This window comes from Xenia sp. Carnegie-2017, unplaced genomic scaffold (genome assembly GCF_021976095.1).
Source record: "Xenia sp. Carnegie-2017 unplaced genomic scaffold, XeniaSp_v1 HiC_scaffold_24, whole genome shotgun sequence".
Classification (NCBI taxonomy): domain Eukaryota; kingdom Metazoa; phylum Cnidaria; class Anthozoa; order Malacalcyonacea; family Xeniidae; genus Xenia; species Xenia sp. Carnegie-2017.
In genome coordinates this window covers 13,027,629-13,260,397 of record NW_025813487.1, presented here as the reverse complement: position 1 = coordinate 13,260,397, position 232,769 = coordinate 13,027,629, and the positions used below count along the sequence as shown (strand labels likewise).

At 34.2% G+C, this 232,769-nt stretch overlaps 19 protein-coding genes, 10 long non-coding RNA genes and 1 other non-coding gene across 41 annotated transcripts; 2 read left to right on the top strand and 28 right to left on the bottom strand.

Annotated features, from left to right (window-relative positions):
- Positions 1–5,826: 5,826 nt before the first annotated feature.
- On the bottom strand, positions 5,827–9,880 carry LOC124452189 (receptor-type tyrosine-protein phosphatase F-like). The gene is made up of 5 exons (XM_047002773.1): positions 9,723–9,880; positions 8,177–8,482; positions 7,769–8,059; positions 7,627–7,702; positions 5,827–5,902 (listed from the first exon to the last, which is right to left on the bottom strand). Exons 2-5 carry the CDS (start codon positions 8,421–8,423, stop codon positions 5,827–5,829), a joined length of 690 nt encoding a protein of 229 aa, XP_046858729.1. The 5' UTR covers positions 8,424–8,482; positions 9,723–9,880.
- Positions 9,881–9,921: 41 nt separating this feature from the next.
- On the bottom strand, positions 9,922–17,503 carry LOC124451793. Its single transcript, XR_006950669.1, has 2 exons — positions 17,396–17,503; positions 9,922–10,204 (listed from the first exon to the last, which is right to left on the bottom strand). It is a non-coding gene; the product is annotated as an uncharacterized LOC124451793 (long non-coding RNA).
- LOC124451795 lies at positions 16,134–16,920 on the top strand. The gene is made up of 3 exons (XR_006950672.1): positions 16,134–16,223; positions 16,346–16,436; positions 16,518–16,920. It is a non-coding gene; the product is annotated as an uncharacterized LOC124451795 (long non-coding RNA).
- A 13,937-nt stretch (positions 17,504–31,440) lies between the features above and the next one.
- On the bottom strand, positions 31,441–38,163 carry LOC124451785 (receptor-type tyrosine-protein phosphatase alpha-like). Its single transcript, XM_047002398.1, has 6 exons — positions 38,152–38,163; positions 34,847–34,980; positions 34,315–34,443; positions 33,050–33,207; positions 32,562–32,697; positions 31,441–32,017 (listed from the first exon to the last, which is right to left on the bottom strand). Exons 2-6 carry the CDS (start codon positions 34,907–34,909, stop codon positions 31,928–31,930), a joined length of 576 nt encoding a protein of 191 aa, XP_046858354.1. The 5' UTR covers positions 34,910–34,980; positions 38,152–38,163; the 3' UTR covers positions 31,441–31,927.
- LOC124452188 (receptor-type tyrosine-protein phosphatase T-like) lies at positions 35,350–49,368 on the bottom strand. The gene is made up of 22 exons (XM_047002772.1): positions 49,120–49,368; positions 46,665–46,970; positions 46,129–46,440; positions 45,528–45,832; positions 45,282–45,420; positions 43,923–44,237; positions 42,230–42,514; positions 42,058–42,133; positions 41,312–41,603; positions 41,167–41,237; positions 40,771–40,989; positions 39,992–40,185; positions 39,477–39,580; positions 38,903–38,990; positions 38,306–38,373; positions 37,948–37,981; positions 37,693–37,790; positions 37,508–37,624; positions 36,581–36,729; positions 36,085–36,226; positions 35,751–35,897; positions 35,350–35,449 (listed from the first exon to the last, which is right to left on the bottom strand). Exons 1-20 carry the CDS (start codon positions 49,361–49,363, stop codon positions 36,091–36,093), a joined length of 3,552 nt encoding a protein of 1,183 aa, XP_046858728.1. The 5' UTR covers positions 49,364–49,368; the 3' UTR covers positions 35,350–35,449; positions 35,751–35,897; positions 36,085–36,090.
- Positions 49,369–49,864: 496 nt separating this feature from the next.
- Positions 49,865–58,374, bottom strand: LOC124451798. Its single transcript, XR_006950675.1, has 3 exons — positions 58,145–58,374; positions 57,894–58,013; positions 49,865–50,112 (listed from the first exon to the last, which is right to left on the bottom strand). It is a non-coding gene; the product is annotated as an uncharacterized LOC124451798 (long non-coding RNA).
- Positions 58,375–60,558: 2,184 nt separating this feature from the next.
- LOC124451783 lies at positions 60,559–62,882 on the bottom strand. The gene is made up of 4 exons (XM_047002392.1): positions 62,819–62,882; positions 62,067–62,215; positions 61,557–61,862; positions 60,559–60,838 (listed from the first exon to the last, which is right to left on the bottom strand). The coding sequence occupies exons 1-4, from the start codon at positions 62,851–62,853 to the stop codon at positions 60,570–60,572; spliced, it is 759 nt and encodes a 252-aa protein (XP_046858348.1). The 5' UTR covers positions 62,854–62,882; the 3' UTR covers positions 60,559–60,569.
- A 3,672-nt stretch (positions 62,883–66,554) lies between these two features.
- Positions 66,555–72,368, bottom strand: LOC124452186. Its single transcript, XM_047002771.1, has 11 exons — positions 72,338–72,368; positions 71,860–72,138; positions 70,680–70,976; positions 69,671–69,960; positions 69,232–69,370; positions 68,693–69,007; positions 68,178–68,468; positions 68,034–68,109; positions 67,486–67,765; positions 67,344–67,407; positions 66,555–66,990 (listed from the first exon to the last, which is right to left on the bottom strand). Exons 1-11 carry the CDS (start codon positions 72,366–72,368, stop codon positions 66,872–66,874), a joined length of 2,181 nt encoding a protein of 726 aa, XP_046858727.1. The 3' UTR covers positions 66,555–66,871.
- Positions 72,369–79,823: 7,455 nt separating this feature from the next.
- Positions 79,824–80,454, bottom strand: LOC124451788. The gene is made up of 2 exons (XM_047002402.1): positions 80,194–80,454; positions 79,824–80,086 (listed from the first exon to the last, which is right to left on the bottom strand). Exons 1-2 carry the CDS (start codon positions 80,413–80,415, stop codon positions 79,850–79,852), a joined length of 459 nt encoding a protein of 152 aa, XP_046858358.1. The 5' UTR covers positions 80,416–80,454; the 3' UTR covers positions 79,824–79,849.
- Positions 80,455–83,022: 2,568 nt separating this feature from the next.
- Positions 83,023–84,185, bottom strand: LOC124451802. Its single transcript, XR_006950678.1, has 2 exons — positions 84,126–84,185; positions 83,023–83,696 (listed from the first exon to the last, which is right to left on the bottom strand). It is a non-coding gene; the product is annotated as an uncharacterized LOC124451802 (long non-coding RNA).
- Positions 84,186–92,653: 8,468 nt separating this feature from the next.
- On the bottom strand, positions 92,654–99,019 carry LOC124452185 (tyrosine-protein phosphatase Lar-like). The gene is made up of 11 exons (XM_047002770.1): positions 99,016–99,019; positions 98,553–98,867; positions 97,043–97,333; positions 96,871–96,946; positions 96,115–96,406; positions 95,973–96,039; positions 95,577–95,691; positions 94,800–94,993; positions 94,290–94,393; positions 93,119–93,186; positions 92,654–92,790 (listed from the first exon to the last, which is right to left on the bottom strand). The coding sequence occupies exons 1-10, from the start codon at positions 99,017–99,019 to the stop codon at positions 93,169–93,171; spliced, it is 1,476 nt and encodes a 491-aa protein (XP_046858726.1). The 3' UTR covers positions 92,654–92,790; positions 93,119–93,168.
- A 2,846-nt stretch (positions 99,020–101,865) lies between these two features.
- Positions 101,866–103,559, bottom strand: LOC124451786. Its single transcript, XM_047002399.1, has 3 exons — positions 103,265–103,559; positions 102,724–103,185; positions 101,866–102,128 (listed from the first exon to the last, which is right to left on the bottom strand). Exons 1-2 carry the CDS (start codon positions 103,509–103,511, stop codon positions 102,866–102,868), a joined length of 567 nt encoding a protein of 188 aa, XP_046858355.1. The 5' UTR covers positions 103,512–103,559; the 3' UTR covers positions 101,866–102,128; positions 102,724–102,865.
- Positions 103,560–110,026: 6,467 nt separating this feature from the next.
- Positions 110,027–112,557, bottom strand: LOC124452184. The gene is made up of 4 exons (XM_047002769.1): positions 112,459–112,557; positions 111,687–111,946; positions 110,694–110,782; positions 110,027–110,222 (listed from the first exon to the last, which is right to left on the bottom strand). The coding sequence occupies exons 2-4, from the start codon at positions 111,708–111,710 to the stop codon at positions 110,027–110,029; spliced, it is 309 nt and encodes a 102-aa protein (XP_046858725.1). The 5' UTR covers positions 111,711–111,946; positions 112,459–112,557.
- Positions 112,558–116,638: 4,081 nt separating this feature from the next.
- On the bottom strand, positions 116,639–117,667 carry LOC124451797. The gene is made up of 3 exons (XR_006950674.1): positions 117,322–117,667; positions 116,856–116,965; positions 116,639–116,729 (listed from the first exon to the last, which is right to left on the bottom strand). It is a non-coding gene; the product is annotated as an uncharacterized LOC124451797 (long non-coding RNA).
- A 1,462-nt stretch (positions 117,668–119,129) lies between these two features.
- Positions 119,130–119,992, bottom strand: LOC124451796. Its single transcript, XR_006950673.1, has 2 exons — positions 119,929–119,992; positions 119,130–119,559 (listed from the first exon to the last, which is right to left on the bottom strand). It is a non-coding gene; the product is annotated as an uncharacterized LOC124451796 (long non-coding RNA).
- A 116-nt stretch (positions 119,993–120,108) lies between these two features.
- On the bottom strand, positions 120,109–121,493 carry LOC124452183 (receptor-type tyrosine-protein phosphatase F-like). The gene is made up of 5 exons (XM_047002768.1): positions 121,286–121,493; positions 120,764–121,054; positions 120,620–120,695; positions 120,176–120,351; positions 120,109–120,119 (listed from the first exon to the last, which is right to left on the bottom strand). The coding sequence occupies exons 1-5, from the start codon at positions 121,440–121,442 to the stop codon at positions 120,109–120,111; spliced, it is 711 nt and encodes a 236-aa protein (XP_046858724.1). The 5' UTR covers positions 121,443–121,493.
- A 94-nt stretch (positions 121,494–121,587) lies between these two features.
- LOC124451794 lies at positions 121,588–122,756 on the bottom strand. Its single transcript, XR_006950670.1, has 3 exons — positions 122,515–122,756; positions 121,893–122,031; positions 121,588–121,600 (listed from the first exon to the last, which is right to left on the bottom strand). It is a non-coding gene; the product is annotated as an uncharacterized LOC124451794 (long non-coding RNA).
- A 5,734-nt stretch (positions 122,757–128,490) lies between these two features.
- On the bottom strand, positions 128,491–129,761 carry LOC124451787. The gene is made up of 2 exons (XM_047002401.1): positions 129,453–129,761; positions 128,491–128,969 (listed from the first exon to the last, which is right to left on the bottom strand). Exons 1-2 carry the CDS (start codon positions 129,685–129,687, stop codon positions 128,650–128,652), a joined length of 555 nt encoding a protein of 184 aa, XP_046858357.1. The 5' UTR covers positions 129,688–129,761; the 3' UTR covers positions 128,491–128,649.
- A 5,713-nt stretch (positions 129,762–135,474) lies between these two features.
- LOC124451792 lies at positions 135,475–136,336 on the bottom strand. 2 transcript variants are annotated; one of them, XR_006950668.1, is made up of 3 exons: positions 136,196–136,336; positions 135,881–135,985; positions 135,475–135,673 (listed from the first exon to the last, which is right to left on the bottom strand). It is a non-coding gene; the product is annotated as an uncharacterized LOC124451792 (long non-coding RNA). The 2 variants fall into 2 exon arrangements; XR_006950667.1 differs by lacking the exon at positions 136,196–136,336 and adding an exon at positions 136,064–136,176.
- Positions 136,337–139,013: 2,677 nt separating this feature from the next.
- Positions 139,014–140,263, bottom strand: LOC124452182 (receptor-type tyrosine-protein phosphatase epsilon-like). The gene is made up of 4 exons (XM_047002767.1): positions 140,201–140,263; positions 139,938–140,066; positions 139,237–139,394; positions 139,014–139,083 (listed from the first exon to the last, which is right to left on the bottom strand). The coding sequence occupies exons 1-4, from the start codon at positions 140,261–140,263 to the stop codon at positions 139,014–139,016; spliced, it is 420 nt and encodes a 139-aa protein (XP_046858723.1).
- A 252-nt stretch (positions 140,264–140,515) lies between these two features.
- Positions 140,516–169,455, bottom strand: LOC124451776 (receptor-type tyrosine-protein phosphatase F-like). Of its 9 annotated transcripts, XM_047002376.1 has the most exons (24): positions 169,221–169,455; positions 166,443–166,752; positions 165,920–165,952; positions 165,785–165,828; positions 164,346–164,648; positions 163,902–164,186; positions 161,930–162,219; positions 160,944–161,082; positions 160,269–160,583; positions 159,712–160,005; positions 159,569–159,644; positions 159,028–159,325; positions 158,885–158,948; positions 157,909–157,999; positions 154,462–154,673; positions 153,777–153,880; positions 153,393–153,480; positions 153,101–153,168; positions 152,231–152,264; positions 144,426–144,523; positions 143,947–144,063; positions 143,312–143,460; positions 140,691–140,940; positions 140,516–140,587 (listed from the first exon to the last, which is right to left on the bottom strand). In XM_047002376.1, the coding sequence occupies exons 1-23, from the start codon at positions 169,279–169,281 to the stop codon at positions 140,883–140,885; spliced, it is 3,531 nt and encodes a 1,176-aa protein (XP_046858332.1). In that variant the 5' UTR covers positions 169,282–169,455; the 3' UTR covers positions 140,516–140,587; positions 140,691–140,882. The 9 variants fall into 9 exon arrangements, with proteins under 9 accessions (XP_046858332.1, XP_046858328.1, XP_046858330.1 ...); XM_047002372.1 differs by lacking the exons at positions 165,785–165,828; positions 165,920–165,952 and adding an exon at positions 141,491–141,637 and having other exon boundaries at positions 166,276–166,752; XM_047002374.1 differs by lacking the exons at positions 140,691–140,940; positions 165,785–165,828; positions 165,920–165,952 and adding an exon at positions 141,491–141,637 and having other exon boundaries at positions 166,276–166,752.
- A 1,197-nt stretch (positions 169,456–170,652) lies between these two features.
- Positions 170,653–171,081, bottom strand: LOC124451804. The gene is made up of 2 exons (XR_006950680.1): positions 171,047–171,081; positions 170,653–170,978 (listed from the first exon to the last, which is right to left on the bottom strand). It is a non-coding gene; the product is annotated as an uncharacterized LOC124451804 (long non-coding RNA).
- A 1,111-nt stretch (positions 171,082–172,192) lies between these two features.
- LOC124451778 lies at positions 172,193–180,648 on the bottom strand. Of its 3 annotated transcripts, none has more exons than XM_047002382.1 (8): positions 180,274–180,648; positions 177,309–177,719; positions 176,806–177,111; positions 176,019–176,309; positions 175,873–175,948; positions 173,903–174,211; positions 173,774–173,835; positions 172,193–173,251 (listed from the first exon to the last, which is right to left on the bottom strand). In XM_047002382.1, exons 1-8 carry the CDS (start codon positions 180,341–180,343, stop codon positions 172,890–172,892), a joined length of 1,887 nt encoding a protein of 628 aa, XP_046858338.1. In that variant the 5' UTR covers positions 180,344–180,648; the 3' UTR covers positions 172,193–172,889. The 3 variants fall into 3 exon arrangements, with proteins under 3 accessions (XP_046858338.1, XP_046858340.1, XP_046858341.1); XM_047002384.1 differs by having other exon boundaries at positions 173,774–173,828; positions 173,917–174,211; positions 180,274–180,647; XM_047002385.1 differs by having other exon boundaries at positions 173,774–173,830; positions 173,922–174,211; positions 180,274–180,647.
- A 3,643-nt stretch (positions 180,649–184,291) lies between these two features.
- Positions 184,292–189,471, bottom strand: LOC124452181 (adhesion G-protein coupled receptor D1-like). The gene is made up of 10 exons (XM_047002766.1): positions 189,447–189,471; positions 188,751–188,842; positions 188,458–188,682; positions 187,654–188,055; positions 187,377–187,553; positions 186,975–187,184; positions 185,796–185,952; positions 185,591–185,727; positions 184,688–184,942; positions 184,292–184,611 (listed from the first exon to the last, which is right to left on the bottom strand). Exons 1-10 carry the CDS (start codon positions 189,469–189,471, stop codon positions 184,561–184,563), a joined length of 1,731 nt encoding a protein of 576 aa, XP_046858722.1. The 3' UTR covers positions 184,292–184,560.
- Positions 189,472–190,038: 567 nt separating this feature from the next.
- On the bottom strand, positions 190,039–203,576 carry LOC124452180. Its single transcript, XM_047002765.1, has 10 exons — positions 203,444–203,576; positions 203,041–203,140; positions 202,488–202,667; positions 202,271–202,280; positions 198,259–198,402; positions 192,930–193,385; positions 192,456–192,758; positions 191,946–192,236; positions 191,047–191,333; positions 190,039–190,230 (listed from the first exon to the last, which is right to left on the bottom strand). Exons 1-10 carry the CDS (start codon positions 203,569–203,571, stop codon positions 190,039–190,041), a joined length of 2,091 nt encoding a protein of 696 aa, XP_046858721.1. The 5' UTR covers positions 203,572–203,576.
- Positions 203,577–203,783: 207 nt separating this feature from the next.
- On the bottom strand, positions 203,784–209,558 carry LOC124452179 (receptor-type tyrosine-protein phosphatase kappa-like). Its single transcript, XM_047002763.1, has 12 exons — positions 209,479–209,558; positions 208,972–209,263; positions 208,834–208,900; positions 208,441–208,555; positions 207,664–207,857; positions 207,152–207,255; positions 206,578–206,665; positions 205,963–206,049; positions 205,619–205,651; positions 205,370–205,467; positions 204,272–204,420; positions 203,784–203,919 (listed from the first exon to the last, which is right to left on the bottom strand). The coding sequence occupies exons 1-12, from the start codon at positions 209,556–209,558 to the stop codon at positions 203,784–203,786; spliced, it is 1,443 nt and encodes a 480-aa protein (XP_046858719.1).
- A 3,314-nt stretch (positions 209,559–212,872) lies between these two features.
- LOC124452178 lies at positions 212,873–216,302 on the bottom strand. Its single transcript, XM_047002762.1, has 5 exons — positions 215,867–216,302; positions 214,979–215,278; positions 213,702–213,995; positions 213,072–213,376; positions 212,873–212,965 (listed from the first exon to the last, which is right to left on the bottom strand). The coding sequence occupies exons 1-5, from the start codon at positions 216,300–216,302 to the stop codon at positions 212,873–212,875; spliced, it is 1,428 nt and encodes a 475-aa protein (XP_046858718.1).
- Trnat-agu lies at positions 214,578–214,649 on the bottom strand. The gene has a single exon. It is a non-coding gene; the product is annotated as a tRNA-Thr (tRNA).
- A 3,383-nt stretch (positions 216,303–219,685) lies between the features above and the next one.
- LOC124452177 lies at positions 219,686–220,810 on the top strand. The gene has a single exon (XM_047002761.1). It carries the CDS (start codon positions 219,686–219,688, stop codon positions 220,808–220,810), a length of 1,125 nt encoding a protein of 374 aa, XP_046858717.1.
- Positions 220,811–224,423: 3,613 nt separating this feature from the next.
- On the bottom strand, positions 224,424–226,753 carry LOC124451799. The gene is made up of 3 exons (XR_006950676.1): positions 226,714–226,753; positions 226,399–226,470; positions 224,424–224,454 (listed from the first exon to the last, which is right to left on the bottom strand). It is a non-coding gene; the product is annotated as an uncharacterized LOC124451799 (long non-coding RNA).
- Between the last annotated feature and the right edge of the window lie 6,016 nt (positions 226,754–232,769).

Genomic DNA, 232,769 nt, shown 5'->3' with positions numbered 1-232,769 from the left:
CGATCAAAGAGAAAATGATAAAGACACAAAGGAAGAACAAACAGATAAACATAAATGTTGACACATTGGTGGAGAAAAAGGTTGATAAAATGGAAGACACAAAGGCAGACACAAAAGTAGACACAAAGGTAAATAAAGAGTTCAACAGAAAACAAATAAAGGTATACTTAAAAGCACGCACAAAAGCAGACAATATGGTAGAAAAACAGATGAACAAAATGATGGACACAAAGGCAGACAAAAAGAGAGACACAAATAGAGACAAAAAGGTTGGCAAATCGTAGAAAAAAAGAAAGACACAAAGGAGGACACGAAAGTAGATAAAAAGGTTGAAATCACAAAAACATTAATAAAGTTGTATTTTATTCTCTCTATTTGTTAAGCACTTTTTAAAGAATTTCTCAGCAATTAAACAAATTGCGACATTCAGACTCTTTTTGAATTATAATGGTTCATAAAAATGAATAATGCGTGTTACAGAGCATTCCACATTCATAACTACAAAACAGGAAGTAAAGCTTTTAAAATTTTTCTACGTTAGTTGGAATGATTTGGTATCCACCGTATCCACAGTGACTAATGGACCCAATGACATGATGTACTTCATGTAAGTTCGCATGTTTTAAGATAAATTCAAAGGGTACCTGAAAAAAAGAAATGAAAAAGTTTACCGTGACTTTAAGTGAACCTGCAAAACTACAATTTCATACCATTCACGGAGCTTGCAAACATCAACTGGTAAACTATAAAATAAATGTATAAATAAATGTCACCAACAAAAAGCATATATATGTTTACATGAACGCTAATTACAGGCGTTTAGTTGTATTTTAACAATATATGCGAACTGTGTAAAAATTCGTACTAACCAAAATTAAATTGCTGATTATCTTCATGTTTACAATCGTCTATTCCCACGTAGGAATGAGGTTTTATAAGTCCAGGAGGTACTACACATTTATTAAAGCGTGAAATTAATAGTTCACCATTAACAGTTTGGCGTGGCAAGGTCTTTTTTGTTCTGGTATATCCCCGATTAGTCTCTTACTGTGTCTTCTCCCACAAGACAGCCTGGTCTATTAGGTTTTATTATGGAGCTAGGCTGTACAAATTTAAACTGTGCTCTGAGTCAAAACAGTTCTCATGCAGTAATAAGATTCAAAAAACTTTAGAATGCTGAAATCTTTCAATACAGTTATGTCTGTTTTCTTCAGAACTTCTTCGTCATAATTTTTAGGCCAGAGGGTTGTTGTGTTGGATTCTGTAAAGACGACTGGAGCCCCTAAATTGCTAAAGGTCTCATTTCCTTCGATTAGAAATCAAGGCTATAACAGAATTGATATTTGGGGAACTCATATTAATTTATGTAGGTATGCATGTTATAAATTGTACTAAACTATAAATTACATTGTTCTCACGTTCAATGAACAATAAAATATTCACAAAGCGAAAGTAAAAGTCAAGCAGGCTACGCTGCTTAATATGGCATATAATAGACTCTAGCTAATTCTAATATACGCAAATAACATATTGTTTTGTAGAAGTATTGAAAACCGGTAAGCATATGAAAAGTGTATACAGTATGTAGCTAGTTTTTAGATGTAGATCAAGGAAAGTCGAAGAATGTTGTTGATTTCGACTGACGTTTTGACAACCTTAGCGGTAGTCGCCTTCATTCGCTAAGGTTTTAAACGTCAGTCAAAATCAACACCAACAGTCCTTCTCATGACTTTATTAATCTGGACGATCTATATCAACAGACATCTAATGAATAACGATACTCCCGGGTCCAACCATCTTTAATGCTTTGTGTATGAGCAAGCCTTAGTTAAAAGTTTTTCTTGTTCTTTTAAAAGCATCTTTTAATACATCTTCATTACATATGTAATTAATAAATTCCTCAGATTCTGTTGAGTTCACACCATAGAATGAATATCGTAAACGAATTAGCAAAAATCATTGTTTTGATACACTATAACCTAAAAATTCTCTCATTTAATCCATTCTTTGTCATTTCACTTTCCTTCCTCATCTATTTCATTGTTGATGGTATATCTATCTAATGCATTTCACCATTTATTGTCATCATTTTTTCACTTTACATAAGACAACCATTATCATCTTACGATTTTCAATCATCTTCATAAACATTTTGGAGGCACTCAATGCTCCTGAGGCATTCTCCCTGAGAAATTTTGAATTTCAGAACTCTAAAATGCCATTTTCAGCGTTTTAGTATAACAAGATTTTACTAGCATCGTTTTTCTGTAAAACACATTTTGCTTTCTAATGTTTTTTTCAAAAAAATGAAGTGAACAATATTGAATGTTTTGCTGCAAAATATTTAGCTCATTATCATGTAAATATATGGCTATTAGCATGTCTAGGAACGTAAAATTTATTTTACAATAATGCTATTAAAAACTGATATAGTCTTTAAAATTTCTACTAAGTTAATAGCATGGTTCTAGAGTCATTCAAAACTCTCATGTAATAAGTTAAGTTGAAATTTTATACAAGTGACAAGTTCATAAATATAGAAAAGCTCAGCTTCAAACCATGGTGTTTATTGTAACCCTACCGTTTCACACTTATGCAAGCAACACTTTTGAGAAAAAACTCAAAATTTTTTTCTGTCAAAGATTAAGAAAAATTTCAAAGGAAAAATTGCAGTTGGCATGTTTAATGCCATGAATGTTTCTTAGGCATTTCACTAGACTATTATCTCGTAAGACAGTAAGAAGTATATAGCAATCACTAGTAGCATTGATTTGAAATACAAAGAGAATGTAAATAAACATGTCTTTAATTATAATTATACGAACAAAATTGTCATGTGTCATTACTGGTTATGATAAATATCTTTCATATGATCAAAAGCTCATTTAAATGTAACTGAAATAATTTAGTTTAGAAATCATAATGACTTCATCAAAAAATTACCTAGTAGGATCATGAAAATACAGCTGTTTTCAAATTTCAAGGTTTATCTGCATTCATTGAAGAGATTTTACTTTATAGAAAATGCTTTTCACATCAATAGCCCTTTGAATTTATGGCAAACAAACTGGTATGAGTCAGATTAGCCACACCTTTACATCCTACATGAGGTGTTCAGTTTGAAAAGGGGACAATATGACATGGGACAACATTTCATAATGTGAAATACTCAGGTTTAATACTCATTCCAGTCAAATTGTCAAAATAAAAAGCTTCATGGATCAGAAGATTCAAAATCACAGGTTATAGTAAACAGCTTCTCATGTAATCAATGTTAGTTTTCTCAAATCTTAAACAATATGTAGTATAACTGTCAATGATTGAATGATCAATGATCATAAACTGAAAAGCCCCAAACATTTGTTTATGATGCTAAATAGTATGGCACCTTTATGGTACAGATTTTTGTCCATTGAAATAAATTTGTAGAAATGTAGATTTCGCTGCTACATAACGGCCAATGATTACAAGCATTAAAAGTTGTTTAAAAGTCCTGGCAACAAACAATTTAGAAGCATCAACTGCTTTATACGCCATATTATATAAATCGCATCACACACTCGCATAAATTGACTTTTGATATATTGTTTCATGCATAATTTTACTGTCTTACTTACATTTTCGATGTAAATTTCTGCTGATAAACTCAAACAAATGTTGGCTTGCTTTTGAACATCAATGACTGAAATGTCGCTCGAGATCGTCTTTGCTAAGCATTTACAATTATCCATAAATTTTCAATCTCTTGAAAAATTCCAGTTTGAAAGCAGTATCTGCACAATATATGAATTTGTAAAAGATTTCCATAAATTCCATCTGATTGTAGTTTAGTTTCTACTATGCTATAAAAATTATTATGAAACCATCAAACATTCAATTCAGACAGTAGAGCTTGACTATGTTAGTTCAGTTATCAGTCGAAATCGGTCAAAACCAATCACAGTAAGACAAAATTTAAACGAACCAATGCACGATAGCAATCGACTCCTTATAGGTCCGGCCACCACTGCAATTTGTCGAGATTCCAGATCGTCCACTGATCTGGCTATTGACCAATGAAATAGTTGCTTTTTATGTTTTTATCAGTCGAGCAAATAAGCCAAATGCCAGTCGGTTATTCCAGGTCAATTGTTCAACTGATCTGGTTACTAACAACGAGATATTCATTGCATTTTTCATTAATAGTTTCAATGCTGGATTTTTATCACGAAGTAAAATGCGATAATGAAGTAAGAATAATTAATAACTTTTTAATTAATATAAATAGGTAATTTTTGAATAACATCAATGCAAGCACGGATTTGATATACTTGATCCGCCCTGACAAATCAAGTATCATCCTCCATTAAAGATTGATAATCATTTCTGTATTCATTTCTTAATACCTTGCATTAGCAGTTACTGTTAACAACATTATCATTTCTTAATTCATGTTTGACAGTGTTGATTGTTCATTAACTCATCGCTTCTATAAAACAGTAAGATTAAAAAAGAGCAATTTGTGCAGCTAGTATAGCGAAAGAAGGCTTTAGAACAGTGAAACATGAGACCTTCGCTAATTTTAAAGCTGGTGATACATGTCTTCACATTTAACATAAGTTACATGCCATAAAAGTCACTTATTATCATTCATTACATGAGAAATGGCATGGCGAACTTTCAGTGATACGTTTTATCTTTGATACACGGGCATATCCATTAAAGACTGATAATTTTCTTCCCTGTCCATTTTTGGTAATGTCTACTCTTGATAATTTGTCATCGCGATCTGTCAAAGCCTCATTATCGTTTTCTTTTAGATATGTCAGATAACTTCATTTCTTTCATAGCTCCATTACATGTCTGTGCTTCTATTCCAGGGGACTGAAGTTGTTCATTTTGTTTATTTTGTTGTTACCAAAACGTCGACGATAAAGTAGAATAATTGAACAGAAAACAATGATGAATGATTCTGAATGACGGCAACCAAAATGATGTACCATTTTGTCGTGGCTGGGATGTCCAAAACAGTGGAAAACATAGAGGCGCCGTTATTAAAGTAAAAAATTTAGGACAAAAAGACTTATCACCAGTGGAACGTAATAAAAAGTCAATCAAACTAGTTTTATTAAACAAAGAAGAAATAAATAACATAAGACAAGTGACATAAATGACATAAGAATAACAAGACATATGTCAAGAATTATTCAGACCAAACCAATGTTATCTTCCCAAGACATAATTGATATAATACTAAAGGCAGAATTAATAAATGAATGACATAAAATTGGTACAAGACAAGTAAATGACAATAAAAAGTAAGACAAGTGAAAACAAATTGACAGACATTAAAACAAAGCAATGCACAAAACACAGCTGTGATCTACTTTACAAATGGTTGCCATATGTATTCCACAAGAATTGCGTAATTGTTAAAACGTTTATGTCACATGAGCAGAGTAATATAGACAATTGAATGGCCCGTTACAGTGAGTTTAACAAAAAGCCCTATACCTGCGTTTCTATGTTTGCAGGAGGACTCCAGTCAGTAGAATAAAAAGAAACCTGAAACGAAGTAAATACTTATAATGAATTAAAAAAGTGCTGATAACATTGCACGTAAATTTGACAAAGATTGACCGCTTACCTGATCATCTACGAAAACTGCTGAAAATTTTGTAACTAGTGCCTGGCTTCAGAGGGCCATTTGGTGTTTTCTACCATCAGAGCGGCGTCTTCTTATAACAACTGTGTTTGCAACATCACTGGAGGAAACACGTGTTTAATGGGAAAATTACTGCAATATAAGGCTTTGGTTGTGTGATGATATGGCCTCAGAGTAACTCACTAAGTCATCATTTTTGAATTTGAAGGCAAACCGATTTCTTTTTTGTCATGCTCCATTGCTACCACATAAAAATATCTGTAAAATGAAAAGAATGTGCAAATAATATATTGCTTATCTTAAACGCAAAATTACAATTCAAAATGAATCTTTGTAAACTGCAGATGATAATTCCTTAAGTTTGTAATAATTACAACATTAAATGGGCTATGTTTCTGTTAAAAGCGAACGCTTGGCAAGTCACCATGTACCAAACTAGAGTATAAATATGAATGCCAAACTATGAGAAGTATGAGGAATTTTATAATTTATTTTCATTAAAAGGAAAACGATAAAATGGGCTTTTTCGCAGAGAAGTATAATTTTGACGTAAATGCCAAGAGTGAAGTAACATTTAAATATATCGTATTAAATTTTGAAGTATGACTTTGACTTTAGCAGTAAAGCTGTATTTTAGTAGTAATTTGATTTGACAGTTTTCCAGAGGAATTCTTTCACAACAATGTACATCCAATTCTCTGCTTGAAATCGCATTTGCATTAACTTGTTTGGCAACAATTGAGTCTATAACAAGTTAACGACGACAAACTTTCAAATGATTCATGTATGCTCTGTATCCAAGTATCTTCGCTGTTGAAAAACTAATTTTACGTTTTGTCTGATAAAAATCATGTAAGAAAAAGAAACAAAACACAACTTTGTAAAACATCACATACTACAACAATTTGACATAATATTGTCTTTATGAGTTACTGAACCCATAATTGAAACTTGAAAAATAGGATTGAACAAGTTTGCGAACACTCTGAGCTTAACAAAATAAAAATGCTATTACAAATGCAGTCAATAGCCTCAGATATTTACAAACAACAGGGTTTAGCAAATTGCTCAATGTGTGGCTATTCACACCGTGATAGGTAAAAGCAGATGTTCATATTTGATGATTTAACTTCATGAAAGATCTGAGGTAGTTAAAAAAACTACCACCTGGTGAGAAATTACATCTGATTGGTTTCCAAAAAGTTTGACGCATATCGCAACTCTTATTGCATATAGCTGTATCTTCAAATCCAGTAACAGACGTAATATGCCGGCAAAGAATGTGTGGCAGGCTTTTCGGAACCTATTTCACAAGGCTGGGTTACGTAAGCCAGCAATACAGCACCACTCCTAGAGTTCTTGAGGAAAGCCTTCAAAGAGTCTGAGTTTTTGCACTTAAAGCTTCCATAGAAAAAAAATATATACGCACGGGACAGTAAAATAGTATAAACCAAATGATCGACATTACTACAAGATGAGATGGTGATGAATAACAACAGCAATTTCTAATAAGATCTCAATTCATATATTCACCAGAACAGAACACTTTTTTTGACATGCGAGAAAATGTCTTGTTTCTACGCATGATGTGATTTTTGAAGTGAAGTACGTTGAAACTCTAAAGCATTTTCAGCATAGGCTATAAATGACCCTTCTATTTATATGGGGTGCAGAAGTGAATATGGGGTGTCAAAGTTTGATTTTAGGTTGGAAAAACGCTTTTGAAATACTGCAGTTTTACTACTTCATCCCGTAAAGAAATGGTGATTTAGAGCTGCTTCATTAAAAAAATTTCGGCTTGTGCCTTAATCAAGACCTCGTTTATAAAGTTTTAGATCTCGGGAACGCATTCTTAGTCGAAATAGACTGCCCCCTTCCGCCACACGTCACAACAAAAAAAATGTTCACACCACGTCAATGCTCAAAGGATCTTGTAACTGTTCTTGTTTATGGCCGAGAGAAGATTTTTTGAAAGTACTTACTGATATTTCATCGAGGGGATTCGCAACAAATAAGTCAGTGAATACGCTGTCTGAATTCTGGGCTGTTCCGGTGCAACTAAAATTAAAGATGAAAAAATAATATATTACCTTATAAGTGCTTATTTTTATTTTGATAACTCACGTCCGTTTGAGAACGTCCACTTCAATTTGCTGTAAATTCCAGGACCCACTTTCGTAGACGCTAAAACGCGTACACAATATTTTGTCGCTGGTTTTAAATGATTTATTTTCAAATGCTGTTCCTCAGTAGTATGGTTTTTTGAACACGTGTCACCCCCACATTGTTTAATACAAACAGTGTAACTGACTATCTTTCCGTTCCTTTTGGTTACATCAGGTGGCTTCCACGTGACAAACAATGATGTATTGCCGATTGCGTAGATTGTGACATTCAAAGGAGGACCATCAGGTACTACAAAATCATAATAATAAAATTTTCAAAGTTGATTATGTACATAGTGTAAAAATATTTGCCATACGATGAAAGGAAATTAGAAAGCAAAATTTCATCTGCTTTTATAATACTTACGATGACCAATTTTTCTGTATGGCATACTTGTGTCGTTACATTGATATTCAAAGTAAAGATATTTCTCCAAACCAGGACAAATATTAGAAGGAAAATGATTATCATCAACAGTTATCGTACATTCTGTTTCACCATCACAATAATTTTTAAGGTCGCATGTGACATTAACACTACAACTGTAATCATAACTTGAGCCACAAGAGCTTCCGTTACTCAATCCACGATATTCAGCCACTTTTATTACCATATATTGATTACTAGAACAACTAGCGTTCGCTATCTTTTGTCCAGTACATGCCACTGACCCTATAGTAAAAAAAAACTATCGGCACGCGTTTATCTGTAAAATCCGTAAAAGCTGAAAAACATTATTCTCCATCTCCATTTTCCATGTCTAACTATACATCCCATAGCAACAGTCCTCAAACAAGTATGTTCTTTTCCATGATCAAATATAACTAGACCTAGAGCTTATATTTCCATGTATTAGTTACTCTTGTTGTTCAAACGCTGTTTCAAATATCCATTGAAATACAAGCTACGACAAGTGAAACAATGTTTCAAATACAATGTCTTCGGTTGAGCGTAGTAAGGTATTGTCTAATTGTAATACACGATGACTCTCTAAATAGAGCTAACGTGAAAAACGAAAATCCACCGTTTCTATCACAGTTAAAAATATTCCCAGCATGTTATTATGGTACCAAGCTTGCACGTTTGGTCGTGCTATAAAAATTTCACAGTGAATGGTCAAAATACTAACGTAATAGTTCTTAAAAGAACTGTTTAAAACCAGAACACAAATCAAACAATTCAAGGAGGAGTGTTTTTAAAGCTGAAATCATCAAGTGTCAAGCTTTGCTAAATGAGAACATAAAATAACACGATGTATATAATGGTAAGAAAAAGCTAACGTCATCTCTAAATTAGTAGATGAAATACAAAACAAAGATAAATTACATTAAACTAATAAAATGGATAAATATAGAATAATTAAACTAATTAAATTAAATTAGATGGATTAAATAGTTAAGTTAAACTAAATAAATTTAATATACAGATCAAATGATGCTGCGTTTACACTATACCGGATTCGCTCATCACGATATCTTCATTTGCTTTAAAGGGTTAACTGTTTTGAGTAAAAGCTTATTAAGCTGATAGATTTAGTCTATTTGATTGTGTTTCTGACGTTGAACAATTTCACTGCCTTTTAATACAAAGAATATTCAACCTGCAACGATACAATCCGGTATAATGTAAACGAGGCCTGAATAAATGAAACTCCTCCTCTCTTAGAAATTCCTAACATGTCAGCTAAAACACATAATTCTTAGAGATCACTTTCACTTTTGTGTTCTGGTTTTAGCAGTTCATTTAAGAACTATATGTCATTAATTTGACCATTCAGTAGCTATTTTTACGACAATTTTTAAATTATGAATTACATCAGACTTCACTTTCTGTATTAATAACACATAAAGCAGAAACACAATATCATAACTATGATATGCTTCTACATATCAAGTTAAATAAAAAAACTTACCAAAATGAAATCGTTTTTCTGTTCCTTCATTACAATCTGTTGTTTTCAAATACGGATCAACTCCATACTTGTTTTTAAATTCATTAGATGTAGCAGGTACTAAACATAGCAATTGGTTTGTTCTCCAAAACTTAAGTGTTAATCCTCCCAAGAGGTTTGGGTTACAGCGTTGTTGTCAGAACAAAGATCGCCAATAATGTTTTGCTTATCAGAGTGAATAACTAACAAATGAAGAGTACCCTCAATATTTACCCATCTGTCCACGGCTTGAAGGCAACCTGGTATATTTATTTTCAATATTGCGCCAGTGTCTCGAAAGTTCAACTGAGATGCTTGATCAAAACAATTGTCTGAAATTTCCACAAAACGCTGGCTTCTTTCTCTAGAAAGTTGACTTCCATGTTGATATGTTAACAAAATTTTTCCAACGTCATAAATACACTTTCCAGTATCAACATGTTTTATGAAAAATCCAGTCGCACCTAGAAAAATCCTCGTAAATATCAATATGATAAAAAATAATGCTCGTTAGGAAATCAAACGAACGAAATAGTCAGTCAAATATTGTGATTAAGTAATAGATGGGTAGGAGTATTCAATTAGATCAAGTGATACAGGGTACAAAGTATAGCCTGCAACTTTCTTTTGAAAATGAGGTTTCGTTTTCATTTCATTATCATCCGTTAAAACTACGAAAAAATCTAAAAGGTTCAGATGAGCAGTGGTTGAGGAAGTTCAGTAGCATAACTAACATTACAAAATCAACCACCAAAATAAGGTAGATCGGTGATCATAGTTCAAAAGTATAATCCATTTATATGCTTATGAAATTATATATATATATGATAAATTGACAACCTAACCGTCATTCGCATTTCGTCAAGAGCTTTTACTGCCTTCCTCACATCGTCCAGAGATATATAATTAGTATAAGTCATGAACTGGACTAAATACCAGCACGGTGTATCAAGTTTCTTGCATTATTTGCCAAACGAATAATGATTTATGTTCGCAATGGCTACCAAGCTCCAAATGCAAAGCTAATTCAAAATGCCCTCATCAATATATTCATTAGGGATGTTTAGACTAAATATCCCTCATCAATAATAAAAACATACGCATGTTTTCACAATTTATTTTTGTCATGTAGAAAATTTCAGAAATTGATGTCTTCGGCAAGTCCTTTAAAAACACAATACTTCGAGGGCAAGTTTACCAAGTCAAAATTCCTCTTGCTCGACTGTTGTTACATTGTTAATTTTTCGGATTCAGACACGAGAAAATCTTTTGCCCTATTGCTCAAAATCGCCAAACTTGCGCTATTACAAGCCTTAGTGCCTCAAATTTATGTCTTTGAGCGGTAACAGAAATCATATTTCCATCGCGTCAGAAACTTTCTTGTCACTTACTTGGGAAAGTCAGTGATAAACCATCAATAACTTCAACAATGAAATACAATATGTATTTGCAAAGCAAATTCATTCACAGGTTCCCCGAACCAATTAAAAAACGGAATTCAAAATCAAATAGCTAGATGGGGATTTCTTTATTCATGAACAGTGTGCGCTTTAAACACCATCAATTTAATTGGTTGCAATATTCAAATAAGTTAGCTCAAAATTTGATGAAACTATTGTCAAACTGAACAGTCTAATGCATTGACTATTCCCTCAGCAACCATGTGGATACAAAGTAACCACTGTTTTAAAGGAATATTAGTGATTAAATGTTCCCTTACGCCATGAGAGATTTAGTAGCTAAAAGTCCCTCAGACAGCGCCAACGGACTTTATTAAACTTCCCTCTGTTTGAGGGACTTTTAATCACTCATATCCATGAAAGCATACGTTTACTTATAATAAAAATTCGGCAAAACCGACAGTTCGGATTATAAGCACAAACAACATGATTTTTGCATTTATCAAGAAATACATTGTTTATTATGATTCATCCAGTCCAAACATATCGATGCATGAGTCGTGCGGAGACCGCAAGTCTACTTTTTTGAGGTAAACATAATACACTTGTAAAATTTCAGCAATCAACCAGACCTTACTACCGAATTATCCGAAAATATCATGTACTTCGTTGTGGTGCACCCTGAACAGAGTATTCAACTCTCTCATATTGGGTGTAATTCGATATCGAGTTTGACGTACGGACGCAGCATGCATGTATGAAAATGCGAAGTGCAAAGTTTGAAGAGAACGGAGTGCTTACTGTTCGTTTACAATTGAGAAATGGTTTTAACACCAGACTCCTCTTTTTTCACAATGCCGGGTGAAGGAAAGGAGGGGGGTGGTGGAAAATGAGCAATCTATTTAAAAACGTTTGTTAACACTTCAAAATCATTTGAAATTGACCACCATGCTGATAATTGCGCAAAACAATCCAACAATAATTTCTAACATACAACTCAGTTAACTTTTATGGGAACAGTGGCGTAGCTAGCGGTCTGGCTGGTCGGCCTAGCCTGACCAAATATTTTCCCATAAATGAAAAATTTGTTTTCTTTAAAATTGGATTTGCGGAAATTTTAAATTCTGCGACTCTTTTTGGAATAATCCACAGTCTATTAGTGTAATATTTGTCAAATTGCGTCGTTATTAGCAAAATTATCATATTTTTAAGCGTTACTTAGCAACAATGACTAGTGCATTTCTAGTGCCAGGCATTACGCAGTTTAGTCGGGCTCTGAAAATTCAGCCCCCACCAAGTAGTAAAATCTATAGTGGAATTATCTGCAGTCTGATTGGTTGACAACAACCGAGCAAACTCAAATGCGCTGTTTCGCAACATCTAGTCGGGCTCTGAAAATTCAGCCCGACCAAGTAGTAAAATCTGTAGTGGGAATATCTCTAATCTGATTGGTTGAGAGTAGCTGTGAACACTCTCAAACGTTTAACAACATCTAGTCAGAGCCCTCTATTAGTAAGAGTTGGGACAAACGGTCTGGGGCGAGCGCGGAGCCGCCATTTTGGTTCCTACTTGCAAAGTGAAACTATAATAATACTATTGGAAATTGGGTTTATATGCAAAAGAAGAAGGCAATTTAAGCTTATTCCATGGTAGTATCAAATATATTAGGAATAATAGCAAGCTCTTTGCGTTTTTTTAACGATTTGCGGCAGACCTGATTTAATTTCATTGGTTTGAGCTTCGTTTGCGGTTTACTAGTTCGTGCTTCAAATTGATCGTGACCCATTGTAAGAAGTATTTTTCGTACGTGAACGTGTTTTCTCGGCTTATGTTCCGACTCTGTAACAAGTTTTCAAGATCTTTAAGCTTGGTGGCAAGCGGCAATGCTATCCTGGCGTCAGTGTTATCAAATAGTTGGACAAGACTTTGTTCGAAACTTTGAATCATAGTAATCATGCAGTTTTGGTCAGGAAAGATTTGTGTTCAAGATTTATAACAATTTAATGGCAGTGAGTGGTTTATGCCCCCCAATTTAATCCAAGCATGAGATTTTTTATTCTGAAAGATCACAAAATTTTCTTGCTCAGCAGAAAATGACAGACTTTTTTACTTTTTAGTTATTGAATGATTATGCAATGATTTGACCAAGATGCATTTGGCCTTAAACGTTTTATTCCTTTATATGAAGTTATTTCGCCTTTAGCACTTTATAAATTATTAAAGTTTATTTCTAATAAAGTTTGTTAAGGATTCTACTGAAATATTTGGTGAAGCATTTCTTTAAAATGAATATATTATTTCTATAACATGAAACATTTCTGTTGTTGAAGAACAGTCTGTTTGCTATAAATGCTACTGTTTGTAGTCTTTTATACAGCATATGAGTCTGATCCAATCTTTAATTTAGCAAAGAGTTAAATTTATTGGTTGAGGAATGACAAAACTTCTGTATGTGTTTATTGATCAAACAGGGTGTTGGAGGGGCTTAGCCCGTTTGTTCAAATTCTATGCCTTGTATTGCCAGTGAAATATATATATCAAAAGCTAGCAGCACCTAAATATATATCAGAAAGCCAGCAATATTTTAATATATATGAGAAAGGTACCAACAGTTGTAATATACATTAAAAGCCCAAATAGCTGAAATTATGGAGATATGCCTCTGTGATCTTATAAACCAAAGCCTACAATTAAAATATCATCGAAAAGTCTAGAAGAGAAGTAATGTTCTACTTTGAGCTACAGAAGTAGGGTACATTTGTACAATTCATTACCAAAAATATATTGTACTCAGCTGTTTCAGTGAATATCCTAATTATAATTACTTCATTTTTAAATGATGAACTAAAAATACAAAATACAACATGGAAAATCATAAGAGTTTCTGTGATTTGGTGTAGTTGTTTTAGTGTGGAAGTGGCTGAAAATTGAGAGGTTTGTAGATTGACCAATTTCAGAACATAATGAGAAATCATCTTCGATTAAAAAACAAGCCTTGGAGTAAGAAAACTATTGAAACTGCATCAGACGAACTTTGCAATGTTATTTGGCCCAAAAATGTTTCTCTACTTGAGTCAGTTAATTGAACCTTATATCAAAAGCAGTTCAGCACAACAATCACCATACGCAATCAAATTTCGTAAGTTCGACGTAAAGGCATTTTTTCATTTTTTCGTAATCCTCGATTCTTGCGATATGTAATGACATTTAGTAGCCGTCAACAATCAGTTATTACAAACTTATCCATAAAAAAACGCAATATTATCTCAAAATACTGTATTACTAGCAACAATTGCTATATAAACACTACCTGAAATTTCAAAACTAGGAACCAAAATGGCGGAAATTGATCAGGTGATCAATATTGCCCAATCAACGTAAGCTAAACGGATAACAATAGATGTCCCAACTCTTACTAATAGAGGGCTCTGCATCTAGTCGGTCTCATTTTCAAAAAACGTGACTTGGATTTTGAGCTTTCGAAGTATACGTTCGGAAATCGTGATAACTTACATTACAATGGCTTCGGCTAATGAAATCGATATAATAGGTGAACTACAAAAGAAACCATTTCTGTTCGACAATCAGGCGAACAAAATATACTCGTAAAGCAGCGGCCAATTCCAAATTTACAAGCGACTACAGGCAATAGAAGCTTTCAGGAAAGTTGGTACTCGAAGAAAGATTGGCTTTGTGGTAGCTCAGAAAAGAATGCATTGTTCTGTTGGCCTTGTCTTTTATTTTGCCCTGGATCGTCATCTTCATGGACGCAGACGAGATTCAAAAACATGAAGAATTTCCTATCCGATTGTAAGAAGCATGAGAAGGCAAAATCGCACATGGGTGCTTACAAGACCTGGAAGACCTAAGGTTTTCAGCCTCGTGTCGACTGTCTCATGTCACAAGCTAGACGTGAAGAGATTCAGCGTCATAACGAGGAGGTAAGGCAAAACAGGGAAATGTTGAAAACCATAACAGAAGCTGTTTTATACTTGTCTAGGCAAGAGCTTGCATTTAGGGGGCATGATGAATCTAGTAGCAGCATGAATAGAGGATATTATAGAGAGCTACTTGAAAGTTTTGCCAAGATGGATTCTGTTTTTGAAAGGCAATTACATGGTAGGCTTGCTGAAACCCACCTTGCTGGGGGAGGGCGGTTTACTGGAGTCTCTCTTGATATTCAGAATGATTTAATTGATTGTCTTGATAAGATAATAGAGGATGAGATCTTAAAGGAAATAGATTGCTGCACTTTCTTAAGTACACAGGTTGATGAGGCAACTGATATTTCTACCAAAGAACAATTGAGTATAATTGTTCGAATGGACAAAGGGGAAAGTGTCATTGAAAGACAGCTTGGGTTTGTTGATGTTAGTTGTGATAGGACTGCAACTGCGATATCATCAGTGGTTAAGGGTAAGTTAAGTCAATATAATAATGGGAAAGAGAAATTTATTGGACAGACTTATGATGGTGCATCTGTTATGTCTGGTCATCTCAATGGTGTTCAAGCTCAAGTTCAGCAGGATTATCCTTATGCTCAATTTGTTCACTGTGCTGCCCATAGACTAAATCTAGTATTATGTCAAGCTGCATCCTCCATTTCACCTGTTAAGATTTTCTTTGTTAATATTAGTGCTTTCTGCACCTTTACTAGCAATTCCTCCAAAAGAAAAGCTTTACTATCATCCCATAGGCTTGAGTTTCCTAGTCCTGGTGACACAAGATGGTATTATAGGGCTCATGTCATCAATGTCTTGCATTCTAACTATGAGAAACTGATTGACATATTTGAAAATCTTACTGATTATCCAATAGGTTGGGATGATGAAACGTTAAGTAAGACTACTGGTTTACTTGGCTACCTTAATGGCTTCTTGTTTTGTTTCTTGGTACATGTTTTCCAGAGAATTTTGAGCAGTCATCCATACTTTATTCTATCTTGCAAGACAAGGACACTGACTTTCATTATGGAATGAGTAGGTTTGAGATTCAAGGCCTTTGTTGCTTCTCTGAGAAATGATACAGAATATTGTCAGGTGTACGACCTGGCTGTTGAGAAAGTGGGACCACCAGTAACCAGGTATGACCAATGGCATAATTACAAACAAATGTATTTTGAAATTTTGAAACAATTGTGACTATGCTGACTGAGCGATTTCAGGATATGGAGCATTTTAGATTTTTAGACCTTGTTAACCCTAGGGTGTTTAAGATGTGGAAAGGTGAAGTGCCCTCAGAAAAGATAAATCTTCTAAAGGAGGTTTATGGTGATATGTTTGAAATACCAATGCTAGTAAGCCAACTTTGTTTTATTTACAGAGATAACGACTTTCACCATGATTCATGCGATGAACTATTGAAATATATTTTTCAGTTCCATCTTCAATCTAGTATTCCAGAAGTTGTAACACTGTTAAAGATAAATGGGGTTTTGTCAATTACAAGTGCTTCAGTTGAGAGGTCATTTTCTTGTTTGAAGAGGGTAAAAAATTATAGAAATACTATGAGCCAAGGACGTTTTAGTTCTCTTTGCAGGATTTCCATTCACAAAGACATACTGTTAGAGAAAGAAGACGCCAACACATTGCATGATGAGGTAGTAAAGAAGTTCATTGAAAAACCACGAAGACTTGCTTTCTTATACAAATAGGTATTCATATATGGCTGATAGCAAGCTGATGATGTCTTTCGTCCATGGCATGTAAGAATTTTTCCGGGAACTTTTTAATGCAAGCAATGATGATTGTCATTTCAGCACGACAATGAACGGCATCACAACTTTTGATAGTTGTTGATGACAAATCTGAGCCTTTTCTGTTCTTTGTCAAAGTTTCTTTACAAGATGTACATAGGTATCTATTTATGTATGTGGTGTTGAGAAAATAAATCACATATCTGCAACTATTTTGAACTATTTCTCTGCTTTACTATAAGATCCTTCGGCAATTTAAATTAACCAAAATGGTTCTATTTCCTGCATAAATATCACGCATTTGCTTTCTAAGATAGCCGTTTCCGACGTTCAAGGGAGTCTAAATTCGGAAAATTTTCTCGCTCGGTGCCAACCATGGTGGCGCCTCGTCAGCCCGACCAAATGTTTTTCGCTAGCTACGCCACTGAACATAACATATCAAAATACAATATGGAGCAAAACTTATCGATGTAAATGTCTGTTTAAAAGTTGTCATTTACGTTAAATATCTTATTTAAAACATGTATAATCAGAAGAGACGAACAAGACGTTCTACTAACCTTGTATCAAACAAGCAAAGATACTTCCCACTAGTACTGCTACAGATCGAATCTCATGGTCATTAAGGTCATATTGTATTCCAGCTTTCACAATGTTTCAATAACAATGTTATGAGAAAGCGTATACCTCCTTTCATTCGAAAGCTACCACAAATGCGGATGTGAGCAATTTTAACGAAGTGTAGCTACGCTAAAGACCAATATCCTTGTCTATGCAATTTTAATGTATCTTGCCCACGCAACACACGCACGTTTCAGCTGTTACATTAATCTGCTTTATTAAGTACACAGAAACCGCTCTCCTACTCTTTATTGATATCGTTATTTACTCAAATGCGGATGTGAGCAATATTTACGAAGTGTATAGCTACCATAGCCCTCATTTGTAAGAGTTGAACATCTATTGTTATACGTTTAGTTACGTTGATTGGGCAATTGATCACCTGATCAATTTCCGCCATTTGGTTCCTAGTTTTGAATTTTGAGCTAGTATTTATATACAATTTGCTAGTACAGTATTTTGAGATAATATTGCGTTTTTTTGGATAAGTGTAATAACTGATTGTTGAAGGCTAAATGACATTACATATCGCCAAAATCGATGATTACGAATAAAATGAAAGAAATGCCTTTACGTCGAACTTACGAAATTTGATTGCGTATGGTGATTGTTGTGCTCAACTGCTTTGATATAAGGTTCAATCAACTGACTCAAGTAGTGAACCATTTTGGGCAAAATAACATTGCAAAGTTCGTGCTAATGCAGTTTCAATAGTTTTCTTACTCCAAAGCTTGTTTTTAATCGAAGATGATTTCTCATTATGTTTTGAAACAAGAGCAAAACTTATCGATGTAAATGTCTGTTTAAAAGTTGTCGTTTACGTTAAATGTCTTATTTAAATACATGTATAATCAGAAGAGGAACAAGACGTTCTACTAACCTTGTATCAAACAAGCAAAGATACTTCCCACTAGTACTGCTAACAGATCGAATCTCATGGTCATTAAGGTCATATTGTATTCCAGTCACAATGTTTCAATAACAATGTTATGAGAAAGCGTGTAATACCTTCCTCCTTTCATTCGAAAGCTACCACAAATGCGGATGTGAGCAATATTAACGAAGTGTATAGCTACGCTAAAGACCAATATCCTTGTCTATGCAATTTTAAATATATCTTGCCCACGCAATGTCACACGCACGTTTCAGCTGTTACATTAATCTGCTTTATTCAAGTTCACAGAAACCGCTCTCCTACTCTTTTTTGATATCGTTATTTACTCAAATGCGGATGTGAGCAATATTTACGAAGTGTATAGCTACCAGAGCCCTCTATTTGTAAGAGTTGGAACATCTATTGTTATCCGTTTAGCTTACGTTGGTTGGGCAATATTGATCACCTGATCAATTTCCGCCATTTTGGTTCCTAGTTTTGAATTTTGAGCTATTATTTATATAGCAATTACTGCTAGTAATACAGTATTTTGAGATAATATTGCGTTTTTTTATGGATAAGTGTGTAATAACTGATTGCTGAAGGCTACTAAATGTTATTACATGCCAGAATCGATGATTACGAAAAAAATGAAAGAAATGCCTTACGTCGAACTTACGAAATTTGATTGCGTGGTGATTGTTGTGCTCAACTGCTTTTGATATAAGGTTCAATCAACTGACTCAAGTAGAGAACCATTTTGGGCAAAATAACATTGCAAAGTTCGTGTCAATGCAGTTTCAATAGTTTTCTTACTCCAAAGCTTGTTTTTAATCGAAGATGATTTTCATTATGTTCTGAAATTGGTCAATCTACAAACCTCTCAATTCTCAGCCACTTCCACACTAAAACAAACAACTACACCAAATCACAGAAACTGCTATGATTTTCCAGGTTGTATTTTGTATTTTTGTTCATCATTTAAAATGAAGTAATTATAATTAGGATATTCAAACAGCTGAGTACAATATATTTTGGTAATGAATTACACAAATGTACTTACTTGTAGCTCGAAGTAGAACATTACTTCTAGACTTGCCACCAAGATTAAAGATCTTGAAAACTTGTTACAGAGTCGGAACATAAGCCGAGAAAACACGTTCACGTGTGAAAAATACTTACAATGGGTCACGATCAATTTGCAGCACGATCTAGTAAACCGCAAACGAAGCTCAAACCAATGAAATTAAATCAGGTCTGCCGCAAACCGTTAAAAAAACGCAAAGAGCTAGTTATTATTCCTAAAATATTTGATACTACCATGGAATAAGCTTAAATTGCTTTCCTTTGCATATAAACCCAATTTCCAATAGTATTATTAAAGTTTCACTTTGCAAATAGGAACCAAAATGGCGGCTCCGCGCTCGCCCAGACCGTTTGTCCTAACTCTACGAATAGAGGGCTCTGATAGCTCCGCTATGGACCAATACCTTGTTTATGCAATATTAAATACATCTTGCCACCGCAATGTCACACGCACGTTTCAGCTTAATCTGCTTTATTCAAGTTCTCAGAAACCATGTTCCTAATCTTTTTGATATCGTACTTTATAAATTTTGTTAATTTTAGGCAGAAGAAACTTTACAACATACCATCCAAACAGAATATATGAAAGATACACTGCAAATCTATACACAACTCGAACTTTAATCTCGGCCTTGAATTGATCTGTTCTCGACTTCTCCCAAAGGTCTCCTCGGTTTACACAAGCCTGTCAGCCCGAGCAAATACAAGCATAGTTTAGTAAGCATCTTTTAATGCAACCTTTTTCGCATATCAAGCATGTTTGATATTTTTGGCCACGCAAGGCAAAAAACTCACCGTTTGCGCTGAATGTGAGCTTAGATGCTCACATGTAACTAATTAAAGAAACAGTAGCTACGCGTTCTTTTAACTGATGACCAAACATCAAAATATAGGCAACAACTACAAATGAATTGATGAGCGCGTAAATGTTAGACAAATTTAAGTCATTGACAAACTAGTTGACTTAAGACCAATTTCCATTACGGTCGCTTTGCCTGCGCGCACGGAACGGGCACTTCTCATCATTCGTTCGCGCGTTCAAAAACAAATCTCCATTAAACTTTCGCGTTCAAAAACAAATCTCCATTAAACTTTTTTGCACGCGCTGATTTAAAAACCAGTCAAAGATAGCAGCTTTAAGAAGACTGCTGATACTGAATTTATTAAGACGGCGATTAGAAAGAAGGAAATACAGAAAACGATTTTGGTGAGGCAAATCTATCTAGATGGAAAGTAAAGGCGAATATCACACAATATCGTCCAGTTGATCATCGTCATACTTTTCTTCGAAATCATGCTGTTGTGGCACGATAAATTTGGTGTTGCTAGCGTCATTAGAGTTGGATGTGTTATTTGTATTTGTTCTACTGAAGGTGGTTGCCACAAATGCCCTGATTTGGTTCAAAAGATTGCGTACTAGCATATGACTTGTCTGCCATGATTTTGTTTTCCACAGTATAGTGACTCGTTGCGATTGGTATATTTTAATCACGTGCACCTTGGTTCACGTAACATCGCTAAGAATGTCGAAAACTTTCAACTTTCAAAACGTGTGCACCAGTGTCCGCAGCGTCCGAGAGAAGCCATGACGTAGTTTATAGCGCATGCTCAAAAAATTTACGACATAAGAATAAGAACAAGACAAATGAAGACATGAATGACATAAGAAAAAGAACAAAACAATTAATAACATGAAACGGCATAAAATAAGAACATAACAAGTGATGACATAAGCCTTTTGTAATAGAAGTCTGTGTAAACTGTGTTTTATTTTGTAAAACTTTTCAAAAATATTTTTCAAATCTGCAAAGACTTTCGCGCGATCTTTGAGCAAGGCAAAACTCACATTTGTAATTCTGTTGTTAATAAATTGTTAACAGTGAGAACAGAATTTCCAAATAAATGAACGACGAGTTTTTTTTTTTTATCGTAAACATGTTTCGGGATGCTTATGCCAATTACGGAATTAGTGTTAGATATTATATTACAGGTTAAATATTGTATTAATGTGGTATATTTGTTTGTTGAGGTCTGGTTTGAGCTTTTTAATGTAGAGCGCTTCTTTAGTTTAAGAGAAAAGGAGAGTTGGCGGTGTCTAAGATGCGAAAACATGAATGGCTGTATTTTGATTTGCAGTGTGGTGAAGTGTGAAGGTGTTTATAAATGTGCGAGTTTTGTCGGAATGTGTGTGTTCTTTAATGCGAGAGATGGCGATCTACAAATAATAATGTTATGATGCCTGACTAATTCAATCGTGAAAGCAAAAACTTATCGACATATTACTGACGATCCTACCTTGTTGCACGACACTGGCGATGACAAAACTATGTAATATAAACCAGGGGCGGATCTAGGATTTTTCAAATATCAGTCATAAAACATCGGAGGCGCTCCGCACCTGGGGGGGTCTGAGGCTATCTCTCCTGAGAAATTTTGAATTTCAGAGCCTTAAAAATGCCATTTTCAGCGTTTCAGAGCATTACAAAATGTATTTTGTGGGCATCGTTTTGCATAAATACAACACATTTTGTTACGTTTTTTCAAAAAAAATGAAGTGAACAATACTTGAATGTTTTGCCAAATATTTAGGCTCATTATTATGCCAAATATATGGCTCATTAGCATGTCTAGGAACGTAAAATTTATTTTACAATAATGCTATATTCAAAAACAGATATAGCCTTTAAAAATTTCTACCAAGTTGTCAGGCATAGACCCCCCTAGATAACCTCTATGTAATGAGTTAAGTTAGAAATTTGGTACTACAAGTGACAGTTCATAGATATAGAAAAGCTCAGACTTCAAACCATGCAAGTTTATTGTAACCCTTTACCCATCTCCACATCAGTATTAGCAAATTCACCTTTTGAGGAAAAACTCAAAATTTTTTTCTGCCAAAGCTTAAGCAAAAATTATCAGAGTGAAAATTTGCAGATAAGGACAGCTGAATGCCATAAATGTTTATTAGGCATTTCACTTGACTATTATCTTCTTCAAGGTGTGCTATATAGCAATCACTAGTAGCATTGTATTATCAATTACAAACAGAATGTAACCAACATGTCTTTAATTATATAATTACATGAATGTTAAAATTGGTTCATGTGTCATGCTTACTGGTTATGATAAATATCATTTCATATGATCAAAGCTCGTTTAAATGTAAATCTGAAATAATTTAGTTTAGAAATTACAATGATCATCAGAAAAATTACCTAGTGATCATGAAAATACTTTGCTGTTTTGCCAAATTTCAAGGTTTATCTGCATACATAGGAAGACATTTTACTTTATAGAAAATGCTTTTCATACATCAATAGCCCTTGGAATTTATGGCAAACAATCTGGTATGAGCCGTAGATTAACACAACTTTACATCTCTACATGAGGTGTTCAGTTAGAAAAGGGGACAATATGTGACATGGGACAACATTTCATGTATCTGAAATACTAAGGTTTAATACCATTCCAGTCAAATTGTCAAAATAAAAAGCTTCATGGATCAGAAGACTCAAAATCACAGGTTATAGTAAACAGCTTCTCATGTAATCAATGTTAGTTTTCTCAAATCTTAAACAATATGTAGTATAACTGTCCAATGATTGAATGATCAATGATCATAAACTGAAAAGCCCCAAACATTTGTTTATGATAAAGTAAATAACAGTATGGCGCCTTATGGCTACAGATTTTTGTCCATTGAAATATATGCAGGAATGTAGATTTCGCTGCCATATACGGTCACGATTCCCTAAGCACTAAAGAAATCATAGCTAAAAGTCCTTCGGCAACAACAATTTTAGAAGCATCTATCTGCTTACCATACGCCATATTAACATAAATCGCATCACACACTCGCATAAATTGACTTTGATATATTACATTCATGCATAAACTTCAGTTGTCCTTTACTTACGATTTTGGATGTAAATTTCTGCTGATAAAACTCAAAACAATGTTGGCTTGCTTTTGAACATCAATGACTGAAATGTCGCTCGCGAGATCGTCTTTGCCAAGCATTTACAATTCATCCATAAATTTTTCGCCCTCTTGAAAAAATTCCCAGTTTGGTAAAGCAGCATTCATGTCAACATATGAATTTGTAAAAGATTTCCATAAATTCCATCTGATTGTAGTTTAGTTTCTATCATGCTTTAGACAATTATTATGAAACGATCAAACATTCAATTCAGACAGTGAGCTTGACTATGTTAGTTCAGTTGGCTATCAGTCGAAATAGGTCAAACCAATCACAGTAAGACAAAAATTTAAACGAACCAATTACACGATAGCAAGTGGACTCCCTTATAGGTCCGGCCACCCCTATTATCGGTCGAGATTATTCCAGACTGTCCACTGATCTGGCCATTGACTGTCCACTGATCTGGCCATTGACCAATAAAATAGCGTTTCTGGCGTTCATAGACTCCTTTATAAGTCGAACCAGTCAAGCCACCCCGCTTATCAGTCGGTTATTCCAGGTCAATTAAAATTCAACTGATCTGGTTACCAAGGAGATATTCATTGGATTAGTCATTAGTTTTCAATAATAAATAAAGCTGGATTTTTATCACGAAGTAAATGCGATAATAAAGTAAGAATAATTAATGATTTTTAACTAATATGAATAGGTAATTTTTGAGTTTCAAACATCAGTCGCGCGACGGATTTGACATACTCTAGATCCGCCCCTGATATAAACCTGAACTCAATAAATTTCATGATCATTTATGTGTAACGATTTGTATTCGATGAAATAGGACGTATCTGAATCATCACACTGAGTCTTACATTAATAGGGGTAGAAGTAAAAATAAACGTTTTAAAGCCATTACCGGGACAGTTAGGACAATAGTCTTTGACATCCATCTGTTCAAAATGGATGTCCTGAGAGGCAAATTTGACCAAAGCATTAGGACGTCTATAGCCAAATTGCACCCGCACATATAGAGTCAACATATTGCTAATCAAGGTTACAGTAATTTTTTATTAGATGATTTTATTTGGAGAGGAAATAAATAGCCGTTTTGATTGTAGAACAGAAAAACAGCATGCAGTCACCACTTTTCCCATCATTACCGAGTACATTAACATACATGAAGGTGTGATTGCATTACTTCCATCCTAAGCAGAGAGGGATTAACGCAAAAGTCGATAAAATACAACTCAATTTAGACAAACATTGCTGAAAAATGAGCACATTCTCAAAGCAAATAATAAGTCATTTCTCTTACACTTAAATGATTTGCGGTACCTAATATAGGTAGAAAATTTCCATAAGGTTGTTTTCGTATCTTTACAGATATTAAAGTAGGTGTAATTTTCCGTATTGATTACAATCGTGAAGTCAATGAAAAGAATTTGGCTAGTTGCAATTTCTGAAAGAAATTCTTGACTGTGACCCACGTTCTATAATACGTCCTGTGTAGTGCTACGTGCTTCGTTTTGTTGCCCAGCAACATCACACGACTAAAATATATACGACGCTTGTAGGCGCTCTCAGAAATCAGCCTGACAAAGTGCAGAAATCGGTCATTAGAGGGAAAGTAATGTCAATTAGACTGTACTAAGTGACAGCTAGAGCCTAGAGGATGGTCATTTGTGTTCCTTACGGGCGTAGGTGTTTAGAGTTAGGAGTTATGCAGACAATATGAATTGTTCTCGATATGAAGTGGTACTTAAAGGGCGTGGGCTCTTCCGTGTTGAATATAATCATTCGGAAGATGAAAGAACTAGGCAAGTTTGATTTTTATAAAGAAATCCTTTGTTGTTGATACACACTACGTAACGCATCTTATACTATACGTGCTTCACCTTGTTGCCCGACAACATTTTGCGACTAAAACTCATTCAACGTTTGCGGTTTATATTCATGTTACATGTACTCAGTTTTGCCCGACCAAGTTCTTTTGGAAGTAAATTGGCCTATTGCAGGTGTGTCCAGATATTCAAATTAATATGATTAGTTGTTTTTGAGATCATAGAAAATTATGAACTACAAAGCAATAGGCAAAGCTAGCAACAGTGCATTCCCTTGCTTCAAAAAGGAATTACTCGTAGCCCCTTTGAATCGTGTATACAACAGACATCTGTTTTATGAAAGAAAGACGTGACGACCTGACGTTTTTCAAGATGTGACGTTACGATATCGAACCGGATGGGTTAATTTTTGTCATTTTGCGATGTACGTTGGCTGGCCGTTCTTCGTCCAAACTCGTCTGCATAGCGCTAGGTAGAAGAATGAATATTTATATGTATATTCCTTTGTGCGCTACCTATTTCTTTTGAAAGCCAGTTCACTTTCAACAGAACTTAGTCGGGCACAACTGAATATATCAATATTGACACTCCCATCACACAACGTTCTAGCTACGGACATCGCTGTTTTAACCGAATCTTGCCTAAGTCTCGTGACAAAAATATTGGCATTCCACCTGCCTACAACTATAACTATGACATTCAATATCCACGCTTGGTATAACTCGCGATTTATGGTGTGAACGCCGTTTATAGAGCCTTTTATTTGATCAAGTAGAGAATGAATATCACTTACTCGCGAGAAACACCTCATCTCACATTTTTGATTGTACAGGACCTTCCTGCCAATAATAAACAGCAAATAATACGCAATGTCATTTCATCTTACAACATGCGTTTCCAAATAATCCGAAAGCCAAAATCAGATGCATTAAAACTAATCAAAATAAATAGGGTTTTTCTTAGTAACTACACCATTGTGCACGGTGATTTAAAGGACACAAGAGACTGAGAGTGTTCTGACGATCAACATGCAATAAAGCTTTAGCGGTGCGCTTTTTAAAGAACAAAGAAATCTAATATAATTAAAAAAGCACTTATTAGCTAAAACGGCAAAAGATATTTTCTAAAGGTCACAATGATGTACATTGTGATGCAAAAGCTAAAATTAATATTTCGAAAAGAAAGCTTTAAATTTATGGCTAATGAAATGCTTTATATCAAACAAACAGGACACATCAAACTATTTATCGGATGTTATATGAATTAGGTAGTACGGTACAATTCCACAGTCAAAGCCATCACCAGAACAGACGACAGAACAAAATTAATTGCTATTTATCGTTCAAACTCAGGCGCCGTTTTTCAGAGATGCGAAATAAATACAAAACGACAGTACATCTGAAACGGAACTACCATAATATGCGGTTGATGCTTCCGAGAGACGGATACCAATGGAGCCAATGAGCGTTACGCTATTAAACTTGTTAAAGGCATAGATTGCTAGTACTTTTTCTAATAAGGCATAGATTGCTAATTCAATAAAGTTTGCTTTTGAACATTTTACCTTCTGCAACAAGATTTCATTTAGAGCTTTCTGAAATTTCAAAGTGAAGAGACACGACATCGCATTAAAGCCATTGCATTTCACTCAGTGTTTCGGGAGATATACCCGAAGGCCAGAACTAAAGCACAAAAGATAAGAAATGGCAAAACTACAAGCAAATGGACTCTGCTTGGCCTCTTGTACGGACACTGTTTTTTTTTTGAACGAAACGAAACGAAACAATCGAAACGGAGGGAAAACCAGCGGATCCAGTAAAAAACCCTCCAACAAAAAAAAGCGCAAAAATTTCGAAATTTTGTATTAATTTTCATCCAATTTTAAGAGGCAACGTATTTTGTGTAATTTTTCCACTTTTTAGTCTGTTTTCATGACTTCCTATAATCTACTGCAGAATCAAAGGCATTAATCCTTTGGGGACAAGAGGAAATGACCCCCCACACTTTCGAAAATCAATGATTTTACATGAGTCGTAAAAATTCATTTTCAGAAAACACAAAAATTGAAAAACAGGACCAGCACAAAACATGCATATTTAGATAGAAAACGTCAACAATAAGCAAGGAATTTTAAACAGAACGCATGCATAGATGAATAAAAACAAAACTAACAGAATTCCATGAATAAAAAATACCAAAATAATTACATGCATGTTAGAGATGCGCATGCACATAAAGAATAATCATGCCTTAAATTAGAAATCATAGAATATATTCGACGCCAATCGATTACATTTTTTTCGAAGCCCTCCCTTATTGAAGCTGGCTTTTATTTATTATAGCTGGCTTTCACTTATGAGTAATTTCAAGATTTTTTTGCTGAAAAGCAGATCTAGCCGAAATTTTTATTGAATGGATTTTTAAGTGGCAGTTTGAACAGTCCACATGATAAGTCAAAAAATCTTGCGCTATGCATTCTTTTAGTAATAAATTTTTCTTCTCTCCAAGCTTTTCTTTGAACTTCTCTTGCGTTGTCGTTCAAGTAGGAAACTTGGAATACTGTTTTTTTCCTGTCAAATTTGATGAAAAATTTAATGTGATTATATCATCGTACTGAACAAAGATCAACAAAATAAATACATTTAAAATAACGAATAAGTAAAAATGCATTACCTGATTTTCATCACCTAGGAGACTCGGGTGACTTCGTGCCTCTTTCTTGTTGTTTGAAAAAAGCTGTTTTTAGCTTGTTTAATATGCAAATAGCGCTCTTTCGAGGAAGAGTAGCAACGTAAGATTGTTGAAATTGCAGTGTCCGAAGCATTTTTTCCATAAATAGATTTTCTGATATAAGTGAAAGCCAGCTATTCACTTGCAAGTGACCGCCTTCTTTTTCAGGATTCAAAAAAAAATCCTCGCAAAAGAAAATTGCCACTTATTTCCTACACTTAAGGTCTAAGGAACTTTTCTAAAAGCTCACTCTCACTAACTCTCACTGAGTGTGACAAGAAAATCTTGATCTCACTAGTCAATGGTAAACTCATTTCCCCATCAATAGAAAATTTTTAGCTTAAGTATTTCAAATCAAGCAATGGGTGGAGTAAAAATAACCTCTTTTAGAGTTATCATGTCATTTAGAAGCTCCACTCTGTCTGTGTTAGTTTGAGGGTGAGTGTGAGCTTTTAGAATTCAGGCGTAAATTGTCAACCATCAGGAACTGCTCTAACTTACACACATCTGATCTGTATTTCCTTAAGATCATTCAAAACGCGAGACTTACTTACGCACCATAAAAACCTTGGTTATTTTGATTCCTGCATTCCTTCGTCGTCAGTAGGATAACGTTTCTTTTCACAGTCCAATATTCCTTTGCAAAACCTTGCGTCTTTACAAAACTTTTGACTACGTTGTTATTGCTCAAAGCATACATCAAGTTACCACAATAGCATCACCATTAACGTAAGAAATCGCCTATGGACATGTTAAGCCATATCAAATTTCATATCAAACTGGAGTGATAAAAACCAAGGAAATCTTCAGTGGTTAGCATATGCTTATTTTGCTCATACAGAAAATTTTGGACGAAGAGGACAGCAATTGTAGTTTATGGATTCAAAATAGTAGTTCGAGAGCACTGCGAATGTGAAACAATCATATGCGACAGTATTTTGTTGTGTTTTTCATTTGTTTCTCATGCAAAGTGGAATGAAAAGAAAATTCTTGCTTTAGATGAAAATATTCCATTGTGTCATCACTTGACACAATGTTAATCCTGAGCAAAACTATTTAACAGTGTACATTCGTATTTTGAAGCATATAAATTTATACTTAAAAATAATTTCGTTGCATCATTGTAATGAAAAAAGACCTAAATTATTAATAAAATGATTGTAAAATAAGCAGGGGAAAATTGTTGAATTTTGAAATGAGCTGTTTGCCTTTTTCATATTTTTAAAATACAACTAAAACAAATCTCTGTATGTACGCCTAAATAACTATTCTATGAAATAAAAAGAGCAGGCTTACAACAGATATTCTCAAAAACGAACCAATGAACTAACCTTCTATTGCATGAAGTAGATAAAGAATATTAGCAACGTTCAAAGCTTATTCTCAAAAACGCTCTTCACAATTTTAACCAACGGGTGAAACTCCCTCAAGAAATCTGTTTGTAGCGCTTGATTCTAATGACGAGACGGCAGTTTCCATTTACTTGCTTGTAGAAATGAGAACCACTTCAATACCCCAGTTAAATCATCACTCAAAGAATGTCTAGTGTGGAGTTTATCTTCTATGAATGTCTGCTGACCACCTAAAGGTGGGCGCATATAACAATGGGGCCCATCATCATTATATGCACAAACAACGGACATCCACGAAGAATCCAAACTACATATAAACATTCTTGGTCATGAATCACCATGACACATGAGTGGTAAGAAACTTGAGAGAGTTATTGAAGTGATGTATAGCACAGGAGACCAAGGGACTTTCATCAGTAATATACAATCTATAAAAACGAGAAAACATTTTATTATATTGTTTGTGTAAAACGAAGATCTATTAGAAGATGGTATGAGTAGATTGTTCAGATTAGTGCAGTCCAGAGAAGGACTTTGGTGTTGGCGTAGACTAAATTTTCCACTTTCTTAGCAGTGACAAATCTAGGTTACGTCGAAATAAATTACTGCAGCACATTTTGGCATATATTTATATTTCTAAACTCCTCAGAGACAAGTCCAATGGTAAAATTACGCTCTTTATAAATTCTAAACTAACAGTGTTTTTCTGAAAGCATTTTTTTAATTTGAAATTGAACAGCTAATCCTAAAATTTTTTTTAATCAGCGCCGGATCCGCTACTGTTTCGTATTGTTAGTTATCTCCAGAGTCAAGGTTATCGAAAGCAACTGCGCCTGTGTTCTGGGATCAAGCCATTCACTTTATTCAGATAATAAGTTTCAAATGTACAATCATTTTGGCGTGAATTGTCAACTTTTATTGCGCAATTTCTTCACTGGTCATGGCTTGGGAATCAAACAAAATGAAGTGGAATAATTGATGATTGCAATAAGTTCACTGCACGTGTACCAAATTTGACAACTTTGAATTCAGTTAACGTTCTTATATCGTCTCACAAACTTTGTGATTAACCTTATCTTTTACTCAAAGTAAAATTTCAAAGTGCATGCAATGTATTCTAGTTAAATGCCTACATTCTATTCACATAATCCTTCTGCGTAAACAAGTAACCAATGGTTTAGACAGTCAATGTCTACTTTCGTCAACATTTCATTCTATTCTTCAGGACTCGTAGTAAAAGCGTAGCTCTAAGCAATTTATTGACAAACGACAGCAACAAATAGTGTTTGGCCGTCGTACTTTTGAATGATTTGACAAGATGCTTAATTCAAGTGTATCAAGAATTTTTCCTCCTGCAATCAGCCGACACTAAAATTTGAATGATTCAGATTATATGAGCCAAGGAGCCGTAAACACTATAGAATACAATAAAGCCTAGTTCACACAATTGAATTAAGGACAAGAACAAGCGTAAACAAAAGATAAAACAAAGATAATCAACAAAGCATGTGACATAATCGACATAAGCGCAAGCATAGGGAAAAATTTCAAGCTAAGAGAAGAACAAAAGAAGAACAAAAAGAAGCTTTAAAGAAAATCCCAAAGTCTTTGCCTTTATACACCTCTAGATCAATAGGAAAAAAGTCTCGACCTTCGTGTTTATTTTACTCGTGTGAACCAGGCTTAATACATACGTAAATATTTCAGCACATTTTAAATCCCTGAGAAGAAACTCTGCCAAAAAAACACCTTCTTGGGAAAATTACAGTTTAATCATGCATATTCTTAATGCTGGATGATTTTGAAGATGACCTTTTTCTTGAGACAAGCAGTATGGTCATTTCAGTTTGTTTTGAAAATTACAGTTCAACATTAATAACATATGTTTCTAATCGTGACATGCTTAAACATACCAAAGAGGCAGGTACTATAAAGTAAATGGTTTGAACCCGGGAGTATCGTTACATGTTTGTAAATGTAGATCGTCCAGGTTGGTATAGTCCTGAGATAGATATAGTACCTGGTACAGGCAGGTACTATATTAATTTTACGTGCCTGACAAATAAACAATATACTGAAGTTGAAGAAAGGGTAAGATTGGCGTTTTAAATGACGATAACTGAAAAGTATTCAATGATGTATTCATCTATGATTAGAATTAAATTTAAATGGAATCAAACCATCTTTCTTTTACGTATTATTATTATAGGAACAAATGATTATTTTCTAAAGGCTATAGTTAGAATATTTCATTGAGATGGACGGCAAATATTGAAAAAAAATATTCATGTTGGTCGTAAAAAAGTTCAAAATAATCACATAAATACAATGTAAAGAAGTCGTTGTCGTTAAGACGATATCATACCGCTGTTTTAAAATACATACAATTATTTCTTTTCGTGGATCTTCCACCGCATACAATAAAGCCTCGTCGTATACGTTGTAGTTAAAAACTTATAAAATACTTAAAATTAAATAGGCAACAATCACTACTTAATACATATTTGTACGAATGGTTTTCGCTCTAGGTTAACAAAGCAACATTGAGGAAATCTAATTGATTCCTCTATTATAATATCTAAAGCGTATTTTACATTGATCCGATAGTAAACGCTATAGATATTACATACCGACATTTAACTACGAGTGTAAACTAAAGTTTAACGTTCTCAAATCGTTGCTAATTCTGTGAAATTTGAATACTCGTCAAAGGACTCCAACACGCCTGACACTGCACTGTAACAAAATTTGAATTGCTCCTACATAAACATCAAGAGGAAATCATTAGAAATATCCAAACACAGACAAAAAATGACATATAAATTACGTAAACATAATCAAATCTAATATAAAATATAATACCTAATATAAAATTTAATGTATGTAATATAAGATGTAATATAAAATAAAATGCAACATAAAATGCATATGTAAATAACTTTAAGTAAGTATGAATAACTCAAATATAATTAATGACAAACAGTTCCAATGAAATAACAATGCAAAATCAAAACAAACCAAAACTTTGTATATGAGATTCACTTTCACTTGTGGAAGTCACATTTCACAAATGAAATATTTCATTTGATGAATAAAACGATCATTACATGAAAACGTGACATAATAGAGTGTTTTCATCAGTCGCCATGTTGGGGAAAATCGCACATAGTGAAAAGAAATTATGCAAATTTCATGCTTTGGCACTTTGATGTACTCCCCCAAAATGGCTGTTTTGACGTCACATGCAAACACTCTATTGAAATTCTACGTGATACTATTGTAAAGATGGTCCACACCACGTACCGCTGTATCAACAAACTGTGGGCGTCTACTTCGGATCAACTTTATGCACTGAAACACATCGATGACTTGGACGATTTTAACTCGATCCACAAGATTAGAAATGGTGATATAGGTACCTGATCTACCTGCTCCATCACTAATTGAAAAATTGATATTTCTAAATTGAGTCAACGTTTTAAGGGCTCACTTGTAGTCGCGGTAACATAAGAATGGTGAATTTATAACATAAAACTACGTAAATAGTTCAATGAACAAAAGAAAAAATATTTAAAAACGTCCGAGTAAATTTAAATGCAGTACATTCAATCCATTAATTTTGACGGGGGGATATTTCAAAAGCTTGATCACACATAAAAGTAGTTGACAAAAGGAAATCGCAAAAAAATTATCACACTCAAATTCCTCAAACTATTTTAAGATTATCATTCATTGCAACGAATTTGATTACAGGAAACATGTCTTTGAGTAGCAAACTTCTACTGCAATACCTGCAGACTACGACAACAGGTCCTTTAACCTCCACGGATCTTTGGGCTTCTTCGACTTCTGAAAGGACATGCAACAAACTGCGAACATCTTTAGGTACGCCATGATTTGGCCATGATAAATACTGAATTATATGAACCATATGACCTTCTTTGATGTCCTACAGAAGAAATTTTTCGTGCTTCTTATAAACCTTCTTTAATGCAGTTTCGCATGATATGTTGAGTTTCTATAAGCTTAACATATTAATGTATGGAACCAACTTCAGTCATACGTCAAGATATTCTTATAAAATGCAATAATTTAAAAGCTTGTGCTTAAAGTGATAATGAAATTAAATTTTACCACATAGCTTTATGATTGCATTATAAAAATCATTTAAACTACTTAATAACTTTCTCGTTATTTTACTTCTTTCAAAAGATGTTAAAGTTAATTCAACTTGCAAAATCAATGTGGCATCACAACACAAAATTAGATAGAAAAAAAGCAGTTTTTGTCGACATGTCATTAAATAAAAATATCTACTTTCCAATATTATATTAATCAATCTATTGTAGCTGATTGAAAATAAAATGTTACACAATGCAAAACTATGATGCTTATTACATAATGGTTATTATAAGCTGTGATGTCAAAGTGATGTTATTGCAAAAAATATACATTAAATCTATTCATGAAGTCAGTAAATACTTTCAAATAACCAAAAAACAATCACAAAACTGGATGACAAAACTTCGTTTATTAAACACTTGACGATAATAAGCTTACGCTGCAAAATGAGAAACCGACTCAAAGTTTCCCAATATTTGTTTAAAACAGCACGACCAACAAATGGGATAAAATATAACAATGCCAAAAATAAATATTAGTTCATTTCGTAACGAATTAGAAAAAGTTAGTTTTACATTGGTAAAGGGCAACTTTTTACTGCGGCAAAAGGAAACATGTTATGTTGATCACAAGACGTCACATCGGAAATGATGGTAAAAGTAATATAAAGCCCGATTGCTTACGTTTCCGGCTTCCAAAAAAGCTAACTTTCAAGAAAAGTCCCAAGCTCGCAATGACAGGATAGATTATAAGGCTTTTTTGCTTTTGGTGTCAGATACATTACAATGACGAACGACAAATAAGAAGTAAAAATATTGTCATGGAAGGTTTGCAGTTTATGACACAATAAAATCATCCTGCAAGCTCATTTTAAATCAATGATAAAAAAGATATGTCCAATACTTCGCAACCATAAGAATACTAAACTACTAACCAAAGTTGGAGAGGCAATGAGCTTTCTGACGACAATGTCTTCTTTCTTTACGACTGAATCAAACAAAACAGTACATGTTCCATAAGGTCGACTTGTTGCTCTCTTCGTGGGCCAAAACATTGGATATTCCTAATAAGACCATAAGTGAATAACTGAAGCCTTTCATTCGTGTGCAAAAAACTATACACATTAAAAGCATGATTGATAAAAAGGAATGCTGGTTGTAAAATTATGATGTTGGTTATAATATTGAAATAACATAACGCTGTCCCATACGTATTTTACACTAAATGAGTAAATAAAAATCATGAGAACAATGTTATTACGACTGCGCCAAAGAGTATTTCGACGAAACACAAACAAATAAACAACAAAAGTTAAGTGCAAAGATGAGGCAAAATGAGTGCAAGTTGTTTTTTGATCCCATCTCTCCCCATCCTGTTCAACCGATTTTGTTTGAAGTCCACACTAAACACCACCATGCTTACATCAAGTATAAAATTGTTCCCGCTCTTATGAAAACGTCACAAACCTTGTTATCATCAGTTAGCTGATCCAGCAAAACGATGGTCGTACATTTATATTGAGTGACCATCCTCCAAAAGTCGTTGATGGTTCCTTCAAAGGCATCTGCGTTGCAATGAAGTAATTCTTGCCAAGATAACCCTAAAAATCATTGACAAAGTCTTTAGGCATTTTTGCAATCACCAGGAAACGAAGACCTTTTGTATAACGGTAGTCATTTTCAGATATCGTGTTCAATACCCGAAATGCTTATATTACATAAGAAATTAATAATCACGTGCAAATTATATTATTCAGAAAATGTCTAAACTTACATCAACAAGACATGCGTTTATGTAATCGGAAGTTTCTAAGTGTTCAACACGCCGAAGAATAGGACGATTAGTTTCCTATTCGTGTTCCTGCCACAAAACATTACCTATTCCCCCCATTAACAAAGGCGGGTACTTCACTTTGCATAAATGTCAGTGGCTAACTAGATATCTATCTCAATTTGTATAAATAACGTACTTGGATATATTTTAGGATAACGATTTTTCTTCTTGTTCTCATCCGAAAGTGCTGCTTCACAAAGTTCTTCAGGATGTTCTGGTGTGATTGATTGTAAACGCTGTCAAGAAAAATTTAATTCCTTCAAACTTTTGTCTTCATTTAGAGAAGTCTAACGTTGAATCTTGAGTCTTTAGTTAGTTTAGTCTAGTGTCTTCATCAGGAGTGATGTAATGTTGAATCTTGTTAATATACTTCTTGCCTTTTTGATTAATGACCTGACGACGACCTGAGTACGAGTTCATCTGTACTCCTATGTAACTTTTTTTTATAGGGAATGATTTTAAGTTGAAACTTAAGTCTTCACATACATTAGATGGGCATCAGCATAAGAAATGATCATCACAAAAAATAGTACAAACCTCAAATTTTTCTTCAAATCCAGTTTTTCCGTTCCTACTTTTCTTAGAGAGCTGTGCAATCTCGATCTTGATATGAACAGCAGCAACTTCATTCGCTCCACATTGGATGTGATCGATAATGGCGTCATGAATGAACATGTATTGATCCTTGGTTGATAAGAAAATAATAAATGTATAAGATTTCTCGCAAACCTGGAATCCTTGTTTTGGAAAAAAGTTTGATCTGATGTGCTTTCAAATATGCTTTTAAGATTTGAGTCAGTTTACCCACAAATCAATTAAACTAAATATACTCGATCAATGCTGTTTGTCCAGATGTTCTTAAGTGACCTACCGCTGTCTAAACCATGTTTATGCGCCGCGATCTCATCTCTTCCACAAAACCAAATACATCAATGTTTGTTTCATATTCATCATCAAGATTATCAAGGATCTTATCTAAGGCAATAAATACTCCAGTACGACCAACACCAGCACTGAATAGAGAAGCAAGATCAGTTTAATGTTTGTTTAGCTACCTTCTTAGAATATGTTAACAAACAATTCCATTTATTGTAGATCATGCGTAAAACTAAGATAATATTTGCAAAACATTTTGTTGGGAGATGCCCCGATCGGAAGCATGTGATTTTGTTTAACAGTTTACTAATTCTTTAATAATGACAATGGGTGAAGTCACGAAAAAGTTTGGAAAGAAGGTCCTTTTACCATGAAAAAAATTGCATATAAAAAAATGTTCTTAAAAAATGAATCTATCATAAAAATATTGATGAGTATTTCAGGTATATTTCTAAACAATGTAACGACGCAGTTGCGATAGAACAACTAACCTACAGTGAACGACGACAGGACCGGATTTCGTCTTGTGCGATAGCTTGAAATGGTTCCTGAATGTCAAGAGTTGTGTTGGATAACGAGGTACTCCATAGTCTGGCCATGATTTGTAGTGAAACTGCTCGACTTCATGATGTTCGCCGTTCTATAAAAGTAAATGATACTGCTCATCCTTTTCCGAGGTAAAATTGAAAATAAAAAAAGGAAGCTGAAGAAAATGTATACTTTAGCTATATTTGTTATTGTCCCACAAAAAAATGATAACATGAGATGAACAATTGATGAACACTTTTTCACGAAGCCTTTGATTCCTCGCTTACGTCTCAGAAGCGTCACTGACGTTTTTCATTCTATACATAAATCTTCAACCTTTCATTGAAGTTTGACATCCTCTTATGGAAGTGTTATATATATTGATAACTATCCCTCCCATCTCTTCCCCATTATGTGCAGTTCTGAGATAGTTCTGTTCATGTTGGCATTTCGGCATCATTTGCTTAGTGGTGGTGATTATCAGTCAGGTGAGAAGTTAAATCCGGTATGTCGTATTTGTCGTGTCTGGAATTGTTGGTGTCGGTATTTAAATACGGCAGACTTCATTCGGATAATGGCAACCTCTAAACATGTCTAACATTTTAGTCAACACCAACAACAGCTACAGTTGTGATAAGAGCTAGACTAGCCTCGAAGATGTACAAATACATGGAATAGCCTGTTTCGTTCGTAAAATGAACGCAGACATAAATGAACATAAAAAAAAACTATATGATTATGTGACAATTCTGGGTCAGGTTTAAAAAAACAACAAAAAAACCCCATTTGTTTAACAAAAAGAATTGGCTCAGGTCTGCCTTATATTTTATTCAAGGGAAAATAAACATACAAGCAGCAACAGAAAGAAAGACTGGAAACAAAAAAGTTACCTTTTCAACAACCATAATGCGAGTGACATAATCAGCGAATGTTTTTGTCTCAGTGATGGTCACTGTAATTTCACCGTATACGTTAGATTCATCTGGCCAATATTTTTTACATTTCACCTTTAAGAAGAAAGCGCAAAAGATAAAAGATCTCCGATGTAAAACCATCCAAAATAACATTTTCATACTTTTCCCATTTCTTTCAAAGTCGTCAACATTACAATTGTTGGACACTTTTGTTCAAAAATCATCCTCCAGAAATCGTTCACAGTTTTAGGTTTGGGACCTACAAAAAGAAAAAGAAAAAGTGTTTCCGCAGGTTTCAATTAACAAAAGTAAGCTGCAACTCAAACATCGGAAGTTGCATCACGCGCCATCAATCCAATCACGTTGAAAATTCGTCGACGGCATCATATTGATGAAATTTTGAACTAATAAAATACCTTGGGTCGCAATGTAGTACTTCTCACATTTCCCCTACAAAGTTAATAAAGGATTTATAAAGTAAATGGTTTGAACCCAGGAGTATCGTAACATGTTTGTGGATCTTCCAGTTTAGTGGAGTCCTGAGAAGGACTGTTATTGTTGATGTTGACTGACGTTTCGACAACCTTAGAGGTAGTCATCTTCAGAGTCAACGAATCAACATCAACAACACAAGTCGTTCTCAGGACTCTACTAAACTGGACACTCTACATCCAAAATCATGTTCAAGGATGTATAAATTGAAAAAAAGAGCGAATCTTTAACGTAAACTGTCGACGATGTTGCGAGCAAAAAACTGCTTTCAATGAAACTTACGTCGACAAAAGAAGCGTTGATATAGTCAGATTTTTCATCACATGAGAGTATCACACGAGAATGGTCGTCTAGAAGAGACAAAATAACGTTTCGAACACACAATTTTCGTTTTTGACATTTTCCTTTCTTTTACATAACAATTACACTCCCACATATCACTTTTTAATTGATATCATTATGTTCAGTGGTTTGCAACGTAAATTGGGATTTTGTTTCGCCATCAGGTTTTGCTAGTGTTAAAACTTTTCCACGGAAAAATCTCTATCATGCCACTGCATTTAGTGAATGTAAGGAGGGGTGAGCCAGTACGATTATTTAGTCCGGCTGTGTAAAATTTTTTACGTTCATCTTTAATTTGAAAACAATAAAATTCTAAAGAAATAAATATAATGATGATGATCTGAAATTTACATAGCCGGGCTAGCTGTCTTTCCTACTTTTTAAAGGTATCTAGGCCAAACATTTTTGCATGTGACGGTGTTTTAAAAGCATTATTGTGGGTATTGTAAGGTAGCTGTGTCAATAATCTGACACATGACAGTGTTCCCATAACAACTTTGTCAGTATTGCATGGTTTTTGAGTCAATATAATCTTACACTTGACTGCGTTTCCATATCGATTTTTGGCAGAATTCATAGGACTTTTGGCAATAACCCAGTTGCATTTCTGACCATTTGGTAAGTCCTGCAAATTTTAATAGTAAGCAAATACAAAACTGAACAAGTGTGTTAAACTCATAGCTACTGAAACGTGAATCCTCATACATTTGGTTTGCGTAGTTTACCCAGTAATGATCTAATGTTCCGCATAGGTATGAATACACAATCTAATCTCGTATATAATTGTTTTCGGTTGTGCATGAAACAGCCGTGTTAGAGTTAAAAAGAAAACCACCTAAGTTTACCTATCAGTGCGGCGGACGTATTCTTTTTTAAAATCTCCGCACTTTGCAAGCCAAGACTCAAACTTTCATTTCATGACAACAAATTTCATTTTTATCACCTCGTTCCAGCTTCCACCCTTCGTGAATTTTCTGCTTATTTTTAATGTTGGATTGAGCGGAAGATGCTAAACTACTCATAATAGCACATATACTATGAGAAATTTGACTGAATTTATAGTCCGCTAAGGATTTCAAATCTGTAGAAAAGAACACATAAAACACATTACCTCAAATTCGAGCCTCAATTCCTCCATGTTTTTTCTTCTCAGTTTTTTTACGTGCTCAGTAAAATTTACGAGTGGAATTGGTAACCGATTATGGGTCTCGATAGCTGAAAAATAACAATGTGAAAAATATTGTCAGATAAAGGACATAGCTACACAATGGCTATGTACTAATATACAACAATTTACTATGTCAAGATAGCTTTATCATCAAGCTGTTTTGCTTTTCATGCATAACGTTACGGCAAGCGTATTGTCAATCATTTTCATAGTAGGAAATGTTGTAAATATAATTAACTATCTTGAAATCAGATTTATTACACAGAGCTACCTGGAACTCCAATTAAATTCAAATAACACCACATTATTATTGACACCAACTACATACATGGAAAAAACTTATACTTTTTGTCGACTGACCGAGCGTTTCAATAAAACATGTCTCATATAATAAGCAATGTAATCAAGAAAAACTACCAACGTTATAGAAAAAACGATATTTTTCAAAAATTACTTACTTTCTTTGTTTCCATACATTTCTTCTTCGGAAATTGACTTGTTTACATAAATATTTTCTTCATTTGGTCGTACAACAGGATCCGCATTGTCATTAACGATGAACGCGTCGTTTCTAACGGACAGCTCTTGTCCATTCCTATCCTCATGTTCTGATTGCAAATGCAATTTAGGCTCTTTAACAACAGCACGTCTTCTAGAAAAATATACCATCATTTGCAGAAGACAGTAGTAGTAGAGTACCCACGAGTTGATTGTTCGTCGTTTTTTGTACGCAAAGTTTGGCCTGCTTGTACTTCTTAGTACAAAATCTTCTTAAGCGTATCATGCTCCTTTTTATCTTACAAAACAGTGCTTGCCATTTTTTAAAACAGAAAATGCTTCATACGTTCTCTTTAATTACAACCAAAACAATATCCTCAGACATTGTCAAATAGTGTAAAAAACTAAGAGTTGTCATTTGTTTGTGCATATATTCAGCATGTTTCTAAATTCCTTATAACGAAGTTTGGTAAAATCTTGCAAACATATTTAATGTTCAATTGTATTTGATAATTTCTCTTGTTAACTCTGAGAAAGATGGGACAATACATGATGCGCAATTGTGAAGAAGAGTCTGATATGTAAGATAAAAAAAGCATTTGCAGTGTTTCTAAGCTAGTTATATAAACACGTAAGATCAATTGCAAGAAGTGAAAAATTGCATGTGAAAATGTCAAACGTTCACCTCTCACACTAATGCTGTCAGTCGACTTTACTGTTCATTTTAAACTCCTTCTACCTTCTCCAAAGAATTATTAGGACCACAAAGACGATAGCGAAAACAACAGCAGCTGCAGAAGCTGCAGCAATTGCAGTTACGTTGTTATCATTGTTATCATCATCTTTACTATCGCCTAAGAGAGAAAAAAACAGAGAGAAAGACACATGCCCTTCAATATTGCATGCACTATCACCACACGATTGAAAAGAAGCAGTGTTCAGATTTTTCCATATCGAACTTCAAATTTGCACATCGTAGAAAGAATGCTTCTGAATCCAGCAAATTCATTTATATAAAAACAGTTATTTTATTGGAAAAAATTGAAAAAAAATTTCCACTGTCCATTTAGCAATTTTTCTCCGCGATTTCGTTTAACGTTATGCTTTCACTATTAATAAAGCCATACTCTTAAACTCACCTGGAAGGGGAAATAGCTCTGAAGTTGTTCTTACTGAAGGACTCCATTCAGTGGAATAATAATCACCCTGATAAGAAGTGCATTAAATTTTGCTAAAAAAAAACCCAAAAAGAAGTCATTAAAAAAAATTTAAGCAATTACCTGATCATTTATCACCACACGCTGGAAAATTCGATAAGTAGTATTGGGTTTTAGAGGAGCGTTATAATAAACTCTTTCGAGAGAACGACGACCTCGTGTTCCCGAAATACTTGAATTTGAGCCATCACCAAGTATAAACACGAAAATACCACCACCACTTGGCTTAAGTACCGCAGCAACGTAAAGGTTTGGTGGTGAAGGAGTCGAATATGTTTCTAAGTCTTCAACATTTAATGTAAAAGGCGATGGAAGATTCTGTCTGTCACCTTGCATGGCAATCACGAATAAGTACCTGAAATAAAATAAAATATACATATTTTCCATGGGAAGCGTATTGCAAAAAAAACGCCAAAAAGATCAATGGTTCAAAACAACGATAGCCTTTGAGTTTAAAATTTGTTTTTTAATTTAAAAAAGATCATGAGCAAAGTTAGTCAACTGACTATCCTAACAGCAAAGGTTAATATGGCTAAGTAGTGAGGACAACCAGGAATTGCTATATATTGCACCCTCGATCCAGGTTGCAGAATAGATCCCTAGCAGCAGGTATTTTCGTTAATCGTCTTTTCTAAGAGTCAAGATTAACCATGCACAATTATAAGCATTTAAGTTTAAATATTCATGAATCAAAGAGTTATAAAATCTGTCTGCTTTTTGTGTTATTTCCATTAAGTAAATAAATGTGCTGAACCTAGTGTTTATAGGCTCAAAATAAATGATCTAAGAACTTACGTACTATAACTTACTCATATTTAACCGTAGGAATTTCTAAAGAAAATGTCAAAGTTTTTTCCGACGAGTTGACCGTTGCTTTCGGAGGCACTAAAAATACAAAACCTATTTTAAAGTGCACAACCTCCCTCCATTAATTAGTAACAGTTAAACAAGGCAAGAGAAGATTTCTAAATGAAAACGTACGTCCGTTTGTTATGGCCATTTGCTTTTCACTGTAATTTCCAAAACCAATTTTTGTACTTGCCAAAACCCACACATAGTACGTCGTCGCTGGTTTCAACTCATTTATGATAAAGCTTTGGTATTCGGTAGTAAAGGTTTCTGAACATTTGAAGCTCTCACTAGGTGGTATACAAACAGTGTAATTGACAATTCTCCCGTTTCTCTTGCTTTTATCAGGTGGCTCCACGTGACTGATAAAAGAGCTGATGACAGAGATTGTTATATTTAGAGGAGGCCCTTCAGGAACTAAATAAAAAGACAGTCAAAGTGTCGCATCATGCTGTATAGTTGTATTCAAGAAAAAACATTTAATCAAACGTTTATTTTGACAACTGAAGTAAGTTCATTTCAGTTTTACGGTAAATACAGTACTGTGACCGTGTAAGGTCGCATCTGATATTTTGGTGCTCATCATGGTTTTCTCACCATTCCATGTTTTAAGAACAAATTTAAATTGTAAGTGAAAAATTGTCTATATGTGCAAATAGTTACACATACGTCCGACAGGTGAAATATACATTGCTTTACTGCGTCGTTTTGTTTTGTAAATGAAAATATTCTGACACAGTAAAACAAGTTTGAATGTAAGAGGGAAAAGGACCGAAACTCAAAAGAAGCACAGAAGGCGTTCTACTGGATACACCGTGTTAACGCAAAGAAATAGAAGAAACGTCTGCATGATGCCATGGAAACTTCGAATAAAGTGAGGAAGGTAGATATGATAAAACTTATAACAGACCAGAATAGTGATAATTATTCCCAGATCATGATCAAATATTGAAGAACAAGAGTTGAAAGATGACAAGAGAAAAAAGTAACTCCAAACACATGGACTGGTTACGATAGGTATTGCGAGCAAAGTGTCTGGTCATTGAAGCACTGAGCAGATATGGTGTTTTCAGGCAAAAATTTTCAACCTGATCCCTACAAGAAAAATATTTGTTATAGAGACACTGTTATCGAGAGTATTTTACTTCCTGTCGAGCACTTTTGAAGAAGAAGAAAGAAAATGTCAGAAAATAATCCTAGCTAATTCATAGCTAACAGCCATCTTTGAAAATTGGAATGGCATAAATAGCCATAAAAACATACGCTGGTTAGAAGGAGGATTTGTCGTTTGGTAGCTCGCTGCTTGTGCTGGTAATAATAAATACAAAGACACGTTGGAGTAATTAACTTTATCAATACGTTGAAACTGTTTCTTAATTGCAAAATTGCTGAATACGAAATGTGCGAAACTTTTAAGAGCTCTAAGATGCAACAATTCCACTAAATTAACTTATAATTTTAAAACCTCAAACTTCTGCACAGTATTGTAGAAAAAAAGAACTGAATAATTGTAGAAAAAAGTTTCGCAATCACGTGGAACATTAACGTGGCTTGCTTGCATGAAAATTTTCATACTTTTTATAACTTATGAAATATAAGAAATGGAATGGGGCAGTTTGCTTCGTTGAGTTAGTCATGGCCAGAATCCACAAATAATAATTGGGGGAAATATTCCACGTTCACTTACACAATGAAATTTTAACGTGTAAAAACGTCTTTATATTTAAGATTTAAGTAGCATACGATTTCTTTCTCTCCTAGCTATGTTTGAAATGATGCACACATATAAAAACGAAGAACACAATAGGATGAAATAAAATCTTACCATCTTCTTTCGTCTTAAAAGAAACATTCGCTGCATCTCCAAAACCTTCAGAATTTCCAGCAGTTACAACTACTGTGTACATTGTGTTAGGAATAAGATTGCTCAACATGTAAGGCTTAGCAACGTTAGATGGCTCAGTTTTGTTTAAAATGACCTTCCTTTGCTTCTTCAATATGAACCTAAACTTTATCAAAGGATTTACAACATCTGCGCCGGGAGTCACTGCAATGTTTTGGGGATCCATCCACGATATTATAACGTATCTTGACGCGCTGTAAGTGATGTTGAGACCTGTTGGGCTGCTCGGAAGCAATTCTACAACAAGAGAGAAAGATCTATTTTGATATAACAAAAGAAGATCTTTAAAATTAACCAATTGTAAAATTTCAGTGCCTAAGGACTATGCAAATCATACTGGTGCATACTTGTGCATGTTTTGCTGTTAGAATGTACCCATGGTATTGGCAATGTACGTGATAGGCATTGAAATTATTACAATTCGTTAATTTCAAAAGGTTTTTTTTTTTATACACAATTTAATATTTGCTTTTCAAGTGCACTAATTAAATGTAAATAAAGCGTAAACAATGATTTTACTATATAACGTTATGCTGTAGTGAAAATTATCATTCTCAAGATTTTAACAATCTAAGAAGTACATGAGAGGATGGAGCAAGTTTAAAAAAAATTTCTAATTTACCGGCACTTTGGTTTAATCAAAAGCAAAGAAATTGGGGAAAAATACTTTGCAAGAGTCCAAAACGACTTAAAAGCTCTAAAACGTTACGAATCTTAACTTGCAGATGAAAACTTTACAATATAGAAGAAAATTAAATATGAAAGGATAATTCTTTGTTGTATTTATTGGTGGATGATCAAAAGAATTTAGCTTACACTACTAGCTTTGCAATATAACATTGTTCTCAATCAGTGGCGTCGTCAGGTTGTTCAGACTAGGAGGGACAATGTAATCGTCAAATGTGTGAGACCTCAACGAGGGCTCAGAGGCATGCTCCCTTGAAGAAATGTTTAACATTATGTTGTCTAAAACACTATTTCTCACAAGCAGGATTTATAATAATGTAAAAGCCACACGTTTGTAGAATGGTAGCATTTTGTTAGATGTGTTAGCAAGTGTATTCAAGTCCATCTTACAAACAGCAATGCTTGACGATTGCTGTTTACTATACTTTGCTATGTACCTGTTAACAGGAAGCAAATCGTTTTTTGCTGTCCGAAATTTATTTCATTACATCCTTCAATTACAAAATTGGTCATTAAAATAATTGGGGGGAAACAAGCTCCTCCAGTTCCTTTCACAGGCCACGCCACTGTTCTCAATTTTAATAGAGTTCTTACCTCCACCGCAAAGTTCTACCCTTATGCAGGGTCGATTTTTGTAGGTCACTGGAATAAGTCGTAAAGCTCTCGTCCTTGTACGTCCTTTGATGTTTGATATAGCAGCGTCTTTGTAACCGTTTTTGTTTCCTTTGAAAACCTGAAAAAAATGTTAAACCCTACAATTCACCAGTCGCACTAGCGTGTGAAAAAACTTTATCATAACATTGCAAATTCAGTTTCAAAAATACTCTAACTCCACTTTACTTTTTGTGAATTCTGATTAGATACTGACTCCCAGTTTATTAAATCAGAAGTGGTGTTAATGTGATATTTTGTCACCCAAATTAAGGTTGTTGTGTCTCCAAAAATTGCAACGGAGTTAATAGCATAAAGTTTTTCAAATCTTATTTGAAGATAGTGATTTCCATCAGCAGTAGGAGCACACCACGATCTGCCACTGGATATTCTAGCATTGGCGGCATTGTGCAAATTTATTGCCTTTGAAGCAGAAAACAATGAGTCAGGGAATTTTTTTGTGTCGTTTAACAACGGCCTGGCACAGATATGACCTATGAAAAAACATTCACATAGAGATAAGCCATGATGATAGAGGTAAGTCAGGATGAAAGAGGTAAGTCATGATGATAGATGTAAGTAATAATGATAGAGGTAAGTTATTTTTATTTAATGAAGTTCCTTCTTTTTGAATACCAATATGACTGTTTCTTGTGTGCTGAGCTGATTTTTCATGTTTTCCGTAGCTGACTTACCATGTTTTTGAATAACTTGTGATCATTTAAAATATTTTGATGTGTTTTGAATTTTGGTGGACAGAAATATGAATTAAGAACAAAATAAACCTTACCGAAATGAAATTGATTTTTTGGTGCAGACTTACAACTAGCCATTTTCAAATAAGGATGAACTCCTTGATTGTCTTGTAGTTCTTTAGAAGTACGAGGTCTTAAACATTGAAATTGATTTCCAGCTCTGTAGTACCGCATTTGTAGACCTCCCCAAGAGGTTTGTTTTACAGCATTGTTGTTGACACAAGCAGCTTCATTAATGTTGCGCGCATCATTGTGGATATATAACATATCAAGACGATAACCAGTTCCCCATTTATTAACTCCTTGAAGACAACCTGGTACGTTCAACTTCAATATGGCGCTGTTATCTAAGAATTTAAACTGAGATGAAGGATGAAGACAGTTGTGGGAAAGTTCCAAAAATCGAAGAGTTCTTGCACCTAGTGATGACTGTATTTTTCTGTATCATAAATACACTTTCCAGTTTCGACATGTTTCAAGAAAATCCAGTCGTATCTAGAAAGAAAAACAAGGCTTTAATTTTTGCGTGTCATTTCATCTGTCCATGCATGATTACGCATAATGTATTTACCGTAGCAGATATCATCCAATGACGTCATGGTGTCGTTACATTGATATTCAAAGTAAAGATACTTGTTCAGGCCAACACAAATATTGGAAGGGAAGAGATTATCATCGACACTTATATTACACACCCGTTGACCATCACAGCGTCTTTTTAAATGGCATGTAACATCGAAGCTACAACTGTAATTGTAACTTGAGCCACAAACATTTCCTTCATTCAATCCACGATATTCTGCCTTTTTTATGACCATGTATTGATTGTTAGGACAGCTAGCGTTTGTTATTTTTTCACCAAAGCACGTCACTGAGCCTATACAATACAAAAGTTGTAGATTTTAAAGGTTATAGAACCTTTCATGCCTGCAATACTAACCCAAACGCGACATTTTACAACATTTATACAAACATAGAAGTGCCCTTGTACGCAAATCCAAATCAAAAGATAGAAATGAAAATGAGACAATATGTCACTTAAGACAATACTTTATGCAGTACAATATATGAAATATGTGAGATCAACTTTTGAAAATAGAGACTTCTTAAAGCGAAATGAATTACTTCTGACAATATTCCAGAATAACGGTCAATAAATAAATATCTTACGCATGTAAATTAAAGTGCTATATGCACTTGGATGTATATAAGACAGAAATTACCAAACATTTTTGTACGTGCCAGGATTCGTTGATTAATTATGACATTCCATAAATATGAAGAAAGACGTTTTATTTTGTTTAATGACATATACAAACAAATAACAACAAATAGACATCAGGTATATCCTATACATAGTGTGGGCACCAAGGAGGGAAACAAGGGGTGAGTCGTCTCCGCAACATCTCTGTGGGAGACGTTGGCGTCAATCTTGTGTTAATAGGCGGGACCATATTCATATATTTTGCTATGTCTGGGTAATTTCTCTTCAAAACAATTTCACTTTCAAAAGAAATCAACCAGGCATAACAGAATATATGAATACCAATTATCGCAGAATTGGCGCCAACGCCCACAATGAATTCTTTGTGCACATAACTTGAAAAATTTCAGTAGTATTACACAGTACGTACAATATGCAAGTGAAATTTTTGAGTCCCCCTTAAAAAAATTTCTAGAGCTTCCGATCCTAGATGGACGGAGGACAGGTAGGGGATCTAGGGTAGGTCAGAGTGCATCACTAAAATATATTTCCATTTTAAAATACTTCAACCACATCCTATTGCGAGAATTTTGGTTTTAAATATTCTTTAGAATTTTTTAGTTAACAGCATTTTCAAAAACGTGTTTTGTCTATAAAATGAGCTTAAGTAAAATGTAAGTAAAAATGCAAAAAAATCATAGACTTTATAAGCGTGAAAGACAAAAATCTACCGCTTCTATCCAAGTTAAAAATATTTTCTGCATATTTTATGCATTATACATGGCTTTAAGTTCCAAAAAATAACAGAAATACGTCGTTATTAAAGCTCTCTCGTAAATTAAAGTTTGTTTTCGTTCCTCAAAAGGGACCTAGTAATTGGGTGATAACAATATGGGCACCTGATTACTTTGGCTTTATTATACATATCTATGCTCACAATGAATTCTTCATGTACATACTTAAAAAATATCAATAGCATTACACAGTACGCAAATCACGTAAGTGACATGTTTTACTTCACCCCCCGGAAAAAAATTTAACAAAAACTTCAAAATCGAGCTGCTAGAATCATCGCAAACATGAGTAATGTTGTTGATCACGAAATTGCTTTGAGAGCTTTAGAGTGGGAGTCTCTTGATATTCAAAGGCAAAAAAGTAAAGCAAAGCTCATGTTCAAATTCCTTAACAACACGGGTCCAAAATTACTTACTAGTTTATTTAGTTTCAAAAGCGAATCAACAGATTATCAACTTCGTGGTTTTAAAAAAACACTATGCTTACCTCAGCCACGAACCAATAGCATGAAAAAAAGCCTCAAGTCTGGAACTCATTGCCAAATGAACTTAAAGAAATTAGTTCTCTAGCGACCTTTCAAAGAAAAATCGCTTCCCACTTTCCCAAAACAAATATGTACTCAACTAATTGTAAATAGCTTTCTAACCTAGCTATACTTCATTCAATATACAATTTAGTGTCTTGTGTATCGTAAATGTAAGTAGTTTACTATTCTATTGTAATTTTCATTTTTGCACACGCCCCATGTGGAAATCAACTTGTATGTTGACAATGGTAAGCGTGTTAAAATAAAATTATCTATCTATTATAATAAATGTATGACGAATTAAACATGTTCGGCTGTTCCGGGAGTGTATTCAATTAGTTTTGCAATGGCAAAAAAAATTTCCATGAGAAGATGAATTAAATAAAGGTCAAAGTGCCGTATGGATTTGACCAAAGTTAAATACGAAACACTATAATCACAATTATGCACTATAAATTAAACTGACACAGAAGAAACTATAATGAACTGCCTTGCATGTACCTTGATAACGTTGTCTTTCGTTCACGTTCATGACAACATAACAAGTGTGATTTTTTCCACCGTATAAAATATACTTGTAAGGGATTTTGTGTTGTCCGATTCCAAAGCTAGCAGAAGGTTTAAGATATGACTTTTCTATTGTTTCATTTATGTACTCATGTGAACATGTGAAGCTTTCTGGTTCTTTCCAATTTACGGAATTATAATAATTAAAATATCGTCGTTCCATGGTGGTAACGTTCATAACAATCGGAATGCATCCACATGTCCCTAAATAAAATTAAGTTGTCTTTAACTTTTTGTCCAAAGAAAAAGAACAAGTAGAAAATGAGCCTCGTTTCGCAACAAAATATTGTTAACAATTCGCATTAAATCGACAGTCATCCGTAAAACTCAATAGACAATAACTACAGACGATATTATATAACTGCATGTATTTTGGCTGTACTGTCATATTGTTTTGTTGTTGTAACTAAACATATCAACAATGAGCGAGAGATTATGCTTCGTTCATGCTGTAAGGCTAGTGTAAGAAAATCAGTTAAGTACTTTAACATTTTCAGGGGATTATACCTCACTTTGATGCACTTTCAAAGAACACGGTGCCAATTACCGTTTTTTAAATGAAGCAGTACCTCTGTAATATAAGTGTTGTGATTATTTGCTAAGTCCATGTTTGCTAAGTACATAAGTTAATGTTCTTTATGGAAAAACTGTTGTTATTTTACCTTCAAGTGGGCATATTTCACTTAACATTTTAAATCGCTCCAAAAGATATTTCTTCTCTTCGACACAACAACGTGTACGAGTATTGTTGCATTTCAAATCGATTCCAATTTTGTCCGCAAAAAATTTTTTCCATTCTTCCTCACAAAACTCAAGTTCTTCATTCCAACCCATTTTCATTGTGAATCCTTGACCAAATGACAGCCACAATAACCACAATATCATTAAACTCATCATTGCTTAGATCCAAGGATAAACAGTAAAGATCTAAATTGTAATCGATTACTGAATGTATTACAGAAAACAATGAATTTATATTTAGATCGACAATGACTACATTACAATTACATCTGTAATGCAAGCAGACAGCGATAAAACATGTTTTGGGCAGCATATGTACATTATCTAAAAAATCCAGTCTAGCGAAAGTGTGTATCAGATGGCTCCAGTGGCGGATGTAGGGTAAGTCAAAATTAATTACACAGCACAATTTGGAATATATTTACATTTCTATAAGCACCTTCAGTATAGACAAGTCCGTTCCTAAAATTATATTCTTTAGAATTTTGAATCTAATAGCATTTTTCTCAAAAAACTGTGAAATTAAAATTTAGCAGCTATAATTTATTTTAAGTAACGCTGGATCCGCTAATGGATGGCTCTGTCAATGATATTGTTGCTCTTTCAAAGTCACTGTAGCTATTATAAGGTAACGTGGTAATATTTTTTTAAATAATGAACCTTGGTTATCATTCAATTAATGCTTTATCATTCTTACTGTTCAGCAATACATTAAAAAATAATCAAATATTCTACATTAAAGCAAAATATAAAATATTACTACATATCATGATAAATTAAATGAATATCATTTATTTTAGATATAATGGATTAGGGACATTAGACTATATTACAGTAATAATAATTCTCACTCTGAGTCTTAAAATAACAATCGTGCACTGTTTTCCATTCTTTCATTTCAATTTTCCGTTATGTCAAAAGACTTGACGAAGTCCAGTCAAATCCTTGAAGTATGTTAAGCTCTGTACAGTAATGTTCTAAATTATAATTGATTGTTGGATGTACATATGTTATCACAGAAGACTTTAAATTTATATTTAGATCGACAATGACTACGTCACAATTACATCTATGACGCAAGCAGATCACGATCAAAACGTATTTTTGAGCAATATATGAGCATTATCTAAAAAACTCATTTCAGTAAAATTGTGTAGCTAGAAAAACTGTTCAGAAATTGATTGAGTTAGTCTCATATGGCTGTATGTTGGCTCTCTCAATGGTAGTGTAAGAAAGATTAGACTAATAATTATAAATCCACATTAGAAAAGAAAAACATGTCAATCATACTTCAGTAAAATATACATATCGAAGGCGAAGACATCTTGTTTATTCCGTCCAAAGATTTGTGAGTATATATTTCGAAAGATCATCGGTTAAGGTTAAATTAAATTGGTAGGAGACACTTCAATTAAATACCTTTGGCCAAAGAAAGAGTAAACAAGAAAGCTGCGAAGTGTTCAAGGTGAGCATTGCAAGCAAGAGTGGAGGTGAGGCAATAGAGATTAAAGCAATCGCATTTCCAACAATATGGGCACCACTTCCTACAAGGATAAATATAGACGAATATCCACATCTCCATGGTTTAGAACTTGCAGACTTTGATTCTTCCGATAACAATGGTAGCTGTGATTCAATCGACATCTTGATAGGAGCTGATCATTATTGGACGTAGTCACAGGTGATGTCGTACGAGGAAAAATGGTCAAACAGCGATGAGCAGCAAATTGGGATGGCTTTTGTCTGGATGGTCATCACAAAAATCAGACGGACATACTCTGAACAGCCTCATTTTAGCAGCCGACTACCTTGATAATTCTACTGTCGTAACCGATAGGGATGAGTTAACAATATCAATGAAGCGTTTTGGGGAAACTGAGAGCGTTGGCATTGACTCCTTTGACTCAGCAAACTCACCCGAGGAACAAGATTTTGTGCGTAATATTCGATTCACTGGAACACGCTACGAAGTTGGTCTGCCGTGGAAGAATGATCATGTGCAAATTGATGATGATTACGAACTCTTTCATAATGGATTGAGATCATTGCATAGAAAACTGCTAAAGGATCCACCAAATCTTGAAGAATATAATAATGGTATTACTGAACAATTGGCAGCAGGAATAGTCGAATAGGTTCCGGCATCTGATAAGGATCGTGGTAAAATTCACTATCTTCCACATCATTGTGTTATACGAAAGGATAAGGTTACTACAAAGCTACGCGTTGTATATGATGGATCTGCTACGACGAACTTGCGTAACTTTTCACTAAACGATTGCTTACTGACCGGGTGGAACCTCATTCCACAATTCTTTGATTTGCTCGTCAAATTTCGACAAAACAAGATTGGGCTAGTTGCTGACATTGAGGAAGCATTCTTAATGATTGGAATTGACAAAGAAGATAGAGACATGCTTCGTTTTTTGTGGCTAAGGGATGCTAGGGATCCTCATTCAGAAGTATTAAAGCTAAGGTTTTGTCGATTGGTTTTTGGTCTACGACCTTCGACAGCAATTCTTGGAGCTACTATCAACCATCATTTGAAGACACACGAGAAACAGGAGCCAGAAACTGTTGAACACTTGAAAAATTCTCTGTATATCGATGATTTTGTGTCCGGTGCAGAAACCGATGAAACCGCTTTGCAAATATACAAGGGAACAAAGCAGTTGTTGGCCAAGGGTGGATTCAACTTGCAAAAATGGAACTCGAATTCCAGTAACAAAGTGAAGTCTGTCGAAGTGTTAGAAGGTAACAAGAATTTGAGCTTGATTAGTGACAAGTCAAGCGTTACTCAAGATGATCAGTCCTTTACAAAGTCGACAATTGCAAAAGAGTAACTGCTCACGGAACCCACTCAAGTCAAAGTACTAGAAATGGTGTGGGATACGATGGAAGACACATTTCTATTCAAATTGACTGAAATAATCGAGTACGCCAATTCGTTACCTGTCACAAAGCGATCGTTGTTGAAATGGTCATCTAATATCTTCGATCCCCTTGGATTCTTGTCTCCTTTTACGATAAGGCTGAAGATTCTGTTTCAAATCATGTGCTTGGATAGATACTGGGGTGGGACTGTGAACTGCATGGCAATCTACGTGAACAGTGAAACGTTTTATTGTCAGAGTAAAGGTTTCTAAATGATGTTCGTGTACCGAGGTGCTATTATCCACCCCAACCGAAATACTTTACTACACAAGTTCATGGATTCAGTGATGCATCTGAAAGTGCAATTGGTGCTGTTGTCTATGTAGGAACAGTCTATGAGAATGGTACCATCGACGTGAAATTAATCGCTTCAAAGACAAAGGTCGCACCAGTGAAAAAGCAAACGATTCCCCGATTAGAGCTGGTGGCAGCGACTGTACTAGCGAAGTTAGTAGATTCTTTGTTAAAGGCACTCAAGTGGAGTCTGGAAGTTTTTTATTGGGTTGACTCGATGACAGCACTTCACTGGATACGAAACGATCGAGCATGGAAACCATTCGGGCAGCATCGAGTGAACAAGACTCGAAGTATTTCATTGACGGAATCTTGGAACTTTTATCCTGGATCACTTAATCCTGCAGATTTACCCTCACGAGGTATTTCTGGGCAACTACTTTCGAATTCTTCCTTATGGTTCAATGGACCCAAATTCTTGGCAAGGGCGAAGAAGAGTGGCCAAAACGTCCAGTTGGCGACCTCTCACAAAGTGACGAAGTTCTGAGGGAAATTGTGGAAGAGAATCCGAATGTCGTGAGATCACTAGTTTCGAATGAAATCGAACAACGAGCCATGCCAGATCTTAACAAAGCATTCTACATTACTCGTTATAGCTCTATGAAGAAACTTCTTCGAATAACTGCTTATGTAATGAGATTCATCAACATGTTAAAGATGATGCCACGGTGCGAGCAAACAACAAACTCACAACCTCAGAAGAATTAAGCTCAGACGAAATAAGGAAGGCGCAGCTGCTATGGATAAGGTCTATTCAACAACTATCCTTTGAAAAACAAATATTATTCCTTCTGTCAAAGAATGCGAATTCTTCAATACCTATTTACGTTAAGCAATTTGGGCAATTTCTCGACGGTGATCACGTGATGCGGTGCCATGGGAGACTGAAGAATTCATCGCTGAATCTGGAGAGCAAAATCCAGCATTTCTTCCAAAGGAATCAAGATTTGTGGAGTTATTAATATGCGATGCTCACCACAATGTGAAGCACAGCGGGATTCGTGATACACTAACAACCATTAGAGAGCATTTTTGGATAATCCGTGGTCGAGAAGCAGTAAAGAAAATCGTTAGGATATGTGTCGTTTGTCGTAAAGCCGAAGATCTTCCTTATAGGGGAACGCTTCCTCCAGATCTTCCTGTTAGCAGAGTGTCGGATGATCCCCCTTTCACAAACGTAAGTTTGGACTTTGCAGGACCGTTGTTCGTACGAGAGAGTTGCGAAAGGAATAATTTGTCGGATAATCCAACAAAGGTGTATATTGTATTGTTTACGTGTGCCTCTACTAGAGCCATTCATCTGGAGCTCACTACTTCCTTAATCGTTCCAGCCTTTCTCCGCGCGTTCCGCAGATACACTAGTCGACGAGCACTGCCAGCTCTTCTTATATCCGATAATGCTAAGACTTTTCGAGCTGCATGCTTAGAAATTCGCAAGTTATGTCGTTCTGAGGAAGTGTTATGCTATCTTGCAAACCATCAGATTACATGGCAATTTATCGTCGAAAAGGTCCCTTGGTGGGGAGGCTTCTGGGAACGTTTGATTCGAAGCGAGAAACGTACGTTGCGAAAGGTAGTTGGTAGAACCAATCTAACCTACGACGAGTTCCATACTATTGTGGTTGAAATCGAGGGCGTAATAAATGCACGACCCTAACCTACGTGTACGACGATGAAGAAGCTGTATCTCTTCCGCTAAGCCCGTCGCACTTGTGTATGGAAGACGAATAACGACCATGCCAAACAGTGAGCACTTTGAAATTCAGAGCATCTATCAATCTTTGACGAGAAAGGCGAAACATCACAAAATTTGCTGCAACGTTTTACTCTTCAATGGAGAAACGAGTATCTTTTAGCCTTACGAGAGCAATACACTTCAAAATCAAGAGGTAATCAAAATCCCGAAATAGCAGTTGCAGATATCGTCATTATTCGCAACGATCAAACAAAACGTATCTTTTGGAAGGTGGCGAAAGTTGAACAACTGTTACAAGGTGACGATGGAATTACACGAGCTGCACAAGTCAGAGTCCTTCGTGGAGATTCTAGTCATTCACACTTGTTGCGACGTTCTATCAGGCAACTTATTCCAATGGAGGTTCATCAGGAAGAAGACAGTAACGAAAGAGTAGAGAGCGATAAGTACGGCGAAGAAGAACAAGTGCTTCGTCCAACTGATCGACCACAACGCAGCGCGGGAATAACAGGACAGTTGCGAAGATTGCAGAATACAAACAAGTTCTAAATAACTGTACATTCTTAGCTAAACATAGTTTTGTTTTTTGTTTTGTTTTTGACCGCATTTTATTATGTTAACCCTGGGAGTGAAAGAAAGATTACAGTAATAGTTATAAATGCACAATAGAAAAAACATGTCAATCATACTTCAGTAAAATATACATATCGAAGGCGAAGACATCTTGTTTATTCCGTAGAAAAATTTGTGAGTATATATTTCAACGATCATTGAAGGTAGCGACTGTAGCTGTTATATATATGCGTGATTTTAGTTTTTAAAATAATGAAACTTGGTTTTCTTTCAATTTATGCTCTATTCTTCTTACTCGGTTCACTCTAAATTTCAACTTGTGTTTTAAGAGATTTATTGAAAGATGAAAAAATGCTTTTTGTGGATAGCGCTAAGGAAGCGAAGAAAGCGAGATCAAATTAAAGTCAAAGCAAATCATTTATTTTAGATAAATAGATTAAAAACCCAGGACGATGTTAAAATTCTTTAACTGAATATAAAAATAACATTTGTGCACGCAGAACTTCCCATTAGCTATTTCATTTCAATTTCCCGTTGTGTCATGATACATGTAAAAAACCTATGAAATAATAAAGTACTTTACAATTTCTTGTAACGCAGCCTCTATAGCTGTATAGCTATACTCATGTTGTCTCTATAGCTATACCCGTATTGGATTTTCATTCGAATTTTTAATTCATCGAATTAAACACATTAGCAGCTATAAAACAGTTAAATTGCGCAGGTTACAAATTAAAAATTAACAGTTGAAAAATTAACTCAATAAATTAAAAATTTTAAAAGATAATGACCAAAAAAATAATGTTGAAAAGGGTGTTAGATGAGGAAGAGCTCATGAAATAAATGAACATCGATATTAAGAGCATTTAAGTAGTTTTGGGTTTCAACGTTATCTTCAGATTGCTTAAATTCTTTTATAAAAATATACAGGTATATTACAGAAAATCGTGGAAATACTTTGCAAATTTTTACATTTTTAAAGCTTGGCGTTACTCCTTTGTTTGCAGTTAATGGTAGAGTACTTGATGACAATGAATACTCCATAAGAATTGAAAATCTCAAACGGATTTATTTTTAATGTTTCGCAGGTGCTACTGAAGGACAAAATTATTTACAGAACACTGGAATAGGATTTGTTTTTGATCTAGTTGAGAGATTTGAGCGAAAAATATGATAATATATGAATCATAATATGAATGTAATAACCTGTCCCAAATCCTACATCAAGCATGGAGGTATTGTAGTAAATGAAAAAATCTCTCCATTTACTATAAGAATCAAATCGTTGTTGGCGGAAGTTGTGCGGTGTTTGTATTAACACTTATCTGCCAAACTCAGTCGAAGAAATAATATGCAGTATTAAATATTAACATAGCATCGACGACAAAGAAACCTTTCGTTTTACTATGAACTACATCACATCTTACTTTTGTTCTTTTATTAATTGAAAAACTGACACAATAAGGCGGCTGCAGAAATACACCTTAAACAAACAGAGAAAAATTAAGATACATACAAGTCAGACGAACAAAAGAGTTGTGGCTTTCGCAAGGTTTTACTTCAACTGCTGGCCAAGGCTGTCGGCTTCCTCAAATGTGCAGTGCCATATTGAGTATATACAAACACTCAACCATCTTCCCAGTTATTCAACATTTTATAGAATTTGTTTTGCGTCAATTCCTATCCTTTAGGAATCAACAATAATAATTTAAATGTGTTAGGAAATTTGGATGCCGTGGATTGGTTGACGAAGCAATGTTATAGAAGATAAAGTTTTTGATATTTTAAAGAAATTCCTTTGTTTATACGAAGCAACGAAGCACAAATAACGCATCTAAAGTGGGCAAACACGGCAAAACAGGTTAATGACTTTAATTGCTCAATGACGAAAAATTATATTGTTCCCATATAAAGCGTATTTTAAGTTTTGACTATCAAATTTACCACCTAAGTTTGATTTACGCTGCAGCACGACTCTCTACCATCATAAAAATAAATCGTTTGAAATTGTGTCGTCCAGATAATAAAACTCACTTTACAAGTGTTCTTTCTTCGACTAACATTCGTACATGGTTTTTGTTTTGTTTTTTTTTTTGAGTTTTGCTGTTTGCTTCATGAAGTTTGTTTACGTTTATTTGAAAATATACATACTACTATTCAAATTATGAAAAGTTAAGAACAGGGTAAAATGTTTCTGAACCAATCAAAGTGCGCTGTTTTACCGGAAGTTAAGCTTGCGATATTTCAATGTATTTTGTTGCATCTGAACGAATTGACAAAGTTTGAAAAACGGGTTGCTGAATTGGAGATCTCATTGATGAAAGATTGTATGTAGTTCACATACGTAGACTAACAATTTCAATCTTTATGTACAACATTTTGGAAAATCGTGTGATTGAAAAGAGTCATATTCTTGCTAACATGCAGAAAAATTGTTGCTTATACTTTTGCTATAAACGAGATTACTTACCTCTGATCCAGAGACGCAAATATGCACAGAAACACACACAGAAATATGCACAGAAATACATAAACCATTTGGACAGATTGACGTGATCAGCAAGATTAGAGATATCAAATATAAACACCACTGAAATAAAAATAAATTCCATCATAATAACATAGATCGAATTAAGAATACGTCAGTTTCAATTAAAATTGACTATCAAAGTATAAGGATTAAAGTTTGTTGCACAGTTCCCACCCTCCCCTCCTACGTACATGAAGAAAGGAGAGCTCCAATATCCGTGCGATTATGTGAGACGTTAAATGAACGCGCACTCCATATACATGACCTGCACACAACAATGACAGCTCATATGACTTCAGCAGTTCTTTTTAAACCTTCCACTTCAGTTAAAATTTCTGCCAAACCGTGATTATTTTTCGGGTGGGCGCCATAATTTTATGTGACGCGTAGTTGATTACGCGTATCATCCAACTTTAATTGATGTCCCTAAAAAGTTATAAGCATATATGTATTATTAATTATTAACATTTATTACTATTTCACTCGTTGTACATTTTATTATCAGGTTTTAATAATCTGTCATGATATAGATTCTTGAGTCCTAAAATAATCCATATAGAGTGATATCACTCGATAGAATGCAAACAAAATACGAATACGAACAAAAATCTACTATTTATGTCAGCCCGTCCACTTCATGCTTTCTACATCAACATTTTTACTCTGCATAAACTAGACAGCAAAAAAATGAATTTTATGATAACGATGTCATTTTTTGTCACGACTGAATCCAATAGACCTGTTTAACAAACCTGTTGCATTCAGTTGTTTACATTGGTCAAATATTTGATATTTTCTAAAGATAAACAGGAAACTTATTACAGCAAGTATTTCTCGAAAATTCAAAGTGTCTTTATCTAGAGCAATGCGAACCCAATAAATAAAATCTAAAAACTAACCATTACGGGAGAAACGAAATAACGTTTTTTAAAGAAATTTGTGTTTTCTTTACGACTTCCAAAAATAAATGGTTAACTATAAAACAGAGCAACGGGTAGACAAATAAAGTCAGCGTGAATGGATTGGTTTTTGACGGGTAATTTGGTAGTCGAACATTTCATACGACACTTTAGAACGAATATTCAAATCATGAAAAAGAAGCAAAGCTTGAGTAATGCTCGTTTACATCTTCGAGTGTTTGAAGGTCCGTTTTATCCAACCATGATTCGCTTAATTGTGGTTGCCATAATCCTGGATTTCCCAAACTGTGATGTAAACTGGAATACTTGTATATTGAAGTGTTGGAAAAGACAAAAGTTCCTTGTGAGGTAAAAAGAAATCTGTGTGAATATGTTACAGCATGTATTTCCCCTTAAGTCATCTCATATCATCTTTAGACGGAAAATACTGACATGTAGTTATCAAATCTCCCTTTTATTTAAAAATTTGGATTTTTGTTGTGAAATGTCCTTTGAAGTGTTTTATTTTTTACACTATCGTTCAGAGGCGGGAAATTTGAAGCAACGGCCGCCATGGATTGTTTGTTTCGAACTCGGGTTTAATTTCGATTTGCTTTTTGTTTATTACTTTTGTTCTTAGTACTCAATTTAATATATTCAAATATAAAATATTACTGATGTTGTACTATTTAAAATATTGACAAAATTCGTAGTCAGCCCTCAAATTTGGTCGTCCTATGTAAATTCTTCATCATTAACATTATTCCTTTCTTTAGAAATCTGTTGTTTTTACAGTAAGTGAACACAAAAAAATTTACATAGAACGACCAAACTTGGTGGCTCGCTACGTCACTGCTAAACCTAAGAATTTTATGTTATGTTAAAAATTGTTTTTAAATCCTAACCAGAATTTTTTACTCTCATCAGGTTTCCTAACAACCTGGACAGTCTACATGTTTGCACATGTAAATTGTCTACGTTAGTAGAGTCCTGAGAAGGACTGTTGGTGTTGAATTTAACTTACGTTTCGACAACCTTAGCGGTAGTCATCTTTACAGTCAACGTTGTCAAAACGTAAGTCAACATCAACACCAACAGGATTTTACTGGTGATGGGCGATACCTCTATTATCGATTTGATACGATACCGATTACTTTTTCTTAAAAGTATCGAGGTATCGATTACTAAAGCGATTACTTTCTCCAATTTCAAAAATAAACAACTGAGTGGCTTGATAAAATCTTATAATAGAATTGCTAAAGTGCGGCCTTATATACTTTAACAATACGACGAAATGGTTACATGTTATTATTCTGAAGGCGAGATCTCGAAGTGTATTAATAAGTAAAAGTGAATAAAATATTAAAATAATAAAACAGAAAAAAAACAAAATGTTTGTGAAAATTAATAATGAAAAGGAAGACAAACTTACATAATAATGAAATTTTAAAAGTAATCGAAGTCCTTTTTCGATACCACGCAGTATCGACTACTTCCGGATTAGGCTCGGTATCGGAGTTATGATCATAGAAGTAATTCATGATGATAAAGATAAGTCATGATGATAGATATAAGTCGTTTTTAAAGATAAAGGTAATATGTTGTTGTTTAAAATCATTTAGTTCTACTGTTTTTTCATCATTATATTTATGTGTCCTAAAATGTCTTAAAATGTTTAAAAGAATGAATAAGATTGCTTACATGTTATGTACGAGTATTAAGAACAACCATTATTTTGAGTGATGGTGCATTGAGATAAATCATTCACTTGAACTTTGCAATTTATATTTCCAGGTTTAAATGATGGATACATCAAAGATGATAGTGGCATCGAGCCTTCCACAGATGTTGCGGTAGTATAACCAAAGTGCTTACAGACAATTGTCTTTTCTTTATGCAAAATTCCATTTTTGCAGATCGTTAAGTTTCTAAACTTGGTAATAACATCTACGATACCTTTGTTCGGAGACAGGCGTACATCATGAACTACACAAATAGAAATTAATTATTTTTAAATAAAATGAAAATTAGTGTATTTCTCAATATGAACACAGTATTCTTAGTCCCTGTTTTTTAATGCAAATTATATAAATTTAATATAATGTACTACAAAACACTAAATCAGAAATGTTTTACAATTTCCTGTCAACTATATTTTAGAGAAATATATTTAATTTGATAAGCATTATTTTGATTTCAATTTCTATATCAATAATGGACACATTACATTGAGTACATGCAGATAAGTTCAACTCTACCTTTGGGTTGTAAACACGAATCATAAAAAATTGTGTCCAAGTGATTATGTGAATCATTAATGAAAGCAAAACAAATACAATTTATTACAGGTGAGTTCTGCGTTTGGCTTTTTATGTTAAAAATTATATCTTTGTATGTGCATGCTGTATTTATGAAAAATTCTGTAGTAAGAATTAATGAATATAAAAATATAAATCCAATTTTAAATGCCATTTTGGCTTACTTAAGATGATACTAATATTTTTAAAATGAAATAGATTAAATAAATCAAAAAGAGTGCAATAAGAGATGTATGTCTATGAACAAAATTTGTATTAACAAACTAACAACGCAAAATTGAGCAGACATTTAAATTTAATTGAAATATTAAGAACATAAGTTTAAATGTCACATGAGCCGAGGCACGTGAATCATAAGCAAAAAAATCTGCCTATATAACACTTACGATTGCAAATTTCTCTGTGTGGCATACTTGTGTCGTTACATTGATATTCAAAGTAAAGATATTTATCCAAACCAGGACAAATATTTGAAGGGAAATGATTATCATCAACAGTTATATTACAATTTCTTTCACCATCACGGTAATTTTTAAGGTCACATGTTACATCGACACTGCAATTGTAATCAAAACTTGAACCACAAATGCTTCCTTTTCTTAATCCACAATATTCCGCAACTTTTATCACCATATATTGATTATAAGAACAACTAACGTCCGATATATTTTTTCCAGCACATGTTACCGAGCCTATTAAAGACACACAAATATACGTAAATTCAAGTCTATACAAGCTTATCTTTTAATTGCTGTTAAATAAAAGTTGAATTTTATAAAATGAAGTTTCTGGTAGCACTGACCTCACTGGCGCCATATCTATAGCTAAAGCCTTGCAGTGGCTTTTGATCATAGTTTAATTATGTACATGCTAACTAGATAAAAATTCTAACTTGCCTAAATTAAATCGTTCATCTTCTTCGTCATTACAATTGGCCAGTTCCACGTAGTATCGATCTCCTGAAGCTGCTATACATTTATTATAGCGTGAATAGAGTAGACCACCCCAAAATGTTTGGGTTATGGCATTGATGGCTCTGCATGGTCTAACAAAGGTTGGATAAATCCGCAATAATTTATGCTTGTCTTCGTCTTTTTCAAGACAGCCAAAAAAGTCTAGATTCAAGATTGAACCAGATTATAGAAATTTAAATCGAGCTCCCGAGTGAAAAAAATTCTCTGTAAACCTCAGAATAGAAGTACGATATAAACCTCTGTCATAAACACATTTCCCTGACTGAATATGTTTGATGAAAAATCCATTCGTATCCAAACAAAGGACATCGATATAAATTAAAAAAATAGGACTTCATTCAAAATAATTCAGCATACTGAATTCTATCAATATACAAAAAATTCCATAAAAAGTCATCTTGAAATTCAATATTTGAATTACAACAACAGACAAAAACGAGTGTTTATTGCTGTCTTTATTTGAAAGACTTCATTGGCCTTATTTTATATCTTACGTTTCATGTTTAAATTCAAATATAGTATTTCAAGATGGCTATTTTGTTCGGAATCTATTTATTTTTATATTTTTCAACATTGGGGGCTAAGCCTGCTTTTTCAACACTCCCAACTCATTCTTTGAAGCTTAAACTGTATAAATTCCCATGTCTTTCGTTTTTGATGAAAAGGAAGTTTACCTGAAATAAGTTTTATGAACAAACCAAACGGTCATTTCACCAACCTATTGAAAGCGAGCAACCGCCGTAGAATTTTGCTTTGAGCTTATGATTAAACTAAATTCAAATTTGAATTCAGAACTATTCACTCTCGTCAAATGTTGTCAGTAGTCGACGTATAAGTCCAATACGCATTTCACTGCACGCTCGTGTGGCAGTTTGAATTGATCCTAACAAAAAGAATAATAACCAAAAAAACACCATCCAACATTGCACCAATAGTAGCTCCAGCATTTTCACCGTCTATAAGATAAAAATGAATGACGAAGAAGAACATAAAACATTAAGTATACAAGTGGTGAACAAAAAAAGTAACCCAACTATAAACAATACATGGTTACCTAAAGATATCAATAGATTACTTAATAATACATTACGCATAATACATTACGAATAAATGTAACAAATCATTTCATCATAAAGACATTCTTTAGAAATCCATTGTTCTTACGGTCAGTAAACACAAAATATTTGCCGCAACTGCGTAAAACACTTTTATATTGCCCATTTAATAAATACGACGAGTTTTTTAAAAGAAGCATTTCACATTAAAAACTAATCCTAATCTCAACGTTCACGTTTTTCGTTTTAACACTATATTCAGCCTGTAAATACACTCATAAATTAGTTCCAACCAGTATTTCATTGTAATATTTACAATCTAATGATAATTGTATAACTGCATTACATTACTCTTATATAAAATTATCATGCATATACATAATATTCTTATTATACTGAGGATGCCATCATGAGATGTTGAAACACATTTATTGTAAAAAAACTCGTCGTATTTATTAAATGCGAAAAATATTTGCATAGCGAGAGTAAATTCGACCTAGCTACGCTACTGAATAAACATATACATATGAGCTTTGTATGAAAGGGAAATGTCGTGGTTTATTTGCAACAAATTAGCAAAAGCAGAGATTTACATATGTTTATACAAATTTCTTTTTATCCGAATGATTCTGACTTTTCTCTTATAGATACCTATTGATTGTAGACATGTGTTTCTGATTTTTCTATAAAGATAATGAATATTTTATTGTTTTATTGCAGGTATGTCGAAGCCTGTAATTAAAAGTTCAATCTTCTTTAATGATGAGCAAATGGTGTAAAAGCATAACAAAGAAGTATTAAAAGACCAGTTGCTAAAAATACTATCCTAACACATTTATAAAAGTAAATAGTATGGAATGAAGACACTGAACTGGATTACTTGTGACTTTAATTTTTATATACAGCTATACAACCATTGTAACTATTCAAAAAATCACTCTACACAAAAACTTGAACACATAATGACTTAAGTTTCAACATCAGATCACTTTTTAAAGGACACTAATTACCAGACAAAAATATATTAAAACTTTTTACATTGATTATATCAGATAAAGTTGACTCATAATTTTGATATCTGAAATTCAATTCTAAGATTCACTTCTTAAAGACATCAAATATAAAACCACAGATCATACGAAAAACTCTTTGATCTACATATCAAATTGCCTGTGATTCTTGGTTTTTGAATTTATTCATATAATTGTAATTTGGAGAAAGTACAACGTATAATTCCAATTTAATTTGATTCCGCAAAAGCAAAAAACAAAAGGAAGAATACGAATAGCACACAAATACAGGCAAGGAGAATATTTTGCCGTCTGCTGAGTCTTTGTTATTCGGCTTCGTCTCAAAACATGGTGACTAATTATTGTCGATTTCAAAAGGTCAACTTAACGCAAACAGAGTACAAAGTGAAAAAAAATGTAATGAAATATTTAAGAACTGACAATTAATATTGAAAAGGAATTCAATACCTTTTTGATGACAAAATTTCGTCCGTAACCACAAGACAACCAAATTATTACGATCCGCCATATTGCATGACATCATTTAACCAGTGAACTCAATATTTAAATAACTGGAATGAAAGCATAAGCCAAAAATTGAAACCAGTTTGGCAATTGCGCTTTATGATTTGTACATCTTGCACGATATGGTACGATACATATGAAACGATTTGATAGGTAGAAAATTTGAGTTATTATATCAGCTACTTTAGCTAACTAAACAGACACTTAGTAAGAGCTACCGTGTACTTGAGTTTTCTCATAGTAGATTAGAATATTCTGATGATTCCAAAATACAAACCTCTTTCCCAATGCCAAATCTTACATCCAGTGCCTACACAGGAGTCTAATATTGTGATACCCATTGGTAATAACCAATGGGACTGATTGAGTAAACATATTGTAGCAAGAGGTTGAGTTGTGATTTTCCTTTCTAAAAGCTAAGCTCATTATAACATCTATACAAATTACAATCATTCTTAAATAATTTTGATGAACAAAGCAAACGGTGGTTAAACTAACCTATAGATTGAGACATAAAAGTGAGCAGTCGCGACATTGTGTTTACTTTGATGAAGTAATTAATTCAATATTAATTTTAAACTCAGAACTATTCCTGACTTGCAACCATTCTCTTGAGATTTACCAAACAATGCTGCTCGTCCACGTCGGCTGGTGCCAACAATAACACTGATAAAATATTCTTTTCTATCATACTACCAACATGGCTGAATTGCAAGTCAAGAATTCACTCTCATTAAATGTTGTCAGTAGTTGTCGAATAACATCAATACGCATTTTACTGCACGTTCGAGTACAAGAGTTTAGATTGATTCAAACGAAAAGCCAATACGACAAAAATTGAAACCAACCAGGAGCTACAACTTCACCAGTAAAAGCTCCATTATTTCCACCGCCTATAGTATAAAAATGAATGATAAAACAAACGTAATAAACATGAAGTAAACAGGAGGTGGACAAAAAAAGCAGCCCAACTATAAATAACACGTGATTATTTGAAGGTATCAATAGACTACTTGATATTACATGGCGAAAAGAAACTGTTTCACTTGATGGTCGTCTGCTCATATTCTTAGGAAGTGAAAGCTCATACATCATAATCGTTGGTGTGTGTTCCAGCTAATGAAAACTAATGAATCGGAGACACTCGTGATAGGATTGGCTATGTTTTTCATATCTAGAGTCTAGAGTCTCTGAATGATATTCTGTATTTCTGTATTTGTAACAAATTGATATTTTCCGTAATACAAGCATATATTTAAACGCAAATGTAAATTTTAAACGCATTTAATGTTACGGAAGTTTGGTACCGACTACCGAGATCAGTTTTTCGGTGGAAGTTCCGGCAAGTGTTCAAAACAAAGAGAGGGGTTAACGACAAACTATACGAGAGAAGGATGTGTTTGGCGATCATATGCATTTTTCTTGTTTTGTAAAGTCTTGTGTCGTTGCTTCAAACCCATTTGTTCTTTTTCGTTGATCTCTAGTCTACAGACAAACACAATGCTCCTAGCACTCTTGCAATCAAATCATCAGAAAATTCAATTAATTCGATAATTTTGGATGATTTTATAATGAATATTATAATGGGGATAATAAGCGAAAACAGGAAAAGACAATAACAGCAACATTTTGCTAAGACTAATATAGTTGATAACAGAGTAAACACCATCCACTAAAACTCCCTGTTTTCTATGTCGGGCAAATTAAAGAGATGACAGTGCGCACATAATCATACATACCTCACTGATTCCAAAATATTTGAATGTTTGAAAAGTCTCTTCCCTCAAGAAAAAAAAATTACTGAGCTTGCTTCGCCACAGTTTATTTGTAATTTTAATTTATTTCTTATTTAATGTGTTTAGATGAAATGTATTACAGCTATTATCCTATATCAAATATTGACTACATCCTTAGTCTAAAAAGTTGATGTTATGTTCTAAATTGCTTTCAAATACTGTTCAGAAACATTCACTCTCGTTCACTATTATAGTTAAAAAGGAAATAAAATCTTATGTTTAATTATATTTTTTTATAGTACGCTAAATTTCAGAAAACGTCTAATAATTTCGAGAAAAAAATTGAACTTCCCCAATTTTTGAGAAATTTTAGTAGCAGTCGAATGACTTCAATACGAAGTTTACTGCACGGTAGCAGAGTTTGAATTGATCCTAACAAAAAGAATGACCAATATGACAAGAATAATGAGCAAAACAGCAGCTACAACTGTACCAGCAATAGCTCCAATGTTTCCACCGTCTACAAGATAAAAACGAATGACAAATCATAACATTACCAACAAATTTTGTCTTTCAGCGATCATTTTTCGAAAGCTGAGAGTGTAACCGCTCTCACGCCCCATGTATTCATACCTGTTAACCATTCATGATATATTTATGGTATAAATTAGGTTTGGAACGCAAACCTAATTTACACAAAATCACTAAGGCAGTTATTTGTTGGAATTAAATCGGTTGTATCATCAAACAAAATCTGTATTAATCGTTTAAAATTTTCAGGCATTTCACTATACTGAAATTTGCAAAGATCTTGAATCATTACACTTTAGACATCGATACACTTCCCTTAAGCTATTGAAAGCAAACACAAACCTGAAGACTCCTGCTTTTGGACAATTGCTGCCACTGGACTCCAGTCAGTAGAATAATAATCACCCTGAAACGAAGTGAACATTTATATTTGAATAAAATTGCATCATGCAATGCTGATGAAAACGTATAAAAAATATCGCACCTGATCATTAATGAAAATGCGCTGAAATATTTTGTAGTTAGTGCAAAGCTTCAGCGGGCCATTATAATAATTTTCACCAATGGAACGCCGTGTTGTGTTTTCACCATCACCAAGTGTAAAATCAGGCTTAAAGTCTCTGCGAGAAACTACAGCAGCAATATACGGCATTGGTTGTGCGGAAGATATGGCCTTAAAATAAGTCACCAAGTCTGTGTTTTTAAAGTTAGAAGGCAATCGACTATCTTCTGTATCATTTTTCATCGCGACTACATAGAAATATCTGCAAATTGAAGGCAAAAATTTTTTTGAAAGTACATATATAACCTCTGCTTTTGTTAATCGTTAAAATATATGTTATGCATGTGTCCGCACTGCCAGAGAAAAGCGACGAGTCATCAAACCTTTTCCCAGAGAGATATTTAGACTACCTTGGATGTCACATGAAACCAACTGTCTCATACTTAGCCATGAGTCCGAAAACTCAAAAATACTTTTAAGTTCCTATAAGTTTTTTTACAATAATTTGCTCTAGTAAAATACATAGTTACCGGTATTCCAAATTTGGATTTTGCAACAAATAAGTCAACGTATTTCCAATCTGCTTGGTGGACAGTTGAGGTGCCACTAAATAAATAAACTTGAATAAATTTATCATCTTAATGAAACGTGTACATAAACTATAGACAACTTACATCCATTTGTAAATACCCATGTACCATTGCTGTAAATTCCAGATCCCACTATTGTAGAAGCTAAAACACGAACATAATATTTTGTCTCTTGTTTAACATTATTTATGTCCAAACGCTGTTCCTTGGTGGTATAGTTCATTGAACACGTTTCATTTTCCAATTGTGTCATAGAAACAGTGTAACTGACTATCTTTCCGTTTCTTTTGTCTACATCTGGTGGCTCCCACGTGACTGATAACGATGTGCTGCTGATGGCAACAAATTTAATATTTAAAGGTGGACCTTCGGGAACTAAAAAATAGAAAAAAAAAACTTTTAAAAATTTTATGTAAAACTGTAATTATAAAAACACTTAAAAAGAAGTCATAACCACTGTACACCATCATTGCTAACTTAATTAAAACACAGTATATCCAAGATTTCAAGATTCGTCCACGATAAAGGTCGCTTCTTTCGTATTTATCTTTGATGTAATCACAGCTGTAATGAATGCACTAAAAATAACATTAACTCACCATCCTCAACAGTTCTAAAACTAGCTGTAGTTGATCTACCAAAGCCTTCAGAGTTGCCAACGGTTACATTTACTACATACGTTGTATAAGGGACAAGATTCTCCACTTTGTAAGGTTTGAGTAGAGTCGCCTTCCAAGTTTTCTCAAATATTACAACAGTATCCTTCAGCACTATTAATCGCACTTTAGTTAGAAAGTTCGGGAGATTTGTGCCAAGTTTCACACCAGTGTTTCTGGGATCTTTCCATGATATCTTGAAGTATCTTGATGAGATTTTGGCTGCAGTAAGATGTGTTGGTTTGTCTGGGAGCAAGTCTGTATGATAAAAGAAATGTGTTTAAATAACTGTTGAAATTGTCTTTTTTAAATAAAGCTATTTTAACAGAGAAAGTTAGTAACACTACAGCATTAATGCAAATTATTTGTTCAGATTTGTCGATTGAGACGCATATAATTATTTCTCAGAGGAAACAAGTTTATATATTGAGTAATTAAGTCTTTAGAGAGAAAACTAAACCTTGCATTTTTTCACTTCTTACCTCCACCACAAACTTCAATTCGTAAACACGGTTTACCAACGAACTTCACTGGAATGATTCGTAAACCCTTGGATTTAATGCCACCAGAGAACTTTTTCATAGCGACATCATTGTAACCATTTTTGTTTCCTTGATAAATCTTGAATAAAACAAAAAGATTTGCTTTTTAAAAGAACAACCTATAAGAAAAGCTGGCTTAGTTAGCGCAGTCCAGAGGATAGTAGTTTATCCATCATATGAACATCTCTTCATATCCACATAGCTGAAATTTAAGCTAGACAATGAATTTCAAGAGTCCTTTGCAGGAATGCTATAACCAAGAGAAACAACTTCTATACAAAGATCGATACAAACAGCAAATTTAAAATTTAATTGATTTATGAGTTCATTCCCTTATTAAATTTACAATATGAAAATTTGAGTGAAATTCTACCGCTACCTCCTGGGATTTTTTAGACTTCCAGTTGACACTATCCATGGTTGTTAGCAAGTGATATTCAGTTATAAAGCTTGAACTTGAACTGTCTCCAAAGGTTGCAATAACGTTAACTGTATATAGACTCGGGAAATTCAGTTGAAGATAATGATTGCCATCTGCATCAGGAGAACACCATGAACTGCCACTGGATATTCTTGCTTTAGAAGCACTACGACTCTTTGGGAAGGCAGTAAACCAAGAATCTGGGAATTTTTCTCCGTTTTTTAATAGAGGATTATCACAAACGTGACCTTAAATAGAAAAGGATTTTGTTTAAATGCACTACAATATTCAAATTGGTTTGATTTGATAGAGAGCAATAATGCAATCCCATATTGTTCTCCATTCACCAAATATAGAAAAAATTAAAAATTGTTTTCTGAAGAAAGGGAAAGAGAAAGAGCACAAGAAGTATTGGAGGATTACGACTGATTTTGAATGCTTTCATTAAATAAGGTTAAATTCCAGTTGGAAACAAGCCAGCTATGACAAGGAACCGTAAGTATCTTGTCTAATAACAACAATACCGTAGCGATTTTCATTCCATTAAAGAGTGAACGTCAATCATCGTGCAGAGCAATGACAATTGGACAATTTTTAAAGCACGAAATGAACTAGCAAGAGTAAAAATAATTTAATCCTCTGTATTCGCAGCAATCCTGTTTTAATTATTTATTATTTAAGAGTAGCAATTGTTTATATTTTGTGATTCTATAGTTCTTTGGATACTTTTATAATAAGAATTGTTAAATTCTTCAAGTCAGCGTAAAATGCAGTGACACCACTATGACAGATGTAAGTCTTGATGATAGAGGTAAGTCATGATGCTTGACAAAAGACAGATGTAAGTTGAGAACACAAAAGTAACACATTCATTCCTTAAATTCTTCGCTCAAAACTTTTTCTAACGTCATTAAATAGTGTCCTAGAATGCGTTAATAAATGAAAAAAATTGAATGAGAATGCTTACATGTAACGTACGAGTATTGAGAGCAATCATTATTTTGAGTGATAGCACATTGGGATAAATCATTCACTCGAGCATCACATTTGACATTTCCAGGTATAAACGATTGATGCATCAAAGATGATAGTGACATTGAGCCTTCCACAGATGCTGCGATAGGATAACCAAGTTGTTTACAGATAATCGTCTTTATTTTGTGCAAAAGACCTTTGTTGCAAATGGTGAAGTTTCTAAGCTTGGTAATAACATTCACGACACCTTCGTTTGGAAGATTCGACTTAGACAGGAGTACATCCATAACTACACAAATGAAAATTAGTTTTCGTTTAATTATGATCTTAACGCATATCTTAAAGTAAAATCTGTGTTTTCAGAAATGGTTTTATTAACATAAATATGACAAATCCCGTTCGGGAATAAAATATATACACGGAGTTTGAATATCAGAAGAACACAGAAGTTGACAATAATTTAAAAAAAATTATAGTTTGAAAGCACTTAACCAGAAATATTTTCCACATTCTGATGGACACAGTATCTTATAGATTTACACTTAAAGTTGGAAAGCACTGTTTTGATTTTAATTTTTAAGTTGACAATGAACTACAGGCAAATAAGTTGAACTGAGAACTTTACTTTTGTGTTGTAAACACGAATCACAACAAAATGTGTCTAAGTGATTATGTGAATCATTAATGAAACCATAACAAATACCGTTTTTTTAACGGTGAGCACTGCGTTTAGCTTCCCAATTCATATGAATTGCATATGTATGCAGTATATATGAAAATTCTGTAGTGTGAATTCATGAAAGTATGAATACAAATGCAATTGTAAATGTCACATTTGGCTTACATAGAATCGCCAAAAGATTTAAAAAAAAATAGATTTGATAAATCAAATTGACTGCAATAAATGATGTTTCTATGAACAATATTTGCTTTAACAAACTAAAAAGACAAACTTGCTCAAACCTTTAAACTTAACAAATATTTGGGAACACAAATTTAAATGTCCCAATATATAAAGACACTAGCGTACATTGATAGCGTACATAGTATAAAAATAAACACCATACCATTGTGCATTAAGGTCAAAACTTGTCCCAAAGCACTTATATCATAAGCAAAATATAATGTGCCTATATAATACTTACGATTGCAAATTTTTCTGTATGGCATACTTGTGTAGTTACATTGATATTCAAAGTAAAGATATTTCTCCAAACCAGGACAAATTCTTGAAGGAAAGTGATTGTCATCAACAGTTATACTACATTTTCTTTCACCATCACAGTAATTTTTAAGGTCACATGTCACATCGACACTACAATTGTGGTCATAACTGGAGCCACAAATGCTTCCTTTTCGCAATCCACGATATTCTGCAAATTTTATCCCCATATATTGATCATTAGGACATCTGACGTTTGTTATATTTTGTCCAGCACATGTCACTGATCCTATAGAAGACACACAAAAAATAAGTAAATTCCAATCTATACAAGCTTATTTGTTAATTCCTGTAAAGTAAAAGTTGATTTATAAAATGAAGTTTGTGATAGCAGTGACTTAACTGGCGCCATTCCTATATCTGCTGCGTTGCAGTGGCTTTTAATTAGAGTTTAATTATATATACGCTAACTGGATGAATATTCTCACTTGCCGAAATTGAATCGCTGATTTTCTTCATTTTTACAATTGGCCAGTCTCACGTCGGAATGAACTTCTCGAACTACTATACATTTATTATAGCGTGAAAAGAATAGACCACCCCAAAAGTTTGGGTTATGGCATTGATGGCTCCGCATCCTCCATTAAAATTTCCATTAGGTAACATCAAACGAATTCCGTTGCCTCGTCTCCCAGGACATTTTTTTGTATTCAGGTTCATGATTGAGCCAGATTGTAAAAATTTAAAATTAGACCCCGTGTCCAAACAATTCCATGAAAGCTCGAATGAACGTCCTAAGTATTCATTAACACACTTTCCTGACTGAACATGTTTGATGAAAAATCCATTTATATCTGAAAAAGGACAATCATACATGATAAAAATGATTGAAAATACCACACTCTACAAAATATTCAAATAAAAATAATAGGAATTTATCAAAAATAATGAATAATTTAGTATACTGAATTCTATCAATATAGGAAACAACACTCCAAAAAAAAGCCATCTTGAAACTCAACTTTCCTAAAGAATTAAATAAGCCAATTGCTGTTTAGGGTCATTTTAAGAATAATGGCGTATGAAACAATTTAAGGCATTAAGCATGCAGCATTGTACTAAAATACATGGAACGCTACCTGTAATACAAAACCCTAATAAATTTTAAGCCTTGATTTTACCCCAGACACGAGTGTGTAGTCAATCAATTATTACTCCGCGAGAGAATCTCGAAACACTAAACACGGGTGTCTGGGGTAAAATCTCGCGTGTGTAGCGTAAGATATGGCTTCAATTATTTGCTTGATGTAGCGTTCCATATATTTTAGTTCAACGGCATTGAGACTGAAAAATTTACAAACAAGTTAAAAAATGTAAAAAATCAATTAACAAAAATTTCACGGCGCATGGTCTGTTACGATGGAAAAGGGAGAGTTATGGTTTGTTTACGCAATTTTAGTGATTTATCGGGCCAACTATGGAATCTGTTTCTTTTGAAATATTTTAAGATTGTTGGCTGAACCTGATTTTTCAACTGTATAAACTCCCATGACTTTCGTTTTTGATGAAAAGGAAGTTTATCTAAACACTTATACAAATTTGTGCCCAGAAAAAGTTGATGACTGAGATTAGTATTATACAAACTTGAAGACAAAGATTATATAATTCAATGTAAAACTGAATTGTGAACTCTGTAAACTGTACACTCTTTTCTGGTGGAGTTCATTTAAGTTGTGCTGTGAATTAGTGCTCTTGATAATAAGAATACCAGAACTGCACAATTTAAAATTCCAAACACTTTAAATAAATATCATGCCCAGGGCTTACACAAAATCGTGAGGCTTTTTTACGGGTTTGTACAGGTTTATACATGCAGAGGAGAGATGCATACAAATATGTACAGGGATATTATACAGAGGGTTAATGTAAAAGGAAGTTTATTTCAATTGAAGTGATATGTAAACATTCTCCCGTGAAAAATATTTAACAAATTTTGGATTAAGTTGAGCATGATATTAAACAATATTCAGACCAAGGACAATTGGATATCTACCAAACCAAAGCTGAGTGGGATAGCGCTGACTGCAGTCTGATTAAAAAATTTTTGCGGTTCGCTTTCGTCTATTTCCTGTAAATACGCGATGAAAAATCTCTGGACAGACAGTTTAACACTTCGGGTTTTTTTTGTCTTTATTCTCGATAATTTGAGCAGAGTAAAACACTTGAAAGTCTCGATGAAGATTCTACCAAAATATTTCATGTATATACAGTTGTCTCATAAAGAAAATTCGTCACCTACAGGTAATTTTCAATGTTTTTCAAGGTGATAGTGTATTGACAATTATTTGAAGGCTTTTAGACAATCACAATAGAGATTGTATCACCGTTGTATTATAATAATAAAGCTCAACTAGCACAGATCAATATATGAATATCTTAACCCTAACCCTCACACCCCTTAACAAACAATCAAAATCTTCCAACGTAATCGTTACTGAATAAAATCAATAAACGCAAAAATAACCAAGACACGCTCTTGAATTGAGCTTTTACTCTTTTACAGGTTTACATTATAATAAATGCATTACGAATTAAACATGTTCGGCTGTTCCGGGAGTGTATTCTAATACTTTTGCAATTGCAAAGAAATTTCACATAAGAGTTTATGTATATGATGAATTAAATATAGGTCAAAGTGTCGTATGGATTTGACCAAAGTTGAATATGAAGCACTATAATCCCAATAATGCACAATAAATCAAACTGACAAGGGAGAAACTAAAATCAACTGGCCTTGTATGTACCTTGTCTTTTTTCGTTCACGTTGATGACAACATAACAGGTGTGATTTTTTCCACCGTATAGAATATACTTATAAGGGACTTTGATTTGTCCGATATGAAGGTAACTAGGTTCACCAGTCTCTTTTTTTATTATTTCATTTATGTACTTATGTGAACATGTGAAGTTTTCTGGTTCTTTCAATTTTTCGAATGGAAAATTACGATAAAAACGATAATCGACGTATGTATAGTTCAAAATAACCGGGCTGCATCCACATGTCCCTAAAAACAATTAAGTTATCTTTAACTGGTTCTCCAGACAAAAAGAACAAGTAGAAAGTGACACTCATTTGGCCACAAAATGTTACAAACTATTCACATTGAATCGAAAGTCTTCCTTAAACCCAAATAGACAATAACTATACAGACTTTATCATATAACTGCATATATTACTATTTTTGACTCTACTGTCATATTACTTGGCTTTTGTAACTAGACAGAGGAATAATGAACGAGAGATTATGCTGCGTCTATGCTGTGAAGCTAGTGTATCCAAATCAGTTGAGTACTTTAGCAGGTACCTTACGGGTTCAAACTGTTTCTTTAGGTACCCTACTTTAATGCCATTTCTAAAAATACGGTTTTAAATTACCGTTATTTAAATTAAACAGTACCTCAGTAATATAAGTGTTGTGATTGTTTGCCAAGTACATGGCCAGTTGATGTTCTGTACTTACTCTAAACTAAACTGTTGTTTACTTTACCTTCTAGTGGACATATTTCACTAAACATTTTAAATCGCTCCAGAAGATATTTCTTCTCCTCAACACAGCAACGTGTACGAGCATTGTCGCATTTCGAATCGATTTCAATTTTGTCCGCCACAAATTTCTTCCATTCTTGTTCACAAAACTCAAGCTCTTCATTCCAACCCATTTTCATTGTGAATCTTTGACCAAATAACAGCCACAATAACCACCATATCATCAAACTCATCATTGAATAGATCCAAGGATATACAGTAAAGCTCTAAATTATAATTGATTGTTGGATGTATGTACGTTATCACAGAAGACTTTAAATATATATTTAGATTGACAATGACTACGTCACAATTACATCTGTGATGCAAGCAGATCACGATCAAAACGTATTTTTGAGCAATATATGAGCATTAACTAAAAAATTCATTCCAGCAACATTGTGTAGCGAGAAAAACTGTTCAGATATAGATCGAGTTAGTCTTATATGGCCGCATGATGGCTCTCTTAATGGTAGCCACTGTAGCTATTATATATGTACGTGGTTATAATTTTTTTAAAACAACGAAAATTGGTTATCTTTTAATTTATGCTTTATTCTTCTTACTCGGTTCAATATAAATTTCAACTTTTTGTGTTTCAAGAGATTTATTGAACGATGAAAAAATGCATTTTAGTGGATAGCGCTAAGGAAGCGAAGAAAGCGAGATCAAATTAAAATCAAAGCAAATCATTTATTTTAAATACAATGGATTAAAAACCCAAGACGATGTTAAAATTCTTTATCTGAATATGAAAATAACAATTGTGCATGCCGAGCTTCCCATCGGCCTGTGCAAACAATGGCTTTGATAAAACAATTTTTTGTATTCGACTACCAACATGGCGGCCGTGATGTAAACATGCAGCCCATGCACCTTTTATTGTTTTCAAATTTTGATTTCGTAATGTAAAATTTGCTTAAGCTTCGTCTTCATTTTATCCACGGCTTAATCATTGTCAGTTTTGCTCTATGAAAACGTTTAATAGTTGATGTCTTCAGCCTTTGAAACCACAATACTTCGAGGGCAAGCCGGCATCATGTAAACTGCTAAACTCGGTCAAAGAAAAAATTTGCTGTATATTAAATGCTAACAAAGCAACGAGGATAAAGAAACATTCGTTTTACCATCAACTGTAGCCAACGAAATTTATTACATCATACCTTTTGCTCTTTTATTTTCTTCACGTCTTTGTTTGAAAAACGTACACAATAAGGCAACTGCAGAAATACGCCTTAAAAAAAAAAGAGAAAAATTAAGATACTTAACTTGGTTTACGAAGCAATGTTATAGAACATAAAGTTTTCGATAGTTTAAAGAATTACCTCTGTTTATACGAAGCACCGAAGTAAAATTAATGCATCTAAAGTGTGTGAACACGGCAAAACAGGTTAATGGCTTCAAGTGCTAAATGACAAAAAATGATATTGTTCCCATAGCGTATTTTAAGTTCTTAATTAACAACTTTGGCAACACTTCATTTAATTTTAGCTAACAGTCATTGGTAAAAAATTGTAACCCCAAATACACCAATTTGTGTCGAACCGAACTATACAGTAAAATTTACAACATGAAACCAGCTTTTTTTTATTGTTTAGTAGTGTCTGTTCAAACCAGTGAGATAATAAGACAGCTGCACAAATACATTGAAAAAAGGGTAAAAAAATAGTGCATGCAAGAATAATGACATATGAATGAAGAATGTTTAAGTGATTGGGTTCAGCGGTAAAGAATTAAGAACAATAATTTAACATTTCGATATTCATTATATATTAGTATATGACAAACTTCTAATTGATGCATTGGACAGCCACTTTGTGGGATATTATCAAAGTATACTACAACAAGCAAGGATCATTTCCATTTACGCAATTTTCACAATTTTCTTCGTAACTTAGCTATGTCAATTAGCTGTAAAGTTTTGTTCTTAAGTCTACGTTTTGATGTGAACAGGTGGAAGGAAAAGCATGTAGAAACACATAAATTTTGAAAAACCGTTTTAAAGTTAGTTGTATAATAAGTCCCTTACTAAGCAATCGCGAAATCTTTAAAGAGAAATATCGGATTAGATATTTGTTTATGTACAGACCGCGCAGGCTGGAGAGCGGGTAAGCAAAGTTAAGAAAAGGCTTATTATAAACCATTATTTAAACTGAGACAGCTTTCTTTACTTTTTTGTCGTCGCTGTTTTGGAAAAGTGGCATTCACTTCTGTTTTCCTTTTGTTTTCAAACCTCTTGTTATTTGCTTTCAGAAATTTGTTTCCATTTATTTGTAAAATTACTGTAATGAAACGCCGGTTTGAATTGTTATAGATCTGAGAGACTGTATATGGTCATTGTCAACATTAAGTCATTAACAGCATTTAACTAATGCAATAATATGGTGGCCTCTTGTTATCACAGGGACGTTTACTGACCTATTTCCTCATCATAATATTCATTAGGGACGTTTAGACTAAATATTCATCATCAGTACAGTCAATAGGGACGTTTAGACTAAATACCCTCATCAATAATGAAACAATACGCCTATTCCTGGATTGCAAACAATTTCCACGGAATTATGAAAAAAATTGACCTGCGTTATCGGCCAGTGCAAACAATGGCTTTGATAAAATATTTTTTTGTATTTGACTACCAACAAACATGCAGCATGCACATGTAAACATGCAGCCCATGCACCTTTTATTGTTTTCAAATTTTGATTTCGTCATGTAAAATTTGCTTAAGCTTCATCTTCATTTTATCCACGGCTTAATCATTGTCAATTCTGCTCTATGAAAACGTTTAATAGTTGATGTCTTTAGCCTTTGAAACCACAATACTTAGAGGGCAAGCCGGGCAAATTGCTAAATTCGGTCAAAGAAAAAATTTGCTGTATATTAAATGATAACAAAGCAACGAGGATAAACAAACATTCGTTTTACCATCAATTGTAGCCAACGAAATTTATTACATCTTACCTTTTGTTCTTTTATTGTCTTCACGTCTTTGTTTGAAAACCGCACACAATAAGGCAACTGCAGAAATACACCTTAAACAAACAGAGAAAATGAAGATTCGTACAAGTATGGTAAACAATAGAGTTGTGGTTTTCGCAAAGTTTTACTTGTAAGTGCTGGACAAAGCTGTTTCCTCAAGTGTGGAGTAGCGTGTATTGAGAATATATAAACATGCACTTATGCCGACTGCCACAATTATTTAACATTTTATAGAATTTTGTTTTACCTCAAATCCTACCCTTTACGAATCAACAATAATACTTTAAATGTGTTAGAAATTTTGGAAACAGAGAAAAATTGAGATACATACATTGGTTGACGAAGCAATGTTATAGAAGATAAGTTTATTATATTTTACTCTGTTTAAACAAAGCGCCGAGGCAAAATTAATGCATCTAAAGTTTGTGAACACGGCAAAACAGGTTAATGACTTCAAGTGCTAAATGACAAAAAATGATATTGTTCCCTGGGGCGGATCTAGAGTATGTCAAATCGTCGCGCGACTGATGTATGAATTCAAAAATTACCTATTCATATTAATTAAAAAGTCATTAATTATTCTTACTTTATTATCGCATTTACTTCGTGATAAAAATCCAGCTTTGTTTATTATTGAAAACCAATGACTAATCTAATGAATATCTTGTTGGTAACCAGATCAATTGAATTTCAATTGACCTGGAATAACCGACTGATAAGCGGGGTTGCTTGACTGGTTCGACGGATAAAGGAGACTATGAACGCCAAAACGCTTATTTCACTGGTCAATGGCCAGATCAGTGGACAGTCTGGAATGGTCTCGACTGATAAGAGGGTGGCCGGACGTATAAGATCATATCTTCATTTAATTTCAGTCATTGATGTTCAAAGAAAGCCAACATTGTCTTGAGCTTTATCAGCAGAAATTCACATCCAAAATCGTAAGTAAAGGACAACTAAAGTGTATGCATGAATGTAATAAATCAAAGTCAATTTATGCGAGTGTGTGATGCGATTTAGGTCAATATGGCGTATGGTAAGCAGATTGATGCTCTAAAATTGTTGTTGCCGACGGACTTTTAGCTATGATTTCTTTAGTGCTTGGGGAATCGTGACCGTTATATGGCAGCGAAATCCTACATTCCTGCAAATATGTTTCAATGGACAAAAAATCTGTAGCCATAAGGCGCCATACTATTATTTACTTTATCAGTTTACTGCAAAGATGTCAACTACAACTGGTAAAATTAGCTGCCCCCATGATTTTGAGGATAGTTCTATGCAATAGTTCTGTTCAAAAAATATTTATTCTTACCTCTGAAACAAGCTGAAGAGCTGGATACTCAGTCAGTAGCTCATTCAACACTTTTGGTTCATTTATAAATTGTTGGCGCCGGTAGGGTAGGTCAACTCCATGAGCTCTTTAATTAGTCTATATCTTTTGTTTGTTTTCGTCATCTCGGTTACCATGGCTTTTTTTATGTTCTTCGCACGTTTCTGCAGTCTCACCATTATCCATATCATAAACATCATACAGCTTACGTCTTTTCATATTTGCTTCTGGCTGCTTTTGTGTAGTTTGAGACACACAGACAGATCTTGTTGTTGAATTTGTCTTCTTTCTACGCATGTTTTTGAATCGATTAGTGATTGCTTTCAACCATGACCCCTATAACGAAGAAAGTTCATGCTGTACATTATAAGAGATAGCGAGAAAAGCTATAGGATTTCTTCTAAAGATTATCTTATGCATTAAATAATATGAATATGACTTACTGTACCAGCTCCAAGTGAATCGACAAGAAAAGTATATTTTTCTACAATCATGGACGCCACTCTTTGTTTTTCTTCTCTGGATGGAAACATTGTATGAGCTTTAATAGAAGAACAAATGTCCCTAGTAAACTCATCCCTAAGGTTTCCATTAAGTTTTCCTGCTTGCAGTGCTTCATGCACTGTTGGAGAAAACTGTAAAATACAAAAGATAAATTTTAACATCAGAATGTGACCTATTACGAGGTATACTATTTAACATACAGAAATAGGAAGCTTAAAATCTTTTATCCAGTTCTTGTTCAGTTTCCTTTCTTCCACAAGTACAAAGCTTGGTGAAGGTTGATCACTCTTTTGAGATGCTATGGTATGTCGAGGTGTACTGGATGTTGTAGGTGACGGTGTGCCTGTTGACAAATGAGCTTCTTCAATTGACGCTGAAGAATTGCTGACATTGTCATTTATGGCAAAGGAATGACTAGTGGATAAAGCGATCTTCTGGGTGGATGGTTCAATGGTAGATGGAACATTTCTTAATGGTAGAAAAATTGTCCAAGTTAATCGTTGCCAATGCATTTTTGATTCGTATAACTTGCCCTCCTTTTATGCCACATGCCTTCAACAGCTCATCAGATGTATTGTTTAAAATACCAGCTGAATCGAACTATTCGAGTACAAAAAATCAAAATTAAATTAAAAAGATATATATATGTTAATGACTGAGCGAGAGGCTCGTACAGGAGGTCCATTCAAGCGAAAAAAGAACAGCCATTTGATGTTTGGATTGGGCTTTAACCAATCAGAACGCGCGTGAAATAAATGTAAAAATGTTTTCCAGAGGTCCCAAACGGCCAGAGGCCAAAGGCCGTTTTTTATTTCGAGAAGAACTATTTTTCTATTCGGACCGAAATATAAACGGTAAATAACGTATTTATTTTTTGTCAAGCGGTTATGGCAGTTGTGCCATAATGTAATCTTGAATTTCATGCGTAAAACTTTCGTCCCTTTCATCCATGTTTACGTTTTCTGCTATATTTTCGCTAACATTTTCCACGATATTTCCAAGCTCGTCGGCATAGTAAAACTCGCTTTCCGAGTTTCAAACTATCATTCAAATCCATTGTTAAAAACGTTTTCAAAATATCTTTTTTAAATTACTAAAACAGCTTAATTTATTGGCTGCATTTGCCAGGATTCCGCGGACCGGAGTAAAAAAAATGAAGTAATTTATTCGAACATCTACTTAGCATGCTGCAATAATAATGATTTGGTATTTTTACTTCATAGTCTAATGTAGTTTGGAACCACAGCAGTTGAACTTTCACTCATAATGCTTGACGTCTTAGATTACTTAGTCATTTTTTATCTTTACACTTTATTTCCCTCAATAATTTTGCCCACTAAATTCAAGTATTGTTTTTTCGGTATGGAGTCCATATTTACCAAGCAGTGTTAACAAAAGCAACAAAAAGTCGTCTAGTCACAACGTCAACACGCAAAAATTCATGCACTCGTGCTAAATTTAATTTTATACACATACCTCTTCATCTTCAAGAATAAAAATTACATTTTCCTTTACCCCTGCCTTCTTAAGATTATCAAGCAACGTGGAATCCATCCGACCTTAAACGTATAAAAATTTGTAAAACACAAATACAAAAATTTCTACATGAAATATAAGCACGAGGAGAAGTATGTGTCACAAGAAATTTCATAAGAAAATATATTCAAGAAAGCTTTGTATTTACCTTTTTAAAAGAAGGGAGATCGTCGAAAGCAAATAACTTAAATCCAATGGCTCTTTAAGCCTGGTAAAATTGACTTTTACGTATAGTTCACAATAAAATATAATTTGACAACGCTGCACAAACAGGTGAAATCACGATGAAAATCATGAAATGAAATATAATCAGTGTGACAGTGACAGTTGGCTATAAGCATTTTACCGCGTTTTTGCATATAGTCGCTAATATCACATTTCACACCATATATGGTAACAGAGTTGAGCAGGCACTCTCTTCAGAAGTGAATTGTATTCTTGAAGTGAATTATGTCATGTAGCGTCTATATCGATGTAATATTTGCCTAGAATTCGTTTCAGATTCTCTTCAATTACTAATAACACATATTGGCCGTGTTCATCGTGATGAGCCAAATTTTCATGTTGTTTGTGGCATCGATGGCTCTGCCAGGACGTTTAAGAAATTTTTCTCATTGAGAAATCACCTTATTCGAAAACATAACATCGTGCGCAATACGAGGGACAGCGCAGAGTTGAATACTGATAGGGGAAACGACGATGCTAATCAAAATCATGAGATTGATAATACAGACCCTGAACAGGAAGAAGAGTTACTTTTAAGTTTTAATGAACTCACAAAGCCAAGGTTCCCCCTATAAAATCCATGCTTAATCCACCTCTGGTTAATATAACATATGTATTGCCGCTATTTTTTTACGAAGTTGTTAAACTGTTTAAATGAACGCATAAGTCAACTGTTCAGTTATCCGTGTCAGAACGAAAACAGCTGCAGTTTGATATAAGTATAAAAATAAGTTAAAAAAACAGTTAAAATGAGTGTTATTTTGACACCCATGATTTTACAAGGAGAGTGGTGCAGAAATACCGCCCTTTATAAATTATTGTAACTCTTGCTAATGGCGTTAATTTAACACCAACCACTTAACACCAAAAAACAGTGTTACTTTAGCACTTTTGTGGCAGAAGAAGGTGCTAGTTCAGCACCATTAATTGGGTGTTAAAGTGTTGAGGTGTAAATTTAACACGCTACAATATGTTTAAGGTCATATGTTGTTAAATCAACAACAATATTGGTGTTATAATAACACTTTTATTTAACACCACCGATAGGGTGTCAGTTTAGCACTAGAGAAAGTGCTAGTTCAACACCCCAAAAATAACAGTGTAAGCGTATAGAAGACAAACAAAAAAATAAGCAAATTCAAATCTATACAAGCTTATCTTGAATTACCTGTAAAATAAAAGTTGAATTTAAAAAAATGAAGTTTCTGGTGGCACTGATCTCACTGGCACCATATCTATAGCCATGGCCTTGCAGTGGCTTCTGATCATAGTTTAATTATATACATGCTAACTGGATGAAAATTCAAACTTGGTAAAATAAAATCGTTCGTCTTCTTCATCTTTACAATTGCCCAGTCCTCACGTCAAAAGACCTCTTAGAGCTGCTATACTTTTATTATAGCGTGAATAGATTAAACCACCCCAAAAGGTTTGGGTCATAGCATTGATGGTCTAAAGAAGTTTGGATGAGTCCGAAATAACTTCTGCTTGTCTTTGTTTTCTTCAAGACAACCTGGTTTGTTTAGATTTAATATTGAACCAGATTGTACAAATTTAAATTGAGCTCCCGAGTGAAAACAATTCTCTTTAAACCTCAAATTAGTAAAAAATCCAGGATCATGACCATTATCATAAAAACATTTTCCTGACTGAATATGTTTGATGAAAAGTCCATTCGTTTCTAAAAAAGGACATCAATATAAATTTAAAAAACTGGGATTTCATTTAAAATAATTAAGCGTACTGAATTCTATCGATATAAGAAAAAGATTCCATTAAAAAAGCCATCTTGAAATTCAATATTTGAATTATAACAACAGACAAAAAAACGAGTGTTTATTGCTGACTTTATTTGAAAGACTTCATTGGGCTTATTTTATATCTTACGTGTTATGTTTTAATTCAAATATAGAATTTCAAGATGGCCATTTTGTTTGGAATCTATTTATTTTTATATTTTTCAACATTGAGGACTGAGCCTGGTTTTTCAAAACTGCCAACTCATCTGTGAAGCTTAAACTGTATAAATTCCCATGTCTTTCGTTTTTGATGAAAAGGAAGTTTATCTGAAATAAGTTTTATGAAAAAACCAAACGGTCATTACACTAACCTATTGAAAGCGAGCAACCGCAGTAGAATGTTTGCTTTGAGCTTGTGATTAAACTAAATCTAAATTTGAATTCAGAACTATATTTTCTCGTCAAATGTTGTCAGTAGTCGACGTATAACTCCAATACGCATTTCACTGCACGCTCGTGTAGCAGAGTTTGAATTGATTCTAACAAAAAGAATGACCAACACGACAAGAGTAATGACCAAAACACCAGCCACAATTGCACCAATAGTAGCTCCAAATTTCCACAGCCTATAAGATAAAAATGAATGACGAAGAAGAACATAAAAACATTAAGTATACAAGTGGTGAACAAAAAAAGTAACCCAACTATAAACAATACATGGTTACCTAAAGATATCAATAGATTACTTAATAATACATTACGCGTAATACATTACGAAATTCGCTTTTCAGGCGCGCAAAAACAAGTATAAACGAAACTCAGATTTGATCTCACGTGCGCAGTTTACAAACTTTCCAGTCGGCGTACATGAGCAATATGAAATCTTCTTAGAATACGGCTGTTTTGGCACAAGTAAGATTTGGTAGTTTAACTTATAATCAAGCAAAGCATGTATAAAGTATTCAATCGTGTTTCCTAGTCGGATTTGTTAGTGTGGCCATTTATACTCATGAATGTAGGAAATTCAGAAAAAATATGACCTTTGGTTATCCGATTCTTAAAAATGTCAATGATTTCTCAAAGATCAGAGACAATAACAAATATACAAATAAATTATTAAACTTTTAGTAGTTCTATAGCATGGAAAGACATGTAAACAAATAAATGAAAATGATAGTTTGTGTTAAAAGATGCTAAATACCTAAAAGATGCTTTTAACTACTCAAAATCCTGTAATGAAAATTCTATGTAACTTGATTCAATTAACGTTGTTAAGCCTTTTATTAATTGCCCGAACGAAAAATTGTGCTAAGCCTAAACGCCCGAATGGCTAAGCTTTGGGGCTCATCCCCCCTGTGCCCTCACAGGCCTTATGTCTATGAAAATAATGATCTCGATGAAAAGAATACCAGAGTTGTTTATATGTCTAGAGGAGAGATGCATAGAAAATTGTACACTTGACTTGTGTAATAAATTCTTGAAGTAATTGAAAAATTTGCACTGACAAATTACGTCATTAACTCAAAACAATTAAAATAACACTAACACATACAAGAAAACAGTTTATGCTGGCATGCAGTCATGAGCAAAATTTTCTTTAAAAATTATACCAATTTTCGTCAAAACAACAAAAATTTACGTCATATTACCAGATGTTCGTTTACTGTATACAAGTGTTTATTTAGACCATGGATACAACAAGACAGCAGCACAAATACAACGAGAAATGGCGAGAAAAATAATGCCTCGACTTAACAGTTTTGGTAGTTGAAGCAATAAGCAATTGAGCTCAGCATTGTCTTTTAAAGAATTAAAAATAAAATGGTCGCAAAAGTCACAATGTTCTGTTTTGTCTGCTTTAACTGTATCACCTTGTTATGTCCATTATTATGACATATCACTTTTAATTTGGTGTAAGACAAACTTTAAGTTCATTCATTCGGCTGGTAATTTCTATAGTTTGTAAATTATGTTATTTAACTTTTGAAGTGACCCCCTCTAAAGTGAACAGGTGCACAGAAACATGTACAAAAACATAAAACGAAACTCAACACCCGCTGCATTATAGGGCTTTATTTAACAAATCGGAAGTTCGGGTAGCATTGCATCCTTAATAGGTTGTTATGAGAAACAATCATATTTATATAAGATGTTAGAATACAAAAGGAGACGGTATCAAATAGATTATATAAATTACGAAGTTAGGAAGCAAAATATAGTGAAATTAAAAAAGTTGAATAGAACTGCCTTGGACAGATGTTAAGTCATAGTAAAGGAAACATACCGAAGGTCCACTTTGCTTAGAAACTGGCTGCTGTACATATAATTAGATAACAGGCTGCCGTTAGCCAGTTCGGAACTCCTATTACTAAAAAAAAGCATTTTACTAGATGCCAATGTAGTAATCATATGCGCAATGAGATATACGTAGCACAAAAAAATCAATGGATTTGCTCTATTGTACTTTTACTATACTTTCGACAAGGAAAAACTTGTAGCTATTGATTATGAGGCTCTCATTAAGGGAGAGTTTGTATGAATCGTGAGAAGAGGAAATACTTTCAAAGTCGTCCATGTTGGGGATATCTCCAGATATGTTTATGTTCGCAAAAATGCTCCATAACGCAAGGCGTGACGTTTGGATACCTTCAAATGGAGACATTCTCCTATGCTACGAAAATTCGATGTGTAAATGACGTGTGATTTTACCCACATACAATACGTACAGCTATAACACTTTAATGAATACACAACATCCAATTTCTGAGGTTTGAGATTTTTTCCTAAAAGGGGAAGAAAGAAAATATACGTTAAGAAAGGTGGAAAACAAATTTAATTAGTACATGCAGAAAAGCATCAGCACTAAGGCGATTTATTTATATGTGTATTTGAAGAGAGTGCATACCTGTGAAAAAAAGACGGAAGTAGATGGATTTTTTGTGAGCAGTCATGACGGGAGGTTTTGAGTTAAAGGTGTTGTCGAGGAAACGACGTGTTATTTGGTCAAATACGCGTTAAGGAAACCCGTTTTTGATGAGTAACCATCTCGTAGATTCGAGTAAAACAAACATTTTCAAAGGTAAAAGAAAAGTTTGTAAAACATTCTAAAGGTTTTAAAGATTTGTAAAAAACTTTCAAAGATTTGAAAAAGATATTCTAAAACAAAGAATTGATGACATATGCACACGTGAGGCTAGTGAACATTTGCGGTAAACGGAACGCAGCTGCAATGCATCGTTCAATAAATCACCCGACCCTAATCATAAATGTGTCAAAGTCAATAACAACAAAATTTTTTTATGGTCTATGTTGTAGAGGCTGCATAGTCCATTAATGAAAATAACGCTTGGTGTTTGTCTAGTTGGGGCTTTAAGAGAGTAATAAAGACAAGCTTACCGCTGTTTCAACGAGCTGCGGCGTCTATTCTGGATCAGCTTGACGCATTGGAACGCAATAATCGCTTGGACAGTTTTGACTCGGTCCACAAGATTTGAGATAGCAATATAGGTACCACAGTGACCTGCTTCGTCACTGGATTAAAAAAATAAATATTTTTGTGTTTGTTGCAAAATTCTTGTAGAGAACTTCACTCAGATCTTAAGCCGCCGAATTATAACCACGAGAGCGACGGGGTTAATCAACTGCTAATATTTCAGTGACACGTGTTTACCTGCACATAACAACGACAGGTCCATTTACATCAGCAGATCTGTGAATCTTCAACTTCAGATAAGATTTCCACCATACTGTGAACATCTTTAGGAACATCATGAACCGGCTATGATATGTCATGAATCATGGTCCAAACGACTTTTTTAATATCCTAAGAAGCAAAAAATAAATAAATGTAACAAATTGTTTAATCATAAAAACACGAAGGAACAATCAAGAGCAGAAATCCACTTATTTCTTCTGCAAAATAATTGGCAATATAAGGAAGGAACATTAATTAAGATAAAGGAAACATTTAAATAAACGCAGTAGCGTAGCCAGCATGCAGGTTTACACCGCTATGTAAATTTTGAACGAATACCAATAACAAATTTGGTAATCACAAATTAAATTATTATTTGTCTAGTTAAAAGTTGATACACTAGAAGTATTTCTTTAGAAATCTATTGTTCTTACGGTCAGTAAACACAAAAATATTTGCTGCAACTTCGTAAAAGCACTATTCATATAGCGCATTTAATAAACACGACGAGTTTTTTTAAAAGAAGCATTTCACATTAACAAAATTAATTGTAATCTCAACGTTCACGTTTTTCGTTTTAACACTATATTCAGCCTGTAAATACACTCATAAATTAGTTCCAACCAGTATTTCATTTTAATATTTACAATCTACTGATAATTGTATCACTGCATCATATTACTCTTATATAAAATTATCATGCATATACATAATATTCTTATTATACTGTAGATGCCATTATGAGATGTTGAAACACATTTATTTTAAAAAAAAACGCGTCGTATTTATTAAATGCGAAAAATATTTGCATAGCGAGAGTAAAGTCGGGCTGGCTACGCTACTGAATAAACATATACATATGAACTTTGTATGAAAGAGAAGTGTGGTGATTTATTTGCAATAAATTATCTAAAGCAGAGATTTACATATGTTTATACAAATTTCTTTTTATCCGAATGATTCTGACTTTTCTCTTGTGGAAACGCTATTGATTGTAGACATGTGTTTCAAATTTTTCCTTTACGATAATGAATATTTTATTGTTTTATTGCAGTTAAGTCAGAGCCTGTAATTGAATGTTCCATCTTCTTTAATGATGAGCAAATGGTGTAAAAGCATAACAAAGAAGTATCGAGAGATCAATTGCACAAAATACTACCCTCACACATTTATAAAAGTAAATTTTATAGAATGAAGACACTGAACTGGATTACTTGTGACTTTAATTTTTATATACAGCTATACAACCATTGTAATTACACAAAAAATCACTCTACACAAAGACTGGAACACATAATGACTTAAGTTTCAACATCAGATCAGGGGCGGATCTAGGATTTTTCAAACATCAGTCATAAAACGTCGGAGGCGCTCCGTACCAGGGGGGGTCTGAGGCATTCTCCCTGAGAAATTTAGAATTTCAGAGCCTTGAAAATGCCATTTTCAGCGTATTAGAGCAATACAAAATATATTTTGTGGGCATCATTTTTGCGTAAAACAACAATTTTGCTTACGTTTTTTCCAAAAACTGAAGTGAACAATAGTTGAATGTTATGCCAAATATTTAGGCTCATTATCATGCAAAATATATGGCTCATTAGCATGTCTAGGAACGTAAAATTTATTTTAGAATAATGCTATTCAAAACAGATATAGTCTTTAAAATTTCTACCAAGTTGTCGGGCATAGACCCCCCTAGAGACCACCATTCAAACCTCTATGTAATGATTTAAGTTAGAAATTTGGTACTAGTGACAGTTCATAGATATAGAAATGCTCAGACTTTAAACCATGCAAGTTTATTGCAACCCTTTATCCATACCCATCTCCACATCAGTGCCAGCAAATTCACCTTTTGAGAAAAAACTCAAAATTTTTTTCTTCCAAAGATTAAGCAAAAATTATCATAGTGAAAATTTGCAGTTAAGGATAGCTTAATGCCATAAATGTTTATTAAGCATTTAACTAGACTATTAACTTCTGTAAGTATATGCAAGGTGTGCTATATAGCAAACACTAGTAGCATTCCCCTGCGCCTGGATCATCACGTTGCCGTCGTGCAGGGGCTTAAGTACTTCACTGAAGGAAAACTAAGAATGATCCAAACCCGGTCTCCAAAATTCGATATCGAACTCTCTGAACCACACCTCCAAACTCATGAACAGTCGAAATACAGAAAACCATACTGGCTTGGACGTCGCCCAGGATAAAAAGGTCCGCTTATTAAGCCAGCCGGCTCCCATCTCAACATTAGCCCAACAGTGAACTTACTCTCCTTAAATGTCGAAGGATTGTCTATGGCCAAATGTGAGTACTTATCAAAACTTCTTCATGACAACAAAGTCGATATTCTCTTTCTACAAGAGACCCATGTTGTAAAGAATAGTCCATCATCGAGATACACCATCACAAATTACTCGCTTGTTGACGCCATCTTCTATGAAAAATATGGCACAATGGTTTTTTTAAAACATCCTCAATTAACCTCAGTGATACAATCTACTCTAACTGAAAATTATGACCATCGTACTATTGTCCACCATGGCGGAACTACTCTAATTAACATCTATAAACCACCGAATGAGAACAGGCCATCACCACCTCTACCACACATCAGTCACCCTACTGTTATCACAGGTATTTCAACAGTCATCATTCAGACTGGGGTTACAGAACGAACAATACAGCTGGTGAAGACATCACCAAATGGACATCACAAAATAATATGCATCTATTGTTTGATCCGCGAGAAAAGGGCACTTTCTTCTCTGCAAGATGGCAAAAAAATGCTCTACTGACCTAACATTCGTATTCAAGGATAACGATGACTTACCACTCTATGCCTCTCGTCAAGTCCTCGGTTTATTCCCCAAAAGCCAACAGAGACCTCTTCTAATCAAAATAGGTCTAAATATTTCCATCACACCATCTCTCCCTAAACCTAGATGGAATTTCCAAAAAGCAAATTGGAGTGATTTCACTAAGTCCATAGAGAGAACATGCCCAAGAATACAACCCGTACAGGAAAATATCCCCCGCTTCAGCAAACGCATTCTACGTAGTGCAAGAAAATTTATTCCAAGAGATAGATTGCCAGCGATCTACTTACATCCCTTGCTGGACAGAAGAAAGTCAAACTCTTCTTAAAAGATATGAAGAAACACAGAACCAAAGCATAGCTGAAGAACTCCTAAAATCTCTACAAAAAAAGACGTTGCAAGAAATAGCAGGAAACAGTAGAAAACACGGTCTTCTGCCACTCAAGCAGAAAGGCATGGAACCTCTTGAAAAATTTGACCCAGATAAACGCCCGCAAACAACACAAGAGGCCCCGATTATTGTTGAAGATATCGCAAAACAAATAAAACAACGTAGCACCCATAAACCAATCCATAAATTCGAAAAAGAAATAAGACATGAATACCAACGCTTATACAAATCAAGCCCGGATAACAGCTTTTCATCAATGCCAGTTAGTAAGCAAGAAGTTGACACTGCAATTAAACAAATGAAAGCTGGCAAGGCAGCCGGAATAGACGGTATCTATCAAGACATGATCAATGATTGAGGCCCCAAGACGATCAACTGGCTTGCATTATCTCTCTCGGATGTTATTGACAAATCAGAATACGCACTGACTTGGAGAGAAGCTAAAATACTTGCCATCTTCAAACCTGGAAAACCCTCAAACGATCCATCAAGTTATCGCCCAATTTCTCTGTTGTGTTGTTGTTTTAAACTTCTAGAGAGAATAATGAACAAGTTCTGGCCTTAACGACATACATCGAAATGGGATATGAAAGAAAACAGAAAACTGGAGCTGTATTTATTGATCTATCTGCGGCTTACGACACGGTATGGCACAACGGTTTGATGTATAAGTTAGCCAAATGTATCCCTTGTAAGAAAACACTAAAGCTTTCGAATAAAATGTCTGGATCAAGAATTTATCATGTATGTCTGGGTGACAAATTAAGCAAAAAGAGAACTATAAAAAACGGTGTTCTCCAAGGTTCAGTTCTAGCATCAACTTTGTTCAACATCTATATCAGTGACTTACCACAGACCACCTATCTCAAACTTGGCTACGCTAATGACTTCGTACTATCACACCAATCTAGAGATATTAAACAAATTAAAGAAGCCCTCAGACATGACACAACAAAACTAAAAATATTTTTCAACAAGTGGTACCTAAAGATGAACACAACAAAAACTGTAAGCACCCTCTTCTACTTGGACAATTACAAGGCAAATCTACAACTTGCATTACGTGTAGGCAACTCCAAATTATCATATGACTCATCTCCAAAATACCTGGGTGTGACTTTTGATCGCCCGCTAACATACAAACAGCACATTGAAAATACTGCCACAAAACTGTGAAAACGAAATGGCATAATTAACAAACTGGCAGGAACATCGTGGGGCGCCACTCCAACGGTACTTAGGACATCATCTCTTGCCCTATCATACAGTGTTGCAGAATATTGTTCTCCTATTTGGTCTCGCTCTAAACACGTCAATAAGTTAGATGTATTGCTAAATGACACAATGCGAACAATTTCTAAAACATTTGCAATTTATCCATAAATTTTTCACCCTCTTCAAAAAATTCACAGTTTGGACAGCAGCATTCATGTCAATATATTAATTTGTAAAAGATTTCCATAAATCCGTCTGATTGTAGTTTAGTTTCTATCATGCTTATAAAAATTACTATGAAACGACAAACATTCAATTCAGACAGTGAGCTTGACTATGTTTGTTCAGTTGGCTATCAGTCGAAATCCGTCAAACCAATCACAATAAAACAAAAATTCAAATGAACCAATTGTAAGATAGCAATTGGACTCCCTTATACGTCCGGCCACCCCTCTTATCGGTCCAGACCATTCCAGACTGTCCACTGATCTGTCTATTGACCAATAAAATAAGCGTTTTTGGCGTTCATTGACTCCTTTATCCGTCGAACCAGTCATGCCACCCCGCTTATCAGTCGGTTATTCCAGGTCAATTAAAATTCAACTGATCTGGTTACCAACGAGATATTCATTGGATTAGTCATTAGTTTTCAATAATAAATAAAGCTGGATTTTTATCACGAAGTAAATGCGATAATAAAGAATAATTAGTGATTTTTTAATTAATATGAATAGGTAATTTTTGAATTTCAAACATCAGTCGCGCGACGGATTTGACATACTCTAGATCCGCCCCTGGGAGTTGTATCACGCGCCATCAATCCAAACACGTTGAAAATTCGTCGACGGCAACATATTGATTAAATTTTAAACTAATAAAATACCTTGGGTCGCAATGTAGTACTTCTCACATTTCCCCTACAAAGTTAATAAAGGATTTATAAAGTAAATGGTTTGAACCCAGGAGTATCGTAACCTGTTTGTGGATGCAGATCTTCTAGGTTAGTGGAGTCCTGAAAAGGACTGTTATTGTTGATGTTGAATGACGTTTCGACAACCTTAGAGGTAGTCATCTTCATAGTCAACGAATCAACATCAACAACAAAAGTCGTTCTCAGGACTCTACTAAACTGGACACTCTACATCCAAAACATGTTCAAGGATGTATAAATTGAAAAAAGAGCGAATCTTTAACGTAAACTGTCGACGATGTTGCGAGCAAAAAACTGTTTTCAATGAAACTTACGTCGACAAAAGAAGCGTTGATAAAGTCAGATTTTTCATCACCAGAGAGTATCACACGAGAATGGTCGACTAGAAGAGACAAAATAACGTTTCGAACACACAATTTTCGTTTTTGACATTTTCCTTTCTTTTACATAACAATTACATTCACACATATCACTTTCTCATTGATATCATTATGTTCAGTGGTTTGCAACGTAAATTGGGATTTTGTTTCCCCATCAGGTTTTGTTAGCATTAAAATTTTTCCACGGAAAAATCTCTATCATTCCACTGCATTTAGTGATTGTAAGGAGGGGTGAGCCAGCACGATTATTTAGTCCGGCTGTGTAAAATTTTTTACGTTCATCTTTAATTCGAAAACAACAAAATTCTAAAGAAATAAATATAATGATGACGATCTGAAATTTACATAGCCGGCTAGCTGTCTTTCCTAATTTTGAAAGGTATCTAGGCCAAACATTTTTGCATGTGATGGTGTTTTAAAAGCATTATTGTGGGTATTGTAAGGACTCTGTGTCAATAATCTGACACATGACAGTGTTTCCACAACAACTTTGTCAGTATTGTATGGTTTTCGAGTCAATATAATCTTACACGTGACTGCGTTACCATATCGATTTTTGGCAGAATTCATAGGTTTTTTGGCAATAACCCAGTTGCATTTCTGACCATTTGGTAAGTCCTGCAAATTTTAATAGTAAGCAAATACAAAACTGAACAAGTGTGTTAAACTCATAGCTACTGAAACGGGAATCCTCATACATTTGGTTTGCGTAGTTTAACAAGTAAGGATCTAATGTTCAAGCATAGGTATGAATACACAATCTAATCTCGTATATAATTGTTTTCGGTTGTGCATGAAACAGCCGTGCACGAGTTAAAAAGAAAACCACCTAAGTTTACCTATCAGTGCGGCGGACGTACTCTTTTTTAAAATCTCCGCACTTTGCAAGCCAAGACTCAAACTTTCATTTCATGACAACAAATTTCATTTTTATCACCTCGTTCCAGCTTCCAACCTTCGTGAATTTTTTGCTTATTTTTAATGTTAGATTGAGCCGAAGATGCTAAACTACTCATAATAGCATATATACTATGAGAAATTTGACTGAATTTTTAGTCCGCTAAGGATTTCAAATCTGTAGAAGAGAACACATAAAACACATTACCTCAAATTCGAGCCTCAATTCCTCCATGTTTTTTGTTCTCAGTTTTTTTACGTGCTCAGTAAAATTTGCGAGTGGAATTGGTAACCGATTACGGGTCTCGATAGCTGAAAAATAACAATGTGAAAAATATTGTCAGATAAAGGACATAGCCACACAATGGCTATGTACTAACAAACAACAATTTACTATGTCAAGATAGCTTTATCATCAAGATGTTTTGCTTTTCATGCATAACGTTACGGCAAGCGTATTGTCAATCATTTTCATAGTAGGCAATGTTGTAAATATAATTATCTTGAAATCAGATTTATTACACAGAGCTACCTGGAACTCCAATTAAATTCAAATCAAACCACATTATTATTGTCATCAACTACATACATGGAAAAAACTTCTACTTTTTGTCGACTGACCGAGCGTTTCAATAATACATGTCTCATATAATAAGCAATGTAATCAAGAAAAACTACCAACGTTATAGAAAAAACGATATTTTTCAAAATTACTTACTTTCTTTGTTTCCATACATTTGTTTTTCGGAAATTGACTTGTTTACATAAATATTTTCTTCATTTGGTCGTACAACAGGATCCGCAATGTCATTAACGATGAACGCGTCGTTTCTAACGGACAGCTCTTGTCCATTCCTATCCTCATGTTCTGATTGCAAATGCGATTTAGGCTCTTGAACAATAGCACGTCTTCTAGAAAAATATACAATCATTAGCAGAAGACAGTAGTAGTAGAGTACCCACGAGTTGATTGTTCGTCCTTCTTTGTACGCAAAGTTTGGCCTGCTTGTACTTCTTAGTACAAAATTTTCTTAAGCGTATCATGCTCCTTTTTATCTTACAAAACAGTGCTTGCCATTTTTTAAAACAGAAAATGCTTCATGCGTTCTCTTTTATTACAACCAAAACAATATCCTCAGACATTGTCAAATAGTGCAAAAACTAAGAGTTGTCATTTGTTTGTGCATATATTCAGCAGGTTTCTAAATCCCTTAAAAGGAAGTTTGGTAAAATCTTGCAAACATATTTAATGCTCAATTGTATTTGATAATTTCTCTTGTTACTCTGAGAAAGATGGGACAATATATGATGCGCAATTGTGAAGAAGAGTCTGACATGTAAGATAAAAAAAGCATTTGCAGTGTTTCTAAGCTAGTTATATAAACACGTAAGATCAATTGCAAGAAGTGAAAAATTGCATGTGAAAGTGTCAAACATTGACCTCTTACACTAATGCTGTCAGTCGACTTTACTGTTCATTTTAAACTCCTCCTACCTTCTCCAAAGAGTTATTAGCACCACAAAGACGATAGTGAAAACAAAAGCAGCTGCAGAAGCTGCAGCAATTGCAGTTACGTTGTTATCATTGTTATCATCATCTTTACTATCGCCTAAGAGAGAAAAACAGAGAAAGACACATGCCTTTCAATATTGCATGCACTATCACCACACGATTGAAAATAAGCAGTGTTCAGATTTTTCCATATCGAACTTCAAATTTGCACATCGTAGAAAGAATGCTTCTGAATCCAACAAATTCATTTATATAAAAACAGTTATTTTATTGGAAAAAATTGAAAAAAAATTTCCACTGTCCATTTGGCAATTTTTCTCCGCGATTTCGTTTAAAGTTATGCTTCGACTATTAATAAAGCCATACTCTTAAACTCACCTGGAAGCTGAAGTAGCTCTGAAGCAGTTCTTGCTGAAGGACTCCATTCAGTGGAATAAAAATCACCCTGATAAGAAGTGCATTAAATTTTGATAAAAAAAAACCCAAAAAGAAGTTATTAAAAAAAAATTTAAGCAATTACCTGATCATTTATCACCACACGCTGGAAAATTCGATAAGTAGTATTGGGTTTTAGAGGAGCGTTATAATAAACTCTTTCGGGAGAACGACGACCTCGTGTTCTCGAAATACTTGAATTTGAGCCATCACCAAGTATAAACACGAAAATACCACCACCACTTGGCTTAAGTACCGCAGCAACGTAAAGGTTTGGTGGTGAAGGAGTGGAATATGTTTCTAAGTCTTCAATATTTAATGTAAAAGGCGATGGAAGATTATGTCTGTCACCTTGCATGGCAATTACGAATAAGTACCTGAAATAAAAAAAATATACATATTTTCCATGGGAAGCGTATTGCAAAAAAAGACACCAAAAAGATCAATGGTTCAAACAACGATAGCATTTGAGTTTAAAATTTATTTTTTAAATTAAAAAAAAGATCATGAACAAAGTTGACTGACTATCCTAATAGCCAAGATTAATATGGCTAAGTACTGAGGACAACCAGGAATTGCTATATATTGCTCCCTCGATCCAGGTTGCAGAATAAGAAAAAATAAAATATCCCTAGCAGCAGGTATTTTCGTTATTCGTCTTTTCTGAGAGTCAAGATTAACCATGCACAATTATAAGCCTTTAAGTTTAAATATTTATGCATCAAAGAGTTATAAAATCTGACTGCTTCTTGTGTTATTTCCATTAAGTAAGTAAATGTGCTGAACCTAGGGTTTATAGGCTCAAAATAAATGATCTAAGAACATACGTACTATAACTTACTCATATTTAACCGTAGGAATTTCTAAAGAAAATGTCAAAGTTTTTTCCGACGGGTTGAACGTCCCTGTCGGAGGCACTAAAAATACAAAACCTATTTTAAAGTGCACAACCTCCCTCCATTAAGTAGTAACAGTTACACAAAGCAAGAGAAGATTTCTAAATGAAAACGTACGTCCATTTGTTATGGCCATTTGCTTTTCACTGTAATTTCCAAAACCAATTTTTGTACTTGCCAAAACCCACACATAGTACGTCGTCGCTGGTTTCAACTCATTTATGATAAAGCTTTGATATTCGGTAGTAAAGGTTTCTGAACATTTGAAGCTCTCACTAGGTGTTATACAAACAGTGTAATTGACAATTTTCCCGTTTCTCTTGCTTTTATCAGGTGGCTTCCACGTGACTGATAACGATGAACTGCTGATGACAGAGATTCTTATATTTAGAGGAGGCCCTTCAGGAACTACATAAAAAGACAGTTAAAATTTCGCATCATGTTGTATAGTCGTATTCAAGAAAAAACATTGAATCAAACGTTTATTTTGACAACTGAAGTAAGTTTATTTCAGTTTTACGGTAAATACAGTACTGTAAACGTGTAAGGTCGTATCTGATATTTTGATGATCATCATGGTTTTCTCACCATTCCATGTTTTAAGAACAAATTTAAATTGTAAGTCAAAAATTGTCTATATGTGCAAATAGTTACACATACGTCCGACAGGTGAAATACATTGTTTTACTGCGTCGTTTTGTTTTGTAAATGAAAACATTCTGACTGAGTAAAACAAGTTAGAATGTAAGAGGGAAAAGAACCGAAACTCGAAAGAAGCACAGAAGGCGTTCTACAGGATACACCATGTTATCGCAATGAAATAGAAGAAACGTCTGCGTGCTGCCAAGGAAACTTCAAATAAAGTGAGGAAGGTAGATATGATAAAACTTATAAAAGACCAGAATAGCGATAATTATTCCCATATCATGATCAAATACTGAAGAACAAAAGTTGAAAGATGTCAAGAGAAAAAAGTAACTCCAAACACATGGACTGGTTACGATAGGTATTGCGAGCAAAGTGTCTGATCATTGAAGCACTGAGCAGATATGTTTTTTTCAGGTAAAAATTTTCAACCTGATCCCAACAAGAAGAATATTTGTTATAGAGACACTGTTATCGAGAGTATTTTACTTCCTATCGAGCATTTTTGAAGAAGAAGAAAGAAAATGTCAGAAAATAATCCTAGCCAATTAAGAGCTAACAGCCGTCTTTGAAAATTGGAATGGCATTGATAGCCATAAAAACATATGATGGTTAGAAGGAAGATTTGTCGTTTGGTAGCTCGCTGCTCGTGGTGGTAATAATAAATACAAAGACACGTTAGAGTAATTACCTATATCAATACGTGGCTTGCCTTCTACGAACGTTTTCATACTTTTTATAACTTATGAATTATAAGAAATGGAATGGGGCAGTTTGCTTCGTTGAGTTAGTCATGGCCAGAATCCACAAATAATAATCGGGGAAAATATTCCACGTTCACTTACACAATGAAATTTTAACGAGTAAAAACGTCTTTATATTTAAGATTTAAGTAGCATACGATTTCTTTCTCTCCTAGCTATGTTTGAAATGATGCACACACATAAAACGAAGAACACAATAGGATGAAATAAAATCTTACCATCTTCTTTTGTCTTAAAAGAAACATTCGCTGCATCTCCAAAACCTTCAGAATTTCCAGCAGTTACAACTACTGTGTACATTGTGTTAGGAATAAGATTGCTCAACATGTAAGGCTTAGCAACGTTAGATGGCTCAGTTTTGTTTAAAATGACCTTCCTTTGATTCCTCAATATGAACCTAAACTTTGTCAAAGGATTTACAACATCTGCGCCGGGAGTCACTGCAATGTTTTGGGGATCCATCCACGATATTATAACGTATCTTGACACACTGTAAGTGATATTGAGACCTTTTGGGCTGCTCGGAAGCAATTCTACAACAAGAAAGAAAGATCTATTTTGATATACAGGATGTATAACAAAAGAAGATCTTTAAAATTAACCTATTGTAAATTTCAGTGCCTAAGGACTATGCAAATCATACTGGTGCATACTTGTGCATGTTTTGCTGTTTGAATGTACCCATGGTATTGCAATTTACGTGATAGGCATTGAAATTATTACAATTCGTTAATTTCAAAAGGTCTTCTTTTGATACACCCTTTATATTTGCTTTTCAAGTGCACTAATTAAATGTAAATAAAGCGTAAACAATGATTTTACTATATAACGTTCTGCTGTAATGAAAATTATCATTCTCAAGATTTTAACAATCCATTCCATTATTTATTTCAGTACTAATCTTAAAAGAAAGGTAGAATCTTAAAAGAGAGTTAACATGATCTAAACTAACGTTCTGGTTTCACCTCTGCTTTTGTGAACAATTATGTAACTTTCAATTTTTGCAATAAACACATATTCATAAACAAATAAACACATAAACATTCACAAATATCTAAGAAGTACATGGGAGGATGGAGGAAATTAAAAAAAAAATTTCTAACGCGCCGGCACTTTGGTTTAATCAAAAGCAAAGAAATTGGGGAAAAAATACTTTGCAAGAGTCCAAAACGGCTTAAAAGCTCTAAAACGTTACGAATCATAACTTGCAGATGAAAACTTTACAATATGGGAGAAAGTTCAAAATTAAAGGATAATTTTAGTTGTATTTGTTGGTGGATGATCAAAAGAATTTAGCTTACACTACTAGCTTTGCAGTATAATATAGTTCTTATTCAGTGGCGCCGCCAGGTTGTTCAGACTAGGAGGGACAACGAAAACGTCAGATGTGTGAGACTTCAATGGGGGCTCAGAGGCATGCTCCCTTAAAGAAATGTTTGACTTTATGTTGCCTAAAACGCTATTTCTCACAGGCAGGATTTATAACAATCTAAAAGCCACACGTTTTTACAATGGCAGCATTTTGTTAGATGTGTTAGCAAGTGTTTTCAAGTCCATCTTACAAATAACAATGCTTGACGATTGCTGTTTAATTTGGAGAGCGCTGAAGTAGCTGCATAATTATATAATTATAATCATTGCAAAGATAACAAAAACACATCAGTGCATCGCATCTTTCTGATCTTTCATATATTGTTCTAACGACATTAAAAATTTTTTTGGCCATACGTATGGCACAGGTCCATGCCAGGCTAAGTTGAAATAATTACTAAATTACTTTTTTTAAAACACTGTTCTCAATTTTAATAAAGTTCTTACCACCACCACAAAGTTCTACACTTATGTAGGGTCGATTTTTGTAGGTCACTGGAATAAGTCGTAAAGCTCTCGTCCTTGTACCTCCTTTGATGTTTGATAGAGCAGCTTCTTTGTAAGCGTTTTTGTTTCCTTTGAAATCCTGAAAAACCGTTAAATCCTACAATTCAGCAGTCGCACTAGCATGTGAAAAATTTTATCATAACATTGCAAAATTCAGTTTAAAAAATACTCTAACTCTACTTTACTTTTTGTGAATTCTGATTAGATACTGACTCCCAGTTTATTAAATCAGAAGTTGTGTTAATGTGATATTTTGTCACCCAAATTAAGGTTGTTGTGTCTCCAAAAATTGCAACGGAGTTAATAGCATAAAGTTTTTCAAAGCTTACTTGAAGATAGTGATTTCCATCAGCAGTAGGAGCACACCACGATCTGCCACTGGATATTCTTGCATTGGCGACATTGTGCAAATTTATTGCCTTTCAAGCGGAAAACAATGAGTCAGGGAATTTTTTTGTGTCGTTTAACAACGGCCTGGCACAGATATGACCTATGAAAAAAAATTCACATAGAGATAAGCCATGATGATACACGTAAGTAATGATGAAAGAGTTAAATCATCATGATAGATGTAAGTCTTGATGATAGAGGTAAGTCTTGATGATAGAGGTAAGTCATGATGATAGAGGTAAGTCATGATGATAGATGTAAGTCTTGATGATAGATGTAAGTCATGATGATAGATGTAAGTCGTGATAATAGATGTATGTCTTGATGATAAAGGTAAGTCATGATGATAGATGTAAGTCATGATGATAGATGTAAGTCATGATAATAGATGTAAGTCATGATGATAGATATAAGTCATGATGATAAAAGTAAGTCTATACTTACATTTTAATAATGAATGATGGAAACATTTCTCTTTCGTTGTGACAACGCATTGAGAAAGAGTTTTTGCTTGGTTGTTACAAGATAACTTTCCAGATAAAAAAATTTGATCGCCTTTGCTTGATGTCCATATTTTGATTGAGTTAGCTGCAGGGTAACCAAATACCGTGTTTTACTAGCTTACATACTGCAAATACCGTGTTTTACTTTATCTAAGGAACCGTCTTTACAGATTGCAAAGTTACCATCATACTTCGTGGTAACATTTACAACTCCTTAGCTTGGGAAAATGGAATTTGACAGGTATGCCGTTTCAACTAAAAAAATTAGAGAACAAACACTTTTATAAACGTTGTCTTTTCAATGTTTTTGAGAAGGGAGAAACAGGATTATGCGTAACGACAATCTTTTTCAATTTTGCAAACAAATGAACGCTGTTTTCCATACGCAGTTTAAAGAGATTCGACTCGTCTCCACACCCGGCGGGCTTGGTAGCTAAACAGGTAGAGCGGCGGACTAGTATCCCGAAGGTGGGAGTTCAAATGTCGTCCAAGTCACATGTTTTTCATGTGCATATTAAACCATGTTAGGATTAATATATTATATATATTCTCTGATGCTGGCTTTGGAATTAAATTGTATTTGAGAAAGCTGTTTCTGAAATACAGGATTTATTCTAACATAATTTAGCTAGAAATTACTGTATAATAAAATTAATTAAAGTATTCGTCAACATCAAATTTTTAAGAAATTGTGAAAATGAAAATTAATGTAAGTAAACTTACGGTAACAAATTTCAACAAACGATGTTGTGCTGCATTGATAAACAAAATAAAGATACTTATTCAAACCAGGACAAATGTTTAAAGGAAAAAGATTCTCATTAACAATGACAATACACTCTCGTTTGCCATCACAGTGTCTCTTCAGATGACACGTGACATCGACACTACAACTGTAATCATAACTTGACCCACAAATATTACTTCCAGTCAATCCGCGGTATGATGAACTTTTGATGGTCATGTATTGACTTTTGGGACAACTGACGTCCGTCATCTTTTGTCGAAAACACGCTATTGAACCTGCAAGAAAAAGAAATTTTATTTTAAATAACTGTGGGACATTATTTCTAAAAGGTGTTGATTGATGAAAAAAAAACAACAAATGTTCGAGAAATTCAATCTACAAAGATAAGTAACACTTGCGTATGTAAAATTATTGTTTTTTTAAAGTTTATCACTGTAAGCGTATTGATACTGACGCGCAGAAAATGAGAAAATAACGGACGTTTGTGCGAAAGCCACTTGCTCCTTAAATTCCCACAGCGATTTCAAGTAAAAATACAAAACACCGAAATCGGAATTGCATTAGAAAGACTATAGAAGATCGGATTCTTCTATTGTATTAATTAAATCACAAGAAAAAACAAGTCTATAGAACATTGCCACCTGACATCATGGCCGACATGTTGGTGTACCAATAAAAATTATTTTTATTTAATGAACTTCCTTCTTTTTGAATACCAATATGACTGTTTCTTGTGTGCTGAACTGATTTCTCATGTTTTCCGTAGTTGACTTACCATGTTTTTGAATAACTTGTGATCATTTAAAATGTTTTGATGTGTTTTGAATTTTGGTGGACCGAAATATGAATTAACAACAAAATAACCCTTACCGAAATGAAATTGCTTTTTTGGTGCAGATTTGCAATTAACCATTTTCAAATAAGGATCAACTCCTTGATTGTCTTGTAGTTCTTTAGAAGTCCAAGGTCTTAAACATCGAAATTGATTTTCCAGCTATGTAGTACCGTATTTTTAGACCTCCCCAAGAGGTTTGTTTTCAGCATTGTTGTTGACACAAGCAACGTAATTAATGTTGTGCGTATCAGTGTGGATATACAACACATCAAGACGATAACCATTTACCCATTTATGAACTCCTTGAAGACAACTTGGTACGTTCAACTTCATTATGGCGCTGTTAACTAAGAATTTAAACTGAGATGCAGGATGAAGACAGTTGTGGGAAAGTTCCAAAAATCGAAGAGTTCTTGCTCCTAGTGATGACTGTATTTTTTCTGTATCATATATACACTTTCCAGTTTCGACATGTTTCAAGAAAAATCCAGTCGTATCTAGAAAGAAAAAACAAGGCTTTAATTTTGTAGCGTGTCATTTCATCTGTCCATGCATGATTACGCATAATGTATTTACCGTAGCACATATCATCCAATGACGTCATGGTGTCGTTACATTGATATTCAAAGTAAAGATACTTGTTCAGGCCAACACAAATATTGGAAGGGAAGAGATTATTATCGACGCTTATATTACACACCCGTTGACCATCACAGCGTCTTTTTAAATGACATGTAACATCGAAGCTACAACTGTAATTGTAACTTGAACCACAAACATTTCCTTCATTCAATCCACGATATTCTGCCTTTTTTATGACCATGTATTGATTGTTAGGACAGCTAGCATTTGTTATTTTTTCACCAAAGCACGTCACTGAGCCTATAAAATACAAAAGTAGTAGATTTTAAAGGTTATAGAACCTTTCATGCCTGCAATACTAACCTAAACGCAACATTTTACAACATTTATACAAACATAGAAGTGCCCTTGTACGCAAATCCAAATCAAAACATAGAAATGAAAATGAGAAAATATGTCACTTAAGACAATACTTTATGCAGTACAATATTTGAAAAATGTGATATTAACTTTTGAAAATAGAGACTTCTTAAAGCGAAGTGAATTACTTCTGACAATATTCCAGAATAACGGTCAATAAATAAATATCTTACGCATGTAAATTAAAGTGCTATATGCACTTGGATGTATATAAGACAGAAATTACCAAACATTTTTGTACGTGCCAGGATTCGTTGATTAATTATGACATTCCATAAATATGAAGATAGACGTTTTATTTTGTCTAATGACATGTACAAACAAGTAACAACAAATAGACATCAGGTATATCCTATACATAGTGTGGGCACCAAGGAGGGAAACAAGGGGTGAGTCGTCTCCGCAACATCTCTGTGGGAGACGTTGGCGTCAATCTTGTGTTAATAGGGGGGACCATATTCATATATTTTGCTATGCCTGGGTAATTTCTCTTCAAAACAATTTCACTTTCAAAAGAAATCAACCAGGCATAACAGAATATATGAATACCAATTATCGCAGAATTGACGCCAACGCCCAAAATGAATTCTTTGTGCACATAACTTCAAAAATTTCAGCAGCATTACACAGTACGTACAAAATGCAAGTGACATTTTTGAGTCCCCTTCAAAAATTTCTGGAGCTTCCGATCCTAGATGGACGGAGGACAGGTAGCGGATCTAGGGTAGGTCAGAATGCATCACTAAAATATATTTCCATTTTAAAATACTTTAACCACATCCTATTGCGAGAATTTTGGTCTTAAATATTCTTTAGAAGTTTTTAACTAACAGCATTTTCAAAAACGTGTTTTGTGTATAAAATGAGCTTAAGTAAAAATGTAAGTAAAAATGCAAAAAAATCATAGACTTTATAAGCGTGAAAGACAAAAATCTACCGCTTCTATCCAAGTTAAAAATATTTTCAGCATATTTTATGCATTACACATGGCTTTAAGTTCCAAAAAAATAACAGAAATACGTCGTTATTAAAGCTCTCTCGTAAATTAAAGTTTGTTTTCGTTCCTCAAAAGGGACCTAGTAATTAGGTGATAACAATATGGGCACCTGATTACTTTGGCTTTATTATACATATCTATGCTCACAATGAATTCTTCATGTACATACTTAAAAAATATCAATAGCATTACACAGTACGCAAATCACGTAAGTGACATGTTTTACTTCACCCCCCGGAAAAAAATTTAACAAAAACTTCAAAATCGAGCTGCTAGAATCATCGCAAACATGAGTAATGTTGTTGATCACGAAATTGCTTTGAGAGCTTTAGAGTGGGAGTCTCTTGATATTCAAAGGCAAAAAAGTAAAGCAAAGCTCATGTTCAAATTGCTTAACAACATGGATCCAAAATTACTTAAGCGAATCAACTGATTATCAACTTTGTGGTTTTAAAAAAACACTATGCTTACCTCAGCCACGAACCAATAGCATGAAAAAAAGCCTCAAGTCTGGAACTCATTGCCAAATGAACTTAAAGAAATTAGTTCTCTAGCGACCTTTCAAAGAAAAATCGCTTCCCACTTTCCCAAAACAAATATGTACTCAACTAATTGTAAATAGCTTTCTAACCTAGCTATACTTCATTTAATGTACATTTTAGTGTCTTGTGTATCGTAAATTGTAAGTAGTTCACTATTCTATTGTAATTTTCATTTTTGCACACGCCCCATTTTGAAATCAAATTGTATGCTGACAATGGTAAGCGTGTTAAAATAAAATTATCTATCTATTATAATAAATGTATGACGAATTAAACATGTTCGACTTTTCCGGGAGTGTATTCAATTAGTTTTGCAATTGCAAAAAAAATTTCTATGAGAAGATGAATTAAATATAGGTCAAAGTGCCGTATGGATTTGACCAAAGTTAAATACGAAACACTATAATCACAATGATGCACTATAAATTAAACTGACACAGAAGAAACTAAAATGAACTGCCTTGCATGTACCTTGTCGTTTTATGTTCACGTTGATGACAACATAACAAGTGTGATTTTTTCCACCGTATAAAACATACTTGTAAGGGATTTTGTGTTGTCCGATTCCAAAGCTAGCAGAAGGTTTAAGATATGACTTTTCTATTGTTTCATTTATGTACTTATGTGAACATGTGAAGTTTTGTGGTTCTTTCCAATTTACGGAATTATAATAATTAAAGTATCGTCGTTCCATGGTGGTAACGTTCATAACAATGGGGCTACATCCACATGTCCCTAAATAAAATTAAGTTGTCTTTAATTTTTTGTCCAAAGAAAAAGATCAAGTAGAAAATGAGCCTCATTTCGCAACAAAATATTGTTAACAATTCGCATTAAATCAACAGTCATCTGTAAAACTCAATAGACAAAAACTACAGACGATATTATATAACTGCATGTATTTTGGCTGTACAGTCATATTGTTTTGTTTTTGTAACTAAACATATGAACAATGAACGAGAGATTATTCTTCGTTCATGCTGTAAGGCTAGTGTAAGAAAATCAGTTAAGTACTTTATCATGTTCAGGGGATTATACCTCACTTTGATGCACTTTCAAAGAACACGGTGCCAATTACCGTTTTTTAAATGAAGCAGTACCCCTGTCATATAAGTGTTGTGATTGTTTGCTAAGTCCATGTTTGCTAAGTACATAAGTTAATGTTCTTTATGGAAAAACTGTTGTTTATTTTACCTTCAAGTGGACATATTTCACTAAACATTTTAAATCGCTCCAAAAGATATTTCCTCTCTTCGACACAACAACGTGTATGAGTATTGTTGCATTTCAAATCGATTCGAATTTTGTCCCCGACAAATTTTTTCCATTCTTCCTCACAAAACTCAAGTTCTTCATTCCAACCCATTTTCATTGCGAATCCTTGACCAAATAACAGCCACAATAACCACCATATCATTAATCTGATCATTGCATAGATCCAAGGATATACAGTAAAGCTCTAAATTATAATCGAATGCTAGGTGTATTACAGAAAACAATAAATTTATATTTAGATCGACAATGACTACCTTACAATTACATCTGTAATGCAAGCAGACAGCGATAAAAACATATTTTTGGGCTGTATATGTACATTATCTAAAAAATCTAGTCTAGCAAAAGTGTGCATCAGATGGCTCCAGTGGCGGATGTGGTGTAAGTCAAAATTAATAACACAACACAATTTGGAATGAATTTACATTTCTACAAGCACCTTAAGTAGAGACAAGTCCGTTCGTAAAATTATATGCTTTAGAATTTTGAAACCAATAGCATTTTTCTCAAAAAACTGTGAAATGAAAATTTAGCAGCTATAATTTATTTTAAGGAACGCTGGATCCGCTAATGGATGGCTTTGTCAATGATATTGTTGCCCTTTCAAAGTCACTGTAGCTATTATAAGGTAACGTGGTGATATTTTTTTAAATAATGAAACTTGGTTATCATTCAATTAATGCTTTATCATTCTTACTATTCAGCAATACATTAAAAAATAATCAAATATTCTACATTAAAGCAAAATATAAAATATTACTACATATCATGATAAATTAAATGAATATCATTTATTTTAGATATAATGGATTAGGGACATTAGACTATATTACAGTAATAATAATTCTCACTCTGAGTCTTAAAATAACAATCGTGCACAGTTTTCCATTATTTCATTTCAATTTTCCGTTATGTCACATGACTTGACGAGGTCCAGTCAAATCCTTGAAGTATGTTAAGCTCTCTACAGTAAAGTTCTAAATTATAATTGATTGTTGGATGTACATATGTTATCACAGAAGACTTTAAATTTATATTTAGATCGACAAAGACTACGTCACAATTACATCTGTGACGCAAGCAGATCACGATCAAAACGCATTTTTGAGCTATATATAAGCATTATCTAAAAAATTCATTTCAGTAAAATTGTGTAGCGAGAAAAACTGTTCAGAAATTGATTGAGTTTACCTCATATGCCTGCATGATAGCTCTCTCAATGGTAGCCACTGTAGCTATTATATAGGTACGTGGTTATAATTTTTTTAAAATAATGAAACTTGATTATCTTTCAATCTATGCTTTATTCTTCTTACTCGGTTCAGTCTAAATTTCAACTCCTTGTGTTTAAAGAGATTTATTGAACGATTAAAAAAATGCTTTTTAGTGGATAGCGTTAAGGAAGCGAAGAAAGCGAGATCAAATTAAAATCAACTCATCGAATTCAACACATTAGCAGCTAAAAAACAGCTAAATTGCTCATTTGAAAAATTCAAAAAGTTACAGTTGAAAAACTAAATAAATTAAACATTTTGAAAGATAATGACCAAAAAAATAATGTTGAAAAGGGTGTTAGATGAGGAAGAGCTCACGAAAGAAACGAACGTCGATATTAAGGGCATTTAAGTAGTTTTGGGTTTCAACGTTATCTTAAGATTGCTTAAATTCTTTTATAAAAATTCACAGAAATATCACAGAAAATCGTGGAAATATTTTGAAAATTTTTACATTTTTTCAAGCTTGGCGTTCATTTGTTTGCAGTTACTCGTGGAGTACTTGATGACAATGAATACTCAATAAGAATTGAAAATCTCAAACGGATTTATTTTTAATGTTTCGCAGGTGCTGCTGAAGGACAAAATTATTTACAGAACAGTGGAATAGGGCTTGTTTTTGATGTAGTTGCGAGATTTGAGCGAAAAATATGATAATATGTGACTCAAAATATGAATGTGATAACCTGTCCTGAATCCTACATCAAGCATGGAGGTAAAGTTGAAATTCGGCAATATCCATACAACATATGATGATCGTAAATGTAACAAAGTGTTGATATATACAATGTCAAAACAACGAATTTTTTATGGTCTATTTAGTAGAGGCTGCATAGTTCATAAATGAGAATAGCGCTCGGCGTTGGTGCAATTGGGGCTTCATAAGAATTAGAAAGACAAGCTTACCGCCGTTTCGACGAACGGCGGGCGTCTATTCCGGATCAGCTTGATACATTGGAACGAATCTATCGCTTGGACAATTATGACTCGGTCGACAAGATTTGAGATGGCAATATAGGTACCAGAGTGACCTGTTCCGTCACTGGATTTGAAAAAAAATAATTTTGTATTTGTAGCAAATTTCTTGTAGAGATCTTCACTCAGACCTTAAACCACTGAATTATAACCACGAGAGCGACGGGGTTAATCAACTGCTAATATTCCAGTGACACGTGTTAAAGTGCACACTTCCATTTACATCAGCAGCTCTCTGTGAATATTCAACTTCAGATAAGATTTCCATTATACTGTGAACATCTTTAGGAACGTCATGAACCGGTCACGATATGTCATGAATCACGGACCATACGACCTTTTTTAATATCCTAAGAAGCAAAAAATAAATAAATGTAACAAATCATTTAATCATAAAAACACGAAGGAACAATCAAGAGCAGAAATCCACTTATTTATTCTGCAAAGCAATTAGGAATATAAGGAAGGAACATTAATTAAGATAAAGCAAACATTTAAATAAACACAGTAGCGTCACCAGTCTGCAGGTTTACTCCGCTTTGTAAATTTTAAACGATTAGCGATCATAAATTTAGTAATCACAAATTTACTTTTAATTTGTCTAATTGAAAGTTGATACACTAGAAGTATTTTTTAGAAATCTATTGTTCTTACGGGTCAGTAAACACAAAAATATTTGCTGCAACTGCGTAAAAACACTATTGATATTGCGCATTTAATAAACACGACGAGTTTTTTTAAAAGAAGCATTTCACATTAACAAAACTAATCGTAATCTCAACGTTCACGTTTTTCGTTTTAACACTATATTCAGCCTGTAAATACAGTCATAAATTAGTTCCAACCAGTATTTCATTTTGATATTTATAATCTACAGATAATTGTATCACTGCATCATATTACTCTTATATAAAATTATCATGCATATACATAATATTCTTACTATACTGAAGATGCCATCATGAGATGTTGAAACACATTTATTTCAAAAAAACTCGTCGTATTTATTAAATCCGAAAAATATTTGCATAGCGAGAGTAAAGTCGGGCTGGCTACGCTACTAAATAAACATATACATATGAACTTTGTATAAAAGAGAAGTGTAGTGATTTATTTGAAACAAATTATCTAAAGCAGAGATTTAAATATGTTTATACAAATTTCTTTTTATCAGAATGATTCTGACTTTTCTCCTAGACAAACGCTATTGATTGTAAACATGTGTTTGTGACTTTTCCTTCAAGATAATGAATATTTTATTGTTTTATTGCAGTTAAAATTTGAAAACTCGACCTGTTTGATAAACGGCCAAAGTAAGATGGACATTCGTTTTTCCAACTGCAAATGGTAGACATACCTGATCGCCAAACTTGAGAACGCTACGAAGATCCGATTCGGTTTGAAGCAAAAAGGGCAACGTCACTATCTCGTCATCCACAAAACAAAAACTCAAACCACATTCACTGTCTCTGTTTTGAAAGAAACAACGAGCTATTACGAGTGCACTCACTTTTGATTTTAAAATATTATATACTCATTGTATACTCCAGTCTTGTGTCTTCATTAGGAGTGACCTGATGTTAAAATTTGAGTCCCTATATACTCCAGTCTTGTGTCTTCATCAAGAGTGATATAATATTGAAACTTGAGTTCTTATATACTCTAGTCTAGTGTCTTCATCAGGAGTGATCTAATATTGAAACTTGAGTTTTCATATACTTCAGTCTAGTGTCTTCATCAGGAGTGATCTGATGTTGAAACTTGAGTTCTTATATACTCCAGTCTAGTGTCTTCATCAGTAGTGATCTACTCGAGTCTTTACATTCTCCAGTCAAGCCTCTTCATAAGGTAGTGTCCTCATGTTTAATTTTGAGTTGTCCAACTTTCAGGAGATATGTTATTAAAAGAAAATTGTGAGAAAAATAATGTTAAAAACAAACCTCTCACGTTCGTCTTTTCTTGGACTTCTTCCTATCCATGTCATTGACTCACGTTCAATCACACCAACGTACCACTTATCAATTGACGGCTGAAAGAAAAACCGTATAAAACACGATCAAATATGGAACGCAGCACTACGTATCCTCAGGTAATCCTTTATGTACAACACAAGTATTCAAAAAATATCGAAATTGCAAAACAAACAACAACTATCCTTCAGCAATCTCTTGTGTACACAATAGTATGAATACAATGGCTATTTTATTGCAATACTGCAAGTAAGGAATTACTATAAAATATCCTGCCATATACTTGTACAATATGCAAGCCTAACATTGACCAACACCTAAACCCAATCCCAACCAAGTATTGGGCAGTCTTTATGGCAGGGTATGGTATAATTGTGGCCACGGAAACATTCAAGCAGTAATGTAATATGATTGGTTTATACACTAGGGTTAATACATGATTGGTTGATATACTATGGTCATTATATGATTGGTTGATACACTATGGTGACTATATGATTGGTTGATACACTATGTTGATTATATGATTGGTTGATACACTATGGTGACTATATGATCGGTTTATACACTAGGGTTAATATATGATTGGTTGATACACTATGGTGACTATATGATTAATTGATACGCTATGGTGACTATATGATTGGTTGATACACTATGGTGACTATATGATTGGTTGATACTCTATGGTGACTATAGCATTGGTTGATACACTATGGTGACTATATCATTGGTTGATACACTATGGTGACAATCATTGGATGACAATCCTCGTTCTTACTATATGGGGTTCTGTACAAAAGCTTCTGAAAGGCTGTAATTGAAGCAGCTGATGGATGTTCCACCACCGTGTCTGGTTTGTTCAATGGTCGTGAAAACCAGGCAATTTCCCCTTCGACTTCTACTTGTATGCTTTTTAAGGTGTGAAATTTCTGCAGATTGGTGATGCAATTGATATCTAACCTTCTTTGTGATGTGTTGATACATGCTCCTTTGCTTGTACTTGATGCCTCAAATATTTTTCTCCATTGTTGCAACTGGTCCATACTTGGCATAGATGTTACATGGCAAGGATCAACAACTGAATCATCATCTGTACTGCAATTTACACCTTGGATAAACCGTTTCTCAATATTTGGTAACAAAGACTCAATAGCCTGACCTCTAGTTAGCTTGCTCAGTACGGGCTCTATCTTTTTCGAAGCTTTTTTGAGAGACAAAACCTCCAAATAAATTATGTACATATAATTAACGAAACTAATTTCCATTTCTATATTATGAATTTTTAATGCAAGACTTTAATCCTATGTCATGTCAGGGCCTATATTCATGTTGCCTTGCACCCCCATCTCCATTGCACTGCAAAGGTCTGAACTAAATAACCTAAATAACTGCATAAACTTTGCAAGTAGTGCAATTCAGTGGAAGTTCTGGGGTAAGTCAGAATACGTTTATGTTTAGTAGCTTATTATAAATTTAAAATACTATAATAACAACACTGTTGATATTATTATAATTATTACCAGTTATTTCCAAAATATTGCCAATACGGCAGTTGTCAAGTAGTTTCATGTATTCTGACTTACTCTGCAGCGAAAGTTTTGTTTGCAATTCAGTTAATGTATGTGCATATGCTTAGTGTGATGAAGCAATTAAACTTGCAATACCTTCGTATTGTTATTCCACATACCGCTTTTCACGAATAATAAAGAACTTAAAACGTTAAGATATTTACCTTTATTATAGAGCAATACAATGGAAGGAGAACAAGAAAGTTGACAATGCGCATACGATGATGTTTTTTTACAAAAAAGTTAAAGTGGGTAAAATCGTATTTCGCGACAAGACGATAAAACAATTCGCGCGCGTAACGATGGTGACATTTAATATTTATCTTTCAGTTCACGTTTCACGTGACAAATTTCAATATGGCTTCTGTGCTCCGATCTCTCGATTTAGCTGCAAGTCCAAAAAATACAACAAGCCATATTTACATGTAGCAAAACCAACAACATCCCCAGTCAAGTCGGTGAACTCCCCCAAGACATCTTTCTCCCAATATGACAGCTGTGAACTGCCATCGCTTGTGTTGTACAATATCACACCATTTACCGGTTCCTGTCTTTTGGTCCGACAATGTACTTTCTCGATGGTGCCTTGAAATGAGCCTTTGCTAACATCATCAAACTTCACTGTACGTTCTACTAGACGCTCCACTGAGACTGCAACTTCTTTACCCTGTGAGTAAGTGATTGACTTAAGTACAGACGGGGTAGAGAATGTCCGACATTGAGCAATGGCTACATAATACATAACTAACGTACATATCTATTTTGTACAACAAACTGGACATCATCTCCTTTCAACAAATCACCAATATTCCCAAGAAATTCACTGTAGTTGAAAATTATCTAAAAGAAAAATATAGTATAAAACTTCAGTAGACTTTTTGCACAAATTGCAATAAGATATACAAAAATATTTTCTTGGTTTCAAGGTGAACCTTTCTCGATTTATCTGAGTAAAATGCGAGACTTCACAAAGAGGAAAAGGCAAGTCTTTAGTTTTCAACTTGATCAAGCTAAAGGTTTATTCCCGGGAGCATTATTACATGTTTGTGCGTACGTAGATGTAGCGTCGTAATAATTGGTCAAGTTTTTACTAACAAATTTTACGAATTTCCAAAAATGAACTTGCTGCTGTCGTCAGCTATCACAAAAATACGTCATTTGAGTCACGTGACTTGTTTGCACCCGAAAATTTTCAATCCTATGTCAAATGCCAATCAGAAGTCATCGTTTATAAAATAAAATACAAATAATGATGAATTCGTATACATAAGTGAAATAATTGATAGAACTCATTTTGTATTGAACAATATATTATCAATACTGATCTACAGGGAGCAACTGCAACGGCCCAAACACAAACCTCGTTCCCTTTGTCAGCTCTGTCGATGAAACCAAAAGATTACTTGAGCGAGCAGACAATTCCTTGAACGTAAACAGGAGGCGAAGCTTCGAGCAGCAACAACTCCACGGCACAGCATTGTCCATTTCTGTAGAGGTTTATGAACTGTAGCAGTGCATTAAACAAACAACAATTTGGACATGGCTCGTAAATTGGACGTGGTTCGTGCAAATAATAAACTAACGTTCATGTTATAAGCGTTAACCAAAGCGTTTTCACGTGTAAGGTAGCATATAAAAACGTAGAAATAAGAAGAAAGACTTCACCAAAATAGAAAGAACATTCTTAAGACTGTGCATTCATTGCTTAACCACGTAATGTACTTCACCCGATGAAGCACGTGATACAATCTAGAGAAACAGTACAAGCTTTCGACGCTATAGCAAAGAATATAATTTACCTTTTGTTTTCCAGGATGTAAAAAGACACAGTATCACCTTTGTAGATATGAGACTTTCATAAAATATCAGCTTGATGATATGGAAGAAAAACAATTCCTGAAAGAAAAGGAGCAACGGTTAGAATCATAAATATCCACCCCCTGACCTTGCTGACCTGTATTATGCAATGAACTTAAACTCGACCCCCCTGACCGTGCAGACCTGTATTATGCAATGATGTTGAACTCCACCCCTGACCTTGCAGACCTGTATTATGCAATGATTTTAAACTCCACCCCCTGACCTTGTAGACCTGTATTATGCAATGAACTTAAACTCGACCCCCCTGACCGTGCAGACCTGTATTATGCAATGATGTTGAACTCCACCCCTGACCTTGTAGACCTGTATTATGCAATGAACTTAAACTCCACCTCCCTGACCGTGCAGACCTGTATTATGCAATGATCTTAAACTCCACTCCTTGACCTTACAGACCTTTATTATGCAATGAGCTTAAACTCCACCCCTCTGACCGTGCTGACCTGTATTATGCAATGATGTTGAACTCCACCCTGACCTTGCAGACCTGTATTATGCAATGAACTTAAACTCCACCTCCATGACCGTGCAGACCTGTATTATGCAATGATCTTAAACTCCACTCCCTGACCTTACAGACCTTTATTATGCAATGAGCTTAAACTCCACCCCTCTGACCGTGCTGACCTGTATTATGCAATGAACTTAAACTCCACCCCCTGATCATGCAGAAGTTTACTATGCCATGATTTTAAACACCACCCACCCCACCCCCCGACCGTGCAAGCCGATATTATGCAATGAGCTTAAACTCCACCCCTCTGACCGTGCTGACCTGTATTATGCAATGAACTTAAACTCCACCTCCTGATCATGCAAACATTTATCATGCCATGATTTTAAAATCACCCTTCCGACCGTGCAAACCGATATTATACAATGAGCTTAAACTCCACCCTCTGACCGTGCAGACTTGTATTATGTAATGATTTTAAACACCATCCGCCTGACCGTGCAAACCTGTATTATGCAATTAACTTAAACTCCACCCGCTCATCATGCAGACGTTTATTATGCAATGATTTAAACCCCACCCCCTGACCGTGCAAACCTGTATTGTGCAATAATTTTAAACACAACCCCCTGACCGTGCAAATCTGTATTATGTAATGAATTTAAACACCACACCCAGACCGTGCAAATCAAAAATCCAAATAGAAAATAAGTGCAAAAACCTGTTTCAAAAAAGATGAAGGAAATGTCAGTAATTTGCAGGCAATAATCTACACTTTCCCTTATCGTCACGTCACTAACTTTCTTGCCTGTTTCAATTTTGCGATTTTTGCCCAAAGCAACTATTTTGCACACTGGTGTGTTCTTTATTTATTGTCCAATCGATAAATGTTCGATATAAGATTTTGAGTAAAAAGTTTGATACTTTTTATATTTTACATTAATTCTTGTCACTTAACCCCCCCTCCCCCCCAAAAAAATGACTTAAGCATAAATGTTATTAACGTGAAGATGCATAAAGTATCAAAAGGGCGTCAAAAAAGACAAGGTGTCAAGGTCACTTACTTCAAATATGTCAGAGCCTTGTTCCAATTTCACCACTCGATATGCAATAGGTTTACCCTTACGAGAATCTGATGTCACTAAAAACTCGACACAGTCTAAACAGAAAAAGATTTGATCGACTATCAATATCAATCGAAATGTTCTTTACACTTCAGATTATAGCCCAGAGCATTGGCCTTTGCAGTAGCAGTAGAAACAAGGGGATAGGCGGGGTTGGGCGGATGAGTGAAGGATTACAGTGTGAAATTCCCCAACAAGTCAATGATCAGTGGTTTGTTCTGACTAGGTAAATAAACAAAAGTTCTGCTTCGTTTTACCCTACAATAAAACAAAGACTATACATGATTTTGAAAGGTTTTTTTATAACTAACAGTAACTTTTGGACACACTTCTTTTGCGGACAGAGTCCTTCAGAGTACCCATCACATTCACATTAAAAAGACAGAGCAGTGCAAGTTAGAATAGCAAAGAACACCCTCGCACAACATCGTGAAGGCACGTGAATGCCACATGTTGATAACATGAACTGTGGTGGGATTCAGATCGTGGGGATCAAATTTTAAAAGAATACCAAGAAAGGCATGCCCCGGAATCTCCATAGAAATCTCATGCCTTGAGGATGAGCTTCTCCCACCCAATATGTCATAAAGTGTCACCACTGATTATGGTAGGGAGTGAAAAGTCATATGAGGAAACCCAATGAATTACTTGACAAAGAATGCTTTTCATATAATGACTGATGAAAAAAATGCTCTGAATAACTGGATAAGCCTACAAAAACTTTTTTTCCCCTTATCAAATAGCAGAAAGGCAACAAGCCTCATACTTGAATATTATATCAACTTTTCAGAAAAGCAATACAATACTAATAGTTTAGTTGCACACATAACAAGTAATATAAAGGTCATTGAAGGGTGAAAATAAGCAAAATTTACAAACCACCAAGTTCCAGCTCACTTGAATGTCCTTTGTACTGACTGTAATGAAAGAACACTCGAAGATCCTGTTCAACACACTCAATAAAGCCATAACTTTGCTGCAAAAAAACATGCATAAATGCTATAGAAAAAAGTCGAGAAGCATTTTTTGCAGTAATTTGGGTCCTGAACCAGTTTATAAAAACTCCATACTAAACTGACTTTGAATTGTTAAAATAACTTACACAAAATTTTTCAATGACACCTGTTTCCCTGTGTAATACATGAACACCTTTGAAAGGTAATGGTCACCGGTACCATAGTCCTGAGACATATTTGTTCGCATAGAATGTTTCTAAGTAGTATGAAAACATTATAAAATGTTTCTAATTAGTAAGAAAACATTATAGAATGTTTCTAATTAGTAGGGAAACATTATAGAATGTTTTTAATTCGTAAGAAAAGGTTATAAATTGTTTCTAAGTAGTAAGAAAACGTTATAGAATGTTTCTAATTAGTAAGAAAACATTATAGAATGTTTTTAATTAGCAGGAAAACATTTTAGAATGTTTCTAATTAGTATGAAAACATTATAGAATGATTCTAATTCGTAAGAAAAGGTTATAAAATGTTTCTAATTAGTAAGAAAACATTAACAGCAAAATGAAATGAAAATAAAATTTTTCATAAACAAAAAGCAGTAGGAAGTACCTTCCACGACTCTGTTGCCATGTTTGATTCACCAAAAAGTGAATTCTATTTGTTACAAAGGCTGCCAGCAGTTTGAATGATAACTTTTTGCAAAATAATATATATGGTATATGTATAAAAATTCTCCTCTCAATTTTCCTAATTCACTGAATAATATAATCCATTTGCCGCACAAAAACAGGAGGCACAAATCTGCTGTGAATAGTTAAGATTGTTCCGTGTAAGCTATGCCTTGCCAATATGAAAGTTTCCTTAACGTGGGCTGTGCGAGATGATATGGATTTGGCGGCTTTCTCTATAGAATTTGAATTGGCGTTTCCTCATCTTTTTCTGCTTTGCAGACATTTATTCCAAGCAAATAACCAGAAAAAACTAAGTTAACACATTTTCTCAAATATATCATTTGCTCATCATCTAATAACATAGGATATTCAATTACATGTTTTGACTTATCAATAGTGCTGTAGAATATTTATCATCAAGAGCAGCAGTTAACAATCAATAGCACAACATGTATATACATACTTTCTAAGAAAAGTCAAGTGCAGTGTCGCGATTGCAACAGACAATGTACAACAGTTTGTACCTATTACAGCACACTATCTGTTGCACAACATATAAATTTGTTTATTTAAATGTCTTCTTATCCAAATGATTCAAACTTTTCTTGAATTGAATGCGCATTAATGTGACTTGAATATTCCTAATTGTTAAGCAGTAAAAATAAATGCTATTTTCTACTGGTGCTCTTGATTTTTCCTTCAAGTTAATGAATATTCTACTGTTCTACTGTTAATTAAAAAAGCATAATTGAATGTTCAATCTTCTTTAAAGTGCTTATCTCACCTTTTTTTTTTCGAATTTTCTGATTGAGTTAAAAAAATTATTTTAAAAGTTATTTTACAATTTTCTGATTGATTTTACAATTTTCTGATCCAAATTTTTACAATGACATCAGTGCACTCTTAAAAGTTGAAATACCAGGCACTTTCGGTCATCTGTAAAAGTGGCGTATTAACCGGAGATACTCGTGAGAGGGTCGGCTATGTTTTCCGTGACTTGAGCCTGATTCGCTGATTCGCGCAAGTCTTCGATACCCTCATAAAGATACTTCATGTTTTATTGTAATCGCTTTGTATTTCTGTATTTGTAGCAAGTTGATATTTTCCGTAAATAAAGCATAATTCGAAAGCAAATGTAAATTATGGTCGCGCGTTTAAACAGAGGTAAATCTTTCGGTGGTATTCAGACCGGTGTAGGAAAACGAGGAGAGGGGTTAACAACAGACTATTCATTAACGATTTGATTGTCACCAATTAACTTGAAACCACTCGGCTCTTTCGTTAGTATTCAACCAAAAGATATGTTTTGCAATCGAGCTTTCTGACACATACATTTTTCATGTTTTTAAAATCTCGTGTTGTTGCTTCCAACCCATTTCTTCTTCTTCGTTAATCACTAATGTACAGCCGAAATACAACGTTCCAGCACTCTCGCAATCAAGTCATCAGTAAACTCAATTAACTCGATAATTTAGGACATTTTCTATGAATATCATCACGACGATAAGAAGAGAAAACAAAAAAGGACAAGAACATGCTTTGATACACCAATTTTTTATACTAACAAATTTGGTAACAGAGTAAACTCTATCCACTAAAACTCCCTGTTTCCTACGTCAGGTAAATTAATGAGATGAGAGTGCGCACATATTCATACATATTCCACTAACTCCAAAATACATAATTGTATGAAAATCCCCCCCTCTCATTAAAATAAATTAATGAGCATGCTACGCCACAATTTGTTTTTAATTTAACTTTATTTCTTATTTAATGTATTTAGATAAAAGTATTACAGCCGTTTACCGATTTCAAATATTGACTATATACTTAGTCTAAAAATTTGATGCCATGTTCCATATTGTTTTCAAATAGTGTTTAGAATCATTCACTCTCGTTCACTCCTATAGTTAAAAAGGAAATAAAATGTTATGTTTAATTATATTCTTTTATAGTACGCTAAATTTCAGAAAACCTATAATAATCTCGAGAAAAAAATTCAACTTCCTCCACTTTTGAGAAATTTTAGTAGCCGTCGAATGACTACAATACGCAGTTCACTGCACTGTAGCAGAGTTTGAATTGATCCTAACAAAAAGAATGACCAATATGACAAGAAAAATGACCAAAATTGCAGCTACAACTGCACCAGCAAAAGCTCCAGTGTTTCCACCGTCTACAAGATAAAAATTAATGACAAATCATAACATTACCAACCAATGTTGTCTTTCAGCGATCATTTTATCATTTTTTTAAAGCTGAGATTATAACGCTCTCACACCCCATGTATTCATCCCTATTAACTATTCATGATTTATTTATGGTAAAAGTTAGGTTTGGAACACAATGAAATTAAAGAAGAGGTACACAAAAGCACTAAGGCAGTTATTTGTTGCCATTAAATCTGCTGTATCATCGACTAATATCTCTACTCATCGTTAAAAAATTTCTGGCACTTGTCTGCACTGAGATTTGTAAATATTTTGAAGCATTACACTTTAGACATCGACACACTTCCCTTAAGTTATTGAAAGCAAACACAAACCTGAAGACTTGTGCTTTTGGGCAGTTGCTGCCACAGGACTCCAGTCAGTGGAATAATAATCACCCTGAAACGAAGTGAACATTTATATTTGAATAAAAGTTGCAGTAGGCAATGCAGATGAAAATGTAAAAAACACATGGCACCTTATCATTAATGAAAATGCGTTGAAATATTTTGTAGTTAGTGCCAAGCTTCAGCGGGCCATTGTAATAATTTTCACCATTGGAAAGCCGTGTTGTATTTTCACCATCACCAAGTGTAAAATCCGGCTTAAAGTCTCTGCGAGAGACTACAGCAGCAATATAGGGCATTGGTTGTGCGGAAGATATTGCCTCAGAATAAGTCCCTAAGTCTGTGTTTTTAAAGTTAGAAGGCAATCGACTCTCTTCTGTGCCATTTTTCATCGCGACTACATAGAAATATCTGCAAATTGAAGGGAAAACATTTTTTAAAAACACATACATCACCTCTGCTTTTGTTAATTGTCAAAATATATGTCATGCATGTATCTGCACTGCCAGAGAAAAGCGACGAGTCATCAAAACGTTTCCAGAGAGATATTTAGACTACCTCAATCCCACATGAAACCAACTCTCCTATACTTAGCCATGAATACGAAAAACTCAAAAAATACTTTTAAGTTCCTTTAAGTTTTTTTACAATAATTTGCTCTAGTAAAATACATAGTTACCGATATTCCAAATTTGGATTTTGGAACAAATAAGTCAACGTATTTCCAATCTGCTTGGTGGACAGTTCAGGTGCCACTAAATAAATGAACTTGAATAGATTTACCATCTTAATCAAACATTTACAGAATCTATAGACAACTTACATCCATTTGTAAATACCCATATAACATTGCTGTAAATTCCAGATCCCACTATTGTAGAAGCTAAAACTCGAACATAATATTTTGTCCCTTGTTTCACATTATTTATGTCCAAACGCTGTTCCTCGATCATATACTTCATTGAACAGTTTTCATTCTCCAAATGTGTAATACAAACAGTGTAACTGACTATCTTTCCATTTGTTTTGTTCTTATCTGGTGGCTCCCACGTAACTGATAACGATGAACTGCTTAAGGCGACAATTTGAACATTTAAAGGTGGACCTTCGGGAACTAAACAAAAATAACAACATATGTTTTAAAGATTTATGTAAAACATTAAAATCTCTTTAAAAAGAAGTCCTAACAAGTGTACACTGTCATTGTTAACTTAAATATAATACAGTAAAAGAAAAGCATGATTGAAATAAATGTCGACCAGAAAAGATTTGAGCTTTCAAAAGTCGTCCACGACAATAACACCATCAATGCAATAACAGCCTATATATATATATATGAACTCACCATCTTCAGCAGTTCTAAAAGTAGCTGTAGTTGATCTACCAAAGCCTTCAGAATTGCCAGCGGTTACATTAATTTTATACGTTGCGTAAGGAACAAGATTCGTAATGTTGTAAGGTTTTTTGTCAGTTACCTCCAAAGTTTTATTGAAAACAATCATAGTATCCTTCAGCAAAATCAATAGATATCTTGTAAGAGGATTCGAGATATTTGTACCACGTTTTAAACCAGCTCTTTTGGGATGTTTCCATGATATCTCGAGGTACGTCGATGCAGATTTAGTTGCAATGAGATCTGTTGGTTTTTCTGGGAGTAAGTCTGCACGATAAAAGAAAAATCTACAAATAGAACCATGTGTCGCCTCTAAATGAAATCAGTGTTCTGTTTTTTCCTCAATAACACGTGTTAAACTTAACAGCATGTTGAAAGCCTTGTTTCAATAAGTTTATTTTAACAGAGAAAGAAACTAACACTTCAGCCTTCATGGAAACTTGTTCAGTTTTGTCAACTAACACATGTTTGATTAATTTTCAGAGAAAAAACTTTATATATTGATTAATTAAGTGCTTACAGTGCAAAGTAAACCTGGTATATTTTTTCCAACTCTTACCTCCACCACAAATTTCAATTCGTAAACACGGTGCACCAACAAATTTCAATGGAAAGATTCGCAAAGCTTTAGATTTAAGGCCACCAGAAAACTTTTTTATAGCCGCATCATTGTAACTATTTTTGTTTCCTAGATAAATCTGGAATAAAACAAAACAAATAGTTTTCGTGTATTTGCAGAGCAAGGTTAGAGAAAGCCAGGTTTGTTTAAAGCAGTCCAGAGGAGAGTAGTTTATGCATTGTCTATGTATCTCTTCAAATCATGCACAAAGCTACAATTTAAACTTTATAATCAAATTCAAGAGTCCTTCGTAGTGCTGGAGTAACCAAGACAATCAACACAGTGACGTAGCTAGCCCACAAAATTGGTCGTGCTATATGTAAATTTTTCAGTGCTCACTTACTGTAAAAACAATAGATCTCTAAAGAAATGAATAATGATAATTATCTGAAATTTACATAGATCTAGCAATTTTGCGTGCCGCCTACACCACTGAATCAACATCTGCACACAAGCTTGTATATAAATATCAATTTAAAAGTTTACTTAATTTATAACTTCATTCCTTTTTTAAACTTCCCATTAAATTTATAATACACAAATTCGAAAATTCTACCGTTACCTTCTGGGATTTTTCAGATTTCCAGTTCACACCATCAATGTTTGTCTGCAAGTGATATTTAGTTACAAAGCTTGAACTTGAACTGTCCCCAAAGATTGCGATAACGTTAACTGTATAAAGACTCGGGAAATTCAGTTGAAGATAATGATTGCCATCTGCAGCAGAAGCACACCATGAACTACCACTGGATATTCTTGCTTTAGAAGCACTACGACTCTTTGGGAAGGCAGTAAACCAAGAATCTGGGAACTTGTCTGCATTTTTTAATAGAGGATTATCACAAATATGACCTTAAATAGAAAAAGATTTTGTTGAAATGCATTACAACATTAGAACTGGTTTGATTTGATAGAGAGCAATTATGCAATCCCATATTGTTCTCCATTCACGAAAAATTGCAAAAATTAAAAGCTGTTTTCTGAAGAAAGAAAAAGAGCACAAGAAGTATCGAACGAATAGGACTGATGTTGCATGCTTTTATTGAATAAGGTTAAATTCCAGTTGGAATCAAGCCAGCTATGACAAGGAACCGTAAGTATCTTCTCTAATAACAACAATACCGTGGCGATTTAAATCCATTAAAGAGTGAACGTCAATCATCGTGCAGAGCAATGACAATTGGACATTTTTTGAAGCACGAAATGAACTAGCAAGAGTAAAATTAATTTACTCCTCTGTATTCGCAGCAATCCTGTTTTAATTATTTATTATTTAAGAGTAGCAATCGTTTATATTTTGTGATGCTATATTTCTTTTGTTATGTAAAAGAAGAATTGTGAAATTCTCCAAGTCAGCGTAAAATACATTGACACTACGATGTCAGATGTAAGTCTTGATGATAGAGGTAAGTCATGATGCTTAACAAAAGACAGATGTAAGTTGAGAACACAAAAGTAACACATTCATTCCTTAAATCCTTCGCTAAAAACTTTTTCTAACGTCATAAAAAATGTGTTCTGCAATACGTTAATACATTGAAAAAATTGAATGAGAATGCTTACATGTAACGTACGAGTATTGAGAGCAATCCTTATTTTGAGTGATGGTACATTGAGATAAATCGTTTACTCCAGCATCACATTTGACAATTCCAGGTATAAACGATTGATGCATCAAAGATGATAGTGACATTGAGCCTTCCACAGATGCTGCGGTAGGATAACCAAGTTGTTTACAAATAATCGTCTTTATTTTGTGCAAAAGACCATTGTTGCAAATGGTGAAGTTTCTAAACTTGGTAATAACATTCACAACACCTTCGTTCGGAAGATTCGATTTAGACAGTCGTACATCCATAACTACACAAATCGAAATTATTTTTTTCTTTAATTATGATCATGGCGCATATCTTAAGGTGAAATCTGTGTTTTTAGAAATGGTTTTATGAACATAAATATGTCAAATCCCCTACGTGATTAAGATATATACACGGAGTTTGAAAATCAGAACAACACAGAAGGTGACAATAATTTAAAAAAATTATAGTTTGAAAGCACTTAACCAGAAATGTTTTACACATTCTGATGGACACAGTATGTTATAGATTTACAGTTAAAGTTGGTATGCACTGTTTTGATTTTAATTTTTAAGTCGGCAATGAACTGCATACAAATAAGTTGAACTGAGAACTTTACTTTTGTGCTGTAAACACGAATCACAACAAAATGTGTCTAAGTGATTATGTGAATCATTAATGAAACCAGAACAAACACCGTTTTTTACAGGTGAGCACTGCGTTTAGCTTCCCAATTCATATGAATTGTAGTGAATATATCTTTGTATATTTATGCAGTTTATATGAAAATTCTGCAGTGTGAATTCATGAAAGTATGAATACAAATGCAATTGTAAATGTCACTTTTGGCCTACATAGAATTGCCAAACGATTTAAAAAAAATAGATTTGATAAATCAAATTGACTGGAATAAGTGATGTTTCTGCGAACAATATTTGCATTAACAAACTAAAAACAAGAAATTGTTCAAACCTTTAAACTTAAGCAAACTATTGAGGACACAATTTAAATGTCACAATATAAAAAGACACTAAATTAAACTTTACAATATAAAAAGCATAAACAACCACGCCTGGTGAAGACACCCAACAAAAATTCAAATTTGTTTCAATTTTTCTAAATTGATAACGTACATAGTACAAAAATGAACAGCATACCATTGTGCATTAAGGTCAAAACTTGTCCCGAAGCACTTATATCATAAGCAAAATATAATTTGCCTGTATAATACTTACAATTGCAAATTTTTCTGTATGGCATACTTGTGTCGTTACATTGATATTCAAAGTAAAGATATTTCTCCAAGCCAGGACAAATACTTGAAGGAAAATGATTGTTATCAACAGTTATATTACATTCCCTTTCACCATCACAGTAATTTTTAAGGTCACATGTCACATCGACATTACAATTGTAATCCAAACTTGAACCACAAATGCTTCTTTTTCTTAATCCACGATATTCTGCAACTTTTATCACTATATATGTTTTATTAGAACAACTGACGTCCGATATATTTTTTCCAGCACATGTAACTGAGCCTATTAAAGACACACAAAAAATAAGTAAATTCATATCTATACAAGCTTATCTTTAAATTCCTGTAAAATAAAACTTGATTTGATAAAAATAAAGTGTGTGATGGCAGTGACTTCACTGGTGCGATTCCTATAACTGCGGACTTGCAGTGGCTTTTAATCAGAGTTTAAGTATATATACGCTAACTGGATGAATATTCTTACTTGCCAAAATTGAATCGCTGATCTTCTTCATTTTTACAACTGACAAGTTTCAAGACGCCAGGTCCTGCCATACATTTATTATAGCGTGAATAGAATAGACCACCCCATAATAAGCAATAATTAATCTGCCTATATAATACTTACGATTGCAAATTTTTCTGTATGGCATACTTGTGTCGTTACATTGATATTCAAAGTAAAGATATTTCACCAAACCAGGACAAATATTCGAAGGAAAATGGTTAACATCAACAGTTATATTACATTTTCTTTCGCCATCACAGTAATTTTTAAGGTCACATGTCACATTGACTCTACAAATGTGGTAAAAACCTGAGCCCCAAATGCTTCCTTTTCGCAATCCACGAAATTCTGCAACTTTTATTACCATATATTGATTATTAGAACAACTGACGTCCGAAATATTTTTTCCAGCACATGTCATTGATCCTATTGAAGACACACAAAAAGTAAGTAAAGTCCAATCTACACAAGCTTATCTTTAAATTCCTGTAAAATAAAAGTTGATTTGATAAAAATGAAGTGTATGATGGCAGTGACTTCTTTGGCGCCATTCCTATATCTGTGGCCTTGCAGTGGCTTTTAATAAGAGATTATGTAAATATACGCTAACTGGATAATATTCTCACTTGCCAAAATTGAATCGCTGATTTTCTTCTTTTTTACAATTGTCCAGTCCCACGTCGGAATAACCTCCTGTAGCGACTATGCATTTATTGTAGCGTGAAAAGAATAGACCACCCCAAAATGTTTGGGTTATGGCATTGATGGCGCTGCATTCTTCACTAAAATTTCCATGAGATAAACCCAAACCACTTCCGTATCTTTCTCTCACCAAACACCTTGTTGTATTCGGCCTATTGATTGAGCCAGATTGTAAAAATTTAAAATAAGCTGACTCCTGAAGACAATTCCATGTAAACCCCAAGTAAAGCTTATGATAAAGTGCGAGAAAATTATCAACACACAATCCTGACTGAACATGCTTGATGAAAAATCCAGTCGCATCTGAAAAAGGACAATCATACATGATAAAAATGATTGAAAATACCACACTCTACAAAATATATATATAAATATAATAGGACTTCATCAAAAATAATTTAGCATACTGAATTCTATCAATATAGGAAAAAACATTCCAAAAAAAAAGCCATCTTGAAACTCAACTTTTCTAAAGAATTAAATAATCCAATTGCTGTTGAGAGTCATTTTGAAAATAATGGTGTATGCAAGACTTTAAGGCATCCAGCATGGAGCATTGATCTAAAATACATGGAACGCTACCTGTAATACAAAACCCTAATAATTTTTTAAAGCCGTGATTTCACCCCAGACACGCAAGACTACCCCAGAAACGAGTGTGTACTCAATCAATTATTACTCCGCGAGAGAAACTCGAAACACTAAACGCGCGTGTCTTCAGTAAAATCTCGCGTATGTAGCGTAAAATATGGTTCAATTATATGCTTGATGTAGCGTTCGATGTATTCTAGTTCAATGGCATGGAGACTGAAAAACTTTACAAACAAGTTGAAAAGTGTAATAACTCAATTAATAAAAATTTCACGGGGCACGGTCTGTTACGATGGAAAAGGGAGAGTTATGGTTTGTTTACGCAATTGAAATATTTGAAATATTTTAAGATTGTTTGCTGAACCTGATTTTTCATCTGTATAAACTCCCATGACTTTCGTTTTTGATGAAAAGGAAGTTTATCTAAACACTTATACAAATTTGTGCCCAGAAAAAGTTGATGATTTAGGTTGGTATTATTCAAACTTGAAGACAAGGAATATATAATACAATGTAAAATTGAATTGTGAACTCTGTAAACTGTACACTCTTTTCTGGTGGAGTTCATTTAAGTTGTGCTGTGATATAGTGCTCTTGATAATAAAAATACCAGATAATGTAAATGGTTTGAACCGGGAGTATCGTTATATGTTTGTAAATGATGATCGTTCAGGTTAATAAAGTCCTGAGAAGGACTGTTTTTGTTGTTGTTGACTGACGTTTTGACAACCTTAGCGGTAGTCATCATCAGAGTCAAATGAGGTGTAAACGTCAGGTTAGCCGTATTTGTTATCTGATTATCTGGTTAAGGCTTTTTTTACAAAGTTATAAGATTGATGTTGTTCCAGCCATTTATATTTATTACTTAAATGCTTGTCAGACATGAGTTTTCTAATTCTTTTCGAGATGTGCAAAAAAAAATGTTTTTTTTTTTTTTACTCTGAAGATGACTACCGCTAAGGTTGTCGAAACGTCAGTCAACAACAACAAAAACATTCCTTCTCAGGACTTTATTAACCTGGACGATCATCATTTACAAACATATAAAAATACCAGAGTTGCACAATTTAAAATTCCAAACACTTTAAATAAATATCATGCCCAGGGCTTATACAAAATCGCGAGGCCTTTTTACGGGTTTATTTAGGTTTATACATGTAGAGGAGAGATGCATACATATATGTATAGGGATATTATACATAAGGTTAATGTACAAGGAAATTTAATTCTACTGAAGTGATATGTAAACATTCTCTTGTGAAAAATATTTAACAAACTTTGGATTAAGTTGAGCACGATATTAAACAATATTCAGACCAAGGACAATTGGATATCTAACGAAGCAAAGCTGAAGGGGGATAGCGCTGACTGCAGTCTGGTTGAAAAATTTTTGCGGTTCGCTTTCGTCTATTTCCTGTAAATACGCGATGGAAACTCTCTGGACTGACAGTTTAACCCTTCGCGGTTTTTTAGTCTTTATTTTCGATTATTTGAGCAGAGTAATACACTTGAAAGTCTCGATGAAGATTCTACCAAAATATATCTTGTATTTACAGCTGTCTCATAAAGAAAATTCGTCACCTACAGGTTATTTCAATGTTTTTCAACGTGATAGTGTATTGACAATTATTTGAAGGCTTTTAAACAATCACAATCGAGATTGCATCACCGTTGAATCATAATAATAAAGCTTAACTAGCACAGATCAATATATGAACACCTTAACCCTAACCGTCACACCCCATAATAAACAACCAAAATCTTCCAACGTGATCGTTAATGAATAAGATCAATAAACCCGAAAATAACCAAGACACGCTCTTGAATTGAACTTTTACTCTTTTACAGGTTTACATTGTAATATATGTATGACGAATTAAACATGCTTGGCTGTTCCGGGGTGTATTCTATTAGCTTTGCAACTGCAAAGAAATTGACTTAAGATTATACGTACATGATGAATTGAATATAGGTCAAAGTGCCGTATGGATTTGAGCGAAGTTGAATATGAAGCACTTTAATCACATTGGTGCACTATAAATTAAACTGACACAGGAGAAACTAAAATGAACTGCCCTTGCATGTACCTTGTCGTTTTTTGTTCACGTTGATGACAACATAACAAGTGTGATTTTTTCCACCGTATAAAACATACTTGTAAGGGATTTTGTGTTGTCCGATTGAAAAGCCACCAGAAGATGTAAGATATGACTTTTCTATTCTTTCATTTATGTACTTATGTGAACACGTGAAGTTTTCTGGTTCTTTCCATTTTGCGGATGGAAAAAAATGACTACGATAATAACGACGAGAAGAAGGACCATAATCGACGTATGACACAGCAGTAAAGTTCAAAATCATCGGGCTGCATCCACATGTCCCTAACGAGAAATTAAGTTATCTTTAACTGGTTGTCCAGAGAAAAAGAACAAGTAAAAAGTGATACTCTTTGGCCACAAAATGATACAAACTATTCACATTGAATCGAAAGTCTTCCTTAAACCCAAATAGACAAAAACTATACAGACTTTATCATATAACTGCATATATTACTATTTTTGACTCTACTGTCATATTACTTTGCTTTTGTAACTAGACAGAGTAACAATGAACGAGAGATTATGCTGCGTCAATGCTGTGAAGCTAGTGTATCCAAATCGGTTGTGTACTTTAACATGCACATTACGGGTTCAAACCATTTACTTAAGGTACCTTACTTTAATGCACTTTCTAAGAATACGGTTTCAATTAGCGTTATTTAAATTAAACAGAACCTCAGTAATATAAGTGTTGTGATTATTTGCCAAGTTTGTGGCAAGTTGATGTTCTGAACTTACTGTAAACTTAACTGTTGTTTACTTTACCTTCAAGTGGACATATTTCACAAAACATTTTAAATCGCTCTAAATGATATTTCTTCTCCTCAACACAACAACGTGTACGAGTATTGTTGCATTTCGAATCGATTTCAATTTTGTCCGCCACAAAATTCTTCCATTCTTCCTCACAAAACTCAAGTCCTTCATTCCAACCCATTTTCATTGTGAATCCTTGACCGAATAACAGCCACAATAACGACCATATCATTAAACTCATCATTGCATAGATCCAAGGATATACAGTAAAGCTCTAAATTATAATTGATTGTTGGATGTAGGTACGTTATCACAGAGGACTTTAAATTTATATTTAGATCGACAATGTCTACGTCACAATTACATCTGTCACAATTACATCACGATTAAAACGTATTTTTGAGCAATATACGAGCATTATCTAATAAGTTCATTTCAGCAATATTAAGTAGCGAGAAAAACTGTTCAGAAATAGATTGAGCTAGTCTCATATGGCTGCATGATGGCTCTCTTAATGGTAGCCACTGTAGCTATTTTATATGTAGGTGGTTATAATTTTTTTAAAATAACGAAACTTGGTTATCTTTCAATTTATGCTTTATTCTTTTTACTCGGTTCAGTCTGAATTTCAACTTCTTGTGTTTTAAGAGATTTATTGAACGATGAAAAAAGTGCTTTTTAGTGGATAGCGCTAAGGAAACGAAGAAAGCGAGATCAAATTAAAGTCAATGCAATACATTTGTTTTAGATACAATAGATTAAAAACCCAAGACGATGTTAAAATTCTTTATCTGATTATGAAAATAACAATTGTGCATGCAGAGCTTCCCATTAGCTATTTCATTTCAATTTCCTGTTATGTCACGATACATGTAAAAAACCTATGAAATCATAAAGTACTTTACAATTCCTTGTAACGCAACCTCTATAGCTGTAATGTTATACCCGTATTGTCTCTATAGCTATACCCGTATTGGATTTTCATTCGAATTTTTAATTCCATCGAACTCAACACATTAGCAGCTATAAAACAGCTAAATTGCTCAGTTGACAAATTCAAAAAATTACAGTTGAAAAATTAACTAATTAAATTGAAAATTTCAAAAGTTAATGACCAAAAAATAATGTTGAAAAGGGTGTTAGATCTTTGCATTACATGCACCGCGGAGCTTTTATCTATTGGGGAGGAAGAGCTCATGAAATAAACGAACGTCGATACTAAAGGCAGCTAAGTAGTTTTGGATTTCAGCGCTATCTTGAGACTGCTAATTCATTTATAAAAGTTTACAGAAATATCACAGAAAATCTCGGAAATATTTTGCAACTTTTTACATTTTTTAAGCTTGTCGTTACTCTTTTGTTTGCAGTTTTTCGTGAAGTACTTGATGACAATGAATACTCCATAAGAATTGAAAATCTCAAACGGATTTCTTTTCTATTTTTTGCAAGTGTCGTTGAAGAACAAAATTATTTACAGAACAGTGGAATGGGGTTTGTTTTTGATGTAGTTGAGAGATTTGAGGGAAAAATATGATAATATATGAATTAAAACATGAATGTGATAACATGTCCCGAATCCTACATCAAGCATGGAGGTATTGTGGTAAATGGAAAAATCTCTCCGTTTACTATAAGAATCGAATCATTGTTGGCGGAAGTTGTGCGGTGTTTGTAATAACACTTATTTGCCAAACTCAGTCGAAGGCAAAAATGTTAACATTGTATCGAAGATATAGAAACTTCCATTTTACTATCAACTACATCACATCTTACCTTTGTTCTTTTGTTCATTAAAAAACGGATACAATAAGGAGACTGCAGAAATACAACTTAAACAAACAGAGAAAAATTAAGATACGTTCAATCAGACGAACAAAAGAGCTGTTGCTTTCGCAAAGTTTTACTTGCAAATGCTGGCCAAGGCTGTCGGCTTCCTTATTTGTACAGTGCCATATTGAGTATATACAAACACTCATGCCATCTGCCCCAGTTATTCAACATTTTATAGAATTTGTTTTGCGTGAAATCCTATCCTTTACAAATCAGCAATAATACTTTAAATGTGTTAGGATATTTGGATGCCGTGGATTGGTTGACGAAGCAATGTTATAGAAGATAAAGTTTTTGATATTCTAAAGAATTACCTCTGTTTATACGAAGCAACGAAGCACAAATAATGCATCTAATGTGGGCAAACACAGCAAAATAAAACAAGTTAATGACTTCAAGTGCTCAATGACAAAAAATTATATTGTTTCCATAACGTATTTTAAGTTTATAAGAATCAACTTTACCAACAGTAAATTCAATTTTGCTGACAGTCATTAGCAAAATTTTAGGCCCCAAATACAAAATTGTGTTGGACCGAACTATATAGTAAAATTTAGTATTTACTATAATAATAATGAAGCTTAACTAGCATAGATCAATATATGAACACCTTAACCCTAACCCTAACCCTAACCCTAACCCTAACTCTAACCCTAACCCTCACACCCCTTAACAAGCAAGCAAAATATTTCAACGTGATCTTTACTGAATAACATCAATAAACGCAAAAATAACCAAGACACGGTTTTGAATTGAGCTTTTGTTCTTTTACAGGTTTACATTATAATAAATGTATGATGAATTAAACATGTTCGGCTGTTGGGGGAGTGTATTCTATTAGAATTGATGTGTTGATGAGAAAGCGACGTGTCATTTGGTCATTTATGCGGGAAGGAAAACCGCTTTTGACGAGCAACTTTTTCTGTAAATTAGAGTTTTACGTGGTGGAAAAATTTTCGAAAGAGATTTGATGAAATAAACAGGAAGCTAGTGAACGTTTTTAACTAAGTGGAACAAAGCTGTGGAAATTAGTGAAGAGGTCAGTGAGGGTATAGGTTTGCGGTAAACGGAAGGGGTGATTTTTTCATTTGTGTATTTATTCAAATGTGGCAGCTGCAACGCATCGTATGTGTCAAAACAAACGTCATTTACACAAGATTTCTGAAGCATTTAAGAATATCTCTCCTCAAAGGTAACCAATATCCCGCCCCACGTAAGCGAGCAATTTTGCTCCCATAAACACATGTGGAAACGCCCACAACCTTGAAAATAATTTTCTCTTCTCACGATCCATACAAACTCTCCATTAATGATAGCATCCTAATCACAAGCCTTGACCTAACGTCCTAGAGATTCCTATTCCAAGCTATCCCTTTTAATTGCAATTTATTGTGCTTGCTAACTTCGTAATTTATGTAATGTATTCGACACTGTCTTCTGTTGTATTCTAGCACCATATGTAAATAAGTTATTTACATATAAGTAGCATATCTATTAAGAATGCAATGATATTCATTACTGTCTGAAGATGTCGTAAGTAAAGACAAAACGTTACAATAAACTTCATATTTGAAACTGGTATACTTAAAGCCTTATGTTGGCATTAATTTTTATCACCCAAATTCGATTTACGCTGTAGCAAAACGTTAGAATTTCATGTATTGCAGCCAAATTTAGCTACCCGTTTTAAAATTTTCATTCAAATTTTGAATTCATTTAATCAAACACATATAAGCAGCTATAAGACAGCTAAAATGCTCAGTTGACAAATTCAAAAAGTTACAGTTGAAAAATTTGAAAAAATTAAAAATTTCAAAAGATAGCGATTTAGAAATAAAGTTAAAAAGGGTTTGAGTAATATTATTATTATTAACACTTAATAAAGAACAAAATAACGAAACGAAACGAAACTCAGTGGAAGAAAAACTTTGCTGTATTAAAAGTTGAAAAGGCATCGATGTTAAACAATCTACCGTTTTATCATCAACTATTTAGAATGAAATTTACGTCTTACTTTCTGTTGTTTTGTGATCTTCACGTCTTTTATTATATCGTGTACACAATACGGCAAATACAAAAAGTTAAGATATTGCAGTTTAGACAAGAAGACTTCAGAAATACACCTTAAACAAACAGAGAAAAATTAAGATACATACAAGTAAGACGAACAATCGAGTCGTGGCCTTCGCAAAGTTTTTTTCGTGACTGTTAACCAAAGCTGTTTCCTCCAGTGTGCAGAGTTGTATCGAGTATTTATGAACACTCATGCCATCTTCCCCAGGTGTTCAACAAGTTTTTACGCATCAAATCGTATCCTTTACGAATGTAGAGTAACATCCTTGCTTTATACGTATGATAGGAAATTAGGATGATGAGATTTGATTAACAAACCTTGTTAGAACATAAAATTTTCAAAAACTTAGAGAAATATGTTTATATTAAGTAAATAATAGTAATGCATTAAAATATTAAGTGGGTAAACACGCCAAAAGATTGATGTGCTCAAAAATGAAAAATTATATCGTTCATGCATATATTTTAAGTTTTTAACTATGAATTTTACCAATACTAAATTCATTCCTGTCACAATGAAGAATACTTTCCATTGGTATTATTAAGGCATCATAATGTGATAAAATTGTGCACTTAAAGGCTTCCTGACTTGTGTAATAAATTATTGAAGTAGTTAAAAAACTTGCAATGATAAAATGATTAATTGTAGATGAAAAACAATTAAAATAACACCAACAGATAGAATAAAATAATGCTGGCATGTGGTCACGAGCAAAATTTTCTGTCACAAATATTATAATTTTAGGCAAAACAACAAAAATTTATGACATATTACAAGCTGTTTGTTTATTGTCTCAAGTGTTTGTTTGCACCATGGATACAAAGACAGCCGCACGTCAAAAATATAACGAGAAATGACGAGAAAAATATTGCTTCGCCATAGCCGTTTTTGTAATTGAAGCAATACACAATTGAGTTCAGCATTGTATTTTAAAGAATTAAAAGTAAAATGGTTTTGAAATTTACTGATCTTGAAGTTAAAAGTGTTCTACATAGTATTGTCTGCTATCAAAGTTAAAACCGTATCACCTTCTGTTGTCCCTTATTTCGACATCCCTTTTCTTTGGTGTAAGACAAACTTTAAAATTAACACATTTGGCTGGTATTTTATACACTTTTTAAAATATGCTAATTATTTTTAAAAAGTTGACTTTATGTCTCCATTCTGAAATGAACAGGTGCACAGTTATGACTGGAGGTTTTGGGTCAAAGGCGTTGATGAGAAAGCAATGTGTCATTTGGTCATATATGCGGGAAGGAAAACCGCTTTTGACGATTAACTTTTTTTTTGTAAATTAGAGTTCTATGTGGAAAAACTTTCTAGAGAGATTTGATGAAATACACATAAAGCTAGTGAACGTTTGTAACTAAGTGTAATGAAGCTGTTGAAGTTAGTGAAGAGGTCAGTGAGGGTATAGGTTTGCGGCTAATAGAAGGGGTGAGTTTTACATTTGTGTATTTATTCAAGTGTGGCAGCTGCAACGCATCGTATGTGTCAAAGCAAACGTCATTTAGACACAAGATTTTTGAAGCATTTGGGAATATCTCTTCTCACAGGTAACCAATATCCCGCCCTACGTAATCGAGCAATTTTGCTACATAAACACATGTGGAAACACCACCATATTGACGACTTTAAAATAATTTTCTCTTCTCACGATCCATACAAACTCTCCATTCATGAGAGCATCCTAATCACAAGCCTTCGCCTAACGTCTTAGAGAGTTCTATTCCACGCTATCCCTTTTAATTGCACTTTATTGTACTTCCTAACTTCGTAATTTATGTAATGTATTCTACGCTCTCTCCTTTTGTATTCTAACACCTTATGTAAATAAGATTATTTACGTATAAGTAGCATATCTTATTAAGAACGCATAAATATTTATTACTGTCTAAAGATGTCTGAGGTAAAGACAAAACGTTGCAATAAATTCCATTTTTGAATCTGCTATACTTTTGGCTCAATTTAAAACCTTATGTTGGGCATTAATTTGTATCACCCAAATTCGATTTACGCTGCACACGCCTCTCGCTACTATCCTAAAAAATAAATCGTTTGAAATTGTGTCGTCCAGATAATAAAACTCACTTTACAAATGCTCTTTCTTCAACTCACATTCGTATATGGTTTTTGTTTCGTTTTTTTTTTGCGTTTTGCTATTTGCTTCACGAAGTTTGTTAACATTTATTTGATAATATACATGTAATGGACTACTGGTCCATTATGAAAAAGTAAAGAACAGGGAAAAATGTTTCTGAACCAATCAAAGTGCGCTGTTTCACCGGAAGTTACGCTTGCGATGTTTCAATGTGATTTTTTCCATCTGAAAGAATTGACAAAGTTTGAAAAACGGGTTGCTGAGTTGGAGATCTCATTGATGAAAGATTGTATGTAGTTCACATACGTAGACTAACAATTTCAATCTTTATGTACAACATTTTGGAAAATCGTGTAATTGAAAAGAGTTATTTTCTTGCTTGCATGCAGAAAAATTTACGCTTATACTTTTGCTATAAACGAGATTACTTACCTCTGATCCAGAGAGCAACGCAGCATTTAGATGCACTGAAATACATCAACCACTTGGACAGATTCACGGAATCTGCAAGATTAGAGATATCAAATAGAGCCACCACTGAAATAAAAAATAATTTCCATCATAATAACATAGATCGAATTAAGAATACGTCAGTTTCAATTAAAATTGACTTACAAAATATAAGGATTAAAGTTTGTTGCATAGTTACCACCCTCCCCTCCCACGTACATGAAGAAAGGAGAGCTTCAATATCCGTGCGATTATGTGAGACGTTAAATGAATGCGCACTCCATATACATACATGACCTGCACACAACAATGACAGCTCATTTGACTTCAGCAGTTCTTTTTAAACCTTCCACATCAGGTAAAATTTCTGCCAAACCGTGATTAATTTTCGGTAGGCGCAATAATTTTCTCTGACGCGTAGTTGATTACGCGTATCATCTAACTTTAATTGATGTCCTTTAAAAATTAAAAACATATATGTATTATTAATTATTAACATTTATTACTATTTCACTCGTTGTACATTTTATTATCAGGATTTTATAATCTGTCTGATATAGAATCTTGAGTTCTTAAATAATCCATATAGAGTAATATCACTCGATAGAATACAAACAAAATACGAAGTAATACGAACAAAAATCTACTGTACATGTCAGCCTGTCCACTTCATGCTTCCTACATCAACGTTTTTAATCTGCATTAACTAGACAGCAAAAAAATGAATTTTATGATAACGATGTCATTTTTTGTCACAACTGAATCCAATAAACCTGTTTAACAAACCTGTTGCTTTTGGTTGTTTACATTTGTCAAACATTGGATATTTTCCAAAGATAAGTAGGGAACTTATTACAGCAAGTATTTCTCGAAAATTCAAAGTGTCTATATCTGGAGCAATGTGAATCCCAATAAATAAAATCTAAAAACTAACCATTATGGGAGAAACGAAATATCGTTTTTTAAAGAAATTTGTGTTTTCTTTACGACTTCCAAAAATAAATGGTTAACTATAAAACAGAGCAACGGGTGGACAAATACAGTCAGCATGAATGGATTGGTTTTTGACGAGTAGTTTTCATAGTCAAACAATTTATACGACACTTTAGAACGAATATTCAAATTGTGAAAAAGAAGCAAAGGTTGAACACTGCTCGTTTACATCTTCGAGTGTTTGAAGGTCCGTTTTATCCAACCATGATTCGCTTAATTGTTATTGCCATTATCCTGGATTCCCCAAACTGTGATGTAAACTGTAATACTTGTATATTGAAGTGATGGAAAAGAGAAAAGTTCCTTGTGAGATAAAAAGAAATCTGTGTGAATATGTTACAGCATGTATTTCCCCCTTAAGTCATTTCATATCATCTTTAGATGGAAAATACTGACATGTAGTTATCAAATCTCCCTTTTATTTCAAAATTTGGATTTTTGTTGTGAAGTGTCCTTTGAAGTGTTTTACTTTATACATTATCGTTCAGAGGCGGAAATTTGAGGTAACGGCCGCCATGGATTGTTTGTTTTGAACTCGCGATTAATTTCGATTTGCTTTTTGTTTATTACTTTTGTTCTTAGTACCCAATTTAATATATTCAAATAAAAAATATTCCTATGTTGTACTATTTAAAATATTGACAAAACTCGTAGTCAGCCCTCAAATTTGGTCGTGCTATGTAAATTTTAGATCATTATCGTTATTCATTTCTTTAGAAATCTATTGTTTTTACAGTAAGTGAACACTGAAAAATTTACATAGCACGACCAAACTTGCTGGCTTGATACGTCACTGCTAAACCTAATAATTTTACGTTATGCTCCAAATTGTTTTTAAATCCTACTCAGAATTATTCACTCTTATCAGGTTTCCTAATTACCTGGACTCTACATGTTTACACATGTAAATTGTCCAGGTTAGTAGAGTCCTGAGAAGGACGGTTGGTGTTGATTTTAACTTATGTTTCGACAACCTTAGCGGTAGTCATCTTTACAGTCAACGTTGTCGAAACGTCAGTCAACATCAACACCAACAGTCTTTCTCAGGATTTTACCAACCTGGACGATCTACATCTATAAACATATAACGATACTTAACCTGGACTCTCCTTGTTAAAACTAAAGTAAATATTTTTTGGTTGAATTTCATTCTATCATGGAAGACAAAATTGCAGAAAAAATATTCCAGCAAACATCTAAAAAAAAGTTCCAGAAATTTGTACAGTATAAAAATTCAACTTCCACCTATTTCCGAGAAATTTGAGTAGTCGCCGAACAACTCCAATACGCAGTTCACTGCACGGTAGCAGAGTTTGAATTGATCCTAAATGATAAAAATGTTATAGAAATAATCAAAAAACTAAGTACATCACCAAGGTTGGTCGAACTAAATAAAATTCAATGTGTAAGTTTCCAGAAACATTCTGTTTGGGCATTTTTGTTGATGTTTGACAAACAGCCATTAGACAGGGGCGCCGGCAGAAACCTCTTTTTTATGAGGGGGGGACACCTGGAATATGTAATTTACATACATTACGCACTGTTTAATTTCACTAAAACTATCCAAACTCATATATAAAGACCTTCAGTAAAATAAATATTAGGGAGAGGTCGGCGCCTATCTATCCAGGCATAAGTTTATTATCAAAATAAAAACTTCTACTCTCAAAAAGCAAACTAGATTTACATAGCACGAGACTATGATTTACATAGCACGACCTACGAAGCGGGATCAAACATGCAGTTAGGCTACGATACTGAGAACAAAGTTCGCATACAAGCACGAATTATAAAGTTGAAATTCGGCAATATCCATACAACATATGATGATCGTTATGTGTCGAAGTGTTGATATATAAAAAGTGAAATAAATATTAGAAGTTTTTAGTTTGATAATAAACTTATTCCTGGATAGATAGGCGCCGACCTCCCCCCTAATATTTATTTTACGAATTTTTTATGGTCTATTTAGTAGAGGCTGCATAGTTCATAAATGAGAATAGCACTCGGTGTTGGTGCAATTGGGGCTTCACGAGAATTAGAAAGACAAGCTTACCGCCGTTTAGACGAACTGCGGGCGTCTATTCCGGATCAGCTTGATACATTGGAACGCATCCATCGCTTAGACAATTTTGAATCGGTCGACAAGATTTGAGATAGCAATATAGGTTCCAGATCGACCTGCTCCATCACTGGATGCAAAAAATAAAATTATAGGTACTTTTGAGTTTGTAGCAAATTTCTTGTAGAGATCTCCACACAGACCTTTAACCGCTGAATTTTAACCAAACAGAGCAAAGAAACCGGGCTGATCAATTGCTAATATTTGAGTCACACGTGTTTACCTGCACGCAACAATGACAGGTCCCTTTACATCAGCAGCTCTCTGTGAATCTTCCACTTCAGATAAAATTTCCACCATATTGTAAACATCTTTAGGAACGTTATGATCCGGCCACGATACGTAGTGAATCATGCGGACCATACGACCATTTTTAATGTCCTGAGAAACAAAAAATAGGAAATGTAATTGTAGTATAGTTATTATGCAAATTATTAGTATTTCGTACGTCATACTACGTATATTATAATTAAGTAATGATCTGTATATAAGTAACATGACTAAGCAATAAAAGGGAGAAATCTCACAATATTACAGTAATAAATAATTTAGTCTTAAAATATCGGAAATGTTAAAAGTTGGGTCCTTATTACACTCCAGTCAAGTGTCTTAATCAAGAATGATCTGATATCAAAACTTCAGTTCTTATATACTCCATTCTATTGCCTTCGTTAGTAGTGATTTCATGTTGAAACCTGTGTCATTAAATAATCCAGTCTAGTGTCTTCTCGACGAGTGATGTTATTTTTAGACTGGTGTGATCTTTAGATACTCTAGTCCATATCGTTTTCTATCAGAAATACAAACTTAAACAATCAATCATCATGTAGCTACTTATGTCTTATGCATACATGGAACACCATTTTATCTAAGAGTCAACGCAAAATAAATTCTTGTCAACTTAATGCTGACTCAAAAACTCACCATCGTAGGTGAAACAATAAACTTTCTCACGGTAATGTCATCTTTTGTTACAACTGAATCCAACAAGACGGTACTTTTACCAAACGATTGAGCTCTGGCTCGTTGCGTAGGCCAAAACATTGGATATTGCTGATAAATACCAAAGCGAATCAAGTCATCTAAACAAAAATTAAACTTAGAGACAGTACATCGAGAAAGCTACAACCCTAATGAATCACAATATAATCAATGCAAAATTCCTTTTCTTTCGATTCATCACAGACCTGGTTGTTTTCGTTGAGTTGATTCAGCATAACGATGGTACAAGACTTATATTGACAAACCATCCTCCAAAAGTCGTTAATGGTTTCTTTTAAAGGTGTCTGGGTGGCAATAAAATAATTCTTGCCAAGGTAACCCTAAATCAACGCACGACATGTTCATAAAGATATCAGTTTTTATAGGTTAAACACCATACGAATATAGTTTTCTGCAGTGTGGTCGTGCAGTTTCGCTTACTGCCTTTAAAATATCCCAGGAACAATAATAAATACTGTAAAAATATTCACTCAGATGCTCCGTAAAGCTACTTACGTCAACAAAACACGCGTTAATGTAGTCGGAATTCTCGATTTTATCCAGGTGGCTAAGGGGTGGACGATTAGATTCACCTAAAAAGAAAACAAACTATCACGGACTGGCTGACGGTACAATGATAATCAAAGATCGATAATTAGGGGAAAAGGGGGGAAGGATATTATTAAAAGAAGCCACCTCTTCATCAATTTTATGAATCCACCGCCGTTCCTTAAGTGGACGTATACATTTTAAGCGACAAGATAAAAAACAACGAAGATACAACACGGAGTACAAGTGAAAGTTTAACTTTGTCTCCGTCAGACGTTTTATGTAAATATTAACATTCTTGGATATATTTCAGGATTGCGATTTTTTTCTTGTTGTCATTCAAAAGTGCAGCTTCACATACTTCTTCAGGTAGTTCTGTTGTAACTGATTGTAAACGCTGTTAAGAAAATCATCAACTTTGAAATGATGAAGCATAACTCCTCAAAATACAAAAGTCTAGCGTCTTCCTCAAAAAAATAACCCAGCGCCAAAAGCAGAGTACTTATATACTCCAGTCTAGTGTTTTCATTAGGAATGATCTGATGTTGAAGCGTGAGTTTTTATGTACTCCAGTCTACAGTCTTCATCAGGAATGATCTGAAGATCAAACTTGAGTTCTTATATTACATACTACAGTCTAGTGTCTTCATTACGAGTGATCTGATGTTGAAACTCGAGTCTTTATATACTCCGGTGTAGTGTCTTCATAAGGAGTGATCTAATGCTAAAATTTAAGTCCTTAATTCATACTTAAATCAAGGGTCTTCATCATGAGTGATTTAAGTTGAACTTGACTCCTTGAGAAACTTATAAACTCCAGTCCAACGTCCTTATTAGAGGGAATGTGATTTTGAAACAAGAAGTCCGAACAAAACACAGCAGTGTAAAATAATGCAAGGTAACAACGTAATGTACAATCTTAAACTATGCATCGCCATTTTATTTACCTCAAATATTTCTTCAAATCCAGTTCTTCCATTCCCAAGCTTTTTTGATAGATGTTCCATCTCGGCCTTGATTTGCATAGCCTCAATTTCATTCACTCCACAATGGATATGCTCCATAATAGCGTCATAAATAAACATGTACTGATCCTAGATTGGTTAGAACATATGTCTTTCTACTCAAAATGCTAAACTATGAGGTACTAGCAATAGTTAAAAACAAACAAAGTAACTTGCGAAAAATTGATGTTTCTCAAAATACAGATGCCATCTTAAGAACTTCACTATCTTTGTGTCAAAAAGATTTGCAAATAAGGACAGTGATCACACCACCAGTAAATTTGAGGTAGTTAATTCTATGTGAAATAAGTTATACCTACAAGATTGACATGGAAACTAAAGCGCATATCTTTTAACTCTTCAATCACAACAAAGCACCCTTTTCCTAATGGCGTCTACAGCTCTATGACATAGAACCAAATCTACAAGATATGTGACTCCGCAAAAATTCTATATTTACGAGAAAGGCAAGCCACCATCTTGAAAGTTAGAAAACTTACGCTATTGACGATTAAAATCTGCATTTCGAGAGTTGATATACAGTTGGAAAGTTGCTGGTCTGGATTCAATTTTTAAATTTTTGATAGGATTGGGTTTTTAAACCTTCTTTTAACTTATCTTTCATTTTGAGTTTTGCTTTTTGCCACCTTTTAAGATGGCATCCTTGCCTCACCTTGACTCAGTAGATAGACATAAAGAGCTAGGATCGCGTTCAAAATCATTGCGTCACCTCGATAATTGTGTGTGTGAGGGGAAGATAATCTTCATCCATGCAAATTATTATGTCTAAACATAATAAATTTTAGGGGAACTTAATTTGGCAAAGTAGGATAAATAAACATGCTGTCCTCTGGTTTTGCTACTGCTCTCCCATGGAAAAACACCCCCTTGAATACATCCCAAGAAGAGATGTCACTGTTATGGACAATTAGGACATGCTGTCTGCAGCACCTTTATACATAAGCACTCTGCCCCCACACACACACAGAATGATACCCACTAAAGTACTGTATGTGTAGAGATGTCCCTATTATACATTTATTGACATACCGCTGTTTGCACCGCAAATAGATCTCGTGTACTATCAATAGTAGCTTACTATAACTTCACACGTCAGCAAATACGTAAACAATAAAACTATGTTCATGCATGTCATTAGTGCAAGCTTTTAATGCATGCATTTCAATATACTATAAATAGTCCAGAGAGAGAAGAGGTTTGCACCATTTCAAACCGTCTTCCCTCAACTAAATCCTACACTGGTTGCCAAGCATATAAATTCCTGACAAAAAAGGCAAAGACAAATAGACAACCGTAAACAGCAACAAAATTCAATTCAAACATGAGCATCCCCAGGTACAAAATCGTCTTGCATTCATTCTTGTTGGCAACATAGTCAAAACTATTGCAGCGAGGAGAAAGGTTAGTACTTTAAACTACACATTTTATCACTAACCAACAATGCATGATTATATTAAGAATAACTACACAAGTTATCACTAATGTACGATGGAGGATTATATTAAGATTCACTACACATATCATCACTAACCTACACTGCAGGATTATTTTAAGATTTACTACACATGCAGGACCGAAACTAGAACGCTAATTGGGGGTGAATATTCATATTTAGCACTGCCCAACTGGTTTTTTTGGTTAGCGATTTTATTTTCAAAAGAAATCAGCAGGACAGAACCGAATATATGAATATTCACCCCCCCTCTCAATTAACGTCTAGTTTTGGCACATGTTATCACTAACCTACAATGGATGACGGCAAAACCGGCTTTTGTCTTGTGATAAGATTTGAAATGCTTCCTGAATGTCAATAGTTGTGTTGGATGACGAGGCACGCCATAGTCCGGCCATGAAATGTAATGAAACTGCTGAACTTTGTGATGCTCACCATCCTATGACAATAACAACAAACACTAAAACTTAAAGGTAAAAGATAAAAACATCAGCGTCCGATTTGTCCCTTCGTCGCGTGGAACGACCGACGACATTCCTTTAACAATAATTTCAAAGTGAAAACAAAGAATAGATTATTTGACAAAGTACGGCACAGATTGTGATTGATACATTCATAAGGGTTCACTCCAAGCTTATTACATATGGGTCTGTCAGCAATGAGGTCGACACACCATACTTCTGTTGCAGAACAAGGTAAAAGATAACGTGGACAACGGCAAAATGAAGGTAACCGTTAAAAATAGAGGAAAATTCTCTCATAACCATTTATCTCGCAGTCTTTCAGTAATATCAAGAAAGACGTCTTTGTAAATTTCTGATTAATTAGTGCATGCACAGTTAAATCAATAATATAGAAAAACGACCTACCAAAATTCCCTCTTCAACATGCAGCCTCATGGAGGTTTGCTCTAAGACTGACTTACCTTACTCACTACTGCAGATCTCAAGACGTAATCAGCAAAAGCTTTAGTCTTGGTGATGGTCACCTGGATCGTACCGTATATCTTGGATTCATCTGGCCAATACTTTTCACATTTCACCTGAGAGGAAAAGCACGATGTATGTACAATTTTAATCATTTAATTCTTATCACGATTCAAAATGACACGAAAATATTTATTCTATTAAATGAAAGTTCTCTAAAACGGTAGTTATTTTTTGCCAGTTTGATTCTCTAACTGTTGGCGCTTTTATGGAATGTAAATTAAATAATTTATGTCGACACAATGGTCCCACCAAGTGTAACCATGTATGCAAGTTTTTAACCAGATTCGGACGGATGAGTTAAAGCAATACCCCCCTGTTCTAAACTTTTAAGCTAAATAAAGCAGGTGGAAGAGTCTAAACTCGTCAGACCAAACCTACTGAAAAAAAAGCATATGTATGGCCACACTGTTCAAACCTTTCCCATTTCTTTTAATGTCGTCAACATCACAATAGTTGGACACTTGTGTTCGAATATCATCCTCCAAAAGTCGTTGACTGTTTTGGGTTTGGGTCCTGAAAGAAGGAGAACAAAAAGAAGGAATTTCGTTATAGCACACTAACGATAAAATGTAAGTCAATTTAGTTTGATAAAAATCGAAAAAATTATAATGATGCCATGGTTGCCTCAAGTTCTTTCGTTCTCGTTTAACGAATTAAAAATGTACGTATTTACCTAATTAGAATTTAATATTCAAATTTAAAGGTTGTATTACAATTAATACGACCTTACAAGTCGCATGTACTGGTAGTATTAGCTCAGAATAAAAATTATACAGAAGAGCCACTCAGGTGTGCACCGCATCCTTACGGCCGCCATTAAGATTCTTACGGTTATTCACTTTTTTGCAACCGCTGCAATTACAAGACGTCATTTCTTCACAATGAAATTGAAAATATTTCAATAGAAGAATTGACGTTCGGTCATTTTAGTGGTTGGGAACAAGTGAAAAGTCCTAAATATCTTGCTGGAATAATGGCTGCCGATATGCGCGGCACAACATGCGCGAGGAAAAATACATCTTAGGCTCCGATACGAGTGACCCTTCTGTACATCCCAAATTCTGTGGTATTACAGACAATCCCGAAAGTTGGCATGAAATAATAAAAATCACCACATAGTATTCCCAAAAACACAAAAACATTTAATTTACACAATACTTGACAGTATGTGAAACACTGGCTAAAACATTTTGGCAAACATAGTATTACAATGCAAGTTTTACTCATCCTCCCTTGCTTTTGTGTACATTTGATAATTAAGTAAGCTCACTAACATGGTTTTACTTATACATTTGATAACTAAGTAAGCTTACTAACATGGTTTTACTTATACATTTGATAACTAAGTGAGCTCACTAACATGGTTTTACTTATACATTTGATAACTAAGTAAGCTCACTAACATGGTTTTACTTATATATTTGATAACTAAGTAAGCTTACTAACATGGTTTTACTTATACATTTGATAACTAAGTAAGCTCACTAACATGGTTTTACTTATACATTTGATAACTAAGTAAGCTCACTAACATGGTTTTACTTATACATTTGATAACTAAGTAAGCTCACTAACATGGTATTACTTATACATTTGATAACTAAGTAAGCTTACTAACATGGTTTTACTTATTAAATTTGATAACTAAGTAAGCTCACTAACATGGTTTTACTTATACATTTGATAACTAAGTGAGCTCACTAACATGGTTTTACTTATACATTTGATAACTAAGTAAGCTCACTAACATGGTTTTACTTATACATTTGATAACTAAGTAAGCTCACTAACATGGTTTTACTTATACATTTGATAACTAAATAAGCTCACTAACATGGTTTTACTTATACATTTGATAACTAAGTGAGCTCACTAACATGGTTTTACTTATACATTTGATAACTAAGTAAGCTCCCTAACATGGTTTTACTTATTAAATTTGATAACTAAGTAAGCTCCCTAACATGGTTTTACTTATTAAATTTGATAACTAAGTAAGCTCACTAACATGGTTTTACTTATACATTTGATAACTAAGTAAGCTCACTAACATGGTTTTACTTATACATTTGATAACTAAGTAAGCTCCTAACATGGTTTTACTTATTAAATTTGATAACTAAGTAAGCTCACTAACATGGTTTTACTTATACATTTGATAACTAAGTGAGCTCACTAACATGGTTTTACTTATACATTTGATAACTAAGTGAGCTCACTAACATGGTTTTACTTATACATTTGATAACTAAGTAAGCTCACTAACATGGTTTTACTTATTAAATTTGATAACTAAGTAAGCTCACTAACATGGTTTTACTTATACATTTGATAACTAAGTAAGCTCACTAAAATGGTTTTACTTATTAAATTTGATAACTAAGTAAGCTCACTAACATGGTTTTACTTATACATTTGATAACTAAGTGAGCTCACTAACATGGTTTTACTTATACATTTGATAACTAAGTAAGCTCCCTAACATGGTTTTACTTATACATTTGATAACTAAGTAAGCTCACTAACATGGTTTTACTTATACATTTGATAACTAAGTAAGCTTACTAACATGGTTTTACTTATTAAATTTGATAACTAAGTAAGCTCACTAACATGGTTTTACTTATACATTTGATAACTAAGTAAGCTTACTAACATGGTTTTACTTATTAAATTTGATAACTAAGTAAGCTCACTAACATGGTTTTACTTATACATTTGATAACTAAGTAAGCTCACTAACATGGTTTTACTTATACATTTGATAACTAAGTAAGCTCACTAACATGGTTTTACTTATTAAATTTGATAACTAAGTAAGCTCACTAACATGGTTTTACTTATACATTTGATAACTAAGTAAGCTCATTAACATGGTTTTACTTATACATTTGATAACTAAGTAAGCTTACTAACATGGTTTTACTTATTAAATTTGATAACTAAGTAAGCTCACTAACATGGTTTTACTTATACATTTGATAACTAAGTAAGCTCACTAACATGGTTTTACTTATACATTTGATAACTAAGTAAGCTCACTAACATGGTTTTACTTATACATTTGATAACTAAGTAAGCTTACTAACATGGTTTTACTTATAAATAATCTCTAACAACAACGCAATGATAAGTAACTGCATATCTTTTGACACTAATGTGGTACACATTGAAATTATCGAATAAACAATCATTTCGTATTCAAAACGTGCGATAGTACCTCATTTACATTCTTCCATTCCCAAGCTTTTTTGATAGATGTTCAATCTCGGCCTTGATTTGCATAGCCTCAATTCCATTCACTCTACATTGGATATGAGCCATAATGGCGTCATAAATAAACATGTACTGATCCTAGATTGGTTAGAACATATGGCTTTCTACTCAAAATGACAAACTATGAGGTAGTAGCAACAGTTAAAAACAAACAAAGTAACGTGCGAAAAATTGATGTTTCTCAAAACACAGATGCCATCTTAAGAACTTCATTATCTTTGTGTCAAAAAGATTTGCAAATAAGGACAATGATCACACCACCAGTAAATTTGAGGAAGTTAATTCTATGTGAAATAAATTATACCTACAAGATTGACATGGAAACTAAAGCGCATATCTTTTAACTCTTCAATCACAATAAAGCACCCTTTCTCTAATGGCGTCTACAGCTCAATGACATAGAACCAAATCTACTAGATATGTGACTCCGCACAAATTCTATATTTACGAGAAATGCAAGCCGCCATCTTGAAAGTTTGAAAACTTACGCTACTGACGATTAAAATCTGCATTTCGAGAGTTGATATACAGTTGGAAAGTTGCTGGTTTAGATTCAATTTTTAAATTTTTTTATAGGATTGGGTTTTCAAACCTTCTTTTAACTTATCTTTCATTTTGAGTTTTGCTTTTTGCCACCTTGCCTCACCTTGACTCAGTAGATAGACATAAAGAGCTAGGATCGCGTTCAAAATCATTGCGTCACCTCGATAATGTGTGTGTGAAGGAAGATAATATTCATACATGCAAATTATTATGTCTAAAAACATTAAATTTTAGGGAACTTAATTTGGCAAAAATTAAGTTCAAAAATAAACATGCTCTCCTCTGGTTTTGCCACTGCTCTCCCATGGAAGAACACCCCCTTGAATACATCTCAAGTAGAGATGTCACTGTTATGGTCAATTAGGACATGCTGTCTGCAGCACCTTTATACATAAGCACTCTCGCCCCACACACACAATGATACCCACTAAAGTACTGTATGCGTAGAGATTGTCTTATTACATATTTATTGACATACCGCTGTCTGCACCATGTTTATTCGCCGCGATCTCATCTCTTTCACAAAGCCAAATACATCAATATTTGTCTCATAATCATCGTCAAGATCATCGAGGATTTTATCTATGGCCATAAATACTCCAGTACGACCAACACCAGCGCTATAGGAAGAAAGCAAACGGAAAAATTTACTAGTATTAACGAGATAACAACCTGTAACGTATCAATGACCTAAAATATGCATTATCCATCCACTAAAACGAGCTCGTGTCCCACACAAAAATCAAGTGTTTATAAAACTGGGTGAAGCACACCAAGCGGGAAATTTTGGCAATTTCCACTTCTGCTCCAACACTGAACTTCCACTGAACTGCTACGACACTGAACTTCCACGGAAATGCTACGACACTGAACTTCCACTGAACTTCCACTGAACTGCTACGACACTGAACTTCCACTGAACTGCTACGACACTGAGCTTCCACTTCTGCTACGACACTGAACTTCCACTTCTGCTACGACACTAAACTTACACTGAACTGCTACGACACTGAATTACCACTGAACTGCTACGACACTGAACTACCACTGAACTGCTACGACACTGAACTTCCCAGACAAATAGATCTCGAGTATTATCAATAGTAGCTTACTATGATGTCTTAAGGGGCGAGTGGATGAATGGTTAATGGCGTGAGCTGTAAGCCAGACGGCGCGGGGTCAATCCCGGCTCGTGGCACATTTGGCAATGTGTCTTTAAACCTAGCCCGGGTTGACCAAACCATGTGAGGGAAATTTGGTAGAGGAAACTATGTCCTCGGATGGACTGTACCTGCATCTGCAATGTTGCAGCCTTGTCATACTGTGTCACGCTGATATCAGCGTTGTGGTTGCGTGAAGGGTACGAGCGATTGTAGTCTGTTCAGCTGCCTTCACTATAATGTAAGTAACCAGGATGTTCCACTTCGTGGTACCCTCATACGTCGAAATCGACGGAGTCCATTATTATTATGACTTCACACGTCAGCAAATACGTAAACAATAAAACTATGTTCATGCATGTTATTAGAGAAAGCTTTTAATGCATGCATTTCAATATACTATTAATAGTCCAGAGAGAGAAGAGGTTTGCACCATTTTAAACCGTCCTCCCTCAACTAAATCCTAGACTGGTTGCCAAGTATATAAGATTCCTGACAAAAAAGGCAAAGACAAATAGACAACCGTACACAGCAACAAAATTCAATTCAAACACGAGCATGCCCAGATACAAAATCGTCTTGCATCCATTCTTGTTGGCAACATAGCCAAAATTATTGCATCGAGGAGAAAGGCTAGTATTTTAAACTACACATCTTATCACTAACCAACAATGGAGGATTATATTAAGAATAACTACACATGTTATCACTAATGTACGATGGAGGATTATGTTAAGATTTACTACACATGTCATCACTAACCTACAATGGAGGATTATTTTAAGATTTACTACACATGCAGGGCGGAAACTAGTACTTTAATTGGGGGTGAATATTCATCTTTAGCACTGCCCGACTGATTTTGTTTGTTAGCGATTTTAATTTCAGAAGAAATCAGCAGGACAGAGCCGAATACATGATTATTCACCCCCCCTCTCAATTAACGTCTAGTTTTGGCACATGTTATCACAAACCTACAATGGATGACGGCAAAACCGGCTTTTGTCTTGTGATAAGATTTGAAATGCTTCCTGAATGTCAATAGTTGTGTTGGATGACGAAGCACGCCATAGTCCGGCCATGAAATGTAATGAAACTGCTGAACTTTGTGATGCTCACCATAATATGACAATAAGAACAAACACTAAAACTTAAAGGTAAAAGATAAAAAAAACATCAGCGTCCGATTTGTCCCTTCGTCGCGTGGAACGACCGACGACATTATTCCTTTAACAATAATTTCAAAGTGAAAACAAAGAATAGATTATTTGACAAAGTACGGCACAGATTGTGATTGACACATTCCTAAGGGTTCACTCCAAGCTTATTACATATGGGTATGTCAGCAATGAGGTCGACACACCATACTTCTGTTGCAGAACAAGGTAAAAGATAACGTGGACAACGGCAAAATAAAGGTAACCGTTGAAAATGAAGGAAAATTCTTTCATAACAATTTATCTCCCAGTCTTTCAGTAGTATCAAGAAAGACGTCTTTGTAAATTTCTGATTAATTAGTGCATACACAAGGTAAATCAATAATAAAGAAAAACGACCGACCAAAATTCCCTCTTACACATGCAGCCTCATGGAGGTTTGCTCTAAGACTGACTTACCTTACTCACTACTGCAGACCTCAAGACGTAATCAGCAAAAGCTTTTGTCTTGGTGATGGTCACCTGGATCGTACCGTATATTTTGGATTCATCTGGCCAATACTTTTCACATTTCACCTGAGAGGAAAAGCACGATGTATGTACAATTTGAATCATTTAATTCGTTATCACGATTCAAAATGACACGAAAATATTTATTCTATTAAATGAAAGTTCTCGGTAGTTATTATTTGCCAGTTTGATTCTCTAACTGTTGGCGCTTTTATGGTATGTAAATTAAATAATTTATGTCGACACAATGGTCCCACCAAGTGTAACCATGTATGCAAGTTTTTAGCCAGATTCGGACGGATGAGTTTAACCATGACTCCCCCCCTGTTCTAAACATTTAAGCTAAATAAAGCAGGTGGAAGAGTCTAAACTCGTCAGACCAAACCTACTGAAAAAAGCATATGTATGGCCACACTGTTCAAACCTTTCCCATTTCTTTTAATGTCGTCAACATCACAATAGTTGGACACTTGTTTTCGAATATCATTCTCCAAAAGTCGTTGACTGTTTTGGATTTGGGTCCTGAAAGAAGGAGAACAAAGAGAAGGAATTTCGTTATAGCATGTAAGTCAATTTAGTTTGATAAAAATCGAAAAAAGTATAATGATGCATGGTCGCCTCAAGTTCTTTCGTTCTCGTTTAACGAATTAATAATGTACGTATTTACCTAATTAGAATTTAATATTCAAATTTAAAGGTTGCATTACAATTGATACGACCTTACAAGTCGCATGTACTGGTAGTATTAGCTCAGAATAAAAATTATACAGAAGAGCCACTCAGGTGTGCACCGCATCCTTACGGCCGCCATTATTCCAGCAAGATACTTACGGTTTTTCACTTTTTTCCAACCGCTGCAATTACAAGACATCATTTCTTCACAATGAAATCTGAAATAATTCAAAAGAAGAATTGACGTTCGGTCATTTTAGTGGTTGGGAACAAGTGAAAAGCCCTAAATATCTTGCTGGAATAATGGCTGCCGAAATGCGCGGCACAACATGCGCGAGGACAAAAACATCTAAGGCTCCGATACGAGTGACCCTTCTGTACATCCCACATTCTGTGGTATTATAAACAATCCCGAATGTTGGCATGAAATAATAAAAATCACCACACAGTATTCCCAAAAACACAAAAACATTTAATTTACACAATACTTGACAGTATGTGAAACACTGGCTAAAGCATTTTGGCAAACATAGTATTACAATGCAAGTTTTACTCAACCTCCCTTGGCTTTTGTGTACTTTTGATAACTAAGTGCGCTCACTAACATGGTTTTACTTATACATTTGATAACTAAGTAAGCTTACTAACATGGTTTTACTTATACATTTGATAACTACGTAAGCTCACTAACATGGTTTTATTTATACATTTGATAACTAAGTCAGCTCACTAACATGGTTTTACTTATAAATAATCTCTAACAACAACGCAATGATAAGTAACTGCATATCTTTTGACACTAATGTGGTACACCTTGAAATTATCGAATAAGCAGTCATTTCGTATTGAAAACATCCTTTAGAACTAGAAAAGGCACGTGCGATAGTACCTCATTTACATACCTTGGGTCGCGATGTAATAATTGTCAGTTTTGCCCTGAAATACAAACGTAGAAACGTTAAACAACAATTGCGTGGAGTCTATGGGGCTGTTCCCGGCGAGCCGAGTTTCAGTGAGGCGTGAAATGATTTCGAGGTATTTAAAGGAGTAGAAACTTCAAGCGTAAAAATTACAACTGTTTGTTTAAGCACCACAAGTCATTCCTGTAATTCTCAAATTAAACCAAATTGGTTGTTGTAATTTTAAATGTTTTGTGTAGTTATCAAACCAGAATATTGTAAAATTGCCAGAGAAGATATATCTGATGATGAGTATTGAATCGTTTCCATTTGCTAAAATCATTTATCGCTTGACTGAATCCCGTCTACACCCGGGCTCATGTAATCAGCCCTATATTAGTAAGCAACCATTCACTGACATTATTCGAACGACAATCAACATACAAGATGTGCCAAAACAACGGAACGCACACAAATAATTATGTATGTATTAAAATGTAATCTGTACAAAATAACTTTGTCTGCAACAGCTGTTTGTTCCAACTGGTTGATTTGTTTACACGCTAGTCTGACAGCATGTGAATGCTATAGTGATAGTATTGTGCATAGTAACTTTGGCACATAAAAAATTAGTTTGTGTGGGTTCCGTTTTTCGGGGGTGAACTGAATTCATTATGAAATTTGAATATACGTAAATGTAAATAAGTATGCCCATTATTTAAGAAGTCTTTGCATTGAACTCCTGCAGTGTTGTGTAAAACCTCCTTAAGTTTGTATATAGAAGATTTAATAAATATTTGATAAAACTTTTACATCAGGGGGACACCCTGTATATGGTTAAATTAATGAACTAAAGCTTTGTAGAACACTTACGTCGACAAATGAGGCATTAATATAGTCAGTTTTTTCATCTCCGGAGAGTATCACACGAGAATGGTCGTCTAAATGAAACGGCCTTCGTTAGTATTGCATGGTTCTTAGACTAATACTCAATATTGCTCCGTTTTTATTAGTAGTAAGATTTATTAGTCAATAATCTTACATCTGACTGCATTTCAATCAGTTATCGTCATTATGGTATAGTTTTTTCGTCCATAATCTCACACGTGACTGTGCTTCCACACAAGTTTCGAAATATTGAAAGTTTCTTGGCTAATAATCTTACATGTGACAGCGTTTCCATATCGGTTTTTTGAAGTATTGTGAGGTTTCTTCGCGACATCCCAATTGGACATTTGACCATTTGGTAAATCCTGTAGAAAATCAAAATCATTTAAGTGTTACACCAAATGTGTGACAGTGTCAAAAAAAACGTGAGAAAGTTTGGGAAGTTTGATTGGACAGACGATTAACTGTGAAAACGGAAAATTTCCTGATATTTTGTGATAACTTGCAGTTTTACGTACTTTTTATATACGTAAGTAGATCGTTTGTACAATTACTACGAGCTTTCAATGATAAGCTCGCGTCTCTTACAACGAAAATCTGAGTAAAACCTTTCGATTAAGTGCGCATGCCCTTAACTCAATGATAGCTGGTGCAACATTACCTCGAACTCTAACTTTAGTTCCTTTATGTTGTTATGCTTCAGTTTCCTCACGTGTCTCTCGAACATTGCTATGGGAATTGGTTGACGATCCTTGGCGGTAATAGCTTAAAGAGTACAGAAAGGAAAACATCAACAGGAGAGAAAATAAGTATGTAATTATCTTTAAATAAAGAATGTCATTTGAAAAGTTTACAAGCGCAATGAAGAGGGTTTACTCTATTTCAGTAACAAATGGAAATAATTTTGCTTGTATCAGACGTTAAGAATGTGAAACTAAGTTAACACAAAGGAAACAAAGAAACACACATGGAACTAAAAACACACATGAAACTAAGCAACGCACATAAAAATATAAGTAACATACATGAAAATATTAACACACATGAAATTAACACGCATTAAACTAAGTAACATACATGAAAATATTAACACACATGAAATTAACACGCATTAAACTAAGTAACATACATGAAAATATTAACACACATGAAATTAACACGATTTAAACTAAGTAACATGTGTGAAAATTGACACATGAAATTAACTAAAACACACGACACTAAGTAACACGAAGTAAAGCTCTAAGCTATTGAAGACAAAAAACTTGTCATCACAAAAAGCCAAAAAACGTGTTAAAATAGACAACACACACACGGATGTTGCCAATCGATTTTATAAATTTTACCAGCATTGTTCTCGTAAACTTTCACTTCATTCAGGACAAGAACTGATTCATCCTGTCTGTTCATCGGGCTATTGATGTTATCAGGGGTGTTGATATTTCCAATGTTATGGCTTCCAACAAATACTTGATTCATTACAGATGGTCCGTGATTTCTAACCTTTTCTACATTTGATTTTTTAACGGACCCAGAACGTTTTCTTCCATTACGCCGTCTAAGAGGGGGAAATTTAAAAGGTGTTGATACCAAACGGAAGCTGAATTTTAATTCTGAAAGATGGAAAACTGGTACGTAGTTATTTAATGTTGGAAAACTGGTGCGTAACTATTTAATGATGGAAAACTGGTGCGTAATTATTTAATGATGGAAAACTGGTACGTAATTATTTAATGACGGAAAACTGGTACGTAGTTATTTAATGATGGAAAACTGGTACGTAATTATTTAATGTTGGAAAACTGGTACGTAATTATTTAATGATTGAAAACTGGTACGTAATTATTTAATGATGGAAAACTGGTACGTAGTTATTTAATGATTAAAAACTGGTACGTAATTATCTAATGATGGAAAACTGGTACGTAGTTATTTAATGTTGGAAAACTGGTACGTAATTATTTAATGATGGAAAACTGGTAGGTAGTTATTTAATGATGGAAAACTGGTACGTAATTATTTAATGATTGAAAACTGGTACGTAATTATTTAATGATGGAAAACTGGTACGTAGTTATTTAATGATTAAAACTGGTACGTAATTATCTAATGATGGAAAACTGGTAGGTAGTTATTTAATGTTGGAAAACTGGTGCGTAATTATTTAATGATGGAAAACTGGTGCGTAATTATTTAATGATGGAAAACTGGTACGTAATTATTTAATGATGGAAAACTGGTACGTAGTTATTTAATGATTAAAAACAGGTACGTAATTATTTATTGTTGGAAAACTGGTACGTAATTATTTAATGATGGAAAACTGGTAGGTAGTTATTTAATGTTGGAAAACTGGTGCGTAATTATTTAATGATGGAAAACTGGTGCGTAATTATTTAATGATTAAAAACAGGTACGTAATTATTTATTGTTGGAAAACTGGTATGTAATTATTTAATGATGGAAAACTGGTACGTAATTATTTAATGATAGAAAACTGGTACGTAGTTATTTAATGATGGAAAACTGGTACGTAATTATTTAATGATAGAAAACTGGTACGTAGTTATTTAATGATGGAAAACTGGTACGTAGTTATTTAATGATTAAAAACAGGTACGTAATTATTTATTGTTGGAAAACTGGTATGTAATTATTTAATGATGGAAAACTGGTACGTAATTATTTAATGATAGAAAACTGGTACGTAATTATTTAATGATGGAAAACTGGTACGTAGTTATTTAATGATTAAAAACAGGTACGTAATTATTTATTGTTGGAAAACTGGTACGTAATTATTTAATGATGGAAAACTGGTAGGTAGTTATTTAATGTTGGAAAACTGGTGCGTAATTATTTAATGATGGAAAACTGGTGCGTAATTATTTAATGATTAAAACAGGTACGTAATTATTTATTGTTGGAAAACTGGTATGTAATTATTTAATGATGGAAAACTGGTACGTAATTATTTAATGATAGAAAACTGGTACGTAGTTATTTAATGATGGAAAACTGGTACGTAATTATTTAATGATAGAAAACTGGTACGTAATTATTTAATGATGGAAAACTGGTACGTAGTTATTTAATGATTAAAAACAGGTACGTAATTATTTATTGTTGGAAAACTGGTATGTAATTATTTAATGATGGAAAACTGGTACGTAATTATTTAATGATAGAAAACTGGTACGTAATTATTTAATGATGGAAAACTGGTACGTAGTTATTTAATGATTAAAAACAGGTACGTAATTATTTATTCTTGGAAAACTGGTACGTAATTATTTAATGATGGAAAACTGGTAGGTAGTTATTTAATGTTGGAAAACTGGTGCGTAATTATTTAATGATGGAAAACTGGTGCGTAATTATTTAATGATTAAAACAGGTACGTAATTATTTATTGTTGGAAAACTGGTATGTAATTATTTAATGATGGAAAACTGGTACGTAATTATTTAATGATAGAAAACTGGTACGTAGTTATTTAATGATGGAAAACTGGTACGTAATTATTTAATGATAGAAAACTGGTACGTAGTTATTTAATGATGGAAAACTGGTACGTAGTTATTTAATGATTAAAAACAGGTACGTAATTATTTATTGTTGGAAAACTGGTATGTAATTATTTAATGATGGAAAACTGGTACGTAATTATTTAATGATAGAAAACTGGTACGTAATTATTTAATGATGGAAAACTGGTACGTAGTTATTTAATGATTAAAAACAGGTACGTAATTATTTATTGTTGGAAAACTGGTACGTAATTATTTAATGATGGAAAACTGGTAGGTAGTTATTTAATGTTGGAAAACTGGTGCGTAATTATTTAATGATGGAAAACTGGTGCGTAATTATTTAATGATTAAAAACAGGTACGTAATTATTTATTGTTGGAAAACTGGTATGTAATTATTTAATGATGGAAAACTGGTACGTAATTATTTAATGATAGAAAACTGGTACGTAGTTATTTAATGATGGAAAACTGGTACGTAATTATTTATTGTTGGAAAACTGGTATGTAATTATTTAATGATGGAAAACTGGTACGTAGTTATTTAATGATTAAAAACAGGTACGTAATTATTTATTGTTGGAAAACTGGTATGTAATTATTTAATGATGGAAAACTGGTACGTAATTATTTAATGATAGAAAACTGGTACGTAGTTATTTAATGATGGAAAACTGGTACGTAATTATTTAATGATAGAAAACTGGTACGTAGTTATTTAATGATGGAAAACTGGTACGTAGTTATCTAATAATGGAAAACTGGTACGTAGTTATTTAATGATGAAAAACAGGTACGTAATTATTTATTGTTGGAAAACTGGTATGTAATTATTTAATGATGGAAAACTGGTACGTAATTATTTAATGATGGAAAACTGGTACGTAATTATTTAATGATGGAAAACTGGTATGTAGTTATTTAATGATGGAAAACTGGTACGTAATTATTTAATGATGGAAAACTGGTATGTAGTTATTTAATGATGGAAAACTGGTATGTAGTTATTTAATGATGGAAAACTGGTACGTAATTATTTAATGATGAAAAACAGGTACGTAATTATTTAATGTTGGAAAACTGGTAAGTAATTATTTAATGATGGAAAACTGGTACATAATTATTTAATGATGGAAAACTGGTACGTAGTTATTTAATGATGGAAAACTGGTACGTAATTATTTAACGTTGGAAAACTGGTACGTAGTTACTTAATGTTGGACAACTGGCACGTTAACAAATCCCAAAGTAATAATCATACCTTCTCACAAACAGAATGACCAATACGACAAGAACAATGACCAAAATAGTAGCCACAATTGCACCTGCAATAGCTCCAGGATTTCCGCCGCCTATAAGATGAAAATGAATGATGAAAAACAAAAGGCAAAAAAAATTAAGTCTACAAGGGGTGGACAAAATGTTTCTATTCTACATCGCTTTGATTGGCACTATTGTAACGCATCATAAAATCATTGTAAACATTTTTTTATAATTAATCTCCTAAGTAAAAAATGGTTATAATTTGCGTTTTTTGAACGAAAATGGCGGCAAGATGCCCATGTGACCCATTCCACCCAATCACCTTTATCATAATTCAAAATGCAGAGAGCAATACAACACTTACAAATACAGGGCTCTGATCCCAACTATAAAGGAAACATGGCTACCTAAAGGTATGAATACATAACTTGATATTGCAGTGCATTATATTCATTTGCGTGTGTTCCAACATCACAATGATCACAAACGCGCAAGTGGAGCTGTATTAAAATATCTTACAACTAACTAGGAACATATGATGCACTTTTTGCACCTCCTGCAGTTTTTTGCACATTGAGTGTACATGTTATTGATTATAAACAGAACATGCAATTTTTAACACATTACATATGTCTCTCATAAATTCCTTTTCCTTCACCCAAAAGCATGAAATTTCAAACAAATGACATGGAAACTTTCAAAAAAGTATGAATTGAAGCAGTAACTGGCTTAACATCCATCTCTTATGTAGGGTAGTTTATTTTGGAACTCAATGCAATTAAAATACAGATGCACAAAATCCTTGCCTCAGTTACTTGTTGAACTTTTGCTGCATCATCAAACAAAATCACTATTCATTATCAAGAATTTTATGTGGTCAAATCCATGGTCAAAACGAACTTTGTAACGATCTTGAAACATTACACTTTAGACATCCATAAATTTCACATAAGCTATTGATAGCAAACACCAACCTGATGACTTCCGCTTTTGGGCAGTTGCTACCACTGGACTCCAGTCAGTGGAATAATAGTCCTCCTGAAGCAAAGTGAACATTCATATCTGAATAAAAAATGTTGTTATCAAAGCAGGTAAAAAGGTATTGAAAAGATCGCACCTGATCGTTTAAGAAAACGCGTTGAAATATTCTGTGGCCCATAGAATATTTCAGCGGCCCATTATAATAAATTTTACCATTAGAACGCCGTCTTCTTGTCCCTGCAAGACTTGTGTTTCCGCTATCACCAAGTGTGAACTCAGACTTAAAATTTCCGCGAGACATTACGGCGGCAATATACGGCGTTGGTTGCGTGGCAGCAATGGCCTCAGAATAAGTCCCTAAGTCTGTGTTTTTGAAGTTAGAAGTCAAACGATTCTCTTCTTCGCCATATTCCATCACTACTACGAAGAAATATCTGCAAATTGAAGGCAAAACATTTTTAAAAATACACGCATACCCTCTGCTTTCATCAATTGTCCAAATACAAGTTGTACATCTAGGCACTGCCCTAAAAAACTGAGCAGCTGTTTAGACCTCCCCAATCCTCTCATTAAAACTATTGTCCTATATGTACTTGAGCAAAGAGCTCAATAAAACTCAAAAAATAGTTCTTTGTTCCTTACAGCATGTAAAAATTGACCCTGAGGTAGCTACAAACCGATATTCCAAAGTTGGATTTTGCAACAAATAAGTCAATGTATTTCCAATCTGCGTCGTGGGCAGTTCAGGTGCCACTAAATATGAAAGTGGAATAAATTTATCATCCTAATCAAAACTTTACTTCAACGATAAACAACTTACATCCATTTGAAAATGCCCATGTACTATTGCTGTAAATTCCAGATCCCACTATCGTAGACGCTAAAACGCGAACATAATATTTTGTCTCTGGCTTCACATTATTAATCATTTCAAAATGCTGTTCCTTGGTGGTATAGTTCGTTGAACACGTTTCATTCTCCAATTGCGTAATACAAACAGTGTAACTGACTATCTTTCCGTTTCTTTTGATTACATCAGGTGGCTTCCACGTGACTGATAACGATGAACTGTTGATGGCGAAAATGTTAACATTTAAAGGTGGACCTTCGGGAACTGAACAAAAATGAAAAACACATCTTTTAAAGATTCATCTAAAAGAGTAAAAACACTTTAAAAAGAAATCCCAACCAGTGTACTGTCATTACTAACTTAAATAAAACACTAAATGTAGATATGATTAATTAAAACACAAAAGAAAATCATGATTGACACAAGAGTCCACCAGCAAACGATTTGAGCTCTCAAAATTCGTCCACGACAATAAAACCATCAATGCAAACAAAACCAAAATGAATGCACAAATAATATGAACTCACCATCTTCAGCAGTGGTAAAACTAGCTTTAATTGATCCACCAAAACCTTCAGAGTTGCCAGCGGTTACATTTATCAAATACGTTGTGTAAGGAATAAGATTATCTAATTTGTAAGGTTTAATTAGAGTTTCCTCCCAAATTTTATTAAAAATAACGACAGTATCCTTAAGAACTATTAATCGAACTTTGGTCAGAGGATTGAAAAGATTTGTGCCAAGTTTCACACCAGTGTTTTTGGGATCTTTCCAGGATATCTTGAGGTATCTCGATGCAACTTCATTCGCAGTAAGATGTGTTGGTTTGTGTGGTAGCATGTCTGCAAGATATGGCAAAACTGTAAACTTGGTATCATTGCATTTTGAGTTGGATAAAATCATGCGATAAAATAGAATATTTCGTCGGAATTTCATTGATTTCAAAAAAGGGAACATCATTATGCTTAGTAAAAAGTTCAGAAATTGTGGAAAAACGAAACATGTAGTGCAACACTAAAGTCTGAGATCGCAATGTTAAGATTTGCCTTCTTTATTCGTTGTTTCCATGGGACATGCATAGAATGCCCCAAATAAGAAAATTCCACGTGTTTAGTTAATTTTAAGAGCAAACATGTTTATATATAGTATATTAATACCTCCTTTACAGAGCAAAGCAAACCAGACATATTTTCACTCCTTACCTCCCCCACAAACTTCAATTCGTAAACACAGTTTACCAATAGACTTCGTCGGAACTATTCGTAAACTTTTGGCTTTAATGCCACGAGAAAATTTCTCTATAGCTACATCATTGTAACCATTCCAATTTTGTTGTATAATCTGAAACAAGAGAAAATAATGACTTACGTATTTGGGTAGGGAAAGGTTGAGAACGTTATAGAAAAGTCGGGTTTGTTTGACGCTCTAAACGGGATAGTGGCTTATGGATCTTCTGAATATCTTTTCAAAGCCACAAACTGCAAATTAAACTTGAAGAGTTAAACGCGAGGAAAGAATCTGTTGGTTCATATTGCCACAAACTGATTGTTAAAGTTACAATCTTGTTTCAGCCGATGATTAATTAGTAAAGTTACCAAAACGAAATTTGGAGACAGCAGAATTCTTATAAAAAAGAATAAAAGTAAATCGAAGATAACTACCGCTAAGGATGTTATAACGTCAGTCAACATCAAAACCAACAGTCCTTCTCTGGACTCTACTAACCTGGACGATCTACATCGAAATACTCCCGAGTTAAAACCATTTACTTCATACTAGTATTCATAAAGAAAAAGGTTGTAATAGTTTTCCTTAATTTTTTAAAGTTTTATTGCGTTTGCTGTAGTTTTCAATGTCCGCATTGAAAGGTAAACGACTCTTCCTGAATGCACGTTTATTTATTTCAATTAAATTCTGTTAATTTTTACGCTACAAAATCTTGATGTTGTATCGAGTGGAAACTTTAGTCCTCTCTAGAATTGCTTTCTGAAATAAACAATCAACTTTATTGTCAGAAACCTAAGTAAAACGCGAGATGGCAATGTAGGCAGCCATGTTTTTCGCAACTTGCTATCTATCGCTTTACTATATTTACTATTTTTGACTAGACTAGCCAGTAAAATTAAAGCATTTGCTATAGAATACTGGTATGGTTCAACAAAATATAATTAGAAAAGTTTTTTGTTACCTTTTGGTATTTTTCAGAGTTCCAGTTAACACCGTCAATGTTTGTAAGCATATGATATTCAGTCATAAAGCTTGAACTTGAACTGTCTCCAAAGATTGCGATAGCGTTAACTGTATAAAGACTTGGGAAATTCAGTTGAAGATAATGATTGCCATCAGCAGCAGGAGCACACCACGAACTGCCACTGGATATTCTTGCAGCTTTTGCGCTATGGTCCTGGGTCGAGGCAGCAAACAAAGAGTCCGGGAACTTCTGTGTGTTTTGTAAGAGCGGATCATCACAAACATGACCTGAGGTGACAAAATAATTATTGAGTAGATGGTTTGAACCCGGGAGTATCGTTACATGTTTGTAATGTAGATCGTCCAGGTTGGTATAGTCCTGAGAAAGTTGTTGTTGTTAAGTGGCGTTTCGACAACCTTAGCGGTAGTCATCTTCAGAGTCAAAATGACTCTTCATCAAAATAAACATGTTTCAACATCTCGTGATGCCATACTGAGACACAATTTATACACTTATGAATAGATTATTATATTACAATGAAATAGTGGTTAGAATTAATGATGAAAGTATTTACAGGCTGAATACAGTGTTAAAACGAAAAACTTGAATGTTGAGATTAGGGTTAGTTTTGTTAATGTGAAGTGCTTCTTTGATTTTGAGTGCGAATGTAGTATCTACAGTGTCGATGATTTTAAAGCAAGAGGGTGAATAGTTAGATTTGCATGAAGGTGATTTTAAAAAGTGTCGAAAGATATGTGAGTTTTTGTCAGTTGTGGTGTGTTCCTTGATTCTGGTGTAACTAGTAACTACTGTAACTAGTTATATCAACAAACAACAAACGAACATTAAATTTTCTTTCGAAACTGAATAACAAAACCTACTACATTTTCTAGACATTTCATTAACAAAATCACATGACACCTATACAACGTCGACGTATCATAAACCAACCTACACGTGACTATTGACAAACTACTTCAGTTTCACACAACTTTCATACAAGACTGAATTAATACGCACACTTGTAGACAGAGCATACAAAATTAACAACACCGACAATGACTTTCTACAAGACCTTAAGAACATCACATCTATTTTATTACGCAACTCTTTGCCAATACACTTCATCAACAAAACTATCAAACGATATCTCCATGAAAAAACTAATACTAATTGCAAAGCAAACACCAAAACATCCGACATAACAATCACGACCAACAACATCGAACAGTCCATAAAAACTCTTTACTTTAAACTACCGTACATCGGACATCATTCACGACTCACACAACACAGACTTACAAACATCATCAAATGCTTCTGCACTGACATTAAAATCCGACTAATTTTCACTTCTTTCAAAATCAAAAACTACTTCTCATTCCAAGATCATATCCCTAATTCTATTAATTTTATGGTGGTATACCAATTCAATTGTGCGGGATGTAATTCCCGATATATTGGCGAAACTTCCCGTCATTTATCCTCCAGAATCAGGGATCACACCACAACTGACAAAAACACACATATCTTTCGACACCTTTTAAAATCACCTTCATGCAAAACTAACTATTCACCCTCTTGCTTTAAAATCATCGACACTGCACATACTGCATTCGCACTCAAAATCAAAGAAGCCCTTCACATTAACAACACAAACCATAATCTAAACGTTCAAGTTTTTGGTTTTAACACTACATTCAGCCTGTAAATACTTTCATCATTAATTCTAACCACTATTTCATTGTAATATAATAATCTATTCATAAGTGTATAAATTGTATCACAGTATCATATTACTCTCATATACATTTATCACATACATAATACTCCTTATTATACTGAAGATGGCATCATGAGATGTTGAAACATGTTTATTTTAAAAAATCTTGTCGTTTTTATTAAATGAGTATATTTTATCCTAAAAAAATATTGAAATATCAAGCTTTATTTTTTTCCCGAAACTTACATTTTAAAATTGAATACTCGGAACAGCCACTACTTGGTGTAACCGTACATAGAAATGAAGGTGCCACAGTAGCTCTGCAGTTTACTTCTCCAGTTTTGGACATTGAACTACCGGAAGTCTGCCCCCTTATTTGATCAGCTTTAGGGTAGCCAAGAAAATGAGAAACGTTATCTTTGACATTTCCCAAGGAACTTTTACAGACAGCGAAATCCCCGTCATCTTTCGTAAAAAGTTTTACAAAACCTTCGCTGGGTAATGTCGACTGTGATAACTGGATATCGTCAACTATAAAAAATCGTAAAAGATCATTAGTTGATGAACATAACAAGTTGATGAACATGAATATTCTCCTTAGTGATCTTAGTCCGGCAGACATTGAAGTATAACTACATCATTTAGTTCTTCAAATGAATCAAAAGCACTTTACATTTCCACATTACTTACTGCAAATTTCATTGAATGACGTCATGGTAGAGTTACATTGATATTCAAAGTAAAGATACTTGTCCAAACCAGGACAACTTTTTGAAGGGAAAAAATTATCATCGACAGTTACATTACATTCTCGTTTGCCATCACAAAGTCTTTTTAGACGACATGTGACATCAACACTACAGTTGTAATAGTAACTTGAACCACAAACATTTCCTTGGTTCAATCCACGATATTCTGCAGTCTTTACTACCATATATTGTCCTTTACGACAGCTGGCGTACATTATTTTTTGTCGAGCGCAAGTCACGGAACCTATTGAAAACACAAAATATGTACAAAATGCTAATTAATTTAATAGTTGCATGTCTACAACACTACATTAACAAGTCATAAATGGTCAAAAAAACAGGGCTTATATAAGTCAGTAAGCCCTTTTTCACGAGCTTGTACACTGGAGCGTTAAAACACATGGGGTTGGCGATGTATGGACTATATTATACTGTAGTTATCTACACAGTAGTTTTCATGTCATAAATGTTGTGATAATAAAACCCATCACTCCATATAAGTCGCTTTAGCATGCACTGGGGTGCACACCCCCAGTGCTAGTCTTGATGTCGACAATAAAATAGTTTTAGTTAGGACCCTGGTCTTCGGGCTTGTGTATGGGCTTGCATGCAAGTGGGCTCATACACAGACGGACTTATAGCTACACTCAGTGGCATAATGTTACAAATTGAATTAGACAGTGCCATTGGACAGTGGCAGGCACACGAAAATTCTCAGAAGAGTGGTCAGAAGGTAACTAGCTGTGCACTTTATCACAGTAACTTTATAAAGCGCTGCATCATACTTAGCTTAAAGTGCCAATGTCCTGTTTTTCATATCGGGCTTTTTAGATAGTTCAGATGATTTTGAACATTTTTGGAACATAATTTATTTGTCAAAAATTTCATGTACCAGGATTTTTTCTCGCTCAAAGTTCATTATTTTTGCTTGGCTGTGACTAAAAACTAAGAAGAAAGTCCCGATCTGCCATCAAATCGGGAACACGCGTTTAGAAAACACTATAACAGCTTTCTTGTGTCATTTCACATCGTATTTTGTTTTCATTTGCTTATACATTATAAAACAATATATTACAAAAAAAATCTGCTTATATAGGCCGTTTTCTACACGATCCTATATAAAATATAGTGCAACCTTCACAATGGAGTTCCCGATTTGATGTCAGTTTTCTCATACTGTGGTCAAACGTTAAAAATACTGAAAATCACCAACTAAGAGTGCCGAAAAACCCGCAAAGCTGAATTTTTTTAACTATAAAATATATTGCTAAAGTGTTTAAAATCGTCCAAACTGTTAAAGTAACCTAAATCCATAAACAGTACACAAGCACTTCAAATTTCAAAATAGAAACAGTGAAATATTTTTGACATATTTCCTACCAAAATGAACTTTCTTGTTTTTTTCATCTTGACAAGACGCCATTCTTAAGGTATGGATCAATTCTTTGTTGGATTCTCGGTGAATTATGTTTAGCAGGTTTTAAACAGCGCAATTTATTTCCAGCCCTTTCGTACCGTAATGCTAAAGCACCCGTAGTAAACTGGTTTTCGCCAGTCAATCGAAACTGCATTAGAAACACTATAGAAGATCGTAATCTTCTATTGTATTAATTAAATCACAAGAAAAACAAGTCTATAGAACATTGTCACCTGACATCATGGCCGACATGTTGGTGTACCAATAAAATTTTTTTAATGAAGTTTCTTTTTTGAATACCAATATGACCGTTTCTTGTGTGCTGAGCTGATTTCTCATGTTTTCCGTAGCTGATTTACCATGTTTTTTAATAACTTGTGAATATTTAAAATATTTTCATGTGTTTTAAATTTTGGTGGACCGAAATATGAATTAAGAACCAAATAACCCTTACCGAAATGAAATTGCTTTTTAGGTGTAAATTTACAACTAGCCATTTTCAAATAAGGATCAACTCCTTGAATGTCTTTTAGTTCTTTAGAAGTACGAGGTCTTAAACATCGAAATTGATATCCAGCGCGGTCGTACCGCGTTGCTAGACCTCCCCAAGAGGTTTGGGTTACAGCATTGTTGTTGACACAAGCAGCGTCATTAATGTTGTGTGTATCAGTGTGGATATACAACATATGGAGTTGATAACCCGTTCCATATTTATAAACTCCTTGAAGACAACCTGGTACGTTCAATTTCAATACGGCACCATTATCTAGAAATTTGAACTGAGATGCTGGATGAAGACAGTTGTCGGAAAGCTCCAAGAAGTGAAGTGTTCTTTCTCCCCCAGTTGGTGGTGGATATCTTGACTGTACTATCTTTGTATCATAAATACACTTTCCTGTTTCAACATGTTTCAAGAAAAATCCAGCAGTACCTGAGAAAAAAGAAGTCCCCACATAGAACATGACTGGACAAAACTTTTCAAAAATTCTACTATTTCAAGAAGTTATAGTTTACAAATATCAATAACGGCCGCTTACGGACGAGAAAACTTTTGACAAATTTATATGTGGCAAACGTCTTTTCCCGTCTGTATGGGACTTTGTAGCAAAGTTTTCTTTGACAAATGGATTTGTTCAAACGCTAGCGTGTCAGCTTTTGAATAAATGCATTTGTCGTAAAAAATTTGCCATATAACTGATTTTCTTCCTCTGTAAGGTCTACAAAGATAATATGACAAATCAACCAAATCTGATATGTTGATACGTACAGACGATCAAAGAAAATTCGCCACCTAAAAATTTGACGTAAAAAGTTCGTTGCCCGTAGACACGGAATAGCAACTATTTGTCGTAGAAAGTTTGTTCGTCTGTAAGGTGCTTCAATAAGCCATAGATGAAGAAGAGATGAACAAATAAATTTTGTCAACAACAAAGCACATGTAAAATTATAAATTCAAAAAATCTAAAATAATTATATGCTTTGTATTCGGGGGTTGAGCACGTAAGTTAAAAGGTTGCACCAGGGAGTGGCCTTCTGACCTTTTAGAAAAATTTAATTCAACAGTGACTCATTTCAAGGAAAATAATGAAAAGCTCTTCGTAGCAATGAACATTGGAGTAGGGGGCTAAGCCACTCCATCCTAATTATTGGAGGGGGTGGGGTTGAAGCCTCTTTACCACACTTTCTACAGCCCATTATACTCACTACAAGTCAGGGAATCTGTACAGATACATTTGAATCATATTTATACACAACCGTCTTACGATTATTAAAACTGTGTTAGGATTAATATATTATATATATTTATACACAACGGTTGACTTCTTTCAAGATAAGATGTTTACTTGTCGAGTCCTTCATTCTGCAATTCTTTGATGTAATGGGTACTTATACAGCCTATGTCATATAAACCATAATACTTGTCTATGCAATATGCGTCTGTGAAGACAATATTGATTATTTGACCTGACAAGAACTCTGTTCTGAAATTACCTTTTATAAAATTCATAACGTTTTTGCTAGAAGGAACTTCACCAAAATACAAGCAAAATATGCAAAAGATACACTACTGAGGCAACTAAGCTGTAGTTATACAACTCATTTTGCAATAGCATTTCGAATGAGATATTTGTGAATTGAATCAAAAAGTGAATTAAATTTTGTATAGGGGCACCAGGGGTAAAGCCCTGCACTTTTCTCAGAAGGAGGCAGTGCCCCCTTTGTATTGAAATAGCAAAATTAATATGAAAGAGAATGTTTAGTAATAGTCTATTTTGACTATAAAACATACATATCTACAGAGCAGTGAGTGGACTCTAAAGAATCATGTAGGAGTCTTTTGCAATTTTTTTTCAGTAGTTTATTACATTAGTGATTAGATGACCGGCATTGCTAAAATTCAAAATGGCGACTACTTGACAACATGTTGCAGACATTGGTACTCATAATTTCTGAAATGTCCCCCCCCCATTTTATGCTCCTTCAGATGCCCTTGATTTTGCATAAAGCAGTATAATTTATGCAGCAGTTCAAAAGGATGTGACATATTCTGGAGCAAATTTTTCTTCTATAATGCATAGACTCACACAAGAAGTATGGTATCATAGGCTAGTATCGCACATCTTGTTACCAAGTTCTAACGTTGCCAAAAAACCATAGTGGAACTTGTATACATGAAGCTATCAATACTTAATTTAAATTTCTAAAGGGTTCGTGAAATTATACATATACAGATTTGTTTACAAATCAAAGTTTCGCCGGATTTTATAAATAATTTTATTGAGCTTTGACTTGGTGCTTCGGTGCTGACCTGATGAAGGCTAGAAGCACCGAGTCGAAAGCTCAATAAAATTATTTATAAAATCCGCAGAAACTTTTATTTTTAAACAATGTAATGCCTGGATTACCAATCTTTAAACTTATATACAGATTTATAAAAATTTTTCGAATTTTCTAATACAAAACTTCACAGTAAAACAATTGTAATTGTCGTATAATTGAGAAGAATACATTAACTACGACAAATTGCAGCCCACAAAACCCAGTTATAAAATATACAATACCTACACAGACTGCGCGTGTCTGATTTGTTTTACGAAAAAGGCAGGAGGTATGACTTCCTTACAAAACATGCACACATTGTGTAACCACAATTATAATGAAAGTGTAAACAAAAAACCCAAACAAAGCGATAAAAGATTAAATCAACAGATAGCGATGTTATCATTCTTTATCATCATCGTATTAAATTTCGATAATTATAGATTAAACATGGTCAGCGAGAAATGTCTTTCGAAAATTTATCGACTTACAAGAAAAACAACCATCTCATTTTCAATGAAATTTAAAAACCCGAAGGGCATACCTTGATTTCAAAAGCAAACAATGGCAAGCTCTTACCTTGTAAGAGAAAAGCGAAGTTATATACCAGCATCGAGAACCAGAATCCTTTGAATTTCATGGCCGTGTAGTATTTCAACTTTCAGGACATGTATCAACCAAAATAGGCCGTCAGACGATGTTCTGCATTTACAAGAACGCTGAATCATACGCGGAAGTAAAGTATGTCGAAGTCATCATGAAAAAAATGAAAATACAAGCTTCCTGGCCATGCATATATCTTGTAAAAGCGGATGTTTTAAAGTGAGGTCAAACGGTCAATGATCAGTGTGACGTCTATAAAAGAATAAATTACCATATTAGCAGCTATTGGAGACGATAACCATGGCCGCACTGTTGGTATCGCGAACACAAACCTCTAAATATTATTGGTACAGATGAATATTAGTGAATATCATTGCTCTTTACAAAGTAGATTTAAAATCGTATTCTACTTTTACCATAATTTATAGCGAGTATCCACTCAGTTTAGAAGTGTTCTACAAGTGCTATGTTCTAGCAGTGTCAAGCATAGTGTAGGGAAAATCACGTGGGTGTAGTCATTTTGTGACGATTGTGTTCATTTTGAAACTTAATCCATCTTGCAGTTGCTAGTTCAAATTAGTAAACATCAGTCTGTGTGAATTGAATATCCTTTTGATCAACGTATTTGATATTAACACAAGGGTGTCGAAAGTGTGGGCAAGTTTAAGAAGCCTGAGTTCTTCAGGCTACCACCATTTATGTTTACTGCTTCAGTCTGCTTGACAAATTGTTTGAACATGTTCTTACAAGATATTTTACAGCTGTGAAAGCCTGTTTGAGAGGCTCTTGATCATGTCAACAAAGTTTTTAAACATATCGAAGGCGCAGCTAAATAAATACAATTGTCTCAAAATGTGTGTAAAAGTGTTGGGAAAAGTGTTGGATAATTGTTGTGAAATAGCGATACGTGTTTTGAACGGCAACTGAACACTGATGAGCTCAACCAGTTTTACAAGAACCTGAATACATAGAGAAGACTTCCAAAAACAAAGGAAAGATGATGGGTGTGCGAAATTATACAGACATTCATTATTATTATTATGAGGTACGCATCTAGATGATTAATTAATGGATCACAATTTACAAACTACCTCGATCAAAGAGAAAATCATAAAGACACAAAGGAAGAACAAACATATAAACATAAATGTAGACACATTGGTGGAGAAAAAGGTTGATAAGATGGAAGACATGAAGGTAGACACAAAAGTAGACACAAAGGTAAATAAAGAGTTCAACAGAAAACAAATAAAGGTATACTTAAAGGCACGCACAAAAGCAGACAATATGGTAGAAAAACAGATGAAGAAAATGATGGACACAAAGGCAGACAAAGAGACACACAAATGCAGACAAAAAAGTTGGCAAATCATAGAAAAAAAGAAAGACACAAAGGAGGACACAAAAGTAGACAAAAAGGTTGGAATCACAAAAACATTAATAAAGTTGTATTTTATTGTCTCTATTTTTTAAGCACTTTTTAAAGAATTTCTCAGCAATTCAACACATTGTGACATTCAGACTCTTTTTGAATTATAATGGATTCAGAAAAATGAATAATGTGTGTTACAGAGCATTCCACATTCATAACTGCAAAACAGGAAGTAAAGCTATTAAATTTTTCTACGTTAGTTGGAATGATTTGGTATCCACCGTATCCACAGTGACTAATGGCCCAATGACATGATGTACTTCATGTAATTTCGCCTGTTTTAAGATAAATTCAAAGGGTACCTGAAAAAAAGAAATGAAGAAGTTTACCGTGACTTTAAGTGAACCTGCAAAACTCCACAATTTCATACCATTCACGGGAGCTTGAAAACATCAACTGGTAAACTATAAAATAAATGTATAAATAAATGTCACCAACAAAAAGCATATATATGTTTACATGAACGCTAATTACAGGCGTTTAGTTAGTATTTTAACAATATATGCGAACTGTGTAAAAATTTGTACTTACCAAAATTAAATTGCTGATTATCTTCATGTTTACAATCGTCTATTCCCACGTAGGAATGAGGTTTTATAAGTCCAGGAGGTACTACACATTTATTAAAGCGTGAAATTAATAGTTCACCATTAACAGTTTGGCGTGGCAAGGTCTTTTTTGTTCTGGTATATCCCCGATTAGTCTCTTACTGTGTCGTCTCCCACAAGACAGCCTGGTCTATTAGGTTTTATTATGGAGCTAGGCTGTACAAATTTAAACTGTTCTCTGAGTCAAAACAGTTCTCATGCAGTAAGATTCAAAAAACTTTAGAATGCTGAAATCTTTCAATACAGTTATGTCTGTTTTCTTCAGAACCTTCTTCGTCATAATTTTTTAGGCCAGAGGGTTGTTGTGTTGGATTCTGTAAAGACGACTGGAGCCCCTAAATTGCTAAAGGTCTCATTTCCTTCGATTAGAAATCAAGGCTATAACAGAATTGATATTTGGGGAACTCATATTAATTTATGTAGGTATGCATGTTATAAATTGTACTAAACTATAAATTACATTGTTCTCACGTTCAGTGAACAATAATATATTCACAAAGCGAAAGTAAAAAAGTCAAGCAGGCTACGCTGCTTAATGTGGCATATAATAGGCTCTAGCTAATTCTAATATACACAAATAACATATTGTTTTGTAGAAGTATTGAACAATCCGGTAAGCATATGAAAAGTGTATACGTAGCTGTGTTTTTAGATGTAGATCGTCTAGGCAAGGAAAGTCATGAGAAGGACTGTTGGTGCTGATGTTGACTGACGTTTTGACAACCTTAGCGGTAGTCGCCTTCATCGCTAAGGTTTTAAACGTCAGTAAAAATCAACACCAGCAGTCCTTCTCATGACTTAATCAATCTGGACGATCTATTTCAACAGACATCTAATGAATAACGATACTCCCGGGTCCAAACCATTCTTTTTAATGCTTTGTGTATGAGCAAGCCTTAGTTAGAAAGTTTTTTTTCTTGTTCTTTTAAAAGCATCTTTTAATACATCTTCATTACATATGTAATTAATAAATTCCTCCGATTCTGTTGAGGTTCACACCATAGAATGAACATCGTAAACGAATTAGCAAAAATAATTGTTTTGATACACTATAAACTAAAAAATTCTCTCATTTAAATCCATTCTTTGTCATTTCACTTTCCTTCCTCATCTTATGTCTTTGTTGATGGTATATCTGTCTAATGCATTTCACCATTTATTGTCATCAATTTTTTTCACATTTACATAAGACAAATCATTATCATCCTCCATTAACGATTGATAATCATCTTCTGTATTCATTTTCGATACGTCAATTTCTTAATACCTTGAATCAGCAGTGACTGTTAATGACTCATTATCTGACATTATCATCTTCTTAATTCATGTTTGACAAAGCTGATTCTTCATTAACTCTATCGCTTCTATAGATAGTAAAAAGATTAAGAAAAGAGAGCAATTGCTGGAGTTAGCGTAGCGAAAATAACGTGCCATTTTTGTAAATGCTAGCTTGGCTTTTTAGAACAGTGGAACATGAGACCTTCGTTAATTTTAAAGCTGGTGATACATGTCTTTGACACTTAACATAAGTTACATGCCATATAAAAGTTCACTTTTATTATTTTTCATTCATTACATGAGAAATGGTATATATGTGAACTTTCTTCAGTCTTGATACGTTTTATCTTTGATATTGACGTAAGGCATATCCATTAAAGACTGATAATTTTCTTCCCTGTCCATTTTTGATACGTCTAATTTTTGATAATTTAAGTCATCACGGTCTGTCAAAGCCTCATTATCGTTTCTTTTAGATATGTCGGATAACTTCATTTCTTCATAGGCTCCATTGTTTACGTCTGTGCTCTCTACACCAGGGGACTGAAGTTGTTCATTTTGTTTACTTTTGTTGTTCAATACAAAACGTCGACGATAAAGTAGAATAATTGAACAGGAAACAATGATGAGAATGATTCCTGAAATGACGGCAACCAAAATGATGTACCATTTTGTCGTGGCTGGGATGTCTAAAACAGTGGAAAAACATAGAGGCGCCGTTATTAAAGTACACAATTTAGGACAAAAAGATTTATCACCAGTGGAAGGTAATAAAAAGTCAATTTCAAAGTTTAAGGTTTTATAAAACAAGTAAGAAATACATAACATAAGACAAGTGATTACGAATGACATAAGAATAACAAGACAGAGCATGATGTCAAGAATTATTCAGACCAAAACCAATGTTACCTTCCCAAGACATAATTGATATAATACTAAAAACAAGAGAATTGAAGGCATGAATGACATAAAATTAAGTACAAGACAAGTAAATACATGAATGACACATAAGTAAGACAAGTGAAAACGAATTGACAGACATTAAACAAAGCAATGCACAAAACACAGCTGTGATCTACTTTACGAATGGTTGCCATATAAGTATTCCACAAGAATTGCGTAATTGTGAAAATCGTTTATGTCACATGAGCAGAGTCATACATAGACAATTGAATGGCCCGTTACAGTGAGTTTAACAAAAAACCCTATACCTGTGTTTTGTAGTGTTTTTGCTGGAGGACTCCAGTCAGTAGAATAAAAAGAAACCTGAAACGAAGTAAATACATATAATGAATTAAAAAAGTGCTGATAACATTGCACGTAAAATTTGACAAAGATTGATCTCACTGCTTACCTGATCATCTACGAAAACTCGCTGGAAAATTTTGTAACTAGTGCCTGGCTTCAGAGGGCCATTTTGGTGTTTTCTACCATCAGAGCGGCGTCTTCTTGTAACAACTGTGTTTGCGACATCACCGAGTGTGAACAATGACGTGTTTTTTCTAATGGGAAAAATTACTGCAGCAATATAAGGCTTTGGTTGTGCGGATGATATGGCCTCAGAGTAACTCACTAAGTCATCATTTTTTAATTCTGAAGGCAACCGACTTTCTTTTTTGTCATGCTCCATTGCTACCACATAAAAATATCTGTAAATGAAAAAAAGAATGTGCAAATAATATATTGCTTATCTTAAAACGCAAAATTACAATTGGTTGTACGAATCTTTGCCAAAACTGCAGATGATACCTTTAAGTTTTGTAATAATTACAAACATTAAATGAGAGTTATGTTTCGTTAAAAGGCGAACGCTTGACAAGTCACCATTATGTACGTCAAACTAGGAGTATAAATATGAATGCCAAACTATGAGAAGTATGAGGAATTTTTATAAGTGCAATGCACAGACTTATTTTCATTTAAAGTGGAAAAACTGAAATAAAATGTTGGGCTTTTTTGGAGTGAAGTATAGTTTTTGACGTAAATGCCAAGAGTGAAGTAACGTTTAAATATATCGTGTATTAAATTTTGAAGTATGACTTTTACTTTAGCAGCAAAGCTGTATTTTAGTAGTAATTTGATTTGACAGTTTTTCCAGAGGGAAGTCTTTTCACAACAATGTACATCCAATTCTCTGCTTGAAATCGCATTTGCATTAATTTGTTTGGCAACAATTTAGTCTATAACAAGTTAACGACGACAAGCTTTCAAACGATTCTTGTATGCTCTGTATCCAAGTATCTTCGCTGTTGACAAACTAATTTTACGTTTAATCTGATAAAAAATCATGTAAGAAAAAGAAACAAAACACAACTTTGTAATACATCACATACTACAACAATTTGACATAATATTGTCTTTATGAGTTACTGAACCGATAATTGAATCTTTAAAAATAGGATTGAACAAGTTTGCGAACACTCTAAGCTTAACAAAACAAAAATGCTATTACAAATGCAGTCAATAGCCTCAGATATTTACAAAAAACAGGGTTTAGCAAATTGCTCAATATGTGGCTATTCACACCGTGATAGGTAAAAGCAATTGTTCATATTTGATGACTTAACTTTATGTGCCGGCAAATGTGCCGGACGTAATGTGCCGGCAAAGAATGTGTGGCAGGCTTTTTGGAACCTATTTCACAAGGCTGGGATCCCTAAGCCAGCAATACAGCACCACTCCTAGAGTTCTTGAGGCAAGCCTTCAAAGCGTGTGAGTTTTGCACTTAAAGCTTCCATAGAAAAAAATATATACACACGGGACAGTACAAGAGTATAAACCAAATGATCGACATTACTACAGATGGGATGGCGAGGAATAACGACACCAATTTCTAATAAGATCTCAATTCATATATTCACCAGAACAGAACACTTTTTTTGACATGCAAGAAAATTTCTTGTTTCTACGCATGATGCGATTTTTGATGTGAAGTACGTTAAAGCTCTCAAGCATTTGCAGCATGCGCTATAAATGACTCTTCTATTTATATGGGATGCAGAAGTGAATATGGGGTGTCAAAGTTTGATTTTAGGTTGGAAAAACGCTTTTTAAATACTGCAGTTTTACTACTTCATCCCGTAAAGAAATGGTGATTTAGAGCTGCTTCATTTAAAAAATTTCGGCTTGGGCCTTAATCAAGACCTTGTTTATAAAGTTTTAGATCTCGGGGACGCATTCTGAGTCGAAATAGACTGCCCCCTTCCGCCACACGTCACAACAGAAAAAATATTCACACCACGTCAATGCTCAAAGGATCTTCTAACTGTTCTTGTTTATGGCCGAGAGAAGATTTTTTGAAAGTACTTACTGATATTTTATCGAGGGGATTCGCAACAAATAAGTCAGTGAATACGCTGTCTGAATTCTGGGCTGTTCCGGTGCAACTAAAATTAAAAGATGAAAAAATAATATATTACCTATAAGTGCTTATTTTTATTTTCATAAATAACTCACGTCCGTTTGAGAACGTCCACTTCAATTTGCTGTAAATTCCAGGACCCACTTTCGTAGACGCTAAAACGCGCACACAATATTTTGTCGCTGGTTTTAAATGATTTATTTCCAAATGTTGTTCCTCAGTAGTATAGGTTTTTGAACATGTGTCACCCCCACATTGTTTAATACAAACAGTGTAACTGACTATCTTTCCGTTCCTTTTGGTTACATCAGGTGGCTTCCACGTGACAAACAATGATGTATTGCCGATTGCGTAGATTGTGACATTCAAAGGAGGACCATCAGGTACTACAAAATCATAATAATAAATTTTACAGCAATTCGTATCGTGATATCCAAAGAAAACACTCCCAAACGTGATGTTGATCATGTAGAGGAAATATAAAATGAAATGATGTTTTGCTTTATAAATGGAGACGAAAATGAAGTTTATAATGACACGTACATGGAGCTCGCGTGTTTGGCTATCTATCCTTTTCTTAGGATACGAGTAAGAAAATGAGGCAATGCAATACTTGTTGTATCGGTGTATGCAATATTATAGGAGCGTGCCACACATACGTCAACTCTATTTATACTGTCGCATAAATTATAATGCTTTTTTCAAGCTCACAGGAATGGCTCCTGATTAAAATCATATCAATAAAAGTCTCAAAAATTCAATCAAAAATCAATAAAAACTTCAAAAATTTTCAAAGTTGATTATGTACATAGTGTAAAAATATTTGCCATACGATGAAAGGAAATTAGAAAGCAAAATTTTATCTGCTTTTATAATACTTACGATGACCAATTTTTCTGTATGGCATACTTGTGTCGTTACATTGATATTCAAAGTAAAGATATTTCTCCAAACCAGGACAAATATTCGAAGGAAAATGATTATCATCAACAGTTATCGTACATTCTCTTTCACCATCACAATATTTTTTAAGGTCACATGTTACATCGACACTACAATTGTAATCAAGACTTGAATTACAAATGCTTCCTTTTCTCAATCCACGATATTCTGCAACTTTTATTACCATAAATTGATTATTCGAGCAACTAGCGTCGGCTATCTTTTGTCCAGCACGTGTCACTGCACCTATAATAAAAACAAAAAATCCAGTCAGTACGCGCTTGTCTGTAAGATACTGTAAATGCAAATTTGAATCTAATGAAGATAAAGTTTTGGATGACGGTGACCTAGCAAGCAGATGCCATCTCAATAGCTAAGGATTTGTGGTGGTTTTCAATAAGAGTATAAATATATTCACGAATTGGATAAAAATTTTTACTTACCAAAATGAAATTGCTGATCTTCTTCATTATTACATTTAGCTATTCCCATGTAGACATGACGTTTAATATATCCTGGAGGTACTGCACATTTATTAAAGTCGGAAGTAAATATTCCACCTTGAAAAGTTTGGGTTAAGGCGTTTGCGTCATTGCATGCAGCAGCAATGTTACCTTTGTTTTCGTATATCAAAAACAAATCTTCTCTTTGTCTATCTCCCACAAGACAACCTTGTCTATTCGGTTTTAATATGGAGCCAGATTGATGAAATTTAAACTGAGTTGTTGGGTCAAAACAGTTGTTAGTAAGGTTAAGATAGTAACCAATACCATAAAAATTCCCAAAAAGCGTCATCCCCGTATCATTAATACACTTTCCTGATTGAACATGTTTGATAAAAAATCCATTTGTCTCTGAAAAAATGACATTGATACACATTGAAAATTGTTCGAAACTTGATATTTGACAAAATATCGAAAATAATAGTTCTTTAAAATTAGTTATTGATACTGAACACCTTTAATACGACTCAGTGAAAAGTTTATGAGCTTATAATTGATCAAAAGTGTTCATATAATGCTAGGGGTGGAATTAATTCTCGATTATTTTTTTAATAAATGTGACTTGTTGAAGCAACGTTTATTCTCTTTGGTTTGGAAAACAAATTTTTGTAAGTTAGTTACATTAGATAAACAATTAAAGCACCCGTGTAGTGAATTATGTGATGAACATTTGTTTTTTTCGTTTTGTTGTTGTGGATCGCGTGCATTTCACGTGATTGACACTTTCAGTGTTACAAAAAAAAGGAAAATAGTTTAATGTAAAATTAAATTTTAATTTCTGTAAGCAGTACGCTCATTTTTTTGGCTGAGGTCATTTCATTTGTGTTGAAAACTAAGTGTAGTTGGTGATAAGCATAACCTTAAAGTGCTCTGTTTTAAAGATCTGGCCAAGTAACGTTTTTTTGTTGATGTTGTTCTTTAATCCGACATTATTCAACATGAAAATCATAGCTGCACAATTTCAAACTCAAAACACCTTCAGAACAGAATTATTGCTTATGAATTTACAAAGTTTGAAATTTGAACAATTGAGTGGCCTCTAAAACATTAGGAATTGTAAACATATCCAGAAATGAGCTAAGAATTATATTTCGACGTTCCAGTGAAATTAATTAGAGAAAGATTCGGGTACCACTTGAATTGCATAATATTTATTCATAATTTCTTTTTGATTTCAAGAAAACATTGTATAATTTGATATTTCAATTTTTCGTCGGTGCATCTTATGCTAAAGTAGTGTTGAAGACTCGTTTTTACAACGAAACTTCATAATAGGAATTTTGGTTTCTGGTGTCATTATAGCACCCCCATTTTCATTTCTTAAAAGAGATCAAAGCATAACTTCATGATAAGAAATAGGTACACAGAATGTACTGGTGGAGAGCCTGAAATGATACTCCCAAATTAAACATCGTTATCGGATAGAGAAGAAGTCAGGCGCTCGGGAAGTTGCCAATAAATTCTGGGCACGTATAGGGTGCTTTAAATTATGATTAGGCTTACCTGGGCATGTCAAATAATAATAGTGACGTTCTCAATAAATATCATAAATTTGGCGATAAAGTCATTGCCATATTTAATGAAAATTATTTGACATGAATGCTAGATCGTCAACAATTTGTTATTCAAACATTTCGTGCACTTTACTTAAACAAATGAACGGAAAATATTGACAAGTGAATATTATACAATTATTCGGGGCTTCAGGCCGATACATCTTCTAGTTTTGTTGATATTATTTTCTCAATAAAATTATAAATTTTTAATAGGACCTTATTGCTAACGATTTTGCTCTGATTACGATAAACGTATGTTAAACATTCATAAACGTATGTATTAACATGAGAAGGCTTCGCCAAACTAAACTAAATACAAGCAAGGTATCTCCAGTTTATTCTCTCGACTCCCCTGTTGCGATCTCCAGCTGGCGTTGGCGAAAGTTGTAGCTTAGCTGAAACCCACGTGATTGATTGAAACCCAAAAATTTTGTTATTCGGCCAAACGAGATGTAATTCGGGTGACACCTTCTTAGTCGAACTTTACATTCACCGAACACATTAAACACAAAAGAAAATCATATGAACGTCCTCGTTATCTTTTGTTTAAAATGCATTCGGTGAATGTAAAGTTTGATGTTTGAAACGGGCCTAAGTGATGACAAACATTAGCTTATTACCTTATACGCACAATATAAATAGTTAAAAACATCATCTTGTAAACTCAAGACTCGAGTAATAATTGCAACAGACAAGATTTAAAACAATGTTCGATTTTATTTCCAAGATATTGTAATGACGTTGAAATAAAGTCGAAATATTGCTTGAAATCTTTTCTCTTTCTAGAAATACTTACAACTATGGTTTCAATCAGCCACAATTGGTACAGAGGCCATAGAAAATATACAACGTTCGACCAAGGCTGAAGCTCACAATAGCACGGACGGTAGTACAATGCTAATTAGGGGGTGTATATTGATATAGTCAGTTGTGGACGAGTGATTTCTTTTGAAAGTGATTTAGTTATCTATACAAGCCAGTCGGGCAAGCAAAGATACTTCCCACTAGTACCACAGAATAATGATTATACAGAAGGGTCACTCAGGTGTACAACGTGTCCTCAGGTCAGCCATTATTCCAGCCAGATGATTAGGATTTCTCACTTGTTTCTAACCACTTGTTTCTTACTTTATAGTCTTTTACAGATTAACATAGTAAAACGTAAAAGGTTACCCGTGCACAAAGATAAAATCCGTCAATAAGTTATTTACACAACATAACATATCAAAATACAATATGGTGAGTAAAACTTATCGATGTAAATGTCTGTTTACAAGTTGTTGTTTACGTTAAATGTCTTATTTAAATACATGTATAATCAGAAGAGACGAACAAGACGTTCTACTAACCTTGTATCAAACAAGCAAAGATACTTCCCACTAGTACTGCTAACCAGAACAGATCGAATCTCATAGTCATTAAGGTGATATTGTCTTCCAGCTTTCACAATGTTTCAATAAAAATGTTATGAGAAAGTGTAATACCTTCCTCCTTTCATTCGAAAGCCACCACAAATGCGGATGTGAGCAATATTTACGAAGTGTATAGCTACGCTAAGGACCAATATCCTTGTCTATGCAATTTTAAATACATCTTGCCCACGCAATGTCACACGCGCGTTTCAGCTGTTACATTAATCTGCTTTATTCAAGTTCACAGAAACCGCTCTCCTACTCTTTTTTGATATCGTTATTTACTCAAATGCGGATGTGAGCAATATTTACGAAGTGTATGGCTACCAGAGCCCTCTATTTGTAAAAGTTGGAACATCTATTGTTATCCGTTTAGCTTACGTTGATTGGGCAATATTGATCACCTGATCAATTTCCGCCATTTTGGTTCCTAGTTTTGAAATTTGAGCTAGTATTTATATAGCAATTACTGCTAGTAATACAGTATTTTGAGATAATATTGCGATTTTTATGGATAAGTGTATAATGACTGATTGTTGAAGGCTACTAAATGTCATTACATATCGCCAGAATCGATGATTACGAAAAAAATGAAAGAAATGCCTTTACGTCGAACTTACGAAATTTGATTGCGTATGGTTATTGTTGTGCTCAACTGCTTTTTATATAAGGTTCAATCAACTGACTCAAGTAGTGAACCATTTTTGGACAAAATAACATTGCAAAGTTCGTGCTAATGCAGTTTCAATAGTTTTCTTAATCCAAAGCTTGTTTTTTAATCGAAGATGATTTCTCAACCACTTCGACACAAAACAAACAACTACACCAAATCACAGAAACTGCTATGATTTTCCAGGTTGCATTTTGTATTTTTTGTTCATCATTTGAAAATGAAGTAATTATAATTAGGATATTCACTGAAACAGCTGAGTACAATATATTTTTGGTAATGAATTGCACAAATGTACCCTACTTCGGTAACTCGAAGTAGAACATTACTTCTCTTCTAGACTTGCCACCAAGCTTAAAGATCTTGAAAACTTGTTATAGAGTCGGAACATAAGCCGAGAAAACACGTTCACGTGCGGAAAATACTTTTTACAATGGGTCACGATCAATTTGAAGCACGATCTAGTAAACCGCAAACGAAGCTCAAACCAATGAAATTAAATCAGGTCTACCGCAAATCGTTAAAAAACGCAAAGAGCTAGCTATTATTCCTAATATATTTGATACTACCATGGAATAAGCTTAAATTGCTTTCTTCTTTTGCATATAAACCCAATTTCCAAAAATATTATTAGAGTTTCACTTTGCAAATAGGAACCAAAATGGCGGCTCCGCGCTCGCCCTAGACCGTTTGTCCCAACTCTTACGAATAGAGGGCTCTGATAGCTACGCTATGGACCAATACCTTGTCTATGCAATATTAAATACATCTTGCCCACGCAATGTCACACGCACGTTTCAGCTGTTGCATTAATCTTCTTTATTCAAGTTCTCAGAAACCGTGTTCCTACTCTTTTTTGATATCGTACTTTATAACTTTTGTTAATTTTCAGCAGAAGAAACTTTACAACATACAATCCAAACAGATTATATGAAAGATACACTGCAAAGCTATACACAACTCGAACTTTAATCTCGGCCTTGAATTGATCTGCTCTCGAGTTCTCCCAAAGGTCTCTTCGGTTTACACAAGCCTGTCAGCCTGAGCAAATACATGCATAATTAAGTAAGCATCTTTTAATGCAACCTTTTTTCGCATATCAAGCATGTTTGATATTTTTGGCCACCCAAGGCAAAAAACTCACCGTTTGCGCTGATTGTGAGGTTAGATGCTCACATATAACTAATTAAAGAAACAGTAGCGACGCGTTCTATTAACTGATGACCAAACATCAAAATATAGGCAACAACTACAAATGAATTGATGAGCACGTACATGTTAGACAAATTTAAGTCATTGACAAACTAGTTGACTTAAGAGCAATTTCCACTACGGTCGCTTTGCCCGCGCGCACGGGACGGGCACTTCTCATCATTCATTAAACTTTTTTGCATGCGCTGATTTAAAAACCAGTCAAAGATAGCAGCTTTAAGAAGACTGTTGATACTGAATTTATTAAGACGGCGATTAGAAAGAAGGAAATACAGGAAACGATTTTGGGTGAGGCAAATCTATCTAGATGGAAAAAGTAAAGACGAATATCGCACAATATCGTCCAATTGATCATCGTCATACTTTTCTTCGAAATCATGCTGTTGTGGCACGATAAATTTGGTGTTGCTAGCGTCATTAGAGTTGGATGTGTTATTTGTCTTTGTTCTACTGAAGGTGGTCGCCACAAATGCCCTGATTTTGGTTCAAAGATTGCATACAAGCATATGACTTGTCTGCCATGATTTTTTTTTCCACAGTATAGTGACTAGGTGCGATTGGTATATTTTAATCACGTGCACCTTGGTTCACGCGACATCGCTAAGAATGTCGAAAACTTTCAACTTTCAAAACGTGTACACCAGTGTCCGCAGCGTCCGAGAGAAGCCATGACGTAGTTTATAGCGCATGCTCAAAAGTTTACGACATAAGAATAAGAACAAGACAAATGAAGACATGAATGACATAAGAAAAAGAACAAAACAATTAATAACATGAAACGGCATAAAATAAGAACATAACAAGTGATGACATAAGCCTTTTGTAATAGAAGTCTGTGTAAACTGTGTTTTATTTTGTAAAACTTTTCAAAAATATTTTTCAAATCTGCAAAGACTATTCGCGCGATCTTTGAGCAAGGCAAAACTCACATATGTACTTCTGTTGTTAATAAATTGTTAACAGTGAGAACAGAATTTCCAAATACAGTAAAGATTATAAAATGTTTGAATGTGAATAGAGATAGTGCTGAACTTTAGACCCGGCTTTGTAAAGTATGCTAAGCTTTGGTAACACACTGGTAACGGATCTTTTAAACGACAGACCGTAAGTGCTTATTTTGAATTTTGTGATTAAGTTAGACAATGTTTGTCTATCGCGTTTATTCTTAGTATCAAATTTCATGTATATAAATATGTAAATAATCTGAATTGTTGCATCTCCAAAAAGTCTTTCAAATAATGACTCAACCTAAACTGAATATTTTTACACCCCAATAATATGAAATATTATATCACAGGCTTTTGTTATGTTAATAATAATGTAATTAATACAATTAATTCCTCATGTTCAGCTATATTCTTTCACAAGGCACTACATTTCTTAACCTGTATCGTTCCAAAATACGTATGACAATTTTTGATAGTTTCTACTTTTAAAAATTCAACTTCCTTCATTTCCGTGAAATTTGAGCAATCATCGTACGACTGCAATGCACAAGCCACTGCCCGGTAGCAGAATTTAAACTGACCTAAAAAATGCACAAAATATTTGTAAATAAATAAGACAAAGTGCTAATAAGTGAATGTTGAACACCAGTTTAAATTCATCAAATTTAAAAAATTTCATTGCAAGATCATTTAAAACAGTTTTAGTTTTCTATTACTATTATAACTACTTTCTATTACGCACAATGGTAACGCACGAAATAAAGTTGCAAATTATCTTTACACGTTACATTTAGAATGTTTGTGAAGTGTACTTTGCATATACCTTTTTACTGTCTTAAAAATATTCAGATAATTGCAAGCAATTTGACGTATTTATGTCCACTTTTAAGTAGAAGTTTACAAATTTCAACTTCAAATCCTTGCTTGCAAACTTTTTTTGACTGCCATCTTTGCTCTCTTTTGCAGTAAATCTATTCTTAGTCAAAACGCTTTAATTTAAAAAGTAGTGATATAAAAACGTCTAAAAAGGAATAGTTATTACCGCCTTTTTGAGATTGAAGAGAATATTCCTCTTTATAGTAGACGTCACTTTGCATTTTCCCTTTTCACCATTTTAACTATTTTATAGCTTTCTTTTCATCAAGACAATTTTGTGTATGACTGGAAGAAACTGAAAACCAAATAAACCAGTTAATTTCACAATTTTTATTTGTTTGAAGTAAGTAAGTTAACTTCAACGCATTCTAATAATTAAATAAAATGTGATGACAAAATACCATTAATTATAATAATACTTCGCTTAACAAAGCATTTTGTCATATTTAAAATACTGGAAAAAAATTAAGAAATTCTTTGATAAACACACCATTTACTAAGTATGTTGATTTCTTGCCACTAAGATTTAAGAGAAATGAATGAGTGAACATTTTGAACAGCTTCTCGCATCTGAAATGATTACAAACCATTTGTTAATAACTCATTATCCCATCAACAATATATTATAGAAGATCTCTTACGTCACCTGCTTGTTTAGAACACAGTGAAAGAGGAATATAAGCAATCCTTGAGCGGAATCAAAAATGGCAAAAAGATAACGGAAGAATACAGTCTCTTCATTGATGGCTATCAAGCCAAACACCCATGTCAATCCAAGAATAGGTAAGATAACAATTGTAGCTCTTACTCCTTTCTTTACTTTCTCAATATTTTCTTGTTGTCTGACTTTGTGTGAGTTCATCACTTTTCTGATTACCATGATGAGTACGATTGTGTTGGCCTGAAAGTGAATTATAGATTGGCTTGATTGTATGCTTTTGTAAATGTGCAATATGAAGCTCCAATAAACAAAAAATGGTTTATAAATCAAGTTTATCTTATTGATAAACTTGCCATCACACAAACAAATTTATTAGCCATGGTGGTATTTGGACTTGGAGTAAGTTCATCACTAAAAGACGAGCAAAATACACGAGACGTTTCAAGTTGTGCACAAATGCATAAAATTAGCACACGATTGTATATTAGCATCACAATTAATAAATACTTTTATTTTTGAAATGTCCTTTTTATAGATTGCAGGCAAAGAATTTCAATTTATATAGTTGAACTGTATCACAAAAATTAATATACGTTCATTATAATATTTTCGTGTCTCGCAAATACTTATAAACGAACATTTAAACAAATATAATTTCCTACGGTTCCTTGTGATTGGCAGCTTATTTGACCAACTAAATAGAGTCTCAACTCAATATAATGTTAGGAGCACACTCGAAACAAAGCTGGAAATCATCTTACTTCTAAATTTATTAAGTTTACAAAGTGGTTTCGTAATTCATATGCCCGTATTTTTAGAAGAACCGGTCAGCTACGGTAGCCATTGTGAAAAAAATTGATTTAAAACATTGGCAGTATAACAACATACAAAAATCACAAGGCATGCCGGTAGAACAAACGCCAATTTCAATTCATTTTTGACACTCAGCCAACAGTAATAGTCGGTGCCATATCCTTCGCTTTGAGTAACGGTAAGTGATATGGTGACAGTAATCAACGGAATCCCTAAAAAGAATTGCTTATCTATATCAGGGATTTTTTGACACTTTTTGAATACAAAATTACAATGTTACCCCAGCCAATAAAACTGAAGATCTTGATATGCTTTCCATGAACGGAATCAAAAATTCGAATGAGCAAGATGTAAAGTAGAATTCCTTCGCACAGCATGCAGCCAAACGCTGACAACAGGAAGAAATGCAAGAAAACAGCAACTGCTTTACAGAAATCCTGTAAAAGATACGAATGTTTTCAATTGTATCTAATCCTAGTCAAATGAATTTACATTACAAGTCAAATGTACTATACAAAGTTAATATGTCAAGCAAAGAAAATTATACTATCATGTGGGTTTCATTTTGCATACTCTCTTTTTAAAGTGTTTATATCATGATTTTAATCTTTTATCACTTAGAGAGCTTAGACGATTGGATACACTTTTGCAATATATTTTATAATTAAAAAAATTTAACTTTGTGGACGCTGCACTATATTTTACATAGGATCGTGTAGAAAACCACCTATATAAACAGATTTTTGATATGATTGCCTTATCTCACATCTTCGCCTTGTGTAACTGGCGGATACCAGTTATCAGAGCATCATCTAAAACTACAGAGCATCATTCTCAACTACTACTACAGAGCATCATCTTCAACTTCCATCTCATTTTCAATCAAAAAATTAGTCTCGGATTCAGTTTGAATATCGTTAGAATCAACAGAACTTGAAGACATTCTCTTTTTTCAAATTTAAACAAATGAAAACAAATTGCGATGTAAAATGCGACAAAACAACTATTTGTTAATAATGATTTCTAAACGCGTGTTCCCAATTTAACGTCAGTCCAGTCTCTCCCCCTATTTTTTTGGCATCACGGCCAAGCAAAAAGCTATGAAATTTGAAGGAGTAAAAATCCACGATGATCAAATTTTTGAGTTGCAAAACATATTGCAAAAATGTTCAAAATCATCTGAGCTATCTAAAAGACCTGACTTCAAAAACATGATAAAGGCACTTTAAAAACTTATACACGTATAAGCTAAATGATGTTTACGAGGAAGAAATCAGGCTACACCAAAAGTTGTGAATATAAAACTTAAGAACCACTGGCAAAAATCAAATTCATCGTGTAAGTCATGTTGAGAGCATAGTTTTTATGTGAATGCGTAATGTTAATTGTATTTTAACAGCTGCTTTTTGTTATATCTTCTTTATAAGTCTAAAAAAGCTATTTACTTCGATATAATTACCGGATTACTTCTGGCAACTCCTTCCACTATAGAGAAGATATCGGTAAAACCAATGGCGATGCAAAGATTAATCAAAACTATACATCGGGGTGATTTTACATGTTTCCAAAAATACACGTGCATGATGAGTGTGAAAATTATTGCCAAAAGTGATACTGAACATCCAATGATTGTGATGTATTCTAGAGCTTTTAGATAAGTTTTCATTAACTGAAAAAAGAGAATAAAAGGCATTCTTTGCAATTCTATAATACTCCACTCTCTAAAAATCTGTCAGCAAGTTTTAAGCTATATCAGAAAGAAAAAATGCTTTACCTTTACTGATGTCACGTATGTAAGAATGACATTACTATTATTACAGCTAAGTACAGAAACCTGTAAACTGGACTGCAGGATTAATACCTGAACATCTGGGAAATGCATCAAGATTGCAAACGCTGTGTTATGATCACAATCACAAGTAACTTTTTCTTTCGAAGATTGTGCTTCGTTTAGTTCACATCCTTCACGGCTCCACTTGCTATCGTTTAGACTGGGCTCGATAAACACGCATTTCCTTACAGGCTCCAAAAAACCGCTCTATATCAATGTAAAAGAGTGTACGTAATAATTGACTTTACAAAGTAAAATAAAGCAACAATAATATACAGGTGCTAAGAGTTGTTAGTTAAACACAAACCTGATTATTTTGTAGAACAATTTTGATAGGTCGAGTAACATTTAGAAATTTTGGTATCGTTGTAAAAGAGATTATGGTGCTCTGGATAGTGAGATTCTTGTTGGCCTGTATAGTGTGATCCACAGATTTTTGTAATTCCTCGAAGGATAATATGTCCTTAATTGACGAGTATTTGACAACAGTAGCTTGTTTTACACCGTGAGTTACTAGTCCACGAAACTGAACACCTTCGCCCTCAGATACGAGATTAATATCTTCATTTTCAGGTAACTTTACACCAAGTATTTTAATATTGTCGCTGGAGAATGCAAACACCTTTCCAGGTTTTCCATTTTCTTCGATCATTTTTTTTGCAACTAGATCTGCACCTTTGATGATTTGTCTTGCTAAGGCGTTTCTATTCTGGTGAACAATCAAAGAATACCGGACTCAATAGAGGACAATTAAAAAATTAATTTATGCACACCATTACTATCATTATAAATGAATCTATAATACTTGTTCTGATAACATCTTAGCTATTAGCTTGAATGAAATATACATGACCTATATATTTAAGCCTACGTGTACATTAAGTGTACATTACAATAAAGGAAATCCAGGATTTTATTCTGTAAAGGGTGTATAATTCGGAGAAGTCCGTAATACAACAACTTGCAATAACAACTTGCAACACTAATTTCACCAACGTGCTCATTACATTGCCATATAACAACTCAAGAATGTTGCATATAACAGTAAGAGGAAATATAAACTAGTGTATAGAAAACACAGAAATACAAATTTTAATCTCACTTTAATTACCTGTATTTGCCCCCATACTTCTTTCCTCTCACTGCCAATAATGTTACTAGACAATTGAATAAAGTTCTCATGATCACTTTGTGTCATTTTTTTTGTTTGCATTCTCTTTAAAATGAACACAATGTTCCTGATGTCTTGTTTGACTAGTCCCCCTTCTTTCGTAACAACTTTTGTCTGTCGTATGATTTCTGAAACATCTTTAGATGAAAGGTTTTCGTCGTGCACCTGTATGGATATATTTTGCTTAGCCATGCCAATGTTTAAGCTTAAAAACAGAGGTTTTAAAAACCTACCTTATCTACCAAGCGATCCACTACTTTTGATAAACATTTTGACTCATCAACACCACGGCAGGTCTGAGTGCTACCAACCTTTGAGCAGCATTCTTAAGATAAGGCATGAAACAAAATAATGTTAATTTAGTTTATAAGCTATTTTGCATTTTTTCTTGCATATAATGAAAATATCAAACGGTAAATCCTACATAATGAATATGTTTATGTCAACGAATTTAAGAAGATTTAACTCCGCAGAAGTTATTTCTCAATCTAAAATCACAAACACTAGTTGTTCATTTGCCGTCGTTTTTCCAGTTTTTTTAACAGGTGTTAATCAAGCATTTGATAACAAAGAACATTGTCTACAACACCAGAAAAAGAAGCCAGAAGGAGCTCCGTGGACCGGAATTTCTTAATGCAATTCCTTCATCTTTTTTGATTAATTTATGAAGATTGACCCAAGCTCCCACTTATAAACGGTAAGCGAAACATTCATGTTTTTAAATAATGCCCACGACGGTTTCCAATTAAAAAATACTTATAAGAGTCACAATCACGCCTTGAATAGGGCAAAAATAAAACATTGCACTCCAACATTCATTGCTATGGTGTTTTTTTTTAATGTAGATTATTATTACAAGTGGGACTGTTCAATATGGCGGCGCATCTAATTATTTCTGTCTACATCCGTCTTCAAATTTTTGCGCTCACCAATTATTGGGAACTCGCGATCCATGTAATATAAATATCAATGAGCCAGAACCACCATATTGGAAGGTCCTACTTGATACGAAAAAGTGATCATAATATTAATCATAATAACAATTCTATGAAATCTACTATGTTTATACATGGCTTAAATTCCAAAAATTGCAGAAATACGTCGTTATTAAAGCTATGTCGTATATTAAAGTTGGATTTCACCCCTCGAGTGGGACCTACTAATCGGGTGATAACAATGTAAGCACCCCATTATTTTGGCTTCAACTTTTGATTGGGCACTACTATACTGCAATGCACTATCTAGTTTATTATACATATCTATGTTGAAAACAAAGAATACTGAGCATTTTCATTCCATGAAACGTCATGAAAAGGAAGAACGTATAATAACTAATCTCAACAGTTGCAAAAAAAGCAATCTTTGCATTTCAACGTCTTTCTCAACAGAAATATCTGAGTTAATCATACTTTCAATGAAATATTTTTAACCACGTATAGAGCTGATGCGAAATAGGTTTTCTGTTTTTGTCTATTTATGCATGTGTGAAAACTCTAAATCGTTTGAAAAGATTTGTTTTAATTAAATTTTTTGTTGCCTAGGTATGTATATTAAGAGTGTCTTTTGCTTCTTACCTCCACCACACACTTCAATTCGTAAACACGGTTTACCAACAAACTTCACTGGAATGATTCGCAAACTTTTGCCTTTAATACCTCCAGAGAATTTCTGTATAGCTGCATCACTGTAACCATCCTTGTTCCCTTTCAAATTCTCAATTATTATAAAGGAAATAATTCATGTGTTGACCAAGATCATGAAAATGTAGTAATGCAGACTCATAAGAGAGACGTGTATTAGAAACCTCAGAGCATGCAGTTAGCACAGTCGGCTGTATAATCGTTTTTAGAAACTTCCTTGTCCAATGAAAATCTGCAATTTCCATGTCCATTGAATTCTAGGTAATTTGACAAAAGTTTTATTTTGTGCAATAAATACATCAACTTTATTGAAAATTCCCCGATGAAACCAAGGCTTCGTTTAACAAAACATTTGCTTAACCGAAGACATTTGCATTTTGGAGTAAAAAGTACCTAGCAACAGCTTTTTTAAACTCCTGGATATACCAAGCTTTATCAGTCATATTTTTCAAGCAAAGGTGAAGATTTTTGTAAAAACTAATGAAACTAAAACTTTCTTTAAGCTGTTTTTTTAAAAGCGGTGAACAAAGTATAGGAAATTTCTTTTCTACTTTAAGAGAAAGTCCTGTTCGCATAATTCAGGGTCTTTACTCAGATCTGATGCAAATTGTACAGTAAAGTTGAAATTTACCACCAATTTTCCTATAACTTCGTAGTAGCACAATTGTCATAAAACATTTAAATACACGAAAAAATTTTTTGTTAAGGCAAACATGTTTCGGCATACTTTATACTATCTTCAGTGCGAAGAGAATAGGAAGTTTACAAAGACACATAATAATATGTATAGTGCTATGTGATAAATTGATCACCACTAATTACACCAAAATTCTATTATGTGCGCATCTTCATTGATAATACAAAAGCAATCAAACATTTTTAGTGTTACCTTTCTCAACTTCCCGCTTACGCTGTCAATGCTTGTATTCAAATGATATTCGGTTACATGGTTCGAAGTTGAACTGTCTCCAAAGATTGCGATAGCGTTAACTGTATAAAGACTCGGAAAATTCAGTTGAAGATAATGATTGCCATCTGCAGCAGGAGCGCACCATGAACTTCCACTTGATATTCTTGCAGCTTTTGCACTATGGTTCTGGGTTGAGGCTGAGGCAGTAAACGAGGAGTCTGGGAAGTTTTTTGTGTTTTTTAATACAGGGTCATCACATACACGACCTTAAGTAGAAGAGATTTTAATAGAAACACACTGAACAGTTGGAATGATAAGATGTATAGGTAATAATATAGCTTCGTTGCAATTACGGATATTTATGTTTATACAAGTGAGTAACGAAAAATTACTATAATAGAAAGAAGTATACAAAAATTATTTTATGAACCATAACATTAGCTCACTGAAAGATTCTACTAAATAACTTAAGACAATGCTGGGGATTATACAACCCAATACATAATGGTAATATGTACGTAATAGTTGAAATGCCATAATTTTCACAAAATGCCTCTTCATCCATAGCTACTGAAAATGTTTTAATGGTTTTTGAGTTGGAAGGCTTGATCCAAACATGCAAAAATGCTATGGAAATTTGACATGTACGAAGCAAAAGCTGACGATGGGGGTGATCCATGTTTATTTTACTAAATTTTCCAAAAGTTTATGATCTTGCTACATGTGGAAGTGTAAGCTATAAAGTGATCGTTTCATGAACCAGTCACTACACTAATACTACAATGTATAGTAATACACTGATACTATTCGTCACTACACTGACACTAATAGGTATTCTTTTCCCTGGAAAAATATGCATAATTATATATAAAACTTACATTTGAAATATGAATACATGGAACAACCATTATTTGGCGTAATGGTACATTGAGTTAAAGTCGCTGCATTAGCTTCACAGCTAACATTTCCAGCTTTAAATACTGAACTATTAATAGCCGGCTTCCATCTTTCTTTTTGGTCAGCTTTGGGGTAGCCAAGCCAACGGCAAACATTATCTTTCAGGCTATTCAAAGAACCATCTTCACAAACGGAAAAATTTTCATGCTGGGTAAAAAGTTGCACAACGCCTTCGTTTGGCAATGTACACTGGGATAACTGTGCATCTGTGACTAAAAAAAAGGTACAACAAATTTAATTGATAGACATGCATTGCTTACGCATTATTTTCAAATATTCAGGTATTGTTATAGCTTGATTCATCTCTTATTTGCAGATGAAGGGCGGCTGAATTGTTGCATTGATAGTGATTATAGAAATATTAAGGTATAAATAAGTCGACATCAAGTGAAAATCAATCAATAGCACGTGTTCATGTACACATTACTTACCCCAATTCTCTTTGAATAACGACATTGTGTCGTTACATTGATATTCAAAGTAAAGATACTTGTCCAAACCAGGACAAGTATTGGAAGGAAAGATATTTTCATCGACTGTTATATTACACTCGTGCAAGCCATCACAATGTCTTTTTAGATAACGTCTAACATTAGTATTACAACTGTAATTATAACTCGAACCACAAATGCTTCCTTCGCTCAATCCACGATATTCAGCAGTCTTTACTATCATATATTGATTTTTATTACAGTTGGCGTTCGTTATCTTTTGTCCGGCACATGTCACAGACCCTATTGGAAACATACAAAATGTGATACATGTGCTCAAATGTATTGGATTTTATGTTTCAAGAACTGATCAAAGTAGCAATCAAGAGATATTAAAGGAAACTCTTTCATGTCATTAACGTATAAAATTTATTCTTATGGTATAAAAATAGCCGATTTGCCATGTTACTGTACCAAAATGAAATCGTTTGTTTTCTTCATCTTTACAAACTGCCAATCGTAGGTATGGATCAATACCAAGAGTATCTTTCAGCCCTTGAGATGTACCAGGTAATACACACGAACTACTTTTTACTGGACGGTAAGACCGTGTTCTTAGACCTCCCCAAGAGGTTTGGGCGACAGCCTCGTTGTCAGCACAAGCACCATCACTAATAATACTTGTATCAGTGACGATACCTAACATATGAAGATCATAACCTGTTGCATTTTCCGCTTCTTCAAGACAACCTGGCACATTCAATTTCAATACGGCGCCATTCTTTAGAAATTTGAACTGAGATGCCTGATCAAGGCAGTTGTCTGAAAGTTCCAAATAACGAAGATCAAGCGTTTCACTAATTGGTTGTGTTAAATTAGCATCGTATATACACATTCCAGACTTTATATGTTTCAGGAAAAAAGTGGTTCCTACGATCAAAGAAAAATAGAGATTGAGCGTTACACACAGAACTCTTACATATACTCAACAATATAAATTGTATTGATAACACATATTTTCAAATACAAACTATATATATAATTTTTGCATATATTTGCGAATATGAACTGACAAGTCATAACTGGAGGAAATTTCATCAAATTATAAAGTATTGCGATTATCAACAAACAAAACTGCAATGTAGATTCACAAGACACACTATCTACATATAATAATGTTATCATGACTAACTAATTCAATTGCGAAAGCAAAAAAACTTATCGAACTATTACTGACAATCCTACCTTGTTGCACGACACTGGCGATGATAAAACCATGTAATATAAACCTAAACTCAATATATTTCATAATCATTTATGTGTAACGATTTGTATTCGATGAAATAGTACGTATCTGAATTATCACACTGAGTCTTGCATTAATAGGGGTAGAAGTAAAAATAAACGTTTTTAAAGCCATTACCGGAACAGTTAGGACAATAGTCTTTGACATCCATCTGTTCAAAAACGGATGTCCTGAGAGGCAAATTTGACCAAATACTATGACGTCTATAGCCAAATTGCACCCCGCACATATAGAGTCAACATATTGCTAATCAAAGTCACAGTGATTGTTTATTAGATAATTTTATTTCGAGATAAAAAATAAATAGCCGTGTTTATTGTAGAACAAAAAAACAGCATACAGTCACCTCTTTTCCCATCATTAACGAGTTCATCAACATACATCAAGGTGTGATTGCATTACTTCCATCCTAAGCAGAGAGGGTTTAACGCGAAGGTCGATAAAATACAACTATATTTAAGACAAAAATTGCTGAAAAACGAGCACATTCTCAAAGCAAATAATAAGTCATTTCTCTTACACTTAAATGATTCGCAGTACCCAATATAGGTAGAAAATTTCCATAAGGTTGTTTTCGTATCTATAAAGATATTAATGTAGATGTACTTTTCCGTATTGATTATAATGGTGAAGTCAATGAAAAGAATTTGCCTAGTTGCAATTTCTGAAAAAATTCTTGATTGTGACACACGTTCTATAATACGTCCTGTGTAGTGCTACGTGCTTCGTTTGGTTGCCCAGCAACATCACACGACTAAAATATATACGACGCTTGTAGGCGCTCTCAGAAATCTGCCTGACAAAGTGCAGAAATCGGTCATTACAGGGAAGGCAATGTCAATTAGACTGTACTAAGTGAGAGTTAGAGCCTAGAGGATGGTGATTTGTGTTCCTTACGGGCGTATGTGTTAAGAGTTAGGAGTTATGCAGTCAATATGAATTGTTCACGATATGAAGTGTTACTTAAAGGGCGTGGGCTCTTCCGTGTTGAATATAATCATTAGGAAGCTGAAAGAACTAGGCAAGTTTGATTTTTATAAAGAAATCCTTTGTTGTCGATACACACTACGTAACGCATCTTATACTATACGTGCTTCGCCTTGTTGTCCGACAACATTTTGCGACTAAAACTTTTTCAACGTTTGCTGGCGATCTTAGAAATCAGCATAACAATTGACAGTATTTTCTGATCAATTGGGCAAAAAATCATGGTCATTAAGATACTGTACACATGCATACGGAAGAGAAAGTGAAAATATTAATTTTTTGATCCGTTGGTATGTAGTGTATGCACAAGATTTGTCCATTTCTCAGTCGATATATGCTCATAAGCTTTACATCACGGACATAAATAGAACGTTAATTGAGGGAAGAAGGGGTGGGGAAGAGGTGTATATTCATGTTACATGTACTCAGTTTTGCCCGACCAAGTTCTTTTGGAAGTAAATTGGCCTCTTGCAGGTGTGTCCAGATATTTAAATTAATATGATTAGTTGTTTTTTATCAGATCATAGAAAATTATGAAGTACAAAGCAATAGGCAAAGCTAGCCACAATGCATTCTCTTGCTTTAAAAAGGAATTACTCGTAGCCCCTTTGAATCGTGTATACAACTGACATCTGTTTTATGAAAGTAAGACGTGACGACAATGACGTTTCTCAAGATGTGACGTTACGATATCGATCCGGATGGGTTACTTTTTGTGATGCACGTTGGCTAGCCGTTCTTCGTCCAACCTCGTCAGCATAGCGCTAGGTAGAAGAATGAATATTTATATTAGGAGGAAGAGTGAATATTTATATGTATATTCAGTTATGCGCTACATATTTCTTTTGAAAGACAGTTCACTTTCAACAGAACTTAGTCGGGCGCAACTGAATATATCAATTTTGACTCTCCCCCCACACAACGCTCTAGAGACGGACATCGTTGTTTTAACGGAATCTTGCCTAAGTCTCCGGACAAAAATATTGGCAATCCACCTGCTTAAAACTATAACTATGACATTCAATATCCACGTTAGGTATAAATCACGATTTATGGTGTGAACGCCGTTTGTAGAGCCATTTATTCGATCAAATATAGAATGAATATCACCTACTCGCGAGAAACACCTAATCTCACATTTTTTATTGTACAGGACCTTCCTGCCAATGATAAACAGCAAATAATCCGCAATGTCATTTCATCTTACAGCATGCGTTTCCAAATAATCCGAAAGCCAAAATCAGATGCATAAAAACTAATCAAAATTAATAGGTTTGTTCTTAGCAACTACACCATTGTGCACGGTGATTTAAAGGACACGAGAGACTGAGAGTGGTCAGACGATCAACATGCAATAAAGCTTTAGCGGTGCGCTATTAAAAGACCAAAGATCTAACATAAATAAAAAAACCCTTATTAGCTAAAACGGCAAAAGATATTTTCTAAAGGTCACAATGACGTACATTGTCATGCAAAAGCTAAAATTAATATTTCGAAAAGAAAGCTTTAAATTTATGGCTAATGAAATGCATTATACAAACCAACAGGACACATCAAACTATTTATCGGATGTTATATGAATTAGGTAGTACGGTACAATTCCGCAGTCAAAACCATCACCAGAACAGACGACAGAACAAAATTAATTGCTATTTATCGTTCAAACTCATGCGCCGTTTTCAGAGATGCGAAATACAAAACAACATCACGTCTGAAACAGAACTACCATATATGCGGTTGATGTCCCGAGACGGATACCAATGGAGCCAATGAGCGTTACGCTATTAAACTTGTTGAAGGCATGGATTGCCGGTACTTTTTCTCAAGCGTTATTTAAAGTAAGCATTCAATATAGTTTGCTGTTGAATATTAAACTTTTAATGTAGTTAAACATTCAATATAGTTTGTTGTTGAACTGTAAAATTTTACCTTCCGCAACAAGATTTGATTTAAAGCTTTTTGAATTTTCAAAGTAAATTGACACGCCATCTCGTTCAAGACATTGCATTTCACTCAGTGTTTCGGGAGATATACCCTAAGGACAGAACTAAAACACAAAAGATAAGAAATAGCAAAGCTATAAGCAAATGGGGCTTGGCCCCATGAACGGACACTTTTTTTTTAACAATTTTAAGAGGCAACGTATTTAGTGTAATTTTTCCACTTTTTAGTCTGTTTTCATGACTTCTTATAATCTACTGCAGAATCAAAGGCATTAATCCTGGGGGACAAGAGGAAATGACCCCCCCTTTACGAAAATCAATGTTTTTACATGAGTCGTAAAAATCCTTTTTCAGAAAACAAAAAAATTGAAAATCAGGACCAGCACAAAACATGCAAATTTAGATAGAAAACGTCAACAATAAGCAAGCAATTTTACACAGAACGCATGCATGGATGAAAGAAACAAAACTAACAGAAGCCCATATATAACAAATACCAAAATTACATGCATGTAAGAGATGTGCATGCACAAAAAGAATAATCATGCCTTAAATTAGAAATCATGGAAAATATGTTCGACCCCAATCAATTTGATTTTTTTCAAAACCCTCCCTTATTGAAGCATTTATTATAGCTGCCTTTCACTTATGAGTGTTTTCAAAGATTTTTTTTGCTGAAAAGCAGATCTTGCCGAAATTTTTATGGAATGGATTTTTAAGTGGCAGTTTGAACAGTCCACATAATAAGTCAAAAAATCTCGCGTTGTGCATTTTTTTAGTAATGAACTTTTCTTCTCTCAAGCTTTTGTTTGAACTTCTCTTTCGTTTCTTTCAAGTAGGAAACTTGGAATACCGTTTTTGCCCTGTCAAATTTGATGAAAAATTAATGTGATTATATCATCGTACTGAACGAAGATCAACAAAATCAATACATTTAAAATAACGAATAATTAGAAATGCATTACCTGATTTTCCTCACCTAGGAGACTCGGGTGACTTCGTGCCTCTTTTTTGTTGTTTGAAAAAAGCTGTTTTTAGCTTGTTTATTGTGCAAATAGCGCTCTTTCGAGGAAGAGTAGCAACGTAAAATTGTTGAAATTGCAGTGTTCGAAACATTTTTTCAATAAATAGATTTTCTGATATAAGTGAAAGCCAGCTATTCACTCGCAAGCAAGGGACCTTCTTTTTCAGGATTCAAAAGAAAATCCTCACAAAAGAAAATTGCCACTTATTTCCTACACTTAAGGTCTAAGAAAGTTTTCTAAAAGCTCACTCTCACTAACTCTCACTGAGTGTGACAAGAAAATCTTGATCTCACTAGTCAATGGTAATCTCATTTCCCCATCAATAGAAAAATTTTAGCTAAAGTATTTCAAATCAAGCAATGGGTGGAGTAAAAATTACCTTTTTTAGAGTTATCATGTCATTTAGAAGCTCCACTCTGTCTGTGTTAGTTTGTGTGAGCTTTTAGAATTCAGGCGTAAATTGTCAACCATCAGGATCTTCTCTACCTTACACACATATATGATCTGTATTTCCTTAAGATCATTCAAAACGCGAGACTTACTTACGCACCATAAAAACCCTGGTTCTTTTGATTCCTGCATTCCTTCGTCGTCAGTAGGATAACGTTTCTTTTCACAGTCCAATATTCCTTTGCAAAACCTTGCGTCTTTACAAATCTTTTGACTAGGTTGTTTTTGCTCAAAGCCTACATCAAGTTACCACAATAGCATCACCATTAACGTAAGCAATCGCCTATGGACATGTTAAGCCATATTAAATTTCATATCAAACTGGAGAGATAATAACGAAGGAAATCTTCACTGGTTAGCATATGCTTATTTTGCTCATACAGAAAATTTTGGACGAAGAGGACAGCAATTGTAGTTTATGAATTCAAAATAGTAGTTTGAGAGCACTGCAACATGTGAAACAATCATATGCGACAGTATTTTGTTGTGTTTTTCATTTGTTTCTCATGCAAGCTGGAATCAAAAGAAAATTCTTGCTTTAGATGAAAATATTCCATTGTGTCATCACTTGACACAATGTTAATCCTGAGCAAAACTATTTAACAGTGTACATTCGTATTTTCAAGCATATAAATTTATACTTAAAATAATTTCGTTGCATCAATGTAATGAAAAAAGATCTAAATTATTAATAACATGATTGTAAAATAAGCAGGGGAAAATTGTTGAAATTTTGAAATGAGCTGTTTGCCTTTTTCATATTTTTAAAATACAACTAAAACAAATCTCTGTACGTACGCCTAAATAACTATTCTATGAAATAAAAAGAGCAGGTCTTCAACAGATATTCTCAAAAATGAACAATGAACTAACCTCTGAGTAGATAAAGAATATTAGCAAAGTTCAGAGCTTATTCTCAAAAACGATCTTCACGATTTTAACCAACGGGTGAAACTCACTCAAGAAATCTGTTCGTAGCGCTTGATTCTAATGACGAGACAGCAGTTTCCGTTTACTTGTTTGTAGAAATGAGAACCACTTCAATACCCCAGTTAAATCATCACTCAACGAATGTCTAGTATGGAGTTTATCTTCTATGAATGTCTGCTGACCACCTAAAGGTGGGCGCATATAACAATGGGGCCCATCATCATTATATGCACAAACATCCACGACGAATCCAAACTACATATTAACATTCTTGGTCATGAATCACCATGACACATGAGTGGTAAGAAACTGAGAGTGATTGAAATGATGTATAGCACAGGAGACCAAGGGACTTTCATCAGTAATATACAATCTATAAAAAAACGAGAAAACATTTTAATATGTTGCTTGTGTAAAACGATGATCTATTAGAAGATGGTATGAGTAGATTGTTCAGATTAGTGCAGTCCAGAGAAGGACTTTGGTGTTGGCGTAGACTGAATTTTCCACTTTCTTAGCATTGAGGAATCTAGAGTACGTCGAAATAAACTACTGCAGCACATTTTAGCATATATTTATATTTCTAAACTCCTCAGAGACAAGTCCAATGGTAAAATTACCCTCTTTATAAATTCAAAACTAACAGTGTTTTTCTGAAAGCACTTTTTTAATTTGAAATCGAACAGCTAATCCTATAACTTTTTTTGATCAGCGCCGGATCCGCTACTGTTTCATATTGGTATTTATCTCCAGATTCAAGGTTATCGAAAGCAAATGCGCCTGTGTTCTGGGATCAAGCCATTCACTTTATTCAGATAATCAGTTTCAAATGTACAATCATTTTGGCGTGAATTGTCAACTTTTATTGCGCAATTTCTTCACTGGTCATGGCTTGGGAATCAAACAAATTGCAGTGGAATAGTTGATGATTACAATAAGTTCACTGCACGTGTACCAAATTTGACGAATTTGAATTCAGTTAACGTACATATATCGTCTCACAAGCTTTATGCATAACCTTATCTTTTACTCAAAGTAAAATTTCAAAGTGCATGCAATGTATTCTAGTTAAATGCCTACATTCTATTCACATAATCCTTCTGCGTAATTTCCAACAATGTACGAGGTGGAACGTCACAACCGACACATTTCCAACCAGTTTTGTATCAAGTTGTCATCGGTTGTGGTTTTTGTCAGAATTTCTTTAGAAGGTTTTCAATGTCCGTTCTTGGTGGCTCTTCGGTGCAATAGATAATCCAACAAGAATGGCTTTCATCACTTACTTCTCGAAGAGATAACATGAATTTGTACAGGATTAACAGAATAACTCTACTGCTCAACTCACAAACGATTTATGTTGAACACAAAGCTATCATATCACCAAATACACTGGAACTTTTTGACGCATCTCATACTCAATACTTTTGTAACATTTCTCACCTGAAATGCATTCTACAACACTTACAAGTGATAAAATAACGTGGAACGAGCGATACAAGAATTTAAATACGTTGAAATTTCTTCATTTGACGTCATGACTAATCTATTCTGATTGGCCCATAACAAGGAGTTTATCTCTCAAGGAGCAATGAATAGCTCTTTAATGCTTTCAAACAAAGAAAGATGTTTGTAATAAATCCCTCGTTTTAAATCTGCTCAATGAACGAATGCAATTTGAAAATTGCTGATTATTTTTTGGATATAAGACGAAGCATGGTTTGCCTTCAACCATTCCCCAAAGAGTTAAAAGATGGGAGACAAAAAACAGAGCGATCTTTTCCATGTTGTTTAAAGTTTGAGTTGCAAGCAAGAAAAATACTTTACTGAATTCGAAAACGTAAACAAGTAACCAATGGTTTAGACAGTCAATGTCTACTTTCGTCGACAGTTCACTCTATTCTTCAGGACTCGTAGTAAAAGCGTAGCTCCAAGCAAATTATTGAAAAACGACAGCAACAAATAGTGTTTGGCTGTCGTACTTTTGAATGATATGACAAGATGCTCAATTCAAGTGTATCAAGAATTTTTCCTCCTGCAATCAGCCGACACTAAAATTTGAATGATTCAGATTAATTGAGCCAAGAAGCCGTAAACACTATAGAATACAATAAAGCCTCGTTCAAACAATTGAACTAAGGACAAGAACAAGCGTATACAAAAAATAAAACAAAGATAATCAACAAAGCATGTGGCATAATCGACATAAGCGCAAGCATAGGGAAAAATTTCAAGCTAAGAGAAGAACAAAAAGAAGCTTTAAAGAAAATCCCAAAGTCTTTGCCTTTATACACCTCTAGAGCAATAGGAAAAAAGTCTCGACCTTCATGTTTATTTTACTCGTGTGAACCAGGATTAATACATACGTATATATTTCAGCACATTTTAAATCCCTGACAAGAAACTCTGCCAAAAAAACACCTTCTTGGGAAAATTACAGTTTAGTCATGCATATTCTTAATGCTGGATGATTTTGAAGATGACCTTTTTTCTTGAAACAAGCAGTTTGGTCATTTCAGTTTGTTTTGAAAATTACAGTTCAACATTAATAACATATGTTTCTAATCGTGACATGCTTAAACATACCAAAGAGGCAGGTACTATATTAATTTTACGTGCCTGACAAATAAACAATATACTGAAGTTGAAGAAAGGGTAAGATTGGCGTTTTAAATAACGATAACTGAAAAGTATTCAATGATGTAATTCATCTATGATTAGAATTAAATTTAAATGGAATCAAACCAGCTTGTACTCTTTCTTTCACGCATTATTATTATAGGAACAAATGATTATTTTCTAAAGGCTATAGTTAGAATATTTCATTGAGATGGGACTGCAAATATTGAAAAAAAATATTCATGTTGGTCGTAAAAAAGTTCAAAATAATCACATAAATTCAGTGTAAAGAAGTCGTTGTCGTTAAGACGATATCATACCGCTGTTTTTAAAATACATACAATTATTTCTTTTTCGTGGATCTTCCACCGCATACAATAAAGCCTCGTCGTATACGTTGTAGTTAAAAACTTATAAAATACTTAAAATTAAATCATATTTTCTACAATCACTAGTTAATACATATTTGTACGAATGATTTTCGCTCTAGGTTAACAAAGCAACATTGAGGAAATCTAATTGAGTCATCTATTACATACCACTATAGATATTACATACCGACATTTAACTACGAGTATAAAATAAAGTTTAACGTTCTCAAATCGTTGCTAATTCTGTGAAATTTGAATACTCGTCAAAGGACTCCAACACGCATGACACTGCACTGTGCAAAGATGAGGCAAAATGAGCGCAAGTTGTTTCTTTTGATCCCATCTCTCCCCATCCTGTTCAACCGATTTTGTTTGAAGTCCACACTAAACACCACCATGCTTACATCAAGTATAAAAACTGTTCCCGCTCTTATGAAAACGTCGCAAACCTTGTTATCATCAGTTAGCTGATCCAGCAAAACGATGGTCGTACATTTATATTGAGTGACCATCCTCCAAAAGTCGTTGATGGTTCCCTTCAAAGGCATCTGCGTTGCAATGAAGTAATTCTTGCCAAGATAACCCTAAAAAATCATTGACAAAGTCTTTAGGCATTTTTTTGCAATCACCAGGAAACGAAGACCTTTTTGTATAACGGTAGTCATTTTCAGATATTGTGTTCAATACCCGAAATGCTTATATTACATAAGAAATTAATAATCACGTGCAAATTATATTATTCAGAAAATGTCTAAACTTACATCAACAAGACATGCGTTTATGTAATCGGAAGTTTCTAAGTGCTCAACACGCCGAAGAATAGGACGATTAGTTTCCTATTCGTGTTCCTGCCACAAAACATTACCTATTCCCCCCATTAACAAAGGCGGGTACTTCACTTTGCATAAATGTCAGTGGCTAACTAGATATCTATCTCAATTTGTATAAATAACGTACTTGGATATATTTTAGGATAACGATTTTTCTTCTTGTTCTCATCCGAAAGTGCTGCTTCACAAAGTTCTTCAGGATGTTCTGGTGTGATTGATTGTAAACGCTGTCAAGAAAAATTTAATTCCTTCAAACTTTTGTCTTCATTTAGAGAAGTCTAACGTTGAATCTTGAGTCTTTAGTTAGTTTAGTCTAGTGTCTTCATCAGGAGTGATGTAATGTTGAATCTTGTTAATATACTTCTTGCCTTTTTTTATTAATGACCTGACGACGACCTGAGTACGAGTTCATCTGTACTCCTATGTAACTTTTTTTTATCGGGAACGATTTTAAGTTGAAACTTAAGTCTTCACATACATTAGATGGGCATCAGCATAAGAAATGATCATCACAAAAAAATAGTACAAACCTCAAATTTTTCTTCAAATCCAGTTTTTCCGTTCCTACTTTTCTTAGAGAGCTGTGCAATCTCGATCTTGATTTGAACAGCATCAACTTCATTCGCTCCATATTGGATGTGATCGATAATGGCGTCATGAATGAACATGTATTGATCCTTGGTTGATAAGAAAATAATAAATGTATAAGATTTCTCGCAAACCTGGAATCCTTGTTTTGGAAAAAAGTTTGATCTGATGTGCTTTCAAATATGCTTTTAAGATTTGAGTCAGTTTACCCACAAATCAATTAAACTAAATATACTCGATCAATGCTGTTTGTCCAGATGTTCTTAAGTGACCTACCGCTGTCTAAACCATGTTTATGCGCCGCGATCTCATTTCTTCCACAAAACCAAATACATCAATGTTTGTTTCATATTCATCATCAAGATCATCAAGGATCTTATCTAAGGCAATAAATACTCCAGTACGACCAACACCAGCACTGAATAGAGAAGCAAGATCAGTTTAATGTTTGTTTAGCTACCTTCTTAGAATATGTTAACAAACAATTCCATTTATTGTAAATCATGCGTAAAACTAAGATAATATTTGCAAAACATTTTGTTGGGAGATGCCCCGATCGGAAGCATGTGATTTTGTTTAACAGTTTACTAATTCTTTAATAATGACAATGGATAAAGTCACGAAAAGTTTGGAAAGAAGGTCCTTTTACCATGAAAAAATTGCATATAAAAAAATGTTCTTAAAAAATGAATCTATCATAAAAATATTGATGAGTATTTCAGGTATATTTCTAAACAATGTAACGACGCAGTTGCGATAGAACAACTAACCTACAGTGAACGACGACAGGACCGGATTTCGTCTTGTGCGATAGCTTGAAATGGTTCCTGAATGTCAAGAGTTGTGTTGGATAACGAGGTACTCCATAGTCTGGCCATGATTTGTAGTGAAACTGCTCGACTTCATGATGTTCGCCGTTCTATAAAAGTAAATGATACTGCTCATCCTTTTCCGAGGTAAAATTGAAAATAAAAAGGAGGCTGAAGAAAATGTATACTTTAGCTATATTTGTTATTGTCCCACAAAAAATGATAACATGAGATGAACAATTGATGAACACTTTTCACGAAGCCTTTGATTCCTCGCTTACGTCTCAAAGCGTCACTGACGTTTTTCATTCTATACATAAATCTTCAACCTTTCATTGAAGTTTGACATCCTCTTATGGAAGTGTTATATATATTGATAACTATCCCTCCCATCTCTTCCCCATTATGTGCAGTTCTGAGATAGTTCTGTTCATGTTGGCATTTCGGCATCATTTGCTTAGTGGTGGTGATTATCAGTCAGGTGAGAAGTTAAATCCGGTATGTCGTATTTGTCGTGTCTGGAATTGTTGGTGTTGGTATTTAAATACGGCAGACTTCACTCGGATAATGGCAACCTCTAAACATGTCTAACATTTTAGTCAACACCAACAACAGCTACAGTTGTGATAAGAGCTAGACTAGCCTCGAAGATGTACAAATACATGGAATAGCCTGTTTCGTTCGTAAAATGAACGCAGACATAAATGAACATAAAAAAAAACTATATGATTATGTGACAATTCTGGGTCAGGTTTAAAAACAACAAAAACCCAATTTGTTTAACAAAAGAATTGGCTCAGGTCTGCCTTATATCTTATTCAAGGAAAATAAACATACAAGCAGCAACAGAAAGAAAGACTGGAAACAAAAAGTTACCTTTTCAACAACCATAATGCGAGTGACATAATCAGCGAATGTTTTGTCTCAGTGATGGTCACTGTAATTTCACCGTATACATTAGATTCATCTGGCCAATATTTTCGCATTTCACCTTTAAGAAGAAAGCACAAAAGATAAAAGATCTTCGATGTAAAACCATCCAAAATAACATTTTCATACTTTTCCCATTTCTTTCAAAGTCGTCAACATTACAATTGTTGGACACTTTTGCTCAAAAATCATCCTCCAGAAATCGTTTACAGTTTTAGGTTTGGGACCTACAAAAAGAAAAAGAAAAAGTGTTTCCCGCAAGTTTCAATTAACAAAAGTAAGTCAAACATCGGGAGTTGCATCACGCGCCATCAATCCAATCACGTTGAAAATTCGTTGACGGCATCATATTGATGAAATTTTGAACTAATAAAATACCTTGGGTCGCAATGTAGTACTTCTCACATTTCCCTACAAAGTTAATAAAGGATTTATAAAGTAAATGGTTTGAACCCAGGAGTATCGTAACATGTTTGTGGATGCAGATCTTCCAGGTTGGTATAGTCCTGAGAAGGACTGTTATCGTTGATGTTGACTGACGTTTTGACAACCTTGGAGGTAGTCATCTTCAGAGTCAACGAATCAACATCAACAACACAAGTCGTTCTCAGGACTCTACTAAACTGGACACTCTACATCCAAAAACATGTTCAAGGATGTATAAATTGAAAAAAAGAGCGAATCTTTAACGTAAACTGTCGACGATGTTGCGAGCAAAAAACTGTTTTCAATGAAACTTACGTCGACAAAAGAGGCGTTGATATAGTCAGATTTTTCATCACCAGAGAGTATCACACGAGAATGGTCGTCTAGAAGAGACAAAATAACGTTTCGAACACACAATTTTCGTTTTTGACATTTTCCTTTCTTTTACATAACAATTACATTCCCACGTATCACTTTCTCATTGATAACATTATGTTCAGTGGTTTGCAACGTAAATTGGGATTTTGTTTCCCCATCAGGTTTTGTTAGTGTTAAAATTTTTCCACGGAAAAATCTCTATCATGCCACTGCATTTAGTGATTATAAGGAGGGGTGAGCCAGCACGATTATTTAGTCCGGCTTTGTAAATTTTTTTACGTTCATCTTTAATTCGAAAGCAATAAAATTCTAAAGAAATAAATATAATGATGATGATCTGAAATTTACATAGCCGGGCTAGCTGTCTTTCCTACTTTTGAAAGGTATCTAGGCCAAACATTTTTGCATGTGACGGTGTTTTAAAAGCATTATTGTGGGTATTGTAAGGTATCTGTGTCAATAATCTGACACATGACAGTGTTCCCATAACAACTTTGTCAGTATTGCATGGTTTTGAGTCAATATAATCTTACACGTGACTGCGTTTCCATATCGATTTTTGGCAGAATTCATAGGACTTTTGGCAATAACCCAGTTGCATTTCTGACCATTTGGTAAGTCCTGCAAATTTTAATAGTAAGCAAATACAAAACTGAACAAGTGTGTTAAACTCATAGCTACTGAAACGTGAATCCTCATACATTTGGTTTGCGTAGTTTACCCAGTAATGATCTAATGTTCAAGCATAGGTATGAATACACAATCTAATCTCGTATATAATTGTTTTCGGTTGTGCATGAAACAGCCGTGCACGAGTTAAAAGAAAACCACCTAAGTTTACCTATCAGTGCGGCGGACGTATTCTTTTTTAAAATCTCCGCACTTTGCAAGCCAAGACTCAAACTTTCATTTCATGACAACAAATTTCATTTTTATCACCTCGTTCCAGCTTCCACCCTTCGTGAATTTTCTGCTTATTTTTAATGTTGGATTGAGCGGAAGATGCTAAACTACTCATAATAGCACATATACTATGAGAAATTTGACTGAATTTATAGTCCGCTAAGGATTTCAAATCTGTAGAAAAGAACACATAAAACACATTACCTCAAATTCGAGCCTCAATTCCTCCATGTTTTTTCTTCTCAGTTTTTTTACGTGCTCAGTAAAATTTGCGAGTGGAATTGGTAACCGATTACGGGTCTCGATAGCTGAAAAATAACAATGTGAAAAATATTGTCAGATAAAGGACATAGCTACACAATGGCTATGTACTAATATACAACAATTTACTATGTCAAGATAGCTTTATCATCAAGCTGTTTTGCTTTTCATGCATAACGTTACGGCAAGCGTATTGTCAATCATTTTCATAGTAGGAAATGTTGTAAATATAATTAACTATCTTGAAATCAGATTTATTACACAGAGCTACCTGGAACTCCAATTAAATTCAAATCAAACCACATTATTATTGACACCAACTACATACATGGAAAAAACTTATACTTTTTGTCGACTGACCGAGCGTTTCAATAAAACATGTCTCATATAATAAGCAATGTAATCAAGAAAAACTACCAACGTTATAGAAAAACGATATTTTCAAAATTACTTACTTTCTTTGTTTCCATACATTTCTTCTTCGGAAATTGACTTGTTTACATAAATATTTTCTTCATTTGGTCGTACAACAGGATCCGCATTGTCATTAACGATGAACGCGTCGTTTCTAACGGACAGCTCTTGTCCATTCCTATCCTCATGTTCTGATTGCAAATGCGATTTAGGCTCTTTAACAACAGCACGTCTTCTAGAAAAATATACCATCATTTGCAGAAGACAGTAGTAGTAGAGTACCCACGAGTTGATTGTTCGTCGTTTTTTGTACGCAAAGTTTGGCCTGCTTGTACTTCTTAGTACAAAATCTTCTTAAGCGTATCATGCTCCTTTTTATCTTACAAAACAGTGCTTGCCATTTTTTAAAACAGAAAATGCTTCATACGTTCTCTTTAATTACAACCAAAACAATATCCTCAGACATTGTCAAATAGTGTAAAAAACTAAGAGTTGTCATTTGTTTGTGCATATATTCAGCAGGTTTCTAAATCCTTAAAAGGAAGTTTGGTAAAATCTTGCAAACATATTTAATGCTCAATTGTATTTGATAATTTCTCTTGTTACTCTGAGAAAGATGGGACAATATATGATGCGCAATTGTGAAGAAGAGTCTGATATGTAAGATAAAAAAAGCATTTGCAGTGTTTCTAAGCTAGTTATATAAACACGTAAGATCAATTGCAAGAAGTGAAAAATTGCATGTGAAAGTGTCAAACATTCACCTCTCACACTAATGCTGTCAGTCGACTTTACTGTTCATTTTAAACTCCTCCTACCTTCTCCAAAGAATTATTAGGACCACAAAGACGATAGCGAAAACAACAGCAGCTGCAGAAGCTGCAGCAATTGCAGTTACGTTGTTATCATTGTTATCATCATCTTTACTATCGCCTAAGAGAAAAAACAGAGAAAAAGACACATGCCCTTCAATATTGCATGCACTATCACCACACGATTGAAAATAAGCAGTGTTCAGATTTTTCCATATCGAACTTCAAATTTGCACATCGTAGAAAGAATGCTTCTGAATCCAGCAAATTCATTTATATAAAACAGTTATTTTATTGGAAAAATTGAAAAAATTTCCACTGTCCATTTGGCAATTTTTCTCCGCGATTTCAATTAAAGTTATGCTTCGACTATTAATAAAGCCATACTCTTAAACTCACCTGAAAGCGGAAGTAGCTCTGAAGCAGTTCTTGCTGAAGGACTCCATTCAGTAGAATAATAATCACCCTGATAAGAAGTGCATTAAATTTTTATAAAAAACCCCAAAAGAAGTCAATAAAAAAAATTTAAGCAATTACCTGATCATTTATCACCACACGCTGGAAAATTCGATAAGTAATATTGGGTTTTAGAGGGGCGTTATAATCAACTCTTTCGGTAGAACGACGACCTCGTGTTCCCGAAATACTGGAATATGAGCCATCACCAAGTATAAACACGAAAATGCCACCACCACTTGGCTTAAGTACCGCAGCAACGTAAAGGTTTGGTGGTGAAGGAGTCGAATATGTTTCTAAGTCTTCAACATTTAATGTAAAAGGCGATGGAAGATTCTGTCTGTCACCTTGCATGGCAATCACGAATAAGTACCTGAAATAAAATAATATACATATTTTCCATGGGAAGCGTATTGCAAAAAAAACGCCAAAAAGATCAATGGTTCAAAACAACGATAGCCTTTGAGTTTAAAATTTGTTTTTTAATTTAAAAAAGATCATGAGCAAAGTTAGTCAACTGACTATCCTAACAGCAAAGGTTAATATGGCTAAGTAGTGAGGACAACCAGGAATTGCTATATATTGCACCCTCGATCCAGGTTGCAGAATAAATCCCTAGCAGCAGGTATTTTCGTTATTCGTCTTTTCTGAGAGTCAAGATTAACCATGCACAATTATAAGCCTTTAAGTTTAAATATTTATGAATCAAAGAGTTATAAAATCTGACTGCTTTTGTGTTATTTCCATTAAGTAAATAAATGTGCTGAACCTAGTGTTTATAGGCTCAAAATAAATGATCTAAGAACTTACGTACTATAACTTACTCATATTTAACCGTAGGAATTTCTAAAGAAAATGTCAAAGTTTTTTTCCGACGAGTTGAACGTCCCTGTCGGAGGCACTAAAAATACAAAACCTATTTTAAAGTGCACAACCTCCCTCCATTAATTAGTAACAGTTACACAAAGCCAGAGAAGATTTCTAAATGAAAACGTACGTCCATTTGTTATGGCCATTTGCTTTTCATTGTAATTTCCAAAACCAATTTTTGTACTTGCCAAAACCCACACATAGTACGTCGTCGCTGGTTTGAACTCATTTAAGATAAAGCTTTGGTATTCGGTAGTAAAGGTTTCTGAACATTTGAAGCTCTCACTAGGTGGTATACAAACAGTGTAATTGACAATTTCCCCGTTTCTCTTGCTTTTATCAGGTGGCTTCCACGTGACTGATAACGATGAACTGCTGATAACAGAGATTGTTATATTTAGAGGAGGCCCTTCAGGAACTAAATAAAAAGACAGTTAAAATTTCGCATCATGTTGTATTCAAGAAAAAACATTGAATCAAACATTTATTTTGACAACTGAAGTAAGTTCATTTCAGTTTTACGGTAAATACAGTACTGTGAACGTGTAAGGTCGTATCTGATATTTTGGTGCTCATCATGGTTTTCTCACCATTCCATGTTTTAAGAACAAATTTAAATTGTAAGTCAAAGATTGTCTATATGTGCAAATAGTTACACATACGTCCGACAGGTGAAATACATTGTTTTACTGCGTCGTTTTGTTTTGTAAATGAAAACATTCTGACAGAGAAAAACAAGTTTGAATGTAAGAGGGAAAAGAACCGAAACTCGAAAGAAGCACAGAAGGCGTTTTACTGGATACACCGTGTTATCGCAATGAAATAGAAGAAACGTCTGCGTGCTGCCATGGAAACTTCAAATAAAGTGAGGAAGGTAGATATGATAAAACTTATAAAAGACCGGAATAGCGATAATTATTCCCAGATCATGATTAGATATGTTGTTTTCAGGTAAAAATTTTCAACCTGATCCCTACAAGAAGAATATTTGTTATAGAGACACTGTTATCGAGAGTATTTTACTTCCTGTCGAGCATTTTTGAAGAAGAAGAAAGAAAATGTCAGAAAATAATCCTAGCCAATTAAGAGCTAACAGCCATCTTTGAAAATTGGAATGGCATTGATAGCCTTAAAAACATATGATGGTTAGAAGGAGGATTTGTCGTTTGGTAGCTCGCTGCTCGTGGTGGTAATAATAAATACAAAGACACGTTGGAGTAATTACCTATATCAATACGTGGCTTGCTTGCACGAAAATGTTCATACTTTTTATAACTTATGAATTATAAGAAATGGAATGGAGAAGTTTGCTTTGTCGAGTTAGTCATGGCCAGAATCCACAAATAAAAATCGGGGAAAATATTCCACGTTCACTTACACAATGAAATTTTAACGAGTAAAAACGTCTTTATATTTAAGATTTAAGTAGCATACGATTTCTTTCTCTTCTAGCTATGTTTCAAATGATGCACACACATTAAAACGAAGAACACAATAGGATGAAATAAAATCTTACCATCTTCTTTTGTCTTAAAAGAAACATTCGCTGCATCTCCAAAACCTTCAGAATTTCCAGCAGTTACAACTACTGTGTACATTGTGTTAGGAATAAGATTGCTCAACATGTAAGGCTTAGCAACGTTAGATGGCTCAGTTTTGTTTAAAATGACCTTCCTTTGCTTCTTCAATATGAACCTAAACTTTATCAAAGGATTTACAACATCTGTGCCGGGAGTCACTGCAATGTTTTGGGGATCCATCCACGATATTATAACGTATCTTGACGCACTGTAAGTGATGTTCAGACCTGTTGGGCTGCTCGGAAGCAATTCTACAACAAGAGAGAAAGATCTATTTTGATATATAGGATGTATAACAAAAGAAGATCTTTAAAATTAACCAATTGTAAAATTTCAGTGCCTAAGGACTATGCAAATCATACTGGTGCATACTTGTGCATGTTTTGCTGTTAGAATATACCCATGATATTGGCAATGTACGTGATAGCCATTGAAATTATTACAATTCGTTAATTTCAAAAGGTCTTCTTTTTTGATACACCCTTTTATATTTGCTTTTCAAGTGCTCTAATTAAATGTAAATAAAGCGTAAACAATGATTTTACTATATAACGTTCTGCTGTAATGAAAATTATCATTCTTAAGATTTTAACAATCCATTCCATTATTTATTTCAGTACTAATCTTAAAAGAAAGGTAGAATCTTAAGAGAGAGTTAACATGATCTAAACTAACGTTCTGGTTTCACCTGTGCTTTTGTGAACAATTATGTAACTTTCAATTTTTGAAATAAACACATATTCATAAACAAATAAACACATAAGCATTCACAAATATCTAAGAATTACATGGGAGGATGGAGGAGATTTAAAAAAAATTTCTAATTCGCCGGCACTTTGGTTTAATCAAAAGCAAAGAAATTGGGGAAAAATACTTTGCAAGAGTCCAAAACGGCTTAAAAGCTCTAAAACGTTACGGATGATAACTTGCAGATGAAAACTTTACAATATGGGAGAAAGTTCAAAATTAAAGGATAATTTTAGTCGTATTTGTTGGTGGATGATCAAAAGAATTTAGCTTACACTACTAGCTTTGCAGTATAATATAGTTCTCAATCAGTGGCGTCGCCAGGTTGTTTAGACTAGGAGGGATAATGTAAACGTCAAATGTGTGCGACTTCAATGGGGGCTCAGAGGCATGCTCCCTTAAAAAATGTTTGACTTTATGTTGTCTAAAACGCTATTTCTCACAGGCAGGATTTATAACAATCTAAAAGCCACACGTTTTTAGAATGGCAGCATTTTGTTTGATGTGTTAGCAAGTGTATTCAAGTCCATCTTACAAATAACAATGCTTGACGACTGCTGTTTACTATACTTTGCTATGTACCTGTTAACAGGAAGCAAATCTTTTTATTGCTGTTCGAAATCTATTTCATTTCATCCTTCAATTACAAAATTGGTCATTAAAATAACTGGGGGGAGACAAGCTCCTCCAGTTCCTTTCACAGGCCACGCCACTGTTCTCAATTTTAATAAAGTTCTTACCTCCACCACAAAGTTCTACACTTATGTAGGGTCGATTGTTGTAGGTCACTGGAATAAGTCGTAAAGCTCTCGTCCTTGTACCTCTTTGATGTTTGATATAGCAGCGTCTTTGTAAGCGTTTTTGTTTCCTTTGAAAACCTGAAAAATCGTTAAATCCTACAATTCAGCAGTCGCACTAGCATGTGAAAAATTTTATCATAAAATTGCAAAATTCAGTTTCAAAAATACTCTAACTCCACTTTACTTTTTGTGAATTCTGATTAGATACTGACTCCCAGTTTATTAAATCAGAAGTGGTGTTAATGTGATATTTTGTCACCCAACTTAAGGTTGTTGTGTCTCCAAAAATTGCAACGGAGTTAATAGCATAAAGTTTTTCAAAGCTTATTTGAAGATAGTGATTTCCATCAGCAGTAGGAGCACACCACGATCTGCCACTGGATATTCTTGCATTGGCGGCATTGTGCAAATTTATTGCCTTTGAAGCGGAAAACAATGAGTCAGGGAATTTTTTTGTGTCGTTTAACAACGGCCTGGCACAGATATGACCTATGAAAAAACATTCACATAGAGATAAGCCATGATGATAGAGGTAAGTCAGGATGAAAGAGGTAAGTCATGATGATATAGGTAAGTCATGGTGATATAGGTAAGTAATGATGATAGATGTAAGTAATGATGATAGATGTAAGTAATGATGATAGAGGTAAGTCACAATGATAGAGGTAAGTCATGATGATATAGGTAAGTCATGATGATAGATGTAAGTAATGATGATAGATGTAAGTCATGATGATAGAGGTAAGTCATGATGATATAGGTAAGTCATGATGATAGATGTAAATCATGATGATAAAAGTAAGTCTATACTTACATTTTAATAATGAATGATGGGAACATTTCTCTTTCGTTGTGATAACGCATTGAGAAAGATTTTTTGCTTGGTTGTTACAAGATAACTCTCCATATAAAAAAATTTGATCGCCTTTGCTTGATGTCCATATTTTGATAGAGTCAGCTGCAGGGTAACCAAATTGCATGCAAATATCGTCTTTTACTTTATCTAAGGAACTTTCTTTACAGATTGTAAAGTTACCATCATACTTCGTGATAACATTTACAACTCCTTGGTTTGGGAATATTGAATTTGACAGGTATGCCGTTTCAACTAAAAAAATTAGAGAACAAACACTTTTATAAACTAAATGTAGATATGATCTTCGCACTTTGTTGGACAATTTAAGCAATTGTCTCATGAACCTTAAAAATACGACAAAAAAAATTCAACAAAGTACGAAGATCATATCTTCATTTAATTTCAAACACCGCACTGCACGAAACATTCTTTCATATGACATTCCTTTCACGAGAAAAACACCAGCCCAACAAAATTGACCTGCTCAGTTGGTCAAAGCACTGAACCGGCACCGCAGAGGTCATGGGTTCGAATCCCGTTGAGTCACCTGAATTTTTCAGGTTCATGAGACAATTGCTTAAATTGTCCAACAAAGTGCGAAAATCATATCTACATTTAATTTCAAACACCGCACTGCATGAAACATACTTTTATAAACGTTGTCTTTTCAATGTTTTTGAGAAGGGAGAAACAGCATTATCTGTAACGACAATCTTTTTCAATTTTGCAAACAAATGAAAATTTGCTCTGAGTCGAAAGTTCAACGCTTTTATCTTAAATTGTATTTATAATATATTAATCCTAACACGATTTAATATGCACATGAAAAACATGTGACTTGGACGAGATTTGAACTCGCACCTTCGGGATACTAGTCCGCCGCTCTACCTGTTGAGCTACCAAGCCCACAGGGATCGGAGACGAGTCAATACGCAGTTTAAAGAGATTTGACTCGTATCCACACCCTGTGGGCTTGGTAGCTTAGAGCGGCGGACTAGTATCCAAGGTGCAGTTCAAATTTCCAAGTCACATGTTCATGTGATTAATATATTATATATATTCTCTGATGCTGCCTTTGGAATTAAATTGTATTTGAGAAAGCTGTTTCTGAAATACATGATTTATTCTAACATAATTTAGCTAGAAATTATTGTATAATTAAATTAATTAAAGTATTCATCAACATCAAATTTTTAACAAATTGTAAAAATGAAAATTGATGTAAGTAAACTTACGGTAACAAATTTCAACAAACGATGTGGTGCTGCATTGATATTCAAAATAAAGATACTTATTCAAACCAGGACAAATGTTTAAAGGAAAAAGATTATCATTAACAATGACAATACACTCTCGTTTGCCATCACAGTGTCTCTTCAGATGACACGTGACATCGACACTACAACTGTAATCATAACTTGACCCACAAATATTACTTCCAGTCAATTCGCGGTATGATGCACTTTTGATGGTCATGTATTGACTTTTGGGACAGCTGACGTCCGTCATCTTTTGTCGAAAAGACGCTATTGAACCTGCAAGAAAAAAAAAATTTAAGTAACTGTGGGACATTATTTCTAAAAGGTGTTGATTAATGAAAAAAAACAGCAAATGTTCGAGAAATTCAATCTACAAAGATAAGTAACACTTGCGTATGTAAAATTTTTGTTTTATTTAAAGTTTATCACTGTAAGCGTATTGATACTGACGCGCAGAAAATGAGAAAATAACGGACGTTTGTGCGAAAGCCACTAGCTCCCTAAATTCCACAGCGATTTCAAGTAAAAATACAAAACCCCAAAATCGGAATTGCATTAAAAAGACTATATTAGATCGGATTCTTCTATTGTATTAATTAAATCACAAGAAAAAACAAGTCTAAAGAACATTGCCACCTGACATCATGGCCGACATGTTGGTGTACCAATAAAAATTATTTTTATTTAATGAAGTTCCTTCTTTTTGAATACCAATATGAGTGTTTCTTGTGTGCTGAGCTGATTTCTCATGTTTTCGTAGCTGACTTACCGTGTTTTTGAATAACTTGTGATCATTTAAAATATTTTGATGTGTTTTGAATTTTGGTGGACCGAAATATGAATTAACAACAAAATAACCCTTACCGAAATGAAATTGCTTTTTTGGTGCAGACTTACAATTAACCATTTTCAAATAAGGATCAACTCCTTGATTGTCTTGTAGTTCTTTAGAAGTCCAAGGTCTTAAACATCGAAATTGATATCCAGCTTTGTCGTACCGTATTTGTAGACCTCCCCAAGAGGTTTGTTTTACAGCATTGTTGTTGACACAAGCAGCGTCATTAATGTTGCGCGTATCAGTGTGGATATACAACATATCAAGACGATAACCATTTACCCATTTATGAACTCCTTGAAGACAACCTGGTACGTTCAACTTCAATATGGCGCTGTTATCTAAGAATTTAAACTGAGATGCAGGATGAAGACAGTTGTGGGAAAGTTCAAAAATCGAAGAGTTCTTGCTCCTAGTGATGACTGTATTTTTCTGTATCATAAATACACTTTCCAGTTTCGACATGTTTCAAGAAAAATCCAGTCGTATCTAGAAAGAAAAAACAAGGCTTTAATTTGTTGCGTGTCATTTCATCTGTCCATGCATGATTACGCATAATGTATTTACCGTAGCAGATATCATCCAATGACGTCATGGTGTCTTTACATTGATATTCAAAGTAAAGATACTTGTTCAGGCCAACACAAATATTGGAAGGTAAGAGATTATCATCAACATTTATATTACACCCGTTGACCATCACAGCGTCTTTTTAAATGGCATGTAACATCGAAGCTACAACTGTAATTGTAACTTGAACCACAAACATTTCCTTCATTCAATCCACGATATTCTGCCTTTTTTATGACCATGTATTGATTGTTAGGACAGCTAGCGTTTGTTATTTTTTCACCAAAGCACGTCACTGAGCCTATACAATACAAAAGTTGTAGATTTTAAAGGTTATAGAACCTTTCATGTCTGCAATACTAACCCAAACGCGACATTTTACAACATTTATACAAACATAGAAGTGCCCTTGTTCGCAAATCCAAATCAAAAGATAGAAATGAAAATGAGACAATATGTCACTTAAGACAATACTTTATGCAGTACAATATATGAAAAATGTGAGATTAACTTTTGAAAATAGAGACTTCTTAAAGCGAAGTGAATTACTTCTGACAATATTCCAGAATAACGGTCAATAAATAAATATCAAACGCATGTAAATTAAAGTGCTATATGCACTTGGATGTATATAAGACAGAAATTACCAAACATTTTTGTACGTGCCAGGATTCGTTGATCAATTATGACATTCCATAAATATGAAGATAGACGTTTTATTTTGTCTAATGACATGTACAAACAAGTAACAACAAATAGACATCAGGTACATCCTATACATAGTGTGGGCACCAAGGAGGGAAACAAGGGGTGAGTCGTCTCCGCATCATCTCTGTGGGAGACGTTGGCGTCAATCTTGTGTTATAGGGGGGACCATATTCATATATTTTGCTATGCCTGGGTAATTTCTCTTCAAAACTATTTCACTTTCAAAAGAAATCAATCAGGCATAACAGAATATAAGAATACCAATTATCGCAGAATTGACGACAACGCCCAAAATGAATTCTTTGTGCACATAACTTGAAAAATTTCAGGAGCATTACACAGTACGTACAATATGCAAGTGACTTTTTTGAGTCCCCCTTCCAAAAAAATTTCTGGAGCTTTCGATTCTAGATGGACGGAGGACAGGTAGCGGATCTAGGGTAGGTCAGAATGCATCACTAAAATATATTTCCATTTTAAAATACTTTAACCACATCCTATTGCGAGAATTTTGGTCTTAAATATTCTTTAGAAGTTTTTAACTAACAGCATTTTCAAAAACGTGTTTTGTGTATGAAATGAGCTTAAGTAAAAATCTAAGTAAAAATGCAAAAAAATCATAGACTTTTTAAGCGTGAAAGACAAAAATCTACCGCTTCTATCCAAGTTAAAAATATTTTCAGCATGTTTTATGCATTACACATGGCTTTAAGCTCCAAAAAATTATAGAAATACGTCGTTATTAAAGCTCTCTCGTAAATTAAAGTTTGTTTTCGTTCCTCAAAAGGGACCTAGTAATTGGGTGATAACAATATGGGCGCCTGATTACTTTGGCTTTATTATACATATCTATGCTCACAATGAATTCTTCATGTACATACTTAAAAAATATCAATAGCATTACACAGTGCGCAAATCACGTAAATGACATGTTTTACTTCACCGCCCGGAAAAAAATTGAACAAAAACTTCAAAATCGAGCTGCTAGAATCATCGCAAACATGAGTAATGTTGTTGATCACGAAATTGCTTTGAAAGCTTTAGAGTGGGAGTCTCTTGATATTCAAAGGCAAAAAAGTAAAGCAAAGCTCATGTTCAAATTGCTTAACAACACGGGTCCAAAATCACTTACTAGTTTATTTAGTTTCAAAAGCGAATCAAGAGATTATCAACTTCGTGGTTTAAAAAAAACACTATGCTTACCTAAGCCACGAACCAATAGCATGAAAAAAAGCCTCAAGTCTGGAACTCATTGCCAAATGAACTTAAAGAAATTAGTTCTCTAGCGACCTTTCAAAGAAAAATCGCTTCCCACTTTCCCAAAACAAATATGTACTCAACGAATTGTAAATAGCTTTCTAACCTAGCTATACTTCATTTAATGTACATTTTAGTGTCTTGTGTATCGTAAATTGTAAGTAGTTCACTATTCTATTGTAATTTTCATTTTTGCACACGCCCCATGTGGAAATCAACTTGTATGTTGACAATGGTAAGCGTGTTAATATAAAATTATCTATCTATTATAATAAATGAATGACAAATTAAACATGTTCGACTGTTCCGGGAATCCCAGAACAAACATAAGCCCAACAAGCCATCGACAGCTGCAACATTTTTAGTGACAAAAAATGATAAAGACGGTGCCTGTAGCTTCAAGGTTAAATGCGTATACTGTCAAGGATCACATTATTCAGCATCTTGTGAAGAGGTAAAGGGAAGGGAAGCCCGAGTTAAAATTCTAAGAGACTCCAACCGTTGCTTTATTTGTCTGAAAAAGGGACACCAAGCAAGCAAGTGTATCGTCACAAGAAAATGTGGACATTGTTCCGGGAGGCATCACCAATCTATTTGTAGCAATCCTGCTACCAATAGTCAGGGTGTCCAAAATGAGAAAGCAACTGATAACACCAATCCACAGAAAGTATCAGAAGGTGTAAACTCTCCAACCACAACAGCTGTCACACGAACTGTCAAGGGAAGTGTTCTTTTGCAGACGGCCAGAGCTCTCGCATCAAATGGATCAAAATCGGTTCCAGCACGAATTCTCTTTGACACTGGAAGCCAAAGGTCTTACATTCGAAGGTTACTTCAAGGCCGGTTAAGGTTAAATTAAATTGGTAAGGAGACACTTCAATTAAATACCTTTGGCCAAAGAAAGAGTAAACGAGAAAGCTGCGAAGTGTTCAAGGTGAGCATTGCAAACAAGAGTGGAGGTGAGGCAATAGAGATTAAAGCAATCGCATTTCCAACAATATGAGCACCACTTCCTACACGGATAAATATAGACGAATATCCACATCTCCATGGTTTAGAACTTGCACAATTTGATTCTTCCGATAACAATGGTAGCTGTGATTCAATCGACATCTTGATAGGAGCTGATCATTATTGGGAAGTAGTCACAGGTGATGTCGTACGAGAAAAAGATGGTCCAACAGCAATGAGCAGCAAATTGGGATGTCTTTTGTCTGGATGGTCATCACAAAAATCAGACGGACATACTCTGAACAGCCGACTACCTTGATAATTCTACTGTCGTAGCCGATAGGGATGAGTTAACAATATCAATGAAGCGTTTATGGGAAACTGAGAGCGTTGGCAATGACTCTTTTGACTCAGAGAACTCACCCGAGGAACAAGATTTTGTGCGAAATATTCGATTCACTGGAACACGCTACGAAGTTGGTCTGCCGTGGAAAAATGATCATGGGCAAATTGATGACGATTACGAACTCTGTCATAATAGATTGAGATCAGTGCATCAAAAACTGCTAAAGGATCCACAAAATCTTGAAGAATATAATAATAGTATTACTGAACAATTGGCAGCAGGAATAGTCGAAAGGGTTCCGGCATCTGATAAGGATCGTGGTAAAATTCACTATCTTCCCCATCAGTGTGTTATACGAAAGGATAAGGCTACTACGAAGCTACGCGTTGTATATGATGGATCTGCTACGACGAACTTGCGTAACTCTTCACTAAACGATTGCTTACTGACCGGGCCGAACCTCATTCCACAAATCTTTGATTTGCTCGTCAAATTTCGACAAAACAAGATTGAGCTAGTTGCTGACATTGAGAAAGCATTCTTAATGATTGGAATTGACAAAGAAGATAGAGACATGTTTCGTTTTTTGTGGCTAAGGGATGCTAGGGATCCTCATTCAGAAGTATTAAAGCTAAGGTTTTGTCCATTAGTTTTTGGTCTACGACCTTCGCCAGCAATTCTTGGAGCTACTATCAACCATCATTTGAAGACACACGAGAAACAGGAGCCAGAAACTGTTGAACACTTGAAAAATTCTCTGTATGTCGATGATTTTGTGTCCGGTGCTGAAACCGATGAAACCGCTTTGCAAATATACAAGGGAACAAAGCAGTTGTTGGCCAAGGGTGGATTAAACTTGGAAGAATGGAAATCGAATTCCAGTAACGTAGTGAAGTCTGTCGAAGTGCTAAAAGGTAACAAGAATTTGAGCTTGATTAGTGACAAGTCAAGCGTTACTCAAGATGATCATTCCTTTACAAAGTCGACAATTGCAAAAGAGTCACTGCTCACGGAACCCACTCAAGTCAAAGTACTAGGAATGCTGTGGGATACGGTGGAAGACACATTTCTATTCAATTTGACTGAAATAATCGAGTACGCCAATTCATTACCTGTCACAAAGCGATCGTTGTTGAAATGATCATCTAAAATCTTCGGTCCCCTTGGATTCTTCTCTCCTTTTACGATAAGGCTGAAGATTCTGTTTCAAATCATGTGCTTGGATAGACTGGGGTGGGAATGTGAAACTACGAAACGATCGAGCATGGAAACCATTCGGGCAGCATCGAGTGAACAAGATTCGAAGTATTTCGTTGACGGAATCTTAGAACTCTTGTACTGGATCACTTAATCCTTCAGATTTACCCTCACGGGGTATTTCTGGGCAACTACTTTCGAATTCTTCCTTATGGTTCAATGGACCCGAATTCTTGGCAAGGGGCGAAGAAGAGTGGCCAAAACGTCCAGTTGGCGACCTCTCAGAAAGTGACGAAGCTCTAAGGGAAATTGTAAAGGAGCATCCGAATGTCGTGAGATCACTAGTTTAGAATGAAATCGAACAACGAGCCATGCCAGATCTTAACAAAGCAATCTACATTACTCGTTATAGCTCTATGAAGAAACTTCTTCCAATAACTGCTTATGTAATGAGATTCATCAACATGTTAAAGAAGATGCCACGGTGCGAGCAAACAACAAACAAACTCACAACCTCAGAAGAACTAAGCTCAGACGAAATAAGGAAGGCGCAGCTGCTATGGATAAGGTCTATTCAACAACTATCTTTTGAAAAACAAATATTATTCCTTTTGTCAAAGAATGCGAATTCTTCAATACCTACTTATGTTAAGCAATTTGGGTTATTTTTCGACGGTGATCACGTGCTGCGGTGCCATGGGAGACTGAAGAATTCGTCGCTAAATCTGGAGAGCAAAAATCCTGTAATTCTTCCAAAGGAATCAAGATTTGTGGAGTTATTAATATGCGAGGTTCACCACAATGTGAGGCACAGCGGGATTCGTGATACACTAACAATCATTAGAGAGCACTTCTGGAAAATTCGTATTCGAGAAGCAGTAAAGAAAATCGTCAGGAAATGTGTCGTTTGTCGTAAAGCCGAAGGTCTTCCTTATGGGGAACGCTTCCTCCAGATCTTCCTGTTGGCAGAGTGTCGGATGATCCCCCTTTCACAAACGTAAGTTTGGACTTTGCAGGACCGTTGTTTGTACGAGAGAGTTGCAAAAGGAATAATTTGTCGGATAATCCAACAAAGGTGTATATTCTATTGTTTACGTGTGCGTCTACTAGAGCCATTCATCTGGAGCTCACTCCTTCCTTAAGCGTTCCAGCCTTTCTCCGCGCGTTCCGCTGATACGCTAGTCGACGAGCACTGCCAGCTCTTCTTATATCTGATAATGCTAAGACTTTTCGAGCTGCATGCTTAGAAATTCGCAAGTTATGTCGTTTTGAGGAAGTGTTATGCTATCTTGCAAACCATCAGATTACATGGCAATTTATCGTCGAAAAGGTCCTTGCTGGGGAGGCTTCTAGGAACGTTTAAATTCAAAACGTGAAACGTACGTTGCGAAAGGTAGTTGGTAGAACCAATCTAACCTACGACGAGTTGCATACTATTGTGGTTGAAATCGAGGGCGTAATAAATGCACGACCCCTAACCTACGTGTACGACGATGAAGAAGCTGTATCTCTTCCGCTAAGCCCGTCGCACTTGGTGTATGGAAGACGAATAACGACCATGCCAAACAGTGAGCACTTTCAAATTCAGAGCACCTATCAATCCTTGACGAGAAAGGCGAAACATCACAAAAATTTGCTGCAACGTTTTACTCTTCAATGGAGAAACGAGTATCTTTTAGCCTTACGAGAGCAATACACTTCAAAATCAAGAGGTAATCAAAATCCCAAAATAGCAGTTGGAGATATCGTCATTATTCGCAACGATCAAACAAAACGTATCTTTTGGAAGGTGGCGAAAGTTGAACAACAGTTACAAGGTGACGATAGAATTACATGAGCTGCACAAGTCAGAGTCCTTCGTGGAGATTCTAGTCATTCACATTTGTTGCGAAGTTCTATCAGGCAGCTTATTCCAATTGAGGTTCATCAGGAAGAAGACAGTAACGAAAGAGTAGAGAGCGATAAGTACGGCGAAGAAGAACAAGTGCTTCGTCCAACTGATCGACCACAACGCAGCGCGGGAATAAACAGGACAGTTGCGAAGATTGCAGAATAACAAAAAAGTTCTAAATAACTGTACATTCTTAGCTAAAAATAGTTTTGTTTTTTGTTTTGTTTGTTGACAACATTTTATTATGTCAACCCTGGGAGTGTAAGAAAGATTAGACTAATAATTATAAATGCAAAATAGAAAAGAAACACATGTCAATCATACTTCAGTAAAATATACATATCAAAGGCGAAGACATCTTGTTTATTCCGTCCAAAGATTTGTTAGTATACATTTCGAACGATCATTAAAGGTAGCGACTGTAACTGTTATATATATGAGTGGTTTTAATTTTTTTTAAATAATGAAACTTGGTTTTCTTTCAATTTATGCTCGATTCTTCTTATTCGGTTCAGTCTAAATTTCAACTTGTGTTTTAAGAGATTTATTGAAAGATGAAAAATTGCTTTTTAGTGGATAGCGCTAAGGAAGCGAAGAAAGCGAGATCAAATTAAAGTCAAAGCAAATCAATTATTTTAGATACAATAGATTAAAAACCCAAGACGATGTTAAAATTCTTTCTCTGAATATAAAAATAACATTTGTGCATGCTGAGCTTCCCATTAGCTATTTCATTTCAATTTCCCGTTATGCCATGATACCTGTAAAAAACCTATGAAATCATAAAGTACTTTACAATTTCTTCTTACGCAGCCTCTATAGCTGTATAGCTATACCCATGTTGTCTCTATAGCTATACCCGTATTGGATTTTCATTCGAATTTTTAATTCATCAAATTAAACACATTAGCAGCTATATAACAGCTAAATTGCGCAGGTTACAAATTCAAAAATTTACAGTTGAAAAATTAACTAAATAAACTAAAAATTTTAAAAGATAATGACCAAAAAAATAATGTTGAAAAGGGTGTTAGATGAGGAAGAGCTCATGAAATAAATGAACATCGATATTAAGGGCAGCTAAGTAGTTTTGGGTTTCAACGTTATCTTGAGATTGCTTAAATTCTTTTATAAAAATTTACAGAAATATCACAGAAAATCGTGGAAATATTTTGCAACTTTTTACATTTTTAAAGCTTGGCGTTACTCCTTTGTTTGCAGTTAATGGTAGAGTACTTGATGACAATGAATATTCCATAAGTATTGAAAATCTCAAGCGGATTTATTTTTAATGTTTCGCAGGTGCTGCTGAAGGACAGAATTATTTACAGAACAGTGGAATAGGGTTTGTTTTTGATGTAGTTGAGAGATTTGAGCGAAAAATATGATAATATATGAATCAAAATATGAATGTAATAACCTGTCCCGAATCCTACATCAAGCATGGATGAATTGTAGTAAATGAAAAAATCTCTCCATTTACTATATGAATCAAATCGTTGTTGGCGGAAGTTGTGCGGTGTTTGTATTAACACTTATCTGCCAAACTCAGTCGAAGAAATAATTTGTAGTATTCAATGTTAACATAGCATCGAAGACAAAGAAACCTTTCGTTTTACTATGAACTACATAACATCTTACCTTTGTTCTTTTATTAATTAAAAAACTGACACAATAAGGCGACTACAGAAATACACCTTAAACAAACAGAGAAAAATTAAGATACATACAAGTAAGACGAACAAAAGAGTTGTGGCTCTCGCAAGGTTTTACTTGCAACTACTGGCCAAGGCTGTCGGCTTCCTCAAATGTGCAGTGCCATATTGAGTATATACAAACACTCATGCCATCTGCCCCAGTTATTCAACATTTTAAAGAATTTGTTTTGCGTCAAATCCTATCCTTTACGAATCAACAATAATACTTTAAATGTGTTAGGAAATTTGGATGCCGTGGATTGGTTGACGAAGCAATGTTATAGAAGATAAAGTTTTTGACATTTTAAAGAAATTCCTCTGTTTATACGAAGCCACGAAGCACAAATAATGCATCTAAAGTGGGCAAACACGGCAAACAGGTTAATGACTTCAAGTGCTCAACGACAAAAATTATATTGCTCCCATAACGTATTTTAAGTTTTTGACTATCAACTTCACCAACAGTAAATTCAATTTTACTGACAGTCATTAGCAAAAGTTTAAGCCCTGAATACAACAAATTGTGTCGGACTAAACTATACAGTAAAATTTACTATTTACTATTATAATAATAAAGTTTAACTAGCATAGATCAGTATATGAACACCTTAACCCGAACCCTCACACCCCTTATCAAAAAACCAAAATCTTCCAACGTGATCGTTACTGAATATAATTAATAAACGCCAAAATAACCAAGACACGCTCTTGAATTGAGCTTTTTTATTTTACAGGTTTACGGTATAATAAATGTATGATGAATTAAACATGTTCGGCTTTTCGGGGAGTGTATTCTATTAGAATTGATGTGTTAATGAGAAAGCGACGTGTCATTTGGTCATATATGCGGAAAGGAACCGCTTTTGACGATTAACTTTTTTTTTGCAAATTAGAGTTCTCTGTGGAAAAGTTTTCGAGAGAGATTTGATGAAATACACATGAAGCTAGTGAACATCTTTAACTAAGTGGAACGAAGTTGTAGAAGTTAGTGAAGAGATTAGTGAGGGTATAGGTTTGCGGTAAACGGAAGGGATGAATTTTCCATTTGTGTAATTATTCAAGTGTGGCAGCTGCAACGCTCACAGGTAACTAATATTCCGCCCTACGTAATCGAGCAATTTTGCTCACATAAACACATGTGGAAACACCACCATATTGACGACTGTAAAATAATTTTCTCTTCTCACGATCTATACAAACTCTCCATTCATGAGAACATCCTAATCACAAGCCTTCACCTAACGTCGTAGAGAGTTCTATTCCACGCTATCCATTTTAATTGCAATTTGTTGTGCCTCCTAACTTTGTAATTTATGTAATGTATTCGACGCTGTCTCCTTTTGTATTCTAACAGCTTATGTAAATAAGATTATTTACATATAAGTAACATATCCTATTAAGGATGGAATAATATTCATTACTGTCTGAAGATTTCTTAAGTAAAGACAAAACGCTACAATAAATTCCATTTTTGAATCTGCTATACTTTTGGCTCAATTTAAAGCCTTATGTTGGGCATTAAGTTTTATCACCCAAATTTGATTTACGCCAAGCACGACTCTCTCTACTATTTTAAAAAATAAATCGTTTGAAATTGTGTCGTCAAGATAATAAAACTCCATTTACAAGTGCTCTTTCTTCGACTCGTATATACATGGAAAAATGTTTCTGAACCAATCAAAGTGCGCTGTTTCACCGGAAGTTACGCTTGCGATATTTCAATGTGTTTTGTTGCATCCAAAAGATTTGACAAAGTTTGAAAAACGGGTTGCTGAATTGGAGATCTCATTGATGAAAGATTGTATGTAGATCACATACGTAGACTAACAATTTCAATCTTTATGTACAACATTTTTGTAAATCGTGTGATTGTAAAGAGCCATATTCTTGCTTGCATGCAGAAAAATTGTCGCTTATACTTTTGCTATAAACGAGCTTACTTACCTCTGATCCAGAGAGCAACACAGCATTTAGATGCACTGAAATACATAAACCATTTGGACAGATTAACGCGATCTGCAAGATTAGAGATATCAAAAATAACCACCACTGAAATAAAAAATGATTTCCATCATAATAACATAGATGGAATTAAGAATACGCCAGTTTCAATTAAAATTGACTATCAAAATATAAGGATTAAAGTTTAATGCACAGTTCCCACCCTCCCCTCCTACGTACAAGAAGAAAGAAGAGCTTCAATATCTGTGCGATTATGTGAGACATTAAGTGAACGCGCACTCGATATACATACATGACCTGCACACAACAATGACAGCTCATTTGAATTCAGCCGTTCTTTTTAAACCTTCCACATCAGGTAAAATTTCTGCCAAACCGTGATTATTTTTCGGGTGGGCGCCATAATTTTCTGTGACGCGTAGTTGATTACGCGTATCATCCAACTTTAATTGATGTCCTTTAAAAATTATAAACATATATGTATTATTAATTATTAACATTTATTACTATTCCACTCGTTGTACATTTTATTATCCGGTTTTTATAATCACTCTGATATACAATCTTGAGTCCTTAAATAATCCATATAGAGTGATATCACTCGATAGAATACAAACAAAATACGAAGTAATACGAACAAAAATCTACTGTACATGTCAGCCTGTCCACTTCATGCTTCCTACATCAACGTTTTTAATCTGCACAAAATAGAAAGCCAAAAAATGAATTTTATGATAACGATGTCATTTTTTTGTCACGACTGAATCCAATAAACCTGTTTGACAAACCTGTTGCTTTTGGTTGTTTACATTGGTCAAATATTGGATATTTTCCAAAGATAAACAGGAAACTTATTACAGCAAGTATTTCACGAAAATTCAAAGTGTCTTTATCAAAAGCAATGCGAACCCAATAAATAAGAGAAACGAAATATCGTTTTTTAAAGAAATTTGTGTTTTCTTTACGACTTCCAAAAATAAATGGTCAACTATAGAACCGAGCAACGGGTGGACAAATACAGTCAGCATGGGTAGATTGGTTTTTGACGGGTGAATTTCGTAAACAAACATTTCTTACGAAACTTTAGAACAAATATTCAAATCATGAAAAAGAAGCAAAGCTTGAGCAATGCTCGTTTACATCTTCGAGTGTTTGAAGGTACTTTTTATCCGACCATGATTCGCTTAATTGTGGTTGCCATAATCCTGGATTCCCCAAACTGTGATGTAAACTGGAATACTTGTATATTGAAGTGTTGGAAAAGAGAAAAGTTCCTTGTGAGGTAAAAAGAAATCTGTGTGAATATGTTAGAGCCAGGGGCGGATCTAGAGTATGTCAAATCCGTCGCGCGACTGATGTTTGAAATTCAAAAATTACCTATTCATATTAATTAAAAATTCATTAATTATTCTTATTTTCTTATCGCATTTACTTCGTGATAAAAATCCCGCATTATTTATTATTGAAAACTAATGACTAATCTAATGAATATCTCGTTGGTAACCAGATCAGTTGAATTTTAATTGACCTGGAATAACCGACTGATAAGCGGGGTGGCTTGACTGGTTCGACGGATAAAGGAGTCTATGAACGTCAAAAACGCTTATTTTATTGGTCAATAGCCAGATCAGTGGACAGTCTGGAATGGTCTCGACTGATAATAAGGGTGGCCGGACGTATAAGGGAGTCCAATTGCTATCTTACAATTGGTTCATTTGAATTTTTGCTTTATTGTGATTGGTTTGACGGATTTCGACTGATAGCCAACTGAACTAACATAGTCAAGCTCACTGTCTGAGTTGAATGTTTGATCGTTTTATAGTAATTTTTATAAGCATGATAGAAACTAAACTACAATCAGATGGAATTTATGGAAATCTTTTACAAATTCATATTTTGACATGAATGCTGCTGTCCAAAATGTGAATTTTTTCAAGAGGGTGGAAATTTATGGATATATTTTAAATGCTTGGCAAAGACGATCTCGCGAGCGACGTTTCAGTCATTGATGTTCAAAACAAAGCCAACATTGTTTTGAGTTTTATCAGCAGAAATTTACATCCAAAATCGTAAGTAAAGGACAAGTGAAGTGTATGCATGAATGTAATATATCAAAGTCAATTATGCGAGTGTGTGATGCGATTTATGTCTATATGGCGTGTGGTGAGCAGATCGATGCTTCTAAAATTGTTGTTGACGAAGGACTTTTAGCTATGATTTCTTTAGTGCTTGAGGAATTGTGGCCGTTATACGGCAGCGAAATCCTACATTCCTGCAAATATATTTCAATGGACAAAAAATCTGTAGCCATAAGGCGCCATACTATTATTTACTTGCAGGACAAACAAATGTTTGGGGTTTTTCAGTTTATGATCATTGATCATTCAATCATTGGACAGTTATACTACATATTGTTTAAGATTTGAGAAAACTAAGATTGATTACATGAGAAGCTGTTTACTATAACCTGTGATTTTGAGTCTTCTGATCCATGAAGCTTTTTATTTTGACAATTTGACTGGAATGGTATTAAACCTGAGTATTTCACATACATGGAATGTTGTCCCATGTCACATATTGTCCCCTTTTCTAATTGAACACCTCATGTAGAGATGTAAAGGTCTGTCAATCTACGGCTCATACCAGATTGTTTGCCATATATTCCAAAGGGCTATTGATGTATGAAAAGCATTTTCTATAAAGTAAAAATGCCTTTCTATGTATGCAGATAAACCTTGAAATTTGGCAAAACAGCAAATATTTTTCATGATCACTAGGTAATTTTTCTGATGATCATTATAATTTCTAAACTAAATTATTTCTGATTTACATTTAAACAAGCTTTGATCATATGAAAAGATATTTATCATAACCAGCAAGCATGACACATGAACCAATTTTAACATTCATGTAATTATATAATTAAAGACATGTTGGTTACATTCTGTTTGTATTTGCAAATACAATGCTACTAGTGATTGCTATATAGCACACCTTGCATATACTTACAGGAGATTATAGTCTAGTGAAATGCCTAATAAACATTTATGGCATTAAGCTGTCCTTAACTGCAAATTTTCACTCTGATAATTTTGCTTAACCTTTGGCAGAAAAAATTTTGAGTTTTTCTCAAAGGTGAATTTGCTGGCACTGATGTGGAGATGGGTAAAGAGTTACAATAAACTTGCATGGTTTGAAGTCTGAGCTTTTCTATATCTATGAACAGTCACTTGTAGTACCAAATTTCTAACAACTAAATTCATTACATAGAGGTTTGAATGGGGTTTCTAGGGGTCTATGCCTGACAACTTGGTAGAAATTTTTAAAGACTATATCTGTTTTTGAATAGCATTATTGTAAAATAAATTTTACGTTCCTAGACATGCTAATGAGCCATATATTTGGCATAATAATGAGCCTAAATATTTGGCAAAACATTCAAGTATTGTTCACTTCATTTTTTTTTTGAAAAAAACGTAAGCAAAATGTTTTGTTTTTACGCAAAAACGATGCCCACAAATATATTTTGTATTACTCTAAAACGCTGAAAATGGCATTTTCAAGGCTCTGAAATTCAAAATTTCTCAGGGGAGAACGCCTCAGACCCCCCCCCAGGTGCGGAGCGCCTTCGACGTTTTATGACTGATGTTTGAAAAATCCTAGATCCGCCCCTGGTTAGAGCATGTATTTCCCCTTAAGTCATCAAATATCATCTTTAGACGGAAAATACTGACATGTAGTTATGAAATCTCCCTTTTATTTCAAAATTTTGATTTTGTTGCGAAATGTCCTTTGAAGTGTTTTACTTGTTACACTATCGTTCAGAGGCGGAAATTTGAGGCAACGGCCGCCATGGATTGTTTGTTTCGAACTCGCGACTAATTTCGATTTGCTTTTTGTTTATTACTTTTGTTCTTAGTACTCAATTTAATATATTCAAATAAAAATATTACTGATGTTGTACTATTTAAAATGTTGACAAAATTCGTAGTCAACCTTCAAATTTGGTCGTGCTATGTAAAATTTAGATCATTATCATTATTCATTTCTTTAGAAACCTATTGTTTTTACAGTAAGTGAACACTGAAAAATTTACATAACACGACCAAACTTGCTACGTCACTGCTAAACCTAATATCTTTATGTTATGTTCCAAATTGTTTTGTAAATCCTAATCAGAAGTATTTACTCTCATCAGGATTCCTACGAACCTGGACAATCTACATGTTTACACATGTAAATTGTCCAAGTTAGTAGAGTCCTGAGAAGTACTGTTGGTGTTGAATTTAACTTACGTTTCGACAACCTTAGCGGTAGTCATCTTTAGAGTCAACGCTGTCAAAACGTAAGTAAACATCAACACCAAAAAGTGAATTCTATTTGTTACAAAGGCTGCCAGCAGTTTGAATGATAACTTTTTGCAAAATAATATAAATGGTATATGTACAAAAATTCTCCTCTCAGTTTTGCTGTGAATAGTTAAGATTGTTCCGTGTAAGCTATGCCTTGCCAATATGAAAGTTTGCTTAACATGGGCTGTGCGAGATGATATGAATTTGGCGGCTTTCTCTATAGAATTTGAATTGGCGTTTCCTCATCTGTTTCTGCTTTGCAGACATTTATTCCTAGCAAATAACCAGAAAAAACTAATTTAACACATTTCTTCAAATATATCATTTGCTCATCACCTAACAGCATGGGACATTCAATTACATGTTTTGACTTATCAATAGTGCTGTAGAATATTTATCATCAAGAGCAGCAGTCAACAATCAATAGCACAACATGTATATACATACTTTGTAAGAAAAGACAAGTGCAGTGTCGCGATTTCAACAGTTAATGTGCAACAGTTTATACCTATTAAAACACACCATCCGTTGCACAACATATACATTTGTTTATTTAAATGTCTTCTTATCCAAATGATTCAAACTTTTCTTGAATTGAATGCGCATTAATGCGACTTGAATATCCCCAATTGTTAAGCAGTATAAATAAATGCTATTGCCTACTGGTGCTCTTGATTCTTCCTTCAAGTTAATGAATATTCTACTGTTCTACTGTTAAGTAAAATTGCATAATTGAATGTTCAATCTTCTTTAATGATAAGCGAATGGTGTAACAGGAGTAAGAAGAGACAAATCCCACAAAATACTTTACAATAGTGAATAGTACGGAATGAAGACACTGCACTGGATTCGTTGTGATAAATACTTTAATTTTTATATACAGCAACATAACTATTGTAATTATACAAAAGATCAATCTACACTAAGACTGGAACACATAAGGACATAAGTTTCGACATTAATCAATTTTCACAAGAGACTAATCACAAGACAAAAAATATGTTAAAAATTTCAACATGAATCACATTAGATAAAGGCGACTCATAATTTTGAAGTGAAACATACAATTATCATGTCCATAGAAATCAGACAAAAGACACGCATTTATTTGTATCTTTAAAAGAGTCGACGCACATCTAAAGTTCTTTTTCAATTTGGAAATTCAATTCTGAGATTCACTTCTTGAAGACATCAAATATCAAACGAAAAATTTTTTCATCAAAATATCAAATTCCTTGTCAGTCTTTGTTTCTTAATTTATTTCAATAATGGTCATTTAAAGAAACTGTAACTTATAATTTTAATTAAATTGGATGCCGCAAAAGCAAAAAACAAAAGGAAGAATACGAATAGCACACAAATACAGGCAAGGAGAATATTTTGCCTTCTGCTGAGGATCGTGACTAAAACACCACACGAGTACATACGAGTACATACGAGTACATACGAGTGACATACGAGTACATTAATTATATAATGGAAGTCCGTAGCGAAGCGAGTGGCTACGTCAGTGGCGCCTTATATTTGAGCGTATCCCGAAGTCCTATGCGCAGATTCTTCCACACACCGGGCAGGCTACGGCAGCAGCAGGGTTTCTCTCCTGTCCTTCCTGTCCTGGCGTTTGGCATCAAGTTGCTCAAGTCGACGGTCCTCGACGGCCTTGACTCCGTACAGTGTAGACTGCCCCCAGGCAGTACGGTTGGCAGCCAGTCCTTCCCAACCATCGACGGTGATGTTGCAGGCCCTCAGGGACTGCTTCAGGGAGTCTTTGTAGCGCTTGATCTGGCCTCCCTGCTTTCTTGTGCCGCTGGCAAGTTCAGAACAGAAAAGCTGCTATGGAAGACGGCTGTCTTCCATGCGCATCACGTGGCCTGACCATCTCAACTGGGACTGCATGATCAAGGCCTCGATTCCAGTCAGGGCGACACAGCGAAGGACCTCTTGGTTGGTCACACGGTCCTCCTAGTGGATACCCAGGAGTCTGCGCAAACAGCGGAGATG

Coding starts and splice junctions, on each gene's coding strand:
- LOC124452189 (XM_047002773.1), bottom strand. CDS start 8,423: ATGGTAATAAAAGTGGCTGAATATCGTGGATTGAGTAACGGAAGCTCT. Junction 8,060..8,176: donor ATACAGAAAAATTGGTCATC/GTAAGTATTATA, acceptor ATGATTTTGTAG/TACCTGATGGTCCTCCTTTG. Junction 7,703..7,768: donor GTGGACGTTCTCAAACGGAC/GTGAGTTATCAA, acceptor CTTTAATTTTAG/TTGCACCGGAACAGCCCAGA.
- LOC124451785 (XM_047002398.1), bottom strand. CDS start 34,909: ATGGTCACTCAATATAAATGTACGACCATCGTTTTGCTGGATCAGCTA. Junction 33,208..34,314: donor TCATTGCCTCTCCAACTTTG/GTTAGTAGTTTA, acceptor TTTCTTCTGTAG/GACATCAAAGAAGGTCATAT. Junction 32,698..33,049: donor CCTGTTGTCGTAGTCTGCAG/GTATTGCAGTAG, acceptor TTTTTCAATTAG/TGATGGAGCAGGTAGATCAG.
- LOC124452188 (XM_047002772.1), bottom strand. CDS start 49,363: ATGAACGTTACCACCATGGAACGACGATATTTTAATTATTATAATTCC. Junction 42,515..43,922: donor TTTTAAGACGAAAGAAGATG/GTAAGATTTTAT, acceptor CTTTTTATTTAG/TTCCTGAAGGGCCTCCTCTA. Junction 41,238..41,311: donor GTGTGGTGATAAATGATCAG/GTAATTGCTTAA, acceptor ACTTCTTATCAG/GGTGATTATTATTCCACTGA.
- LOC124451783 (XM_047002392.1), bottom strand. CDS start 62,853: ATGACCGTTTGGTTTGTTCATAAAACTTATTTCAG. Junction 62,216..62,818: donor GTTCATAAAACTTATTTCAG/GTAAACTTCCTT, acceptor AACCTTTGTTAG/ACCATGCAGAGCCATCAATG. Junction 60,839..61,556: donor ACACAGAGAAATTTGCAATC/GTAAGTGTTATA, acceptor CTATTTGTGTAG/TTCATGATGTACGCCTGTCT.
- LOC124452186 (XM_047002771.1), bottom strand. CDS start 72,368: ATGAAGAAAATCAGCGATTCAATTTCGGCAA. Junction 69,961..70,679: donor TCAATACTCGTACGTTACAT/GTAAGCATTCTC, acceptor TTTCTATTTAAG/GTCACGTTTGTGATAATCCT. Junction 68,110..68,177: donor ATGGGTATTTACAAATGGAT/GTAAGTTGTCTA, acceptor TTATTTATTTAG/TGGCACCTCAACTGTCCACC.
- LOC124451788 (XM_047002402.1), bottom strand. CDS start 80,415: ATGTTAAAATTTATCTTTTGTATTTTACAGTTTTCTCCAACAGTGCAT. Junction 80,087..80,193: donor ATTCACTTGGAGCTGGTACA/GTAAGTCATATT, acceptor TCTTCGTTATAG/GGGTCATGGTTGAAAGCAAT.
- LOC124452185 (XM_047002770.1), bottom strand. Junction 96,947..97,042: donor AATGGCCATAACAAATGGAC/GTACGTTTTCAT, acceptor TTGTATTTTTAG/TGCCTCCGACAGGGACGTTC. Junction 95,692..95,972: donor AGAGCTACTTCAGCTTCCAG/GTGAGTTTAAGA, acceptor TTTCTCTCTTAG/GCGATAGTAAAGATGATGAT.
- LOC124451786 (XM_047002399.1), bottom strand. CDS start 103,511: ATGGTCATAAAAAAGGCAGAATATCGTGGATTGAATGAAGGAAATGTT. Junction 103,186..103,264: donor ATTGGATGATATGTGCTACG/GTAAATACATTA, acceptor TTTTCTTTCTAG/ATACGACTGGATTTTTCTTG.
- LOC124452184 (XM_047002769.1), bottom strand. CDS start 111,710: ATGTATCAACACATCACAAAGAAG. Junction 110,783..111,686: donor ATCAACACATCACAAAGAAG/GTTAGATATCAA, acceptor TTTTTCTTTCAG/CCGTCAATTGATAAGTGGTA. Junction 110,223..110,693: donor AGAAAAGACGAACGTGAGAG/GTTTGTTTTTAA, acceptor CTTTCAAAACAG/AGACAGTGAATGTGGTTTGA.
- LOC124452183 (XM_047002768.1), bottom strand. CDS start 121,442: ATGATTGTTTTCAATAAAACTTTGGAGGTAACTGACAAAAAACCTTAC. Junction 120,696..120,763: donor ATGGGTATTTACAAATGGAT/GTAAGTTGTCTA, acceptor TCATTTATTTAG/TGGCACCTGAACTGTCCACC. Junction 120,352..120,619: donor AATCCAAATTTGGAATATCG/GTAACTATGTAT, acceptor TTCAATTTGCAG/ATATTTCTATGTAGTCGCGA.
- LOC124451787 (XM_047002401.1), bottom strand. CDS start 129,687: ATGATGAGTTTAATGATATGGTCGTTATTGTGGCTGTTATTCGGTCAA. Junction 128,970..129,452: donor TGAAATATGTCCACTTGAAG/GTAAAGTAAACA, acceptor ATTTCTCGTTAG/GGACATGTGGATGCAGCCCG.
- LOC124452182 (XM_047002767.1), bottom strand. CDS start 140,263: ATGGTTTGTCAATATAAGTCTTGTACCATCGTTATGCTGAATCAACTC. Junction 140,067..140,200: donor AACTCAACGAAAACAACCAG/GTCTGTGATGAA, acceptor GGTATTTATCAG/CAATATCCAATGTTTTGGCC. Junction 139,395..139,937: donor TTATTGTTTCACCTACGATG/GTGAGTTTTTGA, acceptor TTTGTTTCTCAG/GACATTAAAAATGGTCGTAT.
- LOC124451776 (XM_047002371.1), bottom strand. CDS start 169,281: ATGAAATTCAAAGGATTCTGGTTCTCGATGCTGGTATATAACTTCGCT. Junction 164,187..164,345: donor GTCATTCAATGAAATTTGCA/GTAAGTAATGTG, acceptor GATTTTTTATAG/TTGACGATATCCAGTTATCA. Junction 143,461..143,946: donor GATCTGCAGTAGTGAGTAAG/GTAAGTCAGTCT, acceptor TTATTGTCATAG/GATGGTGAGCATCACAAAGT.
- LOC124451778 (XM_047002382.1), bottom strand. CDS start 180,343: ATGACTATGAGATTCGATCTGTTCTGGTTAGCAGTACTAGTGGGAAGT. Junction 176,310..176,805: donor ATACAGAAAAATTGGTCATC/GTAAGTATTATA, acceptor ATGATTTTGTAG/TACCTGATGGTCCTCCTTTG. Junction 173,252..173,773: donor AAAAACACTACAAAACACAG/GTATAGGGTTTT, acceptor CCACTGTTTTAG/ACATCCCAGCCACGACAAAA.
- LOC124452181 (XM_047002766.1), bottom strand. CDS start 189,471: ATGGATCGCGAGTTCCCAATAATTG. Junction 187,554..187,653: donor TTGTTCTACAAAATAATCAG/GTTTGTGTTTAA, acceptor ACATTGATATAG/AGCGGTTTTTTGGAGCCTGT. Junction 184,943..185,590: donor CGGCATGCCTTGTGATTTTT/GTATGTTGTTAT, acceptor ATTCACTTTCAG/GCCAACACAATCGTACTCAT.
- LOC124452180 (XM_047002765.1), bottom strand. CDS start 203,571: ATGACGCCATTATCGATCACATCCAATATGGAGCGAATGAAGTTGATG. Junction 193,386..198,258: donor AGGGTTTTTATGGTGCGTAA/GTAAGTCTCGCG, acceptor CTTTGATCGTAG/GAACCACTTTTTTCCTGAAA. Junction 191,334..191,945: donor CATGTATTCATATTTCAAAT/GTAAGTTTTATA, acceptor CTTCTACTTAAG/GTCGTGTATGTGATGACCCT.
- LOC124452179 (XM_047002763.1), bottom strand. CDS start 209,558: ATGGTTAATCTTGACTCTCAGAAAAGACGAATAACGAAAATACCTGCT. Junction 205,652..205,962: donor CGTAAGTTTCATTGAAAACA/GTTTTTTGCTCG, acceptor TTAACTTTGTAG/GGAAATGTGAGAAGTACTAC. Junction 203,920..204,271: donor CCTGTCGTCGTTCACTGTAG/GTTAGTTGTTCT, acceptor TTCTCTATTCAG/TGCTGGTGTTGGTCGTACTG.
- LOC124452178 (XM_047002762.1), bottom strand. CDS start 216,302: ATGTCGAAACTGGAAAGTGTATTTATGATACAGAAAAATACAGTCATC. Junction 213,996..214,978: donor GTTTGTTGAAATTTGTTACC/GTAAGTTTACTT, acceptor TAATTTTTTTAG/TTGAAACGGCATACCTGTCA. Junction 212,966..213,071: donor CTAATCAGAATTCACAAAAA/GTAAAGTGGAGT, acceptor ACGATTTTTCAG/GTTTTCAAAGGAAACAAAAA.
- LOC124452177 (XM_047002761.1), top strand. CDS start 219,686: ATGAAGCGTTTATGGGAAACTGAGAGCGTTGGCAATGACTCTTTTGAC.